General features: G+C 43.9%; 1 long non-coding RNA gene across 1 annotated transcript; it reads right to left on the bottom strand.

Annotated features, from left to right (window-relative positions):
- Positions 1–57,181: 57,181 nt before the first annotated feature.
- On the bottom strand, positions 57,182–264,887 carry LOC125963369 (uncharacterized). Its single transcript, XR_007475245.1, has 3 exons — positions 264,823–264,887; positions 149,017–149,102; positions 57,182–57,241 (listed from the first exon to the last, which is right to left on the bottom strand). It is a non-coding gene; the product is annotated as an uncharacterized LOC125963369 (long non-coding RNA).
- Positions 264,888–288,358: the final 23,471 nt, after the last annotated feature.

Below are 288,358 nucleotides of genomic sequence, written 5' to 3'. Positions count from 1 at the left end.
ACCAGAGATTGAAATGAGCACAGATAAAGTTCCTTAAGCCAAATATGGAATAGACAAGAGCTACTCCTTGCTCAACGAAATGGACTCAAAACCCCATATTAAACGCCTAATAATGTACCTGACTAGTAAGTATCTTAAAACCTATGGATTGCTATGTCTCTGAAAGTGAATCAATCGTGAGTACAGGGGCAAAAACGCAGCAGTGATAGGATTGGAGAGTTTTGGTGAGCAAATGAAGACCCTTTGAAGTCATATTGCATGGTACCCATTCCACGGGTCTCAACTCTCCAGGTTTAAGGGATTCTTCCTTCAGCTAAAACATGCATGTGGAACCCAGAGTATGATCAACCGTGTGATCGGGAGACGTGTTGAAATATGTCTCAGTTCTCGTCCCCTGGTACTCGGGTGCAACATTCCAGATGCTTTACTAACACTCTCCCGACTTGGAGAGTCAGTGCCTTTAACCTCCTGTTTGGCCCAGTTTGCAAATTCCGCGGAAGATGAACAGGAATAGGGAGAACCAATGAGAGACTAGCTGGAGGTGTCTGGACGGGAAAATTTAACTCTCATTTCCCACCAGGAAGAGGAATTAACCAAAGGCTCAGCGTGCCATGCCGGAACCAGATTAGGGCCTGAAGCAATCCTGCAGTGTTGCGGCCAGCTCACAAGAAAGCGAGTTGAAGAAAGGAGCTCAGGGGCACTGTAATTCACAAACCTGCAGAGTTATAAATGACAGCTATCATCCAAAAATATACTGAAGTAAGGCTGCCAAGAGGACTTGAAAGCCGGGCAGAATTGCAGGAAACCGATTTCAGGAGGTAGACTGGAATTGCATTTAAAGCATAGGAAAAGAGGCAGAAGGTCGACAATGATGCACTTGGCCAAAAAGGGCGTATGCGTTTTTTCCTGAATATATTCAGGAAAAAACGCATACGCCCTTTTTGGCCAACCAAGCAAGCTTGCAAAGGAAATCTGCACTACAATGAAGTCTCACTTCCCCCCCGTCAAAAGGGCCATCTGAAAAAAGTGTAAAATCCAGAAAGGCAGGACAGGCCATGGAGAACTGGGAGCCTTGTTATGCTGATGGGCGGGATGTAAATTGCCAACAGCCACTCGGGAGAAGTGTATGGTGTTTCCTGAAACATCTAAAAAACAAAGCAACAGAGCCTAGGGCACTTCCACTTATGGTCCTACAGCTTAGGGAAATTAAAATCAAAAAGACACAGCCACCCCAAAGTTTGGGATGGCTCTGTTTACAAGAAACTCGTTTACGGTACAAGTTCAATATCGCATAAAGCGAAAAATGGATAAAGAAGTTGTGGTACTTACGTACAATGCAATATCACTCAGCAATGACATCTATGTCATCAGGCCCATAGCAGCATGATGAGTGGATTCAGGTATGATGATTCTAACTGAAATAAGTCACACAGAAAAAGAAACATCATAAGATATCACTAATACACGGAATGTAAACTTGGCTACACAGGAACTGAATTTCAAAACAGAACATGGTCCCAAATTTAGACAACCAACTTATGTTTGCTTAAGGGGAAAGGTGAGTTGGGGTGCTGCATAAAACCAGAGATTGAAATGAGCACAGATAAAGTTCCTTAAGCCAAATATGGAATAGACAAGAGCTACTCCTTGCTCAACGAAATGGACTCAAAACCCCATATTAAACGCCTAATAATGTACCTGACTAGTAAGTATCTTAAAACCTATGGATTGCTATGTCTCTGAAAGTGAATCAATCGTGAGTACAGGGGCAAAAACGCAGCAGTGATAGGATTGGAGAGTTTTGGTGAGCAAATGAAGACCCTTTGAAGTCATATTGCATGGTACCCATTCCACGGGTCTCAACTCTCCAGGTTTAAGGGATTCTTCCTTCAGCTAAAACATGCATGTGGAACCCAGAGTATGATCAACCGTGTGATCGGGAGACGTGTTGAAATATGTCTCAGTTCTCGTCCCCTGGTACTCGGGTGCAACATTCCAGATGCTTTACTAACACTCTCCCGACTTGGAGAGTCAGTGCCTTTAACCTCCTGTTTGGCCCAGTTTGCAAATTCCGCGGAAGATGAACAGGAATAGGGAGAACCAATGAGAGACTAGCTGGAGGTGTCTGGACGGGAAAATTTAACTCTCATTTCCCACCAGGAAGAGGAATTAACCAAAGGCTCAGCGTGCCATGCCGGAACCAGATTAGGGCCTGAAGCAATCCTGCGGTGTTGCGGCCAGCTCACAAGAAAGCGAGTTGAAGAAAGGAGCTCAGGGGCACTGTAATTCACAAACCTGCAGAGTTATAAATGACAGCTATCATCCAAAAATATACTGAAGTAAGGCTGCCAAGAGGACTTGAAAGCCGGGCAGAATTGCAGGAAACCGATTTCAGGAGGTAGACTGGAATTGCATTTAAAGCATAGGAAAAGAGGCAGAAGGTCGACAATGATGCACTTGGCCAAAAAGGGCGTATGCGTTTTTTCCTGAATATATTCAGGAAAAAACGCATACGCCCTTTTTGGCCAACCAAGCAAGCTTGCAAAGGAAATCTGCACTACAATGAAGTCTCACTTCCCCCCCGTCAAAAGGGCCATCTGAAAAAAGTGTAAAATCCAGAAAGGCAGGACAGGCCATGGAGAACTGGGAGCCTTGTTATGCTGATGGGCGGGATGTAAATTGCCAACAGCCACTCGGGAGAAGTGTATGGTGTTTCCTGAAACATCTAAAAAACAAAGCAACAGAGCCTAGGGCACTTCCACTTATGGTCCTACAGCTTAGGGAAATTAAAATCAAAAAGACACAGCCACCCCAAAGTTTGGGATGGCTCTGTTTACAAGAAACTCGTTTACGGTACAAGTTCAATATCGCATAAAGCGAAAAATGGATAAAGAAGTTGTGGTACTTACGTACAATGCAATATCACTCAGCAATGACATCTATGTCATCAGGCCCATAGCAGCATGATGAGTGGATTCAGGTATGATGATTCTAACTGAAATAAGTCACACAGAAAAAGAAACATCATAAGATATCACTAATACACGGAATGTAAACTTGGCTACACAGGAACTGAATTTCAAAACAGAACATGGTCCCAAATTTAGACAACCAACTTATGTTTGCTTAAGGGGAAAGGTGAGTTGGGGTGCTGCATAAAACCAGAGATTGAAATGAGCACAGATAAAGTTCCTTAAGCCAAATATGGAATAGACAAGAGCTACTCCTTGCTCAACGAAATGGACTCAAAACCCCATATTAAACGCCTAATAATGTACCTGACTAGTAAGTATCTTAAAACCTATGGATTGCTATGTCTCTGAAAGTGAATCAATCGTGAGTACAGGGGCAAAAACGCAGCAGTGATAGGATTGGAGAGTTTTGGTGAGCAAATGAAGACCCTTTGAAGTCATATTGCATGGTACCCATTCCACGGGTCTCAACTCTCCAGGTTTAAGGGATTCTTCCTTCAGCTAAAACATGCATGTGGAACCCAGAGTATGATCAACCGTGTGATCGGGAGACGTGTTGAAATATGTCTCAGTTCTCGTCCCCTGGTACTCGGGTGCAACATTCCAGATGCTTTACTAACACTCTCCCGACTTGGAGAGTCAGTGCCTTTAACCTCCTGTTTGGCCCAGTTTGCAAATTCCGCGGAAGATGAACAGGAATAGGGAGAACCAATGAGAGACTAGCTGGAGGTGTCTGGACGGGAAAATTTAACTCTCATTTCCCACCAGGAAGAGGAATTAACCAAAGGCTCAGCGTGCCATGCCGGAACCAGATTAGGGCCTGAAGCAATCCTGCGGTGTTGCGGCCAGCTCACAAGAAAGCGAGTTGAAGAAAGGAGCTCAGGGGCACTGTAATTCACAAACCTGCAGAGTTATAAATGACAGCTATCATCCAAAAATATACTGAAGTAAGGCTGCCAAGAGGACTTGAAAGCCGGGCAGAATTGCAGGAAACCGATTTCAGGAGGTAGACTGGAATTGCATTTAAAGCATAGGAAAAGAGGCAGAAGGTCGACAATGATGCACTTGGCCAAAAAGGGCGTATGCGTTTTTTCCTGAATATATTCAGGAAAAAACGCATACGCCCTTTTTGGCCAACCAAGCAAGCTTGCAAAGGAAATCTGCACTACAATGAAGTCTCACTTCCCCCCCGTCAAAAGGGCCATCTGAAAAAAGTGTAAAATCCAGAAAGGCAGGACAGGCCATGGAGAACTGGGAGCCTTGTTATGCTGATGGGCGGGATGTAAATTGCCAACAGCCACTCGGGAGAAGTGTATGGTGTTTCCTGAAACATCTAAAAAACAAAGCAACAGAGCCTAGGGCACTTCCACTTATGGTCCTACAGCTTAGGGAAATTAAAATCAAAAAGACACAGCCACCCCAAAGTTTGGGATGGCTCTGTTTACAAGAAACTCGTTTACGGTACAAGTTCAATATCGCATAAAGCGAAAAATGGATAAAGAAGTTGTGGTACTTACGTACAATGCAATATCACTCAGCAATGACATCTATGTCATCAGGCCCATAGCAGCATGATGAGTGGATTCAGGTATGATGATTCTAACTGAAATAAGTCACACAGAAAAAGAAACATCATAAGATATCACTAATACACGGAATGTAAACTTGGCTACACAGGAACTGAATTTCAAAACAGAACATGGTCCCAAATTTAGACAACCAACTTATGCTTGCTTAAGGGGAAAGGTGAGTTGGGGTGCTGCATAAAACCAGAGATTGAAATGAGCACAGATAAAGTTCCTTAAGCCAAATATGGAATAGACAAGAGCTACTCCTTGCTCAACGAAATGGACTCAAAACCCCATATTAAACGCCTAATAATGTACCTGACTAGTAAGTATCTTAAAACCTATGGATTGCTATGTCTCTGAAAGTGAATCAATCGTGAGTACAGGGGCAAAAACGCAGCAGTGATAGGATTGGAGAGTTTTGGTGAGCAAATGAAGACCCTTTGAAGTCATATTGCATGGTACCCATTCCACGGGTCTCAACTCTCCAGGTTTAAGGGATTCTTCCTTCAGCTAAAACATGCATGTGGAACCCAGAGTATGATCAACCGTGTGATCGGGAGACGTGTTGAAATATGTCTCAGTTCTCGTCCCCTGGTACTCGGGTGCAACATTCCAGATGCTTTACTAACACTCTCCCGACTTGGAGAGTCAGTGCCTTTAACCTCCTGTTTGGCCCAGTTTGCAAATTCCGCGGAAGATGAACAGGAATAGGGAGAACCAATGAGAGACTAGCTGGAGGTGTCTGGACGGGAAAATTTAACTCTCATTTCCCACCAGGAAGAGGAATTAACCAAAGGCTCAGCGTGCCATGCCGGAACCAGATTAGGGCCTGAAGCAATCCTGCGGTGTTGCGGCCAGCTCACAAGAAAGCGAGTTGAAGAAAGGAGCTCAGGGGCACTGTAATTCACAAACCTGCAGAGTTATAAATGACAGCTATCATCCAAAAATATACTGAAGTAAGGCTGCCAAGAGGACTTGAAAGCCGGGCAGAATTGCAGGAAACCGATTTCAGGAGGTAGACTGGAATTGCATTTAAAGCATAGGAAAAGAGGCAGAAGGTCGACAATGATGCACTTGGCCAAAAAGGGCGTATGCGTTTTTTCCTGAATATATTCAGGAAAAAACGCATACGCCCTTTTTGGCCAACCAAGCAAGCTTGCAAAGGAAATCTGCACTACAATGAAGTCTCACTTCCCCCCCGTCAAAAGGGCCATCTGAAAAAAGTGTAAAATCCAGAAAGGCAGGACAGGCCATGGAGAACTGGGAGCCTTGTTATGCTGATGGGCGGGATGTAAATTGCCAACAGCCACTCGGGAGAAGTGTATGGTGTTTCCTGAAACATCTAAAAAACAAAGCAACAGAGCCTAGGGCACTTCCACTTATGGTCCTACAGCTTAGGGAAATTAAAATCAAAAAGACACAGCCACCCCAAAGTTTGGGATGGCTCTGTTTACAAGAAACTCGTTTACGGTACAAGTTCAATATCGCATAAAGCGAAAAATGGATAAAGAAGTTGTGGTACTTACGTACAATGCAATATCACTCAGCAATGACATCTATGTCATCAGGCCCATAGCAGCATAATGAGTGGATTCAGGTATGATGATTCTAACTGAAATAAGTCACACAGAAAAAGAAACATCATAAGATATCACTAATACACGGAATGTAAACTTGGCTACACAGGAACTGAATTTCAAAACAGAACATGGTCCCAAATTTAGAAAACCAACTTATGCTTGCTTAAGGGGAAAGGTGAGTTGGGGTGCTGCATAAAACCAGAGATTGAAATGAGCACAGATAAAGTTCCTTAAGCCAAATATGTAATAGACAAGAGCTACTCCTTGCTCAACGAAATGGACTCAAAACCCCATATTAAACGCCTAATAATGTACCTGACTAGTAAGTATCTTAAAACCTATGGATTGCTATGTCTCTGAAAGTGAATCAATCGTGAGTACAGGGGCAAAAACGCAGCAGTGATAGGATTGGAGAGTTTTGGTGAGCAAATGAAGACCCTTTGAAGTCATATTGCATGGTACCCATTCCACGGGTCTCAACTCTCCAGGTTTAAGGGATTCTTCCTTCAGCTAAAACATGCATGTGGAACCCAGAGTATGATCAACCGTGTGATCGGGAGACGTGTTGAAATATGTCTCAGTTCTCGTCCCCTGGTACTCGGGTGCAACATTCCAGATGCTTTACTAACACTCTCCCGACTTGGAGAGTCAGTTCCTTTAACCTCCTGTTTGGCCCAGTTTGCAAATTCCGCGGAAGATGAACAGGAATAGGGAGAACCAATGAGAGACTAGCTGGAGGTGTCTGGACGGGAAAATTTAACTCTCATTTCCCACCAGGAAGAGGAATTAACCAAAGGCTCAGCGTGCCATGCCAGAACCAGATTAGGGCCTGAAGCAATCCTGCGGTGTTGCGGCCAGCTCACAAGAAAGCGAGTTGAAGAAAGGAGCTCAGGGGCACTGTAATTCACAAACCTGCAGAGTTATAAATGACAGCTATCATCCAAAAATATACTGAAGTAAGGCTGCCAAGAGGACTTGAAAGCCGGGCAGAATTGCAGGAAACCGATTTCAGGAGGTAGACTGGAATTGCATTTAAAGCATAGGAAAAGAGGCAGAAGGTCGACAATGATGCACTTGGCCAAAAAGGGCGTATGCGTTTTTTCCTGAATATATTCAGGAAAAAACGCATACGCCCTTTTTGGTCAACCAAGCAAGCTTGCAAAGGAAATCTGCACTACAATGAAGTCTCACTTCCCCCCCGTCAAAAGGGCCATCTGAAAAAAGTGTAAAATCCAGAAAGGCAGGACAGGCCATGGAGAACTGGGAGCCTTGTTATGCTGATGGGCGGGATGTAAATTGCCAACAGCCACTCGGGAGAAGTGTATGGTGTTTCCTGAAACATCTAAAAAACAAAGCAACAGAGCCTAGGGCACTTCCACTTATGGTCCTGCAGCTTAGGGAAATTAAAATCAAAAAGACACAGCCACCCCAAAGTTTGGGATGGCTCTGTTTACAAGAAACTCGTTTACGGTACAAGTTCAATATCGCATAAAGCGAAAAATGGATAAAGAAGTTGTGGTACTTACGTACAATGCAATATCACTCAGCAATGACATCTATGTCATCAGGCCCATAGCAGCATAATGAGTGGATTCAGGTATGATGATTCTAACTGAAATAAGTCACACAGAAAAAGAAACATCATAAGATATCACTAATACACGGAATGTAAACTTGGCTACACAGGAACTGAATTTCAAAACAGAACATGGTCCCAAATTTAGAAAATCAACTTATGCTTGCTTAAGGGGAAAGGTGAGTTGGGGTGCTGCATAAAACCAGAGATTGAAATGAGCACAGATAAAGTTCCTTAAGCCAAATATGTAATAGACAAGAGCTACTCCTTGCTCAACGAAATGGACTCAAAACCCCATATTAAACGCCTAATAATGTACCTGACTAGTAAGTATCTTAAAACCTATGGATTGCTATGTCTCTGAAAGTGAATCAATCGTGAGTACAGGGGCAAAAACGCAGCAGTGATAGGATTGGAGAGTTTTGGTGAGCAAATGAAGACCCTTTGAAGTCATATTGCATGGTACCCATTCCACGGGTCTCAACTCTCCAGGTTTAAGGGATTCTTCCTTCAGCTAAAACATGCATGTGGAACCCAGAGTATGATCAACCGTGTGATCGGGAGACGTGTTGAAATATGTCTCAGTTCTCGTCCCCTGGTACTCGGGTGCAACATTCCAGATGCTTTACTAACACTCTCCCGACTTGGAGAGTCAGTGCCTTTAACCTCCTGTTTGGCCCAGTTTGCAAATTCCGCGGAAGATGAACAGGAATAGGGAGAACCAATGAGAGACTAGCTGGAGGTGTCTGGACGGGAAAATTTAACTCTCATTTCCCACCAGGAAGAGGAATTAACCAAAGGCTCAGCGTGCCATGCCGGAACCAGATTAGGGCCTGAAGCAATCCTGCGGTGTTGCGGCCAGCTCACAAGAAAGCGAGTTGAAGAAAGGAGCTCAGGGGCACTGTAATTCACAAACCTGCAGAGTTATAAATGACAGCTATCATCCAAAAATATACTGAAGTAAGGCTGCCAAGAGGACTTGAAAGCCGGGCAGAATTGCAGGAAACCGATTTCAGGAGGTAGACTGGAATTGCATTTAAAGCATAGGAAAAGAGGCAGAAGGTCGACAATGATGCACTTGGCCAAAAAGGGCGTATGCGTTTTTTCCTGAATATATTCAGGAAAAAACGCATACGCCCTTTTTGGCCAACCAAGCAAGCTTGCAAAGGAAATCTGCACTACAATGAAGTCTCACTTCCCCCCCCCGTCAAAAGGGCCATCTGAAAAAAGTGTAAAATCCAGAAAGGCAGAACAGGCCATGGAGAACTGGGAGCCTTGTTATGCTGATGGGCGGGATGTAACTTGCCAACAGCCACTCGGGAGAAGTGTATGGTGTTTCCTGAAACATCTAAAAAACAAAGCAACAGAGCCTAGGGCACTTCCACTTATGGTCCTATAGCTTAGGGAAATTAAAATCAAAAAGACACAGCCACCCCAAAGTTTGGGATGGCTCTGTTTACAAGAAACTCGTTTACGGTACAAGTTCAATATCGCATAAAGCGAAAAATGGATAAAGAAGTTGTGATACTTACGTACAATGCAATATCACTCAGCAATGACATCTATGTCATCAGGCCCATAGCAGCATGATGAGTGGATTCAGGTATGATGATTCTAACTGAAATACGTCACACAGAAAAAGAAACATCATAAGATATCACTAATACACGGAATGTAAACTTGGCTACACAGGAACTGAATTTCAAAACAGAACATGGTCCCAAATTTAGAAAACCAACTTATGCTTGCTTAAGGGGAAAGGTGAGTTGGGGTGCTGCATAAAACCAGAGATTGAAATGAGCACAGATAAAGTTCCTTAAGCCAAATATGTAATAGACAAGAGCTACTCCTTGCTCAACGAAATGGACTCAAAACCCCATATTAAACGCCTAATAATGTACCTGACTAGTAAGTATCTTAAAACCTATGGATTGCTATGTCTCTGAAAGTGAATCAATCGTGAGTACAGGGGCAAAAACGCAGCAGTGATAGGATTGGAGAGTTTTGGTGAGCAAATTAAGACCCTTTGAAGTCATATTGCATGGTACCCATTCCAAGGGTCTCAACTCTCCAGGTTTAAGGGATTCTTCCTTCAGCTAAAACATGCATGTGGAACCCAGAGTATGATCAACCGTGTGATCGGGAGACGTGTTGAAATATGTCTCAGTTCTCGTCCCCTGGTACTCGGGTGCAACATTCCAGATGCTTTACTAACACTCTCCCGACTTGGAGAGTCAGTGCCTTTAACCTCCTGTTTGGCCCAGTTTGCAAATTCCGCGGAAGATGAACAGGAATAGGGAGAACCAATGAGAGACTAGCTGGAGGTGTCTGGACGGGAAAATTTAACTCTCATTTCCCACCAGGAAGAGGAATTAACCAAAGGCTCAGCGTGCCATGCCAGAACCAGATTAGGGCCTGAAGCAATCCTGCGGTGTTGCGGCCAGCTCACAAGAAAGCGAGTTGAAGAAAGGAGCTCAGGGGCACTGTAATTCACAAACTTGCAGAGTTATAAATGACAGCTATCATCCAAAAATATACTGAAGTAAGGCTGCCAAGAGGACTTGAAAGCCGGGCAGAATTGCAGGAAACCGATTTCAGGAGGTAGACTGGAATTGCATTTAAAGCATAGGAAAAGAGGCAGAAGGTCGACAATGATGCACTTGGCCAAAAAGGGCGTATGCGTTTTATCCTGAATATATTCAGGAAAAAACGCATACGCCCTTTTTGGCCAACCAAGCAAGCTTGCAAAGGAAATCTGCACTACAATGAAGTCTCACTTCCCCCCCGTCAAAAGGGCCATCTGAAAAAAGTGTAAAATCCAGAAAGGCAGGACAGGCCATGGAGAACTGGGAGCCTTGTTATGCTGATGGGCGGGATGTAAATTGCCAACAGCCACTCGGGAGAAGTGTATGGTGTTTCCTGAAACATCTAAAAAACAAAGCAACAGAGCCTAGGGCACTTCCACTTATGGTCCTGCAGCTTAGGGAAATTAAAATCAAAAAGACACAGCCACCCCAAAGTTTGGGATGGCTCTGTTTACAAGAAACTCGTTTACGGTACAAGTTCAATATCGCATAAAGCGAAAAATGGATAAAGAAGTTGTGGTACTTACGTACAATGCAATATCACTCAGCAATGACATCTATGTCATCAGGCCCATAGCAGCATAATGAGTGGATTCAGGTATGATGATTCTAACTGAAATAAGTCACACAGAAAAAGAAACATCATAAGATATCACTAATACACGGAATGTAAACTTGGCTACACAGGAACTGAATTTCAAAACAGAACATGGTCCCAAATTTAGAAAACCAACTTATGCTTGCTTAAGGGGAAAGGTGAGTTGGGGTGCTGCATAAAACCAGAGATTGAAATGAGCACAGATAAAGTTCCTTAAGCCAAATATGTAATAGACAAGAGCTACTCCTTGCTCAACGAAATGGACTCAAAACCCCATATTAAACGCCTAATAATGTACCTGACTAGTAAGTATCTTAAAACCTATGGATTGCTATGTCTCTGAAAGTGAATCAATCGTGAGTACAGGGGCAAAAACGCAGCAGTGATAGGATTGGAGAGTTTTGGTGAGCAAATGAAGACCCTTTGAAGTCATATTGCATGGTACCCATTCCACGGGTCTCAACTCTCCAGGTTTAAGGGATTCTTCCTTCAGCTAAAACATGCATGTGGAACCCAGAGTATGATCAACCGTGTGATCGGGAGACGTGTTGAAATATGTCTCAGTTCTCGTCCCCTGGTACTCGGGTGCAACATTCCAGATGCTTTACTAACACTCTCCCGACTTGGAGAGTCAGTGCCTTTAACCTCCTGTTTGGCCCAGTTTGCAAATTCTGCGGAAGATGAACAGGAATAGGGAGAACCAATGAGAGACTAGCTGGAGGTGTCTGGACGGGAAAATTTAACTCTCATTTCCCACCAGGAAGAGGAATTAACCAAAGGCTCAGCATGCCATGCCGGAACCAGATTAGGGCCTGAAGCAATCCTGCGGTGTTGCGGCCAGCTCACAAGAAAGCGAGTTGAAGAAAGGAGCTCAGGGGCACTGTAATTCACAAACCTGCAGAGTTATAAATGACAGCTATCATCCAAAAATATACTGAAGTAAGGCTGCCAAGAGGACTTGAAAGCTGGGCAGAATTGCAGGAAACCGATTTCAGGAGGTAGACTGGAATTGCATTTAAAGCATAGGAAAAGAGGCAGAAGGTCGACAATGATGCACTTGGCCAAAAAGGGCGTATGCGTTTTTTCCTGAATATATTCAGGAAAAAACGCATACGCCCTTTTTGGCCAACCAAGCAAGCTTGCAAAGGAAATCTGCACTACAATGAAGTCTCACTTCCCCCAGGTCAAAAGGGCCATCTGAAAAAAGTGTAAAATCCAGAAAGGCAGGACAGGCCATGGAGAACTGGGAGCCTTGTTATGCTGATGGGCGGGATGTAAATTGCCAACAGCCACTCGGGAGAAGTGTATGGTGTTTCCTGAAACATCTAAAAAACAAAGCAACAGAGCCTAGGGCACTTCCACTTATGGTCCTGCAGCTTAGGGAAATTAAAATCAAAAAGACACAGCCACCCCAAAGTTTGGGACGGTTCTGTTTACAAGAACCTCGTTTACGGTACAAGTTCAATATCGCAGATAGTGTAAAATGGATAAAGAAGTTGTGGTACTTACGTACAATACAATATCACTCAGCAATGAAATCTATGTCATCAGGCCCATAGCAGCATAATGAGTGGATTCAGGTATGATGATTCTAACTGAAATAAGTCACACAGAAAAAGAAACATCATAAGATATCACTAATACACGGAATGTAAACTTGGCTACACAGAACTGAATTACAAAACAGAACAGGGTCTCAAATTTAGAAAACCAACTTATGCTTGCTTAAGGGGAAAGGTGAGTCGGGGTGCTGCATAAAACCAGACCTTGAAATGAGCACAGATAAAGTTCCTTAAGCCAAATATGTAATAGACAAGAGCTACACCTTGCTCAACGAAATGGACTAAACACCCCATATTAAACGCCTAAGAATGTGCCTGACTAGTAAGTATCTTAAAACCTATGGATTGCTATGTCTCCGAAAGAGAATCAAGCGTGTGCATAGGGACATAAACGCAGCAGTGATAGTATTGGAGAGGTTCGGTGAGCAAATGAAGACCCTTTGAAGTCATATTGCATGGTACCCATTCCACGGGTCTCAACTCTCCAGGTTTAAGGGATTCTTCCTTCAGCTAAAGCATGCATGTGGAACCCAGAGTATGATCAACCGTGTGATCGGGAGACGTGTTCCAATATGTCTCAGTTCTCGTCCCCTGGTACTCGGGTGCAACATTCCAGATGCTTTATTAACACTCTCCCGACTTGGAGAGTCAGTGCCTTTAACCTCCTGTTTGGCCCAGTTTGCAATTTCTGCAGAAGATGAACAGGAATAGGGAGAACCGATGAGAGACTAGCTGGAGGTGTCTGGACGGGCAAATTTAACTCTCATTTCCCACCAGTTAGAGGAATTAACCAAAGGCTCAGCGGGCCGTGCCGGAACCAGATTAGGGCCTGAAGCAATCCTGCGGTGTTGCAGCCACTTCACAAGAAACCGAGTTGAAGAAAGGAGCTCAGGGGCACTGTAAGTCACAAACCTGCATAGTTATAAATGACAGCTATCGTCCAAAAATATACTGAAGTAAGCCTGCCAAGAGGACTTGAAAGCGGGGCAGAATTGCAGGAAACCGATTTCAGGAGGTAGACTGGAATTGCATTTAAAGCATAGGAAAAGAGGCAGAACGTCAACAATGATGCACTTGGCCAAAAAAGGCGTATGCGTTTCTTCCTGAATATATTCAGGAAAAAATGCATACGCCCTTTTTGGTCAACCAAGCAATGTTTGGAAAGGAAATCTGCAATACAATGAAGTCTCACTTCCCCCCCATCAAAAGGGCCATCTGAAAAAAGTGTAAAATCCAGAAAGGCAGGACAGGCCATGGAGAACTGGGAGCCTTGTTATGCTTTTGGGCGGGATGTAAATTGCCAACAGGCACTCGGGAGAAGTGTATGTTGTTTCCTGAAACATCTAAAAAACAAACTAACAGAGCCTAGGGCACTTCCACTTATGGTTCTATAGCTTAGGGAAATTAAAATCAAAAAGACACAGCCACCCCTAAGTTTGGGACGGCTCTGTTTACAAGAAACTCTTTTACGGGACAAGTTTAATATCGCAGAAAGTGAAAAATGGATAAAGAAGGTGTGGTACTTACGTACAATGCAATATCACTCAGCAATGAAATCTATGTCATCAGGCCCATAGCAGCATAATGCGTGGATTCAGGTATGATGATTCTAACTGAAATAAGTCACACAGAAAAAGAAACATCATAAGATATCACTAATACATGGAATGTAAACTTGGCTACACAGGAACTGGATTACAAAACACAACAGGTTCTCAAATGTAGAAAACCAAGTTATGCTTGCTTAAGGGGAAAGGTGAGTTGGGGTGCTGCATAAAACCAGAGATTGAAATGAGCACAGATAAAGTTCCTTAAGCCAAATATGTAATACACAAGAGCTACTCCTTGCTCAACGAAATGGACTCAAAACCCCATATTAAACGCCTAATAATGTACCTGACTAGTAAGTATCTTAAAACCTATGCATTGTTATGTCTCCGAAAGAGAATCAAGCGTATGTACAGGGTCATAAACGCAGCAGTGATAGGATTGGAGAGGTTCGGTGAGCAAATGAAGACCCTTTGAAATCATATTGCATGGTACCCATTCCACGGGTCTCAACTCTCCAGGTTTAAGGGATTCTTCCTTCAGCTAAAACATGCATGTGGAACCCAGAGTATGATCAACCGTGTGATCGGGAGACGTGTTCCAATATGTCTCAGTTCTTGTCCCCTGGTACTCGGGTGCAACATTCCAGAGGCTTTACTAACTCTCTCCCAACTTGGAGAGTCAGTGCCTTTAAACTCCTGTTTGGCCCAGTTTGCAATTTCTGCGGAAGATGAACACGAATAGGGAGAACCAATGAGAGACTAGCTGCAGTTGTCTGGACGGGCAAATTTAACTCTCATTTCCCACCAGGGAGAGGAATTAACCAAAATCTCCGTGTGCCGTGTCGTAACCAGATTAGGGCCTGAAGCAATCCTGCGGTGTTGCGGCTAGCTCACAAGAAAGCGAGTTGAAGAAAGGAGCTCAGGGGCACTGTAATTCACAAACCTGCAGAGTTATAAATGACAGCTATCATCCAAAAATATACTGAAGTAAGCATGCCAAGAGGACTTGAAAGCGGGGCAGAATTGCAGGAAACCGATTTCAGGAGGTAGACTGGAATTGCATTTAAAGCATAGGAAAAGAGGCAGAACGTCAACAATGATGCACTTGGCCAAAAAGGGCGTATGCGTTTTTTCCTGAATATATTCAGGGAAAAACGCATACGCCCTTTTTGGCCAACCAAGCAAGCTTGCAAAGGAAATCTGCAATACAATGAAGTCTCACTTCCCCCCGGTCAAAAGGGCCATCTGAAAAAAGTGTAAAATCCAGAAAGGCAGGACAGGCCATGGAGAACTGGGAGACTTGTTATGCTGATTGGCGGGATGTAAATTGCCAACAGCCACTGGGGAGAAGTGTATGGTGCTTCCTGAAACATCTAAAAAACAAAGCAACAGAGCCTAGGGCACTTCCACTTATGGTCCTATAGCTTAGGGAAATTAAAATAAAAAAGACACAGCCATCCCAATATTTGGGACGGCTCTGTTTACAAGAACCTCATTTACGGTACAAGTTCAATATCGCAGAAAGTGAAAAATTGATAAAGAATTTGTGGTATTTACGTACAATGCAATATCACTCAGCAATGAAATCTATGTCATCAGGCCTGTAGCAGCATAATGAGTGAATTCAGGTATGATGATTCTAACTGAAATAAGGCACACAGAAAAAGAAACATCATAAGATATCACTAATACACGGAATGTAAACTTGGCTACACAGGAACTGGATTACAAAACAGAACAGGATCTCAAATTTAGAAAGCCAACTTATGCTTGCTTAAGGGGAAAGGTGAGTTGGGGTGCTGCATAAAACCAGAGATTGAAATAAGCACAGATAAAGTTCCTTAAGCCAAATATGTAATACAAAAGAGCTACTCCTTGCTCAACGAAATGGACTCAACACCCCATATTAAACACCTAAGAATGTAGCTGACTAGTAAGTATCTTAAAACCTATGGATTGCTATGTCTCCGAAAGAGAATCAGGCATGTGTACAGGGGCATAAATGCAGCAGTGATAGGACTGGAGAGGTTCGGTGAGCAAATGAAGACCCTTTGAAGTCATATTGCATGGTACCCATTCCACGGGTCTCAACTCTCCAGGTTTAAGGGATTCTTCCTTCAGCTAAATCATGTATGTGGAACCCAGGGTATGATCAACTGTGTGATTGGGAGACGTGTTCCAATATGTCTCAGTTCTCGTCCCCTGGTACTCGGGTGCAACATTCCAGACGCTTTATTAACACTCTCCCGACTTGGAGAGTCAGTGCCTTTAAACTCCTGTTTGGACCAGTTTGCAATTTCTGCGGAAGATGAACAAGAATAGAGAGAACCAATGAGAGACTAGCTGGAGGTGTCTGGACGGGCAAATTTAACTCTTATTTCCAACCAGGAAGAGGAATTAACCAAAGGCTCAGCGTGCCGTGCCAGAACCAGATTAGGGCCTGAAGCAATCCTGCAGTGTTGCGGCCAGCTCACAAGAAAGCAAGTTGAAGAAAGGAGCTCAGGGGCACTGTAATTCACAAACCTGCAGAGTTATAAATGACAGCTATCATCCAAAAATATACTGAAGTAAGGCTGCCAAGCGGACTTGAAAACGGGGCAGAATTGCAGGAAACCGATTTCAGGAGGTAGACTGGAATTGCATTTAAAGCATAGGAAAAGAGGCAGAACGTCCACAATGATGCACTTGGCCAAAAAGGGCATATGTGTTTCTTCCTGAATATATTCAGGAAAAAACGCATACGCCCTTTTTGGCCAACCAAGCAAGCTTGCAAAGGAAATCTGCCCTGCAATGAAGTCTCACTTCCCCCCGGTCAAAAGGGCCATCTGAAAAAAGTGTAAAATCCAGAAAGGCAGGACAGGCCATGGAGAACTGGGAGCCTTGTTATGCTGATGGGCGGGATGTAAATTGCCAACAGCCACTGGGGAGAAGTGTATGGTGCTTCCTGAAACATCTAAAAAACAAAGCAACAGAGCCTAGGGCACTTCCACTTATGGTCCTATAGCTTAGGGAAATTAAAATCAAAAAGGCCCAGCCACGCCAAAGTTTGGGACGGCTCTGTTTACAAGAACCTCGTTTACGGTACAAGTTCAATATCGCAGAAAGCAAAAAATAGATAAAGAAGTTTTGGTACTTACGTACAATGCAATATCACTCAGCAATGAAATCTACGTCATCTGGCCCGTAGCAGCATAATGAGTGGATTCAGGTATGATGATTCTAACTGAGATAAGTCACACAGAAAAAGAAACATCATAAGATATCACTAATACACGGAATGTAAACTTGCTACACAGGAACTGAATTACAAAACAAAACAGGGTCTCAAATTTAGAAAACCAACTTATGCTTGCTTAAGGGGAAAGGTGAGTTGGGGTGCTGCATAAAACCAGAGATTGAAATGAGCACAGATAAAGTTCCTTAAGCCACTTATGTATTACACAAGAGCTACTCGTTGCTCAACGAAATGGACTCAACACCCCATATTAAACGCCTAAGAATGTAGCTGACTAGTAAGTATCTTAAAACCTATGGATTGCTATGTCTCTGAAAGAGAATCAAGCGTGTGCACAGGGTCATAAACGCAGCAGTGATAGGATTGGAGAGGTTCGGTGAGCAAATGAAGACCCTTTGAAGTCATATTGCATGGTACCCATTCCACGGGTCTCAACTCTCCAGGTTTAAGGGATTCTTCCTTCAGCTAAATCATGCATGTGGAACCCAGGGTATGATCAACTGTGTGATTGGGAGACGTGTTCCAATATGTCTCAGTTCTCGTCCCCTGGTACTCGGGTGCAACATTCCAGACGCTTTATTAACACTCTCCCGACTTGGAGAGTCAGTGCCTTTAAACTCCTGTTTGGACCAGTTTGCAATTTCTGCGGAAGATGAACAAGAATAGAGAGAACCAATGAGAGACTAGCTGGAGGTGTCTGGACGGGCAAATTTAACTCTTATTTCCAACCAGGAAGAGGAATTAACCAAAGGCTCAGCGTGCCGTGCCAGAACCAGATTAGGGCCTGAAGCAATCCTGCAGTGTTGCGGCCAGCTCACAAGAAAGCAAGTTGAAGAAAGGAGCTCAGGGGCACTGTAATTCACAAACCTGCAGAGTTATAAATGACAGCTATCATCCAAAAATATACTGAAGTAAGGCTGCCAAGCGGACTTGAAAACGGGGCAGAATTGCAGGAAACCGATTTCAGGAGGTAGACTGGAATTGCATTTAAAGCATAGGAAAAGAGGCAGAACGTCCACAATGATGCACTTGGCCAAAAAGGGCATATGTGTTTCTTCCTGAATATATTCAGGAAAAAACGCATACGCCCTTTTTGGCCAACCAAGCAAGCTTGCAAAGGAAATCTGCCCTGCAATGAAGTCTCACTTCCCCCCGGTCAAAAGGGCCATCTGAAAAAAGTGTAAAATCCAGAAAGGCAGGACAGGCCATGGAGAACTGGGAGCCTTGTTATGCTGATGGGCGGGATGTAAATTGCCAACAGCCACTGGGGAGAAGTGTATGGTGCTTCCTGAAACATCTAAAAAACAAAGCAACAGAGCCTAGGGCACTTCCACTTATGGTCCTATAGCTTAGGGAAATTAAAATCAAAAAGGCCCAGCCACGCCAAAGTTTGGGACGGCTCTGTTTACAAGAACCTCGTTTACGGTACAAGTTCAATATCGCAGAAAGCAAAAAATAGATAAAGAAGTTTTGGTACTTACGTACAATGCAATATCACTCAGCAATGAAATCTACGTCATCTGGCCCGTAGCAGCATAATGAGTGGATTCAGGTATGATGATTCTAACTGAGATAAGTCACACAGAAAAAGAAACATCATAAGATATCACTAATACACGGAATGTAAACTTGCTACACAGGAACTGAATTACAAAACAAAACAGGGTCTCAAATTTAGAAAACCAACTTATGCTTGCTTAAGGGGAAAGGTGAGTTGGGGTGCTGCATAAAACCAGAGATTGAAATGAGCACAGATAAAGTTCCTTAAGCCACTTATGTATTACACAAGAGCTACTCGTTGCTCAACGAAATGGACTCAACACCCCATATTAAACGCCTAAGAATGTAGCTGACTAGTAAGTATCTTAAAACCTATGGATTGCTATGTCTCTGAAAGAGAATCAAGCGTGTGCACAGGGTCATAAACGCAGCAGTGATAGGATTGGAGAGGTTCGGTGAGCAAATGAAGACCCTTTGAAGTCATATTGCATGGTACCCATTCCACGGGTCTCAACTCTCCAGGTTTAAGGGATTCTTCCTTCAGCTAAAACATGCATGTGGAACCCAGAGTATGATGAACCGTGTGATCGGGAGACGTGTTCCAATATGTCTCAGTTCTCGTCCCCTGGTACTCGGGTGCAACATTCCAGACGCTTTACTAACTCTCTCCCAACTTGGAGAGTCAGTGCCTTTAACCTCCTGTTTGGCCCAGTTTGCAATTTCTGCGGAAGATGAACAGGAATAGGGAGAACCAATGAGAGACTAGCTGGAGGTGTCTGGACGTGCAAATTTAACTCTCATTTCCCACCAGGAAGAGGAATTAACCAAAGGCTCAGCGTGCCGTGCCGGAAACCGATTACGGCCTGAAGCAATCCTGTGGTGTTGCGGCCAGCTCACAAGAAAGCGAGTTGAAGAAAGGAGCTCAGGGGCACTGTAATTCACAAACCTGCAGAGTTATAAATGACAGCTATCGTCCAAAAATATACTGAAGTAAGCCTGCCAAGAGGACTTGAAAGCGGGGCAGAATTGCAGGAAACCGATTTCAGGAGGTAGACTGGAATTGCATTTAAAGCATAGGAAAAGAGGCAGAACGTCAACAATGATGCACTTGGCCAAAAAGGGTGTATGCGTTTTTCCCTGAATATATTCAGGAAAAAACGCATGCGCCCTTTTTCGCCAACCAAGCAAGCTTGCAAAGGAAATCTGCACTACAATGAAGTCTCACTTCCCCCCGGTCAAAAGGGCCATCTGAAAAAAGTGTAAAATCCAGAAAGGCAGGACAGGCCATGGAGAACTGGGAGACTTGTTATGCTGATGGGCGGGATGTAAATTGCCAACAGCCACTTGGGAGAAGTGTATGGTGTTTCCTGAAACATCTAAAAAACAAAGCAACAGAGCCTAGGGCACTTCCACTTATGGTCCTATAGCTTAGGGAAATTAAAATGAAAAAGACACAGCCACCCCAAAGTTTGGGACGGTTCTGTTTACAAGAACCTCGTTTACGGTAGAAGTTCAATATCGCAGATAGTGTAAAATGGATAAAGAAGTTGTGGTACTTACGTACAATACAATATCACTCAGCAATGAAACCTATGTCATCAGACCCGTAGCAGCATAATGAGTGGATTCAGGTATGATGATTCTAACTGAAATAAGTCACACAGAAAAAGAAACATCATAAGATATCACTAATACATGGAATGTAAACTTGGCTACACAGAACTGAATTACAAAACAGAACAGGGTCTCAAATTTACAAAACCAACTTATGCTTGCTTAAGGGGAAAGGTGAGTCGGGGTGCTGCATAAAACCAGACATTGAAATGAGCACAGATAAAGTTCCTTAAGCCAAATATGTAATAGACAAGAGCTACTCCTTGCTCAACGAAATGGACTCAACACCCCATATAAAACGCCTAAGAATGTGCCTGACTAGTAAGTATCTTAAAACCTATGGATTGCTATGTCTCCGAAAGAGAATCAAGCGTGTGTATAGGGACATAAACGCAGCAGTGATAGGATTGGAGAGGTTCGGTGAGCAAATGAAGACCCTTTGAAGTCATATTGCATGGTACCCATTCCACGGGTCTCAACTCTCCAGGTTTAAGGGATTCTTCCTTCAGCTAAAGCATGCATGTGGAACCCAGAGTATGATCAACCGTGTGATCGGGAGACGTGTTCCAATATGTCTCAGTTCTCGTCCCCTGGTACTCGGGTGCAACATTCCAGATGCTTTATTAACACTCTCCCGACTTGGAGAGTCAGTGCCTTTAACCTCCTGTTTGGCCCAGTTTGCAATTTCTGCTGAAGATGAACAGGAATAGGGAGAACCGATGAGAGACTAGCTGGAGGTGTCTGGACGTGAAAATTTAACTCTCATTTCCCACCAGTTAGAGGAATTAACCAAAGGCTCAGCGGGCCGTGCCGAAACCAGATTAGGGCCTGAAGCAATCCTGCGGTGTTGCAGCCACTTCACAAGAAACCGAGTTGAAGAAAGGAGCTCAGGGGCACTGTAAGTCACAAACCTGCATAGTCATAAATGACAGCTATCATCCAAAAATATACTGAAGTAAGCCTGCCAAGAGGACTTGAAAGCGGGGCAGAATTGCAGGAAACCGATTTCAGGAGGTAGACTGGAATTGCATTTAAAGCATAGGAAAAGAGGCAGAACGTCAACAATGATGCACTTGGCCAAAAAGGGCGTATGCGTTTTTTCCTGAATATATTCAGGAAAAAACGCATACGCCCTTTTTGGCAAACCAAGCAAGCTTGCAAAGAAATCTGCACTACAATGAAGTCTCACTTCCCCCCGGTCAAAAGTGCCATCTGAAAAAAGTGTAAAATCCAGAAAGGCAGGACAGGCCATGGAGAACTGGGAGCCTTGTTATGCTGATGGGCGGGATGTAATTTGCCAACAGCCACTCGTGAGAACTGTATGGTGTTTCCTGAAACATCTAAAAAACAAAACAACAGAGCCTAGGGCACTTCCACTTATGGTCCTATAGCTTAGGGAAATTAAAATCAAAAAGGCACAGCCACCCCAAAATTTGGGACGGCTCTGTTTACAAGAAACTCGTTTACAGGGCAAGTTTAATATCGCAGAAAGTGAAAAATGGATAAAGAAGTTGTGGTACTTATGTACAATGCAATATCACTCAGCAATGAAATCTATGTCATCAGGCCCGTAGCAGCATAATGAGTGGATTCAGGTATGATGTTTTTAACTGAAATAAGTCACACAGAAAAAGAAACATCATAAGATATCTCTAATACACGGAATGTAAACTTGGCTACACAGGAACTGGATTACAAAACACAACAGGGTCTCAAATATAGAAAACCAACTTATGCTTGCTTAAGGGGAAAGGTGAGTTGGGGTGCTGCATAAAACCAGAGATTGAAATGAGCACAGATAAAGTTCCTTAAGCCAAATATGTAATACACAAGAGCTACTCCTTGCTCAACGAAATGGACTCAACACCCCATATTAAACGCCTAAGTATGTACCTGACTAGTAAGTATCTTAAAACCTATGGATTGCTATGTCTCCGAAAGAGAATCAAGCGTGTGTACAGTGGAATAAACGCAGCAGTGGTAGGATTGGAGAGGTTCGGTGAGCAAATGAAGACCCTTTGAAGTCATATTGCATGGTACCCATTCCACGGGTCTCAACTCTCCAGGTTTAAGGGATTCTTCCTTCAGCTAAAACATGCATGTGGAACCCAGAGTATGATCCACCGTGTGATCGGGAGACGTGTTCCAATATGTCTCAGTTCTCGTTCCCTGGTACTCGGGTGCAACATTCCAGAGGCTTTACTAACACGCTCCCGACTTGGAGAGTCAGTGCCTTTAACCTCCTGTTTGGCCCAGTTTGCAATTTCTGTGGAAGATGAACAGGAATAGGGAGAATCAATGAGAGACTAGCTGGAGGTGTCTGGACGGGCAAATTTAACTCTCATTTCCCACCAGGAAGAGGAATTAACCAAAGGCTCAGCATGCCATGCCGGAACCAGATTAGGGCCTGAAGCAATCCTGCGGTGTTGCGGCCAGCTCACAAGAAAGCAAGTTGAAGAATGGAGCTCAGGGGCACTGTAATTCACAAACCTGCAGAGTTATAAATGACAGCTATCGTCTAAAAATATACTGAAGTAAGCCTGCCAAGGGGACTTGAAAGCGTGGCAGAATTGCAGGAAACCGATTTCAGGAGGTAGACTGGAATTGCATTTAAAGCATAGGAAAAGAGGCAGAACGTCGACAATGATGCACTTGGCCAAAAAGGGCGTATGCGTTTTATCCTGAATATATTCAGGGAAAAACGCATACGCCCTTTTTGGCCAACCAAGCAAGCTTGCAAAGGAAATCTGCAATACAATGAAGTCTCACTTCCCCCCGGTCAAAAGGGCCATCTGAAAAAAGTGTAAAATCCAGAAAGGCAGGACAGGCCATGGAGAACTGGGAGACTTGTTATGCTGATTGGCGGGATGTAAATTGCCAACAGCCACTGGGGAGAAGTGTATGGTGCTTCCTGAAACATCTAAAAAACAAAGCAACAGAGCCTAGGGCACTTCCACTTATGGTCCTATAGCTTAGGGAAATTAAAATCAAAAAGACACAGCCATCCCAATATTTGGGACGGCTCTGTTTACAAGAACCTCATTTACGGTACAAGTTCAATATCGCCGAAAGTGAAAAATTGATAAAGAATTTGTGGTATTTACGTACAATGCAATATCACTCAGCAATGAAATCTATGTCATCAGGCCTGTAGCAGCATAATGAGTGAATTCAGGTATGATGATTCTAACTGAAATAAGGCACACAGAAAAAGAAACATCATAAGATATCACTAATACACGGAATGTAAACTTGGCTACACAGGAACTGGATTACAAAACAGAACAGGATCTCAAATTTAGAAAGCCAACTTATGCTTGCTTAAGGGGAAAGGTGAGTTGGGGTGCTGCATAAAACCAGAGATTGAAATAAGCACAGATAAAGTTCCTTAAGCCAAATATGTAATACAAAAGAGCTACTCCTTGCTCAACGAAATGGACTCAACACCCCATATTAAACACCTAAGAATGTAGCTGACTAGTAAGTATCTTAAAACCTATGGATTGCTATGTCTCCGAAAGAGAATCAGGCATGTGTACAGGGGCATAAATGCAGCAGTGATAGGACTGGAGAGGTTCGGTGAGCAAATGAAGACCCTTTGAAGTCATATTGCATGGTACCCATTCCACGGGTCTCAATTCTCCAGGTTTAAGGGATTCTTCCTTCAGCTAAAACATGCTTGTGGAACCCAGAGTATGATCAACTGTGTGATTGGGAGACGTGTTCCAATATGTCTCAGTTCTCGTCCCCTGGTACTCGGGTGCAACATTCCAGACGCTTTATTAACACTCTCCCGACTTGGAGAGTCAGTGCCTTTAAACTCCTGTTTGGACCAGTTTGCAATTTCTGCGGAAGATGAACAAGAATAGAGAGAACCAATGAGAGACTAGCTGGAGGTGTCTGGACGGGCAAATTTAACTCTTATTTCCAACCAGGAAGAGGAATTAACCAAAGGCTCAGCGTGCCGTGCCAGAACCAGATTAGGGCCTGAAGCAATCCTGCAGTGTTGCGGCCAGCTCACAAGAAAGCAAGTTGAAGAAAGGAGCTCAGGGGCACTGTAATTCACAAACCTGCAGAGTTATAAATGACAGCTATCATCCAAAAATATACTGAAGTAAGGCTGCCAAGCGGACTTGAAAACGGGGCAGAATTGCAGGAAACCGGTTTCAGGAGGTAGACTGGAATTGCATTTAAAGCATAGGAAAAGAGGCAGAACGTCCACAATGATGCACTTGGCCAAAAAGGGCATATGTGTTTCTTCCTGAATATATTCAGGAAAAAACGCATACGCCCTTTTTGGCCAACCAAGCAAGCTTGCAAAGGAAATCTGCCCTGCAATGAAGTCTCACTTCCCCCCGGTCAAAAGGGCCATCTGAAAAAAGTGTAAAATCCAGAAAGGCAGGACAGGCCATGGAGAACTGGGAGCCTTGTTATGCTGATGGGCGGGATGTAAATTGCCAACAGCCACTGGGGAGAAGTGTATGGTGCTTCCTGAAACATCTAAAAAACAAAGCAACAGAGCCTAGGGCACTTCCACTTATGGTCCTATAGCTTAGGGAAATTAAAATCAAAAAGGCCCAGCCACGCCAAAGTTTGGGACGGCTCTGTTTACAAGAACCTCGTTTACGGTACAAGTTCAATATCGCAGAAAGCAAAAAATAGATAAAGAAGTTTTGGTACTTACGTACAATGCAATATCACTCAGCAATGAAATCTACGTCATCTGGCCCGTAGCAGCATAATGAGTGGATTCAGGTATGATGATTCTAACTGAGATAAGTCACACAGAAAAAGAAACATCATAAGATATCACTAATACACGGAATGTAAACTTGCTACACAGGAACTGAATTACAAAACAAAACAGGGTCTCAAATTTAGAAAACCAACTTATGCTTGCTTAAGGGGAAAGGTGAGTTGGGGTGCTGCATAAAACCAGAGATTGAAATGAGCACAGATAAAGTTCCTTAAGCCACTTATGTATTACACAAGAGCTACTCGTTGCTCAACGAAATGGACTCAACACCCCATATTAAACGCCTAAGAATGTAGCTGACTAGTAAGTATCTTAAAACCTATGGATTGCTATGTCTCTGAAAGAGAATCAAGCGTGTGCACAGGGTCATAAACGCAGCAGTGATAGGATTGGAGAGGTTCGGTGAGCAAATGAAGACCCTTTGAAGTCATATTGCATGGTACCCATTCCACGGGTCTCAACTCTCCAGGTTTAAGGGATTCTTCCTTCAGCTAAAACATGCATGTGGAACCCAGAGTATGATGAACCGTGTGATCGGGAGACGTGTTCCAATATGTCTCAGTTCTCGTCCCCTGGTACTCGGGTGCAACATTCCAGACGCTTTACTAACTCTCTCCCAACTTGGAGAGTCAGTGCCTTTAACCTCCTGTTTGGCCCAGTTTGCAATTTCTGCGGAAGATGAACAGGAATAGGGAGAACCAATGAGAGACTAGCTGGAGGTGTCTGGACGTGCAAATTTAACTCTCATTTCCCACCAGGAAGAGGAATTAACCAAAGGCTCAGCGTGCCGTGCCGGAAACCGATTACGGCCTGAAGCAATCCTGTGGTGTTGCGGCCAGCTCACAAGAAAGCGAGTTGAAGAAAGGAGCTCAGGGGCACTGTAATTCACAAACCTGCAGAGTTATAAATGACAGCTATCGTCCAAAAATATACTGAAGTAAGCCTGCCAAGAGGACTTGAAAGCGGGGCAGAATTGCAGGAAACCGATTTCAGGAGGTAGACTGGAATTGCATTTAAAGCATAGGAAAAGAGGCAGAACGTCAACAATGATGCACTTGGCCAAAAAGGGTGTATGCGTTTTTCCCTGAATATATTCAGGAAAAAACGCATGCGCCCTTTTTCGCCAACCAAGCAAGCTTGCAAAGGAAATCTGCACTACAATGAAGTCTCACTTCCCCCCGGTCAAAAGGGCCATCTGAAAAAAGTGTAAAATCCAGAAAGGCAGGACAGGCCATGGAGAACTGGGAGACTTGTTATGCTGATGGGCGGGATGTAAATTGCCAACAGCCACTTGGGAGAAGTGTATGGTGTTTCCTGAAACATCTAAAAAACAAAGCAACAGAGCCTAGGGCACTTCCACTTATGGTCCTATAGCTTAGGGAAATTAAAATGAAAAAGACACAGCCACCCCAAAGTTTGGGACGGTTCTGTTTACAAGAACCTCGTTTACGGTAGAAGTTCAATATCGCAGATAGTGTAAAATGGATAAAGAAGTTGTGGTACTTACGTACAATACAATATCACTCAGCAATGAAACCTATGTCATCAGACCCGTAGCAGCATAATGAGTGGATTCAGGTATGATGATTCTAACTGAAATAAGTCACACAGAAAAAGAAACATCATAAGATATCACTAATACATGGAATGTAAACTTGGCTACACAGAACTGAATTACAAAACAGAACAGGGTCTCAAATTTACAAAACCAACTTATGCTTGCTTAAGGGGAAAGGTGAGTCGGGGTGCTGCATAAAACCAGACATTGAAATGAGCACAGATAAAGTTCCTTAAGCCAAATATGTAATAGACAAGAGCTACTCCTTGCTCAACGAAATGGACTCAACACCCCATATTAAACGCCTAAGAATGTGCCTGACTAGTAAGTATCTTAAAACCTATGGATTGCTATGTCTCCGAAAGAGAATCAAGCATGTGTATAGGGACATAAACGCAGCAGTGATAGGATTGGAGAGGTTCGGTGAGCAAATGAAGACCCTTTGAAGTCATATTGCATGGTACCCATTCCACGGGTCTCAACTCTCCAGGTTTAAGGGATTCTTCCTTCAGCTAAAGCATGCATGTGGAACCCAGAGTATGATCAACCGTGTGATCGGGAGACGTGTTCCAATATGTCTCAGTTCTCGTCCCCTGGTACTCGGGTGCAACATTCCAGATGCTTTATTAACACTCTCCCGACTTGGAGAGTCAGTGCCTTTAACCTCCTGTTTGGCCCAGTTTGCAATTTCTGCTGAAGATGAACAGGAATAGGGAGAACCGATGAGAGACTAGCTGGAGGTGTCTGGACGTGAAAATTTAACTCTCATTTCCCACCAGTTAGAGGAATTAACCAAAGGCTCAGCGGGCCGTGCCGAAACCAGATTAGGGCCTGAAGCAATCCTGCGCTGTTGCAGCCACTTCACAAGAAACCGAGTTGAAGAAAGGAGCTCAGGGGCACTGTAAGTCACAAACCTGCATAGTCATAAATGACAGCTATCATCCAAAAATATACTGAAGTAAGCCTGCCAAGAGGACTTGAAAGCGGGGCAGAATTGCAGGAAACCGATTTCAGGAGGTAGACTGGAATTGCATTTAAAGCATAGGAAAAGAGGCAGAACGTCAACAATGATGCACTTGGCCAAAAAGGGCGTATGCGTTTTTTCCTGAATATATTCAGGAAAAAACGCATACGCCCTTTTTGGCAAACCAAGCAAGCTTGCAAAGGAAATCTGCACTACAATGAAGTCTCACTTCCCCCAGGTCAAAAGTGCCATCTGAAAAAAGTGTAAAATCCAGAAAGGCAGGACAGGCCATGGAGAACTGGGAGCCTTGTTATGCTGATGGGCGGGATGTAATTTGCCAACAGCCACTCGTGAGAACTGTATGGTGTTTCCTGAAACATCTAAAAAACAAAACAACAGAGCCTAGGGCACTTCCACTTATGGTCCTATAGCTTAGGGAAATTAAAATCAAAAAGGCACAGCCACCCCAAAATTTGGGACGGCTCTGTTTACAAGAAACTCGTTTACGGGGCAAGTTTAATATCGCAGAAAGTGAAAAATGGATAAAGAAGTTGTGGTACTTATGTACAATGCAATATCACTCAGCAATGAAATCTATGTCATCAGGCCCGTAGCAGTATAATGAGTGGATTCAGGTATGATGTTTTTAACTGAAATAAGTCACACAGAAAAAGAAACATCATAAGATATCTCTAATACACGGAATGTAAACTTGGCTACACAGGAACTGGATTACAAAACACAACAGGGTCTCAAATATAGAAAACCAACTTATGCTTGCTTAAGGGGAAAGGTGAGTTGGGGTGCTGCATAAAACCAGAGATTGAAATGAGCACAGATAAAGTTCCTTAAGCCAAATATGTAATACACAAGAGCTACTCCTTGCTCAACGAAATGGACTCAACACCCCATATTAAACGCCTAAGTATGTACCTGACTAGTAAGTATCTTAAAACCTATGGATTGCTATGTCTCCGAAAGAGAATCAAGCGTGTGTACAGTGGAATAAACGCAGCAGTGGTAGGATTGGAGAGGTTCGGTGAGCAAATGAAGACCCTTTGAAGTCATATTGCATGGTACCCATTCCACGGGTCTCAACTCTCCAGGTTTAAGGGATTCTTCCTTCAGCTAAAACATGCATGTGGAACCCAGAGTATGATCCACCGTGTGATCGGGAGACGTGTTCCAATATGTCTCAGTTCTCGTTCCCTGGTACTCGGGTGCAACATTCCAGAGGCTTTACTAACACGCTCCCGACTTGGAGAGTCAGTGCCTTTAACCTCCTGTTTGGCCCAGTTTGCAATTTCTGTGGAAGATGAACAGGAATAGGGAGAATCAATGAGAGACTAGCTGGAGGTGTCTGGACGGGCAAATTTAACTCTCATTTCCCACCAGGAAGAGGAATTAACCAAAGGCTCAGCATGCCATGCCGGAACCAGATTAGGGCCTGAAGCAATCCTGCGGTGTTGCGGCCAGCTCACAAGAAAGCAAGTTGAAGAATGGAGCTCAGGGGCACTGTAATTCACAAACCTGCAGAGTTATAAATGACAGCTATCGTCTAAAAATATACTGAAGTAAGCCTGCCAAGGGGACTTGAAAGCGTGGCAGAATTGCAGGAAACCGATTTCAGGAGGTAGACTGGAATTGCATTTAAAGCATAGGAAAAGAGGCAGAACGTCGACAATGATGCACTTGGCCAAAAAGGGCGTATGCGTTTTATCCTGAATATATTCAGGAAAAAACGCATACGCCCTTTTTGGCCAACCAAGCAAGCTTGCAAAGGAAATCTGCACTACAATGAAGTCTCACTTCCTCCCGGTCAAAAGGGCCATCTGAAAAAAGTGTAAAATCCAGAAAGGCAGGACAGGCCATGGAGAACTGGGAGCCTTGTTATGCTGATGGGCGGGATGTAAATTGCCAACAGCCACTCGGGAGAAGTGTATGGTGTTTCCTGAAACATGTAAAAAACAAAGCAACAGAGCCTAGGGCACTTCCACTTATGGTCCTATAGCTTAGGGAAAGTAAAATCAAAAACACACAGCCACCCCAAAGTTTGGGACGGTTCTGTTTACAAGAACCTCGTTTACGGTACAAGTTCAATATCGCAGAAAGTGAAAAATGGATAAAGAAGTTGTGGTACTTACGTACAATACAATATCACTCCGCAATGAAATCTATGTCATCAGGCCCGTAGCAGCATAATGAGTGGATTCAGGTATGATGATTCTAACTGAAATAAGTCACACAGAAAATGAAACATCATAAGATATCACTAATACACGGAATGTAAACTTGGCTACACAGAACTGAATTACAAAACAGAACAGGGTCTCAAATTTAGAAAACCAACTTATGCTTGCTTAAGGGGAAAGGTGAGTTGGGGTGCTGCATAAAACCAGACATTGAAATGAGCACAGATAAAGTTCCTTAAGCCAAATATGTAATAGACAAGAGCTACTCCTTGCTCAACGAAATGGACTCAACACCCCATATTAAACGCCTAAGAATGTGCCTGACTAGTAAGTATCTTAAAACCTATGGATTGCTATGTCTCCGAAAGAGAATCAAGCGTGTGTACAGGGGCATAAACGCAGCAGTGATAGGATTGGAGAGGTTCGGTGAGCAAATGAAGACCCTTTGAAGTCATATTGCATGGTACCCATTCCACGGGTCTCAACTCTCCAGGTTTAAGGGATTCTTCCTTCAGCTAAAACATGCATGTGGAACCCAGAGTATGATCCACCGTGTGATCGGGAGACGTGTTCCAATATGTCTCAGTTCTCGTTCCCTGGTACTCGGGTGCAACATTCCAGAGGCTTTACTAACACGCTCCCGACTTGGAGAGTCAGTGCCTTTAACCTCCTGTTTGGCCCAGTTTGCAATTTCTGTGGAAGATGAACAGGAATAGGGAGAATCAATGAGAGACTAGCTGGAGGTGTCTGGACGGGCAAATTTAACTCTCATTTCCCACCAGGAAGAGGAATTAACCAAAGGCTCAGCATGCCATGCCGGAACCAGATTAGGGCCTGAAGCAATCCTGCGGTGTTGCGGCCAGCTCACAAGAAAGCAAGTTGAAGAATGGAGCTCAGGGGCACTGTAATTCACAAACCTGCAGAGTTATAAATGACAGCTATCGTCTAAAAATATACTGAAGTAAGCCTGCCAAGGGGACTTGAAAGCGTGGCAGAATTGCAGGAAACGGATTTCAGGAGGTAGACTGGAATTGCATTTAAAGCATAGGAAAAGAGGCAGAACGTCGACAATGATGCACTTGGCCAAAAAGGGCGTATGCGTTTTATCCTGAATATATTCAGGGAAAAACGCATACGCCCTTTTTGGCCAACCAAGCAAGCTTGCAAAGGAAATCTGCAATACAATGAAGTCTCACTTCCCCCCGGTCAAAAGGGCCATCTGAAAAAAGTGTAAAATCCAGAAAGGCAGGACAGGCCATGGAGAACTGGGAGACTTGTTATGCTGATTGGCGGGATGTAAATTGCCAACAGCCACTGGGGAGAAGTGTATGGTGCTTCCTGAAACATCTAAAAAACAAAGCAACAGAGCCTAGGGCACTTCCACTTATGGTCCTATAGCTTAGGGAAATTAAAATCAAAAAGACACAGCCATCCCAATATTTGGGACGGCTCTGTTTACAAGAACCTCATTTACGGTACAAGTTCAATATCGCCGAAAGTGAAAAATTGATAAAGAATTTGTGGTATTTACGTACAATGCAATATCACTCAGCAATGAAATCTATGTCATCAGGCCTGTAGCAGCATAATGAGTGAATTCAGGTATGATGATTCTAACTGAAATAAGGCACACAGAAAAAGAAACATCATAAGATATCACTAATACACGGAATGTAAACTTGGCTACACAGGAACTGGATTACAAAACAGAACAGGATCTCAAATTTAGAAAGCCAACTTATGCTTGCTTAAGGGGAAAGGTGAGTTGGGGTGCTGCATAAAACCAGAGATTGAAATAAGCACAGATAAAGTTCCTTAAGCCAAATATGTAATACAAAAGAGCTACTCCTTGCTCAACGAAATGGACTCAACACCCCATATTAAACACCTAAGAATGTAGCTGACTAGTAAGTATCTTAAAACCTATGGATTGCTATGTCTCCGAAGGAGAATCAGGCATGTGTACAGGGGCATAAATGCAGCAGTGATAGGACTGGAGAGGTTCGGTGAGCAAATGAAGACCCTTTGAAGTCATATTGCATGGTACCCATTCCACGGGTCTCAATTCTCCAGGTTTAAGGGATTCTTCCTTCAGCTAAAACATGCTTGTGGAACCCAGAGTATGATCAACTGTGTGATTGGGAGACGTGTTCCAATATGTCTCAGTTCTCGTCCCCTGGTACTCGGGTGCAACATTCCAGACGCTTTATTAACACTCTCCCGACTTGGAGAGTCAGTGCCTTTAAACTCCTGTTTGGACCAGTTTGCAATTTCTGCGGAAGATGAACAAGAATAGAGAGAACCAATGAGAGACTAGCTGGAGGTGTCTGGACGGGCAAATTTAACTCTTATTTCCAACCAGGAAGAGGAATTAACCAAAGGCTCAGCGTGCCGTGCCAGAACCAGATTAGGGCCTGAAGCAATCCTGCAGTGTTGCGGCCAGCTCACAAGAAAGCAAGTTGAAGAAAGGAGCTCAGGGGCACTGTAATTCACAAACCTGCAGAGTTATAAATGACAGCTATCATCCAAAAATATACTGAAGTAAGGCTGCCAAGCGGACTTGAAAACGGGGCAGAATTGCAGGAAACCGGTTTCAGGAGGTAGACTGGAATTGCATTTAAAGCATAGGAAAAGAGGCAGAACGTCCACAATGATGCACTTGGCCAAAAAGGGCATATGTGTTTCTTCCTGAATATATTCAGGAAAAAACGCATACGCCCTTTTTGGCCAACCAAGCAAGCTTGCAAAGGAAATCTGCCCTGCAATGAAGTCTCACTTCCCCCCGGTCAAAAGGGCCATCTGAAAAAAGTGTAAAATCCAGAAAGGCAGGACAGGCCATGGAGAACTGGGAGCCTTGTTATGCTGATGGGCGGGATGTAAATTGCCAACAGCCACTGGGGAGAAGTGTATGGTGCTTCCTGAAACATCTAAAAAACAAAGCAACAGAGCCTAGGGCACTTCCACTTATGGTCCTATAGCTTAGGGAAATTAAAATCAAAAAGGCCCAGCCACGCCAAAGTTTGGGACGGCTCTGTTTACAAGAACCTCGTTTACGGTACAAGTTCAATATCGCAGAAAGCAAAAAATAGATAAAGAAGTTTTGGTACTTACGTACAATGCAATATCACTCAGCAATGAAATCTACGTCATCTGGCCCGTAGCAGCATAATGAGTGGATTCAGGTATGATGATTCTAACTGAGATAAGTCACACAGAAAAAGAAACATCATAAGATATCACTAATACACGGAATGTAAACTTGCTACACAGGAACAGAATTACAAAACAAAACAGGGTCTCAAATTTAGAAAACCAACTTATGCTTGCTTAAGGGGAAAGGTGAGTTGGGGTGCTGCATAAAACCAGAGATTGAAATGAGCACAGATAAAGTTCCTTAAGCCACTTATGTATTACACAAGAGCTACTCGTTGCTCAACGAAATGGACTCAACACCCCATATTAAACGCCTAAGAATGTAGCTGACTAGTAAGTATCTTAAAACCTATGGATTGCTATGTCTCTGAAAGAGAATCAAGCGTGTGCACAGGGTCATAAACGCAGCAGTGATAGGATTGGAGAGGTTCGGTGAGCAAATGAAGACCCTTTGAAGTCATATTGCATGGTACCCATTCCACGGGTCTCAACTCTCCAGGTTTAAGGGATTCTTCCTTCAGCTAAAACATGCATGTGGAACCCAGAGTATGATGAACCGTGTGATCGGGAGACGTGTTCCAATATGTCTCAGTTCTCGTCCCCTGGTACTCGGGTGCAACATTCCAGACGCTTTACTAACTCTCTCCCAACTTGGAGAGTCAGTGCCTTTAACCTCCTGTTTGGCCCAGTTTGCAATTTCTGCGGAAGATGAACAGGAATAGGGAGAACCAATGAGAGACTAGCTGGAGGTGTCTGGACGTGCAAATTTAACTCTCATTTCCCACCAGGAAGAGGAATTAACCAAAGGCTCAGCGTGCCGTGCCGGAAACCGATTACGGCCTGAAGCAATCCTGTGGTGTTGCGGCCAGCTCACAAGAAAGCGAGTTGAAGAAAGGAGCTCAGGGGCACTGTAATTCACAAACCTGCAGAGTTATAAATGACAGCTATCGTCCAAAAATATACTGAAGTAAGCCTGCCAAGAGGACTTGAAAGCGGGGCAGAATTGCAGGAAACCGATTTCAGGAGGTAGACTGGAATTGCATTTAAAGCATAGGAAAAGAGGCAGAACGTCAACAATGATGCACTTGGCCAAAAAGGGTGTATGCGTTTTTCCCTGAATATATTCAGGAAAAAACGCATGCGCCCTTTTTCGCCAACCAAGCAAGCTTGCAAAGGAAATCTGCACTACAATGAAGTCTCACTTCCCCCCGGTCAAAAGGGCCATCTGAAAAAAGTGTAAAATCCAGAAAGGCAGGACAGGCCATGGAGAACTGGGAGACTTGTTATGCTGATGGGCGGGATGTAAATTGCCAACAGCCACTTGGGAGAAGTGTATGGTGTTTCCTGAAACATCTAAAAAACAAAGCAACAGAGCCTAGGGCACTTCCACTTATGGTCCTATAGCTTAGGGAAATTAAAATGAAAAAGACACAGCCACCCCAAAGTTTGGGACGGTTCTGTTTACAAGAACCTCGTTTACGGTAGAAGTTCAATATCGCAGATAGTGTAAAATGGATAAAGAAGTTGTGGTACTTACGTACAATACAATATCACTCAGCAATGAAACCTATGTCATCAGACCCGTAGCAGCATAATGAGTGGATTCAGGTATGATGATTCTAACTGAAATAAGTCACACAGAAAAAGAAACATCATAAGATATCACTAATACATGGAATGTAAACTTGGCTACACAGAACTGAATTACAAAACAGAACAGGGTCTCAAATTTACAAAACCAACTTATGCTTGCTTAAGGGGAAAGGTGAGTCGGGGTGCTGCATAAAACCAGACATTGAAATGAGCACAGATAAAGTTCCTTAAGCCAAATATGTAATAGACAAGAGCTACTCCTTGCTCAACGAAATGGACTCAACACCCCATATTAAACGCCTAAGAATGTGCCTGACTAGTAAGTATCTTAAAACCTATGGATTGCTATGTCTCCGAAAGAGAATCAAGCATGTGTATAGGGACATAAACGCAGCAGTGATAGGATTGGAGAGGTTCGGTGAGCAAATGAAGACCCTTTGAAGTCATATTGCATGGTACCCATTCCACGGGTCTCAACTCTCCAGGTTTAAGGGATTCTTCCTTCAGCTAAAGCATGCATGTGGAACCCAGAGTATGATCAACCGTGTGATCGGGAGACGTGTTCCAATATGTCTCAGTTCTCGTCCCCTGGTACTCGGGTGCAACATTCCAGATGCTTTATTAACACTCTCCCGACTTGGAGAGTCAGTGCCTTTAACCTCCTGTTTGGCCCAGTTTGCAATTTCTGCTGAAGATGAACAGGAATAGGGAGAACCGATGAGAGACTAGCTGGAGGTGTCTGGACGTGAAAATTTAACTCTCATTTCCCACCAGTTAGAGGAATTAACCAAAGGCTCAGCGGGCCGTGCCGAAACCAGATTAGGGCCTGAAGCAATCCTGCGCTGTTGCAGCCACTTCACAAGAAACCGAGTTGAAGAAAGGAGCTCAGGGGCACTGTAAGTCACAAACCTGCATAGTCATAAATGACAGCTATCATCCAAAAATATACTGAAGTAAGCCTGCCAAGAGGACTTGAAAGCGGGGCAGAATTGCAGGAAACCGATTTCAGGAGGTAGACTGGAATTGCATTTAAAGCATAGGAAAAGAGGCAGAACGTCAACAATGATGCACTTGGCCAAAAAGGGCGTATGCGTTTTTTCCTGAATATATTCAGGAAAAAACGCATACGCCCTTTTTGGCAAACCAAGCAAGCTTGCAAAGGAAATCTGCACTACAATGAAGTCTCACTTCCCCCAGGTCAAAAGTGCCATCTGAAAAAAGTGTAAAATCCAGAAAGGCAGGACAGGCCATGGAGAACTGGGAGCCTTGTTATGCTGATGGGCGGGATGTAATTTGCCAACAGCCACTCGTGAGAACTGTATGGTGTTTCCTGAAACATCTAAAAAACAAAACAACAGAGCCTAGGGCACTTCCACTTATGGTCCTATAGCTTAGGGAAATTAAAATCAAAAAGGCACAGCCACCCCAAAATTTGGGACGGCTCTGTTTACAAGAAACTCGTTTACGGGGCAAGTTTAATATCGCAGAAAGTGAAAAATGGATAAAGAAGTTGTGGTACTTATGTACAATGCAATATCACTCAGCAATGAAATCTATGTCATCAGGCCCGTAGCAGTATAATGAGTGGATTCAGGTATGATGTTTTTAACTGAAATAAGTCACACAGAAAAAGAAACATCATAAGATATCTCTAATACACGGAATGTAAACTTGGCTACACAGGAACTGGATTACAAAACACAACAGGGTCTCAAATATAGAAAACCAACTTATGCTTGCTTAAGGGGAAAGGTGAGTTGGGGTGCTGCATAAAACCAGAGATTGAAATGAGCACAGATAAAGTTCCTTAAGCCAAATATGTAATACACAAGAGCTACTCCTTGCTCAACGAAATGGACTCAACACCCCATATTAAACGCCTAAGTATGTACCTGACTAGTAAGTATCTTAAAACCTATGGATTGCTATGTCTCCGAAAGAGAATCAAGCGTGTGTACAGTGGAATAAACGCAGCAGTGGTAGGATTGGAGAGGTTCGGTGAGCAAATGAAGACCCTTTGAAGTCATATTGCATGGTACCCATTCCACGGGTCTCAACTCTCCAGGTTTAAGGGATTCTTCCTTCAGCTAAAACATGCATGTGGAACCCAGAGTATGATCCACCGTGTGATCGGGAGACGTGTTCCAATATGTCTCAGTTCTCGTTCCCTGGTACTCGGGTGCAACATTCCAGAGGCTTTACTAACACGCTCCCGACTTGGAGAGTCAGTGCCTTTAACCTCCTGTTTGGCCCAGTTTGCAATTTCTGTGGAAGATGAACAGGAATAGGGAGAATCAATGAGAGACTAGCTGGAGGTGTCTGGACGGGCAAATTTAACTCTCATTTCCCACCAGGAAGAGGAATTAACCAAAGGCTCAGCATGCCATGCCGGAACCAGATTAGGGCCTGAAGCAATCCTGCGGTGTTGCGGCCAGCTCACAAGAAAGCAAGTTGAAGAATGGAGCTCAGGGGCACTGTAATTCACAAACCTGCAGAGTTATAAATGACAGCTATCGTCTAAAAATATACTGAAGTAAGCCTGCCAAGGGGACTTGAAAGCGTGGCAGAATTGCAGGAAACCGATTTCAGGAGGTAGACTGGAATTGCATTTAAAGCATAGGAAAAGAGGCAGAACGTCGACAATGATGCACTTGGCCAAAAAGGGCGTATGCGTTTTATCCTGAATATATTCAGGAAAAAACGCATACGCCCTTTTTGGCCAACCAAGCAAGCTTGCAAAGGAAATCTGCACTACAATGAAGTCTCACTTCCTCCCGGTCAAAAGGGCCATCTGAAAAAAGTGTAAAATCCAGAAAGGCAGGACAGGCCATGGAGAACTGGGAGCCTTGTTATGCTGATGGGCGGGATGTAAATTGCCAACAGCCACTCGGGAGAAGTGTATGGTGTTTCCTGAAACATGTAAAAAACAAAGCAACAGAGCCTAGGGCACTTCCACTTATGGTCCTATAGCTTAGGGAAAGTAAAATCAAAAACACACAGCCACCCCAAAGTTTGGGACGGTTCTGTTTACAAGAACCTCGTTTACGGTACAAGTTCAATATCGCAGAAAGTGAAAAATGGATAAAGAAGTTGTGGTACTTACGTACAATACAATATCACTCCGCAATGAAATCTATGTCATCAGGCCCGTAGCAGCATAATGAGTGGATTCAGGTATGATGATTCTAACTGAAATAAGTCACACAGAAAATGAAACATCATAAGATATCACTAATACACGGAATGTAAACTTGGCTACACAGAACTGAATTACAAAACAGAACAGGGTCTCAAATTTAGAAAACCAACTTATGCTTGCTTAAGGGGAAAGGTGAGTTGGGGTGCTGCATAAAACCAGACATTGAAATGAGCACAGATAAAGTTCCTTAAGCCAAATATGTAATAGACAAGAGCTACTCCTTGCTCAACGAAATGGACTCAACACCCCATATTAAACGCCTAAGAATGTGCCTGACTAGTAAGTATCTTAAAACCTATGGATTGCTATGTCTCCGAAAGAGAATCAAGCGTGTGTACAGGGGCATAAACGCAGCAGTGATAGGATTGGAGAGGTTCGGTGAGCAAATGAAGACCCTTTGAAGTCATATTGCATGGTACCCATTCCACGGGTCTCAACTCTCCAGGTTTAAGGGATTCTTCCTTCAGCTAAAGCATGCATGTGGAACCCAGAGTATGATCAACCGTGTGATCGGGAGACGTGTTCCAATATGTCTCAGTTCTCGTCCCCTGGTACTCGTGTGCAACATTCCAGATGCTTTACTAACGCTCTGCCGACTTGGAGAGTCAGTGCCTTTAACCTCCTGTTTGGCCCAGTTTGCAATTTCTGCAGAAGATGAACAGGAATAGGGAGAACCGATGAGAGACTAGCTGGAGGTGTCTGGACGGGCAAATTTAACTCTCATTTCCCACCAGTTAGAGGAATTAACCAAAGGCTCAGCGGGCCGTGCCGGAACCAGATTAGGGCCTGAAGCAATCCTGCGGTGTTGCAGCCACTTCACAAGAAACCGAGTTGAAGAAAGGAGCTCAGGGGCACTGTAAGTCACAAACCTGCATAGTTATAAATGATAGCTATCGTCCAAAAATATACTGAAGTAAGCCTGCCAAGAGGACTTGAAAGCGGGGCAGAATTGCAGGAAACCGATTTCAGGAGATAGACTGGAATTGCATTTAAAGCATAGGAAAAGAGGCAGAACGTCAACAATGATGCACTTGGCCAAAAAGGGCGTATGCGTTTCTTCCTGAATATATTCAGGAAAAAATGCATACGCCCTTTTTGGCCAACCAAGCAATGTTTGGAAAGGAAATCTGCAATACAATGAAGTCTCACTTCCCCCCCATCAAAAGGGCCATCTGAAAAAAGTGTAAAATCCAGAAAGGCAGGACAGGCCATGGAGAACTGGGAGCCTTGTTATGCTTTTGGGCGGGATGTAAATTGCCAACAGGCACTCGGGAGAAGTGTATGTTGTTTCCTGAAACATCTAAAAAACAAACTAACAGAGCCTAGGGCACTTCCACTTATGGTTCTATAGCTTAGGGAAATTAAAATCAAAAAGACACAGCCACCCCTAAGTTTGGGACGGCTCTGTTTACAAGAAACTCTTTTACGGGACAAGTTTAATATCGCAGAAAGTGAAAAATGGATAAAGAAGGTGTGGTACTTACGTACAATGCAATATCACTCAGCAATGAAATCTATGTCATCAGGCCCATAGCAGCATAATGCGTGGATTCAGGTATGATGATTCTAACTGAAATAAGTCACACAGAAAAAGAAACATCATAAGATATCACTAATACATGGAATGTAAACTTGGCTACACAGGAACTGGATTACAAAACAGAACAGGATCTCAAATTTAGAAAGCCAACTTATGCTTGCTTAAGGGGAAAGGTGAGTTGGGGTGCTGCATAAAACCAGAGATTGAAATAAGCACAGATAAAGTTCCTTAAGCCAAATATGTAATACAAAAGAGCTACTCCTTGCTCAACGAAATGGACTCAACACCCCATATTAAACACCTAAGAATGTAGCTGACTAGTAAGTATCTTAAAACCTATGGATTGCTACGTCTCCAAAAGAGAATCAAGCGTGTGTACAGGGGCATAAATGCAGCAATGATAGGATTGGAGAGGTTTGGTGAGCAAATGAAGACCCTTTGAAATCATATTGCATGGTACCCATTCCAAGGGTTTCAACTCTCCAGGTTTAAGGGATTCTTCCTTCAGCTAAAGCATGCCTGTGGAACCCAGAGTATGATCAAACGTGTGATCGGGAGACGTGTTCCAATATGTCTCAGTTCTCGTCCCCTGGTACTCGGGTGCAACATTCCAGACGCTTTATTAACACTCTCCCGACTTGGAGAGTCAGTGCCTTTAAACTCCTGTTTGGACCAGTTTGCAATTTCTGCGGAAGATGAACAAGAATAGGGAGAACCAATGAGAGACTAGCTGGAGGTGTCTGGACGGGCAAATTTAACTCTCATTTCCCACCAGGAAGAGGAATTAACCAAAGGCTCAGCGTGCCGTGCCAGAACCAGATTAGGGCCTGAAGCAATCCTGCAGTGTTGCGGCCAGCTCACAAGAAAGCAAGTTGAAGAAAGGAGCTCAGGGGCACTGTAATTCACAAACCTGCAGAGTTATAAATGACAGCTATCATCCAAAAATATACTGAAGTAAGGCTGCCAAGCGGACTTGAAAGCGGGGCAGAATTGCAGGAAACCGATTTCAGGAGGTAGACTGGAATTGCATTTAAAGCATAGGAAAAGAGGCAGAACGTCCACAATGATGCACTTGGCCAAAAAGGGCGTATGTGTTTCTTCCTGAATATATTCAGGAAAAAATGCATATGCCCTTTTTGGCCAACCAAGCAAGCTTGCAAAGGAAATCTGCACTGCAATGAAGTCTCACTTCCCCCAGGTCAAAAGGGCCATCTGAAAAAAGTGTAAAATCCAGAAAGGCAGGACAGGCCATGCAGAACTGGGAGCCTTGTTATGCTGATGGGCGGGATGTAAATTGCCAACAGCCACTGGGGAGAAGTGTATGGTGCTTCCTGAAACATCTAAAAAACAGAGGAACAGAGCCTAGGGCACTTCCACTTATGGTCCTATAGCTTAGGGAAATTAAAATCAAAAAGGCACAGCCACGCCAAAGTTTGGGATGGCTCTGTTTACAAGACCCTCGTTTACGGTACAAGTTCAATATCGCAGAAAGTGAAAAATGGATAAAGAAGTTTTGGTACTTACGTACAATGCAATATCACTCAGCAATGAAATCTATGTCATCATTCCCGTAGCAGCATAATGAGTGGATTCAGGAATGATGATTCTAACTGAGATAAGTCACACAGAAAAAGAAACATCATAAGATATCACTAATACACGGAATGTAAACTTGCTACACAGGAACTGAATTACAAAACAAAACAGGGTCTCAAATTTAGAAAACCAACTTATGCTTGCTTAAGGGGAAAGGGGAGTTGGGGTGCTGCATAAAACCAGAGATTGAAATGAGCACAGATAAAGTTCCTTAAGCCACTTATGTATTAGACAAGAGCTACTCCTTGCTCAACGAAATGGACTCAACACCCCATATTAAACGCCGAAGTATGTACCTGACTAGTAAGTATCTTAAAACCTATGGATTGCTATGTCTCCGAAAGAGAATCAGGCATGTGTACAGGGGCATAAATGCAGCAGTGATAGGACTGGAGAGGTTCGGTGAGCAAATGAAGACCCTTTGAAGTCATATTGCATGGTACCCATTCCACGGGTCTCAATTCTCCAGGTTTAAGGGATTCTTCCTTCAGCTAAAACATGCTTGTGGAACCCAGAGTATGATCAACTGTGTGATTGGGAGACGTGTTCCAATATGTCTCAGTTCTCGTCCCCTGGTACTCGGGTGCAACATTCCAGACGCTTTATTAACACTCTCCCGACTTGGAGAGTCAGTGCCTTTAAACTCCTGTTTGGACCAGTTTGCAATTTCTGCGGAAGATGAACAAGAATAGAGAGAACCAATGAGAGACTAGCTGGAGGTGTCTGGACGGGCAAATTTAACTTTATTTCCAACCAGGAAGAGGAATTAACCAAAGGCTCAGCGTGCCGTGCCAGAACCAGATTAGGGCCTGAAGCAATCCTGCAGTGTTGCGGCCAGCTCACAAGAAAGCAAGTTGAAGAAAGGAGCTCAGGGGCACTGTAATTCACAAACCTGCAGAGTTATAAATGACAGCTATCATCCAAAAATATACTGAAGTAAGGCTGCCAAGCGGACTTGAAAACGGGGCAGAATTGCAGGAAACCGATTTCAGGAGGTAGACTGGAATTGCATTTAAAGCATAGGAAAAGAGGCAGAACGTCCACAATGATGCACTTGGCCAAAAAGGGCATATGTGTTTCTTCCTGAATATATTCAGGAAAAAACGCATACGCGCTTTTTGGCCAACCAAGCAAGCTTGCAAAGGAAATCTGCCCTGCAATGAAGTCTCACTTCCCCCCGGTCAAAAGGGCCATCTGAAAAAAATGTAAAATCCAGAAAGGCAGGACAGGCCATGGAGAACTGGGAGCCTTGTTATGCTGATGGGCGGGATGTAAATTGCCAACAGCCACTGGGGAGAAGTGTATGGTGCTTCCTGAAACATCAAAAAACAAAGCAACAGAGCCTAGGGCACTTCCACTTATGGTCCTATAGCTTAGGGAAATTAAAATCAAAAAGGCCCAGCCACGCCAAAGTTTGGGACGGCTCTGTTTACAAGAACCTCGTTTACGGTACAAGTTCAATATCGCAGAAAGCAAAAAATAGATAAAGAAGTGTTGGTACTTACGTACAATGCAATATCACTCAGCAATGAAATCTACGTCATCTGGCCCGTAGCAGCATAATGAGTGGATTCAGGTATGATGATTCTAACTGAGATAAGTCACACAGAAAAAGAAACATCATAAGATATCACTAATACACGGAATGTAAACTTGCTACACAGGAACTGTATTACAAAACAAAACAGGGTCTCAAATTTAGAAAACCAACTTATGCTTGCTTAAGGGGAAAGGTGAGTTGGGGTGCTGCATAAAACCAGAGATTGAAATGAGCACAGATAAAGTTCCTTAAGCCACTTATGTATTACACAAGAGCTACTCGTTGCTCAACGAAATGGACTCAACACCCCATATTAAACGCCTAAGAATGTAGCTGACTAGTAAGTATCTTAAAACCTATGGATTGCTATGTCTCTGAAAGAGAATCAAGCGTGTGCACAGGGTCATAAACGCAGCAGTGATAGGATTGGAGAGGTTCGGTGAGCAAATGAAGACCCTTTGAAGTCATATTGCATGGTACCCATTCCACGGGTCTCAACTCTCCAGGTTTAAGGGATTCTTCCTTCAGCTAAAACATGCATGTGGAACCCAGAGTATGATGAACCGTGTGACCGGGAGACGTGTTCCAATATGTCTCAGTTCTCGTCCCCTGGTACTCGGGTGCAACATTCCAGACGCTTTACTAACTCTCTCCCAACTTGGAGAGTCAGTGCCTTTAACCTCCTGTTTGGCCCAGTTTGCAATTTCTGCGGAAGAAGAACAGGAATAGGGAGAACCAATGAGAGACTAGCTGGAGGTGTCTGGACGTGCAAATTTAACTCTCATTTCCCACCAGGAAGAGGAATTAACCAAAGGCTCAGCGTGCCGTGCCGGAAACCGATTACGGCCTGAAGCAATCCTGTGGTGTTGCGGCCAGCTCACAAGAAAGCGAGTTGAAGAAAGGAGCTCAGGGGCACTGTAATTCACAAACCTGCAGAGTTATAAATGACAGCTATCGTCCAAAAATATACTGAAGTAAGCCTGCCAAGAGGACTTGAAAGCGGGGCAGAATTGCAGGAAACCGATTTCAGGAGGTAGACTGGAATTGCATTTAAAGCATAGGAAAAGAGGCAGAACGTCAACAATGATGCACTTGGCCAAAAAGCGTGTATGCGTTTTTCCCTGAATATATTCAGGAAAAAACGCATGCGCCCTTTTTCGCCAACCAAGCAAGCTTGCAAAGGAAATCTGCACTACAATGAAGTCTCACTTCCCCCCGGTCAAAAGGGCCATCTGAAAAAAGTGTAAAATCCAGAAAGGCAGGACAGGCCATGGAGAACTGGGAGACTTGTTATGCTGATGGGCGGGATGTAAATTGCCAACAGCCACTTGGGAGAAGTGTATGGTGTTTCCTGAAACATCTAAAAAACAAAGCAACACAGCCTAGGGCACTTCCACTTATGGTCCTATAGCTTAGGGAAATTAAAATGAAAAAGACACAGCCACCCCAAAGTTTGGGACGGTTCTGTTTACAAGAACCTCGTTTACGGTAGAAGTTCAATATCGCAGATAGTGTAAAATGGATAAAGAAGTTGTGGTACTTACGTACAATACAATATCACTCAGCAATGAAACCTATGTCATCAGACCCGTAGCAGCATAATGAGTGGATTCAGGTATGATGATTCTAACTGAAATAAGTCACACAGAAAAAGAAACATCATAAGATATCACTAATACATGGAATGTAAACTTGGCTACACAGAACTGAATTACAAAACAGAACAGGGTCTCAAATTTACAAAACCAACTTATGCTTGCTTAAGGGGAAAGGTGAGTTGGGGTGCTGCATAAAACCAGACATTGAAATGAGCACAGATAAAGTTCCTTAAGCCAAATATGTAATAGACAAGAGCTACTCCTTGCTCAACGAAATGGACTCAACACCCCATATTAAACGCCTAAGAATGTGCCTGACTAGTAAGTATCTTAAAACCTATGGATTGCTATGTCTCCGAAAGAGAATCAAGCGTGTGTATAGGGACATAAACGCAGCAGTGATAGGATTGGAGAGGTTCGGTGAGCAAATGAAGACCCTTTGAAGTCATATTGCATGGTACCCATTCCACGGGTCTCAACTCTCCAGGTTTAAGGGATTCTTCCTTCAGCTAAAGCATGCATGTGGAACCCAGAGTATGATCAACCATGTGATCGGGAGACGTGTTCCAATATGTCTCAGTTCTCGTCCCCTGGTACTCGGGTGCAACATTCCAGATGCTTTATTAACACTCTCCCGACTTGGAGAGTCAGTGCCTTTAACCTCCTGTTTGGCCCAGTTTGCAATTTCTGCTGAAGATGAACAGGAATAGGGAGAACCGATGAGAGACTAGCTGGAGGTGTCTGGACGTGAAAATTTAACTCTCATTTCCCACCAGTTAGAGGAATTAACCAAAGGCTCAGCGGGCCGTGCCGAAATCAGATTAGGGCCTGAAGCAATCCTGCGGTGTTGCAGCCACTTCACAAGAAACCGAGTTGAAGAAAGGAGCTCAGGGGCACTGTAAGTCACAAACCTGCATAGTCATAAATGACAGCTATCATCCAAAAATATACTGAAGTAAGCCTGCCAAGAGGACTTGAAAGCGGGGCAGAATTGCAGGAAACCGATTTCAGGAGGTAGACTGGAATTGCATTTAAAGCATAGGAAAAGAGGCAGAACGTCAACAATGATGCACTTGGCCAAAAAGGGCGTATGCGTTTTTTCCTGAATATATTCAGGAAAAAACGCATACGCCCTTTTTGGCCAACCAAGCAAGCTTGCAAAGGAAATCTGCACTACAATGAAGTCTCACTTCCCCCCGGTCAAAAGGGCAATCTGAAAAATGTGTAAAATCCAGAAAGGCAGGACAGGCCATGGAGAACTGGGAGCCTTGTTATGCTGATGGGTGGGATGTAAATTGCCAACAGCCACTCGGGAGAAGTCTATGGTGTTTCCTGAAACATATAAAAAACAAAGCAACAGAGCCTAGGGCACTTCCACTTATGGTCCTATAGCTTAGGGAAATTAAAATCAAAAAGACACAGCCACCCCAAAGTTTGGGACAGCTCTGTTTACAGGAACCTCTTCTGCAGCACAAGTTAAATATGCCAGAGAACAAATAATGGATAAAGAAGTTGCGGTACTTACGTACAACAGAATACCTCTCAGCAATGAAAACTATGTCACCAGGCCCGTACCAGCATAATGCGTGGATTGAGGCACGGTGATTCTAAGTGAAAAAAGTCACACAGAAAAAGAAACATCATAAGGTACCACTAATACATGGAATGAGAACTTGGCTACACATGAACTGATTTACAAAACAGAACACGGTCTCAAATTTAGAAAACCAACTTATGCTTGCTTAAGTGGGAAGGTGAGTTGGGGTGCTGCATAAAACCAGAGTTTGAAATTAGCACAGATACCGTTCCATAAGCCAAATATTTAATAATCAAGACCTACCCCTTGCTCAAGGAAATGGACTCAGCAATGAGGTATCACCTCACACCTGGTAGAATGGGCATCATCAGAAAATCTACAAACAAAAAATGCTGGAAAGGGTGTGGAGAAAAGGAACCCTCTTCCACTATTGTTGGGAATATAAATTGATACAGTCACTATGGAGAACAATATGGAGTTTCTTAAGAAACTAACAGTAGAATTACCATATGAAACAGCAATCCCAGTTCTGGACATATACCCAGACAAAACCATAAATCAAAAAGAGACATTCACCGCAATGTTCATTGCCTCACTCTTTACAATATCGAGGTAATGGAAGCAACCTAAATGCCCACAGACAGACGTATGCATAAAGCTGTGGTACATATATAAAATGGAATATTACTAAGCCATGAAAAGGAATGAAACTGGGTCATTTGTCAAGACGTCGATGGATCTAGAGAGTGTCATACAGAGTGAAGTAAGTCAGAAAGAGAAAAACAAATCTTGTATATTCATGCATATATGTGGAACCTAGAAAAACTGTACAGGTTAACCATTTTGCAAGGCATAAATAGAGCAACAGATGTAGACAACAAACGTATGGACAACAAGGGTGGAAGGCTGTTGGGGGGGTGGTGGTGGGAGGAGTTGAGAGACTGGGATTGGCATGTATACATTTATACGTATAAAATAGGTAACCAATAAGAACCTGCTGTATAAAAATATAAAATAAAATTCAAAATTAAAAAGAAATAAAATTTAAAAAATAAAACAGAAAATACAATTATTCCCTTCACATACATGTATTTATATGAATAAATTATTTCCATGCTTGTATCTGTAAATACAAAAAAGAGGAATAAAATCTACCTTGAACCAAAAACGAAAAAGAGAAAAGAAACACAGAACCCAGCAGTTCCACAGAGGAAAACCGTATCAGGGCACTTGCTCCAGTTGTAAACAATTCTGAAGTTGGTCAGTGGTGGGGAATCGTCTCCCATTCAGCCAGCAGCCCCCACGCAACAAGCGTCCTCATTGCAAAGCTGGGGCACCGTGCCGAGGCATCTGTGAGTAAACGTGAGCTGAGCCCCAGGCCAGTTGCTGCTGAACTATTCCCACCCGTCCCAGGTAAAACACCTGAATATATACAAGGACTTGAAAGCGTAGAGGAAGGGCCATAGAGCCACACGAGTGACAGCATGCCGGCCGACTTGGTGCCTGCAGGCCAGCCAGGATGGTCCTGGCCCTGGGTGCTCTTCTGGAAGATTTCCATTTCCCTGCCTGAGATACCCGTCCTGTCCCTGCCCCCACTGCTTTTTTCCTTCCTCACCTCTGCCCAGGGAGAAATTCCAGCAGCAGGTATAGGTGACACATCCTCTTCTTTAGCAGGTGGCAGCCTGGCAACTGCTGCAGAAAGTCCAGCAGAGCCCCACTCACACTGGGCCACCCACAAAGCCGTGGCCTCTCACTCCCTCCCACCAGCCCAGCCCCGAGACTGCTGACAGGGCAGAGAAAATGGCGTCAGGCACGGCTGCAGGGGCTCTTGCTGCCTGGAGTGGTATTTATATTGATCTCAACCCAGGCACACCTGGGGAGGGCTGGCCGGCATGGTAAGGTTGCCCAGGTCAGCCAATCATCACCCCTCAGGGGCTCACAGTTGCAGAAAATGGAACTTGCTGAACCGGCCAGGTCCAAGGAACAGGTGTGGGCTCCTGAGAGTCAGGATAGACAAGGGGCTGCAGCTTTGGCTTGTTTTCTAATCATTTTATCTGGCCCATGAGTGGGAGACAACTTCAAGAAAACCCTCTCCTAATGAGAGGAACCCAGGAGTCAGGGAGAGGAGGGGTGGGTGGTGGTTGGAGACAGAGGCCTGGTGCCCCGGGTGCAGTGGAAGTCTCTGGAAGACCAGGTGGAGGGAGGCCGCACAGAGTGATGCCCAGGGTCACAGACCTGTCGCAGCTGCTGTTTGTTAGTTCAAGTCCTGCTCTGAGGTGCTCTGTGTCAGCTCTGAGCGACAGGTGAGCTGGGGGTGCTCTGCAATGAGGGCTATGTGCACGGTTCCTGTGTGCCCAGCCCTGCCACGGTACCTGCAAGGGTAGCTCTGTATCCTGGGAGGGGCCTGACCACGAGAGCCCCGTGGGCTGGGGTGGGGGTGGGGTACCTGCCCAGGTGAGCTCCATATTCTGGGATTGGTCTGACCACGAGAGCCCCATGGGCTGCTGGGGACCTGGTAAAGGATGTCAGGACAGTCAGTGAAGCCACCGAGGATATACCTCCAGCTGCTCCTAATTCCTACACCCTGCTGGTCATTCTACCAACCACCAGGACATGGTATTCTGTATTAGTCTTCAATGATGCCTTCTTTTGTATTCCATTAGTCCCAGAGTCACAAGAAATTTTGGCTTGTGAGTGGCAGGACTCAACATACAACTAAAACAATACTTCCGGGCCGTCTTGCCCCAAGGGTGCAAAAATTCCCACACCATCTTTGGGGAAAGCTTAGCTAAAGACCTAAAATTCTACCTCTGGAAAAGGAAACCCTCCTTCAGTACGCAGACGACATTCTGATCGCCAGCCCTACTAAGGAGGCCTCTGAACTACCAAGCCAATAAAGGATAGAAGTTGTCCAAGAAAAAGCTCAAATATCACAGACTGCGGTGACCTGCCTGGGCTTCATTCTCACAGAAGGTCAGAGAAGCCCATCCCAGGAAAGGGAAGAAACCATTTTCAGCCTTACCCCTTTCTAAAACTAGAAGACAGCTTAGGGGTTCTTGGGGAGGCCAGGGTTTGCTGCTTCTGGATCCCTAACTACAGTCTATTAGCTGGGCCTCTATATGAAACACTGAAAGGAAAAGATGATGATCCTGTTGAATAGAATCCAGAAGTGGCCTTTCAAGAATGGAAAGAGCAGTCAATTCAGACCCTTGCCCTGGAACTCCCTAATTTAGCTAAACCCTTTGACCTTTACATTCCCGGTGAAAGGTGAATCGCCATTGGAGAATTAGTGCAAAAACTGGGACCACTTGAAATGGAACAATGCAAGAATGCCATCCAGGTAGGATAAACTACGGTCACCAAGGGGCTTGGCCAACTGCCACATCTGGCCAAGATACTGGCGGTATCTAAAAACCTGGAAATCAGCAGCCCCAAAGGCCACCTCCCTCCTAAGGGAAAAGGACCCCACGTGGTGATCCTAACCACCAACCATGCCCTGAAGTTTCAGGGTTCGCTCTGTGGGCACACCAACCTCGAGTGAGGAGGCCTTCCAACTTCAACATCCAGAGAGATAACCGGGGGCAACAGGGCACCATGACGACTCATGTGAACATCACTTGACCTGGAGTTTCTCTCATAAAACAACAAGAGTGTGTCCCAAAAGAGTAGACTACTGCTTGCAGGACATACTGCACCCAGAGGGGAGCTAATAATCTTGGCGGGGGAACCGTATATCACACTGTCACCATAGAAAAGCCTACAGACACCGTGATGATGGTGGCCAATAAGACTGGCTGGACTCCTGTTTACTTCAAAAGGCTGTTGACTCAGTGGCCATCATGGTCCTTGATCAGCACTGACCCTGGACTGTCTGGGAGTTGAGCGGGCAGGGCTCTGACACCTGGTGCTGTTTGTACGTTAATTCAGGGGCCTAATTGAAGAAAGCGCAGACTACTGGTCAGAGCATCTAGGCTGGCAGAAACGGTCAGCCTAAGGTGGCTGAACAAATGTGGGGCGGGGTGAAACCGGCCCCCACAGCGTCTCTGCACATCTCTTTCCTGGACCCTTAAAGGTCATTAGAATCTATAACACTTCCAATGCTGGTGCTCAGGTGGACGAGCAGGGAGGCAGGGGGCCTGGGGACAATCAACGTCACCTGGAGGCTGCTGGGGAGAAGCTCTGACCCTCGCCCCCGGGTATGAGGGCTCCCAACTCAGCACTCAGCAGTTACAGAAGAAGGGTCTGCACCCTCAGCACTCCAAGAATGAGGAACGGGACAAAAGGCAGAGGAGGGTTTTGTCCCCAGCAAAGCCCATTAAAAATCCCTGGGAGATAAAAATAGAATCTGGGCAATAAAGTCAAGTCTAACCTTTTTTATCCTTTGTGCTTTGTCTAATTTCATGTGCTCCTAGGGTCCCGCATGCAGAGGTTCCACACCCGGCACTTCAGACCAGATTTCCTAGTGCAGAATGGCTGGGACGACACCTCAGCTCCTGGGGCCCAGTGCAGACTCCGCGATACAGAGCCTGAGCTGCAGCCAACCCGGCCCTCGAGAGCTCCACCCCCTCCCTCCCACTGACTCTGACAGGATCTCTACACAGCAGCCCAGCCCACAGCCCAGGGGGTAGTGCATGCTCTCACCTCTCCATTCTCTGATCAAAATATAAAGTTTCCTTTGCTTGTGAACCAAACTCAGTCTCGATCTGTTGGCCCCAATGACACTGGGCAGGGGGACACTTGTTGGGGTCCACTCTGGAGGATCAGTAACAGAAATTGAGACTATTGTAACCTCAATGAACAGATGTGTGAGCCAAACTGTAGTTAACATAGAACAGTGTATAAGGCTCGGGTAAAATAAGATGTTTCTAACACTTCCATTTGATATTTCCATCACTTTATTATAAGCAAGTTCAGTGAAAAGGTTTGTCTTATTTGTCAGGTCAATATTAGAGAAACGAAGTGATTTCTTTCCAAGGATGTACATCTAATAATCTTGGTTAAAGCTTCAATCTTGTTTTAAATGCTTTTCCATTGAAAATGATACCTCTCTTTCAGCTCCCCCATTTCTGAGAAGTATAAAATCTTATAATTTATTATTACCAAAGGGGAAAGGTGGGAGGAGGGATAAATTAACAGTTTGGGATTAACACATACACACTGCTATGTATAAAATAGATCATCAACAAGGAACTACTGTATAGCACAGGGAACTACACTCAACATTTTGCAATAAGCTATAAGGGGAAATAATCTGAAAAAGAATAGATATTTTTATTGACATCATCTATCAATGACAGTTAAAGTGTAACCTAAGGGAAGCTGGTGGTGAGTGCTTCTGACCCTGAAGACTTCAATCATCTAAAGTTTGGACTCTGCCTACTTCCCAAGGCCCTTAATGAACATATGTGTAGCCGTAGCTTAAAAAATTCCCCAGTTTGTGTTTCGGGGAGACACTGATTTTGAAAAAGCCCTGATGTTCTCCTTACATGAATGGGACTCTTCCTACTGCTAAAACATGTCTGTCACACCCAGAGGATGGTATACCGTCTGATCGGGAAGAGTTTGGAAAAGGCATCTCATCTCCTCATCTCCTGGTGCTCGGGTTCACCCCTCCAGCGTCTTTACTAACAGTCTCCCCACTTGGAGATGTCAGCACTGTCAACATCCTGTTGTGTACAGTTTGGAATTTGTCCAGAGGATGAAGCGGAAGGATGAAGAACAATGAGAGACAAGTCCTAGGTGTTCAGACAGGCACATGTCACTCTAATTTCCAATCAGGAAGACGAACTGACCAAAGGCTAGGGTTGCCCATGGAAACAGTATAGGGCTTGAGGAAATCCCGCTGCTTTGTGGCCAGTTCCCATAAACACAAGTTGAACAATGGAACTCAGGGGCAGTAAAATTCACGAAACTGCAGAGTTGAAAATATCCATCACTGAAAAATGTCTTGAGGAAAGTCAGAGAAAAGGACTTGTAAGCAAGGGAGAATGGCAGGAAAGGGATCTGAGGAGGTAGAAAGGACTCGCCATTAAGCACAAGAAAAGGAGCTGAACATTGCCAACATTGCAGTTGGCCAAAAAGGGTGTATGCGTTTTTTTCTGTATATATTCAAGAAAAGGGCATACACTTTTTTAGCCAAGCAAACAGGTGGGCACTGGAAGTCAATACTACAAAAGATATCACTTCGCATCAGTCAGAAGAGCCATCCTCATAAAGCGTAAACAACAGAAATGCAGGACAGGGCAAGGAGAAGAGGGAGCCCTGTGAGACTTATAGTGGAAATGTATATTGCCAACGGCCATTCTGGAGAAGTGTATTGTGTTTACTAAAGCATCTAAAAAATGAGCTACAGAGCATAGGGCACTTGCACTCATGGGCGTATATCTTGGGAAAAACAAAAATTGAGAGGACACAGGCACCCCAATGTTTACCCCCTCTCTGTTTAAAAGATCCTCGACTAGGATATAACTTAAATGTCTCTGGAGGGAAAAAATGGATAGAGATGTGGCACTTAGGTAGAGTGGAATATTATTCAGCCTGGAAATCAATGAACTATGGCCAGTTGTAACAACTCCGGAGGAGTTACGTATGATCTTTCTAAGTGACATAATTCAAAAAGAAAAAGACACATATCATAAGATATCACTTAAAGGTGGAATCCAAAATGGCTACACATGAAATAAATTACAAAACAAAAACATAGTCAAATATGTAGAAAACACGCATAAGGCTGCTAAACGGGAAAGGTGGGGAGGGGTGAGGCATCATCCAGGAGGTTGAAATTAGCAAAGATACCATTCCAAATACCAAACTGATAATCAACAAGGCCCACACGGTAGCTAAAAGAACTGCACTCAGCACACTCAAGTCACCGGAAAAGAATATATACGACTGGTAAGAATCTGAAAAAGAATTTACTGATGTCTCTCTGTACGTGAATCAAGTGGATGTACAGCAGCAAGAAACAGAGCTTTGAAAATCAGCTGTAACCAATATAGTAATAAATTGAAAAAAATAAACGACAGAGAGACAGAGAAAACCTCTTACAACTTTTCCTCAGGGACGGTGATGCAACATGGATTGAACACATCTAGACCCACAGCAGGATGAGACATAAGGCTGGAAACTGTTTGCACTAAGAGAAATGTGAGGTTGGGTGAGGAAATGCACACCCTTTAAAGTAATACTACCTGGTACCCATTCAATGGGTCCCAAATCTGCAGGTTCAAGGGATCTTCCTACAGCTAAAACATGCATGGAAAACCCAGAGGACTGTACACCATGTGATCGGGAGATGTGTCTAAAATGCAGCTCATTTATCCTCTCCTGGTGCTCCTGTTCACCATTCCAGCCACGTTACTTAGAATCTGCCCACTTGGAGAATCAGCACATTTCAACTTCTGTTTCACACATTTTGCAAATTGTGAGGAGGATGAACGGGAAGAGGGGGAACCAATGAGAGAATAGTTGTAGGGGTTTGGACGGGCACATATCACTCTAATTTCCCATTAAGAATAAGAATTGAAAAAAGGCTCAGCCCGCCTCGCCGGAGCCAAAATAGGGCCTGAAGCAATCCTGTGGGTTTGAGGCCAGCTCACAAAAGAGCAACTTAAAAACTGGAGCTCAGGGTCACTGCAATTCACAAACCTGCAGAGTTATAAATGAAAACTAACGTCCAAAAATATGTTGAGGTAAGGCAAAGAAGAGGATCTGAATGCAAGACAGAATTGCAAGAAACAGATTTCAAGAGATAGATTGGACTCGTCTTTAAAGCACATGAAAAGCGGCAGAATTTCGACAATGATGCAGTTGGCCCAAAAGGGCGTATGCGTTTTTTCCTGATTATATCCAGGAAAAAACGCATACGCACTTTATGGGCAACGAAGCAAGCAAGCAATGCAAATGTGCACAACAAAGAAATCTCATTTCCCACCGGTCAAAAGGGCCATCCTAAAAAATTGTAAAAACCAGAAATGCAGGACAGGCCATGGAGAACAGGGAGCCTTTATACGCTGATGGGCAGTGTGTGAACTGCCGAGAGCCACTCTGGAGAAGTGTATGGTGGTTCCTAAATCATCTGAAAAACAGAGCTACAGAGCATAGGACACTTCCAATCATGGGAGTATATCTAGGGAAGTCTAAAAATCAACAAGACACAAGCACACCACAGTTTAGGGCTACTCTGTTTACAAGAACCTCAACTTCAGTACACCTTAAATATCCCAGGAAAGAGAACAATGGATAAAGAAGATGTGGTACTTATGTACAATGGAATATCTCTTCACCATGAAATCAAGGTAATAAGGCTAGTAGAAGGATAAAGAGTGGATTTAGGTCCGATAATACTACTTGAAATAAGTCAAACAGAAAAAGAAACATATCATAAGATATCACTTATAGAGGGAGGGTAAATATGGCTGCACAAGAAATGAATTACAGAACAGAACAGTGTCTCACATTTAGAAAACACACTTATGTCAGCTTAAGGGGAAAGGAGAGGTGGGGTGATGCATTAAACCAGAGTTTGAAATTAGCACAGATACCGTTCAATAAACCAAATAGATATTAGACAAGATCTACACCTTGCTCAATGAACTGGCCTCAACACACCCTATACACCGCAGAGAAATATATCTGAGTAATAAGAATTTTAAAACCCATGTATTGATATATCTCCATAAGGGAATCAAGTGTGTGCAGAGCGGCACAAACACAGCAGTGAAAATGAGCTAAACCCCATTATAGAAATAAATTTTAAAAACAAAATGCAGAAACAATGAAAGAGAGAAAAATTCTTACAAAATTTGCTCAGGGGCTGTGATGCAACCTGGATTAACCACATATAAACCCACAGCTGGATAAGACATAAGGCTGCACACTTGGGGCTGAGAGGATTGGTGAGCTTTGGTGAGCAACTGCCAAAAGTTTAATGCAATACTTCATGCTACTCATTCCAAGGGTCCCAAAACTCCAGGTTGAAGGGAATCTTCCTACAGCTAAACCATGCTTGGGAAACCCAGCGACTGGTATACCATATGATCGGGAAAGGTTTCTAAAACGCACCTCATTTTTCCTCTCCTGGGACTCCGGATCGACATTCCAGCCACTTTACTAACAATATCCCCACATGGAGAGTCAATGCCTTTAAGTTCTGGTATCGCACAGTCTGCAGTTAGTGCGGAGGATGAATGGGAATACGGGGAACCAGTGAGAAACTAGCTGTAGCAGTTTCAATGGGCACATGTCACTCTAATTTCACATCAGTAAGAATAAACCAAAGGCACAGCAAGGTGCCCCAGAAGAAGAATAGGGCCTGAAGGAATCCTGTGGTTATGAGGCAAGATTACAAAAATAAGAGCAGAAAAATGGAGCTAAGGGCCACTGCAATTCAAAAACCTGCAGAGTTATAAAGGCCAACTATTTTCAAAAAATATATTGAGGTAAGGCTATGAAGAGGCATTGGAGGCAAGGCAGAATTGCAGGAAACCGATTTCAGGAGGTAGACTGGAATTGCATTTAAAGCATAGGAAAAGAGGCAGAACGTCCACAATGATGCACTTGGCCAAAAAGGGCGTATGCGTTTTTTCCTGAATATATTCAGGAAAAAACGCATACGCCCTTTTTGGCCAACCAAGCAAGCCTGCAAAGGAAATCTGCACTACAATGAAGTCTGACTTCCCCCCCGTCAAAAGGGCCATCTGAAAAAAGTGTAAAATCCAGAAAGGCAGGACAGGCCATGGAGAACTGGGAGCCTTGTTATGCTGATGGGCGGGATGTAAATTGCCAACAGCCACTCGGGAGAAGTGTATGGTGTTTCCTGAAACATGTAAAAAACAAAGCAACAGAGCCTAGGGCACTTCTACTTATGGTACTATAGATTAGGGAAATTAAAATCAAAAAGACACAGCCACCCCAAAGTTTGGGACAACTCTGTTTACAAGAACCGCGTTTATGGTACAAGTTCAATATCGCAGAAAGTGAAAAATGGACAAAGAAGTTGTGGTACTTACGTACAATGCAATATCACTCAGCAATGAAATCTATGTCATCAGGCCCGTAGCAGCATAATGAGTGGATTCAGGTATGATGATTCTAACTGAAATAAGTCACACAGAAAAAGAAACATCATAAGATATCACTAATACACTGAATGTAAACTTGGCTACACAGGAACTCAATTACAAAACAGAACAGGGTCTCAAATTTAGAAAACCAACTTATGCTTGCTTAAGAGGAAAGGTGAGTTGGGGTGCTGCATAAAACCAGAGATTGACATGAGCACAGATAAAGTTCCTTAAGCCAAACATGTAATAGACAAGAGCTACACCTTGCTCAAGGAAATGGACTCATCACCCCCTATTAAATGCCTAAGAATGTACCTGACTAGTAAGTATCTTAAAACCTATGGATTGCTATGTCTCCGAAAGAGAATCAAGCATGTGTACAGGGGCATAAACGCAGCAGTCATAGGATTGGAGACATTCGGTGAGCCAATGAAGACCCTTTGAAGTCATATTGCATGGTACCCATTCCACGGGTCTCAACTCTCCAGGTTTAAGGGATTCTTCCTTCAGCTAAAACATGCATGTGGAACCCAGAGTATGATCCACCGTGTGATCGGGAGACGTGTTCCAATATGTCTCAGTTCTCGTTCCCTGGTACTCGGGTGCAACATTCCAGAGGCTTTACTAACACGCTCCCGACTTGGAGAGTCAGTGCCTTTAACCTCCTGTTTGGCCCAGTTTGCAATTTCTGCGGAAGATGAACAGGAATAGGGAGAACCAATGAGAGACCAGCTGGAGGTGTCTGGACGGGCAAAATTAACTCTCATTTCCCACCAGGAAGAGGAATTAACCAAAGGCTCAGTGTGCCGTGCCGGAACCAGATTAGGGCCTGAAGCAATCCTGCGGTGTTGTGGCCATCTCACAAGAAAGCGAGTTGAAAAAAGGAGCTCAGGGGCACTGTAATTCACAAACCTGCAGAGTTATAAATGACAGCTATCGTCCAAAAATATACTGAAGTAAGCCTGCCAAGACGACTTGAAAGCACGGCAGAATTTCAGGAAACCGATTTCAGGAGGTAGACTGGAATTGCATTTAAAGCATAGGAAAAGAGGCAGAACGTCGACAATGATACACTTGGCAAAAAAGGGCGTATGCGTTTTTTCCTGAATGTATTCAGGAAAAAACGTCTACGAACTTTTTGGCCAACCAAGCAAGCTTGAAAAGGAAATCTGCACTACAATGAAATCTCACTTTCCCCTGGTCAAAAGGGCCATCTGAAAAAAGTGTAAAATCCAGAAAGGCAGGACAGGCCATGGAGAACTGGGAGACTTGTTATGCTGATGGGCGGGATGAAAATTGCCAACAGCCACTCTGGAGAAGTGTATGGTGTTTCCTGAAACATCTAAAAAACAAAGCAACAGAGCCAATGGCACTTCCACGTATGGTCCTATAGCTTAGGGAAATTAAAATCAAATAGACACAGCCACCCCAAAGTTTGGGATGGCTCTGTTTACAAGAACCTCGTTTACGGTACAAGTTCAATATCGCAGAAAGCGAAAAATGGACAAAGAAGTTGTGGTACTTACGTACAATGCAATATCACTCAGCAATGAAATCTATGTCATCAGGGCCGTAGCAGCACAATGAGTGGATTCAGGTATGATGATTCTAAATGAAATAAGTCACACAGAAAAAGAAACATCATAAGATATCACCAATACACGGAATGTAAACTTGGCTACACAGGAACTGGATTACAAACAGAACAGGGTCTCAAATTTAGAAAACCAACTTATGCTTGCTTAAGGGGAAAGGTGAGTTGTGGTGCTGCATAAAACCAGAGATTGAAATGAGCACAGATAAAGTTCCTTAAGCCAAATATGTAATAGACAAGAGCTACTCCTTGCTCAACGAAATGGACTCAACACCCCATATTAAACGCCTAAGAATGTACCTGACTAGTAAGTATCTTAAAACCTATGGATTGCTATGTCTCCGAAAGAGAATCAAGCATGTGTACAGGGGCATAAACGCAGCAGTGATAGGATTGGAGAGGTTCGGTGAACAAATGATGACCCTTTGAAGTCATATTGCATGGTACCCATTCCACGGGTCTCAACTCTCCAGGTTTAAGGGATTCTTCCTTCAGCTAAAACATGCATGTGGAACCCAGAGTATGATCAACCGTGTGATCGGGAGACGTGTTGAAATATGTCTCAGTTCTCGTCCCCTGGTACTCGGGTGCAACATTCCAGATGCTTTACTAACACTCTCCCGACTTGGAGAGTCAGTGCCTTTAACCTCCTGTTTGGCCCAGTTTGCAATTTCTGCGGAAGATGAACAGGAATAGGGAGAACCAATGAGAGACTAGCTGGAGGTGTCTGGACGGGCAAATTTAACTCTCATTTCCCACCAGGAAGAGGAATTAACCAAAGGCTCAGCGTGCCGTGCCGGAACCAGATTAGGGCGTGAAGCAATCCTGCAGTGTTGCGGCCAGCTCACAAGAAAGCGAGTTGAAGAAAGGAGCTCAGGGGCACTGTCATTCACAAACTTGCAGAGTTATAAATGACAGCTCTCGTCCAAAAATATACTGAACTAAGGCTGCCAAGAGGACTTGAAAGCGGGACAGAATTGCAGGAAACCGATTTCAGGACGTAGACTGGAATTGCATTTAAAGCATAGGAAAAGAGGCAGAACGTCGACAATGAGGCACTTGGCCAAAAAGGGCGTATGCGTTTTTTCCTGATTATATTCAGGAAAAAAACGCATACGCACTTTTTGGCCAACCAAGCAAACTTGCAAAGGAAATCTGCACTACAATGAAGTCTCACTTCCCCCCGATCAAAAGGGCCATCTGAAAAAAGTGTAAAATCCAGAAAGGCAGGACAGGCCATGGAGAACTGGGAGCCTTGTAAGCTGATGGGCAGGATATAAATTCCCAACAGCCACTCGGGAGAAGTGTATGGTGTTTCCTGAAACATCTAAAAGACAAAGCAACAGAGCCTAGGTCAATTCCACTTATGGTCCTATAGCTTAGGGAAATTAAAATCAAAAAGACACAGCCACCCCAAAGTTTGGGACGGCTCTGTTTACAAGAACCTAGTTTACGGTACAAGTTCAATATCGCAGAAAGTGAAAAATGGACAAAGAAGTTGTGGTACTTACGTACAATGCAATATCACTCAGCAATGAAATCTATGTCATCAGGCCCGTAGCAGCATAATGAGTGGATTCAGGTATGATGATTCTAACTGAAATAAGTCACACAGAAAAAGAAACATCATAAGATATCACTAATACACTGAATGTAAACTTGGTTACACAGGAACTCAATTACAAAACAGAACAGGGTCTCAAATTTAGAAAACCAACTTATGCTTGCTTAAGAGGAAAGGTGAGTTGGGGTGCTGCATAAAACCAGAGATTGACATGAGCACAGATAAAGTTCCTTAAGCCAAACATGTAATAGACAAGAGCTACACCTTGCTCAAGGAAATGGACTCAACACCCCCTATTAAATGCCTAAGAATGTACCTGACTAGTAAGTATCTTAAAACCTATGGATTGCTATGTCTCCGAAAGAGAATCAAGCATGTTTACAGGGGCATAAACGCAGCAGTCATAGGATTGGAGACATTCGGTGAGCCAATGAAGACCCTTTGAAGTCATATTGCATGGTACCCATTCCACGGGTCTCAACTCTCCAGGTTTAAGGGATTCTTCCTTCAGCTAAAACATGCATGTGGAACCCAGAGTATGATCCACCGTGTGATCGGGAGACGTGTTCCAATATGTCTCAGTTCTCGTTCCCTGGTACTCGGGTGCAACATTCCAGAGGCTTTACTAACACGCTCCCGACTTGGAGAGTCAGTGCCTTTAACCTCCTGTTTGGCCCAGTTTGCAATTTCTGCGGAAGATGAACAGGAATAGGGAGAACCAATGAGAGACCAGCTGGAGGTGTCTGGACGGGCAAAATTAACTCTCATTTCCCACCAGGAAGAGGAATTAACCAAAGGCTCAGTGTGCCGTGCCGGAACCAGATTAGGGCCTGAAGCAATCCTGCGGTGTTGTGGCCATCTCACAAGAAAGCGAGTTGAAAAAAGGAGCTCAGGGGCACTGTAATTCACAAACCTGCAGAGTTATAAATGACAGCTATCGTCCAAAAATATACTGAAGTAAGCCTGCCAAGACGACTTGAAAGCACGGCAGAATTTCAGGAAACCGATTTCAGGAGGTAGACTGGAATTGCATTTAAAGCATAGGAAAAGAGGCAGAACGTCGACAATGATACACTTGGCAAAAAAGGGCGTATGCGTTTTTTCCTGAATGTATTCAGGAAAAAACGTCTACGAACTTTTTGGCCAACCAAGCGAGCTTGAAAAGGAAATCTGCACTACAATGAAATCTCACTTTCCCCCGGTCAAAAGGGCCATCTGAAAAAAGTGTAAAATCCAGAAAGGCAGGACAGGCCATGGAGAACTGGGAGACTTGTTATGCTGATGGGCCGGATGTAAATTGCCAACAGCCACTGGGGAAAAGTGTATGGTGTTTCCTTAAACATCTAAAAAACAAAGCAACAGAGCCTAAGGCACTTCCACTTATGGTCCTATAGCTTAGGGAAATTAAAATCAAAAAGACACAGCCACCCCAAAGTTTGGGATAGCTCTGTTTACAATAACGTCATTTACGGTACAAGTTCAATATCGCAGAAAGCGAAAAATGGATAAAGAAGTTGTGGTACTTATGTACAATGCAATATCACTCAGCAATGAAATCTATGTCATCAGGCCCATAGCAGCATAATGAGTGGATTCAGGTATGATGATTCTAACTGAAATAAGTCACACAGAAAAAGAAACATCATAAGATATCACTAATACACGGAATGTAAACTTGGCTACACAGGAACTGGTTTACAAAGACGAAGAGGGTCTCAAATTTAGAAAACCAACTTATGCTTGCTTAAGGGGAAAGGTGAGTTGGGGTGCTGCATAAAACCAGAGATTGAAATGAGCACAGATAAAGTTCCTTAAGCCAAATATGGAATAGACAAGAGCTACTCCTTGCTCAACGAAATGGACTCAACACCCCATATTAAACACCTAAGAATGTACCTAACAAGTAAGTATCTGAAAACCTATGGATTGCTATGTATCTGAAAGAGAATCAAGCATGTGTGCAGGGGCATAAACGCAGCAGTGATAGGATTGGAGAGGTTCGGTGAGCAAATGAAGACCCTTTGATGTCATATTGCATGGTACCCATTCCACGGGTCTCAACTCTCCAGGTTTAAGGGATTCTTCCTTCAGCTAAAACATGCATGTGGAACCCAGAGTATGATCAACCGTGTGATCGGGAGACGTGTTGAAATATGTCTCAGTTCTCGTCCCCTGGTATTCGGGTGCAACATTCCAGACGCTTTATTAACACTCTCCCGACTTGGAGAATCAGTGCCTTTAACCTCCTGTTTGGCCCAGTTTGCAATTTCTGCGGAAGATGAACAGGAATATGGAGAACCAATGAGAGACTAGCTGGAGGTGTCTGGACGGGCAAATTTAACTCTCATTTCCCACCAGGAAGAGGAATTAACCAAAGGCTCAGCGTGCCGTGGTGGAACTAGATTAGGGCCTGAAGCAATCCTGCGGTGTTGCGGCCAGCTCACAAGAAAGCGAGTTGAAGAAAGGAGCTCAGGGGCACTGTAATTCACAAACCTGCAGAGTTATAAATGACAGCTATCGTCCAAAAATATACTGAAGTAAGGCTGCCAAGAGGACTTGAAAGCGGGGCAGAATTGCAGGAAAAAAATTTCAGGAGGTGGACTGGAATTGCATTTAAAGCATAGGAAAAGAGGCAGAACGTCCACAATGATGCACTTGGCCAAAAAGGGCGTATGCGTTTTTTCCTGAATATATTCAGGAAAAAACGCATACGCCCTTTTTGGCCAACCAAGCAAGCCTGCAAAGGAAATCTGCACTACAATGAAGTCTCACTTCCCCCGGGTCAAAAGGGCCATCTGAAAAAAGTGTAAAATCCAGAAAGGCAGGACAGGCCATGGAGAACTGGGAGCCTTGTTATGCTGATGGGCGGGATGTAAGTTGCCAACAGCCACTCTGGAGAAGTGTATGGTGTTTCCTGAAACATCTAAAAAACAAAGCAACAGAGCCTAGGGCACTTCCACTTATGGTCCTATAGCTTAGGGAAATTAAAATCAAAAAGACACAGCCACTCCAAAGTTTTGGATGGCTCTGTTTACAAGAACCTAGTTTACGGTACAAGTTCAATATCGCAGAAAGTGAAAAATGGACAAAGAAGTTGTGGTACTTACGTACAATGCAATATCACTCAGCAATGAAATCTATGTCATCAGGCCCGTAGCAGCATAATGAGTGGATTCAGGTATGATGATTCTAACTGAAATAAGTCACACAGAAAAAGAAACATCATAAGATATCACTAATACACTGAATGTAAACTTGGCTACACAGGAACTCAATTACAAAACAGAACAGGGTCTCAAATTTAGAAAACCAACTTATGCTTGCTTAAGACGAAAGGTGAGTTGGGGTGCTGCATAAAACCAGAGATTGACATGAGCACAGATAAAGTTCCTTAAGCCAAACATGTAATAGACAAGAGCTACTCCTTGCTCAAGGAAATGGACTCAACACCCCCTATTAAATGCCTAAGAATGTACCTGACTAGTAAGTATCTTAAAACCTATGGATTGCTATGTCTCCGAAAGAGAATCAAGCATGTGTACAGGGGCATAAACGCAGCAGTCATAGGATTGGAGACATTCGGTGAGCCAATGAAGACCCTTTGAAGTCATATTGCATGGTACCCATTCCACGGGTCTCAACTCTCCAGGTTTAAGGGATTCTTCCTTCAGCTAAAACATGCATGTGGAACCCAGAGTATGATCCACCATGTGATCGGGAGACGTGTTCCAATATGTCTCAGTTCTCGTTCCCTGGTACTCGGGTGCAACATTCCAGAGGCTTTACTAACACGCTCCCGACTTGGAGAGTCAATGCCTTTAACCTCCTGTTTGGCCCAGTTTGCAATTTCTGCGGAAGATGAACAGGAATAGGGAGAACCAATGAGAGACCAGCTGGAGGTGTCTGGACGGGCAAAATTAACTCTCATTTCCCACCAGGAAGAGGAATTAACCAAAGGCTCAGTGTGCCGTGCCGGAACCAGATTAGGGCCTGAAGCAATCCTGCGGTGTTGTGGCCATCTCACAAGAAAGCGAGTTGAAAAAAGGAGCTCAGGGGCACTGTAATTCACAAACCTGCAGAGTTATAAATGACAGCTATCGTCCAAAAATATACTGAAGTAAGCCTGCCAAGACGACTTGAAAGCACGGCAGAATTTCAGGAAACCGATTTCAGGAGGTAGACTGGAATTGCATTTAAAGCATAGGAAAAGAGGCAGAACGTCGACAATGATACACTTGGCAAAAAAGGGCGTATGCGTTTTTTCCTGAATGTATTCAGGAAAAAACGTCTACGAACTTTTTGGCCAACCAAGCAAGCTTGAAAAGGAAATCTGCACTACAATGAAATCTCACTTTCCCCCGGTCAAAAGGGCCATCTGAAAAAAGTGTAAAATCCAGAAAGGCAGGACAGGCCATGGAGAACTGGGAGACTTGTTATGCTGATGGGCCGGATGTAAATTGCCAACAGCCACTGGGGAGAAGTGTATGGTGTTTCCTGAAACATCTAAAAAACAAAGCAACAGAGCCTAAGGCACTTCCACTTATGGTCCTATAGCTTAGGGAAATTGAAATCAAAAAGACACAGCTACCCCAAAATTTGGGATGGCTCTGTTTACAAGAACCTCATTTACGGTACAAGTCCAATATAGCAGAAAGTGAAAAATGGACAAAGAAGTTGTGGTAATTACGTACAATGCAATATCACTCAGCAATGAAATCTATGTCATCAGGCCCGTAACAGCATAATGAGTGGATTCAGGTATGATGATTCTAACTGAAATATGTCACACAGAAAAAGAAACATCATAAGATATCACTAATACACGGAATGTAAACTTGGCTACACAGGAACTGGATTACAAAACAGAACAGGGTCTCAAATTTAGAAAACAACTTATGCTTGCTTAAGGGGAAAGGTAAATTGGGGTGCTGCATAAAACCAGAGATTGAAATGAGGACAGATAAGGTTCCTTAAGCCAAACATGTAATAGACAAGAGCTACTCCTTGCTCAACGAAATGGACTCAACACCCCATAATAAACGCCTAAGAATGTAGCTGACTTGTAAGTATCTTAAAACCTATGGATTGCTATGTCTCCAAAAGAAAATCAAACGTGTGTACAGGGGCATAAACGCAGCAGTGATAGGATTGGAGAGCTTTGCTGACCAAATGAAGACCCTTTGAAGTCATATTGCATGGTACCCATTCCACAGGTCTCAACTCTCCAGGTTTAAGGCATTCTTCCTTCAGCTAAAACATGCATGTGGAACCCAGAGTATGATCAACCATATGATCGGGAGACGTGTTCCAATATGTCTCAGTTTAAATCCCCTGGTACTCGGGAGCAACATTGCAGACGCTTTACTAACACTCTCCCGACTTGGAGAGTCAGTGCCTTTAACCTCCTCTTTGGCCCAGTTTGCAATTTCTGCGGAAGATGGACAGGAATAGGGAGAACAAATGAGAGACTAGCTGGAGGTGTCTGGACGGGCAAATTTAACTCTCATTTCCCACCAGGAAGAGGAATTAACCAAAGGCTCAGCGTGCCGTGCCGGAAACAGATTAGGGCTTGAAGCAATCCTGTGGTGTTGCGGACAGCTTCCAATAAAGCGAGTTGAAGAAAGGAGCTCAGGGGCACTGTAATTCACAAACCTGCAGAGTTATAAATGACAGCTATCGTCCAAAAATATACTGAAGTAAGGCAGCCAAGAGAACTTGAAAGCGGGGCAGAATTTCAGGAAACCGATTTCAGGAGGTAGACTGGAATTGCATTTAAAGCATAGGAAAAGAGGTAGAACGTCGACAATGATGCACTTGGCCAAAAAGGGCGTATGCGTTTTTTCCTGAATATATTCAGGAAATAACGCATACGCACTTTTTGGCCAACCAAGCAAGCCTGCAAAGGAAATCTGCACTAAAATGAAGTCTCCCTTCCCCCCGGTCAAAAGGGCCATCTGAAAAAAGTGTAAAATCCAGAAAGGCAGGACAGGCCATGGAGAACTGGGAGCCTTGTTATGCTGATGGGCGGGATGTAAATTGCCAACAGCCACTCAGGAGAAGTGTATGGTGTTTCCTGAAACATCTAAAAAACAAAGCAACAGAGCCTAGGGCACTTCCACTTATGGTCCTATAGCTTAGGGAAATTAAAATCAAAAAGACACAGCCACCCCAAAGTTTGGGATGGCTCTGTTTACAAGAACCTAGTTTACGGTACAAGTTCAATATCGCAGAAAGTGAAAAATGGACAAAGAAGTTGTGGTACTTACGTACAATGCAATATCACTCAGCAATGAAATCTATGTCATCAGGCCCGTAGCAGCATAATGAGTGGATTCAGGTATGATGATTCTAACTGAAATAAGTCACACAGAAAAAGAAACATCATAAGATATCACTAATACACTGAATGTAAACTTGGCTACACAGGAACTGAATTACAAAACAGAACAGGGTCTCAAATTTAGAAAACCAACTTATGCTTGCTTAAGAGGAAAGGTGAGTTGGGGTGCTGCATAAAACCAGAGATTGACATGAGCACAGATAAAGTTCCTTAAGCCAAACATGTAATAGACAAGAGCTACTCCTTGCTCAAGGAAATGGCCTCAACACCCCCTATTAAACGCCTAAGAATGTACCTGACTAGTAAGTATCTTAAAACCTATGGATTGCTATGTCTCCGAAAGAGAATCAAGCATGTGTACAGGGGCGTAAACGCAGCAGTCATAGGATTGGAGACATTCGGTGAGCCAATGAAGACCCTTTGAAGTCATATTGCATGGTACCCATTCCACGGGTCTCAACTCTCCAGGTTTAAGGGATTCTTCCTTCAGCTAAAACATGCATGTGGAACCCAGAGTATGATCCACCGCGTGATCGGGAGACGTGTTCCAATATGTCTCAGTTCTCGTTCCCTGGTACTCGGGTGCAACATTCCAGAGGCTTTACTAACACGCTCCCGACTTGGAGAGTCAGTGCCTTTAACCTCCTGTTTGGCCCAGCTTGCAATTTCTGCGGAAGATGAACAGGAATAGGGAGAACCAATGGAGACTAGCTGGGGGTGTCTGGACGGGCAAATTTAATTCTCATTTCCCACAAGGAAGAGGAATTAACCAAAGGCTTAGCCTTCCGTGCCGGAACCAGATTAGGGCCTGAAGCAATTCTGCGGTGTTGCGGCCAGCTCACAAGAAAGCAAGTTGAAGAAAGGAGCTCAGGGGCACTGTAATTCACAAACCTGCAGAGTTATAAATGACAGCTATCGTCCAAAAATATACTGAAGTAAGCCTGCCAAGATGACTTGAAAGCGGGGCAGAATTGCAGGAAACCGATTTCAGGAGGTAGAATAGAATTGCATTTAAAGCATAGGAAAAGAGGCAGAACGTCGACAATGATGCACTTGGCCAAAAAGGGTGTATGCGTTTTTTCCTGAATATATTCAGGAAAAAACGGATACGCTCTTTTTGGCCAACCAAGCAAGCTTGCAAAGGAAATCTGCACTACAATGAAGTCTCACTATCCCCCGGTCAAAAGGGCCATCTAAAAAAAGTGTAAAATCCAGAAAGGCAGGAGAGGCCATGGAGAACTGGGAGCCTTGTTATGCTGATGGGCGGGATGAAAATTGCCAACAGCCACTCTGGAGAAGTGTATGGTGTTTCCTGAAACATCTAAAAAACAAAGCAACAGAGCCAAGGGCACTTCCACGTATGGTCCTACAGCTTAGGGAAATTAAAATCAAATAGACACAGCCACCCCAAAGTTTGGGATGGCTCTGTTTACAAGAACCTCGTTTACGGTACAAGTTCAATATCGCAGAAAGCGAAAAATGGACAAAGAAGTTGTGGTACTTACGTACAATGCAATATCACTCAGCAATGAAATCTATGTCATCAGGGCCGTAGCAGCATAATGAGTGGATTCAGGTATGATGATTCTAAATGGAATAAGTCACACAGAAAAAGAAACATCATAAGATATCACTAATACACGGAATGTAAACTTGTCTACACAGAACTGAATTACAAAACAGAATAGGGTCTCAAATTTAGAAAACCAACTTATGCTTGCTTAAGGGGAAAGGTGAGTTGGGGTGCTGCATAAAACCAGAGATTGAAATGAGCACAGATAAGGTTCCTTAAGCCAAATATGTAACAGACAAGAGTTACTCCTTGCTCAACGAAATGGACTCAAAACCCCATATTAAACGCCTAATAATGTACCTGACAATAAGTATCTTAAAACCTATGGATTGCTATGTCTCTGAAAGAGAATCAAGCGTGAGTACAGCGCCATAAACGCAGCAGTGATAGGATTGGAGAGGTTCGGTGAGCAAATGAAGACCCTTTGCAGTCATATTGCATGGTACCCATTCCACGGGTCTCAACTCTCCAGGTTTAAGGGATTCTTCCTTCAGCTAAACATGCATTTGGAACCCAGACTATGATCAACCGTGTGATCGTGAGTCATGTTCAAATATGTCTCAGTTCTCATCCCCTGGTACTCGGGTGCAACATTCTAGACACTTTACTAACACTCTCCCGACTTGGAGAGTCAGTGCCTTTAACCTCCTGTTTGGCCCAGTTTGCAAATTCCGCGGATGATGAACAGGAATAGGGAGAACCAATGAGAGACTAGCTGGAGGTGTCTGGACGGGCAAATTTAACTCTCATTTCCCACCAGGAAGAGGAATTAAGCAAAGGCTCAGCGTGCCGTGCCGGAACCAGATTAGGGCCTGAAGCAATTTTGCGGTGTTGCGGCCATCTCACAAGAAAGCGAGTTGAAGAAAGGAGCTCAGGGGCACTGTAATTCACAAACCTGCAGAGTTATAAATGACAGCTATCGTCCAAAAATATACTGAAGTAAGGCTGCAAAGAGGACTTGAAAGCGGGGTAGAATTACAGGAAACCGATTTCGGGAGTTAGACTGGAATTGCGTTTAAAGCATAGGAAATGAGGCAGAACGTCGACAATGATGCCCTAGGCCAAAAAGGGCGTATGCGTTTTTTCCTGAATATATTCAGGAAAAAACGCATACGCCCGTTTTGGCCAACCAAGCAAGCTTGCAAAGGAAATCTGCACTACAATGAAGTCTCACTTCCCCCCGGTCAAAAGGGCCATCTGAAAAAAGTGTAAAATCCAGAAAGGCAGGACAGGCCATGGAGAACTGGGAGCCTTGTTATGCTGATGGGCGGGATGTAACTTGCCAACAGCCACTCGGGAGAAGTGTATGGTGTTTCCTGAAACATCTAAAAAACAAAGCAACAGAGCCTAGGGCACTTCCACTTATGGTCCTATAGCTTAGGGAAATTAAAATCAAAAAGACACAGCCACCCCAAAGTTTGGGACGGCTCTGTTTACAAGAACCTCGTTTACGGTACAAGTTCAATATCGCAGAAAGTGAAAAATGGATAAAGAATTTGTGGTACTTACGTAAAATACAATATCACTCAGCAATGACATCTATGTCATCAGGCCCGTAGCAGCATAGAGTGGATTCAGGTATGATGATTCTAACTGAAATAAGTCACACAGAAAATGAAACATCATAAGATATCACTAATACATGGAATGTAAACTTGGCTACACAGGAACTGGATTACAAAATAGAAGAGGGTCTCAAATTTAGAAAACCAACTTATGCTTGCTTAAGGGGAAAGGTGAGTTGGGGTGCTGCATAAAACCAGAGATTGAAATGAGCACAGATAAAGTTCCTTAAGCCAAATATGGAATAGACAAGAGCTACTCCTTGCTCAACGAAATGGACTCAACACCCCATATTAAACGCCTAATAATGTACCTGACTAGTAAGTATCTTAAAACCTATAGATTGCTATGTCTCTGAAAGAGAATCAAGCGTGAGTACAGCGCAATAAATGCAGCAGTGATAGGATTGGAGAGGCTCGGTGAGCAAATGAAGACCCTTTGAAGTCATATTGCATGGTACCCATTCCACGGGTCTCAACTCTCCAGGTTTAAGGGATTCTTCCTTCAGCTAAACATGCATTTGGAACCCAGACTATGATTATCCGTGTGATCGTGAGTCATGTTCCAATATGTCTCAGTTCTCATCCCCTGGTACTCGGGTGCAACATTCTAGACACTTTACTAACACTCTCCCGACTTGGAGAGTCAGTGCCTTTAACCTCCTGTTTGGCCCAGTTTGCAAATTCCGCGGATGATGAACAGGAATAGGGAAAACCAATGAGAGACTAGCTGGAGATGTCTGGACGGGCAAATTTAACTCTCATTTCCCACCAGGAAGAGGAATTAACCAAAGGCTCAGCGTGCCGTGCCGGAACCAGATTAGGGCCTGAAGCAATCCTGCGGTGTTGCGGCCAGCTCACAAGAAAGCGAGTTGAAGAAAGGAGCTCAGGGGCACTGTAATTCACAAACCTGCTGAGTTATAAATGACAGCTATCGTCCAAAAATATACTGAAGTAAGGCTGCCAAGAGGACTTGAAAGCGGGGCAGAATTGCAGGAAACCGATTTCAGGAGGTAGACTGGAATTGCATTTAAAGCATAGGAAAAGAGGCAGAACGTCGACAATGATGCACTAGGCCAAAAAGGGCATACGCGTTTTTTCCTGAATATATTCAGGAAAAAAAGCATACGCACTTTTTGGCCAACCAGGCAAGCTTGCAAAGGAAATCTGCACTACAATGAAGTCTCACTTCCCCCGGGTCAAAAGGGCCATCTGTAAAAAGTGTAAAATCCAGAAAGGCAGGACAGGCCATGGAGAACTGGGAGCCTTGTTATGCTGATGGGCGGGATGTAAATTTCCAACAGCCAGTTAGGAAAATTGTATGGTGTTTCCTGAAACATCTAAAAAACAAAGCAACAGAGCCTAGGGCACTTCCACTTATGGTCCTACAGCTTAGGGAAATTAAAATCAAAAAGACACAGCCACCCAAAAGTTTGGGACGGCTCTGTTTATAAGAACCTCGTTTACAGTACAAGTTCAATATCGCACAAAGTGAAAAATGGATAAAGAAGTTGTGGTACTTACGTACAATACAATATCACTCAGCAATGAAATCTATGTCATCAGGCCCGTAGCAGCATAATGAGTGGATTCAGGTATGATGATTCTAACTGAAATAAGTCACACAGTAATTGAAACATCATAAGATATCACTAATACACGGAATGTAAACTTGGCTACACAGGAACTGGATTACAAAACAGAACAGTGTCTCAAATGTAGAAAACCAACTTATGCTTGCTTAAGGGGAAAGGTGAGTTGGGGTGCTGCATAAAACCAGAGATTGAAATGAGCACAGATAAGGTTCCTTAAGCCAAATATGTAATAGACAAGAGCTACTCCTTGCTCAACGAAATGGACTCAAAACCCCATATTAAACGCCTAATAATGTACCTGACAATAAGTATCTTAAAATCTATGGATTGCTATGTCTCTGAAAGAGAATCAAGCATGAGTACAGCGCCATAAACGCAGCAGTGATAGGATTGGAGAGGTTCGGTGAGAAAATGAAGACCCTTTGAATTCATATTGCATGGTACCCATTCCACGGGTCTCAACTCTCCAGGTTTAAGGGATTCTTCCTTCAGCTAAACATGCATTTGGAACCCAGACTATGATCAACCGTGTGATCGTGAGTCATGTTCCAATATGTCTCAGTTCTCATCCCCTGGTACTCGGGTGCAACATTCTACACACTTTACTAACACTCTCCCGACTTGGAGAGTCAGTGCCTTTAACCTCCTGTTTGGCCCAGTTTGCAAATTCCGCGGATGATGAACAGGAATAGGGAGAACCAATGAGAGACTAGCTGGAGGTGTCTGGACGGGCAAATTTAACTCTCATTTCCCACCAGGAAGAGGAATTAACCAAAGGCTCAGCGTGCCGTGCCGGAACCAGATTAGGGCCTGAAGCAATTCTGCGGTGTTGCGGCCATCTCACAAGAAAGCGAGTTGAAGAAAGGAGCTCAGGGGCACTGTAATTCACAAACCTGCAGAGTTATAAATGACAGCTATCGTCCAAAAATATACTGAAGTAAGGCTGCAAAGAGGACTTGAAAGCGGGGTAGAATTACAGGAAACCGATTTCGGGAGTTAGACTGGAATTGCATTTAAAGCATAGGAAATGAGGCAGAACGTCGACAATGATGCCCTAGGCCAAAAAGGGCGTATGCGTTTTTTCCTGAATATATTCAGGAAAAAACGCATACGCCCGTTTTGGCCAACCAAGCAAGCTTGCAAAGGAAATCTGCACTACAATGAAGTCTCACTTCCCCCCGGTCAAAAGGGCCATCTGAAAAAAGTGTAAAATCCAGAAAGGCAGGACAGGCCATGGAGAACTGGGAGCCTTGTTATGCTGATGGGCGGGATGTAAGTTGCCAACAGCCACTCAGGAGAAGTGTATGGTGTTTCCTGAAACATCTAAAAAACAAAGCAACAGAGCCTAGGGCAGTTCCACTTATGGTCCTATAGCTTAGGGAAATTAAAATCAAAAAGACACAGCCACCCCAAAGTTTGGGACCACTCTGTTTACAAGAACCTCGTTTACGGTACAAGTTCAATATCGCAGAAAGTGAAAAATGGATAAAGAATTTGTGGTACTTACGTAAAATATAATATCACTCAGCAATGAAATCTATGTCATCAGGCCCGTAGCAGCATAGAGTGGATTCAGGTATGATGATTCTAACTGAAATAAGTCACACAGAAAAAGAAACATCATAAGATATCACTAATACATGGAATGTAAACTTGGCTACACAGGAACTGGATTACAAAACAGAAGAGGGTCTCAAATTTAGAAAACCAACTTATGCTTGCTTAAGGGGAAAGGTGAGTTGGGGTGCTGCATAAAACCAGAGATTGAAATGAGCACAGATAAAGTTCCTTAAGCCAAATATGGAATAGACAGGAGCTACTCCTTGCTCAACGAAATGGACTCAACACCCCATATTAAACGCCTAAGAATGTACCTGACTAGTAAGTATCTTAAAACCTATGGATTGCTATGTCTCTGAAAGAGAATCAAGCGTGAGTACAGTGCCATAAATGCAGCAGTGATAGGATTGGAGAGGCTCGGTGAGCAAATGAAGACCCTTTGAAGTCATATTGCATGGTACCCATTCCACGGGTCTCAACTCTCCAGGTTTAAGGGATTCTTCCTTCAGCTAAACATGGATTTGGAACACAGACTATGATCAACCGTGTGATCGTGAGTCATGTTCAAATATGTCTCACTTCTCATCCCTTGGTACTCGGGTGCAACATTCTAGACGCTTTACTAACACTCTCCCGACGTGGAGAGTCAGTGCCTTTAACCTCCTGTTTGGCCCAGTTTGCAAATTCCGCGGATGATGAACAGGAATAGGGAGAACCAATGAGAGACTAGCTGGAGATGTCTGGACGGGCAAATTTAACTCTCATTTCCCACCAGGAAGAGGAATTAACCAAAGGCTCAGCGTGCCGTGCCGGAACCAGATTAGGGCCTGAAGCAATCCTGCGGTGTTGCGGCCAGCTCACAAGAAAGCGAGTTGAAGAAAGGAGCTCAGGGGCACTGTAATTCACAAACCTGCAGAGTTATAAATGACAGCTATCGTCCAAAAATATACTGAAGTAAGGCTGCCAAGAGGACTTGAAAGCGGGGTAGAATTGCAGGAAACCGATTTCGGGAGTTAGACTGGAATTGCATTTAATGCATAGGAAATGAGGCAGAACGTCGACAATGATGCCCTAGGCCAAAAAGGGCATATGCGTTTTTTCCTTAATATATTCAGGAAAAAACGCATACGCACGTTTTGGCCAACCAAGCAAGCTTGCAACGGAAATCTGCACTACAATGAAGTCTCACTTCCCCCCGGTCAAAAGGGCCATCTGAAAAAAGTGTAAAATCCAGAAAGGCAGGACAGGCCATGGAGAAATGGGAGCCTTGTTATGCTAATGGGCGGGATGTAAATTGCCAACAGCCACTGGTTAGAAGTGTATGGTGTTTCCTGAAACATCTAACAAACAGAGGAAAAGAGCCTAGGGCACTTCCACTTATGGTCCTATAGCTTAGGGAAATTAAAATCAAAAAGGCAGAACCACCCAAAAGTTTTGGACGGCTCTGTTTACAAGAACCTCGTTTACGGTACAAGTTCAATATCGCAGAAAGTGAAAAATGGATAAAGAAGTTGTGGTACTTACGTACAATGCAATATCACTCAGCAATTAACTCTATGTCATCAGGCCCGTAGCAGCATAATGAGTGGATTCAGGTATGATGATTCTAACTACAATATGTAACACAGAAAAAGAAACATCTTAAGATATCACCAATACACGAAATGTAAACTTGGCTACACAGGAACTGGATTACAAAACAGAAGAGGGTCTCAAATTTAGAAAACCTACTTATGCTTGTTTAAGGGGAAAGGTGAGTTGGGGTGCTGCATAAAACCAGAGATTGAAATGAGCACAGATAAAGTTCCTTAAGCCAAATATGGAATAGACAAGAGCTACTCCTTGCTCAACGAAATGGACTCAAAACCCCATATTAAACGCCTAATAATGTACCTGACAGTAAGTATCTTAAAACCTATGGATTGCTATGTCTCCGAAAGAGAATCAAGCGTGAGTACCGGGGCATAAACGCAGCAGTGATAGGATTGGAGAAGTTCGGTGTGCAAATGAAGACCCTTTGAAGTCATATTGCATGGTACCCATTCCACGGGTCTCAACTCTCCAGGTTTAAGGGATTCTTCCTTCAGCTAAAACATGCATGTGGATCCCGGAGTATGATCAACCATGTGATCGGGAGACGGGTTCAAATATGTCTCAGTTCTCGTCCCCTGGTACTCGGGTGCAACATTCCACATGCTTTACTAAGACTCTCCCGACTTGGAGAGTCAGTGCCTTTAACCTCCTGTTTGGCTCAGTTTGCAATTTCTGCGGAAGATGAACAGGGATAGGGAGGACCAATGAGACACTAGCTGGAGGTGTCTGGACGGGCAAATTTAACTCTCATTTCCCACCAGGAAGAGGAATTAACCAAAGGCTCAGCGTGCCGTTCCGGAACCAGATTAGGGCCTGAAGCAATCCTGCGGTGTTGCGGCCAGCTCACAAGAAAGCGAGTTGAAGAAAGGAGCTCAGGGGCACTGTAATTCACAAACCTGCAGAGTTATAAATGACAGCTATCGTCCAAAAATATACTGAAGTAAGGCTGCCAAGAGGACTTGAAAGCTGGGCAGAATTGCAGGAAACCGATTTCAGGAGGTAGACTGGAATTGCATTTAAAGCATAGGAAAAGAGGCAGAACGTCCACAATGATGCACTTGGCCAAAAAGGGCGTATGCGTTTTTTCCTGAATATATTCAGGAAAAAACGCATACGCACTTTTTGGCCAACCAAGCAAGCTAGCAAAGGAAATCTGCACTACATTGAAGTCTCACTTCCCTCCCGGTCAAAAGGATCATCTGAAAAAATTGTAAAATCCAGAAAGGCAGGACAGGCCATGGAGAACTGGGAGCCTTGTTATGCTGATTGGCGGGATGTAAATTGCCAACAGTCACTCGGGAGAAGTGTATAGTGTTTCCTGAAACATCTAAAAAACAAAGCAACAGAGCCTAGGGCACTTCCACTTTTTGTCATATAGCTTAGGGAAATTAAAATCAAAAAGACACAGCCACACCAAAGTTTGGGATGGCTCTGTTTACAAGAACCTCGTTTACGGTACAAGTTCAATATCGCAGAAAGCGAAAAATGGATAAAGAATTTGTGGTACTTACGTACAATGCAATATCACTCAGCAATGAAATCTATGTCATCATTCCCGTAGCAGCATAATGAGTAGATTCAGGTATGATGATTCTAACTGAAATAAGTCACACAGAAAAAGAAACATCATAAGATATCACTAATACACGGAATGTAAAGTTGGCTACACAGGCACTGAATTACAAAACAGAACAGGGTCTCAAATTTAGAAAACCAACTTATGCTTGCTTAAGGGGAAAGGTGAGTTGGGGTGCTGCATAAAACCAGAGATTGAAATGAGCACAGATAAATTTCCTTAAGCCAAATATGGAATAGACAAGAGCTACTCCTTGCTCAACGAAATGGACTCAACACCCCATATTAAATGCCTAATAATGTACCTGACTAGTAAGTATCTTAAAACCTATGGATTGCTATGTCTCCGAAAGAGAATCAAGCATGTGTACAGGGGCATAAACGCAGCAGTGATAGGATTGGAGAGGTTCGGTGAGCAAATGAAGACCCTTTGAAGTCATATTGCATGGTACCCATTCCACGGGTCTCAACTCTCCAGCTTTAAGGGATTCTTCCTTCAGCTAAAACATGCATGTGGAACCCAGCGTATGATCAACCGTGTGAACGGGAGACGTGTTCCAATATGTCTCAGTTTTCGTCCGCTGGTACTCGGGTGCAACATTTCAGATGCTTTACTAACACTCTCCCGACTTGGAGAGTCAGTGCCTTTAACCTCCTGCTTGGCCCAGTTTGCAAATTCCTCGGAAGATGAACAGGAATAGGGAGAACCAATGAGAGACTAGCTGGAGGTGTCTGGACGGGCAAATTTAACTCTCATTTCCCACAAGGAAGAGCAATTAAGCAAAGGCTCAGCGTGCCGTGCCGGAACCAGATTAGGGCCTGAAGCAATCGTGCGGTGTTGCGGCCAGCTCACAAGAAAGCGAGTTGAAGAAAGGAGCTCAGGGGCACTGTAATTCACAAACCTGCAGAGTTATAAATGACAGCTATCGTCCAAAAATATACTGAAGTAAGGCTGCCAAGAGGACTTGAAAGCGGGGCAGAATTGCAGGAAACCGATTTCAGGAGGTAGACTGGAATTGCATTTAAAGCATAGGAAAAGAGGCAGAACGTCGACAATGATGCACTTGGCCAAAAAGGGCGTATGCGTTTTTTCCTGAATATATTCAGGAAAAAACGCATACGCCCTTTTTGGCCAACCAAGCAAGCTTGCAAAGGAAATCTGCACTACAATGAAGTCTCACTTCCCCCCGGTCAAAAGGGCCATCTGAAAAAAGTGTAAAATCTAGAAAGGCAGAACAGGCCATGGAGAACTGGGAGCCTTGTTATGCTGATGGGCGGGATGTAAATTGCCAACAGCCACTCGGGAGAAGTGTATGGTGTTTCCTGAAACATCTAAAAAACAAAGCAACAGAGCCTAGGGCACTTCCACTTATAGTCCTATAGCTTAGGGAAATTAAAATCAAAAAGACACAGCCACCCCAAAGTTTGGGACCTCTCTGTTTACAAGAACCTCATTTACGGTAGAAGTTCAATATCGCAGAAAGTGAAAAATGGATAAAGAAGTTGTGGTAGTTACGTACAATGCAATATCACTCAGCAATGAAATCTATGTCATCAGGCCCGTAGCAGCATAGACTGGATTCAGGTATGATGATTCTCACTGAAATAAGTCACACAGAAAAAGAAACATCATAAGATATCACTAATACACGGAATGTAAACTTGGCTACACAGGAACTGGATTACAAAACAGAAGAGGGTCTCAAATTTAGAAACCCAACTTATGCTTGCTTAAGGGGAAAGGTGAGTTGGGGTGCTACATAAAACCAGAGATTGAAATGAGCACAGATAAATTTCCTTAAGCCAAATATGGAATAGACAAGAGCTACTCCTTGCTCAATGAAATGGACTCAACACCCCATATTAAACGCCTAAGAATGTACCTGACTAGTAAGTATCTTAAAACCTATGGATTGCTATGTCTCCAAAAGAGAATCAAGCGTGTGTACAGGGGAATAAACGCAGCAGTGATAGGATTGGAGAGGTTTGGTGAGCAAATGAAGACCCTTTGAAGTCATATTGCATGGTACTCATTCCACGGGTCTCAACTCTCCAGCTTTAAGGGATTCTTCCTTCAGCTAAAACATACATGTGGAAACCAGGTTATGACAAACCATGTGATCGGGAGACGTGTTCAAATATGTCTCAGTTTTCATCCCCTGGTACTCGGGTGCAACATTCCAGACGCTTTACTAACACTCTCCCGACTTGGAGAGTCAATGCCTTTAACCTCCTGTTTGCCCCAGTTTGCAATTTCTGCAGAAGATGAACAGGAATAGGGAGAACCAATGAGAGACTAGCTGGAGGTGTCTGGACGGGCAAATTTAACTCTCATTTCCCACCAGGAAGAGGAATTAACCAAAGGCTCAGCATACCGTGCCAGAACCAGATTAGGGCCTGAAGCAATCGTGTGGTGTTGCGGCCAGCTCACAAGAAAGTGAGTTGAAGAAAGCAGCTCAGGGGCACTGTAATTCACAAAACTGCAGAGTTATAAATGACAGCTATCGTCCAAAAATATACTAAAGTAAGGCTGCCAAGAGGACTTCAAAGCGGGGCAGAATTGCAGGAAACCGATTTCAGGAGGTAGACTGGAATTGCATTTAAAGCATAGGAAAAGAGGCAGAACGTCCACAATGATACACTTGGCCAAAAAGGGCGTATGCGTTGTTTCCTGAATATATTCAGGAAACAACGCATACGCACTTTTTGGCCAACCAAGCAAGCTTGCAAAGGAAATCTGCACTACAATGAAGTCTCACATTCCCCCTGTCAAAAGGGCCATCTGAAAAAAGTGTAAAATGCAGAAAGGCAGGACAGTCCATGGAGAACTGGGAGCCTTGTTATGCTGATGGGCGGGATGAAAATTGCCAACAGCCACTCAGGAGAAGTGTATGGTGTTTCCTGAAACATCTAAAAAACCAAACAACAGAGCCTAGGGCACTTCCACTTATAGTCCTATAGCTTAGGGAAATTAAAATCAAAAAGACACAGCCACCCCAAAGTTTGGGACCTCTCTGTTTACAAGAATCTCGTTTACGGTAAAAGTTCAATATCGCAGAAAGTGAAAAATGGATAAAGCAGTTGTGGTACTTACGTACAATGCAATATCACTCAGCAATGAAATCTTTGTCATCAGGCCCATAGCAGCATAATGAGTGCATTCAGGTATGATGATTCTATCTGAAATAAGTCACACAGAAAAAGAAACATCATAAGATATCACTAATACACGGAATGTAAACTTGGCTACACAGGAACAGGATTACAAAAGAGAACAGGGTCTCAAATTTAGAAAACCAACTTATGCTTTCTTAAGGGGAAAGGTGAGTTGGGGTGCTGCATAAAACCAGAGATTGAAATGAGCACAGATAAGGTTCCTTAAGCCAAACATGTAATAGACAAGAGCTACTCCTTGCTCAACGAAATGGACTCAACACCACATATGAAACGCCTAAGAATGTACCTCACTAGTTAGTATCTTAAATCCTATGGATTGCTATGCCTCCAAAAGAGAAGCAAGCGTGTGTACAAGGGCATAAACGCAGCAGTGATAGGATTGGAGAGGTTCGGTGAGCAAATGAAGACCTTTGAAGTCATATTGCATGGTACCCATTCCACGGGTCTCAACTCTCCACGTTTAAGGGATTCTTCCTTCAGTTAAAGCATGCATGTGGAACCCAGAGTATGATCAACCGTGTGATCGGTAGACGTGTTCCAATATGCCTCAGTTCTCGTCCCCTGGTACTCGGGTGCAACATTCTAGACGCTTTACTAACACTCTCCCGACTTGGAGAGTCAGTGCCTTTAACCTCCTGTTTGGCCCAGTTTGCAAATTCCGGGGATGATGAACAGGAATAGGGAGAACCAATGAGAGACTAGCTGGAGGTGTCTGGACGGGCAAATTTAACTCTCATTTCCCACCAGGAAGAGGAATTAACCAAAGGCTCAGCGTGCCATGCCGGAACCAGATTAGGGCCTGAAGCAATCCTGCGGTGTTGCGGCCAGCTCACAAGAAAGCGAGCTGAAGAAAGGAGCTCAGGGGCACTGTTATCACAAACCTGCAGAGTTATAAATGACAGCTATCGTCCAAAAATATACTGAAGTAAGTCTGCCAAGAGGACTTGAAAGCGGGGCAGAATTGCAGGAAACCGATTTCAGGAGTTAGACTGGAATTGCATTTAAAGCATAGGAAAAGAGGCAGAACGTCGACAATGATGCACTTGGCCAAAATGTGCGTATGCGTTTTTTCCTGCATATATTCAGGAAAAAACGCATACGCCCTTTTTGGCCAACCAAGCAAGCTTGCAAAGGAAATCTGCACTACAATGAAGTCTCACTTCTCCCGGGTCAAAAGGGCCATCTGTAAAAAGTGTAAAATCCAGAAAGGCAGGACAGGCCATGGAGAACTGGGAGCCTTGTTATGCTGATGGGCGGGATGTAAATTGCCAACAGCCACTCGGGAGAAATGTATGGTGTTTCCTGAAACATCTAAAAAACAAAGCAACAGAGCCTAGGGCACTTCCACTTATAGTCCTATAGCTTAGGGAAATTAAAATCAAAAAGACACAGCCACCCCAAAGTTTGGGACCTCTCTGTTTACAAGAACCCCATTTACGGTAGAAGTTCAATATCGCAGAAAGTGAAAAATGGATAAAGAAGTTGTGGTAGTTACGTAAATTGCAATATCACTCAGCAATGAAATCTATGTCATCTGGCCTGTAGCAGAAAATGACTGGGTTCAGGTATGATGATTCTAACTGAAATAAGTCACACAGAAAAAGAAACATCATAAGATATCACTAATACACGGAATGTAAACTTGGCTACACAGGAACTGGATTACAAAACAGAACAAGGTCTCAAATTTAGAAAACCAACTTATGCTTGCTTAAGGGGAAAGGTGAGTTGGGGAGCTGCATAAAACCAGAGATTGAAATGAGCACAGATAAAGTTCCTTAAGCCAAATATGTAACAGAGAAGAGCTACTCCTTGCTCAACGAAATGGACTCAACACCCCATATTAAACGCCTAATAATGTACCTGACTAGTAAGTATCTTAAAACCTATGGTTTGCTATGTCTCTGAAAGAGAATCAAGCATGAGTACCGGGGCATAAACGCAGCAGTGATAGGATTGGAGAGGTTCGGTGAGCAAATGAAGACCCTTTGAAGTCATATTGCATGGTACCCATTCCACGGGTCTCAACTCTCCAGGTTTAAGGGATTCTTCCTTCAGCTAAAACATGCATGTGGAACCCAGAGTATGATCAACCATGTGATCGGGAGACGTGTTCAAATATGTCTCAGTTCTCATCCCCTGGTACTCGGGTGCAACATTCCAGATGCTTTACTAACACTCTCCCGACTTGGAGAGTCAGTGCCTTTAACCTCCTGTTTGGCCCAGTTTGCAAATTCTGCGGAAGATGAACAGGAATAGGGAGAACCAATGACAGACTAGTTGGAGGTGTCTGGACGGGCAAATTTAACTCTCATTTCCCACCAGGAAGAGGAATTAAGCAAAGGCTCATCATGCCGTGCTGGAACCAGATTAGGGCCTGAAGCAATCCTGCGGTGTTGCGGCCAGCTCACAAGAAAGCGAGTTGAAGAAAGGAGCTCAGGGGCACTGTTATCACAAACCTGCAGAGTTATGAATGACAGCTATCGTCCAAAAATATACTGAAGTAAGGCTGCCAAGAGGACTTGAAAGCGGGGAAGAATTGCAGGAATCCGATTTCAGGAGGTTGACTGGAATTGCATTTAAGCATAGGAAAAGAGGCAGAACGTCGACAATGATGCACTTGGCCGAAAAGTGCGTATGCGTTTTTTCCTGCATATATTCAGGAAAAAACGCATACGCCCTTTTTGGCCAACCAAGCAAGCTTGCAAAGGAAATCTGCACTACAATGAAGTCTCACTTCCCCCCAGTCAAAAGGGTCATGTGACAAAAGTGTAAAATCCAGAAAGGCAGGACAGGCCATGGAGAACTGGGAGCCTTGTTATGCTGATGGGCGGGATGAAAATTGCCAACAGCCACTCAGGAGAAGTGTATGGTGTTTCATGAAACATCTAAAAAACAAAGCAACAGAGCCTAGGGCACTTCCACTTATAGTCCTATTGCTTAGGGAAATTAAAATCAAAAAGACACAGCCACCCCAAAGTTTGGGACCTCTCTGTTTACAAGAACCTCATTTACGGTAGAAGTTCAATATCGCAGAAAGTGAAAAATGTATAAAGAAGTTGTGGTAGTTACGTACAATGCAATATGACTCAGCAATGAAATCTATGTCATCAGGCCCGTAGCAGCATAGACTGGATTCAGGTATGATGATTCTCACTGAAATAAGTCACACAGAAAAAGAAACATCATAAGATATCACTAATACACGGAATGTAAACTTGGCTACACAGGAACTGGATTACAAAACAGAAGAGGGTCTCAAATTTAGAAACCCAACTTATGCTTGCTTAAGGGGAAAGGTGAGTTGGGGTGCTACATAAAACCAGAGATTGAAATGAGCACAGATAAATTTCCTTAAGCCAAATATGGAATAGACAAGAGCTACTCCTTGCTCAATGAAATGGACTCAACACCCCATATTAAACGCCTAAGAATGTACCTGACTAGTAAGTATCTTAAAACCTATGGATTGCTATGTCTCCAAAAGAGAATCAAGCGTGTGTACAGGGGCATAAACGCAGCAGTGATAGGATTGGAGAGGTTCGGTGAGCAAATGAAGACCCTTTGAAGTCATATTGCATGGTACTCATTCCACGGGTCTCAACTCTCCAGCTTTAAGGGATTCTTCCTTCAGCTAAAACATACATGTGGAAACCAGGTTATGATAAACCATGTGATCGGGAGACGTGTTCAAATATGTCTCAGTTTTCATCCCCTGGTACTCGGGTGCAACATTCCAGACGCTTTACTAACACTCTCCCGACTTGGAAAGTCAATGCCTTTAACCTCCTGTTTGCCCCAGTTTGCAATTTCTGCAGAAGATGAACAGGAATAGGGAGAACCAATGAGAGACTAGCTGGAGGTGTCTGGACGGGCAAATTTAACTCTCATTTCCCACGAGGAAGAGGAATTAACCAAAGGCTCAGCATACCGTGCCGGAAACAGATTAGGGCCTGAAGCAATCGTGTGGTGTTGCGGCCAGCTCACAAGAAAGTGAGTTGAACAAAGCAGCTCAGGGGCACTGTAATTCACAAACCTGCAGAGTTATAAATGACAGCTATCTTCCAAAAATATACTGAAGTAACGCTGCCAAGAGGACTTGAAAGCGGGGCAGAATTGCAGGAAACCAATTTCAGGAGGTAGACTGGAATTGCATTTAAAGCATAGGAAAAGAGGCAGAACGTCCACAATGATGCACTTGGCCAAAAAGGGCGTATGCGTTGTTTCCTGAATATATTCAGGAAACAACGCATACGCCCTTTTTGGCCAACCAAGCAAGCTTGCAAAGGAAATCTGCACTACAATGAAGTCTCACATTCCCCCTGTCAAAAGGGCCATCTGAAAAAAGTGTAAAATGCAGAAAGGCAGGACAGGCCATGGAGAACTGGGAGCCTTGTTATGCTGATGGGCGGGATGAAAATTGCGAACAGCCACTCAGGAGAAGTGTATGGTGTTTCCTGAAACATCTAAAAAACCAAACAACAGAGCCTAGGGCACTTCCACTTATAGTCCTATAGCTTAGGGAAATTAAAATCAAAAAGACACAGCCACCCCAAAGTTTGGGACCTCTCTGTTTACAAGAATCTCGTTTACGGTACAAGTTCAATATCGCAGAAAGTGAAAAATGGAGAAAGAATTTGTGGTACTTACGTACAATGCAATATCACTCAGCAATGAAATCTATGTCATCATTCCCGTAGCAGCATAATGAGTGGATTCAGGTATGATGATTCTAACTGAAATAAGTCACACAGAAAAAGAAACGTCATAAGATATCACTAATACACGGAATGTAAACTTGGCTACACAGGCACTGAATTACAAAACAGAACAGGGTCTCAAATTTAGAAAACCAACTTATGCTTTCTTAAGGGGAAAGGTGAGTTGGGGTGCTACATAAAACCAGAGATTGAAATGAGCACAGATAAAGTTCCTTAAGCCAAATATGGAATAGACAAGAGCTACTCCTTGCTCAACGAAATGGACCCAACACCCCATATTAAACGCCTAAGAATGTACCTGACTAGTAAGTATCTTAAAACCTATGGATTGCTATGTCTCCGAAAGAGATCAAAGCGTGAGTACTGGGGCATAAACGCAGCAGTGATAGGATTGGAGAGGTTCGGTGAGCAAATGAAGACCCTTTGAAGTCATATTGCATGGTACCCATTCCACGGGTCTCAACTCTCCAGCTTTAAGGGATTCTTCCTTCAGCTGAAACATGCATGTGGAACCCAGAGTATGATCAACCGTGTGATTGGGAGACGTGTTCAAATATGTCTCAGTTTTCGTCCGCTGGTACTCAGGTGCAACATTCCAGACGCTTTACTAACACTCTCCCGACTTGGAGAGTCAGTGCCTTTAACCTCCTGCTTGGCCCAGTTTGCAATTTCTGCGGAAGATGAACAGGGATAGGGAAGACCAATGAGAGACTAGCTGGAGGTGTCTGGACGGGCAAATTTAACTCTCATTTCCCACCAGGAAGAGCAATTAAGCAAAGGCTCAGCGTGCCGTGCCGGAACCAGATTAGGGCCTGAAGCAATCGTGCGGTGTTGCGGCCAGCTCACAAGAAAGCGAGTTGAAGAAAGGAGCTCAGGGGCACTGTAATTCACAAACCTGCAGAGTTATAAATGACAGCTATCGTCCAAAAATATACTGAAGTAAGGCTGCCAAGAGGACTTGAAAGCGGGGCAGAATTGCAGGAAACCGATTTCAGGAGGTAGACTGGAATTGCATTTAAAGCATAGGAAAAGAGGCAGAACGTCCAAAATGATGCACTTGGCCAAAAAGGGCGTATGCGTTTTTTCCTGAATATATTCAGGAAAAACCGCATACGCCCTTTTTGGCCAAGCAAGCAAGCTTGCAAAGGAAATCTGCACTACAATGAAGTCTCACTCCCCCCCCCCGGTCAAAAGGGCCATCTGAAAAAAGTGTAAAATCCAGAAAGGCAGGACAGGCCATGGAGAACTGGGAGCCTTGTTATGCTGATGGGCGGGATGTAAATTGCCAACAGCCACTCGGGAGAAGTGTATGGTGTTTCCTGAAACATCTAAAAAACAAAGCAACAGAGCCTAGGGCACTTCCACTTATGGTCCTATAGCTTAGGGAAATTAAAATCAAAAAGAAACAGCCACCCCAAAGTTTGGGACGTCTCTGTTTACAAGAATCTCGTTTACGGGACAAGTTCAATATCGCAGAAAGTGAAAAATGGATAAAGCAGTTGTGGTACTTACGTACAATGCAATATCACTCGGCAATGAAATCTATGTCATCAGGCCCGTAGCAGCATAGACTGGATTCAGGTATGATGATTCTCACTGAAATAAGTCACACAGAAAAAGAAACATCATAAGATATCACTAATACACGGAATGTAAACTTGGCTACACAGGAACTGGATTACAAAACAGAACAGGGTCTCAAATTTAGAAACCCAACTTATGCTTGCTTAAGGGGAAAGTTGAGTTGGGGTGCTACATAAAACCAGAGATTGAAATGAGCACAGATAAATTTCCTTAAGCCAAATATGGAATAGACAAGAGGTACTCCTTGCTCAATGAAATGGACTCAACACCCCATATTAAACGCCTAAGAATGTACCTGACTAGTAAGTATCTTAAAACCTATGGATTGCTATGTCTCCAAAAGAGAATCAAGCGTGTGTACAGGGGCATAAACGCAGCAGTGATAGGATTGGAGAGGTTCGGTGAGCAAATGAAGACCCTTTGAAGTCATATTGCATGGTACTCATTCCACGGGTCTCAACTCTCCAGCTTTAAGGGATTCTTCCTTCAGCTGAAACATGCATGTGGAACCCAGAGTATGATCAACCGTGTGATTGGGAGACGTGTTCAAATATGTCTCAGTTTTCGACCGCTGGTACTCAGGTGCAACATTCCAGATGCTTTACTAACACTCTCCCGACTTGGAGAGTCAGTGCCTTAAACCTCCTGCTTGACCCAGTTTGCAATTTCTGCGGAAGATGAACAGGGATAGGGAGGACCAATGAGAGACTAGCTGGAGGTGTCTGGACGGGAAAATTTAACTCTCATTTCCCACCAGGAAGAGGAATTAACCAAAGGCTCAGCGTGCCATGCCGGAACCAGATTAGGGCCTGAAGCAATCCTGCGGTGTTGCGGACAGCTCACAAGAAAGCGAGTTGAAGAAAGGAGCTCAGGGGCACTGTAATTCACAAACCTGCAGAGTTATAAATGACAGCTATCGTCCAAAAATATACTGAAGTAAGGCTGCCAGGAGGACTTGAAAGCGGGGCAGAATTGCAGGAAACCGATTTCAGGAGGTAGACTGGAATTGCATTTAAAGCATAGGAAAAGAGGCAGAACGTCGACAATGATGCACTTGGCCAAAAAGGGCGTATGCGTTTTTTCCTGAATATATTCAGGAAAAACCGCATACGCCCTTTTTGGCCAAGCAAGCAAGCTCGCAAAGGAAATCTGCACTACAATGAAGTCTCACTTCCCCCGGGTCAAAAGGGCCATCTGAAAAAAGTGGAAAATCCAGAAAGGCAGGACAGGCCATGGAGAACTGGGAGCCTTGTTATGCTGATGGGCGGGATGTAAATTGCCAACAGCCACTCGGGAGAAGTGTATGGTGTTTCCTGAAACATCTAAAAAACAAAGCAACAGAGCCTAGGGCACTTCCACTTATGGTCCTATAGCTTAGGGAAATTAAAATCAAAAAGACACAATCACCCCAAAGTTTGGGACGGCTCTGTTTACAAGAATCTCGTTTACGGGACAAGTTCAATATCGCAGAAAGTGAAAAATGGATAAAGCAGTTGTGGTACTTACGTACAATGCAATATCACTCAGCAATGAAATCTATGTCATCAGGCCCGTAGCAGCATAATGAGTGGATTCAGGTATGATGATTCTAACTGAAATAAGTCACACAGAAAAAGAAACATCATAAGATATCACTAATACACGGAATGAAAACTTGGCTACACAGGAACAGGATTACGAAAGAGAACAGGGTCTCAAATTTAGAAAACCAACTTATGCTTGCTTAAGGGGAAAGGTGAGTTGGGGTGCTGCATAAAACCAGAGATTGAAATGAGCACAGATAAAGTTCCTTAAGCCAAAAATGGAATAGACAAGAGCTACTCCTTGCTCAACGAAATGGACTCAAAACACCATATTAAATGCCTAATAATGTACCTGACTAGTAAGTATCTTAAAACCTATGGATTGCTATGTCTCTGAAAGAGAATCAAGCGTGAGTACAGGGACATAAACGCAGCAGTGATAGGATTGGAGAGGTTCGGTGAGCTAACGAAGACCCTTTGAAGTCATATTGCATGGTACCCATTCCACGGGTCTCAACTCTCCAGGTTTAAGGGATTCTTCCTTCAGCTAAAACATGCATGTGGAACCCAGAGTATGATCAACCATGTGATCGGGAGACGTGTTCAAATATGTCTCAGTTCTCATCCCCTGGTACTCGGGTGCAACATTTCAGATGCTTTACTAACACTCCTCCGATTTGGAGAGTCAGTGCCTTTAACCTCCTGTTTGGCCCAGTTTGCAAATTCCGCGGAAGATGAACAGGAATAGGGAGAACCAATGAGAGACTAGCTGGAGATGTCTGGACGGGCAAATTTAACTCTCATTTCCCACCAGGAAGAGGAATTAAGCAAAGGCTCAGCGTGCCGTGCCGGAACCAGATTAGGGCCTGAAGCAATCCTGCGGTGTTGCGGCCAGCTCACAAGAAAGCGAGTTGAAGAAAGAGCTCAGGGGCACTGTAATTCACAAACCTGCAGAGTTATGAATGACAGCTATCGTCCAAAAATATACTGAAGTAAGGCTGCGAAGAGGACTTGAAAGTGGGACAGAATTGCAGGAATCCGATTTCAGGAGGTAGACTTGAATTGCATTTAAGCATAGGAAAAGAGGCAGAACGTCGACAATGATGCACTTGGCCAAAAAGGGCGTATGCGTTTTTTCCTGCATATATTCAGGAAAAAACGCATACGCCCTTTTTGGCCAAGCAAGCAAGCTTGCAAAGGAAATCTGCACTACAATGAAGTCTCCCTTTCCCCCAGTCAAAAGGGCCATGTGAAAAAAGTGTAAAATCCAGAAAGGCAGGACAGGCCATGGAGAACTGGGAGCCTTGTTATGCTGATGGGCGGGATGAAAATTGCCAACAGCCACTCAGGAGAAGTGTATGGTGTTTCCTGAAACATCTAAAAAACAAAGCAACAGAGCCTAGGGCACTTCCACTTATAGTCCTATAGCTTAGGGAAATTAAAATCAAAAAGACACAGCCACCCCAAAGTTTGGGACCACTCTGTTTACAAGAATCCCATTTACGGTAGAAGTTCAATATCGCAGAAAGTGAAAAATGGATAAAGAAGTTGTGGTAGTTACGTACAATGCAATATCACTCAGCAATGAAATCTATGTCATCAGGCCCGTAGCAGCATAGACTGGATTCAGGTATGATGATTCTCACTGAAATAAGTCACACAGAAAAAGAAACATCATAAGATATCACTAATACACGGAATGTAAACCTGGCTACACAGGAACTGGATTACAAAACAGAAGAGGGTCTCAAATTTAGAAAACCAACTTATGCTTGCTTATGGGGAAAGGTGAGTTGGGGTGCTACATAAAACCAGAGATTGAAATGAACACAGATAAATTTCCTTAAGCCATGGAATAGGCAAGAGCTACTCCTTGCTCAACGAAATGGACTCAACACCCCATATTAAACGCCTAATAATGTACCTGACTAGTAAGTATCTTAAAACCTATGGATTGCTATGTCTCCGAAAGAGAATCAAGCGTGTGTACAGGGGCATAAACGCAGCAGTGATAGGATTGGAGAGGTTCGGTGAGCAAATGAAGACCCTTTGAAGTCATATTGCATGGTACCCATTCCACGGGTCTCAACTCTCCAGCTTTAAGGGATTCTTCCTTCAGCTGAAACACGCATGTGGAACCCAGAGTATGATCAACCGTGTGATTGGGAGACGTGTTCAAATATGTCTCAGTTTTCGTCCGTTGGTACTCAGGTGCAACATTCCAGATGCTTTACTAACACTCTCCAGACTTGGAGAGTCAGTGCCTTTAACCTCCTGCTTGGCCCAGTTTGCAATTTCTGCGGAAGATGAATAGGGATAGGGAGGACCAATGAGAGACTAGCTGGAGGTGTCTCGACGGGCAAATTTAACTCTCATTTCCCACCAGGAATAGCAATTAAGCAAAGGCTCAGCGTGCCGTGCCGGAACCAGATTAGGGCCTGAAACAATCCTGCGGTGTTGCGGCCAGCTCACAAGAAAGCGAGTTGAAGAAAGGAGCTCAGGGGCACTGTAATTCACAAACCTGCAGAGTTATGAATGACAGCTATCGTCCAAAAATATACTGAAGTAAGGCTGCGAAGAGGACTTGAAAGCGGGGCAGAATTGCAGGAATCCGATTTCAGGAGGTAGACTTGAATTGCATTTAAGCATAGGAAAAGTGGCAGAACGTCTACAATGATGCACTTGGCCAAAAAGGGTGTATGCGTTTTTTCCTGCATATATTCAGGAAAAAACGCATACGCCCTTTTTGGCCAACCAAGCAAGCTTGCAAAGGAAATCTGCACTACAATGAAGTCTCCCTTCCCCCCAGTCAAAAGGGCCATGTGAAAAAAGTGTAAAATCCAGAAAGGCACGACAGGCCATGGAGAACTGGGAGCCTTGTTATGCTGATGGGCGGGATGAAAATTGCCAACAGCCACTAAGGAGAAGTGTATGGTGTTTCCTGAAACATCTAAAAAACAAAGCAACAGAGCCTAGGGCACTTCCACTTATAGTCCTATAGCTTAGGGAAATTAAAATAAAAAAGACACAGCCACACCAAAGTTTGGGACGGCTCTGTTTACAAGAACCTCGTTTACGGTACAAGTTCAATATCGCAGAAAGTGATAAATGGACAAAGAAGTTGTGGTACTTACGTACAATGCAATATCACTCAGCAATGAAATCTATGTCATCAGGCCCATAGCAGCATGATGAGTGGATTCAGGTATGATGATTCTAACTGAAATAAGTCACACAGAAAAAGAAACATCATAAGATATCACTAATACACGGAATGTAAACTTGGCTACACAGGAACTGAATTACAAAACAGAACAGGGTCTCAAATGTAGAAAAGCAACTTATGCTTGCTTAAGGGGAAAGGTGAGTTGGGGTGCTGCATAAAACCAGAGATTGAAGTGAGCACAGATAAGGTTCCTTAAGCCAAATATGTAATAGACAAGAGCTACTCCTTGCTCAACGAAATGGACTCAAAACCCCATATTAAACACCTAATAATGTACCTGACAGTAAGTATCTTAAAACCTATGGATTGCTATGTCTCTGAAAGAGAATCAAGCGTGAGAACAGGGGCATAAACGCAGCAGTGATAGGATTGGAGAGGTTCGGTGAGCAAATGAAGACCCTTTGAAGTCATATTGCATGGTACCCATTCCACGGGTCTCAACTCTCCAGGTTTAAGGGATTCTTCCTTCAGCTAAACATGCATTTGGAACCCAGACTATGATCAACCGTGTGATCGTGAGTCATGTTCAAATATGTCTCAGTTCTCATCCCCTGGTACTCGGGTGCAACATTCCACACGCTTTACTGACACTCTCCCGACTTGGAGAGTCAGTGCTTTTAACCTCCTGTTTGGCCCAGTTTGCAAATTCCGCGGAAGATGAACAGGAATAGGGAGAACCAATGAGAGACTAGCTGGAGATGTCTGGACGGGAAAATTTAACTCTCATTTCCCACCAGGAAGAGGAATTAAGCAAAGGCTCAGCATTCCGTGCCAGAACCAGATTAGGGCCTGAAGCAATCCTGCGGTATTGCGGCCAGCTCACAAGAAAGCGAGTTGAAGAAAGGAGCTCAGGGGCACTGTAATTCACAAACCTGCAGAGTTATAAATGACAGCTATCGTACAAAAATATACTGAAGTAAGGCTGCCAAGAGGACTTGAAAGCGGGGCAGAATTGCAGGAAACCGATTTCAGGAGGTAGACTGGAATTGCATTTAAAGCATAGGAAAAGAGGCAGAACGTCGACAATGATGCACTAGGCCAAAAAGGGCATATGCGTTTTTTCCTGAATATATTCAGGAAAAAAAGCATACGCACTTTTTGGCCAACCAAGCAAGCTTGCAAAGGAAATCTGCACTACAATGAAGTCTCACTTCCCCCGGGTCAAAAGGGCCATCTGTAAAAAGTGTAAAATCCAGAAAGGCAGGACAGGCCATGGAGAACTGGGAGCCTTGTTATGCTGATGGGCGGGATGTAAATTGCCAACAGCCACTCAGGAGAAGTGTATGGTGTTTCCTGAAACATCTAAAAAACAAAGCAACAGAGCCTAGGGCACTTCCACTTATAGTCCTATAGCTTAGGGAAATTAAAATCAAAAAGACACAGCCACCCCAAAGTATGGGATGGCTCTGTTTACAAGAACCTCGTTTACGGTACAAGTTCAATATCGCAGAAAGTGAAAAATGGATAAAGAAGTTGTGGTACTTACGTACAATGCAATATCACTCAGCAATGAAATCTATGTCATCAGGCCCGTAGCAGCATAATGAGTGGATTCAGCTATGATGATTCTAACTGAAATAAGTCACACAGAAAAAGAAACATCATAAGATATCACTAATACACGGAATGTAAACTTGGCTACACAGGAACTGGATTACAAAACAGAACAGGGTCTCAAATGTAGAAAAGCAACGTATGCTTGCTTAAGGGGAAAGGTGAGTTGGGGTGCTGCATAAAACCAGAGACTGAAATGAGCACAGATAAAGTTCCTTAAGCCAAATATGGAATAGACAAGAGCTACTCCTTGCTCAACGAAATGGACTCAACACCCCATATTAAACGCCTAAGAATGTACCTGACTAGTAAGTATCTTAAAACCTATGGATTGCTATGTCTCTGAAAGAGAATCAAGCGTGTGTACAGGGGCATAAACGCAGCAGTGATAGGATTGGAGAGGTTCGGTGAGCAAATGAAGACCCTTTGAAGTCATATTGCATGGTACCCATTCCACGGGTCTCAACTCTCCAGCTTTAAGGGATTCTTACTTCAGCTGAAACATGCATGTGGAACCCAGAGTATGATCAACCGTGTGATTGGGAGACATGTTCAAATATGTCTCAGTTTTTGTCCGCTGGTACTCACGTGGAACATTCCAGACGCTTTACTAACACTCTCCCGACTTGGAGAGTCAGTGCCTTTAACCTCCTGCTTGGCCCATTTTGCAATTTCTGCGGAAGATGAACAGGGATAAGGAGGACCAATGAGAGACTAGCTGGAGGTGTCTGGACGGGCAAATTTAACTCTCATTTCCCACCAGGAAGAGCAATTAAGCAAAGGCTCAGCGTGCCGTGCCGGAACCAGATTAGGGCCTGAAGCAATCCTGCGGTGTTGCGGCCAGCTCACAAGAAAGCGAGTTGAAGAAAGGAGCTCAGGGGCACTGTTATCACAAACCTGCAGAGTTATGAATGACAGCTATCGTCCAAAAATATACTGAATTAAGGCTGCCAAGAGGACTTGAAAGCGGGGCAGAATTGCAGGAATCCGATTTCAGGAGTTAGACTGGAATTGCATTTAAAGCATAGGAAAAGAGGCAGAACGTCGACAATGATGCATTAGGCCAAAAAGGGCATATGCGTTTTTTCCTGAATATATTCAGGAAAAAAAGCATACGCACTTTTTGGCCAACCAAGCAAGCTTGCAAAGGAAATCTGCACTACAATGAAGTCTCACTTCCCCCGGGTCAAAAGGGCCATCTGTAAAAAGTGTAAAATCCAGAAAGGCAGGACAGGCCATGGAGAACTGAGAGCCTTGTTATGCTGATGGGTGGGATGTAAATTGCCAACAGCCACTCGGGAGAAGTGTATGGTGTTTCCTGAAACATCTAAAAAACAAAGCAACAGAGCCTAGGGCACTTCCACTTATGGTCCTATAGCTTAGGGAAATTAAAATCAAAAAGACACAGCCAACCCGAAGTTTGGGACGGCTCTGTTTACAAGAACCTCGTTTACGGTACATGTTCAATATCGCAGAAAGTGAAAAATGGATAAAGAAGTTGTGGTACTTACGTACAATGCAATATCACTCAGCAATGAAATCTATGTCATCTGGCCCATAGCAGCATAATGAGTGGATTCAGGTATGATGATTGTAACTGAAATAAGTCACACAGAAAAAGAAACATCATAAGATACCACTAATACACGGATGTAAACTTGGCTACACAGGAACTGGATTACAAAACAGAACAGGGTCTCAAATTTAGAAAACCAACTTATGCTTGCTTAAGGGGAAAGGTGAGTTGGGGTGCTGCATAAAACCAGAGATTGAAATGAGCACAGATAAAGTTCCTTAAGCCAAATATGGAATAGACAAGAGCTACTCCTTGCTCAACGAAATGGACTCAAAACCCCATATTAAACGCCTAATAATGTACCTGACTAGTAAGTATCTTAAAACCTATGGATTGCTATGTCTCTGAAAGAGAAACAAGCGTGAGTACCGGGGCATAAACGCAGCAGTGATAGGATTGGAGAGGTTCGGTGAGCAAATGAAGACCCTTTGAAGTCATATTGCATGGTACCCATTCCACGGGTCTCAACTCTCCAGGTTTAAGAGATTCCTCCTTCAGCTAAAACATGCATGTGGAACCCTGAGTATGATCAACCATGTGATCGGGAGATGGGTTCAAATATGTCTCAGTTCTTGTCCCCTGGTACTCGGTTGCAACATTCCAGACGCTTTACAAGACTGTCCCGACTTGGAGAGTCAGTGCCTTTAACCTCCTGTTTGGCCCAGTTTGCAATTTCTGCGGAAGATGAACAGGAATAGGGAGGACCAATGAGAGACTAGCTGGAGGTGTCTGGATGGGCAAGTTTAACTCTCATTTCCCACCAGGAAGAGGAATTAACCAAAGGCTCAGCGTGCCGTGCCGGAACCAGATTAGGGCCTGAAGCAATCCTGTGGTGTTGCGGCCAGCTCACAAGAAAGCGAGTTGAAGAAAGGAGCTCAGGGGCACTGTAATTCACAAAACTGCAGAGTTATAAATGACAGCTATCGTCCAAAAATATACTGAAGTAAGGCTGCCAAGAGCAGTTGAAAGCGGGGCAGAATTGCAGGAAACCCATTTCAGGAGGTAGACTGGAATTGCATTTAAAACATAGGAAAAGAGGCAGAACGTCGACAATGATGCACTTGGCCAAAAAGGGCGTATGCGTTTTTTCCTGAATATATTCAGGAAAAAACGCATATGCCCTTTTTGGCCAACCAAGCAAGATTACAAAGGAAATCTGCACTACAATGAAGTCTCACTTCCCCCTGGTCAAACGGGCTATCTGAAAAAAGTGTAAAATCCAGAAAGGCAGGACAGGCCATGGAGAACTGGGAGCCTTGTTATGCTGATGGGCGGGATGTAAATTGCCAACAGCCACTCAGGAGAAGTGTATGGTGTTTCCTGAAACATCTAAAAAACAAAGCAACAGAGCCTAGGACACTTCCAATTATAGTCCTATAGCTTAGGGAAATTAAAATCAAAAAGACACAGCCACCTCAAAGTATGGGACGGCTCTGTTTACAAGAACCTCATTTACGGTACAAGTTCAATATCGCAGAAAGTGAAAAATGGATAAACAAGTTGTGGTACTTACGTACAATGCAATATCACTCAGCAATGAAATCTATGTCATCAGGCCCGTAGCAGCATAGAGTGGATTCAGGTATGATGATTCTAACTGAAATAAGTCACACAGAAAGAGAAACATCATAAGATATCACTAATACATGGAATGTAAACTTGGCTACACAGGAACTGAATTACAAAACAGAACAGGGTCTCAAATTTAGAAAACCAACTTATGCTTGTTTAAGGGGAAAGGTGAGCTGGGGTGCTGCATAAAACCAGAGATTGAAATGAGCACAGATAAAGTTCCTTAAGCCAAATATGGAATAGACAAGAGCTACTCCTTGCTCAACGAAATGGACTCAACACCCCATATTAAACGCCTAAGAATGTACCTGACTAGTAAGTACCTTAAAACCTATGGATTGCTATGTCTCTGAAAGAGAATCAAGCATGTGTACAGGGGCATAAACGCAGCAGTGATAGAATTGGAGAGGTTTGGTGAGCAAATGAAGACCCTTTGAAGTCATATTGCATGGTACCCATTCCACGGGTCTCAACTCTCCAGGTTTAAGGGATTCTTCATTCAGCTAAAACATGCATGTGGAACCCAGAGTATGATCAATCGTGTGATCGGGAGACGTGTTCCAATATATCTCAGTTCTCGTCCCCTGGTACTCGGGTGCAGCATTCCAGACGCTTTACTAACACTCTCCCGACTTGGTGAGTCAGTGCCTTTAACCTCCTGTTTGGCCCAGTTTGCAATTTCTGCGGAAGATGAACAGGAATAGGGAGGACCAATGTGAGACTAGCTGGAGGTGTCTGGACGGGCAAATTTAACTCTCATTTCCCACCAGGAAGAGGAATTAACCGAAGGCTCAGCATGCCGTGCCGGAACCAGATTAGGGCCTGAAGCAGTCCTGCGGTGTTGCGGCCAGCTCACAAGAAAGCAAGTTGAAGAAAGGAGCTCAGGGGCACTGTAATTCACAAACCTGCAGAGTTATAAATGACAGCTATCGTCCAAAAATATACTGAAGTAAGGCTGCCAAGAGGACTTGAAAGCGGGGCAGAATTGCAGTAAACCGATTTCAGGAGGTAGACTGGAATTGCATTTAAAGCATAGGAAAAGAGGCAGAAGGTCGACAATGATGCACTTGGCCAAAAAGGGCGTATGCGTTTTTTCCTGAATATATTCAGGAAAAAACGCATACGCACTTTTTGGCCAACCAAGCAAGATTGCAAAGGAAATCTGCACTACAATGAAGTCTCACTTCCCCCTGGTCAAACGGGCTATCTGAAAAAAGTGTAAAATCCAGAAAGGCAGGACAGGCCATGGAGAACTGGGAGCCTTGTTATGCTGATGGGCGGGATGTAAATTGCCAACAGCCACTCAGGAGAAGTGTATGGTGTTTCCTGAAACATCTAAAAAACAAAGCAACAGAGCCTAGGACACTTCCACTTATAGTCCTATAGCTTAGGGAAATTAAAATCAAAAAGACACAGCCACCCCAAAGTATGGGATGGCTCTGTTTACAAGAACCTCATTTACGGTACAAGTTCAATATCACAGAAAGTGAAAAATGGATAAAGAAGTTGTGGTACTTACGTACAATGCAATATCACTCAGCAATGAAATCTATGTCATCAGGCCCGTAGCAGCATAGAGTGGATTCAGGTATGATGATTCTAACTGATATAAGTCACACAGAAAAAGAAACATTATAAGATATCACTAATACACAGAATGTAAACTTGGCTACACAGGAACTGGATTACAAAACAGAACAGGGTCTCAAATGTAGAAAAGCAACTTATGCTTGCTTAAGGGGAAAGGTGAGTTGGGGTGCTGCATAAAACCAGAGATTGAAATGAGCACAGATAAAGTTCCTTAAGCCAAATATGGAATAGACAAGAGCTACTCCTTGCTCAACGAAATGGACTCAACACCCCATATTAAACGCCTAAGAATGTACCTGACTAGTAAGTATCTTAAAACCTATGGATTGCTATGTCTCTGAAAGAGAATCAAGCGTGTGTACAGGGGCATAAACGCAGCAGTGATAGGATTGGAGAGGTTCGGTGAGCAAATGAAGACCCTTTGAAGTCATATTGCATGGTACCCTTTCCACGGGTCTCAACTCTCCAGGTTTAAGGGATTCTTCCTTCAGCTGAAACATGCATGTGGAACCCAGAGTATGATCAACCGTGTAATTGGGAGACGTGTTCAAATATGTCTCAGTTTTTGTCCGCTGGTACTCAGGTGGAACATTCCAGACGCTTTACTAACACTCTCCCGACTTGGAGAGTCAGTGCCTTTAACCTCCTGTTTGGCCCAGTTTGCAATTTCTGCGGAAGATGAACAGGGATAAGGAGGACCAATGAGAGACTAGCTGGAGGTGTCTGGACGGGCAAATTTAACTCTCATTTCCCACCAGGAAGAGCAATTAAGCAAAGGCTCAGCGTGCCGTGCCGGAACCAGATTAGGGCCTGAAGCAATCCTGCGGTGTTGCGGCCAGCTCACAAGAAAGCGAGTTGAAGAAAGGAGCTCAGGGGCACTGTAATTCACAAACCTGCAGAGTTATAAATGACAGCTATCGTCCAAAAATATACTGAAGTAAGGCTGCCAAGAGGACTTGAAAGCCGGGCAGAATTGCAGGAATCCGATTTCAGGAGTTAGAATGGAATTGCATTTAAAGCATAGGAAAAGAGGCAGAACGTCGACAATGATGCACTAGGCCAAAAAGTGCATATGCGTTTTTTCCTGAAAATATTCAGGAAAAAAAGCATACGCACTTTTTGGCCAACCAAGCAAGCTTGCAAAGGAAATCTGCACTACAATGAAGTCTCACTTCCCCCGGGTCAAAAGGGCCATATGTAAAAAGTGTAAAATCCAGAAAGGCAGGACAGGCCATGGAGAACTGAGAGCCTTGTTATGCTGATGGGTGGGATGTAAATTGCCAACAGCCACTCCGGAGAAGTGTATGGTGTTTCCTGAAACATATAAAAAACAAAGCAACAGAGCCTAGGGCACTTCCACTTATGGTCCTATAGCTTAGGGAAATTAAAATCAAAAAGACACAGCCAACCCAAAGTTTGGGACGGCTCTGTTTACAAGAACCTCATTTACGGTACATGTTCAATATCGCAGAAAGTGAAAAATGGATAAAGAAGTTGTGGTACTTACGTACAATGCAATATCACTCAGCAATGAAATCTATGTCATCTGGCCCATAGCAGCATAATGAGTGGATTCAGGTATGATGATTGTAACTGAAATAAGTCACACAGAAAAAGAAACATCATAAGATACCACTAATACACGGATGTAAACTTGGCTACACAGGAACTGGATTACAAAACAGAACAGGGTCTCAAATTTAGAAAACCAACTTATGCTTGTTTAAGGGGAAAGGTGAGTTGGGGTGCTGCATAAAACCAGAGATTGAAATGAGCACAGATAAAGTTCCTTAAGCCAAATATGGAATAGACAAGAGCTACTCCTTGCTCAACGAAATGGACTCAACACCCCATATTAAACGCCTAAGAATGTACCTGACTAGTAAGTATCTTAAAACCTATGGATTGCTATGTCTCTGAAAGAGAATCAAGCGTGTGTACAGGGGCATAAACGCAGCAGTGATAGGATTGGAGAGGTTCGGTGAGCAAATGAAGACCCTTTGAAGTCATATTGCATGGTACCCTTTCCACGGGTCTCAACTCTCCAGGTTTAAGGGATTCTTCCTTCAGCTGAAACATGCATGTGGAACCCAGAGTATGATCAACCGTGTGATTGGGAGACGTGTTCAAATATGTCTCAGTTTTTGTCCGCTGGTACTCAGGTGGAACATTCCAGACGCTTTACTAACACTCTCCCGACTTGGAGAGTCAGTGCCTTTAACCTCCTGTTTGGCCCAGTTTGCAATTTCTGCGGAAGATGAACAGGGATAAGGAGGACCAATGAGAGACTAGCTGGAGGTGTCTGGATGGGCAAGTTTAACTCTCATTTCCCACCAGGAAGAGGAATTAACCAAAGGCTCAGCGTGCCGTGCCGGAACCAGATTAGGGCTTGAAGCAATCCTGTGGTGTTGCGGCCAGCTCACAAGAAAGCGAGTTGAAGAAAGGAGCTCAGGGGCACTGTAATTCACAAACCTGCAGAGTTATAAATGACAGCTATCGTCCAAAAATATACTGAAGTAAGGCTGCCAAGAGCAGTTGAAAGCGGGGCAGAATTGCAGGAAACCCATTTCAGGAGGTAGACTGGAATTGCATTTAAAACATAGGAAAAGAGGCAGAACGTCGACAATGATGCACTTGGCCAAAAAGGGCGTATGCGTTTTTTCCTGAATATATTCAGGAAAAAACGCATATGCCCTTTTTGGCCAACCAAGCAAGATTACAAAGGAAATCTGCACTACAATGAAGTCTCACTTCCCCCTGGTCAAACGGGCTATCTGAAAAAAGTGTAAAATCCAGAAAGGCAGGACAGGCCATGGAGAACTGGGAGCCTTGTTATGCTGATGGGCGGGATGTAAATTGCCAACAGCCACTCAGGAGAAGTGTATGGTGTTTCCTGAAACATCTAAAAAACAAAGCAACAGAGCCTAGGACACTTCCACTTATAGTCCTATAGCTTAGGGAAATTAAAATCAAAAAGACACAGCCACCCCAAAGTATGGGACGGCTCTGTTTACAAGAACCTCATTTACGGTACAAGTTCAATATCGCAGAAAGTGAAAAATGGATAAACAAGTTGTGGTACTTATGTACAATGCAATATCACTCAGCAATGAAATCTATGTCATCAGGCCCGTAGCAGCATAATGAGTGGATTCAGGTATGATGATTCTAACTGAAATAAGTCACAAGAAAAAGAAACATCATAAGATATCACTAATACACGGAATGTAAACTTGGTTACACAGGAACTGGATTACAAAACAGAACAGGGTCTCAAATTTAGAAAACCAACATATGCTTGCTTAAGGGGAAAGGTGAGTTGGGGTGCTGCATAAAACCAGAGATTGAAATGAGGACAGATAAATTTACTTAAGCCAAATACGTAATACACAAGAGCTACGGCTTCCTCAACGAAATGGACTCAACACCCCATATTAAACGCCTAAGAATGTAACTGACTAGTAAGTATCTTAAAACCTATGGATTGCTATGTCTCCGAAAGAGAATCAAGCGTGTGTACAGGGGCATAAACGCAGCAGTGATAGGATTGGAGAGGTTCGGTGAGCAAATGAAGACCCTTTGAAGTCATATTGCATGGTACCCATTCCACGGGTCTCAACTCTCCAGGTTTAAGGGATTCTTCCTTCAGCTAAAACATGCATGTGGAACCCAGAGTATGATCAACCGTGTGATCGGGAGACGTGTTCCAATTTGTCTCAGTTCTCATCCCCTGGTACTCGGGTGCAACATTCCAGATGCTTTACTAACTCTCTCCCGACTTGGAGAGTCAGTGCCTTTAACCTCCTGTTTGGCCCAGTTTGCAATTTGTGCGAAAGATGAACAGGAATAGGGAGAATCAATGAGAGACTAGCTGGAGGTGTACGGACGGGCAAATTTAACTCTTATTTCCCCCCAGGAGGAGGAATTAACCAAAGGCTCAGCGTGCCGTGCCGGAACCAGATTAGGGCCTGAAGAAATTCTGTGGTGTTGCAGCCAGCTCACAAGAAAGCGAGTTGAAGAAATGAGCTCAGGGGCATTGTAATCACAAACCTGCAGAGTTATAAATGACAGCTATCATCCAAAAATATACTGAAGTAAGCCTGCCAAGAGGAATTGAAAGCGGGGCATACTTGCAGGAATCCGATTTCAGGAGGTAGACTGGAATTGCATTTAAAGCATAGGAAAAGAGGCAGAACGTCAACAATGATGCACTTGGCCCAAACGGGCGTATGCATTTTTTCCTGAATATATTCAGGAAAAGACGCATACGCCGTTTTTGGCCAACCAAGCAAGCTTGCAAAGGAAATCTGCACTACAATGAAGTCTCACTTCACCCCGGTCAAAAGGGCCATCTGATAAAAGTGTAAAATTCAGAAAGGCAGGACAGGACATGGAGAAATGGGAGCCTTGTTATGCTGATGGGCGGGATGTAAATTGCCAACAGCCACTGGGGAGAAGTGTATGGTGTTTCCTGAAACATCTAAAAAACAAAGCAACAGAGCCTAGGGCACTTCCACTTATGGTCCTATAGTTTAGGGAAATTAAAATCAAAAAGACACAGCCACCCCAAAATTTGGGACGGCTCTGTTTACAAGAACCTCGTTTATGGTACAAGTTCAATATCGCAGAAAGCGAAAAATGGATAAAGAAGTTGTGGTACTTACGTACAATGAAATATCACTCAGCAATGAAATCTATGTCATCAGGACTGTAGCAGCATAATAAGTGGATACAGGTATGATGATTCTAAGTGAAATAAGTCACACAGAACAAGAAACATCATAAGATATCACTAATACACGGAATGTAAACTTGGCTACACAGGAACTGAATTACAAAACAGAACAGGGTCTCAAATTTAGAAAACTAACTTATGCTTGCTTAACGGGAAAGGTGAGTTGGGGTGCTGCATAAAACCAGAGATTGAAATGAGCACAGATAAAGTTCCTTAAGCCAAATATGGAATAGACAAGAGCTACTCCTTGCTCAACGAAATGGACTCAACACCCCATATTAAACGCCTAAGAATGTACCTGACCAGTAAGTATCTTAAAACCTATGGATTGCTTTGTCTCCAAAAGAGATCAAGCGTGTGTACAGGGGCATAAACGCAGCAGTGATAGGATTGGAGAGGTTCGGTGAGCAAATGAAGACTTTTTGAAGTCATATTGCATGGTACCCATTCCACGGTTCTCAACTCTCCAGGTTTAAGGGAATCTTCCTTCAGCTAAAACATGCATGTGGAACCCAGAGTATGATCAGCCGTGTGATCGGGACACGTGTTCAAATATGTCTCAGTTCTCTTCCCCTGGTACTCGGGTGCAACATTGCAGACGCTTTACTAACACTCTCCCAACTTGGAGAGTCAGTGCCTTTAACCTCCTGTTTGGCGCAGTTTGCAAATTCCGGGGAAGATGAACAGGAATAGGGAGAACCAATGAGAGACTAGCTGGAGGTGTCTGGACGGGCAAATTTAACTCTCATTTCCCACCAGGAAGAGGAATTAAGCAAAGGCTCAGCGTGCCGTGCCGGAACCAGATTAGGGCCTGAAGCAATCCTGCGGTGTTGCGGCCAGCTCACAAGAAAGCGAGTTGAAGAAAGGAGCTCAGGGGCACTGTAATTCACAAACCTGCAGAGTTATAAATGACAGCTATCGTCCAAAAATATACTGAAGTAAGGCTGCCAAGAGGACTTGAAAGCGGGGCAGAATTGCGGGAAACCGATTTCAGGAGGTAGACTGGAATTGCATTTAAAGCATAGGAAAAGAGGCAGAACGTCGACAATGATGCACTTGGCCAAAAAGGGCGTATGCGTTTTTTCCTGAATATATTCAGGAAAAAACGCATACGCCCTTTTTGGCCAACCAAGCAAGCTTGCAAAGGAAATCTGCACTACAATGAAGTCTCACTTCCCCCTGGTCAAAAGGGCCCTCTGAGAAAATTGTAAAATCCAGAAAGGCAGGACAGGCCATGGAGCACTGGGAGCCTTGTTATGCTGATGGGCGGGATGTAAATTGCCAACAGCCACTGGGGAGAAGTGTATGGTGTTTCCTGAAACATCTAAAAAACAAAGCAACAGAGCCTAGGGCACTTCCACTTATGGTCCTATAGCTTAGGGAAATTAAAATCAAAAAGACACAGCCACCCCAAAATTTGGTACGGCTCTGTTTACAAGAACCTCGTTTACGGTACAAGTTCAATATCGCAGAAAGTGAAAAATGGATAAAGAAGTTTTGGTACTTACGTACAATGCAATATCATTCAGCAATGACATCTATGTCATCAGGCCCGTAGCAGCATAATGAGTGGATTCAGGTGTGATGATTCTAACTGAAATAAGTCACACAGAAAAAGAAACATCGTAAGATATCACTAATACACGGAATGTAAACTTGGCTACACAGGAACTGGATTACAAAACAGAACAGGGTCTAAAAATTTAGAAAACCAACTTATGCTTGCTTAAGGGGAAAGGTGAGTTGGGGTGCTGTATAAAACCAGAGATTGAAATGAGCACAGATAAAGTTCCTTAAGCCAAATATGTAATAGACAAGAGCTACTCCTTACTCAACGAAATGGACTCAATACCCCATATTAAACGCTTAAGAATGTACCTGACTAGTAAGTATCTTAAAAGGTATGGATTGCTATGTCTCCAAAAGAGAATCAAGCGTGTGTACAGGGGCATAAACGCAGCAGTGATAGGATTGGAGAGGTTAGGTGAGCAAATGAAGACCCTTTGCAGTCATATTGCTTGGTACCCATTCCACGGGTCTCAACTCTCCAGGTTTAAGGGATTCCTCCTTCAGCTAAAACATGCATGTGGAACCCAGAGTATGATCAACCTTGTGATCGGGAGACGTGTTCAAATATGTCTCCGTCCTCGTCCCCTGGTACTCGGGTGCAACATTCCAGATGCTTTACTAACACTCTCCCGACTTGGAGAGTCAGTGCCTTTAACCTCCTGTTTGGCCCAGTTTGCAAATTCTTCGGAAGATGAACAGGAATAGGGAAGACCAATGAGAGACTAGCTGGAGGTGTCTGGACGGGCAAATTTAACTCTCATTTCCCACCAGGAAGAGGAATTAACCAAAGGCTCAGCGTGCCGTGCCGGAACCAGATTAGGGCCTGAAGCAATCCTGCGGTGTTGCGGCCAGCTCACAAGAAAGCGAGTTGAAGAAAGGAGCTCAGGGGCACTGTAATTCACAAACTGCAGAGTTATAAATGACAGCTATCGTCCAAAAATATACTGAAGTAAGGCTGCCAAGAGAACTTGAAAGCGGGGCAGAATTGCAGGCAACCGATTTCAGAAGGTAGACTGGAATTGCATTTAAAGCATAGGAAAAGAGGCAGAACATAGACAATGATGCACTTGGCCACAAAGGGCGTATGCGTTTTTTCCTGAATATATTCAGGAAAAAACGCATACGCCCTTTTTGGCCAACCAAGCAAGCTTGCAAAGGAAATCTGCACTACAATGAAGTCTCACTTCCCCCCAGTCAAAAGGGTCATCTGAAAAAAGTGTAAAATCCAGAAAGGCAGGACAGGCCATGGAGAACTGGGAGCCTTGTTATACTGATGGGCGGGATGTAAATTGCCAACAGCCACTCTGGAGAAGTGTATGGTGTTTCCTGAAACATCTAAAAAACAAAGCAACAGAGCCTAGGGCACTTCCACTTATGGTCCTATAGCTTAGGGAAATTAAAATCAAAAAGACACAGCCACCCCAAAGTTTGGGACGGCTCTGTTTACAGGAACCTCTTCTGCAGAACAAGTCAAATATGCCAGAGAGCAAATAATGGATAAAGAAGTTGCGGTACTAACGTACAACAGAATACCTCTCAGCAATGAAAACTATGTCACCAGGCCCGTACCAGCATAATGAGTGGATTGAGGCACGGTGATTCTAAGTAAAAAATGTCACACAGAAAAAAAACATCATAAGGTACCACTAATACATGGAATGAGAACTTGGCTACACATGAACTGAATTACAAAACAGAACAGGGTCTCATGTTTAGAAAACCAACTTATGCTTTCTTAAGGGGGAAGGTGAGTTGGGTGCTGCACAAAACCTGAGTTTGAAATAAGCACAGATACCGTTCCATAAGCTAAATATGTAACAGACAAGACCTACCCCTTTCTCAAGGAAATGGACTCAACAATGAGATATCACCTCACACCTGGTAGAATGGGCATCATCAGAAAATCTACAAACAAAAAATGCTGGAAATGGTGTGGAGAAAAAGAACCCTCTTCCACTATTGTTGGGAATATAAATTGATACAGTCACTATGGAGAACAATATGGAGTTTCTTAAGAAACTAACAGTAGAATTACCATATGATACAGCAATCCCAGTTCTGGACATATACCCAGACAAAACCATAAATCAAAAAGAGACATTCACCGCAATGTTCATTGCCTCACTCTTTACAATATCGAGGTAATGGAAGCAACCTAAATGCCCACAGACAGACGAATGCATAAAGCTGTGGTACATATATAAAATGGAATATTACTAAGCCATGAAAAGGAATGAAATTGGGTCATTTGTAGAGACGTCGATGGATCTAGAGAGTGTCATACAGAGTGAAGTAAGTCAGAAAGAGAAAAACAAATCTTGTGTATTCATGCATATATGTGGAACCTAGAAAAACTGTACAGGTTAACCATTTTGCAAGGCATAAATAGAGCAACACATGTAGACAACAAACGTATGGACAACAAGGGGGGAAAGCTGTTGGGGGGGTGGTGGTGGGAGGAGTTGAGAGACTGGGATTGGCATGTATACATTTATATGTATAAAATAGATAACCAATAAGAACCTGCTGTATAAAAATATAAAATAAAATTCAAAATTAAAAAGAAATAAAATTTAAAAATAAAACAGAAAAAACAATTATTCCCTTCACATACATGTATTTATATGAATAAATTATTTCCATGCTTATATCTGTAAATACAAAAAAGAGGAATAAAATCTACCTTGAACCAAAAACGAAAAAGAGAAAAAAAACACAGAACCCGCCAGTTCCACAGAGGAAAACCGTATCAGGGCACTTGCTCCAGTTGTAAACAATTCTGAAGTTGGTCAGTGGTGGGGAATCGTCTCCCATTCAGCCAGCAGCCCCCACGCAACAAGCGTCCTCATTGCAAAGCTGAGGCACCGTGCCGAGGCATCTGTGAGTAAACGTGAGCTGAGCCCCAGGCCAGTTGCTGCTGAACTATTCCCACCCGTCCCAGGTAAAACACCTGAATATATACAAGGACTTGAAAGCCTAGAGGAAGGGCCATAGAGCCACACGAGTGACAGCATGCCAGCCAACTTGGTGCCTGCAGGCCAGCCAGGACGGTCCTGGCCCTGGGTGCTCTTCTGGAAGATTTCCATTTCCCTGCCTGAGATACCCGTCCTGTCCCTGCCCCCACTGCTTTTTTCCTTCCTCACCTCTGCCCAGGGAGAAATTCCAGCAGCAGGTATGGGTGACACATCCTCTTCTTTAGCAGTTGGCAGCCTGGCAACTGCTGCAGAAAGTCCAGCAGAGTCCCACTCACACTGGGCCACCCACAAAGCCGTGGCCTCTCATTCCGTCCCACCAGCCCAGCCCCGAGACTGCTGACAGGGCAGAGAAAATGGCGTCAGGCATGGCTGCAGGGGCTCTTGCTGCCTGGAGTGGTATTTATATTGATCTCAACCAAGGCACACCTGGGGAGGGCTGGCCAGCACGGTAAGGCTGCCCAGGTCAGCCAATCATCACCCCTCAGGGGCTCACAGTTGCAGAAAATGGAACTTGCTGAACCGGCCAGGTCCAAGGAACAGGTGTGGGCTCCTGAGAGTCAGGATAGACAAGGGGCTGCAGCTTTGGCTTGTTTTCTAATCATTTTATCTGGCCCATGAGTGGGAGACAACTTCAAGAAAGCCCTCTCCTAATGAGAGGAACCCAGGAGTCAGGGAGAGGAGGGGTGGGTGGTGGTTGGAGACAGAGGCCTGGTGCCCCGGGTGCAGTGGAAGTCTCTGGAAGACCAGGTGGAGGGAGGCCGCACAGAGTGATGCCCAGGGTCACAGACCTGTCGCAGCTGCTGTTTGTTAGTTCAAGTCCTGCTCTGAGGTGCTCTGTGTCAGCTCTGAGCGACAGGTGAGCTGGGGGTGCTCTGCAATGAGGGCTATGTGCACGGTTCCTGTGTGCCCAGCCCTGCCACGGTACCTGCAAGGGTAGCTCTGTATCCTGGGAGGGGCCTGACCACGAGAGCCCCGTGGGCTGGGGTGGGGGTGGGGTACCTGCCCAGGTGAGCTCCATATTCTGGGATTGGTCTGACCACGAGAGCCCCATGGGCTGCTGGGGACCTGGTAAAGGATGTCAGGACAGTCAGTGAAGCCACTGAGGATATACCTCCAGCTGCTCCTAATTCCTACACCCTGCTGGTCATTCTACCAACCACCAGGACATGGTATTCTGTATTAGTCTTCAATGATGCCTTCTTTTGTATTCCATTAGTCCCAGAGTCACAAGAAATTTTGGCTTGTGAGTGGCAGGACTCAACATACAACTAAAACAATACTTCCGGGCCGTCTTGCCCCAAGGGTGCAAAAATCCCCACACCATCTTTGGGGAAAGCTTAGCTAAAGACCTAAAAGTTCTACCTCTGGAAAAGGAAACCCTCCTTCAGTACGCAGACGACATTCTGATCGCCAGCCCTACTAAGGAGGCCTCTGAACTACCAAGCCAATAAAGGATAGAAGTTGTCCAAGAAAAAGCTCAAATATCACAGACTGCGGTGACCTGCCTGGGCTTCATTCTCACAGAAGGTCGGAGAAGCCCATCCCAGGAAAGGGAAGAAACCATTTTCAGCCTTACCCCTTTCTAAAACTAGAAGACAGCTTAGGGGTTCCTGGGGAGGCCAGGGTTTGCTGCTTCTGGATCCCTAACTACAGTCTACTAGCTGGGCCTCTATATGAAACACTGAAAGGAAAAGATGATGATCCTTTTGAATAGAATCCAGAAGTGGCCTTTCAAGAATGGAAAGAGCAGTCAATTCAGACCCTTGCCCTGGAACTCCCTAATTTAGCTAAACCCTTTGACCTTTACATTCCCAGTGAAAGGTGAATCGCCATTGGAGAATTAGTGCAAAAACTGGGACCACTTGAAATGGAACAATGCAAGAATGCCATCCAGGTAGGATAAACTATGGTCACCAAGGGGCTTGGCCCACTGCCACATCTGGCCAAGATACTGGCGGTATCTAAAAACCTGGAAATCAGCAGCCCCAAAGGCCACCTCCCTCCTAAGGGAAAAGGACCCCACGTGGTGATCCTAACCACCAACCATGCCCTGAAGTTGCAGGGTTCGCTCTGTGGGCACACCAACCTCGAGTGAGGAGGCCCTCCAACTCCAATATCCAGAGAGATAACCGGGGGCAACAGGGCACCATGACGACTCGTGTGAACATCACTTGACCTGGAGCTTCTCTCATAAAACAACAAGAGTGTGTCCCAAAAGAATAGACTACTGCTTGCAGGACTTACTGCACCCAGAGGGGAGCTAATAATCTTGGCGGGGGAACCGTATATCACACTGTCACCATAGAAAAGCCTACAGACACCGTGATGATGGTAGCCAATAAGACCGGCTGGACTCCTGTTTACTTCAAAAGGCTGTTGACTCAGTGGCCATCATGGTCCTTGATCACCACTGACCCTGGACTGTCTGGGAGTTGAGCAGGCAGGGCTCTCACACCTGGTGCTGTATGTACGTTAATTCAGGGGCCTAATTGAAGAAAGCGCAGACTACTGGTCAGAGCATCTAGGCTGGCAGAAACGGTCAGCCTAAGGTGGCCGAACAAATGTGGGGCGGGGTGAAACCGGCCCCCACAGCATCTCTACACATCTCTTTCCTGGACCCTTAAAGGTCATTAGAATCTATAACACTTCCAATGCTGGTGCTCAGGTGGACGAGCAGGGAGGCAGGGGGCCTGGGGACAATCAACGTCACCTGGAGGCTGCTGGGGAGAAGCTCTGACCCTCGCCCCCGGGTATGAGGGCTCCCAACTCAGCACTCAGCAGTTACAGAAGAAGGGTCTGCACCCTCAGCACTCCAAGAATGAGGAACGGGACAAAAGGCAGAGGAGGGGTTTGTCCCCAGCAAAGCCCATTAAAAATCCCTGGGAGATAAAAATAGAATCTGGGCAATAAAGTCAAGTCTAACCTTTTTTATCCTTTGTGCTTTGTCTAATTTCATGTGCTCCTAGGGTCCCGCATGCAGAGGTTCCACACCCGGCACTTCAGACCAGATTTCCTAGTGCAGAATGGCTGGGACGACACCTCAGCTCCTGGGGCCCAGTGCAGACTCCGCGATATAGAGCCTGAGCTGCAGCCAACCCGGCCCTCGAGAGCTCCGCCCCCTCCCTCCCACTGACTCTGACAGGATCTCTACACAGCAGCCCAGCCCACAGCCCACGGGGTAGTGCATGCTCTCACCTCTCCATTCTCTGATCAAAATATAAAGTTTCCTTTGCTTGTGAACCAAACTCAGTCTCGATCTGTTGGCCCCAATGACACTGGGCAGGGGGACACTTGTTGGGGTCCACTCTGGAGGATCAGTAACAGAAATTGAGACTATTGTAACCTCAATGAACAGATGTGTGAGCCAAACTGTAGTTAACATAGAACAGTGTATAAGGCTCAGGTAAAATAAGATGTTTCTAACACTTCCATTTGATATTTCCATCACTTTATTATAAGCAAGTTCAGTGAAAAGGTTTGTCTTATTTGTCAGGTCAATATTAGAGAAACGAAGTGATTTCTTTCCAAGGATGTACATCTAATAATCTTGGTTAAAGCTTCAATCTTGTTTTAAATGCTTTTCCATTGAAAATGATACCTCTCTTTCAGCTCCCCCATTTCTGAGAAGTATAAAATCTTATAATTTATTATTACCAAAGGGGAAAGGTGGGAGGAGGGATAAATTAACAGTTTGGGATTAACACATACACACTGCTATGTATAAAATAGATCATCAACAAGGAACTACTGTATAGAACAGGGAACTACACTCAACATTTTGCTATAACCTATAAGGGGAAATAATCTGAAAAAGAATAGATATTTTTATTGACATCATCTATCAATGACAGTTAAAGTGTAACCTAAGGGAAGCTGGTGGTGAGTGCTTCTGACCCTGAAGACTTCAATCATCTAAAGTTTGGACTCTGCCTACTTCCCAAGGCCCTTAATGAACATATGTGTAGCCGTAGCTTAAAAAATTCCCCAGCTTGTGTTTCGGGGAGACACTGATTTTGAAAAAGCCCTGGTGTTCTCCTTACATGAATGGGACTCTTCCTACTGCTAAAACATGTCTGTCACACCCAGAGGATGGTATACCGTCTGATCGGGAAGAGTTTGGAAAAGGCATCTCATCTCCTCATCTCCTGGTGCTCGGGTTCACCCCTCCAGCGTCTTTACTAACAGTCTCCCCACTTGGAGATGTCAGCACTGTCAACATCCTGTTGTGTACAGTGTGGAATTTGTCCAGAGGATGAAGCGGAAGGATGAGGAACAATGAGAGACAAGTCCTAGGTGTTCAGACAGGCACATGTCACTTTAATTTCCAATCAGGAAGATGAAATGACCAAAGGCTAGGATTGCCCATGGAAACAGTATAGGGCTTGAGGAAATCCCGCTGCTTTGTGGCCAGTTCCCATAAACACAAGTTGAACAATGGAACTCAGGGGCAGTAAAATTCACGAAACTGCAGAGTTGAAAATATCCATCACTGAAAAATGTCTTGAGGAAAGTCAGAGAAAAGGACTTGTAAGCAAGGGAGAATGGCAGGAAAGGGATTTGAGGAGGTAGAAAGGACTCGCCATTAAGCACAAGAAAAGGAGCTGAACATTGCCAACATTGCAGTTGGCCAAAAAGGGTGTATGCGTTTTTTTCTGTATATATTCAAGAAAAGGGCATACACTTTTTTAGCCAACCAAACAGGTGGGCACTGGAAGTCAATACTACAAAAGATATCACTTCGCATCAGTCAGAAGAGCCATCCTCATAAAGCGTAAACAACAGAAATGCAGGACAGGGCAAGGAGAAGAGGGAGCCCTGTGAGACTTATAGTGGAAATGTATATTGCCAACGGCCATTCTGGAGAAGTGTATTGTGTTTACTAAAGCATCTAAAAAATGAGCTACAGAGCATAGGGCACTTGCACTCATGGGCGTATATCTTGGGAAAAACAAAAATTGAGAGGACACAGGCACCCCAATGTTTACCCCCTCTCTGTTTAAAAGATCCTCGACTAGGATATAACTTAAATGTCTCTGGAGGGAAAAAATGGATAGAGATGTGGTACTTAGGTAGAGTGGAATATTATTCAGCCTGGAAATCAATGAAATATGGCCAGTTGTAACAACTCCGGAGGAGTTACGTATGATCTTTCTAAGTGACATAATTCAAAAAGAAAAAGACACATATCATAAGATATCACTTAAAGGTGGAATCCAAAATGGCTACACATGAAATAAATTACAAAACAAAAACATAGTCAAATATGTAGGAAACACGCATAAGGCTGCTAAACGGGAAAGGTGGGGAGGGGTGAGGCATCATCCAGGAGGTTGAAATTAGCAAAGATACCATTCCAAATACCAAACTGATAATCAACAAGACCTACACGGTAGCTGAAAGAACTGCACTCAGCACACTCAAGTCACCGGAAAAGAATATATACGACTGGTAAGAATCTGAAAAAGAATTTACTGATGTCTCTCTGTACGTGAATCAAGTGGATGTACAGCAGCAAGAAACAGAGCTTTGAAAATCAGCTGTAACCAATATAGTAACAAATTGAAAAAAATAAACGACAGAGAGACAGAGAAAACCTCTTACAACTTTTCCATGATGCAACATGGATTGAACACATCTAGACCCACAGCAGGATGAGACATAAGGCTGGAAACTGTTTGCACTAAGAGAAATGTGAGGTTGGGTGAGGAAATGCACACCCTTTAAAGTAATACTACCTGGTACCCATTCAATGGGTCCCAAATCTGCAGGTTCAAGGGATCTTCCTACAGCTAAAACATGCATGGAAAACCCAGAGGACTGTACACCATGTGATCGGGAGATGTGTCTAAAATGCAGCTCATTTATCCTCTCCTGGTGCTCCTGTTCACCGTTCCAGCCACGTTACTTAGAATCTGCCCACTTGGAGAATCAGCACATTTCAACTTCTGTTTCACACATTTTGCAAATTGTGAGGAGGATGAACGGGAAGAGGGGGAACCAATGAGAGAATAGTTGTAGGGGTTTGGACGGGCACATATCACTCTAATTTCCCATTAAGAATAAGAATTGAAAAAAGGCTCAGCCCGCCTCAGCGGAGCCAAAATAGGGCCTGAAGCAATCCTGTGGGTTTGAGGCCAGCTCACAAAAGAGCAACTTAAAAAATGGAGCTCAGGGTCACTGCAATTCACAAACCTGCAGAGTTATAAATGAAAACTAACGTCCAAAAATATGTTGAGGTAAGGCAAAGAAGAGGACCTGAATGCAAGACAGAATTGCAAGAAACAGATTTCAAGAGATAGATTGGACTCGTCTTTAAAGCACATGAAAAGCGGCAGAATTTCGACAATGATGCAGTTGGCCCAAAAGGGCGTATGCGTTTTTTCCTGATTATATCCAGGAAAAAACGCATACGCACTTTATGGGCAACGAAGCAAGCAAGCAATGCAAATGTGCACAACAAAGAAGTCTCATTTCCCACCGGTCAAAAGGGCCATCCTAAAAATTTGTAAAAACCAGAAATGCAGGACAGGCCATGGAGAACAGGGAGCCTTTATACGCTGATGGGCAGTGTGTGAACTGCCGAGAGCCACTCTGGAGAAGTGTATGGTGGTTCCCAAATCATCTAAAAAACAGCTACAGAGCATAGGACACTTCCAATCATGGGAGTATATCTAGGGAAGTCTAAAAATCAACAAGACACAAGCACACCACAGTTTAGGGCTACTCTGTTTACAAGAACCTCAACTTCAGTACACCTTAAATATCCCAGGAAAGAGAACAATGGATAAAGAAGATGTGGTACTTATGTACAATGGAATATCTCTTCACCATGAAATCAATGTAATAAGGCTAGTAGAAGGATAAAGAGTGGATTTAGGTCCGATAATACTACTTGAAATAAGTCAAACAGAAAAAGAAACATATCATAAGATATCACTTATACAGGGAGGGTAAATATGGCTGCACAAGAAATGAATTACAGAACAGAACAGTGTCTCACATTTAGAAAACACACTTATGTCAGCTTAAGGGGAAAGGAGAGGTGGGGTGATGCATTAAACCAGAGTTTGAAATTAGCACAGATACCGTTCAATAAACCAAATAGATATTAGACAAGATCTACACCTTGCTCAATGAACTGGCCTCAACACACCCTATACACCGCAGAGAAATATATCTGAGTAATAAGAATCTTAAAACCCATGTATTGATATATCTCCATAAGGGAATCAAGTGTGTGCAGAGCGGCACAAACACAGCAGTGAAAATGAGCTAAACCCCACTATAGAAATAAATTTTAAAAACAAAACGCAGAAACAATGAAAGAGAGAAAAATTCTTACAAAATTTGCTCAGGGGCTGTGATGCAACCTGGATTGACCACATATAAACCCACAGCTGGATAAGACATAAGGCTGCACACTTGGGGCTGAGAGGATTGGTGAGCTTTGGTGAGCAACTGCCAAAAGTTTAATGCAATACTTCATGCTACTCATTCCAAGGGTCCCAAAACTCCAGGTTGAAGGGAATCTTCCTACAGCTAAACCATGCTTGGGAAACCCAGCGACTGGTATACCATATGATCAGGAAAGGTTTCTAAAACACACATCATTTTTCCTCTCCTGGGGTTCCAGATCGACATTCCAGCCGCTTTACTAACAATATCCCCACATGGAGAGTCAATGCCTTTAAGTTCTGGTATCGCACAGTCTGCAGTTAGTGCGGAGGATGAATGGGAATAGGGGGAACCAGTGAGAAACTAGCTGTAGCAGTTTCAATGGGCACATGTCACTCTAATTTCACATCAGTAAGAAGAATAAACCAAAGGCACAGCAAGGTGCCCCAGAAGAAGAATAGGGCCTGAAGGAATCCTGTGGTTATGAGGCAAGATCACAAAAATAAGAGCTGAAAAATGGAGCTAAGGGCCACTGCAATTCAAAAACCTGCAGAGTTATAAAGGCCAACTATTTTCAAAAAATATATTGAGATAAGGCTATGAAGAGGCATTGAAAGCAAGGCACAATTGCAGGAAACCGATTTCAGGAGGTAGACTGGAATTGCATTTAAAGCATAGGAAAAGAGGCAGAACGTCGACAATGATGCACTTGGCCAAAGAGGACTTATGCGTTTTTTCCTGAATATATTCAGGAAAAAACGCATACGCCCTTTTTGGCCAACCAAGCAAGCTTGCAAAGGAAATCTGCACTACAATGAAGTCTCACTTCCCCCCGGTCAAAAGGGCCATCTGAAAAAAGTGTAAAATCCAGAAAGGCAGGACAGGCCATGGAGAACTGGGAGCCTTGTTATGCTGATGGGCCGGATGTAAATTGCCAACAGCCACTCAGGAGAAGTGTATGGTGTTTCCTGAAACATCTAAAAAACAAAGCAACAGAGCCTAGGGCACTTCCACTTATGGTCCTATAGCTTAGGGAAATTAAAATCAAAAAGACACAGCCACCCCAAAGTTTGGGACGGCTCTGTTTACAAGAACCTCATTTACGGTACAAGTTCAATATCACAGAAAGCGAAAAATGGGAAAAGAAGTTGTGGTATTTACGTACAATGCAATATCCCTCAGCAATGACATCTATGTCATCAGGCCCGTGGCAGCATAATGAGTGGATTCAGGTATGATGATTCTAACTGAAATAAGTCACACAGAAAAAGAAACATCATAAGATATCACTAATACACGGAATGTAAACTTGGCTACACAGGAACTGGATTACAAAACAGAACAGGGTCTCAAATTTAGAAAACCAACTTATGCTTGCTTAAGGGGAAAGGTGAGTTGGGGTGCTGCATAAAACCAGAGATTGAAATGATCACAGATAAAGTTCCTTAAGCCAAATATGTAATAGACAAGAGCTACTCCTTGCTCAACGAAATGGACTCAACACCCCATATTAAACGCCTAAGAATGTACCTGACTAGTAAGTATCTTAAAACCTATGGATCGCTATGTCTCCGAAAGAGAATCAAGAGTGTGTACAGGGGCATAAACGCAGCAGTGATAGGATTGGAGAGGTTCGGTGAGCAAATGAAGACCCTTTCAAGTCATATTGCATGGTACCCTTTCCACGGGTCTCAACTCTCCAGGTTTAAGGGATTCTTCCTTCAGCTAAAACATGCATGTGGAACCCAGAGTATGATAAACCGTGTGATCGGGAGACGTATTCCAATATATCTCAGTTTTCATCCCCTGGTACTCGGGTGCAACATTCCAGACGGTTTACTAACACTCTCCCGACTTGGAGAGTCAGTGCCTTTAACCTCTTGTTTGGCCCAATTTGCAATTTCTCCAGAAGATGAACTGGAATAGGGAAAACCAATGAGAGACTAGCTGGAGGTGTCTGGACGGGCAAATTTAACTCTCATCTCCCACCAGGAAGAGGAATTAACCAAAGGCTCAGCGTGCCGTGCCGGAACCAGATTAGGGCCTGAAGCAATCGTGCGGTGTTGCGGCCAGCTCACAAGAAAGCGAGTTGAAGAAAGGAGCTCAGGGGCACTGTAATTCACAAACCTGCAGAGTTATAAATGACAGCTATCGTCCAAAAATATACTGAAGTAAGGCTGCCAAGAGGACTTGAAAGCGGGGCAGAATTGCAGGAAACCGATACCGGGAGGTAGACTGGAATTGCATTTAAAGCATAGGAAAAGAGGCAGAACGTCCACAATGATGCACTTGGCCAAAAAGGGCGTATGCGTTTTTTCCTGAATATATTCAGGAAAAAACGCATACGCCCTTTTTGGCCAACCAAGCAAGCTTGCAAAGGAAATCTGCACTACAATGAAATCTCACTTCCCCCCGGTCAAAAGGGCCATCTGAAAAAAGTGTAAAATCCAGAAAGGCAGGACAGGCCATGGAGAACTGGGAGCCTTGTTATGCTGATGGGCGGGATATAAATTGCCAACAGCCATTCGGGAGAAGCGTATTGTATTTCCTGAAACATCGAAAAAACAAAGCAACAGAGCCTAGGGCACTTCCACTTATGGTCCTATAGCTTAGGGATATTAAAGTCAAAAAGACACAGCCACCCCAAAGTTTGGGACGGCTCTGTTTACAAGAACCTCGTTTACGGTACAAGTTCAATATCGCAGAAAGCGAAAGATGGATAAAGAAGTTGTGGTACTTACGTACAATGCAATATCACTCAGCAATGACATCTATGTCATCAGGCCCGTTGCAGCATAATGAGTGGATTCAGGTATGATGATTCTAACTGAAATAAGTCACACAGAAAAAGAAACATCATAAGATATCACTAATACACGGAATGTAAACTTGGCTACACAGGAACTGAATTACAAAACAGAACAGGGTCTCAAATTTAGAAAACCAACTTATGCTTGCTTAAGGGGAAAGGTGAGTTGGGGTGCTGCATAAAACCAGAGATTGAAATGAGCACAGATAAAGTTCCTTAAGCCAAATATGTAATAGACAAGAGCTACTCCTTGCTCAACGAGATGGACTTAACACCCCATATTAAACGATTAAGAATGTACCTGACTAGTAAGTATCTTAAAACCTATGGATTGCTATGTCTCCGAAAGAGAATCAAGCGTGTGTACAGGGGCATAAACGCAGCAGTGATAGGATTGGAGAGGTTCGGTGAGCAAATGAAGACCCTTTGAAGTCATATTGCATGGTACCCATTCCACGGGTCTCAACTCTCCAGGTTTAAGGGATTCTTCCTTCAGCTAAAACATGCATGTGGAACCCAGAGTATGATCAACCATGTGATCGGGACACGTGTTCCAATATGCCTCAGTTTTCGTCCCCTGGTACTCGGGTGCAACATTCCAGACGCTTTACTAACACTCTCCCGACTTGGAGAGTCAGTGCCTTTAACCTCTTGTTTGGCCCAGTTTGCAATTTCTGTGGAAGATGAACAGGAATAGGGAGAACCAATGAGAGACTAGCTGGAGGTGTCTGGACGGGCAAATTTAACTCTGATTTCCCACCAGGAAGAGGAATTAACCAAAGGTTCAGCGTGTTGTTCCAGAACAAGATTAGGGCCTGAAGCAATCCTGCGGTGTTGAGGCCAGCTCACAAGAAAGTGAGTTAAAGAAAGGAGCTCAGGGTCACTGTAATTCACTAACCTGCAGAGTTATAAATGACAGCTATCGTCCAAAAATATACTGAAGTAAGGCTGCCAAGAGGACTTGAAAGCGTGGCAGAATTTCAGGAAACCGATTTCAGGAGGTGGACTGGAATTGCATTTAAAGCATAGGAAAAGAGGCAGAACGTCCACAATGATGCACTTGGCCAAAAAGGGCGTATGCGTTTTTTCCTGAATATATTCAGGAAAAAACGCATACGCCCTTTTTGGCCAACCAAGCAAGCTTGCAAAGGAAATCTGCATTACAATGAAGTCTCACTTCCCCCCGGTCAAAAGGGCCATCTGAAAAAAGTGTAAAATCCAGAAAGGCAGGACAGGCCATGGAGAACTGGGAGCCTTGTTATGCTGATGGGTGGGATGTAAATTGCCAACAGCCACTTGGGAGAAGTGTATGGTGTTTCCTGAGACATCTAAGAAACAAAGCAACAGAGCCTAGGGCACTTGCACTTATGGTCCTATAGCTTAGGGAAATTAAAATCAAAAAGACACAGCCACCCCAAAGTTTGGGACGGCTCTGTTTACAAGAAACTCTTTTACGGGACAAGTTCAATATCGCAAAGAGTGAAAAATGGATAAAGAAGTTGTGCTACTTACGTACAGTGCAATATCACTCAGCAATGAAATGTATGTCATTAGGCCCGTAGCAGCATAATGAGTGGATTCAGGTATTATGATTCTAACTGAAATAAGTCACAAGAAAAAGAAACGTCATAAGATATCACTAATACACGGAATGTAAACTTGGCTACACAGGAACTGGATTACAAAACAGAACAGGGTCTCAAATTTAGAAAATCAACTTATGCTTGCTTAAGGGGAAAGGTGAGTTGGGGTGCTGCATAAAACCAGAGATTGAAATGAGCACAGATAAAGTTCCTTAAGCCAAATATGGAATAGACAAGAGCTACTCCTTGCTCAACGAATTGGACTCAACACCCCATATTAAACGCCTAAGAATGTACCTGACTGGTAATTATCTTAAAACCTATGGATCGCTCTGTCTCTGAAAGAGAATCAAGCGTGTGTACAGGGGCATAAACGCAGCAGTGATAGGATTGGAGAGGTTCGTTGAGCAAATGAAGACCCTTTGAAGTCATATTGCATGGTACCCATTCCACGGGTCTCAACTCTCCAGGTTTAAGGGATTCTTCCTTCAGCTAAATCATGCATGTGGAACCCAGGGTATGATCAACCGTGTGATCGGGAGACGTGTTCCAATATGTCTCAGTTCTCGTCCCCTGGTACTCAGGTGCAACATTCCAGACACTTTACTAACACTCTCCCGACTTGGAGAGTCAGTGCCTTTAACCTCCTGTTTGGCCCAGTTTGCAATTTCTGCGGAAGATGAACAGGAATAGGGAGAACCAATGAGAGACTAGCTGGAGTTGTCTGGACGGGCAAATTTAACTCTCATTTCCCACCAGGAAGAGGAATTAACCAAAGGCTCGGCGTGCCATGCCGGAACCAGATTAGGGCCTGAAGCAATGCAGCAGTGTTGCGGCCAGCTCACAAGAAAGCGAGTTGAAGAAAGGAGCTCAGGGGCACTGTAATTCACAAACCTGCAGAGTTATAAATGAGAGCTATCGTCCAAAGATATACTGAAGTAAGGCTGCCAAGAGGACTTGAAAGCGCGGCAGAATTGCAGGAAACCAATTTCAGGAGGTAGACTGTAATTGCATTTAAAGCATAGGAAAAGAGGCAGAACGTCCACAATGATGCACTTGGCCCAAAAGGGCGTATGCGTTTTTTCCTGAATATATTCAGGAAGAAACGCATACGCCCTTTTTGGCCAACCAAGCAAGCTTGCAAAGGAAATCTGCACTACAATGAAGTCTCACTTCCCCCCGGTCAAAAGGGCCATCTGAAAAAAGTGTAAAATCCAGAAAGGCAGGACAGGCTATGGAGAACTGGGAGCCTTGTTATGCTGATGGGCAGGATGTGAATTGCCAACAGCCACTGGGGAGAAGTGTATGGTGTTTCCTGAAACATCTAAAAAACAAAGCAACAGAGCCTAGAGCACTTCCACTTATGGTCCTATAGCTTAGGGAAATTAAAATCAAAAAGACACAGCCACCCCAAAGTTTGGGACGGCTCTGTTTACAAGAACCTCGTTTACGGGACAAGTTCAATATCGCAAAGAGTGAAAAATGGAAAAAGAAGTTGTGGTACTTACGTACAATGCAATATCACTCAGCAATGAAATCTATGTCATCAGGCCCGTAGCAGCATAATGAGTGGATTCAGGTATGACGATTCTAACTGAAATAAGTCACACAGAAAAAGAAACATCATAAGATATCACTAATACACGGAATGTAAACTTGGCTACACAGGAACTGGATTACAAAACAGAACAGGGTCTCAAATTTAGAAAACCAACTTATGCTTGCTTAATGGGAAAGGTGAGTTGGGGTGCTGCATAAAACCAGAGATTGAAATGAGCACAGATAAAGTTCCTTAAGCCAAATATGTAATAGACAAGAGCTACTCCTTGCTCAACCAGATGGACTCAACACCCCATATTAAACGCGTAAGACTGTACCTGACTAGTAAGTATCTTAAAACCTATGGATTGCTATGTCTCTGAAAGAGAATCAAGCGTGTGTACAGGGGCATAAACGCAGCAGTGATAGGATTGGAGAGGTTCGGTGAGCAAATGAAGACCCTTTGAAGTCATATTGCATGGTACCCATTCCACGGGTCTCAACTCTCCAGGTTTAAGGGATTCTTCCTTCAGCTAAAGCATGCATGTGGAACCCAGAGTATGATCAACCGTGTGATCCGGAGACGTGTTCCAATATGTCTCAGTTCTCGTCCCCTGGTACTCGGGTGCAACATTCCAGACGCTTTACTAACACTCTCCCGACTTGGAGAGTCAGTGCCTTAAACCTCCTGTTTGGCCCAGTTTGCAATTTCTGCGGAAGATGAACAGGAATAGGGAGAACCAATGAGAGACTAGCTGGAGGTGTCTGGACGGGCAAATTTAACTCTCATTTCCCACCAGGAAGAGGAATTAACCAAAGGCTCAGCATGCCGTGCCGGAACCAGATTAGGGCCTGAAGCAATCCTGCGGTGTTGCGGCCAGCTCACAAGAAAGCGAGTTGAAGAAACGAGCTCAGGGGCACTGTAATTCACAAACCTGCAGAGTTATAAATGACAGCTATCGTCCAAAAATATACTGAAGTAAGGCTGCCAAGAGGACTTGAAAGCCGGGCAGAATTGCAGGCAACCGATTTCAGGTGGTAGACTGGAATTGCATTTAATGGATAGGAAAAGAGGCAGAACGTCAACAATGATGCACTTGGCCACAAAGGGTGTATGTGTTTTTACCTGAATATATTCAGGAAAAAACGCATATGCCCTTTTTGGCCAACCAAGCAAACTTGCAAAGGAAATCTGCACTACAATGAAGTCTCACTTCCCCACAGTCAAAAGGGCCATCTGAAAAAAGTGTAAAATCCAGAAAGGCAGGACAGGCCATGGAGAACTGGGAGCCTTGTTATGTTGATGGGCGGGAGGTAAATTGCCAACAGCCACTGGGGAGAAGTGTATGGTGTTTCCTGAAACATCTAAAAAACAAAGCAACAGAGCATAGGGCACTTCCACTTATGGTCCTATAGCTTAGGGAAATTAAAATCAAAAAGACACAGCCACCCCAAAGTTTGGGATGGCTCTGTTTACAAGACCCTCGTTTACGGTACAAGTTCAATATCGCAGAAAGTGAGAAATGGATAAAAAAGTTGTGGTACTTACGTACAATGCAATATCACTCAGCAATGAAATGTATGTCATCAGGCCCATAGCAGCATAATGAGTGGATTTAGGTATGATGATTCTAACTGAAATAAGTCACACAGAAAAAGAAACATCATAAGATATCACTAATACACGGAATGTAAACTTGGCTATACTGGAACTGAATTCCAAAACACAACAGGGTCTCAAATTTAGAAAACCAACTTATGCTTGCTTAAGGGGAAAGGTGACTTAGGGTGCTGCATAAAACCAGAGATTGAAATGAGCACAGATAAAGTTCCTTAAGCCAAATATGGAATAGACAAGAGCTACTCCTTGCTCAACGAAATTGACTCAACACCCCATATTAAACACCTAAGAATGTACCTGACTAGTAAGTATCTTAAAACCTATGGATTGGTATCTCTCCGAAAGGGAATCAAGCATGTGTAGAGGGGCATAAACGCAGCAGTGATAGGATTGGAGAGGTTCGATGAGCAAATGAAGACCCTTTGAAGTCATATTGCATGGTACCCATTCCACGGGTCTCAACTCTCCAGGTTTAAGGGATTCTTCCTTCAGCTAAAACATGCATGTGGATCCCAGAGTATGATCAACCATGTGATCGGGCAACGTGTTCAAATACGTCTCAGTTCTCGTCCCCTGTTACTCGGGTGCAACATTCCAGACGCTTTACTAACACTCTCCCGACTTGGAGAGTCAGTGCCTTTAACCTCCTGTTTGGCCCAGTTTGCAATTTCTGCGAAAGATGAACAGCAATAGCGAGAACCAATGACAGAGTAGCTGGAGGTGTCTGGACAGGCAAATTTAACTCTCATTTCCCACCAGGAAGAGGAATTAACCAAAGGCCCAGCGTGCCATGCCGGAACCAGATTAGGGTCTGAAGCAATGCTGCAGTGTTGCGGCCAGCTCACAAGAAAGCGAGTTGAAGAAAGGAGCTCAGGGGCACTGTAATTCACAAACCTGCAGAGTTATAAATGACAGCTATCGTCCAAAAATATACTGAAGTAAGGCTGCCAAGAGGACTTGAAAGCGGGGCAGAATTGCAGGAAGCCGATTTCAGGAGGTAGACTGGAATTGCATTTAAAGCATAGGAAAAGAGGCAGAACGACCACAATGATGCACTTGGCCAAAAAGGGCGTATGCGTTTTTTCCTGAATATATTCAGGAAAAAACGCATACGCCCTTTTTGGCCAACCAAGCAAGCTTGCAAAGGAAATCTGCACTACAATGAAGTCTCACTTCCCCCCGGTCAAAAGGGCCATCTGAAAAAAGTGTAAAATCCAGAAAGGCAGGACAGGCCATGGAGAACTGGGAGCCTTGTTATGCTGATGGGCGGGATGTAAATTGCCAACAGCCACTGGGGAGAAGTGTATGGTGTTTCCTGAAACATCTAAAAAACAAAGCAACAGAGCCTAGGGCACTTCCACTTATGGTCCTATAGCTTAGGGAAATTAAAATCAAAAAGACACAGCCACCCAAAAATTTGGTACGGCTCTGTTTACAGGAACCTCTTCTGCAGCACAAGTGAAATATGCCAGAGAGCAAATAATGGATAAAGAAATTGCGGTACTTACGTACAAAAGAATACCTCTCAGCAATGAAAACTATGTCACCAGGCCCGTACCAGCATAATGAGTGGATTGAGGCACGGTGATTCTAAGTGAAAAAAGTCACACAGAAAAAGAAACATCATAAGGTACCACTAATACATGGAATGCGAACTTGGCTACACATGAACTGAATTACAAAACAGAACAGGGTCTCATGTTTAGAAAACCAACTTATGCTTGCTTAAGGGGGAAGGTGAGTTGGGGTGCTGCATAACACCAGAGTTTGAAATTAGCAGAGATACCATTCCATAAGCTAAATATGTAATAGACAAGACCTACCCCTTGCTCAAGGAAATGGACTCAACAATGAGGTATCACCTCATACCTGGTAGAATGGGCATCATCAGAAAATCTACAAACAAAAAATGCTGGAAAGGGTGTGGAGAAAAGGAACCCTCTTCCACTATTGTTGGGAATATAAATTGATACAGTCACTATGGAGAACAATATGGAGTTTCTTAAGAAACTAACAGTAGAATTACCATATGATACAGCAATCCCAGTTCTGGACATATACCCAGACAAAACCATAAATCAAAAAGAGACATTCACCGCAATGTTCATTGCCTCACTCTTTACAATATCGAGGTAATGGAAGCAACCTAAATGCCCACAGACAGACGAATGCATAAAGCTGTGGTACATATATAAAATGGAATATTACTAAGCCATGAAAAGGAATGAAATTGGGTCATTTGTAGAGACGTCGATGGATCTAGAGAGTGTCATACAGAGTGAAGTAAGTCAGAAAGAGAAAAACAAATCTTGTATATTCATGCATATATGTGGAACCTAGAAAAACTGTACAGGTTAACCATTTTGCAAGGCATAAATAGAGCAACAGATGTAGACAACAAACGTATGGACAACAAGGGGGGACAGCTGTTGGGGGGTGGTTGTGGGAGGAGTTGAGAGACTGGGATTGGCATGTATACATTTATATGTATAAAATAGATAACCAATAAGAACCTGCTGTATAAAAATATAAAATAAAATTCAAAATTAAAAAGAAATAAAATTTAAAAAATAAAACAGAAAAAACAATTATTCCCTTCACATACATGTATTTATATGAATAAATTATTTCAATGCTTATATCTGTAAATACAAAAAAGAGGAATAAAATCTACCTTGAACCAAAAATGAAAAAGAGAAAAAAAAACACAGAACCCACCAGTTCCACAGAGGAAACCCGTATCAGGGCACTTGCTCCAGTTGTAAACAATTCTGAAGTTGGTCAGTGGTGGGGAATCGTCTCCCATTCAGCCAGCAGCCCCCACGCAACAAGCGTCCTCATTGCAAAGCTGGGGCACCGTGCTGAGGCATCAGTGAGTAAACGTGAGCTGAGCCCCAGGCCAGTTGCTGCTGAACTATTCCCACCCGTCCCAGGTAAAACACCTGAATATATACAAGGACTTGAAAGCCTAGAGGAAGGGCCATAGAGCCACACGAGTGACAGCATGCCGGCCGACTTGGTGCCTGCAGGCCAGCCAGGATGATCCTGGCCCTGGGTGCTCTTCTGGAAGATTTCCATTTCCCTGCCTGAGATACCCGTCCTGTCCCTGCCCCCACTGCTTTTTTCCTTCCTCACCTCTGCCCAGGGAGAAATTCCAGCAGCAGGTATAGGTGACACATCCTCTTCTTTAGCAGGTGGCAGCCTGGCAACTGCTGCAGAAAGTCCAGCAGAGCCCCACTCACACTGGGCCACCCACAAAGCCGTGGCCTCTCACTCCCTCCCACCAGCCCAGCCCCGAGACTGCTGACAGGGCAGAGAAAATGGCATCAGGCACGGCTGCAGGGCCTCTTGCTGCCTGGAGTGGTATTTATATTGATCTCAACCCAGGCACACCTGGGGAGGGCTGGCCGGCATGGTAAGGCTGCCCAGGTCAGCCAATCATCACCCCTCAGGGGCTCACAGCTGCAGAAAATGGAACTTGCTGAACCGGCCAGGTCCAAGGAACAGGTGTGGGCTCCTGAGAGTCAGGATAGACAAGGGGCTGCAGCTTTGGCTTGTTTTCTAATCATTTTATCTGGCCCATGAGTGGGAGACAACTTCAAGAAAACCCTCTCCTAATGAGAGGAACCCAGGAGTCAGGGAGAGGAGGGGTGGGTGGTGGTTGGAGACAGAGGCCTGGTGCCCCGGGTGCAGTGGAAGTCTCTGGAAGACCAGGTGGAGGGAGGCCGCACAGAGTGATGCCCAGGGTCACAGACCTGTCGCAGCTGCTGTTTGTTAGTTCAAGTCCTGCTCTGAGGTGCTCTGTGTCAGCTCTGAGCGACAGGTGAGCTGGGGGTGCTCTGCAATGAGGGCTATGTGCACGGTTCCTGTGTGCCCAGCCCTGCCACGGTACCTGCAAGGGTAGCTCTGTATCCTGGGAGGGGCCTGACCACGAGAGCCCCGTGGGCTGGGGTGGGGGTGGGGTACCTGCCCAGGTGAGCTCCATATTCTGGGATTGGTCTGACCACGAGAGCCCCATGGGCTGCTGGGGACCTGGTAAAGGATGTCAGGACAGTCAGTGAAGCCACCGAGGATATACCTCCAGCTGCTCCTAATTCCTACACCCTGCTGGTCATTCTACCAACCACCAGGACATGGTATTCTGTATTAGTCTTCAATGATGCCTTCTTTTGTATTCCATTAGTCCCAGAGTCACAAGAAATTTTGGCTTGTGAGTGGCAGGACTCAACATACAACTAAAACAATACTTCCGGGCCGTCTTGCCCCAAGGGTGCAAAAATTCCCACACCATCTTTGGGGAAAGCTTAGCTAAAGACCTAAAAGTTCTACCTCTGGAAAAGGAAACCCTCCTTCAGTACACAGACGACATTCTGATCGCCAGCCCTACTAAGGAGGCCTCTGAACTACCAAGCCAATAAAGGATAGAAGTTGTCCAAGAAAAAGCTCAAATATCACAGACTGCGGTGACCTGCCTGGGCTTCATTCTCACAGAAGGTCGGAGAAGCCCATCCCAGGAAAGGAAAGAAACCATTTTCAGCCTTACCCCTTTCTAAAACTAGAAGACAGCTTAGGGGTTCCTGGGGAGGCCAGGGTTTGCTGCTTCTGGATCCCTAACTACAGTCCACTAGCTGGGCCTCTATATGAAACACTGAAAGGAAAAGATGATGATCCTTTTGAATAGAATCCAGAAGTGGACTTTCAAGAATGGAAAGAGCAGTCAATTCAGACCCTTGCCCTGGAACTCCCTAATTTAGCTAAACCCTTTGACCTTTACATTCCCAGTGAAAGGTGAATCGCCATTGGAGAATTAGTGCAAAAACTGGGACCATTTGAAATGGAACAATGCAAGAATGCCATCCAGGTAGGATAAACTACGGTCACCAAGGGGCTTGGCCCACTGCCACATCTGGCCAAGATACTGGCGGTATCTAAAAACCTGGAAATCAGCAGCCCCAAAGGCCACCTCCCTCCTAAGGGAAAAGGACCCCACGTGGTGATCCTAACCACCAACCATGCCCTGAACTTGCAGGGTTCGCTCTGTGGGCACACCAACCTCGAGTGAGGAGGCCTTCCAACTCCAACATCCAGAGAGATAACCGGGGGCAACAGGGCACCATGACGACTCATGTGAACATCACTTGACCTGGAGTTTCTCTCATAAAACAACAAGAGTGTGTCCCAAAAGAATAGACTACTGCTTGCAGGACATACTGCACCCAGAGGGGAGCTAATAATCTTGGCGGGGGAACCGTATATCACACTGTCACCATAGAAAAGCCTACAGACACCGTGATGATGGTGGCCAATGAGACCGGCTGGACTTCTGTTTACTTCAAAAGGCTGTTGACTCAGTGGCCATCATGGTCCTTGATCACCACTGACCCTGGACTGTCTGGGAGTTGAGCGGGCAGGGCTCTGACACCTGGTGCTCTTTGTATGTTAATTCAGGGACCTAATTGAAGAAAGCGCAGACTACTGGTCAGAGCATCTAGGCTGGCAGAAACGGTCAGCCTAAGGTGGCAGAACAAATGTGGGGCGGGGTGAAACCGGCCCCCACAGCGTCTCTGCACATCTCTTTCCTGGACCCTTAAAGGTCATTAGAATCTATAACACTTCCAATGCTGGTGCTCAGGTGGACGAGCAGGGAGGCAGGGGGCCTGGGGACAATCAACGTCACCTGGAGGCTGCTGGGGAGAAGCTCTGACCCTCGCCCCCGGGTATGAGGGCTCCCAACTCAGCACTCAGCAGTTACAGAAGAAGGGTCTGCACCCTCAGCACTCCAAGAATGAGGAACGGGACAAAAGGCAGAGGAGGGGTTTGTCCCCAGCAAAGCCCATTAAAAATCCCTGGGAGATAAAAATAGAATCTGGGCAATAAAGTCAAGTCTAACCTTTTTTATCCTTTGTGCTTTGTCTAATTTCATGTGCTCCTAGGGTCCCGCATGCAGAGGTTCCACACCCGGCACTTCAGACCAGATTTCCTAGTGCAGAATGGCTGGGACGACACCTCAGCTCCTGGGGCCCAGTGCAGACTCCGCGATATAGAGCCTGAGCTGCAGCCAACCCGGCCCTCGAGAGCTCCGCCCCCTCCCTCCCACTGACTCTGACAGGATCTCTACACAACAGCCCAGCCCACAGCCCACGGGGTAGTGCATGCTCTCACCTCTCCATTCTCTGATCAAAATATAAAGTTTCCTTTGCTTGTGAACCAAACTCAGTCTCGATCTGTTGGCCCCAATGACACTGGGCAGGGGGACACTTGTTGGGGTCCACTCTGGAGGATCAGTAACAGAAATTGAGACTATTGTAACCTCAATGAACAGATGTGTGAGCCAAACTGTAGTTAACATAGAACAGTGTATAAGGCTCGGGTAAAATAAGATGTTTCTAACACTTCCATTTGATATTTCCATCACTTTATTATAAGCAAGTTCAGTGAAAAGGTTTGTCTTATTTGTCAGGTCAATATTAGAGAAACGAAGTGATTTCTTTCCAAGGATGTACATCTAATAATCTTGGTTAAAGCTTCAATCTTGTTTTAAATGCTTTTCCATTGAAAATGATACCTCTCTTTCAGCTCCCCCATTTCTGAGAAGTATAAAATCTTATAATTTATTATTACCAAAGGGGAAAGGTGGGAGGAGGGATAAATTAACAGTTTGGGATTAACACATACACACTGCTATGTATAAAATAGATCATCAACAAGGAACTACTGTATAGCACAGGGAACTACACTCAACATTTTGCTATAACCTATAAGGGGAAATAATCTGAAAAAGAATAGATATTTTTATTGACATCATCTATCAATGACAGTTAAAGTGTAACCTAAGGGAAGCTGGTGGTGAGTGCTTCTGACCCTGAAGACTTCAATCATCTAAAGTTTGGACTCTGCCTACTTCCCAAGGCCCTTAATGAACATATGTGTAGCCGTAGCTTAAAAAATTCCCCAGTTTGGGTTTCGGGGAGACACTGATTTTGAAAAAGCCCTGGTGTTCTCCTTACATGAATGGGACTCTTCCTACTGCTAAAACATGTCTGTCACACCCAGAGGATGGTATACCGTCTGATCGGGAAGAGTTTGGAAAAGGCATCTCATCTCCTCATCTCCTGGTGCTCGGGTTCACCCCTCCAGCGTCTTTACTAACAGTCTCCCCACTTGGAGATGTCAGCACTGTCAACATCCTGTTGCGTACAGTTTGGAATTTGTCCAGAGGATGAAGCGGAAGGATGAGGAACAATGAGAGACAAGTCCTAGGTGTTCAGACAGGCACATGTCACTCTAATTTCCAATCAGGAAGATGAAATGACCAAAGGCTAGGATTGCCCATGGAAACAGTATAGGGCTTGAGGAAATCCCGCTGCTTTGTGGCCAGTTCCCATAAACACAAGTTGAACAATGGAACTCAGGGACAGTAAAATTCATGAAACTGCAGAGTTGAAAATATCCATCACTGAAAAATGTCTTGAGGAAAGTCAGAGAAAAGGACTTGTAAGCAAGGGAGAATGGCAGGAAAGGGATTTGAGGAGGTAGAAAGGACTCGCCATTAAGCACAAGAAAAGGAGCTGAACATTGCCAACATTGCAGTTGGCCAAAAAGGGTGTATGCGTTTTTTTCTGTATATATTCAAGAAAAGGGCATACACTTTTTTAGCCAAGCAAACAGGTGGGCACTGGAAGTCAATACTACAAAAGATATCACTTCGCATCAGTCAGAAGAGCCATCCTCATAAAGCGTAAACAACAGAAATGCAGGACAGGGCAAGGAGAAGAGGGAGCCCTGTGAGACTTATAGTGGAAATGTATATTGCCAACGGCCATTCTGGAGAAGTGTATTGTGTTTACTAAAGCATCTAAAAAATGAGCTACAGAGCATAGGGCACTTGCACTCATGGGCGTATATCTTGGGAAAAACAAAAATCGAAAGGACACAGGCACCCCAATGTTTACCCCCTCTCTGTTTAAAAGATCCTCGACTAGGATATAACTTAAATGTCTCTGGAGAGAAAAAATGGATAGAGATGCGGTACTTAGGTAGAGTGGAATATTATTCAGCCTGGAAATCAATGAAATATGGCCAGTTGTAACAACTCCGGAGGAGTTACGTATGATCATTCTAAGTGACATAATTCAAAAAGAAAAAGACACATATCATAAGATATCACTTAAAGGTGGAATCCAAAATGGCTACACATGAAATAAATTACAAAACAAAAACATAGTCAAATATGTAGGAAACACGCATAAGGCTGCTAAACGGGAAAGGTGGGGAGGGGTGAGGCATCATCCAGGAGGTTGAAATTAGCAAAGATACCATTCCAAATACCAAACTGATAATCAACAAGGCCCACACGGTAGCTAAAAGAACTGCACTCAGCACACTCAAGTCACCGGAAAAGAATATATACGACTGGTAAGAATCTGAAAAAGAATTTACTGATGTCTCTCTGTACGTGAATCAAGTGGATGTACAGCAGCAAGAAACAGAGCTTTGAAAATCAGCTGTAACCAATATAGTAATAAATTGAAAAAAATAAACGACAGAGAGACAGAGAAAACCTCTTACAACTTTTCCTCAGGGACGGTGATGCAACATGGATTGAACACATCTAGACCCACAGCAGGATGAGACATAAGGCTGGAAACTGTTTGCACTAAGAGAAATGTGAGGTTGGGTGAGGAAATGCACACCCTTTAAAGTAATACTACCTGGTACCCATTCAATGGGTCCCAAATCTGCAGGTTCAAGGGATCTTCCTACAGCTAAAACATGCATGGAAAACCCAGAGGACTGTACACCATGTGATCGGGAGATGTGTCTAAAATGCAGCTCATTTATCCTCTCCTGGTGCTCCTGTTCACCGTTCCAGCCACGTTACTTAGAATCTGCCCACTTGGAGAATCAGCACATTTCAACTTCTGTTTCACACATTTTGCAAATTGTGAGGAGGATGAACGGGAAGAGGGGGAACCAATGAGAGAATAGTTGTAGGGGTTTGGACGGGCACATATCACTCTAATTTCCCATTAAGAATAAGAATTGAAAAAAGGCTCAGCCCGCCTCGCCGGAGCCAAAATAGGGCCTGAAGCAATCCTGCGGGTTTGAGGCCAGCTCACAAAAGAGCAACTTAAAAAATGGAGCTCAGGGTCACTGCAATTCACAAACCTGCAGAGTTATAAATGAAAACTAACGTCCAAAAATATGTTGAGGTAAGGCAAAGAAGAGGATCTGAATGCAAGACAGAATTGCAAGAAACAGATTTCAAGAGATAGATTGGACTCATCTTTAAAGCACATGAAAAGCGGCAGAATTTCGACAATGATGCAGTTGGCCCAAAAGGGCGTATGCGTTTTTTCCTGATTATATCCAGGAAAAAACGCATACGCACTTTATGGGCAACGAAGCAAGCAAGCAATGCAAATGTGCACAACAAAGAAGTCTCATTTCCCACCGGTCAAAAGGGCCATCCTAAAAATTTGTAAAAACCAGAAATGCAGGACAGGCCATGGAGAACAGGGAGCCTTTATACGCTGATGGGCAGTGTGTGAACTGCCGAGAGCCACTCTGGAGAAGTGTATGGTGGTTCCTAAATCATCTAAAAAACAGAGCTACAGAGCATAGGACACTTCCAATCATGGGAGTATATCTAGGGAAGTCTAAAAATCAACAAGACACAAGCACACCACAGTTTAGGGCTACTCTGTTTACAAGAACCTCAACTTCAGTACACCTTAAATATCCCAGGAAAGAGAACAATGGATAAAGAAGATGTGGTACTTATGTACAATGGAATATCTCTTCACCATGAAATCAATGTAATAAGGCTAGTAGAAGGATAAAGAGTGGATTTAGGTCCGATAATACTACTTGAAATAAGTCAAACAGAAAAAGAAACATATCATAAGATATCACTTATACAGGGAGGGTAAATATGGCTGCACAAGAAATGAATTACAGAACAGAACAGTGTCTCACATGTAGAAAACACACTTATGTCAGCTTAAGGGGAAAGGAGAGGTGGGGTGATGCATAAAACCAGAGTTTGAAATTAGCACAGATACCGTTCAATAAACCAAATAGATATTAGACAACATCTACACCTTGCTCAATGAACTGGCCTCAACACACCCTATACACCGCAGAGAAATATATCTGAGTAATAAGAATCTTAAAACCCATGTATTGATATATCTCCATAAGGGAATCAAGTGTGTGCAGAGTGGCACAAACACAGCAGTGAAAATGAGCTAAACCCCATTATAGAAATAAATTTTAAAAACAAAATGCAGAAACAATGAAAGAGAGAAAAATTCTTACAAAATTTGCTCAGGGGCTGTGATGCAACCTGGATTGACCACATATAAACCCACAGCTGGATAAGACATAAGGCTGGACACTTGGGGCTGAGAGGATTGGTGAGCTTTGGTGAGCAACTGCCAAAAGTTTAATGCAATACTTCATGCTACTCATTCCAAGGGTCCCAAAACTCCAGGTTGAAGGGAATCTTCCTACAGCTAAACCATGCTTGGGAAACCCAGCGACTGGTATACCATATGATCGGGAAAGGTTTCTAAAACACACCTCATTTTTCCTCTCCTGGGGCTCCGGATCGACATTCCAGCCGCTTTACTAACAATATCCCCACATGGAGAGTCAATGCCTTTAAGTTCTGGTATCGCACAGTCTGCAGTTAGTGCGGAGGATGAATGGGAATAGGGGGAACCAGTGAGAAACTAGCTGTAGCAGTTTCAATGGGCACATGTAACTCTAATTTCACATCAGTAAGAAGAATAAACCAAAGGCACAGCAATGTGCCCCAGAAGAAGAATAGGGCCTGAAGGAATCCTGTGGTTATGAGGCAAGATCACAAAAATAAGAGCTGAAAAATGGAGCTAAGGGCCACTGCAATTCAAAAACCTGCAGAGTTATAAAGGCCAACTATTTTCAAAAACTATATTGAGATAAGGCTATGAAGAGGCATTGAAAGCAAGGCACAATTGCAGGAAACCGATTTCAGGAGGTAGACTGGAATTGCATTTAAAGCATAGGAAAAGAGGCAGAACGTCGACAATGATGCACTTGGCCAAAAAGGGCGTATGCGTTTTTTCCTGAATATATTCAGGAAAAAACGCATACGCCCTTTTTGGCCAACCAAGCAAGCTTGCAAAGGAAATCTGCACTACAATGAAGTCACACTTCCCCCCGGTCAAAAGGGCCATCTGAAAAAAGTGTAAAATCCAGAAAGGCAGGACAGGCCATGGAGAACTGGGAGCCTTGTTATGCTGATGGGCGGGATGTAATTTGCCAACAGCCACTGGGGAGAAGTGTATGGTGTTTCCTGAAACATCTAAAAAACAAAGCAACAGAGCCTAGGGCACTTCCACTTATGGTCCTATAGCTTAGGGAAATTAAAATCAAAAAGACACAGGTACCCAAAAATTTGGTACGGCTCTGTTTACAGGAACCTCTTCTGCAGCACAAGTGAAATATGCCAGAGAGCAAATAATGGATAAAGAAATTGCGGTACTTACATACAAAAGAATACCTCTCAGCAATGAAAACTATGTCACCAGGCCCGTACCAGCATAATGAGTGGATTGAGGCACGGTGATTCTAAGTGAAAAAAGTCACACAGAAAAAGAAACATCATAAGGTACCACTAATACATGGAATGCGAACTTGGCTACACATGAACTGAATTACAAAACAGAACAGGGTCTCATGTTTAGAAAACCAACTTATGCTTGCTTAAGGGGGAAGGTGAGTTGGGGTGCTGCATAACACCAGAGTTTGAAATTAGCAGAGATACCATTCCATAAGCTAAATATGTAATAGACAAGACCTACCCCTTGCTCAAGGAAATGGACTCAACAATGAGGTATCACCTCATACCTGGTAGAATGGGCATCATCAGAAAATCTACAAACAAAAAATGCTGGAAAGGGTGTGGAGAAAAGGAACCCTCTTCCACTATTGTTGGGAATATAAATTGATACAGTCACTATGGAGAACAATATGGAGTTTCTTAAGAAACTAACAGTAGAATTACCATATGATACAGCAATCCCAGTTCTGGACATATACCCAGACAAAACCATAAATCAAAAAGAGACATTCACCGCAATGTTCATTGCCTCACTCTTTACAATATCGAGGTAATGGAAGCAACCTAAATGCCCACAGACAGACGAATGCATAAAGCTGTGGTACATATATAAAATGGAATATTACTAAGCCATGAAAAGGAATGAAATTGGGTCATTTGTAGAGACGTCGATGGATCTAGAGAGTGTCATACAGAGTGAAGTAAGTCAGAAAGAGAAAAACAAATCTTGTATATTCATGCATATATGTGGAACCTAGAAAAACTGTACAGGTTAACCATTTTGCAAGGCATAAATAGAGCAACAGATGTAGACAACAAACGTATGGACAACAAGGGGGGAAAGCTGTTGGGGTGCTGGTGGTGGTGGGAGGAGTTGAGAGACTGGGATTGGCATGTATACATTTATATGTATAAAATAGATAACCAATAAGAACCTGCTGTATAAAAATATAAAATAAAATTCAAAATTAAAAAGAAATAAAATTTAAAAAATAAAACAGAAAAAACAATTATTCCCTTCACATACATGTATTTATATGAATAAATTATTTCCATGCTTATATCTGTAAATACCAAAAAGAGGAATAAAATCTACCTTGAACCAAAAACGAAAAAGAGAAAAAAAACACAGAACCCGCCAGTTCCACAGAGGAAAACCGTATCAGGGCACTTGCTCCAGTTGTAAACAATTCTGAAGTTGGTCAGTGGTGGGGAATCATCTGCCATTCAGCCAGCAGCCCCCACGCAACAAGCGACCTCATTGCAAAGCTGGGGCACCGTGCCGAGGCATCTGTGAGTAAACGTGAGCTGAGCCCCAGGCCAGTTGCTGCTGAACTATTCCCACCCGTCCCAGGTAAAACACCTGAATATATACAAGGACTTGAAAGCCTAGAGGAAGGGCCATAGAGCCACACGAGTGACAGCATGCCAGCCGACTTGGTGCCTGCAGGCCAGCCAGGATGGTCCTGGCCCTGGGTGCTCTTCTGGAAGATTTCCATTTCCCTGCCTGAGATACCCGTCCTGTCCCTGCCCCCACTGCTTTTTTCCTTCCTCACCTCTGCCCAGGGAGAAATTCCAGCAGCAGGTATAGGTGACACATCCTCTTCTTTAGCAGGTGGCAGCCTGGCAACTGCTGCAGAAAGTCCAGCAGAGCCCCACTCACACTGGGCCACCCACAAAGCTGTGGCCTCTCATTCCGTCCCACCAGCCCAGCCCCGAGACAGCTGACAGGGCAGAGAAAATGGCGTCAGGCATGGCTGCAGGGGCTCTTGCCGCCTGGAGTGGTATTTATATTGATCTCAACCCAGGTACACCTGGGGAGGGCTGGCCGGCACGGTAAGGCTGCCCAGGTCAGCCAATCATCACCCCTCAGGGGCTCACAGTTGCAGAAAATGGAACTTGCTGAACCGGCCAGGTCCAAGGAACAGGTGTGGGCTCCTGAGAGTCAGGATAGACAAGGGGCTGCAGCTTTGGCTTGTTTTCTAATCATTTTATCTGGCCCATGAGTGGAAGACAACTTCAAGAAAACCCTCTCCTAATGAGAGGAACCCAGGAGTCAGGGAGAGGAGGGGTGGGTGGTGGTTGGAGACAGAGGCCTGGTGTCCCGGGTGCAGTGGAAGTCTCTGGAAGACCAGGTGGAGGGAGGCCGCACAGAGTGATGCCCAGGGTCACAGACCTGTCGCAGCTGCTGTTTGTTAGTTCCAGTCCTGCTCTGAGGTGCTCTGTGTCAGCTCTGAGTGACAGGTGAGCTGGGAGTGCTCTGCAATGAGGGCTATGTGCACGGTTCCTGTGTGCCCAGCCCTGCCACGGTACCTGCAAGGGTAGCTCTGTATCCTGGGAGGGGCCTGACCACGAGAGCCCCGTGGGCTGGGGTGGGGGTGGGGTACCTGCCCAGGTGAGCTCCATATTCTGGGATTGGTCTGACCACGAGAGCCCCATGGGCTGCTGGGGACCTGGTAAAGGATGTCAGGACAGTCAGTGAAGCCACCGAGGATATACCTCCAGCTGCTCCTAATTCCTACACCCTGCTGGTCATTCTACCAACCACCAGGACATGGTATTCTGTATTAGTCTTCAATGATGCCTTCTTTTATATTCCATTAGTCCCAGAGTCACAAGAAATTTTGGCTTGTGAGTGGCAGGACTCAACATACAACTAAAACAATACTTCCGGGCCGTCTTGCCCCAAGGGTGCAAAAATTCCCACACCATCTTTGGGGAAAGCTTAGCTAAAGACCTAAAAGTTCTACCTCTGGAAAAGGAAACCCTCCTTCAGTACGCAGACGACATTCTGATCGCCAGCCCTACTAAGGAGGCCTCTGAACTACCAAGCCAATAAAGGATAGAAGTTGTCCAAGAAAAAGCTCAAATATCACAGACTGCGGTGACCTGCCTGGGCTTCATTCTCACAGAAGGTCGGAGAAGCCCATCCCAGGAAAGGAAAGAAACCATTTTCAGCCTTACCCCTTTCTAAAACTAGAAGACAGCTTAGGGGTTCCTGGGGAGGCCAGGGTTTGCTGCTTCTGGATCCCTAACTACAGTCTACTAGCTGGGCCTCTATATGAAACACTGAAAGGAAAAGATGATGATCCTTTTGAATAGAATCCAGAAGTGGCCTTTCAAGAATGGAAAGAGCAGTCAATTCAGACCCTTGTCCTGGAACTCCCTAATTTAGCTAAACCCTTTGACCTTTACATTCCCGGTGAAAGGTGAATCGCCATTGGAGAATTAGTGCAAAAACTGGGACCACTTGAAATGGAACAATGCAAGAATGCCATCCAGGTAGGATAAACTACGGTCACCAAGGGGCTTGGCCCACTGCCACATCTGGCCAAGATACTGGCAGTATCTAAAAACCTGGAAATCAGCAGCCCCAAAGGCCACCTCCCTCCTAAGGGAAAAGGACCCCACGTGGTGATCCTAACCACCAACCATGCCCTGAACTTGCAGGGTTCGCTCTGTGGGCACACCAACCTCGAGTGAGGAGGCCTTCCAACTCCAACATCCAGAGAGATAACCGGGGGCAACAGGGCACCATGACGACTCATGTGAACATCACTTGACCTGGAGTTTCTCTCATAAAACAACAAGAGTGTGTCCCAAAAGAGTAGACTACTGCTTGTAGGACATACTGCACCCAGAGGGGAGCTAATAATCTTGGCGGGGGAACCGTATATCACACTGTCACCATAGAAAAGCCTACAGACACCGTGATGATGGTGGCCAATGAGACTGGCTGGACTCCTGTTTACTTCAAAAGGCTGTTGACTCAGTGGCCATCATGGTCCTTGATCACCACTGACCCTGGACTGTCTGGGAGTTGAGCGGGCAGGGCTCTGACACCTGGTGCTCTTTGTACGTTAATTCAGGGGCCTAATTGAAGAAAGCGCAGACTACTGGTCAGAGCATCTAGGCTGGCAGAAATGGTCAGCCTAAGGTGGCCAAACAAATGTGGGGCGGGGTGAAACCGGCCCCCACAGCGTCTCTGCACATCTCTTTCCTGGACCCTTAAAGGTCATTAGAATCTATAACACTTCCAATGCTGGTGCTCAGGTGGACGAGCAGGGAGGCAGGGGGCCTGGGGACAATCAACGTCACCTGGAGGCTGCTGGGGAGAAGCTCTGACCCTCGCCCCCGGGTATGAGGGCTCCCAACTCAGCACTCAGCAGTTACAGAAGAAGGGTCTGCACCCTCAGCACTCCAAGAATGAGGAACGGGACAAAAGGCAGAGGAGGGGTTTGTCCCCAGCAAAGCCCATTAAAAATCCCTGGGAGATAAAAATAGAATCTGGGCAATAAAGTCAAGTCTAACCTTTTTTATCCTTTGTGCTTTGTCTAATTTCATGTGCTCCTAGGGTCCCGCATGCAGAGGTTCCACACCCGGCACTTCAGACCAGATTTCCTAGTGCAGAATGGCTGGGAGGACACCTCAGCTCCTGGGGCCCAGTGCAGACTCCGCGATATAGAGCCTGAGCTGCAGCCAACCCGGCCCTCGAGAGCTCCACCCCCTCCCTCCCACTGACTCTGACAGGATCTCTACACAGCAGCCCAGCCCACAGCCCACGGGGTAGTGCATGCTCTCACCTCTCCATTCTCTGATCAAAATATAAAGTTTCCTTTGCTTGTGAACCAAACTCAGTCTCGATCTGTTGGCCCCAATGACACTGGGCAGGGGGACACTTGTTGGGGTCCACTCTGGAGGATCAGTAACAGAAATTGAGACTATTGTAACCTCAATGAACAGATGTGTGAGCCAAACTGTAGTTAACATAGAACAGTGTATAAGGCTCAGGTAAAATAAGATGTTTCTAACACTTCCATTTGATATTTCCATCACTTTATTATAAGCAAGTTCAGTGAAAAGGTTTGTCTTATTTGTCAGGTCAATATTAGAGAAACGAAGTGATTTCTTTCCAAGGATGTACATCTAATAATCTTGGTTAAAGCTTCAATCTTGTTTTAAATGCTTTTCCATTGAAAATGATACCTCTCTTTCAGCTCCCCCATTTCTGAGAAGTATAAAATCTTATAATTTATTATTACCAAAGGGGAAAGGTGGGAGGAGGGATAAATTAACAGTTTGGGATTAACACATACACACTGCTATGTATAAAATAGATCATCAACAAGGAACTACTGTATAGCACAGGGAACTACACTCAACATTTTGCAATAAGCTATAAGGGGAAATAATCTGGAAAAGAATAGATATTTTTATTGACATCATCTATCAATGACAGTTAAAGTGTAACCTAAGGGAAGCTGGTGGTGAGTGCTTCTGACCCTGAAGACTTCAATCATCTAAAGTTTGGACTCTGCCTACTTCCCAAGGCCCTTAATGAACATATGTGTAGCCGTAGCTTAAAAAATTCCCCAGTTTGGGTTTCGGGGAGACACTGATTTTGAAAAAGCCCTGGTGTTCTCCTTACATGAATGGGACTCTTCCTACTGCTAAAACATGTCTGTCACACCCAGAGGATGGTATATCGTCTGATCGGGAAGAGTTTGGAAAAGGCATCTCATCTCCTCATCTCCTGGTGCTTGGGTTCACCCCTCCAGCGTCTTTACTAAGAGTCTCCCCACTTGGAGATGTCAGCACTGTCAACATCCTGTTGCGTACAGTTTGGAATTTGTCCAGAGGATGAAGCGGAAGGATGAGGAACAATGAGAGACAAGTCCTAGGTGTTCAGACAGGCACATGTCACTTTAATTTCCAATCAGGAAGACGAATTGACCAAAGGCTAGGATTACCCATGGAAACAGTATAGGGCTTGAGGAAATCCCGCTGCTTTGTGGCCAGTTCCCATAAACACAAGTTGAACAATGGAACTCAGGGGCAGTAAAATTCATGAAACTGCAGAGTTGAAAATATCCATCACTGAAAAATGTCTTGAGGAAAGTCAGAGAAAAGGACTTGTAAGCAAGGGAGAATGGCAGGAAAGGGATTTGAGGAGGTAGAAAGGACTCGCCATTAAGCACAAGAAAAGGAGCTGAACATTGCCAACATTGCAGTTGGCCAAAAAGGGTGTATGCGTTTTTTTCTGTATATATTCAAGAAAAGGGCATACACTTTTTTAGCCAAGCAAACAGGTGGGCACTGGAAGTCAATACTACAAAAGATATCACTTCGCATCAGTCAGAAGAGCCATCCTCATAAAGCGTAAACAACAGAAATGCAGGACAGGGCAAGGAGAAGAGGGAGCCCTGTGAGACTTATAGTGGAAATGTATATTGCCAACGGCCATTCTGGAGAAGTGTATTGTGTTTACTAAAGCATCTAAAAAATGAGCTACAGAGCATAGGGCACTTGCACTCATGGGCGTATATCTTGGGAAAAACAAAAATTGAGAGGACACAGGCACCCCAATGTTTACCCCCTCTCTGTTTAAAAGATCCTCGACTAGGATATAACTTAAATGTCTCTGGAGGGAAAAAATGGATAGAGATGTGGTACTTAGGTAGAGTGGAATATTATTCAGCCTGGAAATCAATGAACTATGGCCAGTTGTAACAACTCCGGAGGAGTTACATATGATCTTTCTAAGTGACATAATTCAAAAAGAAAAAGACACATATCATAAGATATCACTTAAAGGTGGAATCCAAAATGGCTACACATGAAATAAATTACAAAACAAAAACATAGTCAAATATGTAGAAAACACGCATAAGGCTGCTAAACGGGAAAGGTGGGGAGGGGTGTGGCATCATCCAGGAGGTTTAAATTAGCAAAGATACCATTCCAAATACCAAACTGATAATCAACAAGGCCCACACGGTAGCTAAAAGAACTGCACTCAGCACACTCAAGTCACCGGAAAAGAATATATACGACTGGTAAGAATCTGAAAAAGAATTTACTGATGTCTCTCTGTACGTGAATCAAGTGGATGTACAGCAGCAAGAAACAGAGCTTTGAAAATCAGCTGTAACCAATATAGTAATAAATTGAAAAAAATAAACGACAGAGAGACAGAGAAAACCTCTTACAACTTTTCCTCAGGGACGGTGATGCAACATGGATTGAACACATCTAGACCCACAGCAGGATGAGACATAAGGCTGGAAACTGTTTGCACTAAGAGAAATGTGAGGTTGGGTGAGGAAATGCACACCCTTTAAAGTAATACTACCTGGTACCCATTCAATGGGTCCCAAATCTGCAGGTTCAAGGGATCTTCCTACAGCTAAAACATGCATGGAAAACCCAGAGGACTGTACACCATGTGATCGGGAGATGTGTCTAAAATGCAGCTCATTTATCCTCTCCTGGTGCTCCTGTTCACCGTTCCAGCCACGTTACTTAGAATCTGCCCACTTGGAGAATCAGCACATTTCAACTTCTGTTTCACACATTTTGCAAATTGTGAGGAGGATGAACGGGAAGAGGGGGAACCAATGAGAGAATAGTTGTAGGGGTTTGGACGGGCACATATCACTCTAATTTCCCATTAAGAATAAGAATTGAAAAAAGGCTCAGCCCGCCTCGCCGGAGCCAAAATAGGGCCTGAAGCAATCCTGCGGGTTTGAGGCCAGCTCACAAAAGAGCAACTTAAAAAATGGAGCTCAGGGTCACTGCAATTCACAAACCTGCAGAGTTATAAATGAAAACTAACGTCCAAAAATATGTTGAGGTAAGGCAAAGAAGAGGATCTGAATGCAAGACAGAATTGCAAGAAACAGATTTCAAGAGATAGATTGGACTCATCTTTAAAGCACATGAAAAGCGGCAGAATTTCGACAATGATGCAGTTGGCCCAAAAGGGCGTATGCGTTTTTTCCTGATTATATCCAGGAAAAAACGCATACGCACTTTATGGGCAACGAAGCAAGCAAGCAATGCAAATGTGCACAACAAAGAAGTCTCATTTCCCACCGGTCAAAAGGGCCATCCTAAAAATTTGTAAAAACCAGAAATGCAGGACAGGCCATGGAGAACAGGGAGCCTTTATACGCTGATGGGCAGTGTGTGAACTGCCGAGAGCCACTCTGGAGAAGTGTATGGTGGTTCCTAAATCATCTAAAAAACAGAGCTACAGAGCATAGGACACTTCCAATCATGGGAGTATATCTAGGGAAGTCTAAAAATCAACAAGACACAAGCACACCACAGTTTAGGGTTACTCTGTTTACAAGAACCTCAACTTCAGTACACCTTAAATATCCCAGGAAAGAGAACAATGGATAAAGAAGATGTGGTACTTATGTACAATGGAATATCTCTTCACCATGAAATCAATGTAATAAGGCTAGTAGAAGGATAAAGAGTGGATTTAGGTCCGATAATACTACTTGAAATAAGTCAAACAGAAAAAGAAACATATCATAAGATATCACTTATACAGGGAGGGTAAATATGGCTGCACAAGAAATGAATTACAGAACAGAACAGTGTCTCACATGTAGAAAACACACTTATGTCAGCTTAAGGGGAAAGGAGAGGTGGGGTGATGCATAAAACCAGAGTTTGAAATTAGCACAGATACCGTTCAATAAACCAAATAGATATTAGACAACATCTACACCTTGCTCAATGAACTGGCCTCAACACACCCTATACACCGCAGAGAAATATATCTGAGTAATAAGAATCTTAAAACCCATGTATTGATATATCTCCATAAGGGAATCAAGTGTGTGCAGAGTGGCACAAACACAGCAGTGAAAATGAGCTAAACCCCATTATAGAAATAAATTTTAAAAACAAAACGCAGAAACAATGAAAGAGAGAAAAATTCTTACAAAATTTGCTCAGGGGCTGTGATGCAACCTGGATTGACCACATATAAACCCACAGCTGGATAAGACATAAGGCTGGACACTTGGGGCTGAGAGGATTGGTGAGCTTTGGTGAGCAACTGCCAAAAGTTTAATGCAATACTTCATGCTACTCATTCCAAGGGTCCCAAAACTCCAGGTTGAAGGGAATCTTCCTACAGCTAAACCATGCTTGGGAAACCCAGCGACTGGTATACCATATGATCGGGAAAGGTTTCTAAAACACACATCATTTTTCCTCTCCTGCGGCTCCAGATCGACATTCCAGCCGCTTTACTAACAATATCCCCACATGGAGAGTCAAAGCCTTTAAGTTCTGGTATCGCACAGTCTGCAGTTAGTGGGGAGGATGAATGGGAATAGGGGGAACCAGTGAGAAACTAGCTGTAGCAGTTTCAATGGGCACATGTCACTCTAATTTCACATCAGTAAGAAGAATAAACCAAAGGCACAGCAAGGTGCCCCAGAAGAAGATTACGGCCTGAAGGAATGCTGTGGTTATGAGGCAAGATCACAAAAATAAGAGCTGAAAAATGGAGCTAAGGGCCACTGCAATTCAAAAACCGGCAGAGTTATAAAGGCCAACTATTTTCAAAAAATATATTGAGATAAGGCTATGAAGAGGCATTGAAAGCAAGGCAAAATTGCAGGAAACCGATTTCAGGAGGTAGACTGGAATTGCATTTAAAGCATAGGAAAAGAGGCAGAACGTCGACAATGATGCACTTGGCCAAAAAGGGCGTATGCGTTTTTTCCTGAATATATTCAGAAAAAAACGCATAGCCCTTTTAGGCCAACCAAGCAAGCTTGCAAAGGAAATCTGCACTACAATGAAGTCTCACTTCCCCCCAGTCAAAAGGGACATCTGAAAAAAGTGTAAAATCCAGAAAGGCAGGACAGGCCATGGAGAACTGGGAGCCTTGTCATGCTGATGGGCGGAATGTAAATTGCCAACAGCCACTGGGGAGAAGTGTATGGTGCTTCCTGAAACATCTAAAAAACAGAGGACAGAGCCTAGGGCACTTCCACTTATGGTCCTATAGCTTAGGGAAATTAAAATCAAAAAGACACAGCCACCCCAAAGTTTGGGATGGCTCTGTTTACAAGAACCTTGTTTACTGTACAAGTTCAATATCGCAGAAAGCAAAAAATGGATAAAGCAGTTGTGGTACTTACGTACAATTCAATATCACTCAGCAATAAAATCTATGTCATCAGGCCCGTAGCAGCATAATGAGGGGATTCAGCTATGATGATTCTAACTGAAATAAGTCACACAGAAAAAGAAACATCATAAGATATCACTAATACACGGAATGTAAACTTGGCTACACAGGAACTGAATTACAAAACAGAACAGGGTCTCAAATTTAGAAAACCAACTTATGCTTGCTTAAGGGGAAAGGTGAGATGGGGTGCTGCATAACACCAGACATTGAAATGAGCACAGATAAAGTTCCTTAAGCCAAATATGTAATAGACAAGACCTACTCCTTGTTCAACGAAATGGACTCAACACCCCATATTAAACGCCTAAGAATGTACCTGACTAGTAAGTATCTTAAAACCTATGGATTGCTATGTCTCCGAAAGAGAATCAAGCATGTGTACAGGGGCATAAACGCAGCAGTGATAGGATTGGAGAGGTTCGGTAAGCAAACGAAGACCCTTTGAAGTCATATTTCATGGTACCCATTCCACGGGTCTCAACTCTCCAGGTTTAACGGATTCTTCCTTCAGCTAAAACATGCATGTGGAACACAGAGTATGATCAACCGTGTGATCGGGAGACGTGTTCCAATATGTCTCAGTTCTCGTCACCTGGTACTCGGGTGCAACATTCCAGACACTTTACTAACACTCTCCCGACTTGGAGAGTCAGTGCCTTTAACCTCCTGTTTGGCCCAGTTTGCAAATTCCGCGGAAGATGAACAGGAATAGGGAGAACCAATGAGAGACTAGCTGGAGGTGTCTGGACGGGCAAATTTATCTCTCATTTCCCACCAGGGAGAGGAATTAACCAAAGGCTCAGCGTGCCGTGCCGGAATCAGATTAGGGCCTGAAGCAATCCTGCGGTGTTGCGGCCAGCTCACAAGAAAGCGAGTTGAAGAAAGGAGCTCAGGGGCACTGTAATTCACAAACCTGCAGAGTTATAAATGACAGCTATCGTCCAAAAATATACTGAAGTAAGGCTGCCAAGAGGACTTGAAAGCGGGGCAGAATTGCAGGAAACCGATTTCAGGAGGTAGACTGGATTTGCATTTAAAGCGTAGGAAAAGAGGCAGAACGTAGACAATGATGCACTTGGCCAAAAAGGACGTATGCTTTTTTTCCTGAATATATTCAGGAAAAAAAGCATACGCCCTTTTTGGCCAACCAAGCAAGCTTGCAAAGGAAATCTGCACTACAATGAAGTCTCACTTCCCCCCAGTCAAAAGGGCCATCTGAAAAAAGTGTAAAATCCAGAAAGGCAGGACAGGCCATGGAGAACTGGGAGCCTTGTTATGCTGATGGGCGGGAGGTAAATTGCGAACAGCCACTCGGGGGAAGTGTATGGTGTTTCCTGGAACATCTAAAACAAAGCAACAGAGCCTAGGGCACTTCCAGTTATGGTCCTGTAGCTTAGGGAAATTAAAATCAAAAAGACACAGCCACCCCAATGTTTGGGATGGCTCTGTTTACAAGAACCTCGTTTACTGTACAAGTTCAATATCACAGAAAGTGAAAAATGGATAAAGAAGTTGTGGTACTTACGTACAATGCAATATCACTCAGCAATGAAATCTATGTCATCAGGCCCGTAGCAGCATAGAGTGGATTCAGGTATGATGATTCTAACTGAAATAAGTCACACAGAAAAAGAAACATCATAAGATATCACTAATACACGGAATGTAAACTTGGCTACACAAGAACTGAATTACAAAACAGAACAGGGTCTCAAATTTAGAAAAACAACCTATGCTTGCTTAAGGGGAAAGGTGAGTTGGGGTGCTGCATAAAACCAGAGATTGAAATGAGCACAGATAAAGTTCCTTAAGCCAAATATGTAATAGACAAGAGCTACTCCTTGCTCAACGAAATGGACTCAACACCCCATATTAAACGCCTAAGAATGTACATGACTAGTAAGTATCTTAAAACCTATGGATTGCTATGCCTCCAAAAGAGAATCAATCGTGTGTAGAGGGGCATAAACGCAGCCGTGATAGGATTGGAGAGGTTCGGTGAGCAAACGAAGACCCTTTGAAGTCACATTGCATGGTACCCATTCCACGGGTCACTACTCTCCAGGTTTAAGGGATTCTTCCTTCAGCTAAAACATGCATGTGGAACCCAGAATATGATCAACCGTGTGATCGGGAGATGTGTTCCAATATGTCTCAGTTCTCGTCCCCTGGTACTCGGGTGCAACATTCCAGAAGTTTAACTAACACTCTCCCAACATGGAGAGTCAGTGCCTTTAACCTCCTGTTTGGCCCAGTTTGAAATTTCTATGGAGGATGAACAGGTATAGGGAGAACCAATGAGAGACTAGCCGGAGGTGTCTGGACAGGCAAATTTAACTCTCATTTCCCACCAGGAAGAGGAATTAACCAAAGGCTCAGCGTGCCATGCCGGAACCAGATTATGGCCTGAAGCAATCCTGCGGTGTAGCGGCCAGCTCACAAGAAAGCGAGTTGAAGAAAGGAGCTCAGGGGCACTGTAATTCACAAACCTGCAGAGTTATAAATGCCAGCTATCGTCCAAAAATATACTGAAGTAAGGCTGCCAAGAGGACTTGAAAGCGGGGCAGAATTGCAGGAAACCAATTTCAGGAGGTAGACTGGAATTGCCTTTAAAGCATAGGAAAAGAGGCAGAACGTCCACAATGATGCACTGGGCCAAAAAGGGCGTATGCGTATTTTCCTGAATATATTCAGGAAAAAACGCATACGCAGTTTTTGGCCAACCAAGCAAGCTTGCAAAGGAAATCTGCACTACAATTAAGTCTCACTTCCCCCCGGTCAAAAGGGCCATCTGAAAAAAGTGTAAAATCCAGAAAGACAGGACAGGCCATGGAGAACTGGGACCCTTGTTATGCTGATGCGCGGAATGTAAATTGCCAAAAGCCACTTGGGAGAAGTGTACGGTGTTTCCTGAAACATCTAAGAAACAAAGCAACAGAGCCTAGGGCACTTCCAGGTATGGTCCTGTAGCTTAGGAAAATTAAAATCAAAAAGACACAGCCACCCCAAAGTTTGGGATGGCTCTGTTGACAAGAACCTCGTTTACGGGACAAGTTCAATATCGCAGAAAGTGAAAAATGGATAAAGAATTTTTGGTACTTACGTATAATGCAATATCACTCAGCAATGAAATCTATGTCATCAGTCCCGTAGCAGCATAATGAGTGGATTCAGGTATGATGATTCTAACTGAAATAAGTCACACAGAAAAAGAAACATCATAAGATATCACTAATACACGGAATGTAAACTTGGCTACACAGGAACTGGATTACAAAACAGAACAGGGTCTCTAATTTAGAAAACCAACTTATGCTTGCTTAAGGGGAAAGGTGAGTTGGGGTGCTGCATAAAACCAGAGATTGAAATGAGCACAGATAAAGTTCCTTAAGCCAAATATGTAATAGACAAGAGCTACTCCTTGCTCAACGAAATGGACTCAAAACCCCATATTAAACGCCTATGAATGTAACTGACTAGTAAGTATCTTAAAAGCTATGGATTACTATGTCTCTGAAAGAGAATCAAGCGTGTGTACAGGGGCATAAACGCAGCAGTGATAGGATTGGAGAGGTTCGGTGAGCAAATGAAGACCCTTTGAAGTCATATTGCATGGTACCCATTCCACGGGTCTCAACTCTCCAGGTTTAAGGGATTCTTCCCTCAGCAAAAACATGCATGTGGAACCCAAAGTATGATCAGCGATGTGATCGGTAGACGTGTTCCAATGTGTCTCAGTTCTCGTCCCCTGGTACTCGGGTGCAACATTCCAGATGCTTTACTAACACTCTCCCGACTTGGAGAGTCAGTGCCTTTAACCTCCTGTTTCACCCAGTTTGCAAATTACGCGGAAGATGTACAGGAATAGGGAGAACCAATGAGAGACTAGCTGGAGGTGTCTGGACGGGAAAATTTAACTCCTATTTCCCACCAGGAAGAGGAATTATCCAAAGGCTCAGTTGCCATGCTGGAACCAGATTAGGGTCTGAAGCAATCCTGCGGTGTTGCGGCCAGATCACAAGAAAGCGAGTTGAAGAAAGGAGCTCATGGGCACTGTAATTCACAAACCTGCACAGTTATAAATGACAGCTATCGTCCAAAAATATACTGAAGTAAGGCTGCCAAGAGGACTTGAAAGCGGGGCAGAATTGCAGGCAACCGATTTCAGGAGGTAGACTGGAATTGCATTTAAAGCATAGGAAAAGAGGCAGAACGTCGACAATGATGCACTTGGCCACAAAGGGCATATGCGTTTTTTCCTGAATATATTCAGGAAAAGACGCATAGGCCCTTTTTGGCCAACCAAGCAAGCTTGCAAAGGAAATCTGCACTACAATGAAGTCTCACTTCCCCCCTGTCAAAAGGGCCATCTGAAAAAAGTGTAAAATCCAGAAAGGCAGGACAGGCCATGGAGAACTGGGAGCCTTGTTATGCTGATGGGCAGGATGTAAATTGCCAACAGCCACTGGGGAGAAGTGTATGGTGTTTCCTGAAACATCTAAAAAACAAAGCAACAGAGCCTAGGGCACTTCCACTTATGGTCCTATAGCTTAGGGAAATTAAAATAAAAAAGACACAGCCACCCCAAAATTTGGTACGGCTCTGTTTATAAGAACCTCGTTTACGATACAAGTTCAATATCACAGAAAGTGAAAAATGGATAAAGAAGTTGTGGTACTTACGTACAATGCAATATCACTCAGCAATGACATCTATGTCATCAGGCCCATAGCAGCATAATGTGTGGATTCAGGTATGATGATTCTAACTGAAATAAGTCACACAGAAAAAGAAACATCATAAGATATCACTAATACACGGAATGTAAACTTGGCTACACAGGAACTGGATTACAAAACAGAACAGGGTCTCAAATGTAGAAAACCAACTTATGCTTGCTTAAGGAGAAAGGTGAGTTCGGGTGCTGCATAAAACCAGAGATTGAAATGAGCACAGATAAAGTTCCTTAAGCCAAATATGTAATAGACAAGAGCTACTCTTTGCTCAATGAAATGGACTCAACACCCCATATTAAACGCCTAAGAATGTACCTGACTAGTAAGTATCTTAAAACCTATGGATTGCTATGTCTCCGAAAGAGAATCAAGCGTGTGTACAGGGACATAAACGCAGCAGTGATAGGATTGGAGAGGTTCGGTGAGCAAATGAAGACCCTTTGAAGTCATATTACATGGTACCCATTCCACGCGTCTCAACTCTCCAGGTTTAAGGGATTCTTCCTTCAGCTGAAACATGCATCTGGTACACAGAGTATGATCAACCATGTGATCGGGAGATATCTTCAAATATGTCTCAATTCTCGTCCCATGGTACTCGGGTGCAACATTCCAGACGCTTTACTAACACTCTCCCGACTTGGAGAGTCAGTGACTTTAACTTCCTGTTTGGCCCAGTTTGCAATTTCTGCGGAAGATGAACAGGAATAGGGAGAACCAATGAGAGACTAGCTGGAGGTGTCTGGACGGGCAAATTTAACTCTCATTTCCCACCAGGAAGCAGAATTAACCAAAGGCTCAGCGTGCCGTGCCGGAACCAGATTAGTGCCTGAAGCAATCTGCGCTGTTGCGACCAGCTCACAAGAAAGCGAGTTGAAGAAAGGAGCTCAGGGGCACTGTAATTCACAAACCTGCAGAGTTATAAATGACAGCTATCGTCCAAAAATATACTGAAGTAAGGCTACCAAGAGCACTTGAAAGCGGGGCAGAATTGCAGGAAACCGATGTCAGGAGGTAGACTGGAATTGCACTTAAAGCATAGGAAAAGAGGCAGAACGTCGACAATGAAGCACTTGGCCAAAAAGGGCGTATGCGTTTTTTCCTGAATATATTCAGGAAAAAACGCATACGCCCTTTTTGGCCAACCAAGCAAGCTTGCAAAGGAAATCTGCACTACAATGAAGTCTCACTTCCCCCCGGTCAAAAGGGCCATCTGAAAAAAGTGTAAAATCCAGAAAGGCAGGAAAGGCCATGGAGAACTGGGAGCCTTGTTATGCTGATGGGCGGGATGTAAATTGCCAACAGCCACTCGGGAGAAGTGTATGGTGCTTCCAGAAACATCTAAAAAACAGAGGAAGAGAGCCTAGGGCACTTCCACTTATGGGCCTATAGCTTAGGGAAATTAAAATCAAAAAGACACAGCAAACCCAAAGTTTGGGACGGCTCTCTTTACAAGAACCTCGTTTACGGTACAAGTACAATATCGCAGAAAGCAAAAAATGGATAAAGAAGTTGTGGTACTTACGTACAATGCAATATCACTCAGCAATGAAATCTATGTCATCAGGCCTGTAGCAGCATAATGAGTGGATTCAGGTATGATGATTCTAACTGAAATAAGTCACACAGAAAAAGAAACATCATAAGATATCACTAATACAAGGAATGTAAACTTGGATACAAAGGAACTGAATTACAAAACAGAACAGGGTCTCAAATTTAGAAAACCAACTTACGCTTGCTTACGGGGAAAGGTGAGTTGGGGTGCTGCATAAAACCAGAGATTGAAATGAGCACAGATAAAGTTCCTTAAGCCAAATATGTAATAGACAAGAGCTACTCCTTGCTCAACGAAATGGACTCAACACCCCATATTAAACGCCTGAGAATGTACCTGACTAGTAAGTATCTTAAAACCTATGGATTGCTATGTCTCCAAAAGAGAATCAAGCGTGTGTACAGGGGCATAAACGCAGCAGTGATAGGATTGGAGAGGTTCGGTGAGCAAATGAAGAACCTTTGAAGTCATATTGCATGGTACCCATTCCACGGGTCTCAACTCTCCAGTTTTAAGGGATTCTTCCTTCAGCTAAAACATGCATGTGGAACCCAGAGTATGATCAACCATGTGATCGGGAGACGTGTTCAAATATGTCTCAGTTCTCATCCCCTGGTACTCGGGTGCAACATTCCAGACGCTTTACTAACACTCTCCCGACTTGGAGAGTCAGTGCCTTTAACCTCCTGTTTGGCGCAGTTTGCAATTTCTGCAGAAGATAAACAGGAATATGGAGAACCAATGAGAGACTAGCTGGAGTTGTCTGGACGGGCAAATTTAACTCTCATTTCCCACCAGGAAGAGGAATTAACCAAAGGCTCAGCGGGCCGTGCCGGAACCAGATTAGGGCCTGAAGCAATCCTGCGGTGTTGCGGCCAGCTCACAAGAAAGCGAGTTGAAGAAAGGAGCTCAGGGGCACTGTAATTCACAAACCTGCAGAGTTATAAATGACAGCTATCGTCCAAAAATATACTGAAGTAAGGCTGCCAAGAGGACTTGAAAGCGGGGCAGAATTGCAGGAAACCGATTTCAGGAGGTAGACTGGAATTTCATTTAAAGCATAGGAAAAGACACAGAACGTCCACAATGATGCACTTGGCCAAAAAGGGCGTATGCGTTTTTTCCTGAATATATTCAGGAAAAAAACGCATACGCCCTTTTTGGCCAACCAAGCAAGCTTGCAAAGGAAATCTGCACTACAAAGAAGTCTCACTTCTCCATGGTCAAAAGGGCCATGTGAAAAAAGTGTAAAATCCAGAAAGGCAGGACAGGCCATGGAGAACTGGGAGCCTTGTTATGCTGATGGGCGGGATGTAAATTGGCAACAGCCACTTTGGAGAAGTGTATGGTGTTTCCTGAAACATCTAAAAAACAAAGCAACAGAGCCTAGGGCACTTCCAATTATGGTCCTATACCTTAGGGAAATTAAAATCAAAAAGAGACAGCCTTGGGCTTCCCTGGTGGCGCAGTGGTTGAGAGTCCGCCTGCCGATGCAGGGGACACGGGTTCGTGCCCCGGTCCGGGAGGATCCTGCGTGCCGCGGGGCGACTGGGCCCGTGAGCCGTGGCTGCTGGGCCTGTGCGTCTGGAGCCTGTGCTCCGCAGCGGGAGAGGCCATGGAGGTGAAAGGCCCGGGTACCGCAAAAAAAAAAAAAAAAAAAGACACAGCCACCCCAAAGTTTCGGACGGCTCTGTTTACAAGAACCTCGTTTACGGTACAAGTTCAATATCGCAGAAAGCGAAAAATGGATAAAGAAGTTGTGGTACTTACGCACAATGCAATATCACTCAGCAATGAAATCTATGTCATCAGGCCCTTAGAAGCATAATGAGTGGATTCAGGTATGATGATTCTAACTGAAATAAGTCACACAGAAAAAGAAACATCATAAGATATCACTAATAAACGGAATGTAAACTTATCTACACAGGAACTGGATTACAAAACAGAAGAGGGTCTCAAATTTAGAAAACCAACTTATGCTTGGTTAAGGGGAAAGGTGAGTTGGGGTGCTGCATAAAACCAGAGATTGAAATGAGCACAGATAAATTTCCTTAAGCCAAATATGGAATAGACAAGAGCTACTCCTTGCTCAACGAAATGGACTCAAAACCCCATATTAAACGCCTAAGAATGTACCTGACTAGTCAGTATCTTAAAACCTTTGGATTGCTATGTCTCTGAAAGAGAATCAAGCGTGAGTACAGGGGCATAAACGCAGCAGTGATAGGATTGGAGAGGTTCGGTGAGCAAATGAAGACCCTTTGAAGTCATATTGCATGGTACCCATTCCACGGGTCTCAACTCTCCAGGTTTAAGGGATTCTTCCTTCAGCTAAAACATGCATGTGGAACCCAGAGTATGATCAACTGTGTGATCGGGAGACGTGTTGAAATATGTCTCAGTTCTCGTCCCCTGGTACTCAGGTTCAACATTCCAGACGCTTTACTAACACTCTCCCGACTTGGAGAGTCAGTGCCTTTAACCTCCTGTTTGGCCCAGTTTGCAAATTCCGCGGAAGACGAACAGGAATAGGGTGAACCAATGAGAGACTAGCTGGAGGTGTCTGGACAGGCAAATTTAACTCCCATTTCCCACCAGGAAGAGGAATTAACCAAAGGCTCAGCGTGACGTGCCAGAAGCAGATTAGGGCCTGAAGCAATCCTGCGGTGTTGCGGCCAGCTCACAAGAAAGCGAGTTGAAGAAAGGAGCTCAGGGGCACTGTAATTCACAAACCTGCAGAGTTATAAATGACAGCTATCGTCCAAAAATATACTGAAGTAAGGCTGCCAAGAGGACTTGAAAGCGGGGCAGAATTGCAGGAAACCGATTTCAGGAGGTAGACTGGAATTGCATTTAAAGCATAGGAAAAGAGGCAGAACGTCCACAATGATGCACTTGGCCAAAAAGGGCGTATATGTTTTTTTCCTGAATATATTCAGGAAAAAAAGCATACGCCCTTTTTGGGCAACCAAGCAAGCTTGCAAAGGAAATTTGCACTACAATGAAGTCTCACTTCCCCGCGGTCAAAAGGGCCATCTGAAAAAAGTGTAAAATCCAGAAAGGCAGGACAGGCCATGGAGAACTTGTTATGCTGATGGGCGGGATGTAAATTGCCAACAGCCACTCAGGAGAAGTGTATGGTGTTTCCTGAAACATCTAAAAAACAAATCAACAGAGCCTAGGGCACTTCCACTTATGGTCCTATAGCTTAGGGAAATTAAAATCAAAAAGACACAGCCACCCCAAAGTTTGTGACGGCTCTGTTTACAAGAACCTCGTTTACGGTACTGGTTCAATATCGCAGAAAGTGAAAAATGGACAAAGAAGTTGTGGTACTTACGTACAATGCAATATCACTCAGCAATGAAATCTATGTCATCAGGCCCGTAGCAGCATAATGAGTGGATTCAGGTATGATGATTCTAACTGAAATAAGTCACACAGAAAATGAAACATCATAAGATATCACTAATACACGGAATGTAAACTTGGCTACACAGGAACTGGATTACAAAACAGAACAGGGTCTCAAATTTAGAAAACCAACTTATGCTTGCTTAAGGGGAAACGTGAGTTGGGGTGCTGCATAAAACCAGAGATTGAAATGAGCACAGATAAAGTTCCTTAAGCCAAATATGTAATAGACAAGAGTTACTCCTTGCTCAACGTAATGGACTCAAAACCCCATGTTAAACGCCTTATAATGTACCTGACTAGTAAGTATCTTAAAACCTATGGATTGCTATGTCTCTGAAAGAGAATCAAGCGTGAGTACAGGGGCATAAACGCAGCAGTGATAGGATTGGAGAGGTTCGGTGAGCAAATGAAGACCCTTTGAAGTCATATTGCATGGAACCCATTCCACGGGTCTCAACTCTCCAGGTTTAAGGGATTCTTCCTTCAGCTAAAACATGCATGTGGAACCCAGAGTATGATCAACCGTGTGATCGGGAGACGTGTTCAAATATGTCTCAATTCTCGTCCCCTGGTACTCGGGGGCAATATTCCAGATGCTTTACTAACACTCTCCCGACTTGGAGAGTCAGTGCCTTTAACCTCTTGTTTGGCCCAGTTTGCAATTTCTGCGGAAGATGAACAGGAATAGGGAGAACCAATGAGAGACTAGCTGGAGGTGTCTGGACGGGCAAATTTAACTCTCATTTCCCACCAGGAAGACGAATTAACCAAAGGCTCAGCATGCCGTGCCGGAACCAGATTAGGGCCTGAAGCAATCCTGCGGTGTTGCGGCCAGCTCACAAGAAAGCGAGTTGAAGAAAAGAGCTCAGGGGCACTGTAATTCACAAACCTGCAGAATTATAAATGACAGTTATCGTCCAAAAATATACTGAAGTAAGGCTGCCAAGAGGACTTGAAAGCGGGGCAGAATTGCAGGAAACCAATTTCAGGAGGTAGACTGGAATTGCATTTAAAGCATAGGAAAAGAGGCAGAACGTCCACAATGATGCACTTGGCCAAAAAGTGCATATGCGTTTTTTCCTGAATATATTCAGGAAAAAACGCATACGCCCATTTGGCCAACCAAGCAAGCTTGCAAAGGAAATCTGCACTACAATGAAGTCTCAGTTCCCCCTGGTCAAAAGGGCCATCTGAAAAAAGTGTAAAATCCAGAAAGGCAGAACAGGCCATGGAGAACTGGGAGCCTTGTTATGCTGATGTGCGGGATGTAAATTGCCAACAGCCACTCTGGAGAAGTGTATGGTTTTTCCTGAAACATCTAAAAAACAAAGCAACAGAGTCTAGGGCACTTCCACTTATGGTCCTATAGCTTAGGGAAATTAAAATCAAAAAGACACAGCCACCCCAAAGTTTGGGACGGCTCCGTTTACAAGAACCTCGTTTACGGTACAAGTTCAATATCACAGAAAGTGAAAAATGGATAAAGAAGTTGTGGTACTTACGTACAATGCAATATCACTCAGCAATGAAATCTATGTCATCAGGCCCGTAGCAGCATAATGAGTGGATTCAGGTATGATGATTCTAACTGAAATAAGTCACAGAGAAAAAGAAACATCATAAGATATCACTAATACACGGAATGTAAACTTGGCTACACAGGAACTGAATTACAAAACAGAACAGTGTCTCAAATTCAGAAAACCAACTTATGCTTGCTTAAGGGGAAAGGTGAGTTGGGGTGCTGCATAAAACCAGAGATTGAAATGAGCACAGATAAATTTCCTTAAGCCAAATATGGAATAGACAAGAGCTACTCCTTGCTCAACGAAATGGACTCAAAACCCCATATTAAACGCCTAAGAATGTACCTGACTAGTCAGTATCTTAAAACCTTTGGATTGCTATGTCTCTGAAAGAGAATCAAGCGTGAGTACAGGGGCATAAACGCAGCAGTGATAGGATTGGAGAGGTTCGGTGAGCAAATGAAGACCCTTTGAAGTCATATTGCATGGTACCCATTCCACGGGTCTCAACTCTCCAGGTTTAAGGGATTCTTCCTTCAGCTAAAACATGCATGTGGAACCCAGAGTATGATCAACTGTGTGATCGGGAGACGTGTTGAAATATGTCTCAGTTCTCGTCCCCTGGTACTCAGGTTCAACATTCCAGACGCTTTACTAACACTCTCCCGACTTGGAGAGTCAGTGCCTTTAACCTCCTGTTTGGCCCAGTTTGCAAATTCCGCGGAAGACGAACAGGAATAGGGTGAACCAATGAGAGACTAGCTGGAGGTGTCTGGACAGGCAAATTTAACTCCCATTTCCCACCAGGAAGAGGAATTAACCAAAGGCTCAGCGTGACGTGCCAGAAGCAGATTAGGGCCTGAAGCAATCCTGCGGTGTTGCGGCCAGCTCACAAGAAAGCGAGTTGAAGAAAGGAGCTCAGGGGCACTGTAATTCACAAACCTGCAGAGTTATAAATGACAGCTATCGTCCAAAAATATACTGAAGTAAGGCTGCCAAGAGGACTTGAAAGCGGGGCAGAATTGCAGGAAACCGATTTCAGGAGGTAGACTGGAATTGCATTTAAAGCATAGGAAAAGAGGCAGAACGTCCACAATGATGCACTTGGCCAAAAAGGGCGTATATGTTTTTTTCCTGAATATATTCAGGAAAAAAAGCATACGCCCTTTTTGGGCAACCAAGCAAGCTTGCAAAGGAAATTTGCACTACAATGAAGTCTCACTTCCCCGCGGTCAAAAGGGCCATCTGAAAAAAGTGTAAAATCCAGAAAGGCAGGACAGGCCATGGAGAACTTGTTATGCTGATGGGCGGGATGTAAATTGCCAACAGCCACTCAGGAGAAGTGTATGGTGTTTCCTGAAACATCTAAAAAACAAATCAACAGAGCCTAGGGCACTTCCACTTATGGTCCTATAGCTTAGGGAAATTAAAATCAAAAAGACACAGCCACCCCAAAGTTTGTGACGGCTCTGTTTACAAGAACCTCGTTTACGGTACTGGTTCAATATCGCAGAAAGTGAAAAATGGACAAAGAAGTTGTGGTACTTACGTACAATGCAATATCACTCAGCAATGAAATCTATGTCATCAGGCCCGTAGCAGCATAATGAGTGGATTCAGGTATGATGATTCTAACTGAAATAAGTCACACAGAAAATGAAACATCATAAGATATCACTAATACACGGAATGTAAACTTGGCTACACAGGAACTGGATTACAAAACAGAACAGGGTCTCAAATTTAGAAAACCAACTTATGCTTGCTTAAGGGGAAACGTGAGTTGGGGTGCTGCATAAAACCAGAGATTGAAATGAGCACAGATAAAGTTCCTTAAGCCAAATATGTAATAGACAAGAGTTACTCCTTGCTCAACGTAATGGACTCAAAACCCCATGTTAAACGCCTTATAATGTACCTGACTAGTAAGTATCTTAAAACCTATGGATTGCTATGTCTCTGAAAGAGAATCAAGCGTGAGTACAGGGGCATAAACGCAGCAGTGATAGGATTGGAGAGGTTCGGTGAGCAAATGAAGACCCTTTGAAGTCATATTGCATGGAACCCATTCCACGGGTCTCAACTCTCCAGGTTTAAGGGATTCTTCCTTCAGCTAAAACATGCATGTGGAACCCAGAGTATGATCAACCGTGTGATCGGGAGACGTGTTCAAATATGTCTCAATTCTCGTCCCCTGGTACTCGGGGGCAATATTCCAGATGCTTTACTAACACTCTCCCGACTTGGAGAGTCAGTGCCTTTAACCTCTTGTTTGGCCCAGTTTGCAATTTCTGCGGAAGATGAACAGGAATAGGGAGAACCAATGAGAGACTAGCTGGAGGTGTCTGGACGGGCAAATTTAACTCTCATTTCCCACCAGGAAGACGAATTAACCAAAGGCTCAGCATGCCGTGCCGGAACCAGATTAGGGCCTGAAGCAATCCTGCGGTGTTGCGGCCAGCTCACAAGAAAGCGAGTTGAAGAAAAGAGCTCAGGGGCACTGTAATTCACAAACCTGCAGAATTATAAATGACAGTTATCGTCCAAAAATATACTGAAGTAAGGCTGCCAAGAGGACTTGAAAGCGGGGCAGAATTGCAGGAAACCAATTTCAGGAGGTAGACTGGAATTGCATTTAAAGCATAGGAAAAGAGGCAGAACGTCCACAATGATGCACTTGGCCAAAAAGTGCATATGCGTTTTTTCCTGAATATATTCAGGAAAAAACGCATACGCCCATTTGGCCAACCAAGCAAGCTTGCAAAGGAAATCTGCACTACAATGAAGTCTCAGTTCCCCCTGGTCAAAAGGGCCATCTGAAAAAAGTGTAAAATCCAGAAAGGCAGAACAGGCCATGGAGAACTGGGAGCCTTGTTATGCTGATGTGCGGGATGTAAATTGCCAACAGCCACTCTGGAGAAGTGTATGGTTTTTCCTGAAACATCTAAAAAACAAAGCAACAGAGTCTAGGGCACTTCCACTTATGGTCCTATAGCTTAGGGAAATTAAAATCAAAAAGACACAGCCACCCCAAAGTTTGGGACGGCTCCGTTTACAAGAACCTCGTTTACGGTACAAGTTCAATATCACAGAAAGTGAAAAATGGATAAAGAAGTTGTGGTACTTACGTACAATGCAATATCACTCAGCAATGAAATCTATGTCATCAGGCCCGTAGCAGCATAATGAGTGGATTCAGGTATGATGATTCTAACTGAAATAAGTCACAGAGAAAAAGAAACATCATAAGATATCACTAATACACGGAATGTAAACTTGGCTACACAGGAACTGAATTACAAAACAGAACAGTGTCTCAAATTCAGAAAACCAACTTATGCTTGCTTAAGGGGAAAGGTGAGTTGGGGTGCTGCATAAAACCAGAGATTGAAATGAGCACAGATAAAGTTCCTTAAGCCAAATATGTAATAGACAAGACCTACTTCTTGTTCAGCGAAGTGGACTCAACACCCCATATTAAACGCCTAAGAATGTACCTGACTAGTAAGTATCTTAAAAGCTATGGATTGCTATGTCTCCGAAAGAGAATCAAGCATGTGCAAAGGGACATAAACGCAGCAGTGATAGGATTGGAGAGGTTCGGTGAGCAAATGAAGACCCTTTGAAGTCATATTGCATGGTACCCATTCCACGGGTCTCAAATCTCCAGGTTTAAGGGATTCTTCCTTCAGCTAAAACATGCATGTGGAACCCAGAGTATGATAAACCATGTGATCGGGAGACGTGTTCAAATATGTCTCAGTTCTCGTCCCCTGGTACTCAGGTGCAACATTCCAGACGCTTTACTAACACTCTCCCGACTTGGAGAGTCAGTGCCTTTAACCTCCTGTTTGGCCCAGTTTGCAATTTTTGCGGAAGATGAACAGGAATAGGGAGAACCAATGAGAGACTAGCTGGAGGTGTCTGGACGGGCAAATTTAACTCTCATTTCCCACCAGGAAGAGGAATTAACCAAAGGCTCAGCGTGCCGTGCCGGAACCAGATTAGGGCCTGAAGCAATCCTGCGGTGTTGCGGCCAGCTCACAAGAAAGCGAGTTGAAGAAAGGAGCTCAGGGGCACTGTAATTCACAAACCTGCAGAGTTATAAATGACAGCTATCGTCCAAAAATATACTGAAGTAAGGCTGCCAAGAGGACTTGAAACCGGGGCAGAATTGCAGGAAACCGATTTCAGGAGGTAGACTGGAATTGCATTTAAAGCATAGGAAAAGAGACAGAACGTCGACAATGATGCACTTGGCCAAAAAGGGCGTATGTGATTTTTCCTAAATATATTCAGGAAAAATCGCATACGCCCTTTTTGGCCAACCAAACAAGCTTGCAACGGAAATCTGCACTACAATGAGGTCTCACTTCCCCCCGGTCAAAAGGGCCATCTGAAAAAAGTGTAAAATCCAGAAAGGCAGGACAGGCCATGGAGAACTGGGAGCCTTGTTATGCTGATGGGCGGGATGTAAATTGCCAACAGCCACTTGGGAGAAGTCTATGGTGTTTCCTGAAACATCTAAAAAACAAAGCAACAGAGCCTAGGGCACTTCCACTTATGGTCCTATAGCTTAGGGAAATTAAAATGAAAAAGACACAGCCACCCCAAAGTTTGGGATGGCTCTGTTTACAAGAACCTTCTTTACAGTACAAGTTCAGTATCGCAGAAAGCGAAAAATGGATAAAGAAGTTCTGGTACTTACGTACAATGCAATATCACTCAGCAATGAAATCTATGTCATCAGGCCCGTAGCAGCATAATGAGTGGATTCAGCTATGATGATTCTAACTGAAATAAGTCACACAGAAAAAGAAACATCATAAGATATTACTAATACACGGAATGTAAACTTGGCTACACAGGAACTGAATTGCAAAATAGAACAGGGTCTCAAATTTAGGAAACCAACTTATGCTTGCTTAAGGGGAAAGGTGAGTTGGGGTGCTGCATAAAACCAGAGATTGAAATGAGCAGAGATAAAGTTCCTTAATCCAAATATGTAATAGAGAAGAGCTACTCCTTGCTCAACGAAATGGACTCAACACCCCAAATTAAACGCCTAAGAATGTACCTGACTAGTAATTATCTTAAAACCTGTTGATCGCTATGTCTCTGAAAGAGAATCAAGCGTGTGCAGAGGGGCAAAAACGCAGCAGTGATAGGATTGGAGAGGTTCAGTGAGTAAATGAAGACCCTTTGAAGTCATATTGCATGGTACCCAATCCACGGGTCTCAACTCTCCAGGTTTAAGGGATTCTTCCTTCAAGTAAATCATGCATGTGGAACCCATAGTATGATCAACCGTGTGATCGGGAGACGTGTTCCAATATGTCTCAGTTTTCGTCCCTTGGGACTAGGGTGCAGCATTCCAGACACTTTACTAACACTCTCCCGACTTGGAGAGTCAGTGCCTTTAACCTCCTGTTTGGCCCAGTTTGCAAATTCCGGGGAATATGAACAGAAATAGGGAGAACCAATGAGAGCCTAGCTGGAGGTGTCTGGACGGGCAAATTTAACTCTCATTTCCCACCAAGAAGAGGAATTAACCAAAGGCTCAGCGTGCCGTGCCGGAACCAGATTAGGTCCTGAAGCAATCCTGCGGTGTTGCGGCCAGCTCAAAAGAAAGCGAGTTGAAGAAAGGAGCTCAGGGGCACTGTAATTCACAAACCTGCAGAGTTATAAATGACAGCTATCATCCAAAAATATACTGAAGTAAGGCTGCCAAGAGGACTTGAAAGAGGGACAGAATAGCAGGAAACCGATTTCAGGAGGTAGACTGGAATTGCATTTAAAGCATAGGAAAAGAGGCAGAACGTCGACAATGATGCACTTGGCCAAAAAGGGCGTATGCGTTTTTTCCTGAATATATTCAGGAAAAAAAGCATACGCCCTTTTTGGCCAACCAAGCAAGCTTGCAAAGGAAATCTGCACTACAATGAAGTCTCACTTCCCCCCAGTCAAAAGGGCCATCTGAAAAAAGTGTAAAATCCAGAAAGGCAGGACAGGCCATGGAGAACTGGGAGCCTTGTTATGCTGATGGGCGGGATGTAAATTGCCAACAGCCACTCAGGAGAAGTGTATGGTTTTTCCTGAAACATCTAAAAAACAAAGCAACAGAGCCTAGGGCACTTCCACTTATGGTCCTATAGCTTAGGGAAATTAAAATCAAAAAGACACAGCCACCCCAAAGTTTGGGACGGCTCCGTTTACAAGAACCTCGTTTACGGTACAAGTTCAATATCGCAGAAAGTGAAAAATGGATAAAGAAATTGTGGTACTTACGTACAATGCAATATCACTCAGCAATGAAATCTATGTCATCAGGCCCATAGCAGCATAATGAGTGGATTCAGGTATGATGATTCTAACTGAAATAAGTCACAGAGAAAAAGAAACATCATAAGATATCACTAATACACGGAATGTAAACTTGGCTACACAGGAACTGAATTACAAAACAGAACAGGGTCTCAAATTCAGAAAACCAACTTATGCTTGCTTAAGGGGAAAGGTGAGTTGGGGTGCTGCATAAAACCAGAGATTGAAATGAGCACAGATAAAGTTCCTTAAGCCAAATATGTAATAGACAAGACCTACTTCTTGTTCAGCGAAGTGGACTCAACACCCCATATTAAACGCCTAAGAATGTACCTAACTAGTAAGTATCTTAAAAGCTATGGATTGCTATGTCTCCGAAAGAGAATCAAGCATGTGCAAAGGGACATAAACGCAGCAGTGATAGGATTGGAGAGGTTCGGTGAGCAAATGAAGACCCTTTGAAGTCATATTGCATGGTACCCATTCCACGGGTCTCAAATCTCCAGGTTTAAGGGATTCTTCCTTCAGCTAAAACATGCATGTGGAACCCAGAGTATGATAAACCATGTGATCGGGAGACGTGTTCAAATATGTCTCAGTTTTCGAACTCTGGTACTCGGGTGCAACATTCCAGACGCTTTACTGACACTCTCCCGACTTGGAGAGTCAGTGCCTTTAACCTCCTGTTTGGCCCAGTTTGCAATTTTTGCGGAAGATGAACAGGAATAGGGAGAACCAATGAGAGACTAGCTGGAGGTGTCTGGACGGGCAAATTTAACTCTCATTTCCCACCAGGAAGAGGAATTAACCAAAGGCTCAGCGTGCCGTGCCGGAACCAGATTAGGGCCTGAAGCAATCCTGCGGTGTTGCGGCCAGCTCACAAGAAAGCGAGTTGAAGAAAGGAGCTCAGGGGCACTGTAATTCACAAACCTGCAGAGTTATAAATGACAGCTATCGTCCAAAAATATACTGAAGTAAGGCTGCCAAGAGGACTTGAAACCGGGGCAGAATTGCAGGAAACCGATTTCAGGAGGTAGACTGGAATTGCATTTAAAGCATAGGAAAAGAGACAGAACGTCGACAATGATGCACTTGGCCAAAAAGGGCGTATGTGATTTTTCCTAAATATATTCAGGAAAAATCGCATACGCCCTTTTTGGCCAACCAAACAAGCTTGCAACGGAAATCTGCACTACAATGAGGTCTCACTTCCCCCCGGTCAAAAGGGCCATCTGAAAAAAGTGTAAAATCCAGAAAGGCAGGACAGGCCATGGAGAACTGGGAGCCTTGTTATGCTGATGGGCGGGATGTAAATTGCCAACAGCCACTTGGGAGAAGTCTATGGTGTTTCCTGAAACATCTAAAAAACAAAGCAACAGAGCCTAGGGCACTTCCACTTATGGTCCTATAGCTTAGGGAAATTAAAATGAAAAAGACACAGCCACCCCAAAGTTTGGGATGGCTCTGTTTACAAGAACCTTGTTTACAGTACAAGTTCAGTATCGCAGAAAGCGAAAAATGGATAAAGAAGTTCTGGTACTTACGTACAATGCAATATCACTCAGCAATGAAATCTATGTCATCAGGCCCGTAGCAGCATAATGAGTGGATTCAAGTATGATGATTCTAACTGAAATAAGTCACACAGAAAAAGAAACATCATAAGATATTACTAATACACGGAATGTAAACTTGGCTACACAGGAACTGAATTGCAAAATAGAACAGGGTCTCAAATTTAGGAAACCAACTTATGCTTGCTTAAGGGGAAAGGTGAGTTGGGGTGCTGCATAAAACCAGAGATTGAAATGAGCAGAGATAAAGTTCCTTAATCCAAATATGTAATAGAGAAGAGCTACTCCTTGCTCAACGAAATGGACTCAACACCCCAAATTAAACGCCTAAGAATGTACCTGACTAGTAATTATCTTAAAACCTGTTGATCGCTATGTCTCTGAAAGAGAATCAAGCGTGTGCAGAGGGGCAAAAACGCAGCAGTGATAGGATTGGAGAGGTTCAGTGAGTAAATGAAGACCCTTTGAAGTCATATTGCATGGTACCCAATCCACGGGTCTCAACTCTCCAGGTTTAAGGGATTCTTCCTTCAAGTAAATCATGCATGTGGAACCCATAGTATGATCAACCGTGTGATCGGGAGACGTGTTCCAATATGTCTCAGTTTTCGTCCCTTGGGACTAGGGTGCAGCATTCCAGACACTTTACTAACACTCTCCCGACTTGGAGAGTCAGTGCCTTTAACCTCCTGTTTGGCCCAGTTTGCAAATTCTGCGGAAGATGAACAGAAATAGGGAGAACCAATGAGAGCCTAGCTGGAGGTGTCTGGACGGGCAAATTTAACTCTCATTTCCCACCAAGAAGAGGAATTAACCAAAGGCTCAGCGTGCCGTGCCGGAACCAGATTAGGTCCTGAAGCAATCCTGCGGTGTTGCGGCCAGCTCAAAAGAAAGCGAGTTGAAGAAAGGAGCTCAGGGGCACTGTAATTCACAAACCTGCAGAGTTATAAATGACAGCTATCATCCAAAAATATACTGAAGTAAGGCTGCCAAGAGGACTTGAAAGAGGGACAGAATAGCAGGAAACCGATTTCAGGAGGTAGACTGGAATTGCATTTAAAGCATAGGAAAAGAGGCAGAACGTCGACAATGATGCACTTGGCCAAAAAGGGCGTATGCGTTTTTTCCTGAATATATTCAGGAAAAAAAGCATACGCCCTTTTTGGCCAACCAAGCAAGCTTGCAAAGGAAATCTGCACTACAATGAAGTCTCACTTCCCCCTGGTCAAAAGGGCCATCTGAAAAAAGTGTAAAATCCAGAAAGGCAGGACAGGCCATGGAGAACTGGGAGCCTTGTTATGCTGATGGGCGGGATGTAAATTGCCAACAGCCACTCAGGAGAAGTGTATGGTTTTTCCTGAAACATCTAAAAAACAAAGCAACAGAGCCTAGGGCACTTCCACTTATGGTCCTATAGCTTAGGGAAATTAAAATCAAAAAGACACAGCCACCCCAAAGTTTGGGACGGCTCCGTTTACAAGAACCTCGTTTACGGTACAAGTTCAATATCGCAGAAAGTGAAAAATGGATAAAGAAATTGTGGTACTTACGTACAATGCAATATCACTCAGCAATGAAATCTATGTCATCAGGCCCATAGCAGCATAATGAGTGGATTCAGGTATGATGATTCTAACTGAAATAAGTCACAGAGAAAAAGAAACATCATAAGATATCACTAATACACGGAATGTAAACTTGGCTACACAGGAACTGAATTACAAAACAGAACAGGGTCTCAAATTCAGAAAACCAACTTATGCTTGCTTAAGGGGAAAGGTGAGTTGGGGTGCTGCATAAAACCAGAGATTGAAATGAGCACAGATAAAGTTCCTTAAGCCAAATATGTAATAGACAAGAGGTACTCCTTGTTCAGCGAAATGGACTCAACACCCCATATTAAACGCCTAAGAATGTACCTGACTAGTAAGTATCTTAAAAGCAATTGATTGCTATGCCTCCGAAAGAGAATCAAGCATGTGCAAAGGGACATAAACGCAGCAGTGATAGGATTGGAGAGTTTCGGTGAGCAAATGAAGACCCTTTGAAGTCATATTGCATGGTTCCCATTCCACGGGTCTCAAATCTCCAGGTTTAAGGGATTCTTCCTTCAGCTAAAACATGCATGTGGAACCCAGAGTATGATCAACCATGTGATCGGAAGACGTGTTCAAATATGTCTCAGTTTTCATCCCCTGGTACTCGGGTGCAACATTCCAGACGCTTTACTAACACTCTCCCGACTTGGAGAGTCAGTGCCTTTAACCTCCTGTTTGGCCCAGTTTGCAATTTCTGCGGAAGATGAACAGGAATAGGGAGAACCAATGAGAGACTAGCTGGAGGTGTCTGGACGGGCAAATTTAACTCTCATTTCCCACCAGGAAGAGGAATTAACCAAAGGCTCAGCGTGCCGTGACGGAAACAGATTAGGGCCTGAAGCAATCCTGCGGTGTTGCGGCCAGCTCACAAGAAAGCGAGTTGAAGAAAGGAGCTCAGGGGCACTGTAATTCACAAACCTTCAGAGTTATAAATGACAGCTATCGTCCAAAAATATACTGAAGTAAGGCTGCCAAGAGGACATGAAAGCGGGGCAGAATTGCAGGAAACCAATTTCAGGAGGTAGACTGGAATTGCATTCAAAGCATAGGAAAAGAGGCAGAACGTGCAAAATGATGCACTTGGCCAAAAAGGGCGTATGAGTTTTTTCCTGAATATATTCAGGAAAGAATCGCATACGCACTTTTTGGCCAACCAAGCAAGCTTGCAAAGGAAATCTGCACTACAATGATGTCTCACTTCCCCCCGGACAAAAGGGCCATCTGAGAAAAGTGTAAAATCCAGAAAGGCAGGACAGGCCATGGAGAACTGGGAACCTTGTTATGCTGATGGGTGGGATGTAAACTGCCAACAGCCACTCGGGAGAAGTGTATGGTGTTTCCTGAAACATCTAAAAAACAAAGCAACAGAGCCTAGGGCACTTCCACTTAAGGTCCTATAGCTTAGGGAAATTAAAATCAAAAAGACACAGCCACCCCAAAGTTTGGGATGGCTCTGTTTACAAGAACCTCGTTTACGGTACAAGTTCAATATCGCAGAAAGCGAAAAATGGATAAAGAAGTTTTGGTACTTACGTACAATGCAATATCACTAAGCAATGAAATCTATGTCATCAGGCCCGTAGCAGCATAATGAGTGGATTCAGGTATGATGATTCTAACTGAAATAAGTCACACAGAAAAAGAAACATCATACGATATCACTAATACACGGAATGTAAACTTGGCTACACAGGAACTGAATTACAAAACAGAACAGGTTCTCAAATTCAGAAAACCAACTTATGCTTGCTTAAGGGGAAAGGTGAGTTGGGGTGCTGCATAAAACCAGAGATTGAAATGAGCACAGATAAAGTTCCTTAAGCCAAATATGTAATAGACAAGAGCTACTCCTTGCTCAACGAAATGGACTCAACACACCATATTAAACGCCTAATAATGTACTTGACTACTAAGTATCTTAAAACCTATGGATTGCTATGTCTCCAAAAGAGAATCAAGCGTGTGTACAGGGGCATAAACGCAGCAGTGATAGGATTGGAGAGGTTCGGTGAGCAAATGAAGACCCTTTGAAGTCATATTGAATGGTACCCATTTTACGGGTCTCGACTCTCCAGGTTTAAGGGATTCTTCCTTCAGCTAAAACATGCATGTGGAGCCCAGAGTATGATCAACTGTGTGATCGGGAGACGTGTTCAACTATGTCTCAGTTTTCGTCCCCTGGTACTCGGGTGCAACATTCCAGACGCTTTACTAACACTCTCCCGACTTGGAGAGTCAGTGCCTTTAACCTCCTGTTTGGCCCAGTTTGCAATTTCTGCAGAAGATGAACAGGAATAGGGAGAACCAATGAGAGACTAGCTGGAGGTGTCTGGACGGGCAAATTTAACTCTCATTTCGCACCAAGAAGAGGAATTAACCAAAGGCTCAGCGTGCCGTGCCGGAACCAGATTAAGGCCTGAAGCAATCCTGCGGTGTTACAGCCAGCTCACAAGAAAGCGAGTTGAAGAAAGGAGCTAAGGGGCACTGTAATTCACAAACCTGCAGAGTTATAAATGACAGCTATCGTCCAAAAATATACTGAAGTAAGGCTGCCAAGAGGAGTTGAAAGCGGGGCAGAATTGCAGGAAACTGATTTCAGTAGGTAGACTGGAATTGCATTTAAAGCATAGAAGAAGAGGCAGAACGTGGACAATGATGCACGTGGTCAAAATGGGTGTATGCGGTTTTTCCTGAATATATACAGGAAAAAACGCATACGCCCTTTTTGGCCAACCAAGCAAGCTTGCAAAGGAAATCTGCACTACAATGAAGTCTCACTTCCCCCTGGTCAAAAGGGCCATCTGAAAAAAGTGTAAAATCCAGAAAGTCAGGACAGGCCATGGAGAACTGGGAGCCTTGTTGTGCTGATGGCGGGATGTAAATTGCCAACAGCCACTCGGGAGACGTGTATGGTGTTTCCTGAAACATCTAAAAAACAAGGCAACAGAGCCTAGAGCACTTCCACTTATGGTCCTATAGCTTACGGAAATTAAAATAAAAAAGACACAGCCACCCCAAAATTTTGACGGCTCTCTTTACAAGAACCTCGTTTACGGTACAAGTTCAATATCACAGAAAGCAAAAAATGGGTAAAGAAGTTGTGGTACTTACGTACAATGCAATATCACTCAGCAATGACATCTATGTCATCAGGCCCGTAGCAGCATAATGAGTGAATTCAAGTATGATGATTCTAACTGAAATAAGTCACACAGAAAAAGAAACATCATAAGATATCACTAATACACGGAATGTAACCTTGGCTACACAGGCACTGAATTACAAAACAGAACAGGGTCTGAAATGTAGAAAAGCAACTTATGCTTGCTTAAGGGGAAAGGTGAGTTGGGGTGTTGCATAAAACCAGAGATTGAAATGAGCACAGATAAAGTTCCTTAAGCCAAATATGTAATAGACAAGAGCTACTCCTTGTTCAGCGAAATAGACTCAACACCCAATATTAAACGCATAATAATGTAACTGACTAGTAAGTATCTTAAAACCTATGGATTGCTATGTGTCCAAAAGAGAATCAAGAGTGTGTACAGGGACATAAACGCAGCAGTGATAGGATTGGAGAGGTTCAGTGAGCAAATGAATACCCTTTGAAGTCTTATTGCATGGTACCCATTCCACGGGTCTCAACTCTCCAGGTTTAAGGGATTCTTCCTTCAGCTAAAACATGCATGTGGAAACCAGAGTATGATCAACTGTGTGATCGGGAGACATGTTCAAATATGTCTCAGTTCTCGTCTCCTGGTACTCGGGTGCAACATTCCAGACGCTTTACTGACACTCTCCCGACTTGGAGAGTCAGTGCCTTTAACCTCCTGTTTGGCCCAGTTTGCAATTTCTGCGGAAGATGAACAGGAATAGGGAGAACCAATGAGAGACTAGCTGGAGGTGTCTGGACGGGCAAATTTAACTCTCATTTCCCACCAGGAAGAGGAATTAACCAAAGGCTCAGTGTGCCGTGCCGGAACCAGATTAGGGCCTGAAGCAATCCTGCGGTGTTGCGGCCAGCTCACAAGAAAGCGAGTTGAAGAAAGGAGCTCAGGGGCACTGTAATTCACACACCTGCAGAGTTATAAATGACAGCTATCGTCCAAAAATATACTGAAGTAAGGCTGCCAAGAGGACTTGAAAGCGGGGCAGAATTGCAGGAAACCGATTTCAGGAGGCACACTGGAATTGCATTTAAAGCATAGGAAAAGAGGCAGAATGTCGACAATGATGCACTTGGCCAAAAAGGGCGTATGCGTTTTTTCCTGAATATATTCAGGAAAAAACGCATACGCCCTTTTTGGCCAACCAAGCAAACTTGCAAAGGAAATCTGCACTACAATGAAGTCTCACTTCCCCCCGGGCAAAAGGGCCATCTGAAAAAAGTGTAAAATCCAGAAAGGCAGGACAGGCCATGGAGAACTGGGAGCCTTGTTATGCTGACGGGCTGGATGTAAATTGCCAACAGCCACTCCGGAGAAGTGTATGGTGTTTCCTGAAACATCTAAAAAACAAAGCAACAGAGCCTAGGGCACTTCCACTTATGGTCCTATAGTTTAGGGAAATTAAAATCAAAAAGACACAGCCACCCCAAAGTTTGGGACGGCTCTGTTTACAAGAACCTCGTTTACGGTACAACTTCAATATCGCAGAAAGTGAAGAATGGATAAAGAAGTTGTGGTACTTACGTACAATGCAATATCACTCAGCAATGAAATCTATGTCATCAGGCCCGTAGCAGCATAATGAGTGGATTCAAGTATGATGATTCTAACTGAAATAAGTCACACAGAAAAAGAAGCATCATAAGATATCACTAATACACGGAATGTAAACTTGGCTACACAGGAACTGGATTACAAAACAGAACAGGGTCTCAAATTTAGAAAACCAACTTATGCTTGCTTAAGGGGAAAGGTGAGTTGGGGTGCTGCATAAAACCAGAGATTGAAATGAGCACAGATAAAGTTCCTTAAGCCAAATATGTAATAGACAAGAGCTACTCCTTGCTCACCGAAATGGACTCAACACCCGATATTAAACGCCTAGGACTGTACCTGACTAGTAAGAATCTTAAAACCTATGGATCGCTATGTCTCCGAAATAGAATCAAGCGTGTGTACAGGGGCATAAACACAGCAGTGATAGGATTGGAGAGGTTTCGTGAGCAAATGAAGACCCCTTGAAGTCATATTGCCTGGTACCCATTCCACGGGTCTCAACTCTCCAGGTTTAAGGGATTCTTCCTTCAGCTAAATCATGCATGTGGAACCCAGAGTATGATCAACCATGTGATCAGGAGACGTGTTTCAATATGTCTCAGTTCTCGTCCCCTGGTACTCGGGTGCAACATTCCAGACGCTTTACTAACACTCTCCTGACTTGGAGAGTCTGTGCCTTTAACCTCCTGTTTGGCCCAGTTTGCAATTTCTGTGGAAGATGAACAGGGATAGGGAGGACAAATGAGAGACTAGCTGGAGGTGTCTGGACGGGCAAATTTAACTCTCATTTCCCACCAGGAAGAGGAGTTAACCAAAGGCTCAGCGTGCCATGCCGGAACCAGATTAGGGCCTGAAGCAATCCTGCGGTGTTGCGCCAGCTCACAAGAAAGCGAGTTGAAGAAAGGAGCTCAGGGGCACTGTAATTCACAAACCTGCAGAGTTATAAATGACAGCTATCATCCAAAAATATACTGAAGTAAGGCTGCCAAGAGGACTTGAAAGCGGGGCAGAATTGCAGGAAACTGATTTCAGTAGGTAGACTGGAATTGCATTTAAAACATAGAAAAAGAGGCAGAACGTCGACAATGATGCACTTGGCCAAAAAGGGCCTATGCGTTTTTTCCTGAATATATTCAGAAAAAAACGCATACGCCCTTTTTGGCCAACCAAGCAAGCTTGCAAAGGAAATCTGCACTACAATGAAGTCTCACTTCCTCCCGGTCAAAAGGGCCATCTGAAAAAACTGTAAAATCCAGAAAGACAGGACAGGCCATGGAGAACCGGGAGCCTTGTTATGCTGATGGGCGGGATGTAAATTGCCAACAGCCACTCGGGAGAAGTGTATGGTGTTTCCTGAAACATCTAAAAAACAAAGCAACAGAGCCTAGGGCACTTCCACTTAAGGTCCTATAGCTTAGGGAAATTAAAATAAAAAAGACACAGCCACCCCAAAGTTTGGGATGGCTCTGTTTACAAGAACCTCGTTTATGGTACAAGTTCAATATCGCAGAAAGCGAAAAATGGATAAAGAAGTTGTGGTACTTACGTACAATGCAATATCACTCAGCAATGAAATCTATGTCATCAGGCCCATAGAAGCATAAAGAGTGGATTCAGGTATGATGATTCTAACTGAAATAAGTCACACAGAAAATGAAACATCATAAGATATCACTAATACACGGAATGTAAACTTGGCTACACAGGAACTGAATTACAAAACAGAACAGGGTCTCAAATTCAGAAAACCAACTTATGCTTGCTTAAGGGGAAACGTGAGTTGGGGTGCTGCATAAAACCAGAGATTGAAATGAGCACAGATAAAGTTCCTTAATCCAAATATGTAATAGACAAGAGCTACTCCTTGCTCAAAGAAATGGACTCAACACCCCATATTAAACGCCTAAGAATGTACCTGACTAGTAAGTATCTTAAAACCTATGGATTGCTAAGTCTCCGGAAGAGAATCAAGCATGTGTACAGGGGCATATATGCAGCAGTGATAGAATTGGAGAGTTTCGGTGAGCAAATGAAGACCCTTTGAAGTCATATTGCATGGTACCCATTCCACGGGTCTCAAGTCTCCAGGTTTATGGGATTCTTCCTTCAGATAAAACATGCATGTGGAACCCAGAGTATGATCAACCATGTGATCGGAAGACGTGTTCAAATATGTCTGTTTTCATCCCCTGGTACTCGGGTGCAACATTCCAGACGCTTTTCTAACACTCTCCCGTCATGGAGAGTCAGTGCCTTTAACCTCCTGTTTGGTCCAGTTTGCAATTTCTGCAGAAGATGAACAGGAATAGGGAGAACCAATGAGAGACTAGCTGGAGGTGTCTGGACGGGCAAATTTAACTCTCATTTCCCACCAGGAAGAGGAGTTAACCAAAGGCTCAGCGTGCCGTGACGGAAACAGATTAGGGCCTGAAGCAATCCTGCGGTGTTGCGGCCAGCTCACAAGAAAGCGAGTTGAAGAAAGGAGCTCAGGGGCACTGTAATTCACAAACCTGCAGAGTTATAAATGACAGCTATCGTCCGAAAATATACTGAAGTAAGGCTGCCAAGAGGACTTGAAAGTGGGGCAGAATTGCAGGAAACCGATTTCAGGAGGTAGACTGGAATTGCATTTAAAGCATAGAAAAAGAGGCAGAACGTCGACAATGATGCACTTGGCCAAAACGGCCTATGCGTTTTTTCCTGAATATATTCAGGAAAAAAACGCATACGCCCTTTTTGGCCAACCAAGCAAGCTTGCAAAGGAAATCTCCACTACAATGAAGTCTCACTTCCCCCCAGTCAAAAGGGCCATCTGAAAAAAGTGTAAAATCCAGAAAGGCAGGACAGGCCATGGAGAACTGGGAGCCTTGTTATGCTGATGGACGGGATGTAAATTGCCAACAGCCACTCGGGAGAAGTGTATGGTGTTTCCTGAAACATCTAAAAAACAAAGCAACAGAGCCTAGGGCACTTCCACTTAAGGTCCTATAGCTTAGGGAAATTAAAATCAAAAAGACACAGCCACCCCAAAGTTTGGGATGGCTCTGTTTACAAGAACCTCGTTTACGGTACAAGTTCAATATCGCAGAAAGCGAAAAATGGATAAAGAAGTTTTGGTACTTACGTACAATGCAATATCACTAAGCAATGAAATCTATGTCATCAGGCCCGTAGCAGCATAATGAGTGGATTCAGGTATGATGATTCTAACTGAAATAAGTCACACAGAAAAAGAAACATCATACGATATCACTAATACACGGAATGTAAACTTGGCTACACAGGAACTGAATTACAAAACAGAACAGGTTCTCAAATTCAGAAAACCAACTTATGCTTGCTTAAGGGGAAAGGTGAGTTGGGGTGCTGCATAAAACCAGAGATTGAAATGAGCACAGATAAAGTTCCTTAAGCCAAATATGTAATAGACAAGAGCTACTCCTTGCTCAACGAAATGGACTCAACACACCATATTAAACGCCTAATAATGTACTTGACTACTAAGTATCTTAAAACCTATGGATTGCTATGTCTCCAAAAGAGAATCAAGCGTGTGTACAGGGGCATAAACGCAGCAGTGATAGGATTGGAGAGGTTCGGTGAGCAAATGAAGACCCTTTGAAGTCATATTGAATGGTACCCATTTTACGGGTCTCGACTCTCCAGGTTTAAGGGATTCTTCCTTCAGCTAAAACATGCATGTGGAGCCCAGAGTATGATCAACTGTGTGATCAGGAGACGTGTTCAACTATGTCTCAGTTTTCGTCCCCTGGTACTCGGGTGCAACATTCCAGACGCTTTACTAACACTCTCCCGACTTGGAGAGTCAGTGCCTTTAACCTCCTGTTTGGCCCAGTTTGCAATTTCTGCAGAAGATGAACAGGAATAGGGAGAACCAATGAGAGACTAGCTGGAGGTGTCTGGATGGGCAAATTTAACTCTCATTTCGCACCAAGAAGTGGAATTAACCAAAGGCTCAGCGTGCCGTGCCGGAACCAGATTAAGGCCTGAAGCAATCCTGCGGTGTTACAGCCAGCTCACAAGAAAGCGAGTTGAAGAAAGGAGCTAAGGGGCACTGTAATTCACAAACCTGCAGAGTTATAAATGACAGCTATCGTCCAAAAATATACTGAAGTAAGGCTGCCAAGAGGAGTTGAAAGCGGGGCAGAATTGCAGGAAACTGATTTCAGTAGGTAGACTGGAATTGCATTTAAAGCACAGAAGAAGAGGCAGAACGTGGACAATGATGCACGTGGTCAAAATGGGTGTATGCGGTTTTTCCTGAATATATACAGGAAAAAACGCATACGCCCTTTTTGGCCAACCAAGCAAGCTTGCAAAGGAAATCTGCACTACAATGAAGTCTCACTTCCCACTGGTCAAAAGGGCCATCTGAAAAAAGTGTAAAATCCAGAAAGTCAGGACAGGCCATGGAGAACTGGGAGCCTTGTTGTGCTGATGGCGGGATGTAAATTGCCAACAGCCACTCGGGAGACGTGTATGGGGTTTCCTGAAACATCTAAAAAACAAGGCAACAGAGCCTAGAGCACTTCCACTTATGGTCCTATAGCTTACGGAAATTAAAATAAAAAAGACACAGCCACCCCAAAATTTTGACGGCTCTCTTTACAAGAACCTCGTTTACGGTACAAGTTCAATATCACAGAAAGCAAAAAATGGGTAAAGAAGTTGTGGTACTTACGTACAATGCAATATCACTCAGCAATGACATCTATGTCATCAGGCCCGTAGCAGCATAATGAGTGGATTCAAGTATGATGATTCTAACTGAAATAAGTCACACAGAAAAAGAAACATCATAAGATATCACTAATACACGGAATGTAACCTTGGCTACACAGGCACTGAATTACAAAACAGAACAGGGTCTGAAATGTAGAAAAGCAACTTATGCTTGCTTAAGGGGAAAGGTGAGTTGGGGTGTTGCATAAAACCAGAGATTGAAATGAGCACAGATAAAGTTCCTTAAGCCAAATATGTAATAGACAAGAGCTACTCCTTGTTCAGCGAAATAGACTCAACACCCAATATTAAACGCATAATAATGTAACTGACTAGTAAGTATCTTAAAACCTATGGATTGCTATGTGTCCAAAAGAGAATCAAGAGTGTGTACAGGGACATAAACGCAGCAGTGATAGGATTGGAGAGGTTCAGTGAGCAAATGAATACCCTTTGAAGTCTTATTGCATGGTACCCATTCCACGGGTCTCAACTCTCCAGGTTTAAGGGATTCTTCCTTCAGCTAAAACATGCATGTGGAAACCAGAGTATGATCAACCGTGTGATCGGGAGACATGTTCAAATATGTCTCAGTTCTCGTCTCCTGGTACTCGGGTGCAACATTCCAGACGCTTTACTGACACTCTCCCGACTTGGAGAGTCAGTGCCTTTAACCTCCTGTTTGGCGCAGTTTGCAATTTCTGCGGAAGATGAACAGGAATAGGGAGAACCAATGAGAGACTAGCTGGAGGTGTCTGGACGGGCAAATTTAACTCTCATTTCCCACCAGGAAGAGGAATTAACCAAAGGCTCAGTGTGCCGTGCCGGAACGAGATTAGGGCCTGAAGCAATCCTGCGGTGTTGCGGCCAGCTCACAAGAAAGCGAGTTGAAGAAAGGAGCTCAGGGGCACTGTAATTCACACACCTGCAGAGTTATAAATGACAGCTATCGTCCAAAAATATACTGAAGTAAGGCTGCCAAGAGGACTTGAAAGCGGGGCAGAATTGCAGGAAACCGATTTCAGGAGGCACACTGGAATTGCATTTAAAGCATAGGAAAAGAGGCAGAATGTCGACAATGATGCACTTGGCCAAAAAGGGCGTATGCGTTTTTTCCTGAATATATTCAGGAAAAAACGCATACGCCCTTTTTGGCCAACCAAGCAAACTTGCAAAGGAAATCTGCACTACAATGAAGTCTCACTTCCCCCCGGGCAAAAGGGCCATCTGAAAAAAGTGTAAAATCCAGAAAGGCAGGACAGGCCATGGAGAACTGGGAGCCTTGTTATGCTGACGGGCTGGATGTAAATTGCCAACAGCCACTCCAGAGAAGTGTATGGTGTTTCCTGAAACATCTAAAAAACAAAGCAACAGAGCCTAGGGCACTTCCACTTATGGTCCTATAGTTTAGGGAAATTAAAATCAAAAAGACACAGCCACCCCAAAGTTTGGGATGGCTCTGTTTACAAGAAACTCGTTTACGGTACAACTTCAATATCGCAGAAAGTGAAGAATGGATAAAGAAGTTGTGGTACTTACGTACAATGCAATATCACTCAGCAATGAAATCTATGTCATCAGGCCCGTAGCAGCATAATGAGTGGATTCAAGTATGATGATTCTAACTGAAATAAGTCACACAGAAAAAGAAACATCATAAGATATCACTAATACACGGAATGTAAACTTGGCTACACAGGAACTGGATTACAAAACAGAACAGGGTCTCAAATTTAGAAAACCAACTTATGCTTGCTTAAGGGGAAAGGTGAGTTGGGGTGCTGCATAAAACCAGAGATTGAAATGAGCACAGATAAAGTTCCTTAAGCCAAATATGTAATAGACAAGAGCTACTCCTTGCTCACCGAAATGGACTCAACACCCGATATTAAACGCCTAGGACTGTACCTGACTAGTAAGAATCTTAAAACCTATGGATCGCTATGTCTCCGAAATAGAATCAAGCATGTGTACAGGGGCATAAACACAGCAGTGATAGGATTGGAGAGGTTTCGTGAGCAAATGAAGACCCCTTGAAGTCATATTGCATGGTACCCATTCCACGGGTCTCAACTCTCCAGGTTTAAGGGATTCTTCCTTCAGCTAAATCATGCATGTGGAACCCAGAGTATGATCAACCATGTGATCAGGAGACGTGTTTCAATATGTCTCAGTTCTCGTCCCCTGGTACTCGGGTGCAACATTCCAGACGCTTTACTAACACTCTCCTGACTTGGAGAGTCTGTGCCTTTAACCTCCTGTTTGGCCCAGTTTGCAATTTCTGTGGAAGATGAACAGGGATAGGGAGGACAAATGAGAGACTAGCTGGAGGTGTCTGGACGGGCAAATTTAACTCTCATTTCCCACCAGGAAGAGGAGTTAACCAAAGGCTCAGCGTGCCATGCCGGAACCAGATTAGGGCCTGAAGCAATCCTGCGGTGTTGCGCCAGCTCACAAGAAAGCGAGTTGAAGAAAGGAGCTCAGGGGCACTGTAATTCACAAACCTGCAGAGTTATAAATGACAGCTATCATCCAAAAATATACTGAAGTAAGGCTGCCAAGAGGAGTTGAAAGCGGGGCAGAATTGCAGGAAACTGATTTCAGTAGGTAGACTGGAATTGCATTTAAAACATAGAAAAAGAGGCAGAACGTCGACAATGATGCACTTGGCCAAAAACGGCCTATGCGTTTTTTCCTGAATATATTCAGAAAAAAACGCATACGCCCTTTTTGGCCAACCAAGCAAGCTTGCAAAGGAAATCTGCACTACAATGAAGTCTCACTTCCTCCCGGTCAAAAGGGCCATCTGAAAAAACTGTAAAATCCAGAAAGACAGGACAGGCCATGGAGAACCGGGAGCCTTGTTATGCTGATGGGCGGGATGTAAATTGCCAACAGCCACTCGGGAGAAGTGTATGGTGTTTCCTGAAACATCTAAAAAACAAAGCAACAGAGCCTAGGGCACTTCCACTTAAGGTCCTATAGCTTAGGGAAATTAAAATCAAAAAGACACAGCCACCCCAAAGTTTGGGATGGCTCTGTTTACAAGAACCTCGTTTATGGTACAAGTTCAATATCGCAGAAAGCGAAAAATGGATAAAGAAGTTGTGGTACTTACGTACAATGCAATATCACTCAGCAATGAAATCTATGTCATCAGGCCCATAGAAGCATAAAGAGTGGATTCAGGTATGATGATTCTAACTGAAATAAGTCACACAGAAAAAGAAACATCATAAGATATCACTAATACACTGAATGTAAACTTGGCTACACAGGAACTGAATTACAAAACAGAACAGGGTCTCAAATTCAGAAAACCAACTTATGCTTGCTTAAGGGGAAACGTGAGTTGGGGTGCTGCATAAAACCAGAGATTGAAAGGAGCACAGATAAAGTTCCTTAAGCCAAATATGTAATAGACAAGAGCTACTCCTTGCTCAACGAAATGGACACAACACCCCATATTAAACGCCTAATAATGTACCTGACTACTAAGTATCTTAAAACCTATGGATTGCTATGTCTCCAAAAGAGAATCAAGCGTGTGTACAGGGGCATAAACACAGCAGTGATAGGATTGGAGAGGTTCGGTGAGCAAATGAAGACCCTTTGAAGTCATATTGAATGGTACCAATTTCACGGGTCTCGACTCTCCAGGTTTAAGGGATTCTTCCTTCAGCTAAAACATGCACGTGGAGCCCAGAGTATGATCAACCGTGTGATCGGGAGACGTGTTCAACTATGTCTCAGTTTTCGTCCCCTGGTACTCGGGTGCAACATTCCAGACGCTTTACTAACACTCTCCCGACTTGGATAGTCAGTGCCTTTAACCTCCTGTTTGGCCCAGTTTGCAATTTCTGCAGAAGATGAACAGGAATAGGGAGAACAAATGAGAGACTAGCTGGAGGTGTCTGGACGGGCAAATTTAACTCTCATTTCGCACCAAGAAGAGGAATTAACCAAAGGCTCAGCATGCCGTGCCAGAACCAGATTAGGGCCTGAAGCAATCCTGCGGTGTTACAGCCAGCTCACAAGAAAGCGAGTTGAAGAAAGGAGCTCAGGGGCACTGTAATTCACAAACCTGCAGAGTTATAAATGACAGCTATCGTCCAAAAATATACTGAAGTAAGGCTGCCAAGAGGACTGCAAAGTGGGGCAGAATTGCAGGAAACTGATTTCAGGAGGTCGCCTGGAATTGCATTTAAAGCATAGGAAAAGACGCAGAACGTGCAGAATGATGCACTTGACCAAAACGTGTATGCGTTTTTTCCTGAATATATTCAGGAAAAAACGCATACGCACTTTTTGGCCAACCAAGCAAGCTTGCAAAGGAAATCTGCACTACAATGAAGTCTCACTTCCCCCCGGTCAAAAGGGCCATCTGAAAAAAGTGTAAAATCCAGAAAGGCAGGACAGGCCATGGAGAACTGGGAGCCTTGTTGTGCTGATGGGCGGCATGTAAATTGCCAACAGCCACTCAGGAGAAGTGTATGGTGTTTCCTGAAACATCTAAAAAACAAAGCAACAGAGCCTAGAGCACTTCCACTTATGGTCCTATAGGTTAGGGAAATTAAAATAAAAAAGACACAGCCACCCCAAAGTTTGGGATGGCTCTGTTTACAAGAACCTCGTTTACGGTACAAGTTCAATATCGCAGAAAGCAAAAAATGGATAAAGAAGTTGTAGTACTTACGTACAATGCAATATCACTCAGCAATGAAATCTATGTCATCAGGGCCCTAGCAGCATAATGAGTGGATTCAGGTATGATGATTCTAACTGAAATAAGTCACACAGAAAAAGAAACATCATAAGATATCACTAATACATGGAATGTAAACTTGGCTACACAGGAACTGAATTACAAAACAGAACAGGGTCTCAAATTTAGAAAACCAACTTATGCTTGCTTAAGGGGAAAGGTGAGTTGGGGTGCTGCATAAAACCAGAGATTGAAATGAGCACAAATAAAGTTCCTTAAGCCAAATATGTAATAGACAAGAGCTACTCCTTGTTCAGCGAAATGGACTCAACACCCCATATTAAAGGCCTAAGAATGTACCTGACTAGTAAGTATCTTAAAACCTATGGATTGCTATGTCTCCGAAAGAGAATCAAGCGTGTGTACAGGGGCATAAACGCAGCAGTGATAGGATTGGAGAGGTTCGGTGAGCAAACGAAGACCATTTGAAGTCATATTGCATGGTACCCATTCCACGGGTCTCAACTCTCCAGGTTTAAGGGATTCTTCCTTCAGCTAAACATGCATGTGAAACCCAGAGTATGATCAACCGTGTGATCGGGAGACGTGTTCCAATATGTCTCAGGTCTCGTCCGCTGGTAATCGGGTGCAACATTCCAGATGCTTTACTAACACTCTCCCGACCTGGAGAGTCAGTGCCTTTAACCTCCTGTTTGGCCCAGTTTGCAATTTCTGCGGAAGATGAACACGAATAGGGAGGACCAATGAGTGACTAGCCGCAGGGTTCTGGACGGGGAAATATAACTCTCATTTCCCACAAGGAAGAGGAATTAACCAAAGGCTCAGCGTGCGGTGCCGGAACCAGATTAGGGCCTGAAGCAATCCTGCAGTGTTGCGGCCAGCTCACAAGAAAGCGAGTTGAAGAAAGGAGCTCAGGGGCACTGTAATTCACAAACATGCAGAGTTATAAATGACAGCTATCGTCCAAAAATATACTGAAGTAAGGCTGCCAAGAGGTCTTGAATGCGGGGCAGAATTGCAGGAAAACAATTACCGGAGGTAGACTGGAATTGCATTTAAAGCATAGGAAAAGAGGCAGAACGTGGACAATGATGCACTTGGCCAAAAAGGGCGTATGCGTTTTTTCCTGAATATATTCAGGAAAAAACGCATACACCCGTTGTGGCCAACCAAGCAAGCTTGCTAAGGAAATCTGCACTACAATGAAGTCTCACTTCCCCCCGGTCAAAAGGGCCATCTGAAAAATGTGTAAAATCCAGAAAGGCAGGACAGGCCATGGAGAACTGGGAGCCTTGTTATGCTGATGGGCGGGATGTAAATTGCCAACAGCCACTCGGGAGAAGTGTATGGTGTTTTCTGAAACATATAAAAAACAAAGCAACAGAGCCTAGGGCACTTCCACTTATGGTCCTATAGCTTAGGGAAATTAAAATCAAAAAGACACAGCCACCCCAAAGTTTGGGACGGCTCTCTTAAAAAGAACCTCATTTACGGTACAAGTACAATATCGCCGAAAGCAAAAAATGGATAAAGAAGTTGTGGTACATATGTACAATGCAATATCACTCAGCAATGAAATCTATGTCATCAGGCCCGTAGCAGCATAATGAGTGGATTCAGGTATGATGATTCTAACTGAAATAAGTCACACAGAAAAAGAAACATCATAAGATATCACCAATACATGGAATGTAAACTTGGCTACACAGGAACTGAATTACAAAACAGAACAGGGTCTCAAATTTAGAAAACTAACTTATACTTGCTTAAGGGGAAAGGTGAGATGGGGTGCTACATAAAATCAGAGATTGAAATGAGCACAGATAAAGTTCCTTAAGCCAAATATGTAATAGACTAGAACTACTCCTTGTTCAACGAAATGGACTCAACACCCCATATTAAACGTCTAAGAATGTACCTGACTAGTAAGTATCTTAAAACCTATGGATTGCTATGTCTCCGAAAGAGAATCAAGCATGTGTACAGGGGCATAAACGCAGCAGTGATAGGATTTTAGAGGTTCGGTGAGAAAATGAAGACCCTTTAAAGTCATATTGCATGGTACCCATTCCACGGGTCTCAACTCTCCAGATTTAAGGGATTCTTCCTTCAGCTGAAACATGCATGTGGAACCCAGAGTATGATCAACCGTGTGATTGGGAGACGTGTTCAAATAGGTCTCAAATCTCTTCCCCTGGTACTCGGGTGCAACATTCCAGACGCTTTACTAACACTCTCCCGACTTGGAGAGTCAGTGCCTTTAACCTCCTGTTTGGCCCAGTTTGCAATTTCTGCGGAAGATGTACAGGAATAGGGAGAACGAATGAGAGACTAGCTGGAGGTGTCTGGACGGGCAAATTTAACTCTCATTTCCCACCAGGAAGAGGAGTTAACCAAAGGCTCAGCGTGCCGTGCCGGAACCAGATTAGGGCCTGAAGCAATCCTGCGGTGTTGCGCCAGCTCACAAGAAAGCGAGTTGAAGAAAGGAGCTCAGGGGCACTGTAATTCACAAACGTGCAGAGTTATAAATGACAGCTATCGTCCAAAAATATACTGAAGTAAGGCTGCCAAGAGGAGTTGAAAGCGGGGCAGAATTGCAGGAAACTGATTTCAGTAGGTAGACTGGAATTGCATTTAAAGCATAGGACAAGAGGCAGAACGTGGACAATGATGCACTTGGCCAAAGAGGGCGTATGCGTTTTTTCCTGAATATATACAGGAAAAAACGCATACGCTCTTTTTGGCCAACCAAGCAAGCTTGCAAAGGAAATCTGCACTACAATGAAGTCTCACTTCCCCCCGGTCCAAAGGGCCATCTGAAAAAAGTGTAAAATCCAGAAAGCCAGGACAGGCCATGGAGAACTGGGAGCCTTGTTGTGTTGATGGGCGGGATGTAAATTGCCAACAGCCACTCGAGAGAAGTGTATGGTGTTTCCTGAAACATCTAAAAAACAAAGCAACAGAGCCTAAAGCAATTCCACTTATGGTCCTATAGCTTAGGGAAATTAAAATAAAAAAGACACAGCCACCCCAAAGTTTGGGATGGCTCTGTTTACAAGAACCTCGTTTACGGTACAAGTTCAATATCGCAGAAAGCAAAAAATGGATAAAGAAGTTGTGGTACTTACGTACAATGCAATATCACTCAGCAATGAAATCTATGTCATCAGGCCCGTAGCAGCATAATGAGTGGATTCAGGTATGATGATTCTAACTGAAATAAGTCACACAGAAAAAGAAACATCATAAGATATCACTAATACACGGAATGTAAACTTGGCTACACAGGAACTGAATTAAAAAACAGAACAGGGTCTCAAATTTAGAAAACCAACTTATGCTTGCTTAAGGTGAAAGGTGAGTTGGGGTGCTGCATAAAACCAGAGATTGAAATGAGCACAGATAAAGTTCCTTAAGCCAAATATGTAATAGACAACAGCTACTCCTTGTTCAGCGAAATGGACTCAACACCCCATATTAAACGCCTAAGAATGTACCTGACTAGTAAGTATCTTAAAACCTATGGATTGCTATGTCTCCGAAAGAGAATCAAGCATGTGTACAGGGGCATAAACGCAGCAGTGATAGGACTGGAGAGGTTCGGTGAGCAAATGAATACCCTTTGAATTCACATTGCATGGAACCCATTCCACGGGTCTCAACACTCCAGGTTTAAGGGATTCTTCCTTCAGCTAAAACATGCATGTGGAACCCAGCGTATGATCAACCATGTGATCGGGAGACGTGTTCCAATATGTCCCAGTTCTCGTCCCCTGGTACTCGGGTGCAACATTCCAGACGCTTTACTAACACTCTCCCGACTTGGAGAGTCAGTGCCTTTAACCTCCTGTTTGGCCCAGTTTGCAATTTCTGCGGAAGATGAACAGGAATAGGGAGAACCAATGAGAGACTAGCTGGAGGTGTCTGGACGGGCAAATTTAACTCTCATTTCCCACAAGGAAGAGGAATTAACCAAAGGCTCAGCGTGTCGTGCCGGAACCAGATTAGGGCCTGAAGCAATCCTGCGGTGTTGAGGCCAGCTCACAAGAAAGCGAGTTGAAGAAAGGAGCTCAGGGGCACTGTAATTCACAAACCTGCAGAGTTATAAATGACAGCTATCGTCCAAAAATATACTGAAGTAAGGCTGCCAAGAGGAGTTGAAAGCGGGACAGAATTGCAGGAAACCGATTTCAGGAGGTAGACTGGAATTGCATTTAAAGCATAGGAAAAGAGGTAGAACGTGGACAATGATGCACTTGGCCAAAAAGGGCGTATGCGTTTTTTCCTGAATATATTCAGGGAAAAACGCATACGCCCTTTTTGGCCAACCAAGCAAGCTTGCAAAGGAAATCTGCACTACAATGAAGTCTCACTTCCCACCGGTCAAAAGGGCCATCTGAAAAAAGTGTAAAATCCAGAAAGGCAGTACAGGCCATGGAGAACTTGGAGCCTTGTATGCTGATGGGCGGGATGTAAATTGCCAACAGCCACTCGAGAGAAGTGTATGGTGCTTCCTGAAACATCTAAAAAACAGAGGAACAGAGCCTAGGGCACTTCCACTTATGGTCCTATAGCTTAGGGAAATTAAAATAAAAAAGACACAGCCACCCCAAAGTTTGGGACGGCTCTGTTTACAAGAACCACGTTTACTGTACAAGTTCAATATCGCAGAAAGAAAAAATGGATAAAGAAGTTGTGGTACTTACGTACAATGCAATATCACTCAGCAATGACATCTATGTCATCAGGCCCATAGCAGCATAATGAGTGGATTCAGGTATGATGATCCTAACTGAAATAAGTCACACAGAAAAAGAAACATCATAAGATATCACTAATACACGGAATGTAAACTTGGCTACACAGGAACTGAATTACAAAACAGAACACGGTCTCAAATTTAGAAAACCAACTTATGCTTGCTTAAGGGGAAAGTTGAGATGGGGTGCTGCATAAAACCAGACATTGAAATGAGCACAGATAAAGTTCCTTAAGCCAAATACGTAATAGACAAGAGCTACTCCTTGTTCAACGAAATGGTCTCAACACCCCATATTAAACGCCTAAGAATGTACCTGACTAGTAAGTATCTTAAAACCTATGGATTGGTATGTCTCCGAAAGAGAATCAAGCGTGTGTACAGGGGCCTAAACGCAGCAGTGATAGGATTGGAGACGTTCGGTGAGCAAACGAAGACCCTTTGAAGTCATATTGCATGGTACCCATTCCACGGGTCTCAACTCTCCAGGTTTAAGGGATTCTTCCTTCAGCTAAAACATGCATGTGGAACCCAGAGTATGATCAACCGTGTGATCGAGAGATGTGTTCCAATATGTCTCAGTTCTCATCCCCTGGTACTAGAGTTCAACATTCCAGACGCTTTACTAACACTCTCCCGACTTGGAGAGTCAGTGCCTTTAACCTCCTGTTTGGCCCAGTTTGCAAATTCCGCGGAAGATGAACAGGAATAGGGAGAACCAATGAGAGACCAGCTGGAGGTGTCTGGACGGGCAAATTTATCTCTCATTTCCCCCCAGGAAGAGGAATTAACCAAAGGCTCAGCGTGCCGTGCCGGAACCAGATTAGGGCCTGAAGCAATCCTGCGGTGTTGCGGCCAGCTCACAAGAACGCGAGTTGAAGAAAGGAGCTCAGGCGCACTGTAATTCACAAACCTGCAGAGCTATAAATGACAGCTATCGTCCAAAAATATACTGAAGTAAGGCTGCCAAGAGGTCTTGAAAGCGGGGCAGAATTGCAGGAAACCGATTTCAGGAGGTACACTGGAATTGCATTTAAAGCATAGGACAAGAGGCAGAACTTGCACAATGATGCACTTGGCCAAAAAGGGCGTATGCGTTTTTTCCTGAATATATACAGGAAAAAACGCATACGCTCTTTTTGGCCAACCAAGCAAGCCTGCAAAGGATATCTGCACTACAATGAAGTCTCACTTCCCCCCGGTCAAAAGGGCCATCTGAAAAAAGTGTAAAATCGAGAAAGGCAGGACAGGCCATGGAGAACTGGGAGCCTTGTATGCTGATGGGCGGGATGTAAATTGCCAACAGCCACTTGGGAGAAGTGTATGGTGTTTCCTGAAACATCTAAAAAACAAAGCAACAGAGCCTAGAGCACTTCCACTTATGGTCCTATAGCTTAGGTAAATTAAAATCAAAAAGACACAGCCACCCCAATGTTTGGGACGGCTCTGTTTACAAGAACCTCATTTACGGTACAAGTTCAATATCGCAGAAAGCAAAAAATGGATAAAGAAGTTGTGGTACTTACGTACAATGCAATATCACTCAGCAATGAAATCTATGTCATCAGGGCCGTAGCAGCATAATGAGTGGATTCAGGTATGATGATTCTAACTGAAATAAGTCACACAGAAAAAGAAACATCATAAGATATCACTAATACACGGAATGTAAACTTGGCTACACAGGAACTGAATTACAAAACAGAACAGGGTCTCAAATTTAGAAAACCAACTTATGCTTGCTTAAGGGCAAAGGTGAGTTGGGGTGCTGCATAAAACCAGAGATTGAAATGAGCACAGATAAAGTTCCTTAAGCCAAATATGTAATAGACAACAGATACTCCTTGTTCAGCGAAATGGACTCAACACCCAATATTAAACGCTTAATAATGTAACTGACCAGTAAGTATCTTAAAACCTATGGATTGCTATGTCTCCGAAAGAGAATCAATCATGTGTACAGGGGCATAAACGCAGCAGTGATAGGATTGGAGAGGTTCGGTGAGCAAACGAAGACCCTTTGAAGTCATATTGCATGGAACCCATTCCACGGGTCTCAACTCACCAGGTTTAAGGGATTCTTCCTTCAGCTAAAACATGCATGTGGAACCCAGAGTATGATCAACCGTGTGATCGGGAGACGTGTTCCAATATGTCCCAGTTCTCCTCCCCTGGTACTCGGGTGCAACATTCCAGACGCTTTACTAACACTCTCCCGACTTGGAGAGTCAGTGCCTTTAACCTCCTGTTTGGCCCAGTTTGCAATTTCTGCGGAAGATGAACAGGAATAGGGAGAACCAATGAGAGACTAGCTGGAGGTGTCTGGACGGGCAAATTTAACTCTCATTTCCCACAAGGAAGAGGAATTAACCAAAGGCTCAGCGTGTCGTGCCGGAACCAGATTAGGGCCTGAAGCAATCCTGCGGTGTTGCGGCCAGCTCACGAGAAAGCGAGTTGAAGAAAGGAGCTCAGGGGCACTGTAATTCACAAACCTGCAGAGTTATAAATGACAGCTATCGTCCAAAAATATACTGAAGTAAGGCTGCCAAGAGGACTTGAATGCGGGGCAGAATTGCAGGAAACCGGTTTCAGGAGATAGACTGGACTTGCATTTAAAGCATAGGAAAAGAGGCAGAATGTCGACAATGATGCACTTGGCCAAAAAGGGCGTATGCGTTTTTTCCTGAGTATATTCAGGAAAAAATGCATACGCCCTTTTTGGCCAACCAAGCAAGCTTGCAAATGAAATCTGCACTACAATGAAGTCTCACTTCCCCCCGGTCAAAAGGGCCATCTGAAAAAAGTGTAAAATCCAGAAAGGCAGTACAGGCCATGGAGAACTTGGAGCCTTGTATGCTGATGGGCGGGATGTAAATTGCCAACAGCCACTCGAGCGAAGTGTATGGTGCTTCCTGAAACATCTAAAAAACAGAGGAACAGAGCCTAGGGCACTTCCACTTATGGTCCTATAGCTTAGGGAAATTAAAATCAAAAAGACACAGCCACCCCAAAGTTTGGGACGGCTCTGTTTACAAGAACCTCGTTTACTGTACAAGTTCAATATCACAGAAAGTGAAAACTGGATAAAGAAGTTGTGGTACTTACGTACAATGCAGTATCACTCAGCAATGAAATCTATGTCATCAGTCCCGTAGCAGCATAGAGTGGATTCAGGTATGATGATTCTAACTGAAATAAGTCACACAGAAAAAGAAACATCATAAGATATCACTAATACACGGAATGTAAACTTGGCTACAAAGGAACTGGATTACAAAACAGAACAGGGTCTCAAATTTAGAAAACCAACTTATGCTTCCTTAAGGGGAAAGGTGAGTTGGGGTGCTGCATAAAACCAGAGATTGAAATGAGCACAGATAAAGTTCCTTAAGCCAAATACGTAATAGACAAGAGCTACTCCTTGCTCAACGAAATGGACACAACACCCCATATTAAACGCCTAAGAATGTACCTGACTAGTAAGTATCTTAAAACCTATGGATCGCTATGTCTCCGGAAGAGAATCAAGCGTGTCTACAGGGGCATAAACGCAGAAGTGATAGGATTGGAGAGGTTCGGTGAGCAAATGAAGACCCTTTGAAGTCATATTGCATGGTACCCATTCCACGGGTCTCAACTCTCCAGGTTTAAGGGATTCTTCCTTCTGCTAAAACATGCATGTGGAACCCAGAGTATGATCAACCGTGTGATCGGGAGACATATTCAAATATGTCTCAGTTCTCGTCCCCTGGTACTCGGGTGCAACATTCCAGAAGCTTAACTAACACTCTCCCGACTTGGAGAGTCAGTGCCTTTAACCTCCTGTTTGGCCCAGTTTGCAATTTCTGTGGAGGATGAACAGGAATAGGGAGAACCAATGAGAGACTAGCTGGAGGTGTCTGGACGGGCAAATTTAACTCTCATATCCCACCAGGAAGAGGAATTAACCAAATGCTCAGCGTGACGTGCCAGAACCAGATTAGGGCCTGAAGGAATCCTGCGGTGTTGCGGCCAGCTCACAAGAAAGCGAGTTGAAGAAAGGGGCTCAGGGGCACTGTAATTCACAAACCTGCAGAGTTATAAATGACAGCTATCGTCCAAAAATATACTGAAGTAAGGCTGCCAAGAGGACTTGAAAGCGGGGCAGAATTGCAGGAAACCGATTTCAGGAGGTAGACTGGAATTGCATTTAAAGAATAGGAAAAGAGGCAGAACGTCCACAATGATGCACTTGGCCAAAAAGGGCGTATGCGTTTTTTCCTGAATATATTCAGGAAAAAACGCATACGCCCTTTTTGGCCAACCAAGCAAGCTTGCAAAGGAAATCTGCACTACAATGAAGTCTCAATTCCCCCCGGTCAAAAGGGCCATCTGAAACAAAGTGTAAAATCCAGAAAGGCAGTACAGGCCATGGAGAATTTGGAGCCTTGTATGCTGATGGGCGGGATGTAAATTGCCAACAGCCACTCGAGAGAAGTGTATGGTGCTTCCTGAAACATCTAAAAAACAGAGGAACAGAGCCTAGGGCACTTCCACTTATGGTCCTATAGTTTAGGGAAATTAAAATCAAAAAGACACAGCCACCCCAAAGTTTGGGACGGCTCTGTTTACAAGAACCTCGTTTACTGTACAAGTTCAATATCGCAGAAAGCAAAAAATGGATAAAGAAGTTGTGGTACTTACGTACAATGCAATATCACTCAGCAATGAAATCTATGTCATCAGGCCCGTAGCAGCATAATGAGTGGATTCAGGTATGATGATTCTAATTGAAATAAGTCACACAGAAAAAGAAACATCATAAGATATCACTAATACACGGAATGTAAACTTGGCTACACAGGAACTGAATTACTAAACAGAACACGGTCTCAAATTTAGAAAACCAACTTATGCTTGCTTAAGGGGAAAGTTGAGATGGGGTGGTGCATAAAACCAGACATTGAAATGAGCACAGATAAAGTTCCTTAAGCCAAATACGTAATAGACAAGAGCTACTCCTTGCTCAACGAAATGGACTCAAAACCCCATATTAAACGCCTAATAATGTACCTGACTAGTAAGTATCTTAAAACCTATGGATCGCTATGTCTCCGGAAGAGAATCAAGCGTGTGTACAGGGGCATAAACGCAGCAGTGATAGGATTGGAGAGGTTCGGTGAGCAAATGAAGACCCTTTGAAGTCATATTGCATGGTACCCATTCCACGGGTCTCAACTCTCCAGGTTTAAGGGATTCTTCCTTCAGCTAAAACATGCATGTGGAACCCAGAGTATGATCAACCGTGTGATCGGGAGACGTGTTCAAATATGTCTCAGTTTTCGTCCCCTGGTACTCGGGTGCAACATTCCAGACGCTTTACTGACACTCTCCCGACTTGGAGAGTCAGTGCCTTTAACCTCCTGTTTCGCCCAGTTTGTAATTTCTGCGGAAGATGAACACGAATAGGGAGAACCAATGAGACACTAGCCGGAGGTGTCTGGACATGCAAATTTAACTCTCATCTCCCACCAGGAAGAGGAATTAACCAAAGGCTCTGCGTGCCGTACCGGAAACAGATTAGAGCCTGAAGCAATCCTGCGGTGTTGCGGCCAGCTCACAAGAAAGCGAGTTGAAGAAAGGAGCTCAGGGGCACTGTAATTCACAAACCTGCAGAGTTATAAAGGACAGCTATCGTCCAAAAATATACTGAAGTAAGGCTGCCAAGAGGACTTGAAAGCGCGGCAGAATTGCAGGAAACCGATTTCAGGAGGGAGACTGTAATTGCATTTAAAGCATAGGAAAAGAGGCAGAACTTCGACAATGATACACTTGGCCAAAAAGGGCGTATGCGTTTTTTCCTGAATATATTCAGGAAAAAACGCATACGAGCTTTTTGGCCAACCATGCAAGCTTGCAAATGAAATCTGCACTACAATGAAGTCTCACTTCCCCCCGGTGAAGAGGGCCATCTGAAAAAAGTGTAAAATCCAGAAAGGAAGTACAGGCCATGGAGAACTTGAAACCTTGTTATGCTGATGTGCGGGATGTAAATTGCCAACAGCCACTCGGGAGCAGTGTATGGTGTTTCCTGAAACATCTAAAAAACAAAGCAACAGAGTCTAGGGCACTTCCACTTATGGTCCTATAGCTTAGGGAAATTAAATTCAAAAAGACACAGCCACCCCAAAGTTTGGGACGGCTCTGTTTACAAGAACCTCGTTTACGGTGCAAGTTCAATATCGCAGAAAGTGAAAACTGGATAAAGAAGTTGTGGTACTAACGTACAATGCAATATCACTCAGCAATGAAATCTATGTCATCAGGCCCGTAGCAGCATAATGAGTGGATTCAGGTATGATGATTCTAACTGAAATAAGTCACACAGAAAAAGAAACATCATAAGATATCAAAAATACACGGAATGTAAACTTGGCTACACAGGAACTGGATTACAAAACAGAACAGGGTCTCAAATTCAGAAAACCAACTTATGCTTGCTTAAGGAGAAAGGTGAGTTGGGGTGCTGCATAAAACCAGAGATTGAAATAAGCACAGATAAAGTTCCTTAAGCAAAATACGTAACAGACAAGAGCTACTCCTTGCTCAACGAAATGGACTCAACACCCCATACTAAACGCCGAAGAATGTACCTGACTAGTAAGTTTCTAAAAACCTATGGATTGCTATGTCTCCGAAAGACAATCAAGCGTCTGTACAGGGGCATAAACGCAGCAGTGACAAAATTGGAGAGGTTCGGTGAACAAATGAAGACCCTTAGAAGTCATATTGCATAGTACCCATTCCACGGGTCTCAACTCTCCAGGTTTAAGGGATTCTTCCTTCAGCTAAAACATGCATGTGGAGCCCAGAGTATGATCAACCGTGTGATCGGGAGACGTGTTCCAATATGTCTCAGTTCTCGTCCCCTAGTACTTGGGTGCAACATTCCAGACGCTTTATTAACACTTGCCCGACTTGGAGAGTCAGTGCCTTTAACCTCCTGTTTGGCCCAGTTTGCAATTTCTGCGGAAGATGAACAGGAATAGGGAGAACCAATGAGAGACTAGCTGGAGGTGTCTGGACGGGCAAATTTAACTCTCATTTCCCACCAGGAAGAGGAATTAACCAAAGGCTCAGCGTGCCGTGCCGGAACCAGATTAGGGCCTGAAACAATCCTGCGGTGTTCCGGGCAGCTCACAAGAAAGCGAGTTGAAGAAAGGAGCTCAGGGGCACTGTAATTCACAAACCTGCAGAGTTATAAATGACAGCTATCGTCCAAAAATATACTGAAGTAAGGCTGCCAAGAGCAGTTGAAAGCGGGGCAGAATTGCAGGAAACCGATTTCAGTAGGTAGACTGGAATTGCATTTAAAGCATAGGAAAAGAGGCAGAATGTCGACAATGATGCACTTGGCCAAAAAGGGCGTATGCGTTTTTTCCTGAATATATTCAGGAAAAAACGCATACGCCCTTTTTGGCTAACCAAGCAAGCTTGCAAAGGAAATCTGCACTACAATGAAGTCTCACTTCCCCCCGGTCAAAAGGTCCATCTGAATAAAGTGTAAAATCCAGAAAGCCAGGACAGGCCATGGAGAACTGGGAGCCTTGTTATGCTGATGGGTGGGATGTAAATTGCCAACAGCCACTCGGAAGAAGTGTATGGTGCTTCCTGAAACATCTAAAAAACAGAGGAACAGAGCCTAGGGCACTTCCACTTATGGTCCTATAGTTTAGGGAAATTAAAATCAAAAAGACACAGCCACCCCAAAGTTTGTGACGGCTCTCTTTACAAGAACCTCCTTTACAGTACAAGTTCAATATCACAGAAAGCAAAAAATGGATAAAGAAGTTGTGGTACTTACGTACAATGCAATATCACTCAGAAATGAAATCTATGTCATCAGGCCCGTAGCAGCATAATGAGTGGATTCAGGTATGATGATTCTAACTGAAATAAGTCACACAGAAAAAGAAATATCATAAGATATCACTAATACACGGAATGTAAACTTGGCTACACAGGCACTGAATTACAAAACAGAACAGGGTCTCAAATTTAGAAAACCAACTTATGCTTGCTTAAGGGGAAAGGTGAGTTGGGGTTCTGCATAAAACCAGAGATTGAAATGAGCACAGATAAAGTTCCTTAAGCCAAATATGGAATAGACAACAGCTACTCCTTGCTCAACGAAATGGACTCAACACCCAATATTAAACGCCTAAGAATGTACCTGACTAGTAATTATTTTAAAACCTGTGGATTGCTATGTCTCTGAAAGAGAATCAAACATGTGTACAGGGGCATAAACACAGCAGTGATAGGATTGGAGAGGTTCGGTGAGCAAATGAAGACCCTTTGAAGTCATATTGCATGGTACCCATTCCACGGGTATCAACTCTCCAGATTTAAGGGATTCTTCCTTCAGCTGAAACATGCATGTGGAACCCAGAGTATGATCAACCGTGTGATCGGGAGACGTGTTCAAATATGTCTCAATTCTCGTCCCCTGGTACTCGGGTGCAACATTCCAGACGCTTCACTAACACTCTCCCGACTTGGACAGTCAGTGACTTTAACCTCCTGTTTGGCCCAGTTTGCAGTTTCTGTGGAAGATGAACAGGAATAAGGAGAACCAATGAGAGACTAGCTGGAGGTGTCTGGACGGGCAAATTTAACTCTCATTTCCCACCAGGAAGAGGAATTAACCAAAGGCTCAGCGTGCCGTGCCGGAACCAGATTAGGGCCTGAAGCAATCCTGCGGTGTTGCGGCCAGCTCACAAGAAAGCGAGTTGAAGAAAGGAGCTCAGGGGCACTGTAATTCACAAAGCTGCAGAGTTATAAATGACAGCTATCGTCCAAAAATATACTGAAGTAAGGCTGCCAAGAGGACTTGAAAGCGGGGCAGAATTGCAGGAAACCGATTTCAGGAGGTAGACTGGAATTGCATTTAAAGCATAGCAATAGGGGCAGAACGTCGACAATGATGCACTTGGCCAAAAAGGGCGTATGCGTTTTTTCCTGAATATATTCAGGTAAAAACGCATACGCCCTTTTTGGCCAACCAAGCAAGCTTGCAAAGGAAATCTGCACTACAATGAAGTCTCAATTCCCCCCGGTCAAAAGGGCCATCTGAAAAAAGTGTAAAATCCAGAAAGGCAGTACAGGCCATGGAGAACTTGGAGCCTTGTATGCTGATGGGCGGGATGTAAATTGCCAACAGCCACTCGATAGAAGTGTATGGTGCTTCCTGAAACATCTAAAAAACAGAGGAACAGAGCCTAGGGCACTTCCACTTATGGTCCTATAGTATAGGGAAATTAAAATCAAAAAGACACAGCCACCCCAAAGTTTGGGACGGCTCTGTTTACAAGAACCTCGTTTACTGTACAAGTTCAATATCGCAGAAAGCAAAAAATGGATAAAGAAGTTGTGGTACTTACGTACAATGCAATATCACTCAGCAATGAAATCTATGTCATCAGACCCGTAGCAGCATAATGAGTGGATTCAGGTATGATGATTCTAACTGAAATAAGTCACACAGAAAAAGAAACATCATAAGATATCACTAATACACGGAATGTAAACTTGGCTACACAGAAACTGAGTTACTAAACAGAACACGGTCTCAAATTTAGAAAACCAACTTATGCTTGCTTAAGGGGAAAGTTGAGATGGGGTGGTGCATAAAACCAGACATTGAAATGAGCACAGATAAAGTTCCTTAAGCCAAATACGTAATAGACAAGAGCTACTCCTTGCTCAACGAAATGGACTCAAAACCCCATATTAAACGCCTAATAATGTACCTGACTAGTAAGTATCTTAAAACCTATGGATCGCTATGTCTCCGGAAGAGAATCAAGCGTGTGTAGAGGGGCATAAACGCAGCAGTGATAGGATTGGAGAGGTTCGGTGAGCAAATGAAGACCCTTTGAAGTCATATTGCATGGTACCCATTCCACGGGTCTCAACTCTCCAGGTTTAAGGGATTCTTCCTTCAGCTAAAACATGCATGTGGAACCCAGAGTATGATCAACCGTGTGATCGGGAGACGTGTTCAAATATGTCTCAGTTTTCGTCCCCTGGTACTCGGGTGCAACATTCCAGATGCTTGACTGACACTCTCCCGACTTGGAGAGTCAGTGCCTTTAACCTCCTGTTTGGCCCAGTTTGTAATTTCTGCGGAAGATGAACACGAATAGGGAGAACCAATGAGACACTAGCCGGAGGTGTCTCGACATGCAAATTTAACTCTCATTTCCCACCAGGAAGAGGAATTAACCAAAGGTTCTGCGTGCCGTACCGGAAACAGATTAGAGCCTGAAGCAATGCTGTGGTGTTGCGGCCAGCTCACAAGAAAGCGAGTTGAAGAAAGGAGCTCAGGGGCACTGTAATTCACAAACCTGCAGAGTTATAAATGACAGCTATCGTCCAACAATATACTGAAATAAGGCTGCCAAGAGGACTTGAAAGCGCGGCAGAATTGCAGGAAACCGATTTCAGGAGGGAGACTGGAATTGCATTTAAAGCATAGGAAAAGAGGCAGAACTTCGACAATGATACACTTGGCCAAAAAGGGCGTATGCTTTTTGTCCTGAATATATTCAGGAAGAAACGCATACGCGCTTTTTGGCCAACCAAGCAAGCTTGCAAATGAAATCTGCACTACAATGAAGTCTCACTTCCCCCCGGTGAAGAGGGCCATCTGAAAAAAGTGTAAAATCCAGAAAGGAAGTACAGGCCATGGAGAACTGGAAACCTTGTTATACTGATGGGCAGGATGTAAATTGCCAACAGCCACTCGGGAGAAGTGTATGGTGTTTCCTGAAACATCTAAAAAACAAAGCAACAGAGTCTAGGGCACTTCCACTTATGGTCCTATAGCTGAGGGAAATTAAATTCAAAAAGACACAGCGACCCCAAAGTTTGGGACGGCTCTGTTTACATGAACCTCGTTTACGGTGCAAGTTCAATATCGCAGAAAGTGAAAACTGGATAAAGAAGTTGTGGTACTTACGTACAATGCAATATCACTCAGCAATGAAATCTATGTCATCAGGCCCGTAGCAGCATAATGAGTGGATTCAGGTATGATGATTCTAACTGAAATAAGTCACACAGAAAAAGAAACATCATAAGATATCAAAAATACACGGAATGTAAACTTGGCTACACAGGAACTGGATTACAAAACAGAACAGGGTCTCAAATTCAGAAAACCAACTTATGCTTGCTTAAGGGGAAAGGTGAGTTGGGGTGCTGCATAAAACCAGAGATTGAAATGAGCACAGATAAAGTTCCTTAAGCCAAATATGTAATAGACAAGAGCTACTCCTTGTTCAGCGAAATGGACTCAACACCCCATATTAAACGCCTAAGAATGTACCTGACTAGTAAGTATCTTAAAACCTATGGATTGCTATGTCTCCGAAAGAGAATCAAGCATGTGTACAGGGGCATAAACGCAGCAGTGATAGGATTGGAGAGGTTCGGTGAGCAAACGAAGACCCTTTGAAGTCATATTGCATGGTACCCATTCCACGGGTCTCAACTCTCCAGGTTTAAGGGATTCTTCCTTCAGCTAAACATGCATGTGAAACCCAGAGTATGATCAACCGTGTGATCGGGAGACATGTTCCAATATGTCTCAGTTCTCGTCCGCTGGTAATCGGGTGCAACATTCCAGATGCTTTACTAACACTCTCCCGACTTGGAGAGTCAGTGCCTTTAACCTCCTGTTTGGCCCAGTTTGCAATTTCTGCGGAAGATGAACACGAATAGGGAGAACCAATGAGAGATTAGCTGGAGGTGTCTGGACGGGCAAATTTAACTCTCATTTCCCACCAGGAAGAGGAATTAACCAAAGGCTCAGCGTGCCGTGCTGGAACCAGATTAGGGCCTGAAGCAATCCTGCGGTGTTGCGGCCAGCTCACAAGAAAGCGAGTTGAAGAAAGGAGCTCAGGGGCACTGTAATTCACACACCTGCAGAGTTATAAATGACAGCTATCGTCCAAAAATATACTGAAGTAAGGCTGCCAAGAGGACTTGAAAGCGGGGCAGAATTGCAGGAAACCAATTTCAGGAGGTACACTGGAATTGCATTTAAAGCATAGGAAAAGAGGCAGAAGGTCGACAATGATGCACGTGGCCAAAAAGGGCGTATGCGTTTTTTCCTGAATATACTCAGGAAAAAATGCATACGCCCTTTTTGGCCAACCAAGCAACCTTGCAAAGGAAATCTGCACTACAATGAAGTCTCACTTCCCCCCGGTCAAAAGGGCCATCTGAAAAAAGTGTAAAATCCAGAAAGGCAGGACAGGCCATGGAGAACTGGGAGACTTGTTATGCTGATGGGCTGGATGTAAATTGCCAACAGCCACTCGAGAGAAGTGTATGGTGCTTCCTGAAACATCTAAAAAACAGAGGAACAGAGCCTAGGGCACTTCCACTTATGGTCCTATAGCTTAGGGAAATTAAAATCAAAAAGACACAGCCACCCCAAAGTTTGGGACGGCTGTGTTTACAAGAACCTCGTTTACTGTACAAGTTCAATATCGCAGAAAGCAAAAAATGGATAAAGAAGTTGTGGTACTTACGTACAATGCAATATCACTCAGCAATGACATCTATGTCATCAGGCCCGTAGCAGCATAATGAGTGGATTCAGGTATGATGATTCTAACTGAAATAAGTCACACAGAAAAAGAAACATCATAAGATATCACTAATACACGGAATGTAAACTTGGCTACACAGGAACTGAATTACAAAACAGAACAGGGTCTCAAATTTAGAAAACCAACTTATGCTTGCTTAAGGGGAAAGGTGAGTTGGGGTGCTGCATAAAACCAGAGATTGAAATGAGCACAGATAAATTTCCTTAAGCCAAATATGTAATAGACAAGAGCTACTCCTTGTTCAGCGAAATGGACTCAACACCCCATATTAAACGCCTAAGAATGTACCTGACTAGTAAGTATCTTAAAACCTATGGATTGCTATGTCTCCGAAAGAGAATCAAGCATGTGTACAGGGGCATAAACGCAGCAGTGATAGGATTGGAGAGGTACGGTGAGCAAATGAAGACCCTTTGAAGTCATATTGCATGGTACCCATTCCACGGGTCTCAACTCTCCAGGTTTAAGGGATTCTTCCTTCAGCTAAACATGCATGTGAAACCCAGAGTATGATCAACCGTTTGATCGGGAGACGTGTTCCAATTTGTCTCAGTTCTCGTCCGCTGGTAATCGGGTGCAACATTCCAGATGCTTTACTAACACTCTCCCGACTTGGAGAGTCAGTGCCTTTAACCTCCTGTTTGGCCCAGTTTGCAATTTCTGCGGAAGATGAACACGAATAGGGAGGACAAGTGAGTGACTAGCCGGAGGGGTCTGGACGGGGAAATATAACTCTCATTTCCCACAAGGAAGAGGAATTAACCAAAGGTTCAGCATGCCGTGCCGGAACCAGATTAGGGCCTGAAGCAATCCTGCAGTGTTGCGGCCAGCTCACAAGAAAGCGAGTTGAAGAAAGGAGCTCAGGGGCACTGTAATTCACAAACCTGCACAGTTACAAATGACAGCTATCGTCCAAAAATATACTGAAGTAAGACTGCCAAGAGGACTTGAAAGCGGGGCAGAATTGCAGGAAACCGATTTCAGAAGGTAGACTGGAATTGCATTTAAAGCATAGGAAAAGAGGCAGAACGTCCACAATGATGCACTTGGCCAAAAAGGGCGTATGCGTTTTTTCCTGAATATATTCAGGAAAAAACGCATACGCCCTTTTTGGCCAACCAAGTAAGCTTGCAAAGGAAATCTGCACTACAATGAAGTCTCACTTCCCCCCGGTCAAAAGGGCCATCTGAAAAAAGTGTAAAATCCAGAAAGACAGGACAGGCCATGGAGAACTGGGAGCCTTGTATGCTGATGGGCAGGATGTAAATTGCCACCAGCCACTCAGGAGAAGTGTATGTTGTTTCCTGAAACATCTAAAAAACAAAGCAACAGAGCCTAGGGCACTTCCACTTATGGTCCTATAGCTTAGGGAAATTAAAATCAAAAAGACACAGCCACCCCAAAGTTTCGGATGGCTCTGTTTACAAGAACCTCTTTTACGGTACAAGTTCAATATCGCAGAAAGCGAAAAATGGATAAAGAAGTTGTGCTACTTACGTACAATGCAATATCACTCAGCAATGACATCTATGTCATCAGGCCCGTAGCAGCATAATGAGTGGATTCAGGTATGATGATTCTAACTGAAATAAGTCACACAGAAAAAGAAACATCGAAAGATATCACTAATACATGGAATGTAATCTTGGCTACACAGGAACTGAATTACAAAATAGAACAGGGTCTCAAATTTAGAAAACCAACTTATGCTTGCTTAAGGGGAAAGGTGAGTTGGGGTGCTGCATAAAACCAGAGACTGAAATGAGCACAGATAAAGTTCCTTAAGCCAAATATGGAATAGACAAGAGCTACTCCTTGTTCAGCGAAATGGACTCAACACCCCATATTAAACGCCTAAGAATGTACCTGACTAGTAAGTATCTTAAAACCTATGGATTGCTATGTCTCCGAAAGAGAATCAAGCATGTGTACAGGGGCATAAACGCAGCAGTGATAGGATTGGAGAGGTTCGGTGAGCAAACGAAGACCCTTTGAAGTCATATTGCATGGTACCCATTCCACGGGTCTCAACTCTCCAGGTTTAAGGGATTCTTCCTTCAGCTAAACATGCATGTGAAACCCAGAGTATGATCAACCGTGTGATCGGGAGACGTGTTCCAATATGTCTCAGTTCTCGTCCGCTGGTAATCGGGTGCAACATTCCAGATGCTTTACTAACACTCTCCCGACTTGGAGAGTCAGTGCCTTTAACCTCCTGTTTGGCCCAGTTTGCAATTTCTGCGGAAGATGAACAGGAATAGGGAGAACCAATGAGAGATTAGCTGGAGGTGTCTGGACGGGCAAATTTAACTCTCATTTCCCACCAGGAAGAGGAATTAACCAAAGGCTCAGCGTGCCGTGCCGGAACCAGATTAGGGCCTGAAGCAATCCTGCGGTGTTGCGGCCAGCTCACAAGAAAGCGAGTTGAAGAAAGGGGCTCAGGGGCACTGTAATTCACAAACCTGCAGAGTTATAAATGACAGCTATCGTCCAAAAATATACTGAAGTAAGGCTGCCAAGAGGACTTGAAAGCGGGGCAGAATTGCAGGAAACCGATTTCAGGAGGTAGACTGGAATTGCATTTAAAGCATAGGAAAAGAGGCAGAACGTCCACAATGATGCACTTGGCCAAAAAGGGCGTATGCGTTTTTTCCTGAATATATTCAGGAAAAAACGCATACGCCCTTTTTGGCCAACCAAGCAAGCTTGCAAAGGAAATCTGCACTACAATGAAGTCTCAATTCCCCCCGGTCAAAAGGGCCATCTGAAACAAAGTGTAAAATCCAGAAAGGCAGTACAGGCCATGGAGAATTTGGAGCCTTGTATGCTGATGGGCGGGATGTAAATTGCCAACAGCCACTCGAGAGAAGTGTATGGTGCTTCCTGAAACATCTAAAAAACAGAGGAACAGAGCCTAGGGCACTTCCACTTATGGTCCTATAGTTTAGGGAAATTAAAATCAAAAAGACACAGCCACCCCAAAGTTTGGGACGGCTCTGTTTACAAGAACCTCGTTTACTGTACAAGTTCAATATCGCAGAAAGCAAAAAATGGATAAAGAAGTTGTGGTACTTACGTACAATGCAATATCACTCAGCAATGAAATCTATGTCATCAGGCCCGTAGCAGCATAATGAGTGGATTCAGGTATGATGATTCTAATTGAAATAAGTCACACAGAAAAAGAAACATCATAAGATATCACTAATACACGGAATGTAAACTTGGCTACACAGGAACTGAATTACTAAACAGAACACGGTCTCAAATTTAGAAAACCAACTTATGCTTGCTTAAGGGGAAAGTTGAGATGGGGTGGTGCATAAAACCAGACATTGAAATGAGCACAGATAAAGTTCCTTAAGCCAAATACGTAATAGACAAGAGCTACTCCTTGCTCAACGAAATGGACTCAAAACCCCATATTAAACGCCTAATAATGTACCTGACTAGTAAGTATCTTAAAACCTATGGATCGCTATGTCTCCGGAAGAGAATCAAGCGTGTGTACAGGGGCATAAACGCAGCAGTGATAGGATTGGAGAGGTTCGGTGAGCAAATGAAGACCCTTTGAAGTCATATTGCATGGTAACCATTCCACGGGTCTCAACTCTCCAGGTTTAAGGGATTCTTCCTTCAGCTAAAACATGCATATGGAACCCAGAGTATGATCAACCGTGTGATCGGGAGACGTGTTCAAATATGTCTCAGTTTTCGTCCCCTGGTACTCGGGTGCAACATTCCAGACGCTTTACTGACACTCTCCCGACTTGGAGAGTCAGTGCCTTTAACCTCCTGTTTGGCCCAGTTTGCAATTTCTGCGGAAGATGAACACGAATAGGGAGAACCAATGAGACACTAGCCGGAGGTGTCTGGACATGCAAATTTAACTCTCATTTCCCACCAGGAAGAGGAATTAACCAAAGGCTCTGCGTGCCGTACCGGAAACAGATTAGAGCCTGAAGCAATCTTGTGGTGTTGCGGCCAGCTCACAAGAAAGCGAGTTGAAGAAAGGAGCTCAGGGGCACTGTAATTCACAAACCTGCAGAGTTATAAATGACAGCTATCGTCCAAAAATATACTGAAGTAAGGCTGCCAAGAGGACTTGAAAGCGCAGCAGAATTGCAGGAAACCGATTTCAGGAGGGAGACTGGAATTGCATTTAAAGCATAGGAAAAGAGGCAGAACTTCGACAATGATACACTTGGCCAAAAAGGGCATATGCGTTTTTTCCTGAATATATTCAGGAAAAAACGCATACGCGCTTTTTGGCCAACCATGCAAGCTTGCAAATGAAATCTGCACTACAATGAAGTCTCACTTCCCCCCGGTGAAGAGGGCCATCTGAAAAAAGTGTAAAATCCAGAAAGGAAGTACAGGCCATGGAGAACTGGAAACCTTGTTATGCTGATGTGCGGGATGTAAATTGCCAACAGCCACTCGGGAGAAGTGTATGGTGTTTCCTGAAACATCTAAAAAACAAAGCAACAGAGTCTAGGGCACTTCCACTTATGGTCCTATAGCTTAGGGAAATTAAATTCAAAAAGACACAGCCACCCCAAAGTTTGGGATGGCTCTGTTTACAAGAACCTCGTTTACGGTGCAAGTTCAATATCGCAGAAAGTGAAATTGGATAAAGAAGTTGTGGTACTAACGTACAATGCAATATCACTCAGCAATGAAATCTATGTCATCAGGCCCGTAGCAGCATAATGAGTGGATTCAGGTATGATGATTCTAACTGAAATAAGTCACACAGAAAAAGGAACATCATAAGATATCAAAAATACACGGAATGTAAACTTGGCTACACAGGAACTGGATTACAAAACAGAACAGGGTCTCAAATTCAGAAAACCAACTTATGCTTGCTTAAGGGGAAAGGTGAGTTGGGGTGCTGCATAAAACCAGAGATTGAAATAAGCACAGATAAAGTTCCTTAAGCCAAATACGTAACAGACAAGAGCTACTCCTTGCTCAACGAAATGGACTCAACACCCCATACTAAACGCCTAAGAATGTACCTGACTAGTAAGTTTCTAAAAACCTATGGATTGCTATGTCTCCGAAAGAGAATCAAGCGTGTGTACAGGGGCATAAACGCAGCAGTGATAAAATTGGAGAGGTTCGGTGAACAAATGAAGACCCTTAGAAGTCATATTGCATGGTACCCATTCCACGGGTCTCAACTCTCCAGGTTTAAGGGATTCTTCCTTCAGCTAAAACATGCATGTGGAGCCCAGAGTATGATCAACCGTGTGATCGGGAGACGTGTTCCAATATTTCTCAGTTCTCGTCCCCTAGTACTTGGGTGCAACATTCCAGACGCTTTATTAACACTTGCCCGACTTGGAGAGTCAGTGCCTTTAACCTCTTGTTTGGCCCAGTTTGCAATTTCTGCGGAAGATGAACAGGAATAGGGAGAACCAATGAGAGACTAGCTGGAGGTGTCTGGACGGGCAAATTTAACTCTCATTTCCCACCAGGAAGAGGAATTAACCAAAGGCTCAGTGTGCCGTGCCGGAACCAGATTAGGGCCTGAAGCAATCCTGCGGTGTTCCGGGCAGCTCACAAGAAAGCGAGTTGAAGAAAGGAGCTCAGGGGCACTGTAATTCACAAACCTGCAGAGTTATAAATGACAGCTATCGTCCAAAAATATACTGAAGTAAGGCTGCCAAGAGCAGTTGAAAGCGGGGCAGAATTGCAGGAAACCGATTTCAGTAGGTAGACTGGAATTGCATTTAAAGCATAGGAAAAGAGGCAGAATGTCGACAATGATGCACTTGGCCAAAAAGGGCGTATGCGTTTTTTCCTGAATATATTCAGGAAAAAACGCATACGCCCTTTTTGGCTAACCAAGCAAGCTTGCAAAGGAAATCTGCACTACAATGAAGTCTCACTTCCCCCCGGTCAAAAGGTCCATCTGAATAAAGTGTAAAATCCAGAAAGCCAGGACAGGCCATGGAGAACTGGGAGCCTTGTTATGCTGATGGGTGGGATGTAAATTGCCAACAGCCACTCGGGAGAAGTGTATGGTGCTTCCTGAAACATCTAAAAAACAGAGGAACAGAGCCTAGGGCACTTCCACTTATGGTCCTATAGTTTAGGGAAATTAAAATCAAAAAGACACAGCCACCCCAAAGTTTGTGACGGCTCTCTTTACAAGAACCTCCTTTACAGTACAAGTTCAATATCACAGAAAGCAAAAAATGGATAAAGAAGTTGTGGTACTTACGTACAATGCAATATCACTCAGCAATGAAATCTATGTCATCAGGCCCGTAGCAGCATAATGAGTGGATTCAGGTATGATGATTCTAACTGAAATAAGTCACACAGAAAAAGAAACATCATAAGATATCACTAATACACGGAATGTAAACTTGGCTACACAGGCACTGAATTACAAAACAGAACAGGGTCTCAAATTTAGAAAACCAACTTATGCTTGCTTAAGGGGAAAGGTGAGTTGGGGTTCTGCATAAAACCAGAGATTGAAATGAGCACAGATAAAGTTCCTTAAGCCAAATATGGAATAGACAAGAGCTACTCCTTGCTCAACGAAATGGACTCAACACCCCATATTAAACGCCTAAGAATGTACCTGACTAGTAATTATTTTAACCTGTGGATTGCTATGTCTCTGAAAGAGAATCAAACATGTGTACAGGGGCATAAACACAGCAGTGATAGGATTGGAGAGGTTCGGTGAGCAAATGAAGACCCTTTGAAGTCATATTGCATGGTACCCATTCCACGGGTATCAACTCTCCAGATTTAAGGGATTCTTCCTTCAGCTGAAACATGCATGTGGAACCCAGAGTATGATCAACCGTGTGATCGGGAGACGTGTTCAAATATGTCTCAATTCTCGTCCCCTGGTACTCGGGTGCAACATTCCAGACGCTTCACTAACACTCTCCCGACTTGGACAGTCAGTGACTTTAACCTCCTGTTTGGCCCAGTTTGCAGTTTCTGTGGAAGATGAACAGGAATAAGGAGAACCAATGAGAGACTAGCTGGAGGTGTCTGGACGGGCAAATTTAACTCTCATTTCCCACCAGGAAGAGGAATTAACCAAAGGCTCAGCGTGCCGTGCCGGAACCAGATTAGGGCCTGAAGCAATCCTGCGGTGTTGCGGCCAGCTCACAAGAAAGCGAGTTGAAGAAAGGAGCTCAGGGGCACTGTAATTCACAAAGCTGCAGAGTTATAAATGACAGCTATCGTCCAAAAATATACTGAAGTAAGGCTGCCAAGAGGACTTGAAAGCGGGGCAGAATTGCAGGAAACCGATTTCAGGAGGTAGACTGGAATTGCATTTAAAGCATAGCAATAGGGGCAGAACGTCGACAATGATGCACTTGGCCAAAAAGGGCGTATGCGTTTTTTCCTGAATATATTCAGGTAAAAACGCATACGCCCTTTTTGGCCAACCAAGCAAGCTTGCAAAGGAAATCTGCACTACAATGAAGTCTCAATTCCCCCCGGTCAAAAGGGCCATCTGAAAAAAGTGTAAAATCCAGAAAGGCAGTACAGGCCATGGAGAACTTGGAGCCTTGTATGCTGATGGGCGGGATGTAAATTGCCAACAGCCACTCGATAGAAGTGTATGGTGCTTCCTGAAACATCTAAAAAACAGAGGAACAGAGCCTAGGGCACTTCCACTTATGGTCCTATAGTATAGGGAAATTAAAATCAAAAAGACACAGCCACCCCAAAGTTTGGGACGGCTCTGTTTACAAGAACCTCGTTTACTGTACAAGTTCAATATCGCAGAAAGCAAAAAATAGATAAAGAAGTTGTGGTACTTACGTACAATGCAATATCACTCAGCAATGAAATCTATGTCATCAGACCCGTAGCAGCATAATGAGTGGATTCAGGTATGATGATTCTAACTGAAATAAGTCACACAGAAAAAGAAACATCATAAGATATCACTAATACACGGAATGTAAACTTGGCTACACAGAAACTGAGTTACTAAACAGAACACGGTCTCAAATTTAGAAAACCAACTTATGCTTGCTTAAGGGGAAAGTTGAGATGGGGTGGTGCATAAAACCAGACATTGAAATGAGCACAGATAAAGTTCCTTAAGCCAAATACGTAATAGACAAGAGCTACTCCTTGCTCAACGAAATGGACTCAAAACCCCATATTAAACGCCTAATAATGTACCTGACTAGTAAGTATCTTAAAACCTATGGATCGCTATGTCTCCGGAAGAGAATCAAGCGTGTGTAGAGGGGCATAAACGCAGCAGTGATAGGATTGGAGAGGTTCGGTGAGCAAATGAAGACCCTTTGAAGTCATATTGCATGGTACCCATTCCACGGGTCTCAACTCTCCAGGTTTAAGGGATTCTTCCTTCAGCTAAAACATGCATGTGGAACCCAGAGTATGATCAACCGTGTGATCGGGAGACGTGTTCAAATATGTCTCAGTTTTCGTCCCCTGGTACTCGGGTGCAACATTCCAGATGCTTGACTGACACTCTCCCGACTTGGAGAGTCAGTGCCTTTAACCTCCTGTTTGGCCCAGTTTGTAATTTCTGCGGAAGATGAACACGAATAGGGAGAACCAATGAGACACTAGCCGGAGGTGTCTCGACATGCAAATTTAACTCTCATTTCCCACCAGGAAGAGGAATTAACCAAAGGTTCTGCGTGCCGTACCGGAAACAGATTAGAGCCTGAAGCAATGCTGTGGTGTTGCGGCCAGCTCACAAGAAAGCGAGTTGAAGAAAGGAGCTCAGGGGCACTGTAATTCACAAACCTGCAGAGTTATAAATGACAGCTATCGTCCAACAATATACTGAAATAAGGCTGCCAAGAGGACTTGAAAGCGCGGCAGAATTGCAGGAAACCGATTTCAGGAGGGAGACTGGAATTGCATTTAAAGCATAGGAAAAGAGGCAGAACTTCGACAATGATACACTTGGCCAAAAAGGGCGTATGCTTTTTGTCCTGAATATATTCAGGAAGAAACGCATACGCGCTTTTTGGCCAACCAAGCAAGCTTGCAAATGAAATCTGCACTACAATGAAGTCTCACTTCCCCCCGGTGAAGAGGGCCATCTGAAAAAAGTGTAAAATCCAGAAAGGAAGTACAGGCCATGGAGAACTGGAAACCTTGTTATACTGATGGGCAGGATGTAAATTGCCAACAGCCACTCGGGAGAAGTGTATGGTGTTTCCTGAAACATCTAAAAAACAAAGCAACAGAGTCTAGGGCACTTCCACTTATGGTCCTATAGCTGAGGGAAATTAAATTCAAAAAGACACAGCGACCCCAAAGTTTGGGACGGCTCTGTTTACATGAACCTCGTTTACGGTGCAAGTTCAATATCGCAGAAAGTGAAAACTGGATAAAGAAGTTGTGGTACTTACGTACAATGCAATATCACTCAGCAATGAAATCTATGTCATCAGGCCCGTAGCAGCATAATGAGTGGATTCAGGTATGATGATTCTAACTGAAATAAGTCACACAGAAAAAGAAACATCATAAGATATCAAAAATACACGGAATGTAAACTTGGCTACACAGGAACTGGATTACAAAACAGAACAGGGTCTCAAATTCAGAAAACCAACTTATGCTTGCTTAAGGGGAAAGGTGAGTTGGGGTGCTGCATAAAACCAGAGATTGAAATGAGCACAGATAAAGTTCCTTAAGCCAAATATGTAATAGACAAGAGCTACTCCTTGTTCAGCGAAATGGACTCAACACCCCATATTAAACGCCTAAGAATGTACCTGACTAGTAAGTATCTTAAAACCTATGGATTGCTATGTCTCCGAAAGAGAATCAAGCATGTGTACAGGGGCATAAACGCAGCAGTGATAGGATTGGAGAGGTTCGGTGAGCAAACGAAGACCCTTTGAAGTCATATTGCATGGTACCCATTCCACGGGTCTCAACTCTCCAGGTTTAAGGGATTCTTCCTTCAGCTAAACATGCATGTGAAACCCAGAGTATGATCAACCGTGTGATCGGGAGACATGTTCCAATATGTCTCAGTTCTCGTCCGCTGGTAATCGGGTGCAACATTCCAGATGCTTTACTAACACTCTCCCGACTTGGAGAGTCAGTGCCTTTAACCTCCTGTTTGGCCCAGTTTGCAATTTCTGCGGAAGATGAACACGAATAGGGAGAACCAATGAGAGATTAGCTGGAGGTGTCTGGACGGGCAAATTTAACTCTCATTTCCCACCAGGAAGAGGAATTAACCAAAGGCTCAGCGTGCCGTGCCGGAACCAGATTAGGGCCTGAAGCAATCCTGCGGTGTTGCGGCCAGCTCACAAGAAAGCGAGTTGAAGAAAGGAGCTCAGGGGCACTGTAATTCACACACCTGCAGAGTTATAAATGACAGCTATCGTCCAAAAATATACTGAAGTAAGGCTGCCAAGAGGACTTGAAAGCGGGGCAGAATTGCAGGAAACCAATTTCAGGAGGTACACTGGAATTGCATTTAAAGCATAGGAAAAGAGGCAGAAGGTCGACAATGATGCACGTGGCCAAAAAGGGCGTATGCGTTTTTTCCTGAATATACTCAGGAAAAAATGCATACGCCCTTTTTGGCCAACCAAGCAACCTTGCAAAGGAAATCTGCACTACAATGAAGTCTCACTTCCCCCCGGTCAAAAGGGCCATCTGAAAAAAGTGTAAAATCCAGAAAGGCAGGACAGGCCATGGAGAACTGGGAGACTTGTTATGCTGATGGGCTGGATGTAAATTGCCAACAGCCACTCGAGAGAAGTGTATGGTGCTTCCTGAAACATCTAAAAAACAGAGGAACAGAGCCTAGGGCACTTCCACTTATGGTCCTATAGCTTAGGGAAATTAAAATCAAAAAGACACAGCCACCCCAAAGTTTGGGACGGCTGTGTTTACAAGAACCTCGTTTACTGTACAAGTTCAATATCGCAGAAAGCAAAAAATGGATAAAGAAGTTGTGGTACTTACGTACAATGCAATATCACTCAGCAATGACATCTATGTCATCAGGCCCGTAGCAGCATAATGAGTGGATTCAGGTATGATGATTCTAACTGAAATAAGTCACACAGAAAAAGAAACATCATAAGATATCACTAATACACGGAATGTAAACTTGGCTACACAGGAACTGAATTACAAAACAGAACAGGGTCTCAAATTTAGAAAACCAACTTATGCTTGCTTAAGGGGAAAGGTGAGTTGGGGTGCTGCATAAAACCAGAGATTGAAATGAGCACAGATAAATTTCCTTAAGCCAAATATGTAATAGACAAGAGCTACTCCTTGTTCAGCGAAATGGACTCAACACCCCATATTAAACGCCTAAGAATGTACCTGACTAGTAAGTATCTTAAAACCTATGGATTGCTATGTCTCCGAAAGAGAATCAAGCATGTGTACAGGGGCATAAACGCAGCAGTGATAGGATTGGAGAGGTACGGTGAGCAAATGAAGACCCTTTGAAGTCATATTGCATGGTACCCATTCCACGGGTCTCAACTCTCCAGGTTTAAGGGATTCTTCCTTCAGCTAAACATGCATGTGAAACCCAGAGTATGATCAACCGTTTGATCGGGAGACGTGTTCCAATTTGTCTCAGTTCTCGTCCGCTGGTAATCGGGTGCAACATTCCAGATGCTTTACTAACACTCTCCCGACTTGGAGAGTCAGTGCCTTTAACCTCCTGTTTGGCCCAGTTTGCAATTTCTGCGGAAGATGAACACGAATAGGGAGGACAAGTGAGTGACTAGCCGGAGGGGTCTGGACGGGGAAATATAACTCTCATTTCCCACAAGGAAGAGGAATTAACCAAAGGCTCAGCATTCCGTGCCGGAACCAGATTAGGGCCTGAAGCAATCCTGCAGTGTTGCGCCCAGCTCACAAGAAAGCGAGTTGAAGAAAGGAGCTCAGGGGCACTGTAATTCACAAACCTGCACAGTTACAAATGACAGCTATCGTCCAAAAATATACTGAAGTAAGACTGCCAAGAGGACTTGAAAGCGGGGCAGAATTGCAGGAAACCGATTTCAGAAGGTAGACTGGAATTGCATTTAAAGCATAGGAAAAGAGGCAGAACGTCCACAATGATGCACTTGGCCAAAAAGGGCGTATGCGTTTTTTCCTGAATATATTCAGGAAAAAACGCATACGCCCTTTTTGGCCAACCAAGTAAGCTTGCAAAGGAAATCTGCACTACAATGAAGTCTCACTTCCCCCCGGTCAAAAGGGCCATCTGAAAAAAGTGTAAAATCCAGAAAGACAGGACAGGCCATGGAGAACTGGGAGCCTTGTATGCTGATGGGCAGGATGTAAATTGCCACCAGCCACTCAGGAGAAGTGTATGTTGTTTCCTGAAACATCTAAAAAACAAAGCAACAGAGCCTAGGGCACTTCCACTTATGGTCCTATAGCTTAGGGAAATTAAAATCAAAAAGACACAGCCACCCCAAAGTTTCGGATGGCTCTGTTTACAAGAACCTCTTTTACGGTACAAGTTCAATATCACAGAAAGGGAAAAATGGATAAAGAAGTTGTGCTACTTACGTACAATGCAATATCACTCAGCAATGACATCTATGTCATCAGGCCCGTAGCAGCATAATGAGTGGATTCAGGTATGATGATTCTAACTGAAATAAGTCACACAGAAAAAGAAACATCGAAAGATATCACTAATACATGGAATGTAAACTTGGCTACACAGGAACTGAATTACAAAATAGAAGAGGGTCTCAAATTTAGAAAACCAACTTATGCTTGCTTAAGGGGAAAGGTGAGTTGGGGTGCTGCATAAAACCAGAGACTGAAATGAGCACAGATAAAGTTCCTTAAGCCAAATATGGAATAGACAAGAGCTACTCCTTGTTCAGCGAAATGGACTCAACACCCCATATTAAACGCCTAAGAATGTACCTGACTAGTAAGTATCTTAAAACCTATGGATTGCTATGTCTCCGAAAGAGAATCAAGCATGGGTACAGGGGCATAAACGCAGCAGTGATAGGATTGGAGAGGTTCGGTGAGCAAACGAAGACCCTTTGAAGTCATATTGCATGGTACCCATTCCACGGGTCTCAACTCTCCAGGTTTAAGGGATTCTTCCTTCAGCTAAACATGCATGTGAAACCCAGAGTATGATCAACCGTGTGATCGGGAGACGTGTTCCAATATGTCTCAGTTCTCGTCCGCTGGTAATCGGGTGCAACATTCCAGATGCTTTACTAACACTCTCCCGACTTGGAGAGTCAGTGCCTTTAACCTCCTGTTTGGCCCAGTTTGCAATTTCTGCGGAAGATGAACAGGAATAGGGAGAACCAATGAGAGATTAGCTGGAGGTGTCTGGACGGGCAAATTTAACTCTCATTTCCCACCAGGAAGAGGAATTAACCAAAGGCTCAGCGTGCCGTGCCGGAACCAGATTAGGGCCTGAAGCAATCCTGCGGTGTTGCGGCCAGCTTACAAGAAAGCGAGTTGAAGAAAGGAGCTCAGGGGCACTGTAATTCACACACCTACAGAGTTATAAATGACAGCTATCGTCCAAAAATATACTGAAGTAAGGCTGCCAAGAGGACTTGAAAGCAGGGCAGAATTGCAGGAAACCGATTTCAGGAGGTACACTGGAATTGCATTTAAAGCATAGGAAAAGAGGCAGAAGGTCGACAATGATGCACGTGGCCAAAAAGGGCGTACGCGTTTTTTCCTGAATATATTCAGGAAAAAACGCATACGCCCTTTTTGGCCAACCAAGCAAGCTTGCAAAGGAAATCTGCACTACAATGAAGTCTCACTTCCCCCCGGTCAAAAGGGCCATCTGAAAAAAGTGTAAAATCCAGAAAGGCAGGACAGGCCATGGAGAACTGGGAGCCTTGTTATGCTGATGGGCTGGATGTAAATTGCCAACAGCCACTCGAGAGAAGTGTATGGTGCTTCCTGAAACATCTAAAAAACAGAGGAACAGAGCCTAGGGCACTTCCACTTATGGTCCTATAGCTTAGGGAAATTAAAATCAAAAAGACACAGCCACCCCAAAGTTTGGGACGGCTCTGTTTACAAGAACCTCGTTTACTGTACAAGTTCAATATCGCAGAAAGCAAAAAATGGATAAAGAAGTTGTGGTACTTACGTACAATGCAATATCACTCAGCAATGAAATCTATGTCATCAGGCCCGTAGCAGCATAATGAGTGGATTCAGGTATGATGATTCTAACTGAAATAAGTCACACAGAAAAAGAAACATCATAAGATATCACTAATACACGGAATGTAAACTTGGCTACACAGGAACTGAATTACAAAACAGAACAGGGTCTCAAATTTAGAAAAACAACTTACGCTTGCTTAAGGGGAAAGGTGAGTTGGGGTGCTGCATAAAACCAGAGATTGAAATGAGCACAGATAAAGTTCCTTAAGCCAAATATGTAATAGACAAGAGCTACTCCTTGTTCAGCGAAATGGACTCAACACCCAATATTAAACGCCTAAGAATGTACCTGACTAGTAAGTATCTTAAAACCTATGGATTGCTATGTCTCCGAAAGAGAATCAAGCATGTGTACAGGGGCATAAACGCAGCAGTGATAGGATTGGAGAGGTACGGTGAGCAAATGAAGACCCTTTGAAGTCATATTGCATGGTACCCATTCCACGGGTCTCAACTCTCCAGGTTTAAGGGATTCTTCCTTCAGCTAAACATGCATGTGAAACCCAGAGTATGATCAACCGTTTGATCGGGAGACGTGTTCCAATTTGTCTCAGTTCTCGTCCGCTGGTAATCGGGTGCAACATTCCAGATGCTTTACTAACACTCTCCCGACTTGGAGAGTCAGTGCCTTTAACCTCCTGTTTGGCCCAGTTTGCAATTTCTGCGGAAGATGAACACGAATAGGGAGGACAAGTGAGTGACTAGCCGGAGGGGTCTGGACGGGGAAATATAACTCTCATTTCCCACAAGGAAGAGGAATTAACCAAAGGCTCAGCATGCCGTGCCGGAACCAGATTAGGGCCTGAAGCAATCCTGCAGTGTTGCGGCCAGCTCACAAGAAAGCGAGTTGAAGAAAGGAGCTCAGGGGCACTGTAATTCACAAACCTGCACAGTTACAAATGACAGCTATCGTCCAAAAATATACTGAAGTAAGACTGCCAAGAGGACTTGAAAGCGGGGCAGAATTGCAGGAAACCGATTTCAGAAGGTAGACTGGAATTGCATTTAAAGCATAGGAAAAGAGGCAGAACGTCCACAATGATGCACTTGGCCAAAAAGGGCGTATGCGTTTTTTCCTGAATATATTCAGGAAAAAACGCATACGCCCTTTTTGGCCAACCAAGTAAGCTTGCAAAGGAAATCTGCACTACAATGAAGTCTCACTTCCCCCCGGTCAAAAGGGCCATCTGAAAAAAGTGTAAAATCCAGAAAGACAGGACAGGCCATGGAGAACTGGGAGCCTTGTATGCTGATGGGCAGGATGTAAATTGCCACCAGCCACTCAGGAGAAGTGTATGGTGCTTCCTGAAACATCTAAAAAACAGAGGAACAGAGCCTAGGGCACTTCCACTTATGGTCCTATAGTTTAGGGAAATTAAAATCAAAAAGACACAGCCACCCCAAAGTTTGTGACGGCTCTCTTTACAAGAACCTCCTTTACAGTACAAGTTCAATATCACAGAAAGCAAAAAATGGATAAAGAAGTTGTGGTACTTACGTACAATGCAATATCACTCAGCAATGAAATCTATGTCATCAGGCCCGTAGCAGCATAATGAGTGGATTCAGGTATGATGATTCTAACTGAAATAAGTCACACAGAAAAAGAAACATCATAAGATATCACTAATACACGGAATGTAAACTTGGCTACACAGGCACTGAATTACAAAACAGAACAGGGTCTCAAATTTAGAAAACCAACTTATGCTTGCTTAAGGGGAAAGGTGAGTTGGGGTTCTGCATAAAACCAGAGATTGAAATGAGCACAGATAAAGTTCCTTAAGCCAAATATGGAATAGACAAGAGCTACTCCTTGCTCAACGAAATGGACTCAACACCCCATATTAAACGCCTAAGAATGTACCTGACTAGTAATTATTTTAACCTGTGGATTGCTATGTCTCTGAAAGAGAATCAAACATGTGTACAGGGGCATAAACACAGCAGTGATAGGATTGGAGAGGTTCGGTGAGCAAATGAAGACCCTTTGAAGTCATATTGCATGGTACCCATTCCACGGGTATCAACTCTCCAGATTTAAGGGATTCTTCCTTCAGCTGAAACATGCATGTGGAACCCAGAGTATGATCAACCGTGTGATCGGGAGAGGTGTTCAAATATGTCTCAATTCTCGTCCCCTGGTACTCGGGTGCAACATTCCAGACGCTTCACTAACACTCTCCCGACTTGGACAGTCAGTGACTTTAACCTCCTGTTTGGCCCAGTTTGCAGTTTCTGTTGAAGATGAACAGGAATAAGGAGAACCAATGAGAGACTAGCTGGAGGTGTCTGGACGGGCAAATTTAACTCTCATTTCCCACCAGGAAGAGGAATTAACCAAAGGCTCAGCGTGCTGTGCCGGAACCAGATTAGGGACTGAAGCAATCCTGCGGTGTTGCGGCCAGCTCACAAGAAAGCGAGTTGAAGAAAGGAGCTCAGGGGCACTGTAATTCACAAAGCTGCAGAGTTATAAATGACAGCTATCATCCAAAAATATACTGAAGTAAGGCTGCCAAGAGGACTTGAAAGCGGGGCAGAATTGCAGGAAACCGATTTCAGGAGGTAGACTGGAATTGCATTTAAAGCATAGCAAAAGGGGCAGAACGTCGACAATGATGCACTTGGCCAAAAAGGGCGTATGCGTTTTTTCCTGAATATATTCAGGTAAAAACGCATACGCCCTTTTTGGCCAACCAAGCAAGCTTGCAAAGGAAATCTGCACTACAATGAAGTCTCAATTCCCCCCGGTCAAAAGGGCCATCTGAAAAAAGTGTAAAATCCAGAAAGGCAGTACAGGCCATGGAGAACTTGGAGCCTTGTATGCTGATGGGCGGGATGTAAATTGCCAACAGCCACTCGATAGAAGTGTATGGTGCTTCCTGAAACATCTAAAAAACAGAGGAACAGAGCCTAGGGCACTTCCACTTATGGTCCTATAGTTTAGGGAAATTAAAATCAAAAAGACACAGCCACCCCAAAGTTTGGGACGGCTCTCTTTACAAGAACCTCGTTTACTGTACAAGTTCAATATCGCAGAAAGCAAAAAATGGATAAAGAAGTTGTGGTACTTACGTACAATGCAATATCACTCAGCAATGATATCTATGTCATCAGGCCCGTAGCAGCATAATGAGTGGATTCAGGTATGATGATTCTAACTGAAATAAGTCACACAGAAAAAGAAACATCATAAGATATCACTAATACACGGAATGTAAACTTGGCTACACAGAAACTGAGTTACTAAACAGAACACGGTCTCAAATTTAGAAAACCAACTTATGCTTGCTTAAGGGGAAAGTTGAGATGGGGTGGTGCATAAAACCAGACATTGAAATGAGCACAGATAAAGTTCCTTAAGCCAAATACGTAATAGACAAGAGCTACTCCTTGCTCAACGAAATGGACTCAAAACCCCATATTAAACGCCTAATAATGTACCTGACTAGTAAGTATCTTAAAACCTATGGATCGCTATGTCTCCGGAAGAGAATCAAGCGTGTGTACAGGGGCATAAACGCAGCAGTGATAGGATTGGAGAGGTTCGGTGAGCAAATGAAGACCCTTTGAAGTCATATTGCATGGTACCCATTCCACGGGTCTCAACTCTCCAGGTTTAAGGGATTCTTCCTTCAGCTAAAACATGCATGTGGAACCCAGAGTATGATCAACCATGTGATCGGGAGACGTGTTCAAATATGTCTCAGTTTTCGTCCCCTGGTACTCGGGTGCAACATTCCAGACGCTTTACTGACACTCTCCCGACTTGGAGAGTCAGTGCCTTTAACCTCCTGTTTCGCCCAGTTTGTAATTTCTGCGGAAGATGAACACGAATAGGGAGAACCAATGAGACACTAGCCGGAGGTGTCTGGACATGCAAATTTAACTCTCATCTCCCACCAGGAAGAGGAATTAACCAAAGGCTCTGCGTGCCGTACCGGAAACAGATTAGAGCCTGAAGCAATCCTGCAGTGTTGCGGCCAGCTCACAAGAAAGCGAGTTGAAGAAAGGAGCTCAGGGGCACTGTAATTCACAAACCTGCAGAGTTATAAAGGACAGCTATCGTCCAAAAATATACTGAAGTAAGGCTGCCAAGAGGACTTGAAAGCGCGGCAGAATTGCAGGAAACCGATTTCAGGAGGGAGACTGTAATTGCATTTAAAGCATAGGAAAAGAGGCAGAACTTCGACAATGATACACTTGGCCAAAAAGGGCGTATGCGTTTTTTCCTGAATATATTCAGGAAAAAACGCATACGCGCTTTTTGGCCAACCAAGCAAGCTTGCAAATGAAATCTGCACTACAATGAAGTCTCACTTCCCCCCGGTGAAGAGGGCCATCTGAAAAAAGTGTAAAATCCAGAAAGGAAGTACAGGCCATGGAGAACTGGAAACCTTGTTATGCTGATGGGCAGGATGTAAATTGCCAACAGCCACTCGGGAGAAGTGTATGGTGTTTCCTGAAACATCTAAAAAACAAAGCAACAGAGTCTAGGGCACTTCCACTTATGGTCCTATAGCTGAGGGAAATTAAATTCAAAAAGACACAGCCACCCCAAAGTTTGGGACGGCTCTGTTTACAAGAACCTCGTTTACGGTGCAAGTTCAATATCGCAGAAAGTGAAAACTGGATAAAGAAGTTGTGGTACTTACGTACAATGCAATATCACTCAGCAATGAAATCTATGTCATCAGGCCCGTAGCAGCATAATGAGTGGATTCAGGTATGATGATTCTAACTGAAATAAGTCACACAGAAAAAGAAACATCATAAGATATCACTAATACACGGAATGTAAACTTGGCTACACAGGAACTGGATTACAAAACAGAACAGGGTCTCAAATTCAGAAAACCAACTTATGCTTGCTTAAGGGGAAAGGTGAGTTGGGGTGCTGCATAAAACCAGAGATTGAAATGAGCACAGATAAAGTTCCTTAAGCCAAATATGTAATAGACAAGAGCTACTCCTTGTTCAGCGAAATGGACTCAACACCCCATATTAAACGCCTAAGAATGTACCTGACTAGTAAGTATCTTAAAACCTATGGATTGCTATGTCTCCGAAAGAGAATCAAGCATGTGTACAGGGGCATAAACGCAGCAGTGATAGGATTGGAGAGGTTCGGTGAGCAAACGAAGACCCTTTGAAGTCATATTGCATGGTACCCATTCCACGGGTCTCAACTCTCCAGGTTTAAGGGATTCTTCCTTCAGCTAAACATGCATGTGAAACCCAGAGTATGATCAACCGTGTGATCGGGAGACATGTTCCAATATGTCTCAGTTCTCGTCCGCTGGTAATCGGGTGCAACATTCCAGATGCTTTACTAACACTCTCCCGACTTGGAGAGTCAGTGCCTTTAACCTCCTGTTTGGCCCAGTTTGCAATTTCTGCGGAAGATGAACAGGAATAGGGAGAACCAATGAGAGATTAGCTGGAGGTGTCTGGACGGGCAAATTTAACTCTCATTTCCCACCAGGAAGAGGAATTAACCAAAGGCTCAGAGTGCCGTGCCGGAACCAGATTAGGGCCTGAAGCAATCCTGCAGTGTTGCGGCCAGCTCACAAGAAAGCGAGTTGAAGAAAGGAGCTCAGGGGCACTGTAATTCACACACCTGCAGAGTTATAAATGACAGCTATCGTCCAAAAATATACTGAAGTAAGGCTGCCAAGAGGACTTGAAAGCGGGGCAGAATTGCAGGAAACAAATTTCAGGAGGTACACTGGAATTGCATTTAAAGCATAGGAAAAGAGGCAGAAGGTCGACAATGATGCACGTGGCCAAAAAGGGCGTATGCGTTTTTTCCTGAATATACTCAGGAAAAAATGCATACGCCCTTTTTGGCCAACCAAGCAACCTTGCAAAGGAAATCTGCACTACAATGAAGTCTCACTTCCCCCCGGTCAAAAGGGCCATCTGAAAAAAGTGTAAAATCCAGAAAGGCAGGACAGGCCATGGAGAACTGGGAGACTGGTTATGCTGATGGGCTGGATGTAAATTGCCAACAGCCACTCGAGAGAAGTGTATGGTGCTTCCTGAAACATCTAAAAAACAGAGGAACAGAGCCTAGGGCACTTCCACTTATGGTCCTATAGCTTAGGGAAATTAAAATCAAAAAGACACAGCCACCCCAAAGTTTGGGACGGCTGTGTTTACAAGAACCTCGTTTACTGTACAAGTTCAATATCGCAGAAAGCAAAAAATGGATAAAGAATTTGTGGTACTTACGTACAATGCAATATCACTCAACAATGACATCTATGTCATCAGGCCCGTAGCAGCATAATGAGTGGATTCAGGTATGATGATTCTAACTGAAATAAGTCACACAGAAAAAGAAACATCATAAGATATCACTAATACACGGAATGTAAACTTGGCTACACAGGAACTGAATTACAAAACAGAACAGGGTCTCAAATTTAGAAAACCAACTTATGCTTGCTTAAGGGGAAAGGTGAGTTGGGGTGCTGCATAAAACCAGAGATTGAAATGAGCACAGATAAATTTCCTTAAGCCAAATATGTAATAGACAAGAGCTACTCCTTGTTCAGCGAAATGGACTCAACACCCCATATTAAACGCCTAAGAATGTACCTGACTAGTAAGTATCTTAAAACCTATGGATTGCTATGTCTCCGAAAGAGAATCAAGCATGTGTACAGGGGCATAAACGCAGCAGTGATAGGATTGGAGAGGTACGGTGAGCAAATGAAGACCCTTTGAAGTCATATTGCATGGTACCCATTCCACGGGTCTCAACTCTCCAGGTTTAAGGGATTCTTCCTTCAGCTAAACATGCATGTGAAACCCAGAGTATGATCAACCGTTTGATCGGGAGACGTGTTCCAATTTGTCTCAGTTCTCGTCCGCTGGTAATCGGGTGCAATATTCCAGATGCTTTACTAACACTCTCCCGACTTGGAGAGTCAGTGCCTTTAACCTCCTGTTTGGCCCAGTTTGCAATTTCTGCGGAAGATGAACACGAATAGGGAGGACAAGTGAGTGACTAGCCGGAGGGGTCTGGACGGGGAAATATAACTCTCATTTCCCACAAGGAAGAGGAATTAACCAAAGGCTCAGCATTCCGTGCCGGAACCAGATTAGGGCCTGAAGCAATCCTGCAGTGTTGCGCCCAGCTCACAAGAAAGCGAGTTGAAGAAAGGAGCTCAGGGGCACTGTAATTCACAAACCTGCACAGTTACAAATGACAGCTATCGTCCAAAAATATACTGAAGTAAGACTGCCAAGAGGACTTGAAAGCGGGGCAGAATTGCAGGAAACCGATTTCAGAAGGTAGACTGGAATTGCATTTAAAGCATAGGAAAAGAGGCAGAACGTCCACAATGATGCACTTGGCCAAAAAGGGCGTATGCGTTTTTTCCTGAATATATTCAGGAAAAAACGCATACGCCCTTTTTGGCCAACCAAGTAAGCTTGCAAAGGAAATCTGCACTACAATGAAGTCTCACTTCCCCCCGGTCAAAAGGGCCATCTGAAAAAAGTGTAAAATCCAGAAAGACAGGACAGGCCATGGAGAACTGGGAGCCTTGTATGCTGATGGGCAGGATGTAAATTGCCACCAGCCACTCAGGAGAAGTGTATGTTGTTTCCTGAAACATCTAAAAAACAAAGCAACAGAGCCTAGGGCACTTCCACTTATGGTCCTATAGCTTAGGGAAATTAAAATCAAAAAGACACAGCCACCCCAAAGTTTCGGATGGCTCTGTTTACAAGAACCTCTTTTACGGTACAAGTTCAATATCACAGAAAGGGAAAAATGGATAAAGAAGTTGTGCTACTTACGTACAATGCAATATCACTCAGCAATGACATCTATGTCATCAGGCCCGTAGCAGCATAATGAGTGGATTCAGGTATGATGATTCTAACTGAAATAAGTCACACAGAAAAAGAAACATCGAAAGATATCACTAATACATGGAATGTAAACTTGGCTACACAGGAACTGAATTACAAAATAGAACAGGGTCTCAAATTTAGAAAACCAACTTATGCTTGCTTAAGGGGAAAGGTGAGTTGGGGTGCTGCATAAAACCAGAGACTGAAATGAGCACAGATAAAGTTCCTTAAGCCAAATATGGAATAGACAAGAGCTACTCCTTGTTCAGCGAAATGGACTCAACACCCCATATTAAACGCCTAAGAATGTACCTGACTAGTAAGTATCTTAAAACCTATGGATTGCTATGTCTCCGAAAGAGAATCAAGCATGGGTACAGGGGCATAAACGCAGCAGTGATAGGATTGGAGAGGTTCGGTGAGCAAACGAAGACCCTTTGAAGTCATATTGCATGGTACCCATTCCACGGGTCTCAACTCTCCAGGTTTAAGGGATTCTTCCTTCAGCTAAACATGCATGTGAAACCCAGAGTATGATCAACCGTGTGATCGGGAGACGTGTTCCAATATGTCTCAGTTCTCGTCCGCTGGTAATCGGGTGCAACATTCCAGATGCTTTACTAACACTCTCCCGACTTGGAGAGTCAGTGCCTTTAACCTCCTGTTTGGCCCAGTTTGCAATTTCTGCGGAAGATGAACAGGAATAGGGAGAACCAATGAGAGATTAGCTGGAGGTGTCTGGACGGGCAAATTTAACTCTCATTTCCCACCAGGAAGAGGAATTAACCAAAGGCTCAGCGTGCCGTGCCGGAACCAGATTAGGGCCTGAAGCAATCCTGCGGTGTTGCGGCCAGCTTACAAGAAAGCGAGTTGAAGAAAGGAGCTCAGGGGCACTGTAATTCACACACCTACAGAGTTATAAATGACAGCTATCGTCCAAAAATATACTGAAGTAAGGCTGCCAAGAGGACTTGAAAGCAGGGCAGAATTGCAGGAAACCGATTTCAGGAGGTACACTGGAATTGCATTTAAAGCATAGGAAAAGAGGCAGAAGGTCGACAATGATGCACGTGGCCAAAAAGGGCGTACGCGTTTTTTCCTGAATATATTCAGGAAAAAACGCATACGCCCTTTTTGGCCAACCAAGCAAGCTTGCAAAGGAAATCTGCACTACAATGAAGTCTCACTTCCCCCCGGTCAAAAGGGCCATCTGAAAAAAGTGTAAAATCCAGAAAGGCAGGACAGGCCATGGAGAACTGGGAGCCTTGTTATGCTGATGGGCTGGATGTAAATTGCCAACAGCCACTCGAGAGAAGTGTATGGTGCTTCCTGAAACATCTAAAAAACAGAGGAACAGAGCCTAGGGCACTTCCACTTATGGTCCTATAGCTTAGGGAAATTAAAATCAAAAAGACACAGCCACCCCAAAGTTTGGGACGGCTCTGTTTACAAGAACCTCGTTTACTGTACAAGTTCAATATCGCAGAAAGCAAAAAATGGATAAAGAAGTTGTGGTACTTACGTACAATGCAATATCACTCAGCAATGAAATCTATGTCATCAGGCCCGTAGCAGCATAATGAGTGGATTCAGGTATGATGATTCTAACTGAAATAAGTCACACAGAAAAAGAAACATCATAAGATATCACTAATACACGGAATGTAAACTTGGCTACACAGGAACTGAATTACAAAACAGAACAGGGTCTCAAATTTAGAAAAACAACTTACGCTTGCTTAAGGGGAAAGGTGAGTTGGGGTGCTGCATAAAACCAGAGATTGAAATGAGCACAGATAAAGTTCCTTAAGCCAAATATGTAATAGACAAGAGCTACTCCTTGTTCAGCGAAATGGACTCAACACCCCATATTAAACGCCTAAGAATGTACCTGACTAGTAAGTATCTTAAAACCTATGGATTGCTATGTCTCCGAAAGAGAATCAAGCATGTGTACAGGGGCATAAACGCAGCAGTGATAGGATTGGAGAGGTACGGTGAGCAAATGAAGACCCTTTGAAGTCATATTGCATGGTACCCATTCCACGGGTCTCAACTCTCCAGGTTTAAGGGATTCTTCCTTCAGCTAAACATGCATGTGAAACCCAGAGTATGATCAACCGTTTGATCGGGAGACGTGTTCCAATTTGTCTCAGTTCTCGTCCGCTGGTAATCGGGTGCAACATTCCAGATGCTTTACTAACACTCTCCCGACTTGGAGAGTCAGTGCCTTTAACCTCCTGTTTGGCCCAGTTTGCAATTTCTGCGGAAGATGAACACGAATAGGGAGGACAAGTGAGTGACTAGCCGGAGGGGTCTGGACGGGGAAATATAACTCTCATTTCCCACAAGGAAGAGGAATTAACCAAAGGCTCAGCATGCCGTGCCGGAACCAGATTAGGGCCTGAAGCAATCCTGCAGTGTTGCGGCCAGCTCACAAGAAAGCGAGTTGAAGAAAGGAGCTCAGGGGCACTGTAATTCACAAACCTGCACAGTTACAAATGACAGCTATCGTCCAAAAATATACTGAAGTAAGACTGCCAAGAGGACTTGAAAGCGGGGCAGAATTGCAGGAAACCGATTTCAGAAGGTAGACTGGAATTGCATTTAAAGCATAGGAAAAGAGGCAGAACGTCCACAATGATGCACTTGGCCAAAAAGGGCGTATGCGTTTTTTCCTGAATATATTCAGGAAAAAACGCATACGCCCTTTTTGGCCAACCAAGTAAGCTTGCAAAGGAAATCTGCACTACAATGAAGTCTCACTTCCCCCCGGTCAAAAGGGCCATCTGAAAAAAGTGTAAAATCCAGAAAGACAGGACAGGCCATGGAGAACTGGGAGCCTTGTATGCTGATGGGCAGGATGTAAATTGCCACCAGCCACTCAGGAGAAGTGTATGTTGTTTCCTGAAACATCTAAAAAACAAAGCAACAGAGCCTAGGGCACTTCCACTTATGGTCCTATAGCTTAGGGAAATTAAAATCAAAAAGACACAGCCACCCCAAAGTTTCGGATGGCTCTGTTTACAAGAACCTCTTTTACGGTACAAGTTCAATATCGCAGAAAGTGAAAACTGGATAAAGAAGTTGTGGTACTTACGTACAATGCAATATCACTCAGCAATGAAATCTATGTCATCAGGCCCGTAGCAGCATAATGAGTGGATTCAGGTATGATGATTCTAACTGAAATAAGTCACACAGAAAAAGAAACATCATAAGATATCACTAATACACGGAATGTAAACTTGGCTACACAGGAACTGGATTACAAAACAGAACAGGGTCTCAAATTTAGAAAACCAACTTATGCTTGCTTAAGGGGAAAGGTGAGTTGGGGTGCTGCATAAAACCAGAGATTGAAATGAGCACAGATAAATTTCCTTAAGCCAAATATGGAATAGACAAGAGCTACTCCTTGCTCAACGAAATGGACTCAACACCCCATATTAAACGCCTAAGAATGTACCTGACTAGTAAGTATCTTAAAACCTATGGATTGCTATGTCTCCGAAAGAGAATCAAGCATGTGTACAGGGACATAAACGCAGCAGTGATAGGATTGGAGAGGTTCAGTGAGCAAATGAAGACCCTTTGAAGTCATATTGCATGGTACCCATTCCAACGGGTCTCAACTCTCCAGGTTTCAGGGATTCTTCCTTCAGCTAAAACATGCATGTGGAACCCAGAGTATGATCAACTGTGTGATCGGGAGACGTGTTCCAATATGTCTCAGTTCTCGTCCCCTGGTACTCGGGTGCAACATTCCAGACACTTTAGTAACACTCTCCCGACTTGGAGAGTCAGTGCCTTTAACCTCCTGTTTGGCCCAGTTTGCAATTTCTGTGGAAGATGAACAGGAATAGGGAGAACCAATGAGAGACTAGCTGGAGGTGTCTGGACGGGCAAATTTAACTCTCATTTCCCACCAGGAAGAGGAATTAACCAAAGGCTCAGCGTGCCGTGCCGGAACCAGATTAGGGCCTGAAGCAATCCTGCGGTGTTGCGGCCAGCTCTCAAGAAAGCGAGTTAAAGAAAGGAGCTCAGGGGCACTGTAATTCACAAACCTGCAGAGTTATAAATGACAGCTATCGTCCAAAAATATACTGAAATAAGGCTGCCAAGAGGACTTGAAAGCGGGGCAGAATTGCAGGAAACCGATTTCAGGAGGTAGACTGGAATTGCATTTAAAGCATAGGAAAAGAGGCAGAACGTCGACAATGATGCACTTGGCCAGAAAGTGCGTATGCGTTTTTTCCTGAATATATTCAGGAAAAAACGCATACGCCCTTTTTGGCCAACCAAGCAAGCTTGCAAAGGAAATCTGCACTACAATGAAGTCTCACTTCCCCCTGGTCAAAAGGTCCATCTGAAAAAAGTGTAAAATCCAGAAAGGCAGGACAGGCCATGGAGAACTGGGAGCCTTGTTATGCTGATGGGCAGGATGTGAATTGCCAACAGCCACTTGGGAGAAGTGTATGGTGTTTCCTGAAACATTTAAGAAACAAAGCAACAGAGCCTAGGGCACATCCACTTATGGTTCTGTAGCTTAGGGAAATTAAAATAAAAAAGACACAGTCACCCCAAAGTTTGGGACGGCTCTGTTTACAAGAAACTCGTTTACGGGACAAGTTCAATATCGCAGAAAGTGAAAACTGGATAAAGAAGTTGTGGTACTTACGTACAATGCAATATCACTCAGGAATGAAATCTATGTCATCAGGCCCGTAGCAGCATAATGAGTGGATTCAGGTATGATGATTCTAACTGAAATAAGTCACACAGAAAAAGAAACATCATAAGATATCACTAATACATGGAATGTAAACTTGGCTACACACGAACTGGATTACAAAACAGAACAGGGTCTCAAATTTAGAAAACCAACTTATGCTTGCTCAAGGGGAAAGTTGAGTTGGGGTGCTGCATAAAACCAGAGATTGAAATGAGAACAGATAAAGTTCCTTAAGCCAAATATGGAATAGACAAGAGCTACTCTTTGCTCAACGAAATGGACTCAACACCCCATATTAAACGCCAAAGAATGTACCTGACTAGTAAATATCTTAAAAGCTATGGATCGCTATGTCTCCGTAAGAAAATCAAGCGTGTGTACAGGGGCATAAACGCAGCAGTGATAGGATGGAGAGGTTCGGAGAACAAATGAAGACCCTTCGAACTCATACTGCATGGTACCCATTCCACGGGTATCAACTCTCCAGGTTTAAGGGATTCTTCCTTCAGCTAAAACATGCATGTGGAACCCAGAGTATGATCAACCGCGTGATTGAGAGACGTGTTCAAATATGTCTCACTTCTCGTACCTTGGTACTCGGGTGTAACATTCCAGACGCTTTACTAACACTCTGCCGCCTTGGAGAGTCAGTGCCTTTAACCTCCTGTTTGGCCCAGTTTGCAATTTCTGCGGAACATGAACAGAAATAGGGAGAACAAATGAGAGACTAGCTGGAGGTGTCTGGACGGGCAAATTTAACTCTCATTTCCCACCAAGAAGAGGAATTAACCAAAGGCTCAGCATGCCGTGCCGGAACCAGATTAGGGCCTGAATCAATCTTGTCGTTTTGCGGCCAGCTAACAAGAAAGCGAGTTGAAGAAAGGAGCTCAGGGGCACTGTAATTCACAAACCTGCAGAGTTATAAATGACACCTATCGTCCAAAAATATACTGAAGTAAGGCTGCCAAGAGGACTTGAATGTGGGGCAGAATTGCAGGAAACCGATTTCAGGAGGTAGACTGGAATTGCATTTAAAGCATAGGAAAAGAGGCAGAACGTCCACAATGATGCACTTGGCCAAAAAGGGCGTATGTGTTTTTTCCTGAATATATTCAGGAAAAAACGCATACGCCCGTTTTGGCCAACCAAGCAAGCTTGCAAAGGAAATCTGCACTACAATGAAGTCTCACTTCCCCCCGGTCAAAAGGGCCATCTGAAAAAAGTGTAAAATCCAGAAAGGTAGGACAGGCCATGGAGAACTGGGAGCCTTGTTATGCTGATGGGCGGGATGTAAATTGCCAAGAGCCACTGGAGAGAAGTGTATGGTGTTTCCTGAAACATCTAAGAAACAAAGCATCAGAGCCTAGGGCACTTCCACTTATGGTCCTATAGCTTAGGGAAATTAAAATCAAAAAGACACAGCCACCCCAAACTTTGGGACGGCTCTGTTTACAAGAACCTCGTTTACGGGACAAGTTCAATATCGCAAAAAGTGAAAAATGGATAAAGAAGTTGTGGTAATTACGTACAATGCAATATCACTCAGCAATGAAATCTATGTCATCAGGCCCGTAGCAGCATAATGAGTGGATTCAGGTATGATGATTCTAACTGAAATTAGTCACACAGAAAAGAAACATCATAAGATATCACTACTACATGGAATGTAAACTTGGCTACACAGGAACTGAATTACAAAACAGAACAGGGTCTCAAATTTAGAAAACCAACTTACGCTTGCTTAAGGGGAAACGTGAGTTGGGGTGCTGCATAAAACCAGAGATTGAAATGAGCACAGATAAAGTTCCTTAAGCCAAATATGTAATAGACAAGAGCTACTCCTTGCTCAACGAAATGGACTCAAAACCCCATATTAAACGCCTAAGAATGTACCTGACTAGTAAGTATCTTAAAACCTATGGATTGCTATGTCTACGAAAGAGAATCAAGCGTGTGTTAAGGGGCATAAATGCAGCAGTGATAGGATTGGAGAGGTTCGGTGAGCAAATGAAGACCCTTTGAAGTCATATTGCATGGTACCCATTCCACGGGTCTCAACTCTCCAGGTTTAAGGGATTCTTCCTTCAGCTAAAACATGCATGTGGAACCCACAGTATGATCAACCGTGTGATCGGGAGACGTGTTCCAATATGTCTCAGTTCTCGTCCCCTGGTACTCGGGTGCAACATTCCAGATGCTTTACTAACACTCTCCCGACTTGGAGAGTCAGTGCCTTTAACCTCCTTTTTGGCCCAGTTTGCAATTTCTGCGGAAGATGAACAGGAATAGGGAGAACCAATGAGAGACTAGCTGGAGGTGTCTGGACGGGAAAATTTAACTCTCATTTCCCACCAGGAAGAGGAATTAACCAAAGGCTCAGCGTGCCGTGCCGGAACCAGATTAGGGCCTGAAGCAATCCTGCGGTGTTGCGGCCAGCTCACAAGAAAGCGAGTTGAAGAAAGGAGCTCAGGGGCACTGTAATTCACAAACCTGCAGAGTTATAAATGACAGCTATCGTCCAAAAATATACTGAAGTAAGGCTGCCAAGAGGACTTGAAAGCGGGGCAGAATTGCAGGAAACCGATTTCAGGAGGTAGACTGGAATTGCACTTAAAGCATAGGAAAAGAGGCAGAACGTCGACAATGATGCACTTGGCCAAAAAGGGCGTATGCGTTTTTTCCTGAATATATTCAGGAAAAAACGCATACGCCCTTTTTGGCCAACCAAGCAAGCTTCCAAAGGAAATCTGCACTACAATGAAGTCTCACTTCCCCCCGGTCAAAAGGGCCATCTGAAAAAAGTGTAAAATCCAGAAAGGCAGGACAGGCCATGGAGTACTGGGAGCCTTGTTATGCTGATGGACGGGATGTAAATTGCCAACAGCCACTTGGGAGAAGTGTATGGTGTTTCCTGAAACATCTAAAAAACAAAGCAACAGAGCCTAGGGCACTTCCACATATGGTCCTATAGCTTAGGGAAATTAAAATCAAAAAGACAGAGCCACCCCTAAGTTTGGGAAGGCTCTTTTTACAAGAAACTCGTTTACGGTACAAGTTCAATATCGCAGAAAGTGAAAAATGGATAAAGCAGTTGTGGTACTTACGTACAATGCAATATCACTCAGCAATGACATCTATGTCATCAGGCCCATAGCAGCATAATGAGTGGATTCAGGTATGATGATTCTAACTGAAATAAGTCACACAGAAAAAGAAACATCATAAGATATCACTAATACACGGAATGTAAACTTGGCTATACTGGAACTGAATTCCAAAACACAACAGGGTCTCAAATTTAGAAAACCAACTTATGCTTGCTTAAGGGGAAAGGTGAGCTGGGGTGCTGCATAGAACCAGAGATTGAAATGAGCACAGATAAAGTTCCTTAAGCCAAATATGGAATAGACAAGAGCTACTCCTTGCTCAACGAAATGGACTCAACACCCCATATTAAACGCCTAAGAATGTACCTGACTAGTAAGTATCTTAAAACCTATGGATTGCTATGTCTCCAAAAGAGAATCAAGCATGTGTACAGGGACGTAAACGTAGCAGTGATAGGATTGGAGAGGTTCGGTGAGCAAATGAAGACCCTTTGAAGTCATATTGCATGGTACCCATTCCAACGGGTCTCAACTCTCCAGGTTTCAGGGATTCTTCCTTCAGCTAAAACATGCATGTGGAACCCAGAGTATGATCAACCGTGTGATCGGGAGACGTGTTCCAATATGTCTCAGTTCTCGTCCCCTGGTACTCGGGTGCAACATTCCAGACGCTTTACTAACACTCTCCCGACTTGGAGAGTCAGTGCCTTTAACCTCCTGTTTGGCCCAGTTTGCAGTTTCTGCAGAAGATGAACAGGAGTAGGGAGAACCAATGAGAGACTACCTGGAGGTGTCTGGACGGGCAAATTTAACTCTCATTTCCCACCAGGAAGAGGAATTAACCAAAGGCTCAGCATGCCGTGCCAGAACCAGATTAGGGCCTGAAGCAATCCTGCGGTGTTGTGGCCCGCTCACAAGAAAGCGAGTTGAAGAAAGGAGCTCAGGGGCACTGTAATTCACAAACCTGCAGAGTTATAAATGACAGCCATCGTCCAAAAATATACTGAAGTAAGGCTGCCAAGAGGACTTGAAAGCGGGGCAGAATTGCAGGAAACCGATTTCAGGAGGTAGACTGGAATTGCATTTAAAGCATAGGAAAAGAGGCAGAACGTTGACAATGATGCACTTGGCCAAAAAGGGCGTATGCGTTTTTTCCTGAATATATTCAGGAAAAAACGCATACGCACTTTGTGGGTAACCAAGCAAGGTTGCAAAGGAAATCTGCACTACAATGAAGTCTCACTTCCCCCCGGTCAAAAGTGCCATCTGAAAAAAGTGTAAAATCCAGAAAGGCAGGACAGGCCATGGACAACTGGGAGCCTTGTTATGCTGATGGGCAGGATGTAAATTGCCAACAGCCACTCGGGAGAAGTGTATGGTGTTTCCTGAAACATCTAAACAACAAAGCAACAGACCTAGGGCACTTCCACTTATGGCCCTATAGCTTAGGGAAATTAAAATCAAAAAGACACAGCCACCCCTAAATTTGGGACAGCTCTGTTTACAAGAAACTCGTTTACGGGACTAGTTCAATATCACAGAAAGTGAAAAATGGATAAAGAAGTTGTGGTACTTACGTACAATGCAATATCACTCAGCAATGAAATCTATATCATCAGGCCCGTAGCAGCATAATGAGAGGATTCAGGTATGATGATTCTAACTGAAATAAGTCACACAGAAAAAGAAACATCATAAGATATCACTAATACACGGAATGTAAACTTGGCTACACAGGAACTGGATTACAAAAGAGAGCAGGGTCTCAAATTTAGAAAACCAACTTATGCTTGCTTAAGGGGAAAGGTGAGTTGGGGTGCTGCATAAAACCAGAGATTGAAATAAGCACAGATAAAGTTCCTTAAGCCAAATATGTAACAGACAAGAGCTACTCCTTGCTCAATGAAATGGACTCAACACCCCATATTAAACGCCTAATAATGTACCTGACTAGTAAGTATCTTAAAAGCTATGGATCGCTATGTCTCCGAAAGAGAATCAAGCGTGTGTACAGGGGCATAAACGCAGCAGTAATAGGATTGCAGAGGTTCGGTGAGCAAATGAAGACCCTTTGAAGTCATATTGCATGGTACCCATTCCACGGGTCTCAACTCTCCAGGTTTAAGGGATTCTTCCTTCAGCTAAAACATGCATATGGAACCCAGAGTATGATCAACCATGTGATCGGGAGACGTGTTCCAATATGTCTCAGTTTTCGTCCCCTGGTACTCGGGTGCAACATTCCAGACGCTTTACTAACACTCTCCCAACTTGGCGAGTCAGTGCCTTTAACCTCGTGTTTGTCCCACTTTGCAATTTCTGCGGAAGATGAACAGGAATAGGGAGAACCAATGTGAGACTAGCTGGAGGTGTCTGGACGGGCAAATTTAACTCTCATTTCCCACCAGGAAGAGGAATTACCCAAAGGCTCAGCGTGCCATGCCGGAACAAGATTAGGGCCTGAAGCAATCCTGCGGTGTTGCGGCCAGCTCACAAGAAAGCGAGTTGAAGAAAGGAGCTCAGGGGCACTGTAATTCACAAACCTGCAGAGTTATAAATGACAGCTATCGTCCAAAAATATACTGAAGTAAGACTGCCAAGAGGACTTGAAAGCGGGGCAGAATTGCAGGAAACCGATTTCAGGAGGTAGACTGGAATTGCACTTAAAGCATAGGAAAAGAGTCAGAACGTCGACAATGATGCACTTGGCCAAAAAGGGCGTATGCGATTTTTCCTGAATATATTCAGGAAAAAACGCATACGCCCATTTTGGCCAACCAAGCAATCTTGCAAAGGAAATCTGCACTACAGTGAAGTCTCACTTCCCCCGGGTCAAAAGGGCCATATGTAAAAAGTGTAAAATCCAGAAAGGCAGGACAGGCCATGGAGTACTGGGAGCCTTGTTATGCTGATGGGCGGGATGTAAATTGCCAACAGCCACTTGGGAGAAGTGTATGGTGTTTCCTGAAACATCTAAAAAACAAAGCAACAGAGCCTAAGGCACTTCCACTTATGGTCCTATAGCTTAGGGAAATTAAAATCAAAAAGACACAGCCACCCCAAAGTTTGGGACGGCTCTGCTTACAAGAACCTCATTTACGGTACAAGTTCAATATCGCAGAAAGTGAAAAATGGATAAAGAAGTTGTGGTACTAACGTACAATGCAATATCACTCAGCAATGAAATCTATATCATCTGGCCCATAGCAGCATAATGAGTGGATTCAGGTATGATGATTCTAACTGAAATAAGTCACACAGAAAAAGAAACATCATAAGATATCACTAATCCACGGAATGTAAACTTGGCTACACAGGCACTGGATTACAAAACAGAACAGGGTCTCAAATTTAGAAAACCAAATTATGCTTGCTTAAGGGGAAAGGTGAGTTGGGGTACTGCATAAAACAAGAGATTGAAGTGAGCACAGATAAAGTTCCTTAAGCCAAATATGTAATAGACAAGAGCTACTCCTTCCTCAACGAAATGGACTCAACACCCCATATTAAACGCCTAAGAATGTACCTGACTAGTAAGTATCTTAAAACCTATGGATTGCTATGTCTCCGAAAGAGAATCAAGCGTGAGTACAGGGGCATAAACACAGCAGTGATAGGATTGGAGAGGTTCGGTGAGCAAATGAAGACCCTTTGAAGTCATATTGCATGGTACCCATTCCACGGGTCTCAACTCTCCAGGTTTAAGGGATTCTTCCGTCAGCTAAAACATGCATGTGGAACCCTGAGTATGATCAACCGTGTGATCGGGAGACGTGTTCCAATATGTCTCAGTTCTCGTCCCCTGGTACTCGGTTGCAACATTCCAGATGCTTTACTAACACTCTCCCGACTTGGAGAGTCAGTGCCTTTAACGTCCTGTTTGGTCCAGTTTGCAATTTCTGCGGAAGATGAACAGGAATAGGGAGAACCAATGAGAGACTAGCTGGAGGTGTCTGGACGGGCAAATTTAACTCTCATTTCCCACCAGGAAGAGGAATTAACCAAAGGCTCAGCGTGCCGTGCCGGAACCAGATTAGGGCGTGAAGCAATCCTGCAGTGTTGCGGCCAGCTCACAAGAAAGCGAGTTGAAGAAAGGAGCTCAGGGGCACTGTCATTCACAAACTTGCAGAGTTATAAATGACAGCTCTCGTCCAAAAATATACTGAACTAAGGCTGCCAAGAGGACTTGAAAGCGGGGCAGAATTGCAGGAAACCAATTTCAGGAGGTAGACTGGAATTGCATTTAAAGCATAGGAAAAGAGGCAGAACGTCGACAATGATGCACTTGGCCAAAAAGGGCGTATGCGTTTTTTCCTGAATATATTCAGGAAAAAATGCATACGCCCTTTTTGGTCAACCAACCAAGCTTGCAAAGGAAATCTGCACTACAATGAAATCTCACTTCCCCCCGGTCAAAAGGGCCATCTGAAAAAAGTGTAAAATCCAGAAAGGCAGGACAGGCCATGGAGAACTGGGAGCCTTGTTATGCTGATTGGCGGGATGTAAACTGCCAACAGCCACTCGGGAAAATTGTATGGTGTTTCCAGAAACATCTAAAAAACAAAGCAACAGAGCCTAGGGCACTTCCACTTATGGTCCTATAGCATAGGGAAATTAAAATCAAAAAGACACAGCCACCCCAAAGTTTGGGACGGCTCTGTTTACAACAACCTCGTTTACGGGAAAAGTTCAATATCTCAGAAAGTGAAAAATGGATAAAGAAGTTGTGGTACTTACGTACAATGCAATATCACTCAGCAATGAAATCTATGTCATCAGGCCCGTAGCAGCATAATGAGTGGATTCAGGTATGATGATTCTAACTGAAATAAGTCACAAGAAAAGGAAACATCATAAGATATCACTAATACACGGAATGTAAACTTGGCTACACAGGAACTGGATTACAAAACAGAACAGGGTCTCAAATTTAGAAAACCAACTTATGCTTGCTTAAGGGGAAACGTGAGTTGGGGTGCTGCATAAAACCAGAGATTGAAATGAGCACAGATAAAGTTCCTTAAGCCAAATATGGAATAGACAAGAGCTACTCCTTGCTCAGCGAAATGGACTCAACACCCCATATTAACGCCTAAGAATGTACCTGACTAGTAAGTATCTTAAAACCTATGGATCGCTCTCTCTCCGAAAGAGAATCAAGCATGTGTACAGGGGCATAAACGCAGCAGTGATAGGATTGGAGAGGTTCGGTGAGCAAATGAAGACCCTTTGAAGTCATATTGCATGGTACCCATTCCACGGGTCTGAACTCTCCAGGTTTAAGGGATTCTTCCTTCAGCTAAATCATGCATGTGGAACCCAGAATATGATCAACCATGTGATCGGGAGACGTGTTCCAATATGTCTCAGTTCTCGTCCCCTGGTACTCGGGTGCAACATTTCAGACGCTTTACTAACACTCTTCCGACTTGGAGAGTCAGTGCCTTTAACCTCTTGTTTGGCCCAGTTTGCAATTTCTGCGGAATATGAACAGGAATAGGGAGAACCAATGAGAGACTAGCTGGAGGTGTCTGGACGGGCAAATTTAACTCTCATTTCCCACCAGGAAGAGGAATTAACCAAAGGTTCAGCGTGCCGTGCCGGAACCACTTAAGGGCCTGAAGCAATGCTGCAGTGTTGCGGCCAGCTCACAAGAAAGCGAGTTGAAGAAAGGAGCTCGGGGCACTGTAATTCACAAACCTGCAGAGTTATAAATGACAGCTATCGTCCAAAAATGTACTGAAGTAAGGCTGCCAAGAGGACTTGAAAGCGGGGCAGAATTGCAGGAAACCGATTTCAGGAGGTAGACTGGAATTGCATTTAAAGCATAGGAAAAGAGGCAGAACGTCGACAATGATGCACCTGGACGAAAAGGGCGTATGCGTTTTTTCCTCAATATATTCAGCACAAAACGCATATGCCCTTTTTGGCCAAACAAGCAAGCTTGAAAAGGAAATCTGCACTACAATGAAGTCTCACTTCCCCCCGGTCAAAAGGGCCATCTGAAAAAAGTGTAAAATCCAGAAAGGCAGGACAGGCCATGGAGAACTGGGAGCCTTGTTATGCTGATGGGCGGGATGTAAACTGCCAACAGCCACTTGGGAGAAGTGTATGGTGTTTCCTGAAACATCTAAAAAACAAAGCAACAGAGCCTAGGGCACTTCCACTTATGGTCCTATAGCTTAGGGAAATTAAAATCAAAAAGACACAGCCACCCCAAAGTTTGGGACGGCTCTGTTTACAAGAACCTCGTTTACGGTACAAGTTCAATATCGCAGAAAGCGAAAAATGGATAAAGAAGTTGTGGTACTTACGTACAATGCAATATCACTCAGCAATGAAATCTATGTCATCAGGCCCGTAGCAGCATAATGAGTGGATTCAGGTATGATGATTCTAACTGAAATAAGTCATACAGAAAAAGAAACATCATAAGATATCACTAATACACGGAATGTAAACTTGGCTACACAGGAACTGGATTACAAAACAAAACAGGGTCTCAAATTTAGAAAACCAACTTATGCTTGCTCAAGGGGAAAGTTGAGTTGGGGTGCTGCATACAACCAGAGATTGAAATGAGAACAGATAAAGTTCCTTAAGCCAAATATGGAATAGACAAGAGCTACTCCTTGCTCAACGAAATGGACTCAACACCCCATATTAAACGCAAAAGAATGTACCTGACTAGTAAGTATCTTAAAACCTATGGATTGCTATGTCTCCGAAAGAAAATCAAGCGTGTGTACAGGGGCATAAATGCAGCAGTGATAGGATGGAGAGGTTCGGTGAGCAAATGAAGACCCTTCGAACTCATATTGCATGGTACCCATTCCACGGGTCTCAACTCTCCACGTTTAAGGGATTCTTCCTTCAGCTAAAGCATGCATGTGGAACCCAGAGTATGATCAACCGTGTGATCGGGAGACGTGTTCCAATATGTCTCAGTTCTCGTCCCCTGGTACTCGGGTGCAACATTCCAGATGCTTTACTAACACTCTCCCGACTTGGAGGGTCAGTGCCTTTAACCTCCTGTTTTGCCCAGTTTGCAATTTCTGCGGAAGATGAACAGGAATAGGGAGAACCAATGAGAGACTAGCTGGAGGTGTCTGGACGGGCAAATTTAACTCTCATTTCCCACCAGCAAGAGGAATTAACCAAAGGCTCAGCGTGCCGTGCCAGAACCAGTTTAGGGCCTGAAGCAATGCTGCAGTGTTGCGGCCAGCTCACAAGAAAGCGAGTTGAAGAAAGGAGCTCAGGGGCACTGTAATTCACAAACCTGCAGAGTTATAAATGACAGCTATCGTCCAAAAATACACTGAAGTAAGGCTGCCAAGAGGACTTGAAAGCGGGCCAGAATTGTAGGAAACCGATTTCAGGAGGTAGACTGGAATTGCATTTAAAGCATAGGAAAAGAGGCAGAACGTCGACAATGATGCACTTGGCCAAAAAGGGCGTATGCGTTTTTTCCTGAATATATTCAGGAAAAAACGCATACGCCGTTTTTGGCCAACCAAGCAAGCTTGCAAAGGAAATCTGCACTACAATGAAGTATCCCTTCCCCCCGGTCAAAAGGGCCATCTGAAAAAAGTGTAAAATCCAGAAAGGCAGGACAGGCCATGGAGAACTGGGAGCCTTGTTATGCTGATGGGCGGGATGTAAATTTCCAACAGCCACTGGGGAGAAGTGTATGGTGTTTCCTGCAACATCTAAAAAACAAAGCAACAGAGCCTGGGGCACTTCCATTATGGTCCTATAGCTTAGGGAAATTAAAATCAAAAAGACACAGCCACCCCAAAATTTGGGACGGGTCTTTTACAGGAACCTCTTCTTCAGCAGAAGTTAAATATGCCAGAGATCAAATAATGGATAAAGAAGTTGCCGTACTTACGTACAACAGAATACCTCTCAGCAATGAAAACTATGTCACCAGGCCCGTACCAGCATAATGAGTGGATTGAGGCACGGTGATTCTAAGTGAAAAAAGTCACACAGAAAAAGAAACATCATAAGGTATCACTAATATATGGAATGTGAACTTGGTTACACATGAACTGAATTACAAAACAGAACAGGGTCTCATGTTTAGAAAACCAACTTATGCTTGCTTAAGGGGGAAGGTGAGTTGTGGTGCTGCATAGAAGCAGAATTTGAAATTAGCACAGATACCGTTCCATAAGCTAAATATGTAATAGACAAGACCTACCCCTTGCTCAACAAAATGGACTCAACAATGAGGTATCACCTCACACCTGTTAGAATGGGCATCATCAGAAAATCTACAAACAAAAAATGCTGGAAATGTGTGGAGAAAAGGAACCCTCTTCCACTATTGTTGGGAATATAAATTGATACAGTCACTATGGAGAACAATATGGAGTTTCTTAAGAAACTAACAGTAGAATTACCATATGATACAGCAATCCCAGTTCTGGACATATACCCAGGCAAAACCATAAATCAAAAAGAGACATTCACCGCAATGTTCATTGTATCACTCTTTACAATATCGAGGTAATGGAAGCAACCTAAATGCCCACAGACAGACGAATGCATAAAGCTGTGGTACATATATAAAATGGAATATTACTAAGCCATGAAAAGGAATGAAATTAGGTCATTTGTAGAGACGTCGATGGATCTAGAGACTGTCATACAGAGTGAAGTAAGTCAGAAAGAGAAAAACAAATCTTGTATATTCATGCATATATGTGGAACCTAGAAAAACTGTACAGATTAACCATTTTGCAAGGCATAAATAGAGCAACAGATGTAGACAACAAACGTATGGACAACAAGGGGGGAAAGCTGTTGGGGGGGTTGGTGGTGGGAGGAGTTGAGAGACTGGGATTGGCATGTATACATTTATATGTATAAAATAGATAACCAATAAGAACCTGCTGTATAAAAATATAAAATAAAATTCAAAATTAAAAAGAAATAAAATTTAAAAAATAAAACAGAAAAAACAATTACTCCCTTCACATACATGTATTTATATGAATAAATTATTTCCATGCTTATATCTGTAAATACAAAAAAGAGGAATAAAATCTACCTTGAACCAAAAACGAAAAAGAGAAAAAAAACACAGAACCCACCAGTTCCACAGAGGAAAACCGTATCAGGGCACTTGCTCCAGTTGTAAACAATTCTGAAGTTGGTCAGTGGTGGGGAATCGTCTCCCATTCAGCCAGCAGCCCCCATGCAACAAGCGTCCTCATTGCAAAGCTGGGACACTGTGCCGAGGCATCTGTGAGTAAACGTGAGCTGAGCCCCAGGCCAGTTGCTGCTGAACTATTCCCACCCGTCCCAGGTAAAACACCTGAATATATACAAGGACTTGAAAGCCTAGAGGAAGGGCCATAGAGCCACACGAGTGACAGCATACCGGCCGACTTGGTGCCTGCAGGCCAGCCAGGATGGTCCTGGCCCTGGGTGCTCTTCTGGAAGATTTCCATTTCCCTGCCTGAGATACCCGTCCTGTCCCTGCCCCCACTGCTTTTCTCCTTCCTCACCTCTGCCCAGGGAGAAATTCCAGCAGCAGGTATGGGTGACACATCCTCTTCTTTAGCAGGTGGCAGCCTGGCAACTGCTGCAGAAAGTCCAGCAGAGCCCCACTCACACTGGGCCACCCACAAAGCCATGGCCTCTCACTCCCTCCCACCAGCCCAGCCCTGAGACTGCTGACAGGGCAGAGAAAATGGCGTCAGGCACGGCTGCAGGGCCTCTTGCTGCCTGGAGTGGTATTTATATTGATCTCAACCCAGGCACACCTGGGGAGGGCTGGCCGGCACGGTAAGGCTGCCCAGGTCAGCCAATCATCACCCCTCAGGGGCTCACAGTTGCAGAAAATGGAACTTGCTGAACCGGCCAGGTCCAAGGAACAGGTGTGGGCTCCTGAGAGTCAGGATAGACAAGGGGCTGCAGCTTTGGCTTGTTTTCTAATCATTTTATCTGGCCCATGAGTGGGAGACAACTTCAAGAAAACCCTCTCCTAATGAGAGGAACCCAGGAGTCAGGGAGAGGAGGGGTGGGTGGTGGTTGGAGACAGAGGCCTGGTGCCCCGGGTGCAGTGGAAGTCTCTGGAAGACCAGGTGGAGGGAGGCCGCACAGAGTGATGCCCAGGGTCACAGACCTGTCGCAGCTGCTGTTTGTTAGTTCAAGTCCTGCTCTGAGGTGCTCTGTGTCAGCTCTGAGCGACAGGTGAGCTGGGGGTGCTCTGCAATGAGGGCTATGTGCACGGTTCCTGTGTGCCCAGCCCTGCCACGGTACCTGCAAGGGTAGCTCTGTATCCTGGGAGGGGCCTGACCACGAGAGCCCCGTGGGCTGGGGTGGGGGTGGGGTACCTGCCCAGGTGAGCTCCATATTCTGGGATTGGTCTGACCACGAGAGCCCCATGGGCTGCTGGGGACCTGGTAAAGGATGTCAGGACAGTCAGTGAAGCCACCGAGGATATACCTCCAGCTGCTCCTAATTCCTACACCCTGCTGGTCATTCTACCAACCACCAGGACATGGTATTCTGTATTAGTCTTCAATGATGCCTTCTTTTGTATTCCATTAGTCCCAGAGTCACAAGAAATTTTGGCTTGTGAGTGGCAGGACTCAACATACAACTAAAACAATACTTCAGGGGCCGTCTTGCCCCAAGGGTGCAAAAATTCCCACACCATCTTTGGGGAAAGCTTAGCTAAAGACCTAAAAGTTCTACCTCTGGAAAAGGAAACCCTCCTTCAGTACGCAGACGACATTCTGATCGCCAGCCCTACTAAGGAGGCCTCTGAACTACCAAGCCAATAAAGGATAGAAGTTGTCCAAGAAAAAGCTCAAATATCACAGACTGCGGTGACCTGCCTGGGCTTCGTTCTCACAGAAGGTCGGAGAAGCCCATCCCAGGAAAGGGAAGAAACCATTTTCAGCCTTACCCCTTTCTAAAACTAGAAGACAGCTTAGGGGTTCCTGGGGAGGCCAGGGTTTGCTGCTTCTGGATCCCTAACTACAGTCTACTAGCTGGGCCTCTATATGAAACACTGAAAGGAAAAGATGATGATCCTTTTGAATAGAATCCAGAAGTGGCCTTTCAAGAATGGAAAGAGCAGTCAATTCAGACCCTTGCCCTGGAACTCCCTAATTTAGCTAAACCCTTTGACCTTTCCATTCCCGGTGAAAGGTGAATCGCCATTGGAGAATTAGTGCAAAAACTGGGACCACTTGAAATGGAACAATGCAAGAATGCCATCCAGGTAGGATAAACTACGGACACCAAGGGGCTTGGCCCACTGCCACATCTGGCCAAGATACTGGCGGTATCTAAAAACCTGGAAATCAGCAGCCCCAAAGGCCACCTCCCTCCTAAGGGAAAAGGACCCCACGTGGTGATCCTAACCACCAACCATGCCCTGAAGTTGCAGGGTTCGCTCCGTGGGCACACCAACCTCGAGTGAGGAGGCCCTCCAACTCCAACATCCAGAGAGATAACCGGGGTCAACAGGGCACCATGACGACTCATGTGAACATCACTTGACCTGGAGTTTCTCTCATAAAACAACAAGAGTGTGTCCCAAAAGAGTAGACTACTGCTTGCAGGACTTACTGCACGCAGAGGGGAGCTAATAATCTTGGCGGGGGAACCGTATATCACACTGTCACCATAGAAAAGCCTACAGACACCTTGATGATGGTGGCCAATAAGACCAGCTGGACTCCTGTTTACTTCAAAAGGCTGTTGACTCAGTGGCCATCATGGTCCTTGATCACCACTGACCCTGGACTGTCTGGGAGTTGAGCAGGCAGGGCTCTGACGCCTGGTGCCGTTTGTACGTTAATTCAGGGGCCTAATTGAAGAAAGCGCAGACTACTGGTCAGAGCATCTAGGCTGGCAGAAACGGTCAGCCTAAGGTGGCTGAACAAATGTGGGGCGGAGTGAAACCGGCCCCCACAGCGTCTCTGCACATCTCTTTCCTGGACCCTTAAAGGTCATTAGAATCTATAACACTTCCAATGCTGGTGCTCAGGTGGACGAGCAGGGAGACAGGGGGCCTGGGGACAATCAACGTCACCTGGAGGCTGCTGGGGAGAAGCTCTGACCCTCGCCCCCGGGTATGAGGGCTCCCAACTCAGCACTCAGCAGTTACAGAAGAAGGGTCTGCACCCTCAGCACTCCAAGAATGAGGAACGGGACAAAAGGCAGAGGAGGGCTTTGTCCCCAGCAAAGCCCATTAAAAATCCCTGGGAGATAAAAATAGAATCTGGGCAATAAAGTCAAGTCTAACCTTTTTTATCCTTTGTGCTTTGTCTAATTTCATGTACTCCTAGGGTCCCGCATGCAGAGGTTCCACACCCGGCACTTCAGACCAGATTTCCTAGTGCAGAATGGCTGGGACGACACCTCAGCTCCTGGGGCCCAGTGCAGACTCTGCGATATAGAGCCTGAGCTGCAGCCAACCCGGCCCTCGAGAGCTCCGCCCCCTCCCTCCCACTGACTCTGACAGGATCTCTACACAACAGCCCAGCCCACAGCCCACGGGGTAGTGCATGCTCTCACCTCTCCATTCTCTGATCAAAATATAAAGTTTCCTTTGCTTGTGAACCAAACTCAGTCTCGATCTGTTGGCCCCAATGACACTGGGCAGGGGGACACTTGTTGGGGTCCACTCTGGAGGATCAGTAACAGAAATTGAGACTATTGTAACCTCAATGAACAGATGTGTGAGCCAAACTGTAGTTAACATAGAACAGTGTATAAGGCTCGGGTAAAATAAGATGTTTCTAACACTTCCATTTGATATTTCCATCACTTTATTATAAGCAAGTTCAGTGAAAAGGTTTGTCTTATTTGTCAGGTCAATATTAGAGAAACGAAGTGATTTCTTTCCAAGGATGTACATCTAATAATCTTGGTTAAAGCTTCAATCTTGTTTTAAATGCTTTTCCATTGAAAATGATACCTCTCTTTCAGCTCCCCCATTTCTGAGAAGTATAAAATCTTATAATTTATTATTACCAAAGGGGAAAGGTGGGAGGAGGGATAAATTAACAGTTTGGGATTAACACATACACACTGCTATGTATAAAATAGATCATCAACAAGGAACTACTGTATAGCACAGGGAACTACACTCAACATTTTGCAATAAGCTATAAGGGGAAATAATCTGGAAAAGAATAGATATTTTTATTGTCATTGTCATCTATCAATGACAGTTAAAGTGTAACCTAAGGGAAGCTGGTGGTGAGTGCTTCTGACCCTGAAGACTTCAATCATCTAAAGTTTGGACTCTGCCTACTTCCCAAGGCCCTTAATGAACATATGTGTAGCCGTAGCTTAAAAAATTCCCCAGTTTGGGTTTCGGGCAGACACTGATTTTGAAAAAGCCCTGGTGTTCTCCTTACATGAATGGGACTCTTCCTACTGCTAAAACATGTCTGTCACACCCAGAGGATGGTATACCGTCTGATCGGGAAGAGTTTGGAAAAGGCATCTCATCTCCTCATCTCCTGGTGCTCGGGTTCACCCCTCCAGCGTCTTTACTAACAGTCTCCCCACTTGGAGGTGTCAGCACTGTCAACATCCTGTTGCGTACAGTTTGGAATTTGTCCAGAGGATGAAGCGGAAGGATGAGGAACAATGAGAGACAAGTCCTAGGTGTTCACACAGGCACATGTCACTCTAATTTCCAATCAGGAAGACGAATTGACCAAAGGCTAGGGTTGCCCATGGAAACAGTATAGGGCTTGAGGAAATCCCGCTGCTTTGTGGCCAGTTCCCATAAACGCAAGTTGAACAATGGAACTCAGGGGCAGTAAAATTCACGAAACTACAGAGTTGAAAATATCCATCACTGAAAAATGTCTTGAGGAAAGTCAGAGAAAAGGACTTGTAAGCAAGGGAGAATGGCAGGAAAGGGATCTGAGGAGGTAGAAAGGACTCGCCATTAAGCACGAGAAAAGGAGCTGAACATTGCCAACATTGCAGTTGGCCAAAAAGGGTGTATGCGTTTTTTTCTGTATATATTCAAGAAAAGGGCATACACTTTTTTAGCCAAGCAAACAGGTGGGCACTGGAAGTCAATACTACAAAAGATATCACTTCGCATCAGTCAGAAGAGCCATCCTCATAAAGCGTAAACAACAGAAATGCAGGACAGGGCAAGGAGAAGAGGGAGCCCTGTGAGACTTATAGTGGAAATGTATATTGCCAACGGCCATTCTGGAGAAGTGTATTGTGTTTACTAAAGCATCTAAAAAATGAGCTACAGAGCATAGGGCACTTGCACTCATGGGCGTATATCTTGGGAAAAACAAAAATCGAGAGGACACAGGCACCCCAATGTTTACCCCCTCTCTGTTTAAAAGATCCTCGACTAGGATATAACTTAAATGTCTCTGGAGAGAAAAAATGGATAGAGATGTGGTACTTAGGTAGAGTGGAATATTATTCAGCCTGGAAATCAATGAAATATGGCCAGTTGTAACAACTCCGGAAGAGTTACCTATGATCATTCTAAGTGACATAATTCAAAAAGAAAAAGACACATGTCATAAGATATCACTTAAAGGTGGAATCCAAAATGGCTACACATGAAATAAATTACAAAACAAAAACATAGTCAAATATGTAGGAAACACGCATAAGGCTGCTAAACGGGAAAGGTGGGGAGGGGTGAGGCATCATCCAGGAGGTTGAAATTAGCAAAGATACCATTCCAAATACCAAACTGATAATCAACAAGGCCTACACGGTAGCTAAAAGAACTGCACTCAGCACACTCAAGTCACCGGAAAAGAATATATACGACTGGTAAGAATCTGAAAAAGAATTTACTGATGTCTCTCTGTACGTGAATCAAGTGGATGTACAGCAGCAAGAAACAGAGCTTTGAAAATCAGCTGTAACCAATATAGTAATAAATTGAAAAAAATAAACGACAGAGAGACAGAGAAAACCTCTTACAACTTTTCCTCAGGGACGGTGATGCAACATGGATTGAACACATCTAGACCCACAGCAGGATGAGACATAAGGCTGGAAACTGTTTGCACTAAGAGAAATGTGAGGTTGGGTGAGGAAATGCACACCCTTTAAAGTAATACTACCTGGTACCCATTCAATGGGTCCCCAATCTGCAGGTTCAAGGGATCTTCCTACAGCTAAAACATGCATGGAAAACCCAGAGGACTGTACACCATGTGATCGGGAGATGTGTCTAAAATGCAGCTCATTTATCCTCTCCTGGTGCTCCTGTTCACCATTCCAGCCACGTTACTTAGAATCTCCCCACTTGGAGAATCAGCACATTTAAACTTCTGTTTCACACATTTTGCAAATTGTGAGGAGGATGAACGGGAAGAGGGGGAACCAATGAGAGAATAGTTGTAGGGGTTTGGACGGGCACATATCACTCTAATTTCCCATTAAGAATAAGAATTGAAAAAAGGCTCAGCCCGCCTCGCCGGAGCCAAAATAGGGCCTGAAGCAATCCTGCGGGTTTGAGGCCAGCTCACAAAAGAGCAACTTAAAAAATGGAGCTCAGGGTCACTGCAATTCACAAACCTGCAGAGTTATAAATGAAAACTAACGTCCAAAACTATGTTGAGGTAAGGCAAAGAAGAGGATCTGAATGCAAGACAGAATTGCAAGAAACAGATTTCAAGAGATAGATTGGACTCGTCTTTAAAGCACATGAAAAGCGGCAGAATTTCGACAATGATGCAGTTGGCCCAAAAGGGCGTATGCGTTTTTCCTGATTATATCCAGGAAAAAACGCATACGCACTTTATGGGCAACGAAGCAAGCAAGCAATGCAAATGTGCACAACAAAGAAGTCTCATTTCCCACCGGTCAAAAGGGCCATCCTAAAAAATTGTAAAAACCAGAAATGCAGGACAGGCCATGGAGAACAGGGAGCCTTTATACGCTGATGGGCAGTGTGTGAACTGCCGAGAGCCACTCTGGAGAAGTGTATGGTGGTTCCTAAATCATCTAAAAAACAGAGCTACAGAGCATAGGACACTTCCAATCATGGGAGTATATCTAGGGAAGTCTAAAAATCAACAAGACACAAGCACACCACAGTTTAGGGCTACTCTGTTTACAAGAGCCTCAACTTCAGTACACCTTAAATATCCCAGGAAGGAGAACAATGGATAAAGAAGATGTGGTACTTATGTACAATGGAATATCTCTTCACCATGAAATCAATGTAATAAGGCTAGTAGAAGGATAAAGAGTGGATTTAGGTCCGATAATACTACTTGAAATAAGTCAAACAGAAAAAGAAACATATCATAAGATATCACTTATAGAGGGAGGGTAAATATGGCTGCACAAGAAATGAATTACAGAACAGAACAGTGTCTCACATTTAGAAAACACACTTATGTCAGCTTAAGGGGAAAGGAGAGGTGGGGTGATGCATAAAACCAGAGTTTGAAATTAGCACAGATACCGTTCAATAAACCAAATAGATATTAGACAAGATCTACACCTTGCTCAATGAACTGGCCTCAACACACCTTATACACCGCAGAGAAATATATCTGAGTAATAAGAATCTTAAAATCCATGTATTGATATATCTCCATAAGGGAATCAAGTGTGTGCAGAGCGGCACAAACACAGCAGTGAAAATGAGCTAAACCCCATTATAGAAATAAATTTTAAAAACAAAACGCAGAAACAATGAAAGAGAGAAAAATTCTTACAAAATTTGCTCAGGGGCTGTGATGCAACCTGGATTGACCACATATAAACCCACAGCTGGATAAGACATACGGCTGGACACTTGGGGCTGAGAGGATTGGTGAGTTTTGGTGAGCAACTGCCAAAAGTTTAATGCAATACTTCATGCTACTCATTCCAAGGGTCCCAACAATCCAGGTTGAAGGGAATCTTCCTACAGCTAAACCATGCTTGGGAAACCCAGCGACTGGTATACCATATGATCGGGAAAGGTTTCTAAAACGCACCTCATTTTTCCTCTCCTGGGGCTCCGGATCGACATTCCAGCCACTTTACTAACAACATCCCCACATGGAGAGTCAATGCCTTTAAGTTCTGGTATCGCACAGTCTGCAGTTAGTGCGGAGGATGAATGAGAATAGGGGGAACCAGTGAGAAACAAGCTGTAGCGGTTTCAATGGGCACATGTCACTCTAATTTCACATCAGTAAGAAGAATAAACCAAAGGCACAGCAAGGTGCCCCAGAAGAAGAATAGGGCCTGAAGGAATCCTGTGGTTATGAGGCAAGATCACAAAAATATGAGCTGAAAAATGGAGCTAAGGGCCACTGCAATTCAAAAACGTGCAGAGTTATAAAGGCCAACTATTTTCAAAGACTATATTGAGGTAAGGCTATGAAGAGGCATTGAAAGCAAGGCAGAATTGCAGGAAACCTGTTTCAGGAGGTAGACAGGAATTGCATTTAAAGCATAGGAAAAGAGGCAGAACGTCGACAATGATGCACTTGGCCAAAAAGGGCGTATGCGTTTTTTTCCTGAATATATTCAGGAAAAAAACGCATACGCACTTTTTGGCCAACCAAGCAAGCTTGCAAAGGAAATCTGCACTACAATGAAGTCTCACTTCGCCCCGATCAAAAGGGCCATCTGAAAAAAGTGTAAAATCCAGAAAGGCAGGACAGGCCATGGAGAACTGGGAGCCTTGTTATGCTGATGGGCGGGATGTAATTTGCCAACAGCCACTAGGGAGAAATGTATGGTGTTTCCTGAAACATCTAAAAAACAAAGCAACAGAGCATAGGGCAATTCCACTTATGGTCCTATAGCTTAGGGAAATTAAAATCCAAAAGACACAGCCACCCCAAAGTTTGGGACGGCTATGTTTACAAGAACCTCGTTTATGGTAAAAGTTCAATATCGCAGAAAGTGAAAAATGGATAAAGAAGTTGTGGTACTTACGTACAATGCAATATCACTCAGCAATGAAATCTATGTCATCAGGCCCGTAGCAGCATAATGAGTGGATTCAGGTATGATGATTCTAACTGAAATAAGTCACACAGAAAAAGAAACATCATAAGATATCACTAATACACGGAATGTAAACTTGCTACACAGGAACAGAGTTACAAAACAGAATAAGGTCTCAAATTTAGAAAACCAACTTATGCTTGCTAAAGGGGAAAGGTGTGTTGGGGTGCTGCACAAAAACACAGATTGAAATGAGCACAGATAAAGTTCCTTAAGCCAAATATGTAATAGAAAAGAGCTACTCCTTGCTCAACGAAATGGACTCAAAACCCCATATTAAACGCCTAAGAATGTACCTGACTAGTAAGTATCTTAAAACCTATGGATTGCTATGTCTCGAAAAGAGAATCAAGCATGTGTACAGGGCCATAAATGCAGCAGTGATAGGACTGTAGAGGTTCAGTGAGCAAATGAAGACCCTTTGAAGTCATATTGCATGATACCCATTCCACGGGTCTCAACTCTCCAGGTTTAAGGGATTCTTCCTTCAGCTAAAACATGCATGTGGAACCCAGAGTATGATCAACCGTGTGATCGGGAGTCATTTTCAAATATGTCTCAGTTCTCATCCCCTGGTACTCGGGTGCAACATTCTAGACGCTTTACTAACACTCTCCCGACTTGGAGAGTCAGTGCCTTTAACCTCCTATTTGGCCCAGTTTGCAAATTCCGCGGAAGATGTACAGGAATACGGAGAACCAATGAGAGACTAGCTGGAGGTGTCTGGACTGGCAAATTTAACTCTCATTTCCCACCGGGAAGAGGAATTAACCAAAGGCTCAGCGTGCCGCTCCGGAACTAGATTAGGGCCTGAAGCAATCCTGCGGTGTTGCGGCCAGCTCACAAGAAAGCGAGTTGAAGAAAGGAGCTCAGGGACACTGTAATTCACAAAGCTGCAGAGTTATAAATGACAGCTATCGTCCAAAAATATACTGAAGTAAGGCTGCCAAGAGGACTTGAAAGCGGGGCAGAATTGCAGGAAACCGATTTCAGGAGGTAGACTGGAATTGCATTTAAAGCATAGGAAAAGAGGCAGAACGTCGACAATGATGCACTTGGCCAAAAAGGGCGTATGCGTTTTCTCCTGAATATATTCAGGAAAAAACGCATACGCCCTCTTTGGCCAACCAAGCAAGCTTGCAAAGGAAATCTGCACGACAATGAAGTCTCACTTCCCCCTGGTCAAAAGGGCCATCTGAAAAAAGTGTAAAATCCAGAAAGGCAGGACAGGCCATGGGGAACTGGGAGCCTTGTTATGCTGATAGGCGGGATGTAAATTGCCAACAGCCACTAGGGAGAAGTGTATGGTGTTTCCTGAAACATCTAAAAAACAAAGCAACAGAGCCTAGGGCACTTCCACTTATGGTCCTATAGCTTAGGGAAATTAAAATCAAAAAGACACAGCCACCCCAAAGTTTGGGACGGCTCTGTTTACAAGAACCTCGTTTACGGTACAAGTTCAATATCGCAGAAAGCGAAAAACGAATAAAGAAGTTGTGGTACTTACGTACAATGCAACATCACTCAGCAATGAAATCTATGTCATCACGCCCGTAACAGCAAAATGAGTGGATTCAGGTATGATGATTCTAACTGATATAAGTCACACAGAAAAAGAAACATCATAAGATATCACTAATACACGGAATATAAACTTGGCTACACAGGAACTGGATTACAAAAGAGAACAGTGTCTCAAATTTAGAAAACCAACTTATGCTTGCTTAAGGGGAAAGGTGAGTTGGGGTGCTACATAAAACCAGAGATTGAAATGAGGACAGATAAAGTTCCTTAAGCCAAATATGTAATAGACAAGAGCTACTCCTTGCTCAACGAAATGGGCTCAACACCCCATATTAAATGCCTAACAATGTGGCTGACTAGTAAGTATCTTAAAACTTATGGATTGCTATGTCTCCAAAAGAGAATCAAGCGTGTGTACAGTGGTAGAAACGCAGCAATTATAGGATTGGAGAGGTTCGGTGAGCAAATGAAGACCCTTTGAAGTCATATTGCATGGTACCCATTCCACGGGTCTCAACTCTCCAGGTTTAAGGGATACTTCCTTCAGCTAAAACATGCATGTGGAACCCAGAGTATGATCAACCATGTGATATGGCCACGTGTTCCAATATGTCTCAGTTCTCGTCCCCTGGTACTCGCGTGCAACATTCCAGTTGCTTTCCTAACACTCTCCCGACTTGGAGGGTCAGTGCCTTTAACCTCCTGTTTGGCCCAGTTTGCAATTTCTGCGGAAGATGAACAGGAATAGGGAGAACCAATGAGAGACTAGCTGGAGGTGTCTGGACGGGCAAATTTACCTCTCATTTCCCACCAGGAAGAGGAATTAACCAAAGGCTCAGAGTGCCGTGCCGGAACCAGATTAGGGCCTGAAGCAATCCTGTGGTGTTGCGGCCAGCTCACAAGAAAGCGAGTTGAAGAAAGGAGCTCAGGGGCACTGTAATTAACAAACCTGCAGAGTTATAAATGACAGCTATAGTCCAAAAATATACTGAAGTAAGGCTGCCAAGAGGACTTGAAAGCGGGGCAGAATTGCAGGAAACTGATTTCAGTAGTCACACTGGAATTGCATTTAAAACATAGGAAAAGAGGCAGAACGTCGACAATGATGCACTTGGCCAAAAAGGGCGTGTGCGTTTTTTCTTGAATATATTCAGGAAAAAACGCATACGCCGTTTTTGGCCAACCAAGCAAGCTTGCAAAGGAAATCTGCACTACAATGAAGTCTCACTTGCTCCCGGTCAAAAGGGCCATCTGAAAAAAGTGTAAAATCCAGAAAGGCAGGACAGGCCATGGAGAACTGGGAGCCTTGTTGTGCTGATGGGCGGGATGTAAATTGCCAACAGCCACTTGGGAGAAGTGTATGGTGTTTCCTGAAACATCTAAAAAACAAAGCAACAGAGCCTAGGACACTTCCACTTATGGTCCTATAGCTTAGGGAAATTAAAATCAAAAAGACACAGCCACCCCAAAGTTTGGGACGGCTCTGTTTACAAGAACCTCGTTTACGGGACAAGTTCAATATCGCAGAAAGCGAAAAATGGATAAAGAAGTTGTGGTACTTACGAACAATACAATATCACTCAGCAATGAAATCTATGTCATCAGGCCCGTAGCAGCATAATGAGTGGATTCAGGTATGATGATTCTAACTGAAATAAGTCACACAGAAAAAGAAACATCATAAGATATCACTAATACACGGAATGTAAACTTGGCTACACAGGAACTGAATTACAAAACAGAACAGGGTCTCAAATTTAGAAAACCCACTTATGCTTGCTTAAGGGGAAAGGTGAGTTGGGGTGCTGCATAAAACCAGAGATTGAAATGAGCACAGATAAAGTTCCTTAAGCCAAATATGTAATACACAAGAGCTACTCCTTGCTCAACGAAATGGACTCAACACCCCATATTAAACGCCTAAGAATGTACCTGACTAGTAAGTATCTTAAAACCTATGGATCGCTATGCCTCCGAAAGAGAATCAAGCGTGTGTACAGGGGCATAAACGCAGCAGTGATAGGATTGGAGAGGTTCGGTGAGCAAATGAAGACCCTTTGAAGTCATATTGCATGGTACCCATTCCACGGGTCTCAACTCTCCAGGATTAAGGGATTCTTCCTTCAGCTAAAGCATGCATGTGGAACCCAGAGTATGATCAACCGTGTGATCGGGAGACGTGTTCCAATATGTCTCAGTTCTCGTCCCCTGGTACTCGGGTGCAACATTCCAGACGCTTTCCTAACACTCTCCCGACTTGGAGAGTCAGTGCCTTTAACCTCCTGTTTGGCCCAGTTTGCAATTTCTGCGGAAGATGAACAGGAATAGGGAGAACCAATGAGAGACTAGCTGGAGGTGTCTGGACGGGCAAATTTAACTCTCATTTCCCACCAGGAAGAGGAATTAACCAAAGGTTCAGCAGGCCATGCCAGAACAAGATTAGGGCCTGAAGCAATCCTGCGGTGTTGCGGCCAACTCACAAGAAAGTGAGTTGAAGAAAGGAGCTCAGGGGCACTGTAATTCACAAACCTGCAGAGTTATAAATGACAGCTACCGTCCAAAAATATAGTGAAGTAAGGCTGCCAAGAGGACTTGAAAGCGGCGCAGAATTGCAGGGAACCGATTTCAGGAGGTACACTGGAATTGCATTTAAAGCATAGGAAAAGAGGCAGAACGTCCACAATGATGCACTTGGCCAAAAAGTGCGTATGCGTTTTTTCCTGAATATATTCAGGAAAAAAAGCATACGCACTTTTTGGCCAAACAAGCAAGCTTGCAAAGGAAATCTGCACTACAATGAAGTCTCAATTCACCCCTGTCAAAAGGGCCATCTGAAAAAAGTGTAAAATCCAGAAAGGCAGGACAGGCCATGGAGAACTGGGAGCCTGGTTATGCTGATGGGTGGGATGTAAATTGCCAACAGCCACTTGGGAGAAGTGTATGGTGTTTCCTGAAACATCTAAAAAACAAAGCAACAGAGCCTAGGGCACTTCCACTTATGGTCCTATAGCTTAGGGAAATTAAAATCAAAAAGACACAGCCACCCCAAAGTTTGGGACGGCTCTGTTTACAAGAACCTCGTTTATGGGACAAGTTCAATATCGCAGAAAGTGAAAAATGGATAAAGAAGTTGTGGTACTTACGTACAATGCAATATCACTCAGCAATGAAATCTATGTCATTAGGCCCGTAGCAGCATAATGAGTGGATTCAGGTATGATGATTCTAACTGAAATAAGTCACAAGAAAAAGAAACATCATGAGATATCACTAATACATGGAATGTAAACTTGGCTACACAGGAACTGGATTACAAAACAGAACATGGTCTCAAATTTAGAAAACCAACATATGCTTGCTTAAGGGGAAAGGTGAGTTGGGGTGCTGCATAAAACCAGAGATTGAAATGAGCACAGATAAAGTTCCTTAAGCCAAATATGTAATAGACAAGAGCTACTACTTCCTCAACGAAATGGATTCAACACCCCATATTAAACGCCTAAGAACGTACCTGACTAGTAACTATCTTAAGAGCTATGGATTGCTATGTCTACGAAAGAGAATCAAGTGTGTGTACAGGGGCATAAACGCAGCAGTGAAAGGATTGAAGAGGTTCTGTGAGCAAATGAAGACCCTTTGAAATCATATTGCATGGTACCCATTCCACGGGTCTCAACTCTCCAGGTTTAAGGGATTCTTCCTTCAGCTAAAGCATGCATGTGGAACCCAGAGTATGATGAACCGTGTGATCGGGAGACGTGTTCCAATATGTCTCAGTTATCGTCCCCTGGTACTCGGGTGCAACATTCCAGACGCTTTACTAACACTCTCCCGACTTGGAGAGTCAGTGCCTTTAACCTCCTGTTTGGCCCAGTTTGCAATTTCTGCGGAAGATGAACAGGAATAGGGAGAACCAATGAGAGACTACCTGGAGGTGTCTGAACGGGCAAATTTAACTCTCATTTCCCACCAGGAAGAGGAATTAAGCAAAGGCTCAGCGTGCCGTGCCGGAACCAGATTAGGGCCTGAAGCAATCCTGTGGTGTTGCGGCCAGCTCACAAGAAAGCGAGTTGAAGAAAGGAGCTCAGGGGCACTGTAATTCACAAACCTGCAGAGTTATAAATGACAGCTATCGTCCAAAAATATACTGAAGTAAGGCTGCCAAGAGAACTTGAAAGCGGCGCAGAATTGCAGGAAACCGATTTCAGGAGGTAGACTGGAATTGCATTTAAAGCATAGGAAAAGAGGCAGAACGTCCACAATGATGCACTTGGCCAAAAAGTGCATATGCGTTTTCTCCTGAATATATTCAGGAAAAAACGCATACGCCCTTTTTGTCCAACCAAGCAAGCTTGCAAAGGAAATCTGCACTACAATGAAGTCTCACTTCCCCCCGGTAAAAAGGGCCATCTGAAAAAAGTGTAAAATCCACAAAGGCAACACAGGCCATGGAGAGCTGGGAGACTTGATATGCTGATGGGTGGGATGTAAATTGCCAACAGCCACTCGGGAGAAGTGTATGGTGCTTCCTGAAACATCTAAAAAACTGAGGAACAGAGCTTAGGGCACTTCCACTTATGGTCCTATAGCTTAGGGAAATTAAAATCAAAAAGACACAGCCACCCAAAAGTTTGGGACAGCTCTGTTTACAAGAACCTCATTCACGGTACAAGTTCCATATCGCAGAAAGTGAAAAATGGATAAAGAAGTTGTGGTACTTACGTACAATGCAATATCACTCAGCAATGAAATCTATGTCATCAGGCCTGTAATGCATAGACTGGATTCAGGTATGATGATTCTAACTGAAATAAGTCACACAGAAAAAGAAACATCATAAGATAACACTAATACACGGAGTGTAAACTTGGATACACAGGAACTGGATTACAAAAGAGAACAGGGTCTCAAATTTAGAAAACCAACTTATGCTTGCTTAAGGGGAAAGGTGAGTTGGGGTGCTGCATAAAACCAGAGATTGAAATGAGCACAGATAAAGTTCCTTAAGCCAAATATGGAATAGAAAAGAGCTACTCCTTGCTTAATGAAATGGACTCAACACCCCATATTAAACGCCTAAGAATGTACCTGACTAGTAAGTATCTTAAAACCTATGGATTGCTATGTCTCCGAAAGAGAATCAAGCGTGTGTACAGGGGCATAAAGGCAGCAGTGATAGGATTGGAGAGGTTCGGTGAGCAAATAAAGACCCTTTGAAGTCATATTGCATGGTACCCATTCCACGGGTCTCAACTCTCCACGTTTAAAGGATTCTTCCTTCAGCTAAAACATGCATGTGGAACCCAGAGTATGATCAACCGTGTGATCGGTAGACGTGTTCCAATATGTCTCAGTACTCGTCGCCTGGTACTCGGGTGCAACATTCCAGACGCTTTACTAACACTCTCCCGACTTGGAGAGTCAGTGCCTTTAACCTCCTGTTTGGCCCAGTTTGCAATTTCTGTGGAAGATGAACAGGAATAGGGAGAACCAATGAGAGACTAGCTGGAGGTGTCTGGACGGGCAAATTTCACTCTCATTTGCCACCAGGAAGAGGAACTAACCAAAGGGTCATCATGCCGTGCCGGAACCAGATTAGGGCCTGAAGCAATCCTGCGGTGTTGCGGCCAGCTCACAAGAAAGCGAGTTGAAGAAAGGAGCTCAGGGGCACTGTAATTCACAAACCTGCAGAGTTATAAATGACAGCTATCGTCCAAAAATATACTGAAGTAAGGCTGCCAAGAGGACTTGAAAGCGGGACAGAATTGCAGGAAACCGATTTCAGGAGGTAGACTGGAATTGCATTTAAAAAATAGGAAAAGAGGCAGAACGTCGACAATGATGCACTTCGCCAAAAAGGGCGTATGCATTTTTTCCTGAATATATTCAGGAAAAAACGCATACGCCCTTTTTGGCCAACCAAGCAAGCTTGCAAAGGAAATCTGCACTACAATGAAGTCTCACTTCCCACCAGTCAAAAGGGCCATCTGAAAAAAGTGTAAAATCCAGGAAGGCAGGACAGGCCATGGAGAACTGGGAGCCTTGTTATGCTGTTGGGCGGGATGTAAATTGCCAATAGCCACTAGGGAGAAGTGTATGGTGTTTCCTGAAACATCTAAAAAACAAAGCAACACAGCCTAGGGCACTTCAACTTATGGTCCTATAGCTTAGGGAAATTAAAATCAAAAAGACACAGCCACTCCAAAGTTTGGGACGGCTCTGTTTACAAGAACGTCGTTTACGGTGCAAGTTTAATATCGCAGAAAGTGAAAAATAGATAAAGAAGTTGTGGTACTTACATACAATGCAATATCACTCAGCAATGAAATCTATGTCATCAGGCCCGTAGCAGCATAATGAGTGGATTCAGGTATGATGATTCTAACTGAAATAAGTCACAAGAAAAAGAAACATCATAAGATATCACTAATACACAGAATGTAAACTTGGCTACACAGGAACTGGATTACAAAACAGAACAGGGTCTCATATTTAGAAAACCAATTTATGCTTGCTTAAGGGGAAAGGTGAGTTGGGGTGCTGCATAAAACCAGAGATTGAAATGAGCACAGATAAAGTTCCTTAAGCCAAATATGTAATAGACAAGAGCTACACCTTGCTCAACGTAATGGACTCAACACCCCATATTAAACACCTAAGAATGTACCTGACTAGGAAGTATTTTAAAACCTATGGATTGCTATGTCTCTGAAAGAGAATCAGGCGTGTGTACAGGGGCATAAACGCAGCAGTGATAGGATTGGAGAGGTTCGGTGAGCAAATGAAGACCCTTTGAAATCATATTGCATGGTACGCATTCCACGGGTCTCAACTCTCCAGGTTTAAGGGATTCTTCCTTCAGCTAAAACATGCATGTGGAACCCGGAGTATGATCAACCGTGTGATTGGGAGACGTTTTCAAATATGTCTCAGTTCTCGTCCTCTGGTTCGGGTACAACATTCCAGATGCTTTACTAACACTCTCCCGACTTGGAGAGTCAGTGCCTTTAACCTCCTGTTTGGCCCAGTTTGCAATTTCTGCGGAAGATGAACAGGAATAGGGAGAACCAATGAGAGACTAGCTGGAGGTCTCTGGACGGGCAAATTTAACTCTCATTTCCCACCAGGAAGAGGAATTAACCAAAGGCTCAGCGTGCCGTGCCGGAACCAGATTAGGGCCTGAAGCAATCCTGCGGTGTTGCGGCCAGCTCACAAGAAAGCGAGTTGAAGAAAGGAGCTGAGGGACACTGTAATTCACAAACCTGCAGAGTTATAAATGACAGCTATCGTGCAAAAATATACTGAAGTAAGGCTGCCAAGAGGACTTGAAAGTGGGGCAGAATTGCAGGAAACCGATTTCAGGAGGTAGACTGGAATTGCATTTAAAGCATAGGAAAAGAGGCAGAACGTCGACAATGATGCACTTGGCCAAAAAGGGCGTATGCGTTTTCTCCTGAATATATTCAGGAAAAAACGCATACGCCCTTTTTGGCCAACCAAGCAAGCTTGCAAAGGAAATCTGCACTACAATGAAGTCTCACTTCCCCCCGGTCAAAAGGGCCATCTGAAAAAAGTGTAAAATCCAGAAAGGCAGGAGAGGCCATGGAGAACTGGGAGCCTTGTTATGCTGATGGGCGGGATGTAAATTGCCAACAGCCACTTGGGAGAAGTGTATGGTGTTTCCTGAAACATCTAAGAAACAAAGCAACAGAGCCTAGGGCACTTCCACTTATGGTCCTATAGATTAGGGAAATTAAAATCAAAAAGACACTGCCACCCCAAAGTTTGGGACGGCTCTGTTTACAAGAACCTCGTTTACGGGACAAGTTCAATATCGCAGAAAGCGAAAAATGGATAAAGAAGTTGTGGTACTTACGTACAAGGCAATATCACTCAGCAATGAAATCTATGTCATCAAGCCCATAGCAGAATAATGAGTGGATTCAGGTATGATGATTCTAACTGAAATAAGTCACACAGAAAAAGAAACATCATAAGATATCACTAATACACAGAATGTAAACTTGGCTACACAGGAACTGAATTACAAAACAGAACAGGGTCTCAAATTTAGAAAACCCACTTATGCTTGCTTAAGGGGAAAGGTGAGTTGGGGTGCTGCATAAAACCAGAGATTGAAATGAGCACAGATAAAGTTCCTTAAGCCAAATATGTAATACACAAGAGCTACTCCTTGCTCAACGAAATGGACTCAACACCCCATATTAAACGCCAAAGAATGTAGCTGACTAGTAAGTATCTTAAAACCTATGGATTCCTATGTCTCCGAAAGAGAATCAAGCATGTGTACAGGGGCATAAACGCAGCAGTGATAGGATTGGAGAGGTTTGGTGAGCAAATGAAGACCCTTTGAAGGCATATTGCATGGTATCCATTCCACGGGTCTCAACTCTCCAGGTTTAAGGGATTCTTCCTTCAGCTAAATCATGCATGTGGAACCCAGAGTATGATCAACCGTGTGATTGGGAGACGTGTTCCATATGTCTCAGTTCTCGTCCCCTGGTATTCGTGTGCAACATTCCAGATGCTTTACTAACACTCTCCCGACTTGGAGAGTCAGTGCCTTTAACCTCCTGTTTGGCCCAGTTTGCAATTTCTGCGGAAGATGAACAGGAATAGCGAGAAACAATGAGAGACTAGCTGGAGGTGTCTGGACGGGCAAATTTAACTCTCATTTCCCACCAGGAAGAGGAATTAAGCAAAGGCTCAGCGTGCCGTGCCGGATCCAGATTAGGGCCTGAAGCAATCCTGTGGTGTTGCGGCCAGCTCACAAGAAAGTGAGTTGAAGAAAGGAGCTCAGGGGCACTGTATTTCACAAACCTGCAGAGTTATAAATGACAGCTATCGTCCAAAAATATACTGAAGTAAGGCTGCCAAGAGAACTTGAAAGCGGCGCAGAATTGCAGGAAACCGATTTCAGGAGGTAGACTGGAATTGCATTTAAAGCATAGGAAAAGAGGCAGAACGTCCACAATGATGCACTTGGCCAAAAAGTGCATATGCGTTTTCTCCTGAATATATTCAGGAAAAAACGCATACGCCCTTTTTGTCCAACCAAGCAAGCTTGCAAAGGAAATCTGCACTACAATGAAGTCTCACTTCCCCCCGGTAAAAAGGGCCATCTGAAAAAAGTGTAAAATCCACAAAGGCAACACAGGCCATGGAGAGCTGGGAGACTTGATATGCTGATGGGTGGGATGTAAATTGCCAACAGCCACTCGGGAGAAGTGTATGGTGCTTCCTGAAACATCTAAAAAACTGAGGAACAGAGCCTAGGGCACTTCCACTTATGGTCCTATAGCTTAGGGAAATTAAAATCAAAAAGACACAGCCACCCCAAAGTTTGGGACGGCTCTGTTTACAAGAACCTCGTTTACGGGACAAGTTCAATATCGCAGAAAGCGAAAAATGGATAAAGAAGTTGTGGTACTTACGAACAATACAATATCACTCAGCAATGAAATCTATGTCATCAGGCCCGTAGCAGCATAATGAGTGGATTCAGGTATGATGATTCTAACTGAAATAAGTCACACAGAAAAAGAAACATCATAAGATATCACTAATACACGGAATGTAAACTTGGCTACACAGGAACTGAATTACAAAACAGAACAGGGTCTCAAATTTAGAAAACCCACTTATGCTTGCTTAAGGGGAAAGGTGAGTTGGGGTGCTGCATAAAACCAGAGATTGAAATGAGCACAGATAAAGTTCCTTAAGCCAAATATGTAATACACAAGAGCTACTCCTTGCTCAACGAAATGGACTCAACACCCCATATTAAACGCCTAAGAATGTACCTGACTAGTAAGTATCTTAAAACCTATGGATCGCTATGCCTCCGAAAGAGAATCAAGCGTGTGTACAGGGGCATAAACGCAGCAGTGATAGGATTGGAGAGGTTCGGTGAGCAAATGAAGACCCTTTGAAGTCATATTGCATGGTACCCATTCCACGGGTCTCAACTCTCCAGGATTAAGGGATTCTTCCTTCAGCTAAAGCATGCATGTGGAACCCAGAGTATGATCAACCGTGTGATCGGGAGACGTGTTCCAATATGTCTCAGTTCTCGTCCCCTGGTACTCGGGTGCAACATTCCAGACGCTTTCCTAACACTCTCCCGACTTGGAGAGTCAGTGCCTTTAACCTCCTGTTTGGCCCAGTTTGCAATTTCTGCGGAAGATGAACAGGAATAGGGAGAACCAATGAGAGACTAGCTGGAGGTGTCTGGACGGGCAAATTTAACTCTCATTTCCCACCAGGAAGAGGAATTAACCAAAGGTTCAGCAGGCCATGCCAGAACAAGATTAGGGCCTGAAGCAATCCTGCGGTGTTGCGGCCAACTCACAAGAAAGTGAGTTGAAGAAAGGAGCTCAGGGGCACTGTAATTCACAAACCTGCAGAGTTATAAATGACAGCTACCGTCCAAAAATATAGTGAAGTAAGGCTGCCAAGAGGACTTGAAAGCGGCGCAGAATTGCAGGGAACCGATTTCAGGAGGTACACTGGAATTGCATTTAAAGCATAGGAAAAGAGGCAGAACGTCCACAATGATGCACTTGGCCAAAAAGTGCGTATGCGTTTTTTCCTGAATATATTCAGGAAAAAAAGCATACGCACTTTTTGGCCAAACAAGCAAGCTTGCAAAGGAAATCTGCACTACAATGAAGTCTCAATTCACCCCTGTCAAAAGGGCCATCTGAAAAAAGTGTAAAATCCAGAAAGGCAGGACAGGCCATGGAGAACTGGGAGCCTGGTTATGCTGATGGGTGGGATGTAAATTGCCAACAGCCACTTGGGAGAAGTGTATGGTGTTTCCTGAAACATCTAAAAAACAAAGCAACAGAGCCTAGGGCACTTCCACTTATGGTCCTATAGCTTAGGGAAATTAAAATCAAAAAGACACAGCCACCCCAAAGTTTGGGACGGCTCTGTTTACAAGAACCTCGTTTATGGGACAAGTTCAATATCGCAGAAAGTGAAAAATGGATAAAGAAGTTGTGGTACTTACGTACAATGCAATATCACTCAGCAATGAAATCTATGTCATTAGGCCCGTAGCAGCATAATGAGTGGATTCAGGTATGATGATTCTAACTGAAATAAGTCACAAGAAAAAGAAACATCATGAGATATCACTAATACATGGAATGTAAACTTGGCTACACAGGAACTGGATTACAAAACAGAACATGGTCTCAAATTTAGAAAACCAACATATGCTTGCTTAAGGGGAAAGGTGAGTTGGGGTGCTGCATAAAACCAGAGATTGAAATGAGCACAGATAAAGTTCCTTAAGCCAAATATGTAATAGACAAGAGCTACTACTTCCTCAACGAAATGGATTCAACACCCCATATTAAACGCCTAAGAACGTACCTGACTAGTAACTATCTTAAGAGCTATGGATTGCTATGTCTACGAAAGAGAATCAAGTGTGTGTACAGGGGCATAAACGCAGCAGTGAAAGGATTGAAGAGGTTCTGTGAGCAAATGAAGACCCTTTGAAATCATATTGCATGGTACCCATTCCACGGGTCTCAACTCTCCAGGTTTAAGGGATTCTTCCTTCAGCTAAAGCATGCATGTGGAACCCAGAGTATGATGAACCGTGTGATCGGGAGACGTGTTCCAATATGTCTCAGTTATCGTCCCCTGGTACTCGGGTGCAACATTCCAGACGCTTTACTAACACTCTCCCGACTTGGAGAGTCAGTGCCTTTAACCTCCTGTTTGGCCCAGTTTGCAATTTCTGCGGAAGATGAACAGGAATAGGGAGAACCAATGAGAGACTACCTGGAGGTGTCTGAACGGGCAAATTTAACTCTCATTTCCCACCAGGAAGAGGAATTAAGCAAAGGCTCAGCGTGCCGTGCCGGAACCAGATTAGGGCCTGAAGCAATCCTGTGGTGTTGCGGCCAGCTCACAAGAAAGCGAGTTGAAGAAAGGAGCTCAGGGGCACTGTAATTCACAAACCTGCAGAGTTATAAATGACAGCTATCGTCCAAAAATATACTGAAGTAAGGCTGCCAAGAGAACTTGAAAGCGGCGCAGAATTGCAGGAAACCGATTTCAGGAGGTAGACTGGAATTGCATTTAAAGCATAGGAAAAGAGGCAGAACGTCCACAATGATGCACTTGGCCAAAAAGTGCATATGCGTTTTCTCCTGAATATATTCAGGAAAAAACGCATACGCCCTTTTTGTCCAACCAAGCAAGCTTGCAAAGGAAATCTGCACTACAATGAAGTCTCACTTCCCCCCGGTAAAAAGGGCCATCTGAAAAAAGTGTAAAATCCACAAAGGCAACACAGGCCATGGAGAGCTGGGAGACTTGATATGCTGATGGGTGGGATGTAAATTGCCAACAGCCACTCGGGAGAAGTGTATGGTGCTTCCTGAAACATCTAAAAAACTGAGGAACAGAGCTTAGGGCACTTCCACTTATGGTCCTATAGCTTAGGGAAATTAAAATCAAAAAGACACAGCCACCCAAAAGTTTGGGACAGCTCTGTTTACAAGAACCTCATTCACGGTACAAGTTCCATATCGCAGAAAGTGAAAAATGGATAAAGAAGTTGTGGTACTTACGTACAATGCAATATCACTCAGCAATGAAATCTATGTCATCAGGCCTGTAATGCATAGACTGGATTCAGGTATGATGATTCTAACTGAAATAAGTCACACAGAAAAAGAAACATCATAAGATAACACTAATACACGGAGTGTAAACTTGGATACACAGGAACTGGATTACAAAAGAGAACAGGGTCTCAAATTTAGAAAACCAACTTATGCTTGCTTAAGGGGAAAGGTGAGTTGGGGTGCTGCATAAAACCAGAGATTGAAATGAGCACAGATAAAGTTCCTTAAGCCAAATATGGAATAGAAAAGAGCTACTCCTTGCTTAATGAAATGGACTCAACACCCCATATTAAACGCCTAAGAATGTACCTGACTAGTAAGTATCTTAAAACCTATGGATTGCTATGTCTCCGAAAGAGAATCAAGCGTGTGTACAGGGGCATAAAGGCAGCAGTGATAGGATTGGAGAGGTTCGGTGAGCAAATAAAGACCCTTTGAAGTCATATTGCATGGTACCCATTCCACGGGTCTCAACTCTCCACGTTTAAAGGATTCTTCCTTCAGCTAAAACATGCATGTGGAACCCAGAGTATGATCAACCGTGTGATCGGTAGACGTGTTCCAATATGTCTCAGTACTCGTCGCCTGGTACTCGGGTGCAACATTCCAGACGCTTTACTAACACTCTCCCGACTTGGAGAGTCAGTGCCTTTAACCTCCTGTTTGGCCCAGTTTGCAATTTCTGTGGAAGATGAACAGGAATAGGGAGAACCAATGAGAGACTAGCTGGAGGTGTCTGGACGGGCAAATTTCACTCTCATTTGCCACCAGGAAGAGGAACTAACCAAAGGGTCATCATGCCGTGCCGGAACCAGATTAGGGCCTGAAGCAATCCTGCGGTGTTGCGGCCAGCTCACAAGAAAGCGAGTTGAAGAAAGGAGCTCAGGGGCACTGTAATTCACAAACCTGCAGAGTTATAAATGACAGCTATCGTCCAAAAATATACTGAAGTAAGGCTGCCAAGAGGACTTGAAAGCGGGACAGAATTGCAGGAAACCGATTTCAGGAGGTAGACTGGAATTGCATTTAAAAAATAGGAAAAGAGGCAGAACGTCGACAATGATGCACTTCGCCAAAAAGGGCGTATGCATTTTTTCCTGAATATATTCAGGAAAAAACGCATACGCCCTTTTTGGCCAACCAAGCAAGCTTGCAAAGGAAATCTGCACTACAATGAAGTCTCACTTCCCACCAGTCAAAAGGGCCATCTGAAAAAAGTGTAAAATCCAGGAAGGCAGGACAGGCCATGGAGAACTGGGAGCCTTGTTATGCTGTTGGGCGGGATGTAAATTGCCAATAGCCACTAGGGAGAAGTGTATGGTGTTTCCTGAAACATCTAAAAAACAAAGCAACACAGCCTAGGGCACTTCAACTTATGGTCCTATAGCTTAGGGAAATTAAAATCAAAAAGACACAGCCACTCCAAAGTTTGGGACGGCTCTGTTTACAAGAACGTCGTTTACGGTGCAAGTTTAATATCGCAGAAAGTGAAAAATAGATAAAGAAGTTGTGGTACTTACATACAATGCAATATCACTCAGCAATGAAATCTATGTCATCAGGCCCGTAGCAGCATAATGAGTGGATTCAGGTATGATGATTCTAACTGAAATAAGTCACAAGAAAAAGAAACATCATAAGATATCACTAATACACAGAATGTAAACTTGGCTACACAGGAACTGGATTACAAAACAGAACAGGGTCTCATATTTAGAAAACCAATTTATGCTTGCTTAAGGGGAAAGGTGAGTTGGGGTGCTGCATAAAACCAGAGATTGAAATGAGCACAGATAAAGTTCCTTAAGCCAAATATGTAATAGACAAGAGCTACACCTTGCTCAACGTAATGGACTCAACACCCCATATTAAACACCTAAGAATGTACCTGACTAGGAAGTATTTTAAAACCTATGGATTGCTATGTCTCTGAAAGAGAATCAGGCGTGTGTACAGGGGCATAAACGCAGCAGTGATAGGATTGGAGAGGTTCGGTGAGCAAATGAAGACCCTTTGAAATCATATTGCATGGTACGCATTCCACGGGTCTCAACTCTCCAGGTTTAAGGGATTCTTCCTTCAGCTAAAACATGCATGTGGAACCCGGAGTATGATCAACCGTGTGATTGGGAGACGTTTTCAAATATGTCTCAGTTCTCGTCCTCTGGTTCGGGTACAACATTCCAGATGCTTTACTAACACTCTCCCGACTTGGAGAGTCAGTGCCTTTAACCTCCTGTTTGGCCCAGTTTGCAATTTCTGCGGAAGATGAACAGGAATAGGGAGAACCAATGAGAGACTAGCTGGAGGTCTCTGGACGGGCAAATTTAACTCTCATTTCCCACCAGGAAGAGGAATTAACCAAAGGCTCAGCGTGCCGTGCCGGAACCAGATTAGGGCCTGAAGCAATCCTGCGGTGTTGCGGCCAGCTCACAAGAAAGCGAGTTGAAGAAAGGAGCTGAGGGACACTGTAATTCACAAACCTGCAGAGTTATAAATGACAGCTATCGTGCAAAAATATACTGAAGTAAGGCTGCCAAGAGGACTTGAAAGTGGGGCAGAATTGCAGGAAACCGATTTCAGGAGGTAGACTGGAATTGCATTTAAAGCATAGGAAAAGAGGCAGAACGTCGACAATGATGCACTTGGCCAAAAAGGGCGTATGCGTTTTCTCCTGAATATATTCAGGAAAAAACGCATACGCCCTTTTTGGCCAACCAAGCAAGCTTGCAAAGGAAATCTGCACTACAATGAAGTCTCACTTCCCCCCGGTCAAAAGGGCCATCTGAAAAAAGTGTAAAATCCAGAAAGGCAGGAGAGGCCATGGAGAACTGGGAGCCTTGTTATGCTGATGGGCGGGATGTAAATTGCCAACAGCCACTTGGGAGAAGTGTATGGTGTTTCCTGAAACATCTAAGAAACAAAGCAACAGAGCCTAGGGCACTTCCACTTATGGTCCTATAGATTAGGGAAATTAAAATCAAAAAGACACTGCCACCCCAAAGTTTGGGACGGCTCTGTTTACAAGAACCTCGTTTACGGGACAAGTTCAATATCGCAGAAAGCGAAAAATGGATAAAGAAGTTGTGGTACTTACGTACAAGGCAATATCACTCAGCAATGAAATCTATGTCATCAAGCCCATAGCAGAATAATGAGTGGATTCAGGTATGATGATTCTAACTGAAATAAGTCACACAGAAAAAGAAACATCATAAGATATCACTAATACACAGAATGTAAACTTGGCTACACAGGAACTGAATTACAAAACAGAACAGGGTCTCAAATTTAGAAAACCCACTTATGCTTGCTTAAGGGGAAAGGTGAGTTGGGGTGCTGCATAAAACCAGAGATTGAAATGAGCACAGATAAAGTTCCTTAAGCCAAATATGTAATACACAAGAGCTACTCCTTGCTCAACGAAATGGACTCAACACCCCATATTAAACGCCAAAGAATGTAGCTGACTAGTAAGTATCTTAAAACCTATGGATTCCTATGTCTCCGAAAGAGAATCAAGCATGTGTACAGGGGCATAAACGCAGCAGTGATAGGATTGGAGAGGTTTGGTGAGCAAATGAAGACCCTTTGAAGGCATATTGCATGGTATCCATTCCACGGGTCTCAACTCTCCAGGTTTAAGGGATTCTTCCTTCAGCTAAATCATGCATGTGGAACCCAGAGTATGATCAACCGTGTGATTGGGAGACGTGTTCCATATGTCTCAGTTCTCGTCCCCTGGTATTCGTGTGCAACATTCCAGATGCTTTACTAACACTCTCCCGACTTGGAGAGTCAGTGCCTTTAACCTCCTGTTTGGCCCAGTTTGCAATTTCTGCGGAAGATGAACAGGAATAGCGAGAAACAATGAGAGACTAGCTGGAGGTGTCTGGACGGGCAAATTTAACTCTCATTTCCCACCAGGAAGAGGAATTAAGCAAAGGCTCAGCGTGCCGTGCCGGATCCAGATTAGGGCCTGAAGCAATCCTGTGGTGTTGCGGCCAGCTCACAAGAAAGTGAGTTGAAGAAAGGAGCTCAGGGGCACTGTATTTCACAAACCTGCAGAGTTATAAATGACAGCTATCGTCCAAAAATATACTGAAGTAAGGCTGCCAAGAGAACTTGAAAGCGGCGCAGAATTGCAGGAAACCGATTTCAGGAGGTAGACTGGAATTGCATTTAAAGCATAGGAAAAGAGGCAGAACGTCCACAATGATGCACTTGGCCAAAAAGTGCATATGCGTTTTCTCCTGAATATATTCAGGAAAAAACGCATACGCCCTTTTTGTCCAACCAAGCAAGCTTGCAAAGGAAATCTGCACTACAATGAAGTCTCACTTCCCCCCGGTAAAAAGGGCCATCTGAAAAAAGTGTAAAATCCACAAAGGCAACACAGGCCATGGAGAGCTGGGAGACTTGATATGCTGATGGGTGGGATGTAAATTGCCAACAGCCACTCGGGAGAAGTGTATGGTGCTTCCTGAAACATCTAAAAAACTGAGGAACAGAGCCTAGGGCACTTCCACTTATGGTCCTATAGCTTAGGGAAATTAAAATCAAAAAGACACAGCCACCCAAAAGTTTGGGACAGCTCTGTTTACAAGAACCTCATTCACGGTACAAGTTCCATATCGCAGAAAGTGAAAAATGGATAAAGAAGTTGTGGTACTTACGTACAATGCAATATCACTCAGCAATGAAATCTATGTCATCAGGCCTGTAAAGCATAGACTGGATTCAGGTATGATGATTCTAACTGAAATAAGTCACACAGAAAAAGAAACATCATAAGATAACACTAATACACGGAGTGTAAACTTGGATACACAGGAACTGGATTACAAAAGAGAACAGGGTCTCAAATTTAGAAAACCAACTTATGCTTGCTTAAGGGGAAAGGTGAGTTGGGGTGCTGCATAAAACCAGAGATTGAAATGAGCACAGATAAAGTTCCTTAAGCCAAATATGGAATAGAAAAGAGCTACTCCTTGCTTAATGAAATGGACTCAACACCCCATATTAAACGCCTAAGAATGTACCTGACTAGTAAGTATCTTAAAACCTATGGATTGCTATGTCTCCGAAAGAGAATCAAGCGTGTGTACAGGGGCATAAAGGCAGCAGTGATAGGATTGGAGAGGTTCGGTGAGCAAATAAAGACCCTTTGAAGTCATATTGCATGGTACCCATTCCACGGGTCTCAACTCTCCACGTTTAAAGGATTCTTCCTTCAGCTAAAACATGCATGTGGAACCCAGAGTATGATCAACCGTGTGATCGGTAGACGTGTTCCAATATGTCTCAGTACTCGTCGCCTGGTACTCGGGTGCAACATTCCAGACGCTTTACTAACACTCTCCCGACTTGGAGAGTCAGTGCCTTTAACCTCCTGTTTGGCCCAGTTTGCAATTTCTGTGGAAGATGAACAGGAATAGGGAGAACCAATGAGAGACTAGCTGGAGGTGTCTGGACGGGCAAATTTCACTCTCATTTGCCACCAGGAAGAGGAACTAACCAAAGGGTCATCATGCCGTGCCGGAACCAGATTAGGGCCTGAAGCAATCCTGCGGTGTTGCGGCCAGCTCACAAGAAAGCGAGTTGAAGAAAGGAGCTCAGGGGCACTGTAATTCACAAACCTGCAGAGTTATAAATGACAGCTATCGTCCAAAAATATACTGAAGTAAGGCTGCCAAGAGGACTTGAAAGCGGGACAGAATTGCAGGAAACCGATTTCAGGAGGTAGACTGGAATTGCATTTAAAAAATAGGAAAAGAGGCAGAACGTCGACAATGATGCACTTCGCCAAAAAGGGCGTATGCATTTTTTCCTGAATATATTCAGGAAAAAACGCATACGCCCTTTTTGGCCAACCAAGCAAGCTTGCAAAGGAAATCTGCACTACAATGAAGTCTCACTTCCCACCAGTCAAAAGGGCCATCTGAAAAAAGTGTAAAATCCAGGAAGGCAGGACAGGCCATGGAGAACTGGGAGCCTTGTTATGCTGTTGGGCGGGATGTAAATTGCCAATAGCCACTAGGGAGAAGTGTATGGTGTTTCCTGAAACATCTAAAAAACAAAGCAACACAGCCTAGGGCACTTCAACTTATGGTCCTATAGCTTAGGGAAATTAAAATCAAAAAGACACAGCCACTCCAAAGTTTGGGACGGCTCTGTTTACAAGAACCTCGTTTACGGTGCAAGTTTAATATCGCAGAAAGTGAAAAATAGATAAAGAAGTTGTGGTACTTACATACAATGCAATATCACTCAGCAATGAAATCTATGTCATCAGGCCCGTAGCAGCATAATGAGTGGATTCAGGTATGATGATTCTAACTGAAATAAGTCACAAGAAAAAGAAACATCATAAGATATCACTAATACACAGAATGTAAACTTGGCTACACAGGAACTGGATTACAAAACAGAACAGGGTCTCATATTTAGAAAACCAATTTATGCTTGCTTAAGGGGAAAGGTGAGTTGGGGTGCTGCATAAAACCAGAGATTGAAATGAGCACAGATAAAGTTCCTTAAGCCAAATATGTAATAGACAAGAGCTACACCTTGCTCAACGTAATGGACTCAACACCCCATATTAAACACCTAAGAATGTACCTGACTAGGAAGTATTTTAAAACCTATGGATTGCTATGTCTCTGAAAGAGAATCAGGCGTGTGTACAGGGGCATAAACGCAGCAGTGATAGGATTGGAGAGGTTCGGTGAGCAAATGAAGACCCTTTGAAATCATATTGCATGGTACGCATTCCACGGGTCTCAACTCTCCAGGTTTAAGGGATTCTTCCTTCAGCTAAAACATGCATGTGGAACCCGGAGTATGATCAACCGTGTGATTGGGAGACGTTTTCAAATATGTCTCAGTTCTCGTCCTCTGGTACTCGGGTACAACATTCCAGACGCTTTACTAACACTCTCCCGACTTGGAGAGTCAGTGCCTTTAACCTCCTGTTTGGCCCAGTTTGCAATTTCTGCGGAAGATGAACAGGAATAGGGAGAACCAATGAGAGACTAGCTGGAGGTCTCTGGACGGGCAAATTTAACTCTCATTTCCCACCAGGAAGAGGAATTAACCAAAGGCTCAGCGTGCCGTGCCGGAACCAGATTAGGGCCTGAAGCAATCCTGCGGTGTTGCGGCCAGCTCACAAGAAAGCGAGTTGAAGAAAGGAGCTGAGGGACACTGTAATTCACAAACCTGCAGAGTTATAAATGACAGCTATCGTGCAAAAATATACTGAAGTAAGGCTGCCAAGAGGACTTGAAAGTGGGGCAGAATTGCAGGAAACCGATTTCAGGAGGTAGACTGGAATTGCATTTAAAGCATAGGAAAAGAGGCAGAACGTCGACAATGATGCACTTGGCCAAAAAGGGCGTATGCGTTTTCTCCTGAATATATTCAGGAAAAAACGCATACGCCCTTTTTGGCCAACCAAGCAAGCTTGCAAAGGAAATCTGCACTACAATGAAGTCTCACTTCCCCCCGGTCAAAAGGGCCATCTGAAAAAAGTGTAAAATCCAGAAAGGCAGGAGAGGCCATGGAGAACTGGGAGCCTTGTTATGCTGATGGGCGGGATGTAAATTGCCAACAGCCACTTGGGAGAAGTGTATGGTGTTTCCTGAAACATCTAAGAAACAAAGCAACAGAGCCTAGGGCACTTCCACTTATGGTCCTATAGATTAGGGAAATTAAAATCAAAAAGACACTGCCACCCCAAAGTTTGGGACAGCTCTGTTTACAAGAACCTCGTTTACGGGACAAGTTCAATATCGCAGAAAGCGAAAAATGGATAAAGAAGTTGTGGTACTTACGTACAAGGCAATATCACTCAGCAATGAAATCTATGTCATCAAGCCCATAGCAGAATAATGAGTGGATTCAGGTATGATGATTCTAACTGAAATAAGTCACACAGAAAAAGAAACATCATAAGATATCACTAATACACAGAATGTAAACTTGGCTACAAAGGAACTGAATTACAAAACAGAACAGGGTCTCAAATTTAGAAAACCCACTTATGCTTGCTTAAGGGGAAAGGTGAGTTGGGGTGCTGCATAAAACCAGAGATTGAAATGAGCACAGATAAAGTTCCTTAAGCCAAATATGTAATACACAAGAGCTACTCCTTGCTCAACGAAATGGACTCAACACCCCATATTAAACGCCTAAGAATGTACCTGACTAGTAAGTATCTTAAAACCTATGGATCGCTATGCCTCCGAAAGAGAATCAAGCGTGTGTACAGGGGCATAAACGCAGCAGTGATAGGATTGGAGAGGTTCGGTGAGCAAATGAAGACCCTTTGAAGTCATATTGCATGGTACCCATTCCACGGGTCTCAACTCTCCAGGTTTAAGGGATTCTTCCTTCAGCTAAAGCATGCATGTGGAACCCAGAGTATGATCAACCGTGTGATCGGGAGACGTGTTCCAATATGTCTCAGTTCTCGTCCCCTGGTACTCGGGTGCAACATTCCAGACGCTTTCCTAACACTCTCCCGACTTGGAGAGTCAGTGCCTTTAACCTCCTGTTTGGCCCAGTTTGCAATTTCTGCGGAAGATGAACAGGAATAGGGAGAACCAATGAGAGACTAGCTGGAGGTGTCTGGACGGGCAAATTTAACTCTCATTTCCCACCAGGAAGAGGAATTAACCAAAGGTTCAGCGGGCCATGCCAGAACAAGATTAGGGCCTGAAGCAATCCTGCGGTGTTGCGGCCAGCTCACAAGAAAGTGAGTTGAAGAAAGGAGCTCAGGGGCACTGTAATTCACAAACCTGCAGAGTTATAAATGACAGCTATCGTCCAAAAATATACTGAAGTAAGGCTGCCAAGAGGACTTGAAAGCGGGGCAGAATTGCAGGAAACCGATTTCAGGAGGTAGACTGGAATTGCACTTAAAGCATAGGAAAAGAGGCAGAACGTCGACAATGATGCACTTGGCCAAAAAGGGCGTATACGTTTTTTCCTGAATATATTCAGGAAAAAACGTATACACGCTTTTTGGCCAACCAAGCAAGCTTGCAAAGGAAATCTGCACTACAATGAAGTCTCACTTCCCCCTGGTCAAAGGGGCCATCTGAAAAAAGTGTAAAATCCAGAAAGGCAGGACAGGCCATGGAGAACTGGGAGCCTTGTTATGCTGATGGGCCGGATATAAATTGCCAACAGCCACTGGGGAGAAGTGTATGGTGTTTCTTGAAACATCTAAAAAACAAAGCAACAGAGCCTAGGGCACTTCCCCTTATGGTCCTATAGCTTAGGGAAATTAAAATCAAAAAGACACAGCCACCCCAAAATTTGGGACGGCTCTGCTTACAAGACCCTCGTTTACGGGAGAAGTTCAATAACGCAGAAAGTGAAAAATGGATAAAGAAATTTTGGTACTTACGTACAATGCAGTATCACTCAGCAATGAAATCTATGTCATCAGGCCCGTAGCAGCATAATGAGTGGATTCAGGTATGATGATTCTAACTGAAATAAGTCACAAGAAAAAGAAACATCATAAGATATCATTTATACACGGAATGTAAACTTGGCTACACAGGAACTGGATTACAAAAGAGAACAGGGTCTCAAATTTAGAAAACCAACTTATGCTTGCTTAAGGGGAAAGGTGAGTTGCGGTGCTGCATAAAACCAGAGATTGAAATGAGCACAGATAAAGTTCCTTAAGCCAAATATGTAATACACAGGAGCTACTCCTTGCTTAACGAAATGGACTCAACACCCCATATTAAACGCCAAAGAATGTAGCTGACTAGTAAGTATCTTAAAACCTATGGATTCCTATGTCTCCGAAAGAGAATCAAGCATGTGTACAGGGGCATAAACGCAGCAGTGATAGGATTGGAGAGGTTTGGTGAGCAAATGAAGACCCTTTGAAGGCATATTGCATGGTATCCATTCCACGGGTCTCAACTCTCCAGGTTTAAGGGATTCTTCCTTCAGCTAAATCATGCATGTGGAACCCAGAGTATGATCAACCGTGTGATTGGGAGACGTGTTCCATATGTCTCAGTTCTCGTCCCCTGGTATTCGTGTGCAACATTCCAGATGCTTTACTAACACTCTCCCGACTTGGAGAGTCAGTGCCTTTAACCTCCTGTTTGGCCCAGTTTGCAATTTCTGCGGAAGATGAACAGGAATAGCGAGAAACAATGAGGGACTAGCTGGAGGTGTCTGGACGGGCAAATTTAACTCTCATTTCCCACCAGGAAGAGGAATTAACCAAAGGCTCAGCGTGCCGTGCCGGAACCAGATTAGGGCCTGAAGCAATCCTGTGGTGTTGCGGCCAGCTCACAAGAAAGCGAGTTGAAGAAAGGAGCTCAGGGGCACTGTATTTCACAAACCTGCAGAGTTATAAATGACAGCTATCGTCCAAAAATATACTGAAGTAAGGCTGCCAAGAGGACTTGAAAGCGGGGCAGAATTGCAGGAAACCGATTTCAGGAGGTAGACTGGAATTGCATTTAAAGCATAGGAAAAGAGGCAGAACGTCGACAATGATGCACTTGGCCAAAAAGGGCGTATGCGTTTTTTCCTGAATATATTCAGGAAAAAACGCATACGCCCTTTTTGGCCAACCAAGCAAGCTTGCAAAGGAAATCTGCACTACAATGAAGTCTCACTTCCCCCCGGTCAAAACGGCCATCTGAAAAAAGTGTAAAATCCAGAAAGGCAGGACAGGCCATGGAGAACTGGGAGACTTGTTATGCTGATGGGCGGGATGTAAATTGCCAACAGCCACTCGGGAGAAGTGTATGGTGTTTCCTGAAACATCTAAAAAACAAAGCAACAGAGCCTAGGGCACTTCCACTTATGGTCCTATAACTTAGGGAAATTAAAATCAAAAAGACACAGCCACCCCTAAGTTTGGGATGGCTCTGTTTACAAGAAACTTGTTTACGGGACAAGTTCAAAATCGCAGAAAGTGAAAAATGGATAAAGAAGTTGTGGTACTTACGTACAATGCAATATCACTCAGCAATGAAATCTATGTCATCAGGCCCGTAGCAGCATAATGAGTGGATTCAGGTATGATGATTCTAACTGAAATAAGTCACACAGAAAAAGAAACATTATATGATATCACTAATACACGGAATGTAAACTTGGCTACACAGGAACTGGATTACAAAAGAGAACAGGGTCTCAAATTTAGAAAACCAACTTATGCTTGCTTAAGGGAAAGGTGAGTTGGGGTGCTGCATAAAACCAGAGATTGAAATGAGCACAGATAAAGTTCCTTAAGCCAAATATGTAATAGACAAGAGCTACTCCTTGTTCAACGAAATGGACTCAACACCCCATATTAAACGCCTAAGAATGTACCTGACTAGTAAGTATCTTAAAACCTATGGATTGCTATGTCTCCGAAAGAGAATCAAGCATGTGTACAGGGGAATAAACGCAGCGGTGATAGGATTGGAGAGGTTCGGTGAGCAAATGAAGACCGTTTGAAGTCATATTGCATGGTACCCATTCCACGGGTCTCAACTCTCAAGGTTTAAGGGATTCTTCCTTCACCTAAACATGCATGTGAAACCCAGAGTATGATCAACCTTGTGATCGGGAGACGTGTTCCAATATGTCTCACTTCTCATCCCCTGGTACTCGGGTGCAACATTCCAGGTGCTTTACTAACACTCTCCTGACTTGGAGAGTCAGTGCCTTTAACCTCCTGTTTCGCCCAGTTTGCAAATTCCGCGGAAGATGAACAGGAATAGGGAGAACCAATGAGAGACTAGCTGGAGGTGTCTGGACGGGCAAATTTAACTCTCATTTGCCACCAGGAAGAGGAATTAACCAAAGGCTCAGCATGCCGTGCCGGAACCAGATTAGGGCCTGAAGCAATCCTGCAGTGTTGCGGCCAGCTCACAAGAAAGCGAGTTGAAGAAAGGAGCTCAGGGGCACTGTAATTCACAAACCTGCAGAGTTATAAATGACAGCTATCGTCCAAAAATATACTGAAGTAAGGCTGCAAGAGGACTTGAAAGTGGGACAGAATTGCAGGAAACCGATTTCAGGAGGTAGACTGGAATTGCATTTAAAGCATAGGAAAAGAGGCAGAATGTCGACAATGATGCACTTGGCCAAAAAGGGCATATGCATTTTTTCCTGAATATATTCAGGAAAAAACGCATACGCTCTTTTTGGCCAGCCAAGCAAGCTTGCAAAGGAAATCTGCACTACAATGAAGTCTCATTTCCCCCCGGTCAAAAGGACCATCTGAAAAAAGTATAAAATCCAGAAAGGCAGGACAGGCCATGGAAAACTGGGAGCCTTGTTATGCTGATGTGCAGGATGTAAATTGCCAACAGCCACTCCGGAGAAGTGTATGGTGTTTCCTGAAACATCTAAAAAACAAAGCAACAGAGCCTAGGGCACTTCCACTTATGGTCCTATAGCTTAGGGAAATTAAAATAAAAAAGACACAGCCACCCCAAAGTTTGGGACCTCTCTGTTTACAAGAACCCCATTTACGGTAGAAGTTCAATATCGCAGAAAGTGAAAAATGGATAAAGAAGTTGTCGTAGTTACGTACAATGCAATATCACTCAGCAATGAAATCTATGTCATCAGGCCCGTAGCAGCATAGACTGGATTCAGGTATGATGATTCTCACTGAAATAAGTCACACAGAAAAATAAACATCATAAGATATCACTAATACACGGAATGTAAACTTGGCTACACAGGAACTGGATTACAAAACAGAACAGGGTCTCAAATTTAGAAAACTAACTTATGCTTGCTTAAGGGGAAAGGTGAGTTGGGGTGCTACATAAAACCAGAGATTGAAATGAGCACAGATAAATTTCCTTAAGCCAAATATGGAATAGACAAGAGCTACTCCTTGCTCAATGAAATGGACTCAACACCCCATATTAAACGCCTAAGAATGTACCTGACTAGTAAGTATCTTAAAACCTATGGATTGCTATGTCTCCAAAAGATAATCAAGCGTGTGTACAGGTGCATAAACGCAACAGTGATAGGATTGGAGAAGTTCGGTGAGCAAATGAAGACCCTTTGAAGTCATATTGCATGGTACCCATTCCACGGGTCTCAACTCTCCAGCTTTAAGGGATTCTTCCTTCAGCTGAAACATGCATGTGGAACCCAGAGTATGATCAACCGTGTGATTGGGAGACGTGTTCATATATGTCTCAGTTTTCGACCGCTGGTACTCAGATTCAACATTCCAGACGCTTTACTAACACTCTCCGGACTTGGTGAGTCAGTGCCTTTAACCTCCTGCTTGGCTCAGTTTGCAATTTCTGCGGAAGATGAACAGGGATAGGGAGGACCAATGAGAGACTAGCTGGAGGTGTCTGGACGGGCAAATTTAACTCTCATTTCCCACCAGGAAGAGGAATTAACCAAAGGCTCAGCGTGCCGTGCCGGAACCAGATTAAGGCCTGAAGGAATCCTACGGTGTTGCGGCCAGCTCACAAGAAAGCGAGTTGAAGAAAGGAGCTCAGGGGCACTGTAATTCACAAACATGCAGAGTTATAAATGACAGCTATCGTCCAAAAATATACTGAAGTAAGGCTGCCACGAGGACTTCAATGTGGGCAGAATTGCAGGAAACCGATTTCAGGAGGTAGACTGGAATTGCATTTAAAGCATAGGAAAAGAGGCAGAACGTCGACAATGATGCACTTGCCCAAAAAGGGCGTATGCGTTTTTTCCTGAATATATTCAGGAAAAAACGCATACGCCCTTTTTGGCCAACCAAGCAAGCTTGCAAAGGAAATCTGCACTACAATGAAGTCTCACTTCCCCCTGGTCAAAGGGGCTATCTGAAAAAAGTGTAAAATCCAGAAAGGCAGGACAGGCCATGGAGAACTGGGAGCCTTGTTATGCTGATGTGCGGGATGTAAATTGCCAACAGCCACTCAGGAGAAGTGTATGGTGTTTCCTGAAACATCTAAAAAACAAAGCAACAGAGCCTAGGGCACTTCCACTTATGGTCCTATAGCTTAGGGAAATTAAAATCAAAAGGACACAGCCACCCCAAAGTTTGGGACGGCTCTGTTTACAAGAATCTTGTTTACGGTATATGTTCAATATCGCAGAAAGTGAAAAATGGATAAAGAAGTTGTGGTACTCACGTACAATGCAATATCACTCAGCAATGAAATCTATGTCATCAGGCCCGTAGCAGCATAATGAGTGGATTCAGGTATGATGATTCTAACTGAAATAAGTCATACAGGAAAAGAAACATCGTAAGATATCACTAATACACGGAATGTAAACTTGGCTACACAGGAACTGGATTATAAAAGACAACAGGGTCTCAAATGTAGAAAAGCAACTTATGCTTGCTTAAGGGGAAAGGTGAGTTGGGGTGCTGCATAAAACCAGAGATTGAAATGAGCACAGATAAAGTTCCTTAAGCCAAATATGTAATAGACAAGAGCTACACCTTGCTCAACGTATTGGACACAACACCGCACATTAAACGCCTAAGAATGTACCTGAATAGTAAGTATCTTAAAACCTATGGATCGCTATGTCTCCGAAAGAGAATCAAGCGTGTGTACAGGGGCATAAACGCAGCAGTGATAGGATTGGAGAGGTTCGGTGAGCAAATGAAGACCCTTTGAAGTCATATTGCATGGTACCCATTCCACGGGTCTCAACTCTCCAGGTTTAAGGGATTCTTCCTTCAGCTAAATCATGCATGTGGAACCCATAGTATGATCAACCGTGTGATTGGGAGACGTGTTCCAATATGTCTCAGTTCTCATCCCCTGGTACTCGGGTGCAACATTCCAGACGCTTTACTAACACTCTCCCGTCTTCGAGTCAGTGCCTTTAACCTCCTGTTTGGCCCAGTTTGCAATTTCTGCGGAAGATGAACAGGAATAGGGAGAACCAATGAGAGACTAGCTGGAGGTGTCTGGACGGGCAAATTTAACTCTCATTTCCCACCAGGAAGAGGAATTAACCGAAGGCTCAGCGTGCCGTGCCAGAAACAGATTAGGGCCTGAAGCAATCCTGCGGTGTTGCGGCCAGCTCACAAGAAAGCGAGTTGAAGAAAGGAACTCAGGAGGACTGTAATTCACAAACCTGCAGAGTTATAAATGACAGCTATCCTCCAAAAATATACTGAAGTAAGGCTGCCAAGAGGACTAGAAAGCTGAGCAGAATTGCAGGAACCCGATTTCAGGAGGTAGACTGGAATTGCATTTAAAGCATGGGAAAAGAGGCAGAACGTCGACAATGATGCACTTGGCCAAAAAGGGCGTATGCATTTTTTCCTGAATATATTCAGGAAAAAAACGCATACGCCCTTTTTGGCCAAGCAAGCAAGCTTGGAAAGGAAATCTGCACTACAATGAAGTCTCACTTCCCCCCGGTTAAAAGGGCCATCTGAAAAAAGTGTAAAATCCAGAAAGGCAGGACAGGCCATGGAGAACTGGGAGCCTTGTTATGCTGATGGGCGGGATGTAAATTGCCAACAGCCACTCGGGAGAAATGTATGGTGTTTCCTGAAACATCTAAAAAACAAAGTAACAGAGCCTAGGGCACTTCCACTTATGGTCCTATAGCTTAGGGAAATTAAAATCAAAAAGACACAGCCACCCCAAAATTTGGGACGGCTCTGTTTACAAGAACCTCCTTTACAGTACAAGTGCAATACCGCAGAAAGCGAAAAATGGATAAAGAAGTTGTGGTACTTACGTACAATTCAATATCACGCAGCAATGAAATCTATGTCATCTGGCCCATAGCAGCATAATGAGTGGATTCAGGTATGATGATTCTAACTGAAATAAGTCACACAGAAAAAGAAACATCATAAGATATCACTAATACACGGAATGTAAACTTGGCTACAGAGGAACTGGATTACAAAACAGAACAGGGTCTCAAATTTAGAAAACCAACTTATGCTTGCTTAAGGGGAAAGGTGAGTTGGGGTGCTGCATAAAACCAGAGATTGAAATGAGCACAGATAAAGTTCCTTAAGCCAAATATGTAATAGACAAGAGCTACTCCTTGCTCAACGAAATGGACTCAACACCCCATATTAAACGCCTAAGAATGTACCTGACTAGTAAGTATCTTAAAACCTATGGATTGCTATGTCTCCGAAAGAGAATCAAGCGTGTGTACAGGGGCATAAACACAGCAGTGATAGGATTGGAGAGGTTCGGTGAGCAAAGGAAGACCCTTTGAAGTCATATTGCATGGTACCCATTCCACGGGTCTCAACTCTCCAGGTTTAAGGGATTCTTCCTTCAGCTAATACATGCATGTGAAACCCAGAGTATGATCAACCGTGTGATCGGAAGACGTGTTCAAATATGTCTCAGTTCTCCTCCCCTGGTACTCGGGTGCAACATTCCACACGCTTTAGTAACACCCTCCCGATTTGGAGAGTCAGTGCCTTTAACCTCCTGTTTGGCCCAGTTTGCAATTTCGGCGGAAGATGAACAGGAATAGGGAGAACCAATGAGAGACTAGCTGGAGGTGTCTGGACGGGCAAATTTAACTCTCATTTTCCACCAGGAAGAGGAATTAACCAAAGGCTCAGCGTGCCGTGCCGGAACCAGATTAGGGCCTGAAGCAATCCTGCGGTGTTGTGGCCAGCTCACAAGAAAGCGAGTTGAAGAAAGGAGCTCAGGGGCACTGTAATTCACAAACATGCAGAGTTATAAATGACAGCTATCGTCCAAAAATATACTGAAGTAAGGCTGCCAAGAGGACTTGAAAGCGGGCCAGAAATGCAGTAAACCGATTTCAGGAGGTAGACTGGAATTGCATTTAAAGCATAGGAAAAGAGGCAGAACGTCCACAATGATGCACTTGGCCAAAAAGGGCATATGCATTTTTTCCTGAATATATTCAGGAAAAAACACATACGCACTTTTTGGCCAACCAAGCAAGCTTGCAAAGGAAATCTGCACTACAATGAAGTCTCACTTCCCCCCGGTCAAAAGGGCCATCTGAAAAAAGTGTAAAATCCAGAAAGGCAGGACAGGCCATGGAGAACTGGGAGCCTTGTTATGCTGATGGGCGGGATGTAAATTGCCAACAACCACTTGAGAGAAGTGTATGGTGTTTCCTGAAACATCTAAAAAACAAAGCAACAGAGCGTAGGGCACTTCCACTTATGGTCCTATAGCTTAGGGAAATTAAAATCAAAAAGACACAGCCACCCCAATGTTTGGGACAGCTCTGTTTACAAGAACCTCGTTTACGGTACAAGTTCAATTTCACAGAAAGCGAAAAATGGATAAAGAAGTTGTGGTACTTACGTACAATGCAATATCACTCAGCAATGAAATCTATGTCATCAGGCCCATAGCAGCATAATGAGTGGATTCAGGTATGATGATTCTAACTGAAATAAGTCTCACAGAAAAAGAAACATCATAAGATATCACTAATACACAGAATGTAAACTTGACTACACAGGAACTGAATTACAAAACAGAACAGGGTCTCAAATGTAGAAAAGCAACTTATGCTTGCTTAAGGGGAAAGGTGAGTTGGGGTGCTGCATAAAACCAGAGATTTAAATGAGCACAGATAAGGTTCCTTAAGCCAAATATGTAATAGACAACAGCTACTCCTTGCTCAACGAAATGGACTCAAAACCCCATATTAAACACCTAATAATGTACCTGACAGTAAGTATCTTAAAACCTATGGATTGCTATGTCTCTGAAAGAGAATCAAGCGTGAGAACAGGGGCATAAACGCAGCAGTGATAGGATTGGAGAGGTTCGGTGAGCAAATGAAGACCCTTTGAAGTCATATTGCATGGTACCCATTCCACGGGTCTCAACTCTCCAGGTTTAAGGGATTCTTCCTTCAGCTAAACATGCATTTGGAACCCAGACTATGATCAACCGTGTGATCGTGAGTCATGTTCAAATATGTCTCAGTTCTCATCCCCTGGTACTCGGGTGCAACATTCTAGACACTTTACTAACAATCTCCCGACTTGGAGAGTCAGTGCCTTTAACCTCCTGTTTGGCCCAGTTTGCAAATTCCGCGGATGATGAACAGGAATAGGGAGAACCAATGAGAGACTAGCTGGAGGTGTCTGGACGGGCAAATTTAACTCTCATTTCCCACCAGGAAGAGGAATTAACCAAAGCCTCAGCGTGCCGTGCCGGAACCAGATTAGGGCCTGAAGCAATCCTGTGGTGTTGCGGCCAGCTCACAAGAAAGCGAGCTGAAGAAAGGAGCTCAGGGGCACTGTAATTCACAAACCTGCAGAGTTATAAATGACAGCTATCGTCCAAAAATATACTGAAGTAAGGCTGCCAAGAGGACTTGAAAGCGGGGCAGAATTGCAGGAAACCGATTTTAGGAGTTAGACTGGAATTGCATTTAAAGCATAGGAAAAGAGGCAGAACGTCGACAATGATGCACTTGGCCAAAATGTGCGCATGCGTTTTTTCCTGAATATATTCAGGAAAAACGCATACGCCCTTTTTGGCCAACCAAGAAAGCTTGCAAAGAAATCTGCACTACAATGAAGTCTCACTTCCCCCGGGTCAAAAGGGCCATGTGAAAAAAGTGTAAAATCCAGAAAGGCAGGACAGGCCATGGAGAACTGGGAGCCTTGTTATGCTGATGGGCGGGATGTAAATTGCCAACAGCCACTGGAGAGAAGTGTATGGTGTTTCCTGAAACATCTAAAAAACAAAGCAACAGAGCCTAGGGCACTTCCACTTATGGTCCTATAGCTTAGGGAAATTAAAATAAAAAAGACACAGCCAGCCCAAAGTTTGGGACGGCTCTGTTTACAAGAACCTCGTTTACGGTACATGTTCAATATCGCAGAAAGTGAAAAATGGATAAAGAAGTTGTGGTTCTTACGTACAATGCAATATCACTCAGCAATGAAATCTATGTCATCTGGCCCATACCAGCATAATGAGTGAATTCAGGTATGATGATTCTAACTGAAATAAGTCACACAGAAAAAGAAACATTATAAGATATCACTAATACACGGAATGTAAACTTGGCTACACAGGAACTGGATTACAAAACAGAAGAGGGTCTCAAATTTAGAAAACCAACTTATGCTTGTTTAAGGGGAAAGGTGAGTTGGGGTGCTGCATAAAACCAGAGATTGAAATGAGCACAGATAAAGTTCCTTAAGCCAAATATGGAATAGACAAGAGCTACTCCATGCTCAACGAAATGGACTCAAAACCCCATATTAAACGCCTAATAATGTACCTGACTAGTAAGTATCTTAAAACCTATGGATTGCTAGGTCTCTGAAAGAGAATCAAGCGTGAGTACCGGGGCATAAACGCAGCAGTGATAGGATTGGAGAGGTTCGGTGAGCAAATGAAGACCCTTTGAAGTCATATTGCATGGTACCCATTCCACGGGTCTCAACTCTCCAGCTTTAAGGGATTCTTCCTTCAGCTAAAACATGCATGTGGAACCCAGAGTATGCTCAACCGTGTGATTGGGAGACGTGTTCAAATATGTCTCAGTTTTTGTCCGCTGGTACTCAGGTGGAACATTCCAGACGCTTTACTAACACTCTCCCAACTTGGAGAGTCAGTGCCTTTAACCTCCTGCTTGGCCCATTTTGCAATTTCTGCGGAAGATGAACAGGGATAAGGAGGACCAATGAGAGACTAGCTGGAGGTGTCTGGACGGGCAAATTTAACTCTCATTTCCCACCAGGAAGAGGAATTAACCAAAGCCTCAGCATGCCGTGCCGGAACCAGATTAGGGCCTGAAGCAATCCTGCGGTGTTGCGGCCAGCTCACAAGAAAGCGAGTTGAAGAAAGGAGCTCAGGGGCACTGTTATCACAAACCTGCAGAGTTATGAATCACAGCTATCGTCCAAAAATATACTGAAGTAAGGCTGCCAAGAGGACTTGAAAGCGGGGCAGAATTGCAGGAATCCGATTTCAGGAGTTAGACTGGAATTGCATTTAAAGCATAGGAAAAGAGGCAGAACGTCGACAATGATGCACTAGGCCAAAAAGGGCATATGCGTTTTTTCCTGAATATATTCAGGAAAAAAAGCATACGCACTTTTTGGCCAACCAAGCAAGCTTGCAAAGGAAATCTGCACTACAATGAAGTCTCACTTCCCCCGGGTCAAAGGGCCATCTGTAAAAAGTGTAAAATCCAGAAAGGCAGGACAGGCCATGGAGAACTTGGAGCCTTGTTATGCTGATGGGCGGGATGTAAATTGCCAATAGCCACTCCGGAGAAGTGTATGGTGTTTCCTGAAACATCTAAAAAACAAAGCAACAGAGCCTAGGGCACTTCCACTTATGGTCCTATAGCTTAGGGAAATTAAAATCAAAAAGACACAGCCAACCCATAGTTTGGGACGGCTCTGTTTACAAGAACCTCGTTTACGGTACATGTTCAATATCGCAGAAAGTGAAAAATGGATAAAGAAGTTGTGGTACTTACGTACAATGCAATATCACTCAGCAATGAAATCTATGTCATCTGGCCCATAGCAGCATAATGAGTGGATTCAGGTATGATGATTCTAACTGAAATAAGTCACACAGAAAAAGAATCATCATAAGATATTACTTATACACGGAATGTAAACTTGGCTACACAGGAACTGGATTACAAAACAGAAGAGGGTCTCAAATTTAGAAAACCAACTTATGCTTGTTTAAGGGGAAAGGTGAGTTGGGGTGCTGCATAAAACCAGAGATTGAAATGAGCACAGATAAAGTTCCTTAAGCCAAATATGGAATAGACAAGAGCTACTCCTTGCTCAACGAAATGGACTCAAAACCCCATATGAAACGCCTAATAATGTACCTGACTAGTAAGTATCTTAAAACCTATGGATTGCTATGTCTCCAAAAGAGAATCAAGCGTGAGTACCGGGGCATAAACGCAGCAGTGATAGGATTGGAGAGGTTCGGTGAGCAAATGAAGACCCTTTGAAGTCATATTGCATGGTACCCATTCCACGGGTCTCAACTCTCCAGGTTTAAGGGATTCTTCCTTCAGCTAAAACATGCATGTGGAACCCTGAGTATGATCAACCATGTGATCGGGAGACGGGTTCAAATATGTCTCAGTTCTTGTCCCCTGGTACTCGGGTGCAACATTCCAGACGCTTTACAAGACTGTCCCGTCTTGGAGAGTCAGTGCCTTTAACCTCCTGTTTGGCCCAGTTTGCAATTTCTGCGGAAGATGAACAGGGATAGGGAAGACCAATGAGAGACTAGCTGGAGGTGTCTGGACGGGCAAATTTAACTCTCATTTCCCACCAGGAAGAGGAATTAACCAAAGGCTCAGCGTGCCGTGCCAGAACCAGATTAGGACCTGAAGCAATCCTGCGGTGTTGCGGCCAGCTCACAAGAAAGCAAGTTGAAGAAAGGAGTTCAGGGGCACTGTAATTCACAAACCTGCAGAGTTATAAATGAGAGCTATCGTCCAAAAATATACTGAAGTAAGGCTGCCAAGAGGACTTGAAAGCTGGGCAGAATTGCAGGAAACCGACTTCAGGAGGTAGACTGGAATTGCATTTAAAGCATAGGAAAAGAGGCAGAACGTCGACAATGATGCACTTGGCCAAAAAGGGCGTATGCGTTTTTTCCTGAATATACTCAGGAAAAAACGCATACGCCCTTTTTGGCCAACCAAGCAAGCTTGCAAAGGAAATCTGCACTACAATGAAGTCTCACTTCCCCCCGGTCAAAAGGGCCATCTGAAAAAAGTGTAAAATCCAGAAAGGCAACACAGGCCATGGAGAACTGGGATCCTTGATATGCTGATGGGCGGGATGTAAATTGCCAACAGCCACTTGGGAGAAGTGTATGGTGTTTCCTGAAACATCTAAAAAACAAAGCAACAGAGCCTAGGGCACTTCCACTTATGGTCCTATAGCTTAGGGAAATTAAAATCAAAAAGACACAGCCACCCAAAACTTTGGGACAGCTCTGTTTACAAGAGCCTCGTTTACGGTACAACTTCAATATCGCAGAAAGTGAAAAATGGATAAAGAAGTTGTGGTACTTACGTACAATGCAATATCACTCAGCAATGAAATCTATGTCATCAGGCCCGTAGCAGCATAATGAGTGGATTCAGGTATGATGATTCTAACTGAAATAAGTCACACAGAAAAAGAAACATCATAAGATATCACTAATACACGGAATGTAAACTTGGCTACACAGGAACTTAATTACAAAATAGAACAGGGTCTCAAATTTAGAAAACCAACTTATGCTTGCTTAAGGGGAAAGGTGAGTTGGGGTGCTGCATAAAACCAGAGATTGAAATGAGCACAGATAAATTTCCTTAAGCCAAATATATAATACACAAGAGCTACTCCTTGGTCAATCAAATGGACTCACAACCCCATATTAAACGCCTAAGAATGTACCTGACTAGTAAGTATCTTAAAACCTATGGATTGCTATGTCTCCAAAAGAGAATCAAGCGTGTGTACAGGGGCATAAACGCAGCAGTGATAGGATTGGAGAGGTTCGGTGAGCAAATGAAGACCCTTTGAAGTCACATTGCATGGTACCCTTTCCACGGGTCTCAACTCTCCTGGTTTAAGGGATTTTTCCTTCAGCTAAATCATGCATGTGGAACACAGAGTATGATCAACCGTGTGATCGGGAGACGTGTTCCAATATATCTCAGTTCTCATCCCCTGGTACTTGGGTGCAATATTCCAGACGCTTTACTAACACTCTCCAGACTTGGAGAGTCAGTGCCTTTAACCTCCTGTTTGGCTCAGTTTGCAATTTCTGCGGAAGATGAACAGGAATAGGGAGAACCAATGAGAGACTAGCTGGAGGTGTCTGGACGGGCAAATTTAACTCTCATTTCCCACCAGGAAGAGGAATTAACCAAAGGCTCAGCATGCCGTGCCGGAACCAGGTTAGGGCCTGAAGCAATCCTGCGGTGTTGCGGCCAGCTCACAAGAAAGCGAGTTGAAGAAAGGAGCTCAGGGGCACTGTAATTCACAAACCTGCAGAGTTATAAATGACAGCTATCGTCCAAAAATATACTGAAGTAAGGCTGCCAAGAGGACATGAAAGCGGGGCAGAATTGCAGGAAACCGATTTCAGGAGGTAGACTGGAATTGCATTTAAAGCATAGGAAAAGAGGCAGAACGTCGACAATGATGCACTTGGCTAGAAAGGGCGTATGCGTTTTTTCCTGAATATATTCAGGAAAAAACGCATACGCCCTTTTTGGCCAACCAAGCAAACTTGCAAAGGAAATCTGCACTACAATGAAGTCTCACTTCCCCCAGTCAAAAGGGCCATCTGAAAAAGTGTAAAATCCAGAAAGGCAGGACAGGCCATGGAGAACTGGGAGCCTTGTTATGCTGATGGGTGGGATGTAAATTGCCAACAGCCACTCTGGAGAAGTGTATGGTGTTTCCTGAGACATCTAAAAAACAAAGCAACAGAGCCTAGGGCACTTCCACTTATGGTCCTATAGCTTAGGGAAATTAAAATCAAAAAGACACAGCCACCCCAAAATTTGGGACGGCTCTTTTACAGGAATCTCTTCTTCAGCACAAGTTAAATATGCCAGAGAGCAAATAATGGATAAAGAAGTTGCGGTACTTACGTACAACAGAATACCTCTCAGCAATGAAAACTATGTCACCAGGCCCGTACCAGCATAATGAGTGGATTGAAGCACAGTGATTCTAAGTGAGAAAAGTCACACAGAAAAAGAAACATCATAAGGTATCACTAATACATGGAATGTGAACTTGGTTACACATGAACTGGATTACAAAACAGAACAGGGTCTCAAATTTAGAAAACCAACTTATGCTTGCTTAAGGGGAAAGGTGAGATGGGGTGCTGCATAAAGCCAGACATTGAAATGAGCACAGATTAAGTTCCTTAAGCCAAATATGTAATAGACAAGAGCTACTCCTTGTTCAGCGAAATGGACTCAACACCCCATATTAAACGCCTAAGAATGTACCTGACTAGTAAGTATCTTAAAACCTATGGATTGCTATGTCTCCGAAAGAGAATCAAGCTTGTGTACAGGGGCATAAACGCAGCAGTGATAGGATTGGAGAGGTTCGGTGAGCAAACGAAGACCCTTTGAAGTCATATTGCATGGTACCCATTCCACGGGTCTCAACTCTCCAGGTTTAAGGGATTCTTCCTTGAGCTAAAAAATGCATGTGGAACCCAGAGTATGATCAACCGTGTGATCGGGAGATGTGTTCCAATATGTCTCAGTTCTCATCCCCTGGTACTCGGGTGCAACATTCCAGATGCTTTACTAACACTCTCCCGACTTGGAGAGTCAGTGCTTTTAACCTCCTGTTTGGCCCAGTTTGCAAATTCCGCGGAAGATGAACAGGAATAGGGAGAACCAATGAGAGACTAGCTGGAGTTGTCTGGATGGGCAAATTTATCTCTCATTTCCCACCAGGAAGAGGAATTAACCAAAGGCTCAGCGTGCCGTGCCGGAACCAGATTAGGGCCTGAAGCAATCCTGCGGTGTTGCGGCCAGCTCACAAGAAAGCGAGTTGAAGAAAGGAGCTCAGGGGCACTGTAATTCACAAACCTGCAGAGTTATAAATGACAGCTATCGTCCAAAAATATACTGAAGTAAGGCTGCCAACAGGACTTGAAAGCAGGGCAGAATTGCAGGAAACCGATTTCAGGAGGTAGACTGGATTTGCATTTAAAGCATAGGAAAAGAGGCAGAAGGTGGACAATGATGCACTTGGCCAAAAACGGCGTATGCGTTTTTTCCTGAATATAATCAGGAAAAAACGCATACGCCCTTTTTGGCCAACCAAGCAAGCTTGCAAAGGAAATCTGCACTACAATGAAGTCTCACTTCCCCCCAGTCAAAAGGGCCATCTGAAAAAAGTGTAAAATCCAGAAAGTCAGGACAGGCCATGGAGAACTGGGAGCCTTGTTATGCTGATGGGTGGGATGTAAATTGCCAACAGCCACTCAGGAGAAGTGTATGGTGTTTCCTGGAACATCTAAAACAAAGCAACAGAGCCTAGGGCACTTCCACTTATGGTCCTAGAGCTTAGGGAAATTAAAATCAAAAAGACACAGCCACCCCAAAGTTTGGGACAGCTCTGTTTACAAGAACCTCGTTTACGGTACAAGTTCAATATCACAGAAAGTGAAAAATGGATAAAGAAGTTGTGGTACTTACGTACAATGCAATATCACTCAGCAATGACATCTATGTCATCAGGCCCGTAGCAGCATAGAGTGGATTTAGGTATGATGATTCTAACTGAAATAAGTCACACAGAATAAGAAACATCATAAGATATCACTAATACACGGAATGTAAACTTGGCTACACAGGAACTGAATTACAAAACAGAACAGGGTCTCAAATTTAGAAAACCAACTTATGCTTGCTTAAGGGGAAAGGTGAGATGGGGTGCTGCATAAAGCCAGACATTGAAATGAGCACAGATTAAGTTCCTGAAGCCAAATATGTAATAGACAAGAGCTACTCCTTGTTCAGCGAAATGGACTCAACACCCCATATAAAACGCCTAAGAATGTACCTGACTAGTAAGTATCTTAAAACCTATGGATTGCTATGTCTCCGAAAGAGAATCAAGCATGTGTACAGGGGCATAAACGCAGCAGTGATAGGATTGTAGAGGTTCGGTGAGCAAATGAAGACCCTTTGAAGTCAAATTGCATGGTACCCATTCCACGGGTCTCAACTCTCCAGGTTTAAGGGATTCTTCCTTCAGCTAAAACATGCATGTGGAACCCAGAGTATGATCAACCATGTGATTGGGAGACGTGTTCAAATATGTCTCAGTTTTCCTCCCCTGGTACTCGGGGGCAACATTCCAGATGCTTTACTAACACTCTCCCGACTTGGAGAGTCAGTGCCTTTAACCTCCTGTTTGGCCCAGTTTGCAATTTCTGCGGAAGATGAACAGGAATAGGGAGAACCAATGAGAGACTAGCTGGAGGTGTCTGGACGGGCAAATTTAACTCTCATTTCCCACCAGAAAGAGGAATTAACCAAAGGCTCAGCGTGCAATGATGGACCAGATTAGGGCCTGAAGCAATCCTGCGGTGTTGCGGCCAGCTCACAAGAAAGCGAGTTGAAGAAAGGAGCTCAGGGGCACTGTAATTCACAAACCTGCAGAGTTATAAATGACAGCTATCGTCCAAAAATATACTGAAGTAAAGCTGCCAAGAGGACTTGAAAGCGGGGCAGAATTACAGGAAACCGATTTCAGGAGGTAGACTGGAATTGCATTTAAAGCATAGGAAAAGAGGCAGAACGTCGACAATGATGCACTTGGCCAAAAAGGGCGTATGCGTTTTTTCCTGAATATATTCAGGAAAAAACGCATACGCCCTTTTTGGCCAACCAAGCAAGCTTGCAAAGGAAATCTGCACTACAATGAAGTCTCACTTCCCCCGGGTCAAAAGGGCCATCTGAAAAAAGTGTAAAATCCAGAAAGGCAGGACAGGCCATGGAGAACTGGGAGCCTTGTTATGCTGATGGGCGGGATGTAAATTGCCAACAACCACTTGGGAGAAGTGTATGGTGTTTCCTGAAACATCTAAAAAACAAAGCAACAGAGCCTAGGGCACTTCCACTTATGGTCCTATAGCTTAGGGAAATTAAAATCAAAAAGACACAGCCACCCCAAAGTTTGGGATGGCTCTGTTTACAAGAACCTCGTTTACGGTACATAATCAATATCGCAGAAAGTGAAAAATGGATAAAGAAGTTGTGGTACTTACGTACAATGCAATATCACTCAGCAATGAAATCTATGTCATCAGGCCCGTAGCAGCATAATGAGTGGATTCAGGTATGATGATTTTAACTGAAATAAGTCACACAGAAAAAGAAACATCGTAAGATATCTCTAATACACGGAATGTAAACTTAGCTACACAGGAACTGAACTACAAAACAGAACAGGGTCTCAAATTTAGAAAACCAACTTATGCTTGCTTAAGGGGAAAGGTGAGTTGGGGTGCTGCATAAAACCAGAGATTGAAATGAGCACAGATAAAGTTCCTTAAGCCAAATATGGAATAGACAAGAGCTACTCGTTGCTCAATGAAATGGACTCAACACCCCATATTAAACGCCTAAGAATGTACCTGACTAGTAAGTATCTTAAAACCTATGGATTGCTATGTCTCCGAAAGAGAATCAAGCATGTGTACAGAGGCATAAACGCAGCAGTGATAGCATTGGAGAGGTTCGGTGAGCAAATGAAGACCCTTTGAAGTCATATTGCATGGTACCCGTTCCACGGGTCTCAACTCTCCAGGTTTAAGGGATTCTTCCTTCAGCTAAAACATGCATGTGGAACCCAGAGAATGATCAACCGTGTGATCGGGAGACGTGTTCCAATATGTCTCAGTTCTCGTCGCCTGGCACTCGGGTGCAATATTCCAGACGCTTTACTAACACTCTCCCGACTTGGAGAGTCAGTGCATTTAAACTCCTGATTGGCCCAGTTTGCAATTTCTGCGGAAGATGAACAGGAATAGGGAGGACCAATGAGAGACTAGCTGGAGGTGTCTGGACGGGCAAATTTAACTCTCATTTCCCACCAGGAAGAGAAATTAACAAAAGGCTCAGCGTGCCATGCCGGAACCAGATTAGGGCCTGAAGCAATTCTGCGGTGTTGCGGCCAGCTCACAAAAACGAGTTGAAGAAAGGAGCTCAGGGGCACTGTAATTCACAAACCTGCAGAGTTATAAATGACAGCTATCGTCCAAAAATATACTGAAGTAAGGCTGCCAAGAGTACTTGAAAGCCGGGCAGAATTGCAGGAAACCGATTTCAGGAGGTAGACTGGAATTGCATTTAAAGCATAGGAAAAGAGGCAGAACGTCGACAATGATGCACTTGGCCAAAAAGGGCGTATGCGTTTTTTCCTGAATATATTCAGGAAAAAAACGCGTATGCACTTTTTGGCCAACCAAGCAAGCTTGCAAAGGAAATCTGCACTACAATGAAGTCTCACTTCCCCCCGGTCAAAAGGGTCATCTGAAAAAAGTGTAAAATCCAGAAAGGCAGGACAGGCCATGGAGAACTGGGAGCCTTGTTATGCTGATGGGCGGGATGTAAATTGCCAACAGCCACTGGGGAGAAGTGTGTGGTGTTTCCTGAAACATCTAAAAAACAAAGCAACAGAGCCTAGGGCACTTCCACTTATGGTCCTATAGCTTACGGAAATTAAAATCAAAAAGACACAGCCACCCCAATCTTTGGGACGTCTCTGTTTATAAGAACCTCGTTTACGGTACAAGTTCAATATCGCAGAAAGTGAGACATGGATAAACTAGAAGTGGTACTTACGTACAATGCAATATCACTCAGCAATGAAATCTATGTCATCAGGCCCGTAGCAGCATAATGAGTGGATTCGGGTATGATGATTCTAACTGAAATAAGTCACACAGAAAAAGAAACATCATAAGATATCACTAATACACGGAATGTAAACTTGGCTACACAGGAACTCGATTACAAAACAGAACAGGGTCTCAAATGTAGAAAACCAACTTACGCTTGCTTAAGGGGAAAGGTGAGTTGGGGTGCTGCATAAAACCAGAGATTGAAATGAGCACAGATAAAGTTCCTTAAGCCAAATATGCAATAGACAAGAGCTACTCCTTGCTCAACGAAATGGAATCAACACCCCATATTAAACGCCTAAGAATGTAGCTGACTAGTAAGTATCTTAAAACCTATGGATTGCTATGTCTCTGAAAGAGAATCAAGCATGTGTACAGGGTCATAAACGCAGCAGTGATAGGACTGGAGAGGTTCAGTGAGCAAATGAAGACCCTTTGAAGTCATATTGCATGGTACCCATTCCACGGGTCTCAACTCTCCAGGTTTAAGGGATTCTTCCTTCAGCTAAAACATGCATGTGGAACCCAGAGTATGATCAACCGTGTGATCGGAAGACGTGTTCAAATACGTCTCAGTTCTCGTCCCCTGGTACTTGGGTGCAACATTCCAGACGCTTAACTAACACTCTCCTGACTAGGAGAGTCAGTGCCTTTAACCTTCTGTTTGGCCCAGTTTGCAATTTCTGCGGAAGATGAACAGGAATAGGGAGAACCAATGAGAGACTAGCTGGAGGTGTCTGGACGGGCAAATTTAACTCTCATTTCCCACCAGGAAGAGGAATTAACCAAAGGCTCAGCGTGCCCTGGCGGAACCAGATTAGGGCCTGAAGCAATCCTGCGGTGTTGCGGCCAGCTTACAAGAAAGAGAGTTGAAGAAAGGAGCTCAGGGGCACTGTAATTCACAAACCTGCAGAGTTATAAATGACAGCTATCGTACAAAAATATACTGAGATAAGGTTGCCAAGAGGACTGCAAACTGGGGCAGAATTGCAGGAAACTGATTTCAGGAGGTAGACTGGAATTGCATTTAAAGCATAGGAAAAGAGGCAGAACGTGCACAATGATGCACTTGGCCAATAACGGCGTATGCGTTTCTTCCTGAATATATTAAGGAAAAAACGCATACGCCCTTTTTGGCCAAACAAGCAAGCTTGCAAAGGAAATCTGCACTACAATGAAGTCTCACTTCCCCCCGGTCAAAAGGGCCATCTGAAAAAAGTGCAAAATCCAGAAAGGCAGGACAGGCCATGGAGAACTGGGAGCCTTGTTATACTGATGGGCGGGATGTAAATTGCCAACAGCCACTGGAGAGAAGTGTATGGTGCTTCCCGAAACATCTAAAAAACAGAGGAACTGAGCCTAGGGCACTTCCACTTATGGTCCTATAGCTTAGGGAAATTAAAATCAAAAAGACACAGCCACCCCAAAGTTTGGGACGGCTCTGTTTACAAGAACCTCGTTTACTATACAAGTTCAATATCGCAGAAAGCAAAAAATGGATAAAGAAATTGTGGTACTTACGTACAATGCAATATCACTCAGCAATGAAATCTATGTCATCAGGCCCGTAGCAGCATAATGAGTAGATTCAGGTATGATGATTCTAACTGAAATAAGTCACACAGAAAAAGAAACATCATAAGATATCACTAATACATGGAATGTAAACTTGGCTACACAGGAACTGAATTACAAAACAGAACAGGGTCTCAAATTTAGAAAACCAACTTATGCTTGCTTAAGGGGAAAGGTGAGATGGGGTGCTGCATAAAGCCAGACATTGAAATGAGCACAGATTAAGTTCCTTAAGCCAAATATGTAATAGACAAGAGCTACTCCTTGTTCAGCGAAATGGACTCAACACCCCATATTAAACGCCTAAGAATGTACCTGACTAGTAAGTATCTTAAAACCTATGGATTGCTATGTCTCCGAAAGAGAATCAAGCTTGTGTACAGGGGCATAAACGCAGCAGTGATAGGATTGGAGAGGTTCGGTGAGCAAACGAAGACCCTTTGAAGTCATATTGCATGGTACCCATTCCACGGGTCTCAACTCTCCAGGTTTAAGGGATTCTTCCTTGAGCTAAAAAATGCATGTGGAACCCAGAGTATGATCAACCGTGTGATCGGGAGATGTGTTCCAATATGTCTCAGTTCTCATCCCCTGGTACTCGGGTGCAACATTCCAGATGCTTTACTAACACTCTCCCGACTTGGAGAGTCAGTGCTTTTAACCTCCTGTTTGGCCCAGTTTGCAAATTCCGCGGAAGATGAACAGGAATAGGGAGAACCAATGAGAGACTAGCTGGAGTTGTCTGGATGGGCAAATTTATCTCTCATTTCCCACCAGGAAGAGGAATTAACCAAAGGCTCAGCGTGCCGTGCCGGAACCAGATTAGGGCCTGAAGCAATCCTGCGGTGTTGCGGCCAGCTCACAAGAAAGCGAGTTGAAGAAAGGAGCTCAGGGGCACTGTAATTCACAAACCTGCAGAGTTATAAATGACAGCTATCGTCCAAAAATATACTGAAGTAAGGCTGCCAACAGGACTTGAAAGCAGGGCAGAATTGCAGGAAACCGATTTCAGGAGGTAGACTGGATTTGCATTTAAAGCATAGGAAAAGAGGCAGAAGGTGGACAATGATGCACTTGGCCAAAAACGGCGTATGCGTTTTTTCCTGAATATATTCAGGAAAAAACGCATACGCCCTTTTTGGCCAACCAAGCAAGCTTGCAAAGGAAATCTGCACTACAATGAAGTCTCACTTCCCCCCAGTCAAAAGGGCCATCTGAAAAAAGTGTAAAATCCAGAAAGGCAGGACAGGCCATGGAGAACTGGGAGCCTTGTTATGCTGATGGGTGGGATGTAAATTGCCAACAGCCACTCAGGAGAAGTGTATGGTGTTTCCTGGAACATCTAAAACAAAGCAACAGAGCCTAGGGCACTTCCACTTATGGTCCTAGAGCTTAGGGAAATTAAAATCAAAAAGACACAGCCACCCCAAAGTTTGGGACAGCTCTGTTTACAAGAACCTCCTTTACGGTACAAGTTCAATATCACAGAAAGTGAAAAATGGATAAAGAAGTTGTGGTACTTACGTACAATGCAATATCACTCAGCAATGACATCTATGTCATCAGGCCCGTAGCAGCATAGAGTGGATTTAGGTATGATGATTCTAACTGAAATAAGTCACACAGAATAAGAAACATCATAAGATATCACTAATACACGGAATGTAAACTTGGCTACACAGGAACTGAATTACAAAACAGAACAGGGTCTCAAATTTAGAAAACCAACTTATGCTTGCTTAAGGGGAAAGGTGAGATGGGGTGCTGCATAAAGCCAGACATTGAAATGAGCACAGATTAAGTTCCTGAAGCCAAATATGTAATAGACAAGAGCTACTCCTTGTTCAGCGAAATGGACTCAACACCCCATATAAAACGCCTAAGAATGTACCTGACTAGTAAGTATCTTAAAACCTATGGATTGCTATGTCTCCGAAAGAGAATCAAGCATGTGTACAGGGGCATAAACGCAGCAGTGATAGGATTGTAGAGGTTCGGTGAGCAAATGAAGACCCTTTGAAGTCAAATTGCATGGTACCCATTCCACGGGTCTCAACTCTCCAGGTTTAAGGGATTCTTCCTTCAGCTAAAACATGCATGTGGAACCCAGAGTATGATCAACCGTGTGATCAGGAGACGTGTTCAAATATGTCTCAGTTTTCCTCCCCTGGTACTCGGGGGCAACATTCCAGATGCTTTACTAACACTCTCCCGACTTGGAGAGTCAGTGCCTTTAACCTCCTGTTTGGCCCAGTTTGCAATTTCTGCGGAAGATGAACAGGAATAGGGAGAACCAATGAGAGACTAGCTGGAGGTGTCTGGACGGGCAAATTTAACTCTCATTTCCCACCAGAAAGAGGAATTAACCAAAGGCTCAGCATGCAATGATGGACCAGATTAGGGCCTGAAGCAATCCTGCGGTGTTGCGGCCAGCTCACAAGAAAGCGAGTTGAAGAAAGGAGCTCAGGGGCACTGTAATTCACAAACCTGCAGAGTTATAAATGACAGCTATCGTCCAAAAATATACTGAAGTAAAGCTGCCAAGAGGACTTGAAAGCGGGGCAGAATTACAGGAAACCGATTTCAGGAGGTAGACTGGAATTGCATTTAAAGCATAGGAAAAGAGGCAGAACGTCGACAATGATGCACTTGGCCAAAAAGGGCGTATGCGTTTTTTCCTGAATATATTCAGGAAAAAACGCATACGCCCTTTTTGGCCAACCAAGCAAGCTTGCAAAGGAAATCTGCACTACAATGAAGTCTCAGTTCCCCCTGGTCAAAAGGGCCATCTGAAAAAAGTGTAAAATCGAGAAAGGCAGGACAGGCCATGGAGAACTGGGAGCCTTGTTATGCTGATGGGCGGGATGTAAATTGCCAACAGCCACTCGGGAGAAGTGTATGGTGTTTCCTGAAACATCTAAAAAACAAAGCAACAGAGCCTAGGGCACTTCCACTTATGGTCCTATA

This window comes from Orcinus orca, unplaced genomic scaffold, assembly GCF_937001465.1.
Source record: "Orcinus orca unplaced genomic scaffold, mOrcOrc1.1 scaffold_154, whole genome shotgun sequence".
Lineage (NCBI taxonomy): Eukaryota > Metazoa > Chordata > Mammalia > Artiodactyla > Delphinidae > Orcinus > Orcinus orca.
Note: the sequence above shows the minus strand (reverse complement) of the source record. Positions and strands in the feature narration are given on the sequence as shown.